The sequence below is a fragment of the Erinaceus europaeus genome, chromosome 17 (assembly GCF_950295315.1).
Source record: "Erinaceus europaeus chromosome 17, mEriEur2.1, whole genome shotgun sequence".
NCBI lineage: Eukaryota > Metazoa > Chordata > Mammalia > Eulipotyphla > Erinaceidae > Erinaceus > Erinaceus europaeus.
In genome coordinates, this window is record NC_080178.1 from 11,422,362 (window position 1) to 11,633,843 (window position 211,482).

At 49.7% G+C, this 211,482-nt stretch overlaps 16 protein-coding genes, 2 non-coding genes and 1 pseudogene across 38 annotated transcripts in view; 6 read left to right on the forward strand and 13 right to left on the reverse strand.

Moving 5' to 3' along the window:
- AHNAK (AHNAK nucleoprotein) overlaps positions 1-17,683 on the reverse strand; it is a 164,173-nt gene extending 146,490 nt beyond the window's left edge. For 4 of the 9 annotated variants that reach the window (XM_060176329.1, XM_060176323.1, XM_060176324.1 and 1 more), the window contains exon 1: positions 17,525-17,680. The gene's annotated coding sequence lies outside the window, so the exon portion shown is untranslated. Of the gene's footprint in view, positions 1-17,524 lie in introns of all 9 variants that reach the window. The other 5 variants (XR_009545573.1, XM_060176328.1, XM_060176321.1 and 2 more) reach the window with 3 other exon arrangements.
- Positions 17,684-37,333: 19,650 nt separating this feature from the next.
- Positions 37,334-52,621, reverse strand: EEF1G (eukaryotic translation elongation factor 1 gamma). The gene is made up of 10 exons (XM_007526337.2): positions 52,479-52,621; positions 51,248-51,406; positions 50,396-50,459; positions 50,096-50,238; positions 49,312-49,455; positions 44,684-44,813; positions 43,611-43,818; positions 37,993-38,165; positions 37,785-37,909; positions 37,334-37,564 (listed from the first exon to the last, which is right to left on the reverse strand). The coding sequence occupies exons 1-10, from the start codon at positions 52,488-52,490 to the stop codon at positions 37,406-37,408; spliced, it is 1,317 nt and encodes a 438-aa protein (XP_007526399.1). The 5' UTR covers positions 52,491-52,621; the 3' UTR covers positions 37,334-37,405.
- Positions 52,622-55,387: 2,766 nt separating this feature from the next.
- TUT1 (terminal uridylyl transferase 1, U6 snRNA-specific) lies at positions 55,388-74,018 on the reverse strand. 4 transcript variants are annotated; one of them, XM_007526338.3, is made up of 9 exons: positions 73,863-74,018; positions 69,053-69,243; positions 62,735-63,050; positions 62,191-62,291; positions 59,441-59,910; positions 58,344-58,453; positions 58,094-58,204; positions 57,835-57,927; positions 55,388-56,531 (listed from the first exon to the last, which is right to left on the reverse strand). In XM_007526338.3, exons 1-9 carry the CDS (start codon positions 73,942-73,944, stop codon positions 55,414-55,416), a joined length of 2,592 nt encoding a protein of 863 aa, XP_007526400.1. In that variant the 5' UTR covers positions 73,945-74,018; the 3' UTR covers positions 55,388-55,413. The 4 variants fall into 4 exon arrangements, with proteins under 4 accessions (XP_007526400.1, XP_060032320.1, XP_060032323.1 ...); XM_060176337.1 differs by lacking the exon at positions 58,094-58,204; XM_060176340.1 differs by lacking the exon at positions 69,053-69,243 and having other exon boundaries at positions 73,863-74,016.
- On the forward strand, positions 63,767-63,879 carry LOC132534131 (U6 spliceosomal RNA; annotated as a pseudogene).
- A 4,683-nt stretch (positions 74,019-78,701) lies between the features above and the next one.
- Positions 78,702-90,155, reverse strand: MTA2 (metastasis associated 1 family member 2). The gene is made up of 18 exons (XM_007526339.3): positions 89,686-90,155; positions 88,891-88,958; positions 88,441-88,534; positions 86,765-86,882; positions 86,586-86,649; positions 86,335-86,452; positions 85,801-85,903; positions 83,864-83,963; positions 83,514-83,702; positions 83,333-83,407; positions 83,158-83,216; positions 82,867-82,964; positions 82,605-82,744; positions 81,865-82,093; positions 81,605-81,694; positions 80,331-80,449; positions 79,761-79,909; positions 78,702-79,524 (listed from the first exon to the last, which is right to left on the reverse strand). The coding sequence occupies exons 1-18, from the start codon at positions 89,711-89,713 to the stop codon at positions 79,359-79,361; spliced, it is 2,007 nt and encodes a 668-aa protein (XP_007526401.1). The 5' UTR covers positions 89,714-90,155; the 3' UTR covers positions 78,702-79,358.
- A 314-nt stretch (positions 90,156-90,469) lies between these two features.
- Positions 90,470-118,723, reverse strand: EML3 (EMAP like 3). Of its 5 annotated transcripts, none has more exons than XM_060176334.1 (22): positions 118,338-118,723; positions 117,355-117,526; positions 116,979-117,242; positions 116,782-116,898; positions 115,020-115,087; positions 114,730-114,853; positions 114,342-114,512; positions 111,767-111,836; positions 111,565-111,675; positions 110,156-110,251; positions 109,620-109,775; positions 108,482-108,623; positions 105,547-105,623; positions 105,241-105,366; positions 105,029-105,160; positions 95,741-95,808; positions 95,180-95,268; positions 94,717-94,814; positions 94,475-94,562; positions 91,721-91,819; positions 91,412-91,542; positions 90,470-90,920 (listed from the first exon to the last, which is right to left on the reverse strand). In XM_060176334.1, exons 1-22 carry the CDS (start codon positions 118,357-118,359, stop codon positions 90,717-90,719), a joined length of 2,625 nt encoding a protein of 874 aa, XP_060032317.1. In that variant the 5' UTR covers positions 118,360-118,723; the 3' UTR covers positions 90,470-90,716. The 5 variants fall into 5 exon arrangements, with proteins under 5 accessions (XP_060032317.1, XP_060032316.1, XP_060032315.1 ...); XM_060176333.1 differs by having other exon boundaries at positions 105,457-105,623; positions 114,730-114,850; positions 118,338-118,722; XM_060176332.1 differs by having other exon boundaries at positions 105,457-105,623; positions 118,338-118,722.
- A 19-nt stretch (positions 118,724-118,742) lies between these two features.
- ROM1 (retinal outer segment membrane protein 1) lies at positions 118,743-121,838 on the forward strand. The gene is made up of 3 exons (XM_007526401.3): positions 118,743-119,771; positions 120,081-120,327; positions 120,444-121,838. The coding sequence occupies exons 1-3, from the start codon at positions 119,182-119,184 to the stop codon at positions 120,660-120,662; spliced, it is 1,056 nt and encodes a 351-aa protein (XP_007526463.1). The 5' UTR covers positions 118,743-119,181; the 3' UTR covers positions 120,663-121,838.
- Positions 121,839-122,064: 226 nt separating this feature from the next.
- On the reverse strand, positions 122,065-127,879 carry B3GAT3 (beta-1,3-glucuronyltransferase 3). Its single transcript, XM_007526343.3, has 5 exons — positions 127,598-127,879; positions 125,561-125,735; positions 123,351-123,711; positions 122,887-123,177; positions 122,065-122,568 (listed from the first exon to the last, which is right to left on the reverse strand). Exons 1-5 carry the CDS (start codon positions 127,677-127,679, stop codon positions 122,470-122,472), a joined length of 1,008 nt encoding a protein of 335 aa, XP_007526405.1. The 5' UTR covers positions 127,680-127,879; the 3' UTR covers positions 122,065-122,469.
- Positions 127,880-129,438: 1,559 nt separating this feature from the next.
- Positions 129,439-153,202, reverse strand: GANAB (glucosidase II alpha subunit). Of its 4 annotated transcripts, none has more exons than XM_060176341.1 (25): positions 153,066-153,202; positions 148,921-149,025; positions 148,690-148,798; positions 148,417-148,544; positions 143,427-143,606; positions 142,870-142,935; positions 142,045-142,114; positions 141,608-141,689; positions 141,426-141,522; positions 140,653-140,833; positions 140,000-140,153; positions 139,375-139,610; positions 139,166-139,292; positions 138,981-139,060; positions 138,094-138,237; positions 137,896-137,992; positions 137,267-137,368; positions 135,339-135,582; positions 133,087-133,151; positions 132,852-132,928; positions 132,661-132,735; positions 132,376-132,489; positions 132,127-132,239; positions 131,892-131,992; positions 129,439-130,573 (listed from the first exon to the last, which is right to left on the reverse strand). In XM_060176341.1, exons 1-25 carry the CDS (start codon positions 153,113-153,115, stop codon positions 130,464-130,466), a joined length of 2,907 nt encoding a protein of 968 aa, XP_060032324.1. In that variant the 5' UTR covers positions 153,116-153,202; the 3' UTR covers positions 129,439-130,463. The 4 variants fall into 4 exon arrangements, with proteins under 4 accessions (XP_060032324.1, XP_060032325.1, XP_060032326.1 ...); XM_060176342.1 differs by having other exon boundaries at positions 141,608-141,685; positions 142,041-142,114; XM_060176343.1 differs by lacking the exon at positions 142,870-142,935.
- Positions 153,203-153,371: 169 nt separating this feature from the next.
- On the reverse strand, positions 153,372-158,752 carry INTS5 (integrator complex subunit 5). Its single transcript, XM_007526346.3, has 2 exons — positions 158,606-158,752; positions 153,372-156,506 (listed from the first exon to the last, which is right to left on the reverse strand). Exons 1-2 carry the CDS (start codon positions 158,737-158,739, stop codon positions 153,530-153,532), a joined length of 3,111 nt encoding a protein of 1,036 aa, XP_007526408.2. The 5' UTR covers positions 158,740-158,752; the 3' UTR covers positions 153,372-153,529.
- A 7,501-nt stretch (positions 158,753-166,253) lies between these two features.
- C17H11orf98 (chromosome 17 C11orf98 homolog) lies at positions 166,254-169,657 on the reverse strand. Its single transcript, XM_007526347.3, has 4 exons — positions 169,511-169,657; positions 169,231-169,355; positions 166,648-166,745; positions 166,254-166,559 (listed from the first exon to the last, which is right to left on the reverse strand). Exons 1-4 carry the CDS (start codon positions 169,547-169,549, stop codon positions 166,450-166,452), a joined length of 372 nt encoding a protein of 123 aa, XP_007526409.1. The 5' UTR covers positions 169,550-169,657; the 3' UTR covers positions 166,254-166,449.
- A 279-nt stretch (positions 169,658-169,936) lies between these two features.
- Positions 169,937-170,084, forward strand: LOC132534162 (small nucleolar RNA SNORA57). Its single transcript, XR_009545835.1, has one exon. It is a non-coding gene; the product is annotated as a small nucleolar RNA SNORA57 (small nucleolar RNA).
- Positions 170,085-170,337: 253 nt separating this feature from the next.
- CSKMT (citrate synthase lysine methyltransferase) lies at positions 170,338-171,615 on the forward strand. The gene is made up of 2 exons (XM_016189693.2): positions 170,338-170,454; positions 170,543-171,615. The coding sequence occupies exons 1-2, from the start codon at positions 170,379-170,381 to the stop codon at positions 171,229-171,231; spliced, it is 765 nt and encodes a 254-aa protein (XP_016045179.2). The 5' UTR covers positions 170,338-170,378; the 3' UTR covers positions 171,232-171,615.
- A 498-nt stretch (positions 171,616-172,113) lies between these two features.
- Positions 172,114-174,389, reverse strand: LBHD1 (LBH domain containing 1). Its single transcript, XM_060175754.1, has 3 exons — positions 174,240-174,389; positions 173,987-174,161; positions 172,114-172,340 (listed from the first exon to the last, which is right to left on the reverse strand). The coding sequence occupies exons 1-3, from the start codon at positions 174,387-174,389 to the stop codon at positions 172,114-172,116; spliced, it is 552 nt and encodes a 183-aa protein (XP_060031737.1).
- A 643-nt stretch (positions 174,390-175,032) lies between these two features.
- Positions 175,033-175,136, forward strand: LOC132534220 (small nucleolar RNA U13). The gene has a single exon (XR_009545889.1). It is a non-coding gene; the product is annotated as a small nucleolar RNA U13 (small nucleolar RNA).
- Positions 175,137-176,600: 1,464 nt separating this feature from the next.
- Positions 176,601-177,456, forward strand: LOC103116510 (ubiquinol-cytochrome-c reductase complex assembly factor 3). The gene is made up of 2 exons (XM_016189671.2): positions 176,601-176,756; positions 176,860-177,456. Exons 1-2 carry the CDS (start codon positions 176,640-176,642, stop codon positions 176,995-176,997), a joined length of 255 nt encoding a protein of 84 aa, XP_016045157.1. The 5' UTR covers positions 176,601-176,639; the 3' UTR covers positions 176,998-177,456.
- Positions 177,457-180,437: 2,981 nt separating this feature from the next.
- UBXN1 (UBX domain protein 1) lies at positions 180,438-185,027 on the reverse strand. 2 transcript variants are annotated; one of them, XM_016189660.2, is made up of 10 exons: positions 184,958-185,027; positions 184,772-184,859; positions 184,621-184,674; positions 184,422-184,531; positions 184,266-184,335; positions 183,168-183,359; positions 183,023-183,074; positions 182,769-182,885; positions 180,771-180,963; positions 180,438-180,578 (listed from the first exon to the last, which is right to left on the reverse strand). In XM_016189660.2, exons 2-10 carry the CDS (start codon positions 184,828-184,830, stop codon positions 180,529-180,531), a joined length of 897 nt encoding a protein of 298 aa, XP_016045146.1. In that variant the 5' UTR covers positions 184,831-184,859; positions 184,958-185,027; the 3' UTR covers positions 180,438-180,528. The 2 variants fall into 2 exon arrangements, with proteins under 2 accessions (XP_016045146.1, XP_016045145.1); XM_016189659.2 differs by having other exon boundaries at positions 184,950-185,015.
- A 14,709-nt stretch (positions 185,028-199,736) lies between these two features.
- Positions 199,737-203,258, reverse strand: LRRN4CL (LRRN4 C-terminal like). 2 transcript variants are annotated; one of them, XM_060176392.1, is made up of 2 exons: positions 203,121-203,258; positions 199,737-200,482 (listed from the first exon to the last, which is right to left on the reverse strand). In XM_060176392.1, the coding sequence occupies exon 2, from the start codon at positions 200,475-200,477 to the stop codon at positions 199,791-199,793; it is 687 nt and encodes a 228-aa protein (XP_060032375.1). In that variant the 5' UTR covers positions 200,478-200,482; positions 203,121-203,258; the 3' UTR covers positions 199,737-199,790. The 2 variants fall into 2 exon arrangements, with proteins under 2 accessions (XP_060032375.1, XP_060032376.1); XM_060176393.1 differs by having other exon boundaries at positions 203,053-203,183.
- A 1,133-nt stretch (positions 203,259-204,391) lies between these two features.
- Positions 204,392-211,482, reverse strand: part of BSCL2 (BSCL2 lipid droplet biogenesis associated, seipin) — a 31,646-nt gene continuing 24,555 nt past the window's right edge. Inside the window, exons 5-11 of the mRNA XM_060175755.1 lie at positions 210,210-210,344; positions 209,920-210,017; positions 206,290-206,431; positions 206,054-206,126; positions 204,883-204,975; positions 204,718-204,795; positions 204,392-204,620 (exon numbers count right to left, since the gene is read on the reverse strand). Coding sequence (XP_060031738.1) covers positions 204,484-204,620; positions 204,718-204,795; positions 204,883-204,975; positions 206,054-206,126; positions 206,290-206,431; positions 209,920-210,017; positions 210,210-210,344 — 756 coding nt within the window. The 3' untranslated portion in view covers positions 204,392-204,483. The remainder of the gene's footprint in view (positions 204,621-204,717; positions 204,796-204,882; positions 204,976-206,053; positions 206,127-206,289; positions 206,432-209,919; positions 210,018-210,209; positions 210,345-211,482) is intronic.

Here is a 211,482-nt window from a genome sequence, read left to right on the forward strand (position 1 = left end):
AAACCCAGGGTCTCACACTCGGCTGGGCATGCAGCCTTCCAGGTGAGTCAACTCCTAGCCCCCTCTTTCATGCAGATCGAACACGGGGGCTGAGGGGGGGAGAGACTGCTCAGAAAGGACAAGTAGGGGCCAGGCAGTAGCACATCCAGTTGAACACACATATTACCATGCACAAGGACCCAAGTTCAAGCCCCCTACCCACAGAGGGGGGAAGCTTCACGAGTGGTGAAGCAGGGTTACAGGTGTCTCTCTGTCACTGCCAAGTAGAAAAAAAATTTTCCAGTGCCGGGCGGTGGCACAGCACAGCGGGTTAAGCAGTAGAAAAACACATGGACTCGCATCAGGATCCCAGTTCGAGCCCCCACCCCCACCTGCAGGGGGGTTACTTCACAAGGGGTGAAGCAGGTCTGCAGGTGTCTGTCTTTCTCTCCCCCCTGTCCTCCCCTCCTCTCGCTACTTCTCTCTGTCCTATCCAACAACAACAATAACGACAACGACGATAAACAAGGGCAACAAAAGGGAAATTTTTTTTTAATTTAAAAAAATTTTTTTTAATTTTCAATACCAGGTTTAATCCCCCACACCACCATAAACCAGAGCTGAGCAGTGCTCTGACAAAAAAAAAAAAATTACAATAAGAATTTTATATATATATGGAAAAAAATACCATCTGGAACAGTGGATTCATAATGCCGGCACTGAGACCCAGCAATAACCCTGGTGGCAATAAAAATTACATAAATAGGAGGCCGGGCGGTAGCACATTGGGTTAAGCACACCTGGTGCAAAGCCCAAGGACCAGCTTAAGGATCCCAGTTCAAGCCCCCAGCTCCCCACCTGCACGGTGCTCCCTTCACAAGTGGTGAAGCAGGTCTGTAGGTGTCAGTCTTTCTCTCTCCTTCTCTGTCTCCCCTCCTCTCTCGATTTCTCTCTGTCCTATCCAACAACAGCAACAGCAGTAACAACAATGGCAACAAAAATGGAAAAAATGGCCTCCAGGAGCAGTGGATTCATAGTGCAGGCACTGAGCCCCAGCGATAACCCTGGAGGCAAAATTTTAAAAAAAATTAAATGAATGAACAATAATGGGCAGGCCTTCCTCAAAGCCCCAGCACTGGTAGCAACTGGAAGGCACTGAGAACAGAGGTGGTGGTGCCCCACCCCCTTGCCCCAACCCACTCTGTGACTGACTGACTCTGGGTCACCATGTTTAACCTGGTCCTCAAGACTGGGGGACCCTCACCAGCCGAAGCTCCAGGAACCACACCACAGGCAACAGCTGAACAGAGGAAGCTCCATCCCTCCCCTCTCTACCCCCTCTGCCAGCCAGGGGCCCCAGCCCCCAGGCCTGAGTACAGCTGAGCCACCTCAAGGCCAGGGTGACTCAGGACCCATCTGGCTGCCCAGACTGGGCCCTGAGCCAGGCCCCATAGGTGTGGGTCCTTAGGAGGGAAGCTGCCCTCCAGATACAGAAGCTCCCAGGGGTGGGGGTGGGGGGTGGATCAGGCCTAGCCTGGCCTCCAGCCATGCACACACAGAATGTCAGCAATGGGGAGTCGGGCTGTAGCGCAGCGGGTTAAGCGCAGGTGGCGCAAAGCACAAGGACCGGCATAAGGATCCTGGTTCGAACCCCGGCTCCCCACCTGCAGGGGAGTCGCTTCACAGGCGGTGAAGCAGGTCTGCAGGTGTCTATCTTTCTCTCCTCCTCTCTGTCTTCCCCTCCTCTCTCCATTTCTCTCTGTCCTATCCAACAACGACAACAACAATAATAACTACAACAATAAAAAAAAAAAAAAAGAATGTCAGCAATGGTGGCAGCAGACAGAGCTTGTCTGAGGGACTCCTGGGGGAACTCGCCCAAAGCCCTGCCCCACATCTGTCAACATCCAGGGGTTAGTCAGCTGATCGATAAATGCTCGGACACTGATGGTCTCTGTGTGTCCAGCCTGGCACCGGATACAGCAGAGGCCACTAGGGAGGGGCAGGTTCAGCCCAGCCCTGGATAAAATGCTATATTCCAGCCTCACTACTACTATTATTATCATCAGAGTACTGCTCAGCTCTGGCTTATGATAGCACTAAGGACTGAACCTGGGACCTTCAGTGTCTCGGGCATGAGAGTGTTTATATATAACCGTTGTGCTATCTCCTTAACCCTTTTATTTTATTTTTTGCAATAGAGACAAAGAAGACAGAGAGTCACCAGAGTACCAAGGTTTCCCTCAGTGTGGTGGGGGCAGGCTTGAACCTGGGTCACACACTGGCCGAGCAGCACACTGCCCAAATGAGCTATTTCAGTGGTCCTCCGCTATCTTTTTATTTTATTTTATTTTTAACCAAAAGTGGCTCATCTCTGGCTTCTGATGGTATCAGAGCCTCTGGTGGGCTCACAGCTTCAGGCATGAAAGTCTTATGCATAGCTACTATACTATCCCCAGGCCTCCTTCTTAATATTTTATTTTATTTTATTTATTTTATTTTTGCCTTCAGGATTATCACTGGGACTCAGGTGCCTGCACTATGAATCCACTGCTTCTGGAGGCTTCCCCCCCCCCTTTTGTTGCCCTTGTTGTTTATCACTGTTGTTGTTATTGCTGTTGTTGTTGGATAGGACAGAGAAAAATCAAGAGAGGAAGGGAGGACAGAGAGGGGGAGATAAAGACACCTACAGACCTGCTTCACTTCACCACCTGTGAGGTGACCCCCCTGCAGGTGGGGAGCCGGGGCTCTAACCAGGATCTTTGCACCAGCCCTTGCACTTCGCTCCATGTGTGCTTAACCTGTTGCCTGCCCCCCTTAATATTTTATTTATAAGAGAGGAAGGGAGGGAGGGAAGGGAAGGGGGGAAAGGGATGGAAGGAGGGAAGGAAAGAAGGGAGGGAGGGAGGGAGAAAGACAGGCACCAAAGCAGGCTCAGCTCTGGCTTCTGGTGGTGTTGGGGATTAAACTCGAAACCTCAGAGCCTCAGGCATGAGAGTCTTTTTACAGAACCATCATGCTATCTCCCCAGCCCTCCCACTCTTTTTTCCCCTTCAAATGCAGCACAGGAAAATGAACCCAGGACCTCACAGTTGTCCAGCCCCATGTTCTGTTCTTTATTTTCAGAAGGAAAAAGATGAAGAGAGATACTGTGGTCTGGGAGGTGGCACAGTGTGATAAAGGGTTGACCTCCTGAGCATGAGGTCCTGAATTCGATCCCCAAGAGCACATGTGCCAGAATGATGTCTGCTTCTCTTTCACTCTCTCCTACCCCTCTCAGTAATCGATAAATAAAAACCATAAACAAAGGCACACAGAGAGAGCACAGTTCCACTGTTCATGGATTTCCCTGGTGCTACTCATGGTGCTCCCATCTGGTGCCAGGGGCTAGAACCCAGGGCCTCCTGCATGGAAGGCATGTGCTCTGTGAGGTGAGCTATTTCCCAGCCCTGCTTTAGATTCTTACCTAACTTCACTTGCACGGCCTCTCAACCTTTATTGAATGCACTCTGTATGCCAGGTGAGATAAGGAGATTTTGAAGAGAGGCAGTTCCTGTCCCAGATAGAAATGATAAATGAGCAAGGTGCTCTGGGTGTGAACAGGTCAGGCTCAGAATGTTCCAGAAGATTTGGAAGGCTTCTGGAAGGAAGGAATGAGGCTTATAAATAGGGTCTAGAAGGTGAAAGAGTTTGACTCCCAAGGCGAGATGTGCCTCTTGGGAACTCCTGGGCATTTAACCACTCCAGCATCAGGAAGACACATGGGGTGAGAGTGGACACAGCCCCCGCCACCAGCCGCCCCTCCCCCCAGACTCACGTGGCCCATCCCCATCAGCACAGGTGCTGCAGGAAGCCAGGGCCCAGGTGCAAGCTGGCAAAGTACCATCTCCCTTCCCGAAGGCAGAGGAGGCCCTGCGGGAAGTGACAAGGTATCACAGCCTAGCTGGAACCTCAACGCTCCCTTTCCCCAAGTCCGGCATGTAAGGTCAGCCCTGAAGAGATGAGGCAGGGCAGGAAAAAGCCACCAGCAAGAGTGGAACCACAGCCACTCAGGGCCCAGGCACCCCCTCTTCCTCATCCAGCAGGGCCCCTTAGGTTGGCCCAGCGTCCTGGTGCTGAGCCAGCCAGCTCACTCTCGCCCACATGGCAGCCACACCCTCCCTTCTTCCCCAGTGAGTCACCACAGGCTGCAACAGCTCCAGACACGCAGAGAGGGTCACACCTAAAGCCCAGTCCACAAAGTGCTTCAAAGGCCAGACCCTGAGGTGCCAGAGTTGCTGGGGGGGGGGGGGGAGGGAATTACCCTTGGAGACAGGCAGTGGCTTCCCTGCTGGGATGGAATCACCCCAGGTCAGAAGTCCTCTGGGTGCACAGCTGGGAGCAGGAGGGGGGGCTTGCTCCATGCCTCCCCCTCAGCTGCCTACGGAGAAGGGAAGAAGGCCAGCCAGAGAAGGGGCTGGCAGTCATACAGCTGGATGAGCACACATATTACAGTGCACAAGGATCCAGGTTCAAGCCCCTGGTCCCCACCTGCAGGGGGGAAGCTTCACTAGTGGCGAAGCAGGGCTGCAAGTGTCTGTCTCTCTCCCTCTCTCTACTCCCCTCTCTCCATTTCTCTTCCTCTCAATCTCCCCCTCCCCTCTCAATTTCTCTCTACCTCTATCCAAAGTGAATCAATAAAAATAAAAATAATTTTAAAGACAGAGAGAGAAAGAGAGAGGAGGGTCCACACCCCATGATAGCAGGAGCCACTGGACCCAAGACTGTAGATTAGCTCTGGCAGGATACCCACTGGCTCTCCAGTCAGGTGAGAATGCCAAGCACCAGTCCTTGCCCCTGGCACAGCTGGGAGGGAGCCCCAAGGCCCCTCCCCTTGCGTTGCCTCTGGACCATTCACAGGGCCAGAGCACAGGGGTGCTGACATGAGGCTTAAGGTCACAGTGGCAAGGACTAATCTCCAGCCCTCTGTCTCTCTTCCAGCTGGTCATTCTACAGCATCAGGAGAAGCCAAGCTTCTAGAAGGCTATGGGGTGGGGATGGGGGACTTCCTGGAGCTTGGAGGCATTCTGCACATTCAACCAAGTGTCCTAATCCTCTGGAGCAAGAAAAAAAACACTATATGCTGTACTGTCCAACATGGAAATCACATGTGGCTTCTTAAACTTCAATTAGGGGCCTTGGGGAGATTTCTTCAATGCATTAGAGCATCAGATTGCTATGCCTGAAGCCCCTGTATCACCAAAAACCAGGGCTGAACATTGGTCGTGTGTGTGTGTGTGTGTGTATGTGTGTGTGTGTGTGTGTGTGTGTGTGGTGTGTGTGTGGTGTGTGGGTGTGTGTGGTGTGTGTGTGTGTGTGTGTGTGTGTGTGTGTGTGTGTGTGTGTGTGTTAAAAAATAAATACATGGGAGTCAGGCAGTAGCGCAGTGGGTTAGGCACAAAGCACAGGGACCAGCTTAGCGATCCGGTTTGGGCCCCCAGGCTCCCCACCTGCAGGGGAGTCACTTCACAGGCGGTGAAGCAGGTCTGCAGGTGTCTGTCTTTCTCTCTCCCTCTCTCTATTCCCCGCCTCTCTCCATTTCTCTCTGTCCTATCCAATGATGACGACATCAGTAACAACAACAATAATAACTACAACGACAATGAAAAACAACAAGGGCAACAAAAAGGAAAAATAAATAAATAAATAGAAATAAATAAATAAATAGGGGAGTTGGGTGGTAGTGCAGCGGGTTAAGTGCACATGGCGAGAAACCCAAGAACCAGCTTAAGGATCCCGGTTCGAGTCCCCAGCTCCCCACCTGCAGGGGAGTCATTTCACAGGCGGTGAAGCAGGTCTGCAGGTGTCTGTCTTTCTCTTACCCTGTCTTCCCCTCCTCTCTCCATTTCTCTCTGTCCTATCTAACAACGACAACAATAACTAAAACAGCAAAAGGGAAAATAAATATATATATATATAATTTTTAAACAAATAAATAAATACATAGAACAGGGATAGATAGCATAAAACTTATGCAAAGAGACTCTCAAGTCTGAGACTCCAAAGTCCCAGGTTTAATCCCCTATACCACCATAAGCCAGAGCTGAGCAGTGCTCTAGTAAAATAAATTAATAGTAATTAATTAAGGAGCCAAAGAGTGGATTGCACAATTACACAGTATAGGGACCTGGGTTCAAACCCCCAGTCCCTACCTACAAAAGCAGTGAGAAAGCACTACAGGAATCTCTCTCACACACTCTCTTCCCCGAACTCTCCTTCCCCCCCTCAATTTCTCTCTCTCTTTAATATTTTATGTATTTATTTTTTGATGAATGAGAGATAAAGAGAGAAGACACAGCAGCATCAGAGAGCACTGCTCAGATCTGGCTTATAGTGTTGCTGGGGATTGAACCTGGGACTTTAGAGCTTCAGGCATGAAAATCTCTTTGCGGGAGTCGGGCTGTAGCGCAGCGGGTTAAGCACAGGTGGCGCAAAGCACAAGGACCGGCATAAGGATCCCGGTTCGAACCCCGGCTCCCCACCTGTAGGGGAGTCGCTTCCCAGGCGGTGAAGCAGGTGTCTATCTTTCTCTCCTCCTCTCTGTCTTCCCCTCCTCTCTCCATTTCTCTCTGTCCTATCCAACAACGACAACAACAATAATAACTACAACAATAAAACAACAAGGTCAACAAAAGGGAATAAATAAATAAAATAAATATTTTTAAAAAAGAAAATCTTTTTGCATAACCATTACACTATCTCCCAGCCCTCAATTTCTCTCTGTCTCTATTCAAAATAAATTAATTAAATATAAAAAATAAAAAGGTGGGGCCAGGTGATGGTGCACCTGGTTGAGCACACATGTTAAAGTGCACAAGGACCCAGGTTCGAGCCCCTGGACCCCACCTGCAGGGGGGAAGCTTCATGAATGGTGAAGCAGGGATGCAGGTGTTGGTCTCTCTCCTTATCTCCCCTTCTCTCTCAATTGCTGGCTGTCTTTATCCAATAAATAAATAAAGAGAATAATTTTAAAAGGTAGTTAATTAATACATATTTTAAAAAAACGACTTGTTTCTAGTGTGCCTGATTTGTTATATGTATGACCTCAGTCCCCGGTGTACTAGAGGAAGCTTGAATAATGCTGTGGTATCTTTCCTTCTCTCCCTCTACCTCTCTATTGGAAAAAAAGTCAGCCTCCAGTGGTGATATCCAAGCAACAAGAGACCTTTTTTCGAAATTGCTGGGGCTTGGTAGCTACGCAACAAATCCACTGTTCCCAAAAAAGGTTTTTCCTTTTTCTTTCTTTCATTTTTTTTTTCTTCAGAGAAAAATTGAGAGAGAAGAGTAAAACGGAGAGGGAGGGAAACCCAGGTTCAAGCCCCCAGCTCCCACCTGCAGGAGGAAAGCTTCACCAGTGGTGAAGCAGAGCAGCAGGCGTCTCTCTCCCTCTCTATGTCCTCCTTCCTCTCAATTTCTGGCTGTCTCTATCCAATAAATAAAGATAACTAAAAAACTTAAAAGAGGCAGCACAATTTCACCACTCAGAAAGCTTCCTGAGGGTCCGGTGGTAGCACAGTGGGTTAAGCGCACGTGGCTTAAAGCGCTAGGACCAGCGTAAGGATCCCTGTTCGAGCCCCCAGCTCCCTACCTGCAAGGGAGTCCCTTCACAGGCAGTGAAGGTCTGCAGGTGTCTATCTTTCTCTCCCCCTCTCTGTCTTCCCCTCCTCTCTCCATTTCTCTCTGTCCTATCCAACAACGACGACATCAATAACAACAACTACAACAACAATAAAAATAAAAAAAAAAGGACGGGAGTTGGGCGGTAGCGCTGCGGGTTAAGCACACATGGCCTGAAGCGCAAGGACTGGTGTAAGGATTGAGGTTCCAGCCCCCAGATCCCCACCTGCAGGGGAGTCACTTCACAGGCCGTGAAGCAGATCTGCAGGTGTCTGTCTTTCTCTCCCCCTCTCTGTCTTCCCCTCCTCTCTCCATTTCTTTCTGTCCTAACAACAACATCAATAACAACAACAACAATAACTACAATAAATAAAAACAATGAGGTCAACAAAAGTGAAAATAAATAAATAAAATTTAAAAAAAAACAAGGGTAACAAAAGGGGAAATAAATAAATATTTTTAAAATGTATTTAAAAAAGAAAGAAAGAAAGTTTCACCCCTGCAGATGGGAGCCAGGCATTTAAACCTACGTCCTTGAGCACTGCAATGTGTGAACTCAACTGGGTGTGCCACCACCCAGCCCTTATTTATTTTACAAATAAATCAGCTTGGGACAGGAAGACAGCATAGTAATAGTGGTTATGCAAAAAGACGTTTATGCCTGAAGCTCCAAGGTCCCTGGTCCAATCCTCTGTACCACCATAAACCAGAGCTAAGCTCTGGTAAGTAAATAAATAAATCATAAAAATAAATAAGCTCTGGAGTCAGGCGGTAGCGCAGCGGGTTAAGCGCACGTGGCGCAAAGCACAAGGACCGGCATAAGGAGCCCCCGGCTCCCCACCTGCAGAGGAGTCGCTTCACAAATGGTGAAGCAGGTCTGCAGGTGTCTATCTTTCTCTCCCCGCTCTGTCTTCCCTTCCTCTCTCCATTTCTCTCTGTCCTATCCAACTACGAACGACATCAACAACAACAACAATAATAACCACAACAAGGCTACAACAATAAGGACAACAAAAGGGGGGGGTAATAGCTTCCAGGAGCAGTGGATTCATGGTGCAGGCATGGAGCCCCAGCAATAACCCTAGAGGCAAATAAATAAATAAATAAGCTCAAATCAAAGGAGCCGGCCAGGCAGCTTAGTGGGAAAAGCATGTGCCTTATATGCATGAGGGCTGTAGCGCAGCGGGTTAAGCGCAGGTGGCGCAAAGCACAAGGATCCTGGTTCGAACCCCGGCTCCCCACCTGCAGGGGAGTCGCTTCGCAGGTGGTGAAAGCAGGTCTGCAGGTGTCTTTCTCTCCTCCTCTCTGTCTTCCCCTCCTCTCTCCATTTCTCTCTGTCCTATCCAACAATGACTACAACAATAAAACAACAAGGGCAACAAAGGGAATAAATAAATAAAATAAATATTTTTTTAAAAAATTTTTAAAAAGCATGAGGGCTCAGGTTCAGTCCCCAGCTCAGGTTCGAGCTCTTGTTCTCTCTTTCATACAATAAATAAGTCCATGGGGGCCAGGCAGTAGCAGACCAGGTTAAGTGCACATAGTGCAGAGCGGAAGGTCTAGGGCAAGGATCCTGGTTCGAGCCTCCGGCAACCCATCTGCAGGGGAGTCGTTTCACAAGTGGTGAAGCAGGTCTGCAGGTGTCTATCTTTCTCTCCTCCTATCTTCCCCTCCTCTCTCGATTTCTCTTTGCCCTGTCCAACAATAACAGCAACAACAATGAGGAAAAAATGGCCTCCAGGAACAATGGATTCCTAGTGCGGGCACCGAGCCCCAGCGATAACCCTGGAGGCAAAAATAAATAAATAAATAAATAAATAAATAAATAAATAAAATACATAAATAAGTCAGTCTATGAATTACATTGAAATGTTAGCCCACCTTGTGTATGAGCCACATTTCAAACACCCAACGGCCAGGCGGCCCGTCTGGCTAGCACATGAGCCCACACAGACAGAAAACATTTGCTACCCAGCAGAAAGTTCCATGCACCGAAACTGTGTTCTTTCCATATGAGACTGGGTACGCCTGACTCAGAATGATGGTGACAAGAGGACAGCAGAGGACTTTCGGGAGGGCAGGCAGGGAGTGAGCTGGCTGCACGAAGATGTGAGGACCCCATCAGTCAGGCCAGAAGCAGCGAAAGCAGAAGGCTGCCCCGTTGACTCAAAACCACAAAGAGGACGTGGTGAGCAGCAGGGACCTGCCCGTGCCATCTCTGTGGGCTGGGTGCAGAGAAGCCCCAGAACTCCACTGTGCACCCTGAGCCAACAATCTCTGCCAGGTGAGAACTCCAGAAGAGCTCATCCACCTCTGCCTGCCCCCCTCCCCAAGCCCAAAAACTGATGCCCTTCCTTCCAATCTGAAGTTAGCTGGGGAGGGGGCCCAACCGCGGAGGGCAGCCTTGTCACCAGCATCAGTTTGGAGATGACAGGAACTGATACATATGCCCTGCCCAGAGATGGGGCCCTGGGGCTCAGTGCCTCATGCGCCAAATCCGAAAACAGGGGCACAAGTTGACACAGACACTCGGCACAGGCTGACACCCCATGGGAGAGAGAAGTACCCTACCCTCCACCCAGCATATTAGCACCATGCAGAGAGACAGAGAGAGACAGAGACAGAGAGCTAAAGGAGTGGGGGCCAGGTGATGGGGAACACGGTTAAGCACACATGTCACCGTGTGCGAGGACCCAGACTGGAGCCCCTGCTCCTCACCTGCAGGAGGGAAGCTCCATAAGCGGTGAAGCAAGCCCACAGGTGTGTGTGTCTCTCTCCCTCTCTATCTTCCCCTCCTCTCTCAATTTCTCTCTGTCCTATCTAATAAAAATTAGAAAGAAAAAAGAAAAGGAAAAAATGGCCACGAAGAGCAATGGATCTGTAGTGTCAGCACCAAAACCCAGAGAGAGAGAGAGAAAGAGAGAGACAGCAAGAGAAAGGAGTCAATCCATGATCCATGGCAAACACAGCCCAGGGAGACGCCATCCCCATGCCAAGAATGTGACTCACCGCCTGCACAGAGCCCTCCACTAGGGAGAGAGTCCCAAACGCTTACAACTAGAAGTAAGGGGGTTGGGATACTCAAAGGAACTAAGAGACACACCCAGAGTGATGATCTACTCTGATAAATTCACTCCACGGGCAGCAAAGAGGAAGAGAAAGCCCCACGATGAAAGACACCCGCCAAGAAGTGGAAGGAAAAAGAATTTTGCAGAGCACTTATGTACAGCAGGAACTGTGCTGCTGTTCCATGCCTGCGGTCTCATTCCATCCCCAAACAAACGCTGTGATTAAGAATTCATATCCTTATTTTGGAGCTGTAGAAAACAGACCCCTGAGGGAAGATGACACATGGGAGCCCAAGAGTAAGGCGAGTTGAAACGCAAAGCCAGGGGTCTCTGACTCCAAGGCCAGCCCTCTTTCCCCAGATGGGGCTGGGAAGAACACACCAGGGTGAGAGATGCCGAGAGAAACCACGGAGAAAGAGAGGTCTCGGGGGAAGGGCAGTGGTATACCCAGTTGAGCGCACATGTTATCGTGTACAAGGACCCAGGTTCATGCCACTGGTCCCTATCTGCAGGGAGAAAGCTTCATGAGAGGTGAAGCAGGTCTGCAGGTATCTCGATCTCCCTCACCCCACTCAATTTCTCTGTCTTGTTAAATAAAAAATAGAAAGGAAAAAGAGAGATCTCGGAGGCTGAGGGCAGTCAGAAACAGGGAGACACACCCACAGGAAGGTGGGGAGACTGGGCACACGTAGAGACCTGGAGAGAAAAAGAGAGAACAGAGGAAGGGAAGGGCTGAGATTCAGGTAGGGACTCGGAGACCTGGGGAGCAGAAGCAGACTCCCCAGAAAACATCAGTAAGCACCAAATGCCACCAACATGGCAGGAGAAGCAAGCAGACACTGCCTGCCTTGCCCACACTCCAGCCTCACAAGTCCATAACAGATAGAATCCAGAACCCAAGAGGCCTCTTCAGACATCCTGAGCTGCCCAGAACCCAGCCCTCCTATAGATCCTCAGGGGTCTTTTCATGCCTGAGGCACCAAAGGCCACAGTTCAATCCCCAGCATCACCATAAGCCAGAGCTGAGTAATGTTCTGGGAAAGAAAAAAAAAAGTTTTTTTTTTTTTTCAGCAGATTCTCAGGGGTCCCAGCAGGCAGGAACCAAGAGGATCATCCCTCTCCGGGCCACTCTGGCACCAGATTCGCTCCAGAGTCAAGGCCTAAAGCACAAGACACACATTTCCACTAACAAAGAAATGGGAAACAGCCCACAGGCAGACCTTACCCCAGAGAAGCAAGAAGAAAAAGAAGTCTGCTGTCTCTTCCGGGGCCTAAGCCTGCAAACAGACCCCAGATGTACAGCTACGAGACATCTGTCAGGAAAAAGCCCAGCCCTGGGTCCAACTGAACTAAGCTGCACAGTGACTCTGGAATCACTAAGGTGGCCTCAGAGACTCTGCCACCCAGCTGATTCTTCGCCGGGCACCCAAGGGGACACGGTATTTACTACCTTTTAGTTCTACTCTTGCTTTTGTTGCTTGTTTAATTGTAAGTTTGGGGAGGAGAATGAATATCTGTTTCACAAGGGAGAGGTCGGAACATCCTTGCAGAATTTATGGTGCTGGAGATCAAACCTGTGGGTGGGTGTGTGTGTTGGGGAGAGAGGACGTCACATGCACAAGCCCCGAGTTCTACTGGCCATGTCCACTGTCCTGCCCAAGGAGGCACCTGGAACTTGCACGGCATGTGTCAGTGTTGGGGGCCGAGGGGGAGTTAGATCCAGCTGTCAGAAAAGTTGTGTTTTTCTATGCAAAAAAAAATGTGTCATGACTTTTCTGACAAGCCAGTAGTAGACTTCTCAGGGGTAGTGAGACAAATGTTCTGCGATACAGGAGTGGCATGAGCACTGAAGGGACATTTAGAGAAGCACACACAGGGAGCTGGGTGGGGGCGCACCCAGTTAAGTGCACATAGTACTAACGGCAAGGCTGAGGGTAAGGAGCCCCCGGCTCCCCACCAACATGGTAGACACTTCCCAAGCGGCGCAGCAGATCTGCAGGTGTCTGTCTTTCTGTCTCCCTCGCTATTTCCCCGTCCTCTCTCAGTCTCTCTCTGTCCTAGCCAATAAAATGGACAAAATGGCTGCCAGGAGCAGTGGATTCAGAGTGCCGGCACCAAGCCCCAGTGACAACCCTGAGAGAGAGAGAGATACACTCTCCCTACTCCTCACAGCCCAAAGCTTCACCCGTTCACCACACACCTGTCTGGGCAGCCCCAGGCCCTGTCCATCATGGAGGGCGCCCATACCTGTTCACCTGGTACCCGGTGCCCATGCCTCCCTCTCCCTGTGTGCATGCACCTGCCTTGCTCCCTTGCTACCTGGGCCACTGGCCCCGCCCATGACTACCCCCTGCAGGAAGTCTGTCCAGACTCATCACTCCAGCTCCCCACCACCACACTTTGGTTTTCTGCACCTCCACTTCCAAGCCAGCAGTCTTCCTCCACCTCTCTATGCTCCCACCAGCTACCACCCCACTTCTTCCTAATCGCCAAGAGAGCTCCCCACACCTCAGACCTCTCAGTTCTCAATTCCAGCTCGTGGGAGATTCCCTCTTCCTCCCATGACCAAAAGGGACTCTCCCCCCCCACACACACACCTGGCGGCAGGGGGCTGAGAGCCTTACATTCTAGGGGGGAGGCGGGAGTTCCTGCCCCTGGCCACAGAGCCAGGGAAGGGTGAGCCTTCACCCAGAAGCACTGGGATGAAGAATCCATTTCCCAGGGTGGTGCCTTCTGGAGGGGTGGTGACACAGGGGTGAAATGCTCCGCCTGCCCCCAACCCCACCCCAGAGCCATTCCAGCTGGGAGCTCTCCACCCAGAGGCCAGGCCGCGTCAATGCAAGGGCGTGGGGGCCCACTACCAAAAGCTGCCCCCTCCTGGCCTGGCCAGGACATGGAGCTGGAGCAGCTCCAGGCACTTCCCCTTCCCCTAGAACCTCTGCTTCAGGGTCCCCAGGGACAGGGCAGGATGCCCCTCCCTGGCAGGCCATGTGCAGTGCCTGCTCAGGCCTCACTCAGCAGGGAGCTGTACTCCAAGAGTTGTCCTCATTCTTTTTTTTTTTAAACAACAACTTTTTTAAAAAAAGATTTTATTTATTTATGAGAAAGATAGGAGAGAGAAAGAACCAGACATCACTCTGGCACATGTGTTGCCGGGGATCAAACTCAGGACCTCATGCTTGAGAGTCCAAAGCTTTACCACTATGCCACCTCCCTGACCACAAGTTGTCCTCATTCTTCTCTGGACCTGTCCCCCATAAGAGTGGCTAGTTCTGGGAGTCGGGCAGTAGCGCAGCGGGCTAAGCGCAGGTGGTGCAAAGCACAAGGACCGCCGTAAGGATCCGGTTCAAGCCCCTGGCTCCCCACCCACCTGCAGGGGAGTCACTTCACAGATGGTGAAGTAGGTCTACAGGTGTCTTATCTTTCTCTCCCCCTCTCTGTCTTCCCCTCCTCTCTCCATTTCTCTCTGTCCTATCTAACAACACCACCATCAATAACAACAATAACTACAACAATAAAAAAAACAAGGGCAACAAAAGGGAAAATGTATATAATGTAATATATATATATATATATATATACACTAGTTCTGTCCTACCCTGCAGCCCCTGTAGCCCGAGAGCTCTGCGACCAGGGCAGAATCCCACGGCTGTGTCCCCTATGCCCCACCACACACACACACACAATCAGACAGAGGTGAACCACCAGGCCCTTGCAGTCCAAGGGCAACCATGCACAGTCAAAAGGACCTCTTTACCCAAGTAATGGCACCATCTGGCTGCTGTGACACCTTAGTCACCATGAGGCCGCAGGGCAGAAGAAGATGGACACCTGCTGAGGCCGCTCTACCCTACAGTCCTCCCTACTGGGATTTAACTCTTTCAAGCACGACCAGGCTCAGAGCCTGGGTGGGGGGAGACGTGGACAAGGAGAGATGGCCCTAGGGCCACTGTCGTCACCACCACCTCCGCCCAACTCAAAATGACCCTCCCCAGACCCTCTCCAGCGGCCACCTCCCTTCCCCAAACCTCAGAGCCCACATTGCACGCACGTGGTCTGCCAGCTCCAGGGCCAGAAAAGGGGGTGTCTGGTGGCCACGGGGAGAGTTCCCAGCAGGAGTCAGACGAGCTCTCCCGGTCTGCCTCTCTGCCAGTTCCCAGGCGGTTCCCAAGTTCTGAGGGAGGCGAAATGGTGGCCACACCCCAGAGCCCTAACACACTCCTCCACCCCCATAGCTTTGCCCCAACCCCTCCAACCAGCTCCTCAGGCTCCTGGCTCCCATGACCTGCCAGGACCAGCAGTCGATTCCAAATTGAGCAAAAGAATCCAGCCTGGTGGAACCTGGACACCTCCACCCAAGTCCCCCTAGACCGATGTGACCCCTAGGGATTCCCAGTCTCTCCCTGCCCTGGCCAGAGGCTGACTTTTCTCCCTCTGGTCTCCAAAGCCCCCACCCCCAACCATGTCTGGCGGTGGGTCAGACCAAGTCCCCTGAATGACTGCCATGGACCTGCATGTCAGCAGCACGAAGCCTAGAGTGACTTCTGCAGCCCCCAGTGCGACCTCATCTTCTGACCAGTGTCCCTGCAGGTGTGATCTCATTCCAGCAAAGGAATTTAACAGCTGGGAAAATGTGCATGCAAGTGGCAGAACATCTGACTTGCATGCCTGAGGTTCCAGATTCGATCCCTGGTGCTGCTTGTGCCAGAGTGGAGCTCTCCCCAATGGAACCCTCTTCCATATGCAATGAATAAATCTTTATTATTTTTTAAGAGGGCTGTGGAGTCAGCACAACTCCACCCCATGCCCTGTGCCTTCTGCTGGCAGAGCTCTCTTAACTTCCTTCAACCCACAATTCCAAAGCCAGGAGATACGCCCAGTACCCCCTACTTTTACCCCATCTATCTACCAAGTGCTGGTCCAGCCCACCATCCCTATGGGCCAGGAGAAGGAAGCTTCCCCCATTCAGCTTCAGAAAGGAAGTGAGGGCCACACCCTGTCTCTGGGGGTTGGGGGGTGGGGATGAGAGAATCCGTGCAGCTCGTGTAGATCCAGCCTAGACCCTAAAATGTCTTGCAATCTTCAGCTCTCCAGGACAGCTCCCCATTGGCATCACTGCAAAACACACGCGGGCACACACACATACCAAAGAAGAAATCAAAGCACTCCCTATCAAGTGTTAGGGTTAGGGTACGCACACGCGCACACACACACACACACACACACACACACACACCAAAAAGAAATCAAACCACCCCCTATCAAGTGTTAGGCTGAGGTCCCTGGAACCGAGGGGGGACTAGATTCGCAGGAAAAGAAAACTTTGCAAACTAACGACCCGGAGTCCAGAGCTGTATGAGGAAGACTGAAGCCATACTGGGTCCTTTTCCTTGGTCCTGGGGTCCTTTTCCCCAACGAAGTCCACAGGAGGAGCCCACGGAACCCGGCCACAAAGACCCGCGCTCAGCAAGACCGCAGGCTTCCCCCCACCCACCCCCGGGATCCTCCGCGCGGCCACACCCTGTCAAAGGTGCCAGCGCACACACCAGGCGCCAGGGTCGCCCCCACCTGGCGCAGGGAGGCAGCTGGAGCCCAGCGGTGGCCGGCCAGCGCCCGCGCCCACGCAAAGGGTCAGCCAGCCCTGAGCGCCCCACATGTCCCCCGGGGGCCCGGCGCTGCTGGAGCCCAGGAACCCCTTACATAACAAGGGGGCTCCAATACACCCTGCAGCGCGCCCTGGGGCCCGCGAGCGCACCGCCCTTGTGGAGGCTACAGCAAGGCGGAGTGGGGGGAGACTGGGCCGCTGAGCCCGGCCCCCACCTCCCACACACAGCCCCCTCCCCCTCCCTTTTGCCCCTCACCACTCCTCCCTGAGTTCTGGTTTGAATTAGTCATCGGCTCCAACCACCACATTCCTTCGGCTGCTGGCGCCGCGCCAGGCACTGGGGCGGGGGCCATCCCGCCCCGACGGGTTTGGTGTGGGGGAGCTGGGGGGGCGCGGGGAAGCGCCGCCTCCGGAGGGGAAGGGGTGGTGCCCAGGGCCCCGCCGCTGCAAGGCCCCCCACTCCCCGCCCACCTGGGTGCAGGAATCTCCCTAATTATGGCCCCCACCCCCAGCCTCCCAGTCCTGCGGCCGGCGCGCGTCCAGGCTGCGCAGCTCCGGGGGCAGAGGGGTGCGCTCCGGAGCGGGGCGCTCAGAGGGGCGAGTCCGGGGCGGGGCCGCTGGAGTGGGGGGACGGAGGGGGGCGGCTGGGAGAGAGAAACGGAGCGACTGGAGCTCCAGAACTGGGTGGGGCCGGGAGCACTCGGGACGCGGAGTTAGGGGGAGCGGCCGTCGACCCGGGAAGGGCGCGCGCGGCAAGGGGGGCACGGGCTCCTGGGGGGCTGGAGAAAGGAGGAACACCGAGGGGGCCTGTCTGGGAAACGCCCCCAGTAAACAGGGCTCGGGCACGGGGCGAAAGGCAGAGACACCGCCCCGGAGAGAGGGGTGCCACCCAGCCCGGAATGGAGAGGTGTGTGTGTTGGGGGGTGGGGGGGAGGGTTCCTTCAGCCCCGGAGGGGAATAAACGCGACAAGGAGCCAAACAGGCTTCGGAGAGAGTTTGCAACTTTGCTCAACTTGCGCCTGGACTTTGCAGGCTGGGCTCAGCCACTAGAGCGCGCGCGGGACCCCTCCGCCCAAGTTGCGCCCAAGTGTCTGGATGCGCGCAGGGACACGCACCCGGGGCGCCCCCCTCCCAGAGCCGGCCCCGGGGTCTCCGGCTCCCAGGGTCTCGGGGTCCCCCAGGCCCCGGCCCTCGCGGCGCGCCCCACGGCTCCTACCTGCGCGCTCAGCCCCGGGACACGGCCATAGCCCGCGCGGGCCGAGGCGGTGGAGCGGCGGCGGCGGCGGCGGCGGTGGCTGCAGGCGGCGAACCCCGGTCGGGGCGGGTCCGGCAGGGCGGGCGGTGCAGTCCCCGCGGCAGAGCTGCTCCGAGTGGCCGGGCCCCCTCGCTCGGAGGCGGCTCTTGTAACTCGGGCGCGGGCGGGCGGGTCTGCCCGGAGCTGCGCAGAGGGCGGGGCCGGGCGGGGCAGAGCGGGGCCGGGGCCAGCGAGCCAGGCCCGCTCTGGGGCCCCCGGGGGTGGGCTGCTGCTGAGCTGGGACCCAAGGGCCCGAGGTCTACGCGGGGCCGCCGCACTACCTGTCCCCTTCCCCTGGCCACTGCCGAGGGGGCTGCATCTCCCCACGACGTGGACAAGCCAGCGACCCGTCGAAGCTCCCCCGGGTCACACCCTGCAGCCCGGGTTCTGCCCATTTGTGCAGGAAGGATCTAGGAGGTCCCAGAGTGGCCCAGAAAGGGGAATGAGGCAGCCAGACACCACCGCCCTTGAAGTTTTCTCTCTTCCCAGGCAACTACGTTTCAAATCCTAGGCCCAGGTGGCCTCCTTTGGTTCCCAAGATCCACGTAGCCGCGCCCAGTTCCTGGGCCCCCACTTTCTGGGGGGGGCTTCAGCACCCCTAGCTCACACACACAAAACAGGCCTGGGGTTTGCTGGCCCCATCTACCCGAGTCACGGTCACCGTGACCGGTGCCCCAAGCACTGCGGAGGGGCTGCTCTTGGCGGCTGCAGCTACAACGCAGGAGTCCGTCCGGCCTGCACCCTTGGATGGGCAGACCCGGCTTCCCGTTCCCTCTCCACGCTCCCAGAGAGTCCCCCCACCCACCTACCCACCTTCCCTTTTTCTTTTGGGTCCCCTTTCCCACCCCCATCCTCCCTGCAAGATGCCTGGTTTCCAAATTTACAACCATTTCCCACAGTCACTTCCAACTGCATAGAGATTTTATTAACGGCTTAATAATGGGGTGTCGGGCCCTCTTGGCTACACACCGCCCATTCCCTTCTCCCTTCATGAGCCCTCCCTCCCAGGTGGCCATCTCCCTTCCTAAATCCCAAATGCCAGGCAAGCAAAGACCCCAGACCCAGGGAAGTGAGAAGCGCTGCACCTCCAGCCCTGTGGGGAACAGCACCCTGCTGGCCGCTAGACGGTGAGTGGGCAGGGGCTGAGACCAGCAGTCCTAGTGAAAATGGCAAACATGTTTACAGGCTAAAAATACCCAGCAGGCAACTCTGCTGCTGCCAGCCCTGGGGGCTGTGTCCCAACAGGTCCTGTTACCGGCAGAGGGTACATGCCATGGGGGAGGGAAGCAGCAGAGAGGAGCCACAGCCGTGCAGACACTTATATCATGGACTTGGGGAGGTGGAGACGCTTGTGGAATATTCAGGCAGGTATGAACACGCAAAGACACAGATAGGGCAGACTGGGGCACCAGCGTTTTCTGTCCTCTCTCTCTCTCTAATTCTCTCTCACGTACAGAGGTGCCCGGATAGGTGTCTGAAACCCAGAGCAGAAGCAACCCAGAATCACTTCCTCTCCTATGTTTTCTCTACGTATTTCTCCTGTCACCTACTATACTTTAAAGGGGGGGGGGGGGGACACTGAACTAAAGTGTTTAACTTTGAGGTGCTTTTTTAAAATGTACCAGAGGGCAGGGGGAGATAGTACAATCGTTATGTATAAAGACTTTCATGGGGCTGGGGAGACAGCATAATGGTTCTACAAAATGACTCTCATGCCTAAGGCCCCATATGTTCCAGGTTCAGTCCCTAGCACCACCATAAACCAGAGCTGAGCAGTGCTCTGGTCTTTCTCTCTGTATCTCTCTCATTAAAATAAATAAAATATTGGGGGCCAGGCGGTAGCGCAGCAGGTTAAGCACACATGGCCCCAAGCAAGAGGACAGCCATAAGGATCCAGGTTCAAGCCCAAGCTCCCCACCTGCAGGGGAGTTGCTTCACAAGTGGTGATGCAGGTCTGCAGGTGTCTATCTTTCTCTCCCCCTCAATCTTCCCCTCCTCTCTCCATTTCTCTCTGTCCTATCCAACAACAACAGCACTAACAACAACCATAGCAACAAAATGGAAAAATGGCCTCCAGGAGCAATGGATTCATAGTGCAGACACCAAGCCCCAGCGATAACCCTGGAGGCAAATAAAATAATATTAAATATTTAAAAAGACTCATGCCTGAGATTCAAAATCCCAGGCTCAATTACACACACACACACACACACATAAGCCAGAGCTGAGCACTGCTCTCATATCTGTCTTTCTGTGTATGTTTCTCACTGGATCTCTCTCATTAAAATAAAGCTCATTTTAACTTTTTTATTAAAAAATAAATAAGTGCTGGAGGGAAATAACTTTACCTGCTAGAGTGACAATTTGTATTCCTGAGGTCCCACAGGCCCCAGGTTCAATTTCCAGGACCACCTTATTTTGCTAGAACTGAGTAGTTTGCTTTTACACTAGAGATAGAAGGAGAGAGTGAAAAGTGAAAGCGACCCCAGCACCAAAGCTTCCTTCAGTGTGGTGGGAGCCAGGCTCAAACCTGTGTCTTGCACATGGCAAAGCAGCACACTATCCAAGTGAGCTATTATGCCAGCCCAATTTTTTTTTTTATAAATAAGACCAGCCGTACTTGCAAGGGGAAAGCTTTACAGTCAAGCAGTGCTGCAGGGACCAGGCGGAGGTGCATCCGGTTAAGTGCACACACATTACAGTGTGCAAGGATCCAGGTTCAAGCCCCTGGTCCCCATCTGCAGGGGGGAAAGCTTCACAAGAGGTAAGGCAGTGCTACAGGTATCTCTCTGACTCTTTCCCTGTCTATCTCCCCCTCTCCTCTCAATTTCTCTCTGTCTCCATCCAAAATACAAATAAATTAAGTAAAAACAAACAAACAAAAAGTAGTGTGCTAACACTTGCCTTACTATGTACAAGGCCCGAGTTTCAACCCTGGAAGTATATGGAAGGGCCATGGTGCCAAGGGAAATATTTTTAATGCTACCATCTCTCTCTTCTCTATATTCCTCTCTCTTCTTTCCACTCACCCTTTGTTTCTGACTGAACAAAATGTCTTTGGCCCCAAAGGTGGTAGAATGGATGGGGTGTTGGACCCTCAAGCTTGAGATTCCAAGTCCAGTCCCTGGCATCACATGTGCCAAAGTAATGTTCTAGTACTCTCTCCCCATGCTCTTATTAATACAGGCATAAAAAATGAAAATAATGTCATATCAGTCTGGGAGTGGTAAAATCATTTATGCATAAGAACCTGGTTCTGCAGAAAGAAATACCCAGAGCTCATTATTACCTGTACTGATGAGTTTTTAAATTATGTTCATTTTTTTTTACCTCCAGGGTTATTGCTGGGGCTCAGTGCCTGCACTAGGAATCCACTGCTCCCGAAGGTTATTTTTTTCCTTTTGTTGCCCTTGTTGTTTATCATTGTTGTTAATGTTATTGTTGCTGTTGCTGTTGTTGTTGCTAGATGAGACAGAGAAATGGAGAGAGGAGGGGAAGACAAAGAGGGGGAGAGAAAGATAGACACCTGCAGACCTGATTTACCATCCGTGAAGCCACCCCCCTGCAGGTGGGGGAGCCGGGGACTCAAACCAGGATCCTTATGCCGGTCCTTGCACTTTGCGCCATGTGCACTTAACCTGGTAACTATTGCCTGCCCCCCCACACACACTTTTTTTAATATTTTAATTTGGGGACTGGGTGGTGGCACACCCGGTTAAGTGCAACAGTACTATGTGCAAGGACCCAGGGAAGCTTCACAAGTGGTGAAGCAGATCTGCTGGTGTCTCTCTTTTTCCTTCTCAATTTCCCTCAGTCCTAGTGAATAAAATGGAGGGGGGGAGGGAAAAAATGACAGCTAGGAGCAGTGGATTCATAGTGTCAGCACTGAGCTCCAGCAATAACCCTGGAGGCAAATAATAGTAATAATAATTTATTTGAGAGAGAGAGAGATACCAGCTCTGGCTTATGGTGGTGCTTGGCATTGAACCTGGAGCTCAGAGCCTCAGGCATGAGAGTCTTTTGCAGACCCAATATACTGTCTCCCCAGCCACTAAATGAGGATTAAGCAACTATTTGCATTGAGAGGCCAGAGCACTGTTCTACCATTTAAAGCAGTAGGAGCCAGGAGTCTTACCCAGGACTTCACACATTCAAAGTATGTATTCTACCACTGAACCACCTCCCCAGCCCTTACTCAACTTTTGTTTTTTATTCCTTTTTGTTGCCCTTGTTGTTTTTTATTGTTGTAGTTAATGTTGTCCCCACTCAACTTTTTAAAACATTGACCAAGGATACAAAGTGGTTTGTAACCCTACAACACACATAATCTTCACTGAATTTTATTTTGTTTTATTTTTAATTTCTGGGTTTTTCTTTATTATTGTTTGATAGGATAAAGAGAAATTGAGAAGGAAGGGGGAAGTAGAGAGGGAGAGAGAGAGAGAGAGAGAGAGAGATGGAAAGAGAAAAGCCTGCAGACCTGCTTCACCACTCATGAAACTTTCCCCCTGCAGGTGGGGATCAGGGGGCTTGAGCCCAGGTAACCCATGCACATTGCCAGCTGCATCTCCACCATGTCCCCTCCTTACTAAATTTTAAAAATAAAATCAGCACCTTCATATGGCCAAGAATGTAAATAATGCCGAAAAGTAGCATAAAAATACAAGTCTCTCTCTGCCTCTGTCCTGCCCCTCTCCCCCAAAGCTTAACAGCTTGCCAAAGGATTTTTAATGATGAATCATTTAGTTCCTTGGAAGTGCAATTTTCCCGGTGCATATTCAAACAGGGAGTTTATCCTAGGTGTTCTGAAAGAGTGCTACGATATGGCACCAAGACCCAGGACAGGCATCTGCAAAAAAAAGGGTTCTGGGGGGAGTCGGGCAGTAGCACAGCAGGTTAAGCGCACTTGGCACGAAGCGCAAGGACCGGCATAAGGATCCTGGTTTGAGTCCCCGGCTCCCCACCTGCTGCGGAGTAGATTCACAGGCGGTGAAGCAGGTCTGCAGGTGTCTATCTTTCTCTCCCCCTCTCTGTCTTCCCCTCCTCTCTCCATTTCTCTCTGTCCTATCCAACAACAACGACATCAATAACAACATCAATAATAACTACAACAATAAAACAACAAGGGCAACAAAAGTGAGTAAATAAAATAAATATGTTTGGGAGTCGGGCTGTAGCGCAGCGGGTTAAGCACAGGTGGCGCAAAGCACAAGGACCGGCATAAGGATCCCGGTTCGAACCCCGGCTCCCCACCTGCAGGGGAGTCGCTTCACAGGCGGTGAAGCAGGTCTGCAGGTGTCTATCTTTCTCTCCTCCTCTCTGTCTTCCCCTCCTCTCTCCATTTCTCTCTGTCCTATCCAACAACGACAACAACAATAATAACTACAACAATAAAACAACAAGGGCAACAAAAGGGAATAAATAAATAAAATAAATATATAAAAATAAATAAATAAATAAATAAATATGTTTTTTAAAAAAGGTTTCTGGGAGTTGGGAGGGAGGAAAGTGATTTGTAAAAGGCCAGGGCTTTGTGCCTTGGTCTCTCCCTCAGCCCCCTAGGAGTGAAAGAGCACAGACTAGTGTCCTGGGACCAGAGCCAGCTTATCGGCTCCAGTGTTTGTTCTGGCCACCCTCTTGGTCAACAGGGAAGGCAAAGAGAGGCTGGTGTGGAGACAGCCTCAGAGCAGGAATCACTGTCCAGGCTCTTCATGGGGCGAGGGGGGTGCGGGGGAGGAGCTAAGATCTGGTGGTCGGTGGGGGTCGGGGGGTGGCGCAGTGGGTTAAGCGCATGTGGCGCAAAGCGCAGGGACCGGCGTAAGGATCCCGGTTCGAGCCCCCGGCTCCCCACCTGCAGGGGAGTCGCTTCACAGGCGGTGAAGCAGGTCTGCAGGTGTCTGTCTTTCTCTCCCCTTCTCTGTCTTCCCCTCCTCTCTCCATTTCTCTCTGTCCTATCCAACAACGAATTGCGTCAACAAGGGCAATAATAATAATAACCACAACGAAGCTACAACAAGGGCAACAAAAGGGGGGGAAAAAATGGCCTCCAGGAGCGGTGGATTCATGGTGCAGGCACCGAGTCCAGCAATAACCCTGGAGAAGGAAAAAAAAAAAAAAAAAAGATCTGGTGGTCGGGCCAGGTGGTGGCGCACCTGCTTGAGCAGACATATTACCCTGCACAAGGACCTGGGTTCAAGCCCTCACTCGTTACCTGCAAGAGGAAGCTTCACAGCAGTGAAGCAGGGCTGCAAGTGTCTGTCTTTCTCTCTCCCACCCCCTTTTTAAAAATATTTATTCCCTTTTGTTGCCTTTTTTGTTTTATTGTTGTTGTTATTGATGTCTTTGTTGTTGCAAAGGGCAGAGAGAAATGGAGAGAGAAGGGGAAGCCAGAGAAGGGGAGAGAAACAGAGACACCTGCAGACCTGCTTCACCACTGGTGAAGCGACTCCCCTGCAGGTGGGGAGCCAGGGGCTTGAACCAGGATCCTTATGCCGGTCCTTGAGCTTTGCGCCACCTGCGCTTAACCCGCTGTGCTACCGCCCGACTCCCTCTCTTTTCCTAACACCTTATCCTCTCTCGATTTTTCAGTCTCATAAAAAATTAACTAACTAATTAATTATAAGATTCTACTGGTCTTGGGACCTGGCACTGCCCCATTCCCAACTAGTTGTATAGAGAAAGGTGAAGCCAAACACCCCAGCCCACTCTGGCTCCTTAAAAACCCAGGATCATAGGGCGAGGCGGTGACGCACCTGGTTAAGCACTCAACATTACAGAGCCCAAGGACCCAGGTTCAAGCCCCTGGTCCCCACTTTCAGGGGAAAGCTTCACAAGTGGTGAGGCAGGGTTGCAGATGTCTATCTCTTTCTCTGTCTCTCTCTTCCCTTCTCAATGTCTCTATCCAACAATCAATAAATAAAATCTAAAAATGAAAATCTTTAAAAAAAAAAAAAAAAAAAAAAAAGCAGGATCCTGCCTGCTGGAACAAGAGCTGGGTGTCCCTAAATCAGCCCCTCTTCATCCCATGAAGAATATTTCACTGATATCAGTGGAGACACACTTCTCAAAATTTCTGCCAGCCTTCCTCCTTCGGCCCCCTGCGGTAGCCCCACACCACCCACTTGCCCAATCCCCGACCTCCAGAGATACCTTACAGGCAAACGGGTCCGACACTGCAGTAGGCATTTTTCACGTGCCGGCTCCCTAATCCTCACACACTCTGGGAGGAGGTGTTCAGAGAGGAACAGCCATTTCTAAAATTTACACAGGGGCCCCATTTGCAGACGGAGGGTGGGACTTTAGTTCTCTGCTGGCACACATACCCATCACTCAAGAACACTTTGTTGAGGCTGACAAAATAGCTCACCTGTGGTGAGAGGTGGCACACCTGGTAAAGCACATATATGATACCATATACAAGGAGCAGGGTTCAAGACCCTGGTCCCCACCTGCAGGGAGGAAGCTTCACAAGCAGTGAAGCAGTGCTGTAGGTCTCTCTCTCCATTCCCCACCTCTGCCTCCCCCTCTGCCCTTCCCTCTCTGTCACCTCCTTCCCTCTCAATTTTCTTTGTCTCTTTAAAAAAGAAAAATTCATGCCCTCAACTTGGATCAACAATGGTAGAGAATGTTCCATCCTCTGAAGGGAGGCTGGACAACATGCTGTATGCTACACCTGAGGAAGATGGGTCCTAATACTGGGGCAGCTTGGAATGTTCCTACTCATGACCACAGAATGTGAGCTCAGATCTAGAGGGATGCACAGGTCACATAGGCTCCTAAGCTGAATATGGGTCCCAGATCAGATCAAATCGATGGGGTTGACAGTCAACAATATTTATACCCCTTTCCCATATTTGGGAGCTATTCTCTTCCCAGATCCAGTTTTCTGGTCCTTTTTCCAGCCGTGACATCATCTCCCCAGACAATAATTAGGATCCACCTGCTTATCAGATGTCAGGCTGAGGGGAAAAAAAAAAAAAAAAACTAGTATAGCCACAGGCCCTTTGGAATATAACTAAAATATGCCTACTAGCTATCTACAGAATGGAGACCCCCCCCCCCCCAACTCTTGATCTGCACTACTCCGGCCTTTAGGTTCATGACTAGCAAAAAAACTTGTTTGGCTTTATATGTTAACTCTTTTTTCAGCCCCCAGGTTCCAGATGCTAACATGATGCCAATCAGACTTCCCTGGACAGACGACCCCACCAATGTGTCCTGGAGCTCTGATTTCCCAGAACACTGCCCCACTATGGATAGAGAGAGGCAGTTCTGGGAGTATGGATTGACCTGTCAATGCCCATGTTCAGCAGGGAAGCAATTACAGAAGTTGGACCTTCCACATTCTGCATCCCACAATGACCTTGAGTCCATACCCCCAGAGGGTTAAAGAAGAGGAAAGCTATCAAGGGAGGGATGGGATATGGAGTTCTGGTGGTGGGAATTGTGTGGAGTTGTACCCCTTTTATCCTATGGTTTTGTCAGTGTTTCCTTTTTATAAATAAATAATAAAAAACAGGGCAGGGGTGGATAGCATAATGTTTATGCAAACAAAGTGTCATGCCTGAGGCTCTGAAGTCCCAGGTTCAATCCCCTGGAATAAGCCAGAGCTGAGCAGTGCTCTGATTAATTAAAAAAATAATACATAATAATAATAATAAATAAATAAATTGAAAGACAAAAGAACAAAAAAAAAAAAGAAAAAGAAAAATTTCAGGGGGTTGGGCGGTAGGTAGCACAGCGGGCTAACCACAGGTGGCACAAAGTGCAAGGACCTGTGCTTTGCACAAGGATCCCAGTTCGAGCCCCGGGTTCCCCACCTGCAGGGGGTTGCTTCACAAGCAGTGAAGCAGGTCTGCAGGTGTCTTTCTCTCCCCCTCTCTGTCTTCCTCTCCTCTCTCAATTTTTCTCTGTCCTATCTAACAACATCAATGACAACAATGGCAATAACGACAGCAACAAGGACAACAAAATGGGGGAAAAATGGCCTCCGGGAGCAGTGGATTTGTGGTGCAGACACTGAGCCCCAACAATAACCCTGGAGGCAAAAAAAAAAAAAAAAAGTAAAATAAATAAAAAGAAAAAAGAAAAATTTAATAGAGGGGCCTGGTTAAGCACACACATTACAATGCACAAGGACCCAGGTTGAAGCTCCCCACCCCCACCTGCAGGGAGAAAGCTTCACAAGTGGTGAAGCAGGGTTGCAGGTGTCTCTCTGCCTCCTCCTTCCTCTTGATTTCTGGCTGTCTCTATGCAATAAATAAAGATAATAAAAGTTTTAATTAAATAGAATAAATAAATGAATAAATAAGAGCTCACTTGGATAATGCACTACTTTGCCATGTGTGTGACCCAGGTTGAGCCCAGTCTCCACAGCACTGGAGAAAGCTTCGGTACAGTGAAGCCTCAATGACGACCAAATAACAAATTAACTAATTAATGAAATGTCATTAAAGGGCTGGGGAGATGGCATAATGATTAAGCACAATGACCTTCATTCTTGAGACTCCAATGTTACGCCACAGCTGGGCAGTGTGCTGGTTAAAACAAACAAACAAAAATTTAGTTATAGTAAGTCATTTTATTTACTTTTTTTATATATTTATTTTATTTATTTATTCCCTTTTGTTGCCCTTGTTGTTTTATTGTTGTAGATATTATTATTGTTGTTGTTGTTGGATAGGACAGAGAGAAATGGAGAGAGGAGGGGAAGACAGAGAGGAGGAGAGAAAGATAGACACCTGCAGACCTGCTTCACTGCCTGTGAAGCGACTCCCCTGCAGGTGGGGAGCCGGGGTTCGAACCGGGATCCTTATGCCGGTCATTTTATTTACTTTTTTTAAAAAAATATTTATTATTTATTTCCTTTTGTTGCCCTTGTTTTATTGTTATAGTTCTTATTGTTGTTGTTGGATTTATTTACTTTTAAAGGCTTTTTTAAATATCTTTTTTTATTTATTGGATAGAGACAGACATAAATCGAGGGGGGGGGTAGATAGAGATTGAGAGACACCTACAGACCTGCTTCACTACTTGCAAAGCTTTCCCCCTACACATGGGCCCCAGATCCTTACACATTGTAACATGTGCTCAACCAGGAACGCCACCACCCAGTCCCCTAAAAAAAGTCTTTTTTTTTTTCCTCCATGGCTATTCTGGGGCTCGGTGCCTGCACTATGAATCCACTGTACCTGGAGGCTATTTTCCCCATTTTGTTGCCCTTGTTGTTATTGTTATTGTTGCCATTTCTGTTGTTGCTAGATAAGACAAAGAGAAATCGAAATTGAGAGAGGAGGTTGAAGACAGAGAGGGGGAGAGAAAGACAGACTTCTGCAGACCTGCTTCACCACCCATGAAGCAACCCCCTACAGGTGGGGAGTCCAGGGCTCCAACAGGGATCCTTGTCTGTGTACTTCGTACCATGTGCGCTTAATCCACTGTGCTACCACCTGGCCCACATAAGTTATTTTTAAAAGGATGCTAATACTTCAGTCTCACAAAGTAGCTCAGTAAATGACATTAAAAAATAGATTTATATGGCACAAAGCACAAGGATCGGCATAAGGATCCCAGTTCAAGCCCCCAGCTCCCCACCTGTAGGGGGATCACTTCACAGGCGGTAAAGCAGGTCTGCAAGTGTCTGTCTTTCTCTCCCCCTGTCTTCCCCTCTTCTCATTTCTCTCTGTGCTATCCAACAACAACAATAATAACAACCACAATGATAACAAGGGCAACAAAAGGGGGAAAAATAAAAATTAAACAACAGGTTTATTTATTCACTTATGATAGGAGGAGGAAGAGAGAGAAAGATAACTAGAACATCATTCTAGCACATTTGATGTTGGGGATCAAAGTCAGGACCTCATGCTTGAGAGTCCAATGCTTTATCCACTGTGCCACCTTCTGGGCCACAGACATTGTATATATATATGGCAAACACACACATTTTTTTATTAATTATCATTGCATGGAAAACCTGTCTCCTCTCAGATATATCAGGTTCCAGACTCATCTCTCAAACTAAAGACTACCATGGATCGGGAAGCGCTTTGGCTCTCAGGTGGGCAATGCAGTACCCTGGAAGGAGTCCCACAGCACTGGGATAGAGTCACTGGCTGAGGGAGGTGAGTGGCAGAGGGCTCATGATCACTGGGATACCCCAGCTTCCCCAGAAACGCCCTCCTTCTGGGGTTCCCTCATCTGTATGTGTAATCTCTCTGTGTGTGTGATGAACCCTACAGCTCCTCCGTTGCCAGGCAACATGCCTCTGTTTTGTTCCTATTATGCCTGTTTCCATAGCAACCACAAAGGGGAGTTCACTGGGCAGGCCCCTTGCCAGGGGATTCCCCTTCCCCTCCCTTCTCTGAAGCAGTCACCTTCTCTGAAATCTGTCTATTAGTACAGGGAAGCCAAAAGGCTGACTGCAGCTCCCCCACTCACCATGCTTTTTAAATTTGGGAAGGAAGTGTGCAGTGTATGCAGTCTCTGTGAAAGTCTGCTTTCACGGAGGCTGCACACACCACACACACACACCCTGCCCTTGGCCCCTTCGTCATGTCAGCCTTAGAAGTATAGAAAATTGTCATCTTTCTTTCTTGGAACCATATCCAACCTCCCAGAACCCACCTCTGCCCTGTAAGTACACCAGCACCAGGATCGATGGGCATCCCTGCCAACGTCTGGCCCTTGCTTCACTTTCATCACTCCCCTACTCTGTCATCTCCCCCCATCTGACAGCAGACAGTAGTGGAGGATTCTGGAATGCAAGTCTCCTCTCCCAGGAAGTTCTCCAACCCCAGGCCCCTGACCTTAACCTCAACTCAAACTCAAAATCTGGAGCGAGGTCAAATCTTCCCCCTTTGTATTGTTATGTGGAAAACTGGGAAATGTGATGCATGTACAAACTATTGTATTTACTGTCGAATGTAAAACATTAATCCCCAATAAATTTTTTTAAAAAAATCTTCCCCCTTGAGCGAGCTCCATATCCCAGCCTCAGGCTTTGAATGAATCGTGGCTTCTGGGAGCCCGCTGTTCTGGTCCCCATTACTCTCCCATCATGCTGGTTCAGAAATGAAATCTTCAGGCCCCAGCAGAAGCTACATGCAAGCTGTATTGCAGGAACAAGAGACAGCGTTCTGAAGACAGAAGCCCAGGTGGAAAGAATATAAAGAACGAGTGCCCTGGGCAAAAGGAAGGAATCGGAAGTAGGCAGGTTGGCCAGGGCAGTGGAGACAGCAGGCGTGGATGGGTTCCAAAGACCAGGGAGCCGACCCAGAGGCCAGAGAGCAGTGGGCGTGGGATCTGCGAGTGCAACTGGATCTGTGATCATAAGAAAGCTGGGCCTGAGCTGAAGGAAAAGAGGCAACGCAGCTGGATGGGGTTGTGCAGGGGAGGGAGACGGGATGGAAAGAGAAAAGGAAGAGCTACCAAGATTGGACTAGGGACTGAGCAGGCAGAGCAGGGAGCCAGAGCCAAGGGAGGGAGGGGCCACAGAGAGAGGAGCACCAGCCTCCTCTCCCCTTTTTTGGAATCTGCCCTGCTCCCATCCTTCCCAACTTCCTCTGCCTTTCCCCCAGTTCCCGGGGGAAGCAGACCAGCATGGGGTTCCTCCCTCCTCTGCTCACACTCTCACACTTCCCAAGGCCAGTGTAGAGACCCAACCTGCTCTGGGAAGGAAGGGCCTCAGCTGCCCAGGGCCTGAGTCACTGCATAGTTGAGGTTTCTGTCACTCGGAGGCCCGCCTCTGCTACGCCCCGTGCCCTCTGGCCACCCAGGACTAGGACTGACCCTGCCTAGGACTTGTTCTGCTTCTCTGCATCTCACCCACCCTCAAGCACCTCATACCACCTGCTCCATACCTCCCAAACTTTTTAGTTCTCATCCTGCAGCTTTGGCGAGGAGTGCATTTTTTCTTTCTCTTGTTTTTTTTTTTTTTTTTTTTTTTTGAGGGATGGGTAGCCCGAGTGACTCAGGAACGGCTGAGAGATGGGTGGAAAGACTAGCATGCACCCTTGATAAGTCACTTCCCCTCTCGGGTTCTAGTTTTCCTCGTGGGTAAAATAAAGAGCCGGCTTGGGTAGTCCTTGCATGAGGCACATTCTGTAAGGCTGAGTCAAAGAGTAGAGCTGGACTGTTTCTATAGAGAGGGGTGGGAGAAGAGGTGTCGCTGTGTGCGCGATAACCAATAACCCCTGTCTTAACTGAGTGGGAGTGGTAGAGCACAGGCCCTGCCACCGTAGGGCAGCCAACACCCTGGGCAACTGGTGACTCAGGTCCCACATAGAGGAGTACTGGCCAGTAGGTACCCCAAGGCTTCCCTGTGAGTCAGGGAAATGTGGATCTCTCAGGAATGACTGGACAGGGACCCGCTATTACATAGAAAGTGCAACCCCCACTTCCTCTGCTGGGCACCCTGAGCTCATCACACTGCCCCACCCCTGCTACCTTGCCTTAGCAAGCCCGCTTCCTCTTCACCTCCACAAGCCTCTCTTGCTCTAGACTGACTCCCCCTGCCCTGCCATGTCCCCTCACATAGCCTCTGGCTCAGCCTGTCCTGACCATCCACCCCCATCCTGGCAGAGCCAGCCAGACAATTGCAAAAGGGCTGAACCAGCGGCTGAGGCCCTCACATGACAGCTGTTCCCGCTGCCCAGGGGAGCAGGCAGCTGGAAGGAAATCCCTTTCTGTGCATTCCATGGCAGATCTGATCAGAAATAGCCCCAAACCCTGGCTGACCATCCAGCCCCTTCTCTCTCTGCAGAAGGCCTGCCTACTATGTACATAGGTAAGATCAACAGGCTCCCTCTGGAGCCCTGAAACCAGGGAAACAAAAAGGGGGTGAGGGGACACCTAGAAGAAGGGGGGGAGGGGCTACAAGAATGAATGAAGACTGCAGAAATAGCCAGAGATGGGAATCACCAAGAACATTGTGGCCATGGAATTAGTCCCACCCAACCACCCAAGAGATAGGGGGTTTTTGTGTTTAACTATCATTATTTATTTGATAGAAACAGAGAGAAATTGAGAAGGGAGGGGAGATAGGGAAAGAGACAGAGACACCTGCAACACTGCTTCACCACTTACGAAGCTTTCCCACAGCAGATGGGGACCAGGGGCTTGAACCCGGATCCTTGCACACTGTAATAGATGTGCTCAACCAGGCAGTGTGTCACCACACAGCCCTCAGTTTGTTTTTGTTTTGTTTTGTTTTGTTTTGTTTGTTGTTTGCCAGGGCACTGCCCAACTCTGGTTTATGGTGGTGTGCAGGATTGAACCTGTGACTTTGGAGCCTCAGGCATGAGTCTCTTTGCATAACCATTATGTTATCTACCCCCACCAGGGATAACTCTTCTGAGGGCTTCAAGTGAATAATTAAGTGCTACTGTCAAGACCACCATGGTCCCATCCCTGGGGTGTAAGGCTCCAGGGCACCCCAGTTAATCCACCAGAGGAGCAACAGCCTCTTCCGGGAGCCATGCCAGCTTGGTCAGAGCAAACAGACAAGAGCAGGTGGCATAGTTTCTCTAACCTTTCAGGAGCGCCAACACATTTCAGCTCCTCTCGGCTTCGGGGAAGAATCAGAAGAGGATGGGTACCCTAGAGTCACATTCAAACATGCAAGCTGGAAAGTCATAGCTTCCCAAAGGTACCCCTAGAAGGGGGGCGGGGGCTTGTAGGGAGCAGAAACCACGTGTGGAACCCCACTGTGTGTGCAGAGAAAAGGCCCTGGGTTGGCAGGACAGGGTGCTGGTTGCCATGCAAACCATGGTGTTCACTTCAGAAATGACTGGGTGGAGCCTCCGCGAGCACTTCATTCCTCTCCCTCCAACATTCTAGACCCCCCACCACCACCCCACCCCCGCTTTTCACAAGAGGAAGTGGCACATTTGGGGCATGTGGGTAGCGGGTGGGATGGGTCTGACCCTGAGAGCAGCAGAACAGCTGCAGCTCAAAGCAAGGCGTGAAGAGACAAAGACAAACCTCTTTCTCTCTGCCTGGGAGACTTTGCAAGCTTGGACTTTTTAATAAGTGACTTAAGCTGAAGAGCAAAAAAAACAAAGCTAAAGTAAATAGTGGTTTGGGACCAGTATCTAGTAGTTCATCTTCACGCAAAACCAAGCCTCAGCCTCTCCACGTCCAGGGTTCAATCAAGATGGTGATTTGCCAGCACTCCCACACAGCACCACCACCCTTCTCCTTTTCTGCAGGCGCCGATACTGCCCAGCCAAGTGGGAAACACCCACCTCCTTCCCCTCCCCCGAGTCTCAGTCCCCCAACACTTGTAAAGCCCCCAGGCCGGGCCCCCCGCACGGTGGGCGCCCTAGACGCCAGCTCTAGGAGCTGCGCTGGAAAAACTGCCCAGCAACCCAAGACGTCTCCCGGGTGGAGGCTCTTATTGGCTGCCGAGGCTAGTCCGGCCCATCAGTGGGCGGGCCGGAGCGAGATCCGAGTGGAGGAGCCTCCGGCCTGGATGGGGCGGGTCAGAGTGCTCAGCCGGCCGGGTGCGGTGACTCAGGCCTCCCCGCCACATACGGCCCCAGGCAGGGCGGGGCCCTAACTAGCTCCAGATGTTTTTCACCCCCCTTTTCCACCCTTAGCAACTTGAGCTGTGAAACTTCTTTAGGGAGTCCAAAGGCAGGCCCCATGCACCCCACCTCAGGCTGTGGCACCCCCAGTTCAGGCCTGGCCTCATCCAACACCCTGGCTGCCCTCCTCCCCACCAAACCTCCAGAGCTAGAGGATGTGCGGATGAGTCACTCGGGCTTCCTGCAGGCTCCGGAGAGGCTGGGGCGGGGCCCCAGGGTCATGTCCCCCCCACCCCCCAGCAAGCCTTCAGCTGTGATGCTGGGCCGGAGGGCTACCAGGCCAGCAGCAGAGGACCAGGCTCTGGTCCACATCACAGCCCGCGCCCCCCCCCCCCCCATGCTCCTGGGCTTCAGGCCTGCCCCCTTGAACCTACACCAGGCTCCAAGAGTTTTACCTGCCTAAATAAATCCTCAGCTCCTGCGAAGATGAATTGCAGGGAGGTAGTGGTGAAGACTGAACTAGCTCAGGAGAAGGGGGGTGTGGTGGGAAGCAGAATTCAGGAGGGGAGTCTGACAGGTTCAGTGAGGTGCCAGCAAGCAGCCCAGGGCACACCCCAGGGTAACACAAGACCCAACCCAAGAGTCCAGGGCCCACAGGTGAGGAGGTAAGGCGAGTTTGGAAGCAACTCTGAGCAGGTAGCAACCCATCCTGGCCCAACTCAATTCCAAATCACAAGTCTTCCTCTGCAGTAAAGGCACCCCGCTTGACAGCAGCCACAGCCCCTCACAAGCTGCCAGAACCCAGTCTGGGACTGGTAAGATCGCTTCCCCTCCCAGGCCAGAAGACTCCCAGGTCTTGGATTTTGGGTGGAAGAAAATGCACATACACCACCAAAATCTGGAAGCCAGGAACAATAAAAACCAGCTGGTAGTGTGGGGTTCTCATGTGTGAGGCTCCTAGCACACGCGGTGGAGTGGTTCTCTGGCTTCTTTATTTACCTCAAATGAAAGGTAACCAGAGCACTGCTCAGCTCTGCAGCTTTGGCTTATGGCAGTACATGGGAGAACCTGGGACCCCAGTTTCAGGTATGTTTTGTATAACCATTGAGCTACCTCCCTCACCAAATATAGATAAAGCAACTTTTTTTTGCCTCCAGGGTTACTGCTGGAGCCCAGTGCCTGCACTACAAACCCACCGCTCCTGAACGCAGTATTTTCCCATTTTGTTGTCCTTGTAATTAGTCATTGCTGTTATTGTTGGATAGGACTGAGAGAAATGGAGAGAGGAGGGAAGTCAGAGAGAGGGAGAGAAAGACAGACACCTGCAGACCTGCTTCACCACCTGTGAAGCGACCCAGCTGTAGATGGGGAGCCGGAGGCTCAAACTGGGAACCTTATACCGGTCCCTGCACTTTACGCCATGTGTGCTTAACCCACTGTACTACCGCCTAACGCTAGACTAGATACATCTTTCAAACAAAAATAAAACCATAACCTACTGACCAGATAGTCATGACTCTGCATTATGCCTTAAAGTACAAATCAAACAAGGTCTCCAATTTCACCTGGGCTATCAGAAAGCGTCTCAGAAAAGGCTATCAAAATAAAGCTGTTACAATGCTCAAGGAGCAGAGTTTAAGCCCCCAGTCTCCACCCAAGGAGGGTGAGCTCTAGTAGCAGTGAAACCAGCCGTGCTCCGAGTGTTTCTCCCTTCTGACTTCCGGTCTCTATTCAGTAAATCAAGTAAGGTGGATTGGTACTGGGAAGACAGCATAATGGTTCTGCAAGAAGACTTTCATACCTGAGGCTGAGGTCCCAGGTTCAAGCCCCAGCACCATAAGCCAGAGCTAAGCAGAGGTCTAGTATCAAAGTTTTTTTTTGCCTCCAGGGTTATTGCTGGGGCTAGAATCCACTGTTCCTGGAGGCTATTTTTTCCCCTTTTGCTGCCCTTGTTGTTGGATAGAACAGAGAAACTGAGACAGGAGGGGAAGACAGGGAAAAGATAAAAGACACCTGCAGACCTGCTTTACCGCTTGTGAATTGACCCCTGTGTAGGCGGGAAGCTGGAGGCTCGAACTGGGATCCTTGTGCCAGTCCTTGCACTTTGTGCCACGTGCGCTTAACCCGCTGCATTACTGCCTAGCCCCTTAAAGTTATTTATTTTATTTATGTATTTTTAATATTTATTTTTATTTATTCCCTTTTGTTGCCCTTGTTGTTTTATTGTTGTAGTTATTATTGTCGTCGTTGTTGGATAGGACAGAGAGAAATGGAGAGGGGAGGGGGAAGACAGAGAGAGGGAGAGAAAGCTAGACACCTGCAGACCTGTTTCACCGCTTGTGAAGCGACCCCCTGCAGGTGGGGAGCCGGGGCTTGAACCAGGATCCTTATGCGGGTCCTTGTGCTTAGCGCCACCTGCGCTTAACCTGCCTCCCAAAGTTATTTATTTTTTTAAAGGATTTATTTATTTACTAATAAGAAAGACAGGTGGAGAAAAAGAACCAGACATCACTCTGGTACATGTGCTGCCAGGGATTGAACTCAGGACCTCATGGTTGAGAATCCAACGCTTTATCCACTACGCCACCTCCCAGACCACCTAAAGTTATTTTTAAAAATTTCATTGTATTAAATAAAGCCCCCCCACCTGTCGCTTCTCAGACCTGCAGGTGTCTTTCTCCCCCCCCCCGTCTTCCCCCTTCTACATTTCTATCCAACATCAGTAACAATAACTACAATAAAACAAGGGCAACAAAAGAGAATATTTAAAAAAATAAAAATAAAAAATAAAGTCCAGGGAAACAACGTAGCAGTGGTTAAAGCAAGTGCCTTGTACTATGAGGCCCCAAGTTCGATCTCCAGCATCCCACCCCTAATAAAGGACAATAACCGCTGGTTATTGCATTCCTATTAAACAGTTACGACTGTTCAACATTTTTTTTATATTTATTTACTTATTTATTCCCTTTTGTTGTCCTTGTTTTATTGTTGTAGTTACTGATGTTGTCATTGCTGGATTGGACAGAGAGAAATGGAGAGAGGAAGGGAATACAGAGAAGGGGAAAGATAGACACCTGCAGACCTGCTTCACCACCTATGAAGTGACTCTCCTGCAGGTGGGGAGCCGGGCGGGGCCTCGAACCGGGATCCTTAAGGCGGTCCTTACACTGCGCCATGTGTGCTTAACCCACTGCGCTACCTACCACCTGACTCCGTTTGACACTTTATAGACAGGAGACACTGAGAAACTGACAGAGGGGGTGCTAGAGAGGGAGACAGGAGATAAGAAATTGACCAAGGAGGGGGTGCTAGAGAGAGAGACAAAACTCCTGCTGCTGTTTCACCACTCAGGAAGCTTCCCCCTGCAGGTGGGAACCAAGGGCTTGAACCTGGGTCCTTGCACATAATGTATGTGCTTCCACTTGGCCCTGCAGTTATCCTTCTTCTCTATGCCCTTCCCCTCTCAGTCAATTTCTGTCCTGTGAAATAAGAGGGAAAAAAAGGAAAATACGGCCATCAAGGAGCAATGGGTTTGTAGTACCTGAACCGCACTGGACCCTCAAGCATGAGCCCCAAGTTCAGTCCCCAGCATCATACATGCGGGAAGGGAGCTCTGGTTCTCTCTCCTCCTCCCTGAACAAATCTCTGAAGAAGGAAAAAAAAAAAAGTAGGTACCCAGGGATGGTCTACACCCAGGTTAGGGCCAAGTGGCCTGCGTTTGTTCTGAGTCATCTGTGCCCGGTCTCCAGGCTTTTTGATGTATTTCACCCACAATGCCAACCTCACAGGAACTCGGTGTGGGTTACCAGGTACAGTCCGTCTGCACGCTGGTTCTGTTAGGTCTTGCCATCATTAGCTGGCTTTCTCTCCCCAGGAGGAAGGTCTGTCTGGTTCCTAATAGGGTACAAAGCCCCAAGCCACCTAACTGCTTCCAACCTGTCCCAACTACCGGGCTGTTGGAAAAACCATGACACTGTTTTGCAGAGAAACAGAAAAACATGTCATGACGCTTCGGACAGCGCAACAGAAGACAGTGCTCACGGGAGGTGAGAGACATCATGTCTGAGGTGAAGCCTGTATTTCTGTTCTTCTGAAGGCGTCTTTCCTCGAGTGGAGGTACTGCAGCACAGAAAAGCCCCTCTTTAGCCTATCTACTCCCCTGTGAAGAAGTCGCCCCTCACAAAGGAGGCAGGACAGGAAACGGTTCAATGTTCAGTTTCCTTTAATAACCCCCATCTCCCTGCAGGGCAGGTGCAGGCGGCGAGACGATGGATGTTCACTTGAAGATCTTGCCCTGATTGAAGGCTTTGCCCACATGCTGGAAGGCCCCCTCCCAGGAAAAGTACTCTCGTACCAGCGTCTGGGTCTCCTCACTGCCGGGATCCAGCTTCCGCCATGTGTATGACTCATAGTCCACCTGCCAGTCCGGGCTTAGCTGGGAGGAAAAGCCAGATAAGAAGCACGCGGTCAGATTAGGGGACACTTATTTCCAGCTCAGACAAGCAGTCAGAGCCCAGCAGTCCTGTGAATGACTCCACCCTGTACACATTGTTCCTTGAATCCTCCTACAAGGGGGGGGCCAGGAGTGGGAGTGTGCACCCCCTACCTCCGCCCCCCCACCCTCCAAGCAGACCCCTCCCCTACACCTTCCTCACCGGAAAGGCCAGCTCTTGGCCTCGGAAGACCCAGATTCCAGAAATGGAGCTGCTGTTGTTGGTTCCAAAGAGGACGACACTGGCAAAGGCGTTCTTCCTCAGCTTGTCCAACCGCTGGAACATTCCTGAAGGGAGCACAGAGGAGAACGGTCAGCCTCTGGGGGTCACTTCGCCTCCGGCCCTGCCCGCCCCGCCGCCAGCTCCTCACCAGTGATGAGGTTGCAGCTCATGAAGGTCTGGGTGAGCTCTTCAGGGAAGCGGTACTCAGAGTACCACAGGGACCAACCGTCCTTGTCAAAGTGCTCCCAGAAATAGGGCAGCGCCACAGTCAGAGTGTCCTCGTTGGAGTACTTGCGCTTGAATTCGTCCATCACAAAGGTACTGAGTGGAGGAAATAGGGAGGTCAATGCGGGGAAGACCCTACTGGAGACAGCAACGGTCGGGCCGCGAGACTCTGCAAGGACCCGCGTTTAAGCTCCCACTCCCCACCTATGGGGGGAAGCTCCGTGAGCGATTCAGCAGGTGATTCGGCAGGTCGACAGGAGTCTCTTTCCCTCCCTCCCCCGCCCCCGCCCCCGGCACCTCTCAATTTCTCTCTATCCTATCGAATAAAATAGAAAGAAAAAAAAAAGCAAACAACAACAAAAACTGGCTGCTGGGAGCAATGGGTTTGTTGTGCTGGCACCCAGCCCCAGTGGCAGTAAAAAAAAAGACTAAAAAGATAAAAAGAAGTGGTCCGGGAGGCAGCATAGTGGATAAAGTATTGGATTCTCAAGCATGAAGTCCTGAGTTCAATCCCTGGCAGCACATGTACCAGAAAGATGTCTGGTTCTTTCTCCTATCCCTCTCAATAATAATATATATATATTTTAAATATTACTTTTTCTTTTTCATTTTATTCCCTTTTGTTGTCCTTGTTTTATTGATGTCGTCATTGGATAGGACAGAGAGATGGAGAGAGGAGGAGAGAAAGACTGACACCTGCAGACCTGCTTCACCGCCTGTGAAGCGACTCCCTGCAGGTGGGGAGCCGGGGGCTCGAACCGGGATCCTTACGCCCGTCCTTGCACTTTGCACCACCTGCGCTTAACCGCCCGACTCCCCCAATAAATTAAAAAAAAAAAAGATGAAAAAGAAATGACTCTAAGGGTACTTTCACTTAAAATATGCTGGCTTAAAGATGGCAGGTACTGTACTGGCAGATATGCCTGGCTCCTGCAGGAGAGCTGAAGGAGTTGAAGGGGCTGAAACAGGAGCCCAAGGAACTTGGTAGCTCGGGGGCTGGACAGGCAGCCAGCTGCTGCCCCCTAGTGGAGATGCCAGGTGTCGTCAACTCCTTTTCTGCCCCCTTCCAAACCCAATTCCGTATGCTTAGCTTCCCCTACCACTAGCTTCCCCTACCACTAGCTTCCCCTACCACTAGCTTCCCCTACCACTAGCTTCCCCTACCACTAGCTTCCCCTACCACTAGCTTCCCCTACCACACGGACCTCTCCAGGACATACACTATGAGGGGAATGGAAGCACCAATCGGCAAAAGGCCTCACCCCCACGTCCCTCAGTCACTTTACCCAGAAACAAGCTCAGATGCTCAAATGCCCCTGGGGTTCAATTTCTCTTGCAGTGTCAGTAGGAGAGGATCCTCCCTTATAGGAGGGACTGATAGTTCTTTCTTCCTAACTATTAAGAGGCATGCAGGTTGAAAGAAACTACCCACAATGTCAGCAAACCAGAAAACCAATGTTTTTTTTTGTATTCCCCAATGGGATTTTCCATGGACTATGTAAATAGTTTTTCACAATCTGTTCTTTTAATACAAACTAGACACGCTAGAGAAATTTTCGACAGTGTTTGAATGGCTTCACAATCTGTGTGTGCCATAAATCTGTTGGCCCTCCCAATGAATGCTGGGTTGTAAAATGACTCATCAGCCTAAATAATGACAAGTCTATCATGCATTTCATCACTTTACAGCAAAGTCTAGAGTTAGAAGGTGTTACCCTGAAGCTGGGTGGTGGCGCACCTGGCTGAGCGCACATGTTACAATGCACAAGGACCCAGGTTCGAGCCCCCTGTCCCCACCTACAGGGGGAAAGCTTTGCAAGTGGTGAAGCAGTGCTGCTTGTCTCTCTCTACCTCTCCCATCCTCTCCACTTTTGACTGTCTATCCAACAAAGAATTTAAAAAAACTTATCGAAAGGTGTTACCTCTTCCCTTTAGAGATGGTAAAGTGGTCTAACTCAGTGCCAAGTTACAATGCAGCAGAGTCTTTTGTTACAGAAGACTGGAGGGAGCTTTACTAGCCCCAGACTGACTGCTAAATATTTTATTCATTTTAATGAGGTACAGAGAAAGATACAGAGACCAGAGTACTGCGCACCAGCTGATTCATGGCGGTGCTGCGGATGAGTCTTTCTGTAGAACCACAATGCTGTTTCCCAGCCCCAGGCTGACTTCTTTATTCAGACAGAGGGAGCTACAACGCTAGTGTGCTCCAGTGCACAGTGCCCTCACACGGTACCCAGGTTCCAACCTGGGACACAAACACACAGCAAAGCACACACTACCCAGTGAGCTTCTACCTTTCTGGCCCCAGAGCTTGTCTTTTCTCTCTCTCTGTCTCTCTCTTTAAATATTTATTTATTCACTTTTGTTGCCCTTGTTGTTTTCTTGTTGATGTTATTGATATCGCCGTTGTTGGACAGGACACAGAGAAATGGAGAGAGGAGGGGAAGACAGAGGGAGAGAAAAAGATAAAAGACACCTGCAGACCTGCTTCACCGCTTGTGAAGAGACTTCCCTGCCATGTGGGGAGCCGGAAGCTCGAACCCAGATCCTTATGCCAGTCCTTGCGCTTTGCACCACCTGCACTTAGCCCGCTGTGCTACCGCCCGGCTCTGGCTGATAGTGATGCAGGAGCTTGAAACTACAACTTTGTGGAGCCTCAGGCAAGAGCCTTTGCCTAACCATTATGCTATCTACTCTCACCTTTCAACCTTATTATGTGCCAGGTGCCTGCCTTCACAAATGGCAGACCTCATTTGAGAAGCTTTAAGAATCTCAGCCAGGGCCAGAGGAGCTCCCCAGGCATGAGTGTGGCTCGGACTTGAGTCCCTGCATCGGAGGGCACTATGGTGCCGGGGACAGTTCTGGTGCTGTGGTGTACCCAGTGAAGCAGGTCTGCAGGTGTCTCTCCTCTCTGTCTTCCCCTCCTCTCTTCATTTCTCTCTGTCCTATCCAACAATATCAGCTGTAACAACTACAAGGGCAACGGAATAGGAAAAAATGGCCTCCAGGAGCAGTGGATTGATAGTGCAGGCACCGAGCCCCAGTAATAACCCTGGAGGCAAAAATTAAAAAGCCAAATGTAAGAAGTGGTAGTTCTTACAAATAAATAAATACTACAAAATCTAGATAAGGGCAGGAGACTGGCATACTTCAATGACGGCCCTTTCTAGTCCTATTCTCAACTCTGACACCATCTTCCCAGACAACTCTTTTAGCCTACCTGCATGTTAGCTGTTGGACTCTTAGCATAAATGAGCAAACTCATGGGCCCTTTGGAATACAGCTAAAATAGACTTCCTAGCTCCTTCCAACAGAAGACCCAAATCTCATCTGCTACACTCTTACCTTTAGGTTCCTGATTATTAAACAATTTGTTCTGCTTTCTATCTTAATGCTTTTCAGCCACCAAGTTGCAGATGCTATCATGACACCAGCCTGACTTCTCTGGACAGACGACCTCACCAATGTGTCCTGGAACCCCACCTCTCCAGAGCCCTGCCCCTCTAGGGAAAAGAGAAAAAGAAGCTGGGGGCATAGATTCACCTGCCAATGCCCATGTCCAGCAGGGAAGCAATTACAGAAGCCAGACCTCCCGGTCCCCATAAAGATCTTTGGTCCATACTCACAGAGGGATAAAGAATAGGGAAACTTGGGGAGTCGGGCTGTAGCGCAGTGGGTTAAGCGCAGGTGGCGCAAAGCACAAGGACCGGCCTAAGGATCCCGGTTCGAACCCCGGCTCCCCACCTGCAGGGGAGTCGCTTCACAGGCGGTGAAGCAGGTCTGCAGGTGTCTATCTTTCTCTCCTCCTCTCTGTCTTCCCCATCTCTCCCCATTTCTCTCTGTCCTATCCAACAATGACAACAATAATAACTACAACAATAAAACAAGGGCAACAAAAGGGAATAAATAAAAAAATTAAAAAACCATTTCTTAAAAAAAAAAAAAATAGGGAAACTTGGATGTGAGGGCAATCTGGCTGCAACCATCTGTCACTCCATTGATTGCCAGGGTTCATTTGGCTGATCTGGCTGGCTAGGTGGGTGTCCCCTTCCTCCCTCACCGCTCCTCCCAAAGCTGCTTGGTTGAAGAGGACAGAGGCCGTCATTACTGGACGGACCGAAGGACGGTCAAGGGTATACGAGTAGCTGCGCTCCCCTGCTAGAACCTCCAAACAAGCTCTCAAGAATAGGTCAACTTCCAATGGACTCCAGGAGTTACAGAACTCTGGTGCTGGGAACTGTATGAAATTGTACCCCCTCCTGTCCCACAATCTTGTCAGTCACTATTAAATCACTAATAAAGGACCTGAGTTCAAAGCCCTTGATGCCCACATGTAGTGGTGAAGCAATGCTACAGGTATCTCAATCTCTTTTTATTATTAGAGAAAAACTGAGAGAGGGGGAGATAGGAAAAGAAAGAGACACACCTGAAGACCTGTCTCACCATTTGTAAAGCTTTCCTCTTAAAGGTGGGGACCAAGGGCTTGAACCTGGGTCCTTGCACACTGTAACAGCGGTGTTCTGGTTCTTTTATGTTTTCCTTTTTTACGAATTAGAAAGAACAGCATTTCTCTGGCTTGTGCAGGATTGAACTCAGAACCCCATGCACACAAGCCTGGTGCTGTACCACCGAGCACCACCCCAGCCACTTCCTTCCTTTCTTTCTAAAGCACATTGTTTCAAGAGCAGCCACATCGTCCAGGATGTTCTGGATCTTGTAAGAAGTGCCCGGGAATGCACTCTCAACTTGCTTCCAAGTCACCCCCCAATGGGAAAGAAGCACACGTTCAGTACAGTCACCATGTCCTGAACCCCTAAACAAAACCAGTGAAAGGATGGCTGGTTGTGGGGATGGCAGGGAAGAGGGAGAGGAAAACAGAACCGTGGAAAAGACATCCCAGGGCTCTGAAGAAGGTTCCAGGTTCAATCCCCTGCACCACGAACCAGAGCCGAACAATGCTCTTGGGGGGAGGGGGGGGTTGAGGGCAAAACTAGGTAAGTACTTGGGGGGCACTTTTACTGTACTGTCTCCCCAAACCCTTACATTTACTGCAAAGAGATGACTGTGCTGTCTACTCCATTCTTGGAAGGACGAACATACATACATACATACACACAATTTTATAGTGAGTCAGACATCTTTTCTGTCAACAAACAACTTTTCCAGTCTGTTACTACTGTGGTGCCAGATGCTTCTAGGCTCTGCACCACCTTCCTCCCCACAAATCTCAGCAGCCCCCCCAAAGTCCATATTGCCACCACACCCGACCCAGTCCTGGCGGATTTCACTAGAAGAGTTTTGATCTTCCAAGCAGCAGGCCCATTTGTACTCCACTTTCTCCTTTCGAAACTCACGCACTTCTTGGCCAGGGCTGAGGACCAGTAGTAGAGCCGTTTCACACATATGAGGCCCTGGCCGGTCCCCCACGCTGTCAAAAAGCACCCAATGCCCGAGAAAGTCAGGAAGTTGCTGAAGTTCTAGACCCTCGAGTGTAAGAGGGACCCCAGACAGGCGAGAACAGGGTTCCACTTTCCTTACCTCTTGGGGAGGTGTGCGAAGGGGTCCTTGGCCTTGGGCTCCGCAGCCAGTGCCTGTTCACACTCGTCCATCTCCTCCTCGGGAGGAGGGGCAGCAGCGGCCTTTTTCTCTTCTTTCCGCTCAGCCTGGGGCTTTTGCTTCTCCTCCCGGGAACCTTTCTCCTTCCGTGGGGTATCCTTTTTAGGTTGGCTCTCAGCAAACTTTTTAGCTGACGTAAAAGAAGAAAAGTCAACGTCCTGTTCCTTTTCCATGTGCCTCCAAAACCAGACAGCAAGTAGCAAAGGGTGGGAAAGTGGCAGACTGACGGCTGGCCGAGGAGCCTCCGGGGAGCCTCGGCTCGACTCTCCGGCTGTTCACCGGGGCCTCTGTGCAAGACCACAGCACTGAGCCACACGCACATGCGCATCATCTCAACTGAGTAACCCAAGCCAGATGAGGGGCAAGTATGTGAACACATGTTCCAGCGGCTCTGGAGGTGGCGACGAGACACGTAGGCAGCAGCTCAAGTCCGATCCCCGGTGTCCCCTGTGGCAGCAGTGATGTTGCCTCTTTCTCGCTAACAGAGGAGCAATTTGTCATTGCCAACCCAAACTGCCTTTTCTACAGATAAAGAGCGAAAGGCACGACAGCACAAAAGCTTCCCCCAGTGCTGCGGAAGCCAGACTCCAAAACGGGTCAGTGTGTGACAAAGCAGACACACCGTCTGGGTGAGCTACCTTGCTGGTCCTCCTCCACCATCACCATCAACCACTGCACTGCTCAGCTCAGGCTCGTGGTGGTGCTGGGGACTGACCCTAAGGGCCTCGGGCATGTGAGTCGAGTGCCTAATCATCATGCCATCTCTACAGCCATAAATGAAATATTTTCAAAGTAAAGAAACTATGCAGCCTGGGGAGTGGCACAGCGGATAGAAATTAGACTCACAAGCATGAGGTCCCAAGTTCTACCCCTGGCATCACATGTCCCAGAGTGACACTTTGGTTTTCTCCCCCCCCTCATTAAAATGAATCTTCTTGTTAAAGCAGCCCTGAACCGCTTGGACACACACACTCACTCCATCTCCTCCAACTTACCGTCAAACTGAGCCATCTTCTCACAGAGTTTCACCTCTCCCAAGATAGCCCGGAATTGAGGCTGATTAATGCAGGTGAGGAACCAGCGGTTGGTATTGGGAAAGGCCTGGCGGAAGGAAGGTTCCAAGACCTGTCAAGAAGAAAGCAAGGTCAGTGGAGGGAAAGGCTTTTAAGAGTGATTAAGATCCTTTTTTAAAAAAATGATTTTATTTATTTATTAATGAGATAGGAGAAGAGAAAGAACCAGACATCACTCTGGCACATGTGCTGCCGGGGATCGAACTCAGGACCTCCTGCTTGAGAGTCCAAAGCTTTATCACTGCGCCACCTCCCGGACCACCATCCTTTTTTTTTTAATTTTGCTTTCCCCCGCCTTTTGTTGCCCTTGTTTTTTATTGTTGTAGTTATTATTGTTATTGATGTTGTTGTTGTTGGATTGGACAGAAAGAAATGGAAAGAGGAGGGGAAGACAGAGAGGGGGAAAGACACCTGCAGACCTGCTTCACCGCTTGTGCAGTGACCCCCCTGCAGGTGGGGAGCCGGGGGCTCAAACCGGGATCCTCATGCTGGTCCTTGTGCTTTGCACCATGTAAGCTTAGCCTGCTGCATTACTGCCCGACACCCAGCAAGATTCACTTTTAAGTTCCTTTATCTTTTATTCTTTGCTGATTCCAATTTTTTTAGTATTTATTTTAATGAAAAGAGACACCAGAGTACTGGTCCTGAGTTCAATCCCCGGCAGCACATGTACCGGAGTGATGTCTGGTTCTTTCTCTCTCCTGTCGTTCTCACTAATAAATAAATAAAATCTTAAAAGGGGGGAGGAGTTGGGGGAGACAGCATAGTGGTTCTGCAAGACTTTCATGCCTGAGGCTCGGAGGTTCCCGGTTCAATCCCAAGCACCACTATAAACCAGAGCTGAGCAGGGTTCTGGCACCTGTGGTGTCTCACACTTGCAGGCTCTGTTCTCTTCTTAGTGACTTAATACTGACTTACAAAATTGTGAGATAAAGGGGTCGGGCGATAGCGCAGCGGGTTAAGCACTCACAGCGCAAGGACCAGCTTAAGGATCCCAGTTAGAGCCCCTGGCTCCCCACCTGCAGGGTGGTGGCTTCACAAGCAGTGGAGCAGGTTTCTGTCTCTCTCCCCCGTCTTCCTCTCCTCTCGGTATTATCCAATAACAGCAAGGGCAACAATAAGAACAAGGGCAACAAGTGCGGAAAAAAAATTGTAAGCTAACGGGTGTAATTCCATGCAGTTTCCGCCACCAGTGTTCTGCGTCCTATCCCCTCCACTGGAAACTTCAGTAGTTCTCCCAAGCACAGCAATACGGGCTGATTATATATATATCCCTCCTTTTCCCGTCTCCACTCCCTTTCCTTTTACCCCATACACCTTCCTATCTTCCTCTTCTCTCTCAGAGAAGCAAAACAATGCCTGTCTCCCTCTGGCGGTTTCCAGATCAGTTTCCCTTTCATCAAGATTCCTGGTGACAAATGCTTCAGGTCCTGGTGGGCTGAGCCATACCCCAGGCTATTTTCTACCCGCTGAGCCAAGCTTCTTGCTCATTCCCCCCCAAAGCTGCTCTCCTGTCAACCCATACAGCAGTCGCTAGGCCACCATATTGCCCTGGAAGGTTCCTACCCATTTACCTTCTTAACCTCTGTTCTGCAGTTGAGTCCAGTTTAATAAACTCCATTTACTGTGAAGTCTGTGTAGGAATATGACTACTTTCAAAAACAAGCAAACAACAAACAACACCTGCAAAGGGGCTGAGGAGACAGAGGACCTGGGAAGGTACAGCTTTGCTCAGCTCAGGTTCGAGCCCTAAGGACATCATCACCAGAGTACTCTGTCACTGGAGTGTCTCTCCCCACCCACTTTCTGTCTAAAAAGGCCCCTAAAACTCAGTGATGACCAATACTTATAGTGCTTGGCTTCATTTTTTAAAAAATATTTATTTATTCCCTTTTGTTGCCCTTGTTGTAGTTATTATTGTTATTGCTGTCGTTATTGTTGGATAGGACAGAGAGAAATGGAGAGGAGGGGAAGACAGAAAGGGGGAGAAAGACACCTGCAGACTTGCTTCACCGCTTGTGAAGCTACTGTACCCCTGCAGGTGGGGAGCCAGGGGCTCAAACCGGGATTCTTCTGCCGGTCAGTCCTTGAGCTTTGCGCCTCATGCGCTTAACTGTGCTCCTGCCCAACTCCCTGCTTGGCTTCTTTTATAGTTGATATCTGTAGTTCTAATATTTATGAACTTGTATCAGTGAGGCAAAGGAGGAGGGGGCCAGGCAGTGGCACACCTGGTTAAGTGCACATCCTAATGCATGAGGACACAGGTTCAAGCCCCTGGACCCCACCTACAGGGGGAAAGCTTCATGAGTAGTGAAGCAGTGCTGCAGGTGTCTGTCTCTCTCCCCCTCAACCTCCCCTCTCTCAGTATCTGTCTATCCAATAGTAAATATTAAAAAAAATAATAACAGTAAAAACTTGAGAGAAAGAGGAGTAGGGCAAGAACCAGAGGGACCTAACTCAGGACCTCATACATGGTGGCCCTGCACTCTACTCACTGCATGACTTTCTGGACCACAACTTTTTTAAAGTTGGGGCCAGGGAGGTGGTTCAGTGGTCTGACCTGAGACGCCACATATGCCGGAGCTGATCAGTGTTTTGGTCTCTCTCAACTAAAACCAAAGTGAAAGGCCTGGGGTGGCAGTGGGAGAGCCCACAGTGGTAAGAGGGTTTGCGCATATGAGGTTCTAAGCTCCATCCGGACACTACACAGGATGGAGTAATGCTGATATCCTGTTAAAAAGGACCAGGCTTAGCAAGTACTCACTTTGCCAAATAAGGAAATCAAAAGCTATCAACATCAACAAACTTCAGTGAGTATTCAACAGCAACAGTCTGCTTCAAAATCATTGACAGCCCTTTCAATTATATTGAGTTTCGTGAGAATTCAACACCACTTTCTAGTCTGCCAAGTTCAGAAGGAAAGAGACATAACACAGCTGTCAGTCCTGTTGTACAAAACTGCTTCTATAGTTCTTGGGTCCAAGGTTTGACTCTGCCATGTGACAGTGGCAAGTTTTGGGGAGGCTCCATTTCTAAGCACCTAGCAAAGGATAAGCCAGTCTTTGTGAAGACCGGTACTTTCTCCTTTGCTATGTCACATCACCACTCTGGATAATTTCTGGAACCATCCGTTCCACCCCGGTTCCATGGCTGCCAGTTCTTAGCAACATCGCCCCGCCAGATATTCGTCGGGATGCGACATCATCTAAGTTCATTTCCCACGTCTACGCTCGACCGGACCTGCCAATATACGCGGATATCTTCGCCCACCCTGTCCAACGCTTGACGTCTCGTCACCCAATCTGGTCCCCTACGCCTACACTGAACTTCTCTGTTCCAGTCTCTTGGAAACAGAGTTGGCAGTCAGCTGAGGTCAAGAACAAACACCTCATCACAGACCCCTGCAAGCGTCAACCCGGCTTTGACCTAGCACGTTATGATTGGCCCTCCTCCATCGCTATCGAACAGGCCATGGCCGGTGCGCTGCTATGTTCCATCGCTGGGGAGCCAGAGACGACCCGAACTGCCCCTGCGGCTACAGACAGACTATGACCCACATAGTCAACGACTGCCACCTCTCCAGAATCAAAGGAGGTCTCGAAACTTGACATCAGGCTCAACCTGACGCTGTTGACTGGCTACGAAAGAAGGGCAAACGCTAGAAGAAGAACCACTCTGGAGCGGCTTCAGTTCAAGAGCTCAGGCCCAGCTGGCAGCAAATCCTGAACAGTAAGTAACTTCACAGTAGCCACCACTGCCTCACTGGCTAGCTTACGGAAGAAAAGCAGGAACACAGCGGTTCTTACGCATATCCCTTACAACCTACAGCTACTAAGCAAGGAAGCTGTCGACAAACCCTAGTTCTGCCTGACAGGGCTCCATGTTGAAGCTATCGCCCTAACTCTGTACAAGTAAACAGGACTCCCCCCAAGACAGAGGAACACAAACTACACTTCTTAGCAGTCACACAGACATGAAGGCAAGAACATTGCCGCAGCTCTCGGGAAGTGGGAAAGCAGTGGTATTCAGCCCTAAGGTTCCCCAGGTCTCGCTGGCGTTCCTCTCCGCATCCAGAGCCTCAGCAGACCGGGAAGACCTGTCAGCTCCAGTCTCCACCTACCCCTACCATCCTGACTCAAGAAACTTCACCTGTTGGAGCCAGGGCGGTGGAACAGCAACAGAACACACACCTTCCACACGAGCCTCCGGGCTCAATCCCTTACACCACACCAGGGCAACAAAGACAATAAACAGAAAGGGAGTTCCATGGATGGTGGAGCAATGTTATGAAGCTATCTCAAGCTTGCTCATTAAAAAAAAAAAAAAAAAAAAAGGGGGGGGGGCTGGTGGTGGCGCACCTGGTTGAGCGCACATGTTACAATGTGCAAGGACCCGGGTTCAAGCCCCCAGTCGTCACCTGCAGGGGGAAAGCTTCACAAGTGGTGAAGCAGTGCTGCAGGTGTCTCTCTACATATCCCCTTTCCTCTCAATTTCTTGCTACCTCTATAAAATAAAGATAAAGATAAAAAATTTTTTTAAAAAAACCCCACCTGCTTATAGAGCCACAACAAGGTGCAGACGACTGTGATGTCAGCCAGTGTCACTCGCTCGCCCACCAGGAATGTCCTTGTCTTCAAGTGGGCGTCCAGCAGTCCCAAAATTCGCTTCACCTCCTCCTTTGCATTTTCTGTGGCCTGTTGATTTAAAATGTTCAAGCTTGTCAGTGAAGCTCTCTCTCCCTGTTAAAATTTCCCTCCTGGTGCAATCATCCCCCACTGTCTCTAGCTACTTTTTAAAAATCATTTTATTTATTTTTCCCTCTTGTTCCCCTTGTTTTTTATTGTTGTTATTGATGTCATCATTGTTAGGACAGAGAGAAATGGTGAGAAGACAGAGAGGGAGAGAGAAAGACAGACACCTGCAGACCTGCTTCACGGCCTGTGAAGCGACTCCCCTGCAGGTGGGGAGCTGAGGGCTGGAACCAGGATCCTTAGGTTGGTCCTTGCGCTTAACCCACTGTGCTACCACCACCCCCACCCAACTACGCCTGACTCCCCTCTGGCTACTTTTTAAAAAGTTTCATCACTAACACAAGCAGGGGAAAAACCCACAAAACCCGAGTAACTTCAATCTTTGGATTTTAGAAGGAAGCTTAGCGGTCCCCTGGCCTGACCACTTCCCCACAACACAAATCTCTCCTCTGGCCACTCAGGATAGACAGTCCCTCCACTGGGCCTGACTGATAGCCTAGGGCTCCAAACTTAACACTCCCAAAATAAGTTTCTCTCATGACCCACATTTTTCCCTCTCCCCCTACAACCCTTGAAAGCTCACCTGCTTGTTGTGGTGCATGATACCCAAGGTGGGGAACACCCAGGTACTGGCCGGGGGCACGATGTCGCTATCCGCAAAGCTCACCCACTGCACTACCTGGGCTGCTGCCTCTGGAGTACTTCCCCGCAGCTCCTCATTGCTCACTGCAGAGGAACAAGAAGGTCACAACTCTGGGGGCACGCCAACACTCACCCACGACAGTTCCTCTCCTTGTCCAATCCAGCTCCCTCCCATGCGCCCTTATTCCCACCCTTAGCCACAACCCCAGCCTCCCTCCTCCCATTCCCCATTGAGCTTTACCATAGTAGGCAATGGCGTTGCTCTCAAACACACAGAATCCATCGTCACCCTCAAACGCTGGAACCTGGGGACAAAACCCTCCTAAGCAACACAGCTGTGTCTCAGTAGCCCAAGCCCAGGGTCTGAACTGTTTCAGAACAACTGTCATACGAGGTTGGTAACACCAGCTAAACCACACTGGTCACTCATACGATCTACAACTCAGAAACCAAAAACTATTCAAATGTTGGTCGCCCTTGCAATCTGAACTCCTAACATCTAAGAAGCCTAAAAGATTCAGATGCCATTCTTCCTTGGCAGGAAAATAATTCGAACAAGTAGATGGTCAGAGATCAAGTCCTGTCTGTGTCTCTAACATCGAAGCATTCTGGTGCCGTGTGCTCGCTCAGCACTGGGTTTTTCCTACCCTGAGCAAGGTTAGCTATCTTTGTAAGCCCCTAGGGGCAAGAATCCTGCTCTCAGCAGATACATGATATATTTGCATTGGTTAAAACAGAAAGCCATTTTAGTTAGTATCACTAGCCTTTCTAGCTATATATGAAACAGCAATTGACATCTCAAAACACAAGCTTATGTTTAAATCCTTGAACTATGGAGAGGGGGTAGGAAATAACAGGTACTGGAACATGGAGGTTAAACAGATGTTCCCTTTTCAAGATGAAGGCTAACTCTCTTTTCCAGCCACAGTACTGCTCAGCTCTGGCTTTATGGTAGTGCTGGGGCTCGAACCTGGCACTTCTGCTGCCTCAAGGACCAGTCTTTTTGCATAACCACTAGGCCATCCCGCCAGGCCTCATGACTTCTTGAGTTCTCCAGACCCTCCACTTCTCCCCTCTCCACTTCTTCACTCACCTTGCCGGCCGGAAATTTACGGAGAAATTCAGGGGTGCGGTTGGTCTGGCCAAAATGGAAGTGGGGTGGTGCGGAGAGCACACGGACCTGGGCCCCGCTGTACTGGGCAGCTATAAGAGCCTTGAAGGCCCTCCAGTTTTCAGGGTATGTGTACAGGGTCTGTGGGGTTTAAAAAGAAAAGAACGGGATGGGGAGAGAGAGAGAGGGAAAGAAAAAAAAAACATTATCCAGAGTGGTAAGGTCCCCCCTTCAATGTCACCACCTCCCTGTGATGACTGAACAGTCCCAGCCTGGTCCAACACACTGGACCAAGTCCATGTCATCAGAGTCCTCGGTTTCAACACCCAGACCAGGCAGACACAGCGAGTGCTAAATAAAGCCTGTTGACAGGTTTGACCTTCTGGGAGAAAAGAAGAAGAAAAAAAAATGGGGGTGGGGTGGGGGAGAAGGATGGTGTTCCCCCGCAGCTTTCTCCACCTCTCCAGCAGCTCCAAGAAATGCACAACTTGCAGCTCCCCCAGGCTCCATCCGCCGACACGCCCCCTCCCTCCCCTCCCGCCCGGGCCCCCGTCCATTCATTGCTGGCTGGCCACGCGCCTGCCTACCCCAGGGGCCCCAGCACCCCCGCGGCCCGAACCCCCGGCAGCCAAGGGCACCTCCTGCAGCCAAGTCAACCCCTGCCCCCCGCCCCCGATTCCCTTTCTCCCTGGTCCCCCGTCCTGTCCCGCAATCAGCTCCCCGCCACCGGAGCCTTCTGTCCGGCCGGGAGCTGCTGGCCTGCCACCGCACCACCCCCAGGAGCGCTCCCCTCCCCCGAGCACCCATGGGTGCCCTTAGGTGCCGGCCCACCAAGATTTTCGTCCCCTCCCAGCCAGCTCCCCCAAGACGGCTGCCAAAGTTCTGTCAACGTGCCTACACCCCATATCTGGCCGGGGGCCGTGAGCCCCGAACCCTTGTCTCGGGCCCGTAGACGGCAAAGGACCCGCGGCTCTTTTCTCCTGTCCTCCTCCGCCCACCATCATCACTCTTCCACGTCTCTGGCCTCGAAGAGTCCCCCAGCCTCGGTTCCCCCTCCGGGGTGTGGGAGCCCCACGTCTCAACACTACGGTCTCGAGTTCCCAGATCTGTCCCCCCACTCGATTCCAGAACTCGTTCGGCGCCGGCCGACCCTCCTCGGGCAGAGGATGGCGTCGGATACCGTAACCTGGCTGGCCAGAGCCGGCAAACTTACCCCAGCCGCCATGGTGATTCCGCAGAGAAAGGGGGTGGGACTTTTGGCGCTGCCGCAAAGTGCGCCGCCAGGGAGAGAAGGGAGGAGACGTAGAGAGAGCCGTAGAGATACAGCAGCCGTAAAGCGAGGACGGCATAGAAGGGATACGCACGACAACTTGGGAGCCCACGGCGGCTGAATGGGGAGTGAAAGGGGCGTGGTAAAGGGGCGGGGCGCCGATAGGACTGGCGCCTGCGCAGTGAGGACCCCCTGGCCGGGGCGCAGCCAATCCGCGGCCGCCGGAGGAGAGGAAGGCGACTTGGCGGAGAGGCTGCGAGCTGGGGCTCGGGGGCCGTCTCCGGCAGCGACGTGGCACAGCTGCCGGCCAGCCCGCCCACCCCGCAGCGTCCCTCTCCGACACCGAGGTCAGGGCATCCAGCCACCAGCGAGCGACCTGATAGTGGCACCTGCCATGCCGCCAGCATCATGATTTGTGACCCTCGGGAACGGGGACTGCCACGTTGGTGGGGGGCGGCAAGCCAGATCCCTTCTGCTCCCACTCTGGCGTGCTTTTTTCTTTTCCTTTCTTTCTTTCTTTCTTTCTTTCTTTCTTTCTTTCTTTTTAATTGGGGAGATTAATGGTTTGCAGTAAATACAGAAATACAGTAGTTGGTACATGTGCAACACGTCTCAGTTTTCTGCAAAACACTCACCCCCAGCCTAGGTCCTCCTCCACATCTGGCGTGCTTTTCTAAAGCTGAGATTGTATTCCTAACAGAAGCCCAGGCCAAGAACCCTCAGAAACAGGAGGTTGGGACTTCGGTCCCCGGTATCACACATTGCTAGCTAGGGTGCTCTTCTGGTTCCCTCATTCTCATGAATAGATATATAAAAGGGAGGGCAGGCAGTGGCGCACCCTTTAGTTTGCATGTTACAGTGCCAGTACCTTGGTTCAAATCCCAGGTCCCCACCTGTAGGGGATACTTCCCTGAGCAGTGTTCTCTCCCTCTCCTTTTCCTCCTTCCCTCTCAATTTTTGTCTATCCAAAATTATTTTTTAATTGTATTTACTTATTTTTTGGCCTCCAGGATTATCGCTGGGGCTTGGTGTGGGCACTACGAATCCACTGCTCCTGGAGGCCACTTTGTCCATTTTATTGGATAGGACAGAGAGAAATTGAGAGGGGCCACGGAGACAGGGAGAAAGACACCTGTGAGCCAGCTTCACTGGTGAAGCAGACCCCCTGCAGGTGGAGAGCATGGTCTCCAACCTGCATCTTTGTACGGATCCTTGTTCCTTGTTTTTGCCTCCAGGGTTATTGCTGGGGCTCGGTGCCTGCACTATGAATCCACTGCTCCTGGAGGCCATTTTTCCCCATTTCTGCTGCCCTTGTTATTGTTATTGCTGTTGTTGGGTCCTTGTATTTTATACTATGTGCGCTTAACCCTGTGCGCCACTGCCTGGCCTTTTTCTTTTTTTTTACCAGAGCACTGCTCAGTTATAGTGGTTCCGGGGACTGAACATGAGATCTCGGAGCCTCAGGCATTAGAATGTTTGCATAACCATTATTGCTATCTCCCTCACTTAATATATATTTTTATTTATCTTTTTAAGAATTTATTTATGAGAAAGATAGGAGAGAAAGAACCAGACATCACTCTGGTACACGTGCTGCCGGGGATTGAACTTGGGACCTCATGCTTGAGAATCCAATGTTTCTACTGCGCCACCTCCCGGACCACAATATATATTTTTAAAAATATAAAAAGTTGGGTGGGGGAAAAAAAAAAAAAAAGTTGGGTGGGGGTAGATAACATAATGGTTATGCAAACATTCTAATTCATGCCTGAGGCTCAGGAAGTCCCAGGTTCAATCCCCCACACTAGAGCTGTGTAGGTGTCTGGTATTTCTCTCTCTGCATCTCTCTCAAAAATAAAAATTTTTTAAAAATACTTAAAAAGATAAAAAGTGAAGTTTAGGACTGACAAGTACTTTTTTAAAATATCTATTTATTCCCTTTTGTTGCCCTTGTCTTATTGTTGTAGTTATTCTTGTCATCATTGTTGGATAGGACAGAGAGAAATGGAAAGAGGAGGGGAAGATAGAGAGGAGGAGAGAGACACCTGCAGACCTGCTTCACTGCTTGTGAAGCAACTCCTCTGCAGGTGGGGAGCCAGGAGCTCGAACCAGAATCCTTAAGCCGGCCCTTGCGCTTTGTGCCACAATATATATTTTTCTGACAAGTTCTTACTTGGACAGTGCACTGCTTTGCCATGGGCCTGACCCAGGTTCAAGCCTAGCCTACACCATATTGAAGGATGCTTTGGTGCTAAAAATCTATCTCTAAAAAAAAAAAGCTTCTCCATGGTACACAACCACACAGCTGCAGGAAACACTGGTCCCTCTAGGCTGCAACTGGGGCAGGACCTTAGGGAGAGATGGAGGGAGCAGTCACTCCACTTCCTATCAGCCCAGAGTGCTGATCCTTGACCACATTCTGGTCTGAGTCTTTTGTCCTGTTAACAGGACAGGATGGAAGGGGGCTGGGTGGTGGTGCACCCAGGAGAGCACATGTTGCAGTACACAAGGATCTGGGTTCTAGCCTCCTGGCTCCCCAACTGCAAGGTGGGAAGCTTCTCAAGTGGTTAAACAGTGCTGCAGGTGTCTTGTCTCTTTTAATTTATTATTGGACAGAGACAGAAAATGAGAGGGAAAAGACAGACACCTGCAACCCTGCTTCACCACTCATGGAGCTTTCCCCCTGCAGGTGGGGCCCAGGGGCTTGAACCTGAGTCCTTGTGGACTGTAATGTGTGCGCTCAACCAGGCGCACCACCAACTAGCCCCCCATAAAGCACCTCTCTGAAAGCAGCACTGAATTCTGGGAAATGGGAGCACAGGTAGCAGATAAGACTCTACAGACAACAGTAGTGTTTATTAAACTAGCAGTTTTATTGTCACTTGAGATTTCGAAGTGCTTGAGGGACAAATATCTGTAAGAAGTGGTGGAGGTCAGGGAACAGGCCCTGGGAGTCCTGCAGGGGGGTCACAGTGAGACTCTGATCCGCTGGGGAGGTAGACACAACAAACGTCAGGAGGGGCTCAGCCTCTGACCCCCGCTCAGCACTGCTGGGTCCTCTCAGCTCCTGGGTGACCCGGGCCTCAGTCGCCAGCCACTCGGCTCCAGTCCTGGGGCCACCTCCACCTCCTTCCTTGGTTTGCTGCTGCAAGCGTCTCCGAGCACGCCGCCGCCCCTGCCATACTCGGTGCCACAGGGCACAGCGCCAGCTCACCGAGGACAGCGATGTCCCCTTCCCTGTCTCACCCTGGGGACCCTCTTGCTGCTCTGCCAGCACTGCAGGGCCCGACTGCCCCTCATCTCCAAGGGTCTGACACTGTCCAGTTGGCAGGGCAGGATCCCCGGGCTGCCCAGGGCTCTGCATGGCCCAGTCCTGCAATGGCTCTCCAGCTTCTATGACCATTTCTTCCACCCCGTCTTCACCAGGTTCCCCTGCACACCCCTGCTGCTCCTCCTTCCCCTCCTCACTACTTTTCTGCCCATCTAGTTTCAATCTTTTGCTCATCCCTCCCTGGAGAGTCTCCCCAACTCCCCCTCCCTCTGAGCGCAGTCTCTTAGTTCCTTGTTCTATGTGGCAACCCAGTGCTTCCTTTAAGGCCTGAACCAGGGCAGCAGTGAGCTGGGGGAAGGGAGCAGGGGGCAAGGGGATGGGGGTAGCTGACAGCAGTGCACTGGGGGAGCTGGGCTGCAGAAGGGGCAGCAGCCCCCAGTCTCGACCACGGGAGGACCGGCGCTGGTACTGGAGGCTGCGGCAGTAGTTGGCTGCGGCTCGACAGCAGTTCTGCAGACGCCCAGCCACCCGGCTGGTCACGTTGGCTGCCACGTTGTGACTCAAGTCAAAAGGGTCCTGGAGATTCATAGGGCCAAGGCGCAGGCCCTCCCAGTGATCAGAAGGTGGGGGGGTTACAGGCAATGCCTGGCCCTCCCTGAGGGACAGAAGGGAGCCCCGAAGATCCCAGCATGAGACACAGGAGAAGAACTGAGCCAGCAGGGAACCTAGAGAAGGAATACAGGAAGAAGGGGTCACCGGGTGGCTAGAACGCAGACAGGCCCTGCACCAGAACCACTCCCTTCGGGGGTCCGTTGTTTCTTTCCCGGACCACAGCACTAGGCTCGGGCTACCGCTGTCAGGGATTGAACCTGGAACAACTTCTTCTTTTTTTTTCTTCTTTATCAGTGTTTTCATTTGGGCTTCAGACCTGTACAATTCCACCAGATCTAGTAGGCTTCTTTATTTATTCCCTTTGTTGCCCTTGTTTTATTTTTATTTTATTTATTCCTTTTGTTGCCCTTGTTTTATTGTTGTAGTTATGACTGATGTCATTGTTGTTGGATAGGACAGAGAGAAATGGAGAGAGGAGGGGAAGACAGAGAGGGGGAGAGAAAGACAGACACCTGCAGATCTGCTTCACCGCCTGTGAAGCGACTCCCCTGCAGGTGGGGAGCCGGGAGCTCGAACCGGGATCCTTCTGCTGGTCCTTGTGCTTAGCACCACCTGCGATTAACCCGCTGCGCTACCACCCGACTCCCGCCCTTGTTTTATTGTTGTAGTTCTTATCGTTGTTGTTACTGATGTCATTGTTGGATAGGACAGAGAGAAATGGAGAGGAGGGGAAGACAGAGGGGGGGAAAGAAAGACACCTGCAGACCTGCTTCACCCACCGCCTGTGAAGCGATTCCCCTAAAGGTGGGGAGCCGGGGGGCTTGAACTGGGATCTTTCCGCCAGTCCTTGAGTTTTGCGCCACCAGCGCTTAACCCGCTGCGCCACCGCCCGACTCCCGAACCTGGAATGTCTTGCATGTAAGTCTTGTGTGTTATTTCCCTGACCCATGTGGGTCTTTCTCTCTCTTCCAAGTTACTCAGCTTTATTATTGTTTAATAGAGACGGAAATTGTGAGAAAGGGGGATATAGGAAGAGAGAAACACCTGCAACACAGCTTTCCCACTCATGAAGCCCCTTCCGGCAGGTAAGGCCCGGGGACTTAAACCCCGATCTTTGGACAGTGTGATGTGTGCACTCAAGCAGGTGTGCCACCTCCCAGCCCCTCTTCAAATTTCCTCAGAAGAGTACCCGAAATGAAGCTTTTCTGAGTCTAGTACAAGAGGTCGTGCTTCTCTCCCAGTGCCCCCGGCTACCTCCTTCGACACTTGCCAGTAGTGAGACTAGGGCACTGAGGCAGATTCTTCAGCTGTGAAGTGGCAGTAATGGTGTTTGCTATCCCACAAGATCGCTGTGAGAACCAGCCCCGGCAGCCAGCGGCTACGATGGCGGTCACCTAATGGGTTCCCCGAACTCACTCAGAGGCTCCTTATTGGTGCTGGGCTCCAGGTTCGAGGCATCCCTGGGGAAGCTACAGTCCCAGCCATCAACCTCCACCTGTTCTCCCTCACCTGTAAAAACACACAAGGTCCATCAGCCCGGGAGATAGGGTGGGGTATGGAGGGTGGAACAGGGGGAGACAGCAGAGATTCTACTCCCAGGGAGGCTTAGCAAAAAGAGGAAGAGGAGGAGGTGGGGCTGTTGAGATGGGAGAGGCTGGAGGCAGGGCTGTTGTACCTGCTTTTTGGGTGAGCTGAGAGACTGTGGGCAACACAGGAGGATCCCTGGTCTGAAGGAAATAGATCACGAGCAAGGTCAGGGCGTAGTTATTGAGAAGGGGGCCACTCCCTGGGTGAACAATAATTCCAGTTAGGTAGATGTGCTTCCAATCCCTCCTAGACAGTATTCCAAATTCCAGTTCCTGCTCCTGCCTCCCTTCTCTCCCTGACACCAGCACCACCCCAAGTCTGACACGATTCATTCCCACCTGACAGCCCTCTGCCCTGGGCCCAGCAGCGGATGGTGTAGACGAGGGGTCGAACTCGCTCATCCAGCTCAGAGCAGAGGCTCAGGAAGCGGGAGTTATGCAGGGCCAGGCTGCAGCAAAGAAGAGACAGAAGTGTTAAGCTCAGGAACATCGCCAGACCTACCACCCAGTTCTCCATCCAGATTTGACGCCAGCTGGAATAAGAAGTGAGGGCTTCCCCGTGTGTGCTGACGCGCTGGTCTTGTGTGAGGGCAAACAAAAGAACATCAGATGCGATCCACAAACATCACATCCTACAGGTTCATCCTGGACAGTCACAGAACACGCTAGAAAACTGCTCAAAACGTGTAGTAGGCAAAGCACCAAAAACAGAAAAGGAGGGTGAGGGTAGACAGCATGATGGTTATGCAAAGAGACTCTCATGCCTGAGGCTCCAAAGTCCCAGGTTCAATACCACACACCACCATCAGCAGAGCTGAGCAGTGCTCTGGTTTAAAAAAAAAAAAAAAAGGAGGGAGGGAGTGAAGGAGGAAGAAAGCAGAAAGAGGGATAAAAGGAAGGAGGAGATAAATCCATTTAAGTTAGTATTTTCCAAACGCATCTGGCCAGGGAATTCCTTTATAAATGCCTTAAAAGCAGTATTTTAACTTTTTAAAAGATATTTATTTATTCCTTTTTGTTGCCCTTATTGTTTTATTGCTGTAGTTGTTGTTGTTGTTGTTGTTGGATAGGACAGAGAGAAATGGAGAGAGGAGGGGAAGACAGAGAGGGGGAGAGAAAGATAGACACCTGCAGACCTGCTTCACTGCCTGTGAAGCGACTCCCCTGCAGGTGGGGAGCCGGGGGCTCAAACTGGGATCCTTATGCCGGTCCTGCACTTAACCCGCTGCACTACCGCCCAACTCCCAAAAGCAGTATTCTAAGGAACACACCTTTCACACACTAAAATGGAAGTCAGCAGCTGAGTGGCAGAAACAGAGAGGGGAGCAAATTCAGGGATCAGCAGTCACAGGAGGCCCCCAAACCAATGATCATTCTCATCACCCCAGATGCTCAGCCAGCCCTCCCAACCCTGCCCACCCCCCAGACAAAGGTACCGGTTACTGAGGGAGACATCACCACGGAGTCCTGAAGGCCGATGGCAGAACTTGACCACAGGGCGTCGGGCAGAAGGCACAGTCTGGACTCGGTACACTCCGGGGACACAACCCCGAAGAATGGAGCCCACCAGGTCCAGCATTGCAGCCCCCTCGGTCTTCTCCCCTCTTAGGGCCTCTGCTATTTCCAGGGCCTTGCTCAGGTCCCCCTCTCCCCGGTCCTCCTGAAGTGGGGAAGCTGGAGGCAGGGACTGGGGAGAGGCGAGGGTCTCAGATGCCAAAGCAGAGTCTGGAGTCCGGGGTGCCAGGGAAGAGGAAGGAATTTCAAAGTCCAGCGTCTCAGAGACTTGGGGAGAAGATGGAGGCTGTGAGTCTGGAGGGGAAGCTGGGGTGCAGGCCAGGGCTTGAGGATCTAGTGGGGATGCCAGGGCTGAATCCAAGGATGGTGACTCCGGCGGCTTTGAAACTGGCTATGGATGGAAACAAGCTGAGTAAGTGTCTGTCCTGCTGCCCCCCAACCGGGGAACACTCCATCTCCAAGATACAGCTGTCGTTTACTGCTTAGCAGATGCTCTTCCTGGGTGGAGGGCATGGACACGAGTGCACTCACATGGGCAAACGCACACATAACTAAAAAGAATTTAATGCCATAAATCTTTATCTGTAAAAATGCCATGAAAGGTGAAAAAAAAAAGAAAAAGAAAATGTAGCAGTTGTGAATTTAAAAAATCGAGAGGGCTGGGTAGTGGTGCACGTGGTGGAGTGCACACGCAACAGTGCACCAGGACCCGGGTTCAAGCCCCCAGCCCCCACCTGCAGGGGGAAAGCTTTTGAGTGGTGACACAGTGCTGCTGTCTCTGTCTCTTTCGTCAGTCTCGATTTCTGTCTCTATCCAAGAAATAAATATAAGCAAAAATTGTATTAAACTCAAGATAATACAATACTTGATTGTCAGAACAGCTGACAACACTGTAGTATTAAAGTGTGACTGTTGTAGGGCAGGAAAACAGCTCACTTGGATAGTGTGCTGTTCTGTCATGTGTACAACCCAGGTTGGAGCCCGGGTCCACCGAAGGAAGCATTGCGGTCTCTTCAATTCTGTTTTTTTTTTTTTTTTTTCTCCTCCAGGGTTATTGCCGGGCTCGGTGCCTGCACCATGAATCCACCGCTCCTGGAGGCCTTTTTTCCCCCTTTTTGTTGCCCTAGTTGTTGCAGCCTCGTTGCGGTTATTATTGCCATTGTTGACGTTGCTTTGTTGTTGGATAGGACAGAGAGAAATGGAGAGAGGAGGGGAAGACAGAGAGGGGGAGAGAAAGATAGACACCTGCAGACCTGCTTCACCGCCTGTGAAGCGACTCCCCTGCAGGTGGGGAGCCGGGGGCTCGAACCGGGATCCTTATGCCGGTCCCTGCGCTTTGCGCCACGTGCGCTTAACCCACTGTGCCACCGCCCGACCCCGTTTCTGTTTTGTTTTTTTTTTTCTTTACCACCACAGTTATTGCTGGGACTTGGTGCCTCCACAATGAATCCACTGTTGCCAGGATTTTGTTTTTCCTCCATGGTTATCACTGGAACTCGGTGCCTGCACTACGAACCCACTGCTCCTGGCGGCTATTTTTTCCCTTTTGTTGCCCTTGTTGTTTTATTGTTTTTGTTACTGATGTCATTGTTGTTGGATAGGACAGAGAGAAATGGAGAGAGGAGGGGAAGACAGAGAGGGGGAGAGAAAGACAGACACCTGCAGACCTGCTTCACTGCATGTCAAGCGTCCCCCCTGCAGGTGTGGAGCTGAGGACTCTAACTGGGATCCTTACACTTGCACTTACTGCCATGTGTGCTTAACCCACTGTGCCACTGTCTAGCCCCCTAGAAGCATCTTTTTTCCATTGTTGTTGTTGTTGGATAGGACAGAGAAAAATTGAGAGAGGAGGGGAAGACAGAGAGGTGGAGAGAAAGATAGACACCTGCAGACCCGCTTCACCACTTGCGAAGTGACCACCCGCAGGTGGGGAAACGGGAGCTCAAACCAGGATCCTTACACGGGTCCTTGCACTTTACACTCTATGCACTTAACCAGTATGCCACCGCCCAACCCCCCACATTTATTTTCTAAAACAAGAATAACCACCTGGTTGAGTGCACATGTTACAGTGTGCAAGGGCCCCAGTTCAAGCCCCCAGTCCCCACCTGCAGGAGGAAAGCTTTGTGAGTGGTGAAGCAAGTTGCAGGTGTCTCTCTGTCTCTCTCCCTAGCTCCCCCTTCCCTCTCAATTTCTGGTTGTCTATCCAATAAATAAAGATAATAATAAATAATAAAATAATAAAGAAATTACCAAGCCATTTTGAAAACTGATTTTCTGTTACTAATGTCTTATATTAATTTTCATCCTTTTTTTTTTTTTTTCTTCTCCCTTGGATAGAGACAGAAATTGAGAGAAAAAGGGAGGACAGAGCGTGAGAGAGAAATAGACACCTGCAATACTGCTTCACCACTTATGAGACTTTCCCCCAGTAGGTAGGGACTAGGGGGCTTACACCTGGGACCCTGCACGCTGTAATGTGTGCACCCCACCATGTATGCCACCAGCCAGGCCGTTTTCATCCTAATACTCATCTGCAGTCACAGTGACGCTGTGTGGGGGAAGCTCCTGCTGTCCCCACCCTATAGGAAGCTACACAAAGAGGAAAAGGTTTGCTCAGAATCCCACGGCCCTCCCCACCTCCTCTTAAGTTGCCTTCTGGGCCACTCACCTGGGGCTCGTCCAAGTCACCCAGATCCAGGAAGAGGTCAAGATCACAGTCATGGACATCAAAGCTGTTTATGGAAGAGCCAAAAGGATGGACCACACAGCCTGAGTGCCGAGCAGAGAATAAAGGTCAAGACACTGTGGGGGCAGTGGGGAGACATGAAGGGCACAAAGACGGAAGAGCAGTCAAACCAATACCCAGGTGCGAAGGGCAAAGACTGGCGTAAGGATCCCGGTTCGAGCCCCCAACTCCCCACCTGCAGGGGGGTTGCTTCACAGGCGGTGAAGCAGGTCTGCAGGTGTCTCTTTTTCTCTTCCCCTCCTCTCTCCATTTCTCTCTGTCCTATCCAACAACAACAACAACATTAATAACTACAACAATAAAACAAGGGCAACAAAAGGGAATATTAAAAAAAAGAAGAAGACAACGACACACTGTGGGAGCAGTGGGGTGACATGAAGGGCACAAAGACGGAAGAGCAGTCAAACCAATACCCAGCCACAGGAAGGACAGACAGGGAGGGCTCAGACACAGTGAGGCGACTCACCAGGGAAGAACTCTGTGAAGACCTCCTGCATCAGGGCCACCACGAGGCTGCGAAGCTGGCGCTCAGCCTCAGTCAGCTCCCTCAGCCCCACGAGCTTGGTCATTTGTGCCCCCACGTCTGGCACCTCAGCTAGAGCCCTGACCAGCTGCTGACTGTCGGGGGCCACTCCTTTGGGGGACCTGGAGGCTGGGCACTGGAACTCCTTCTGCTCCCGTGGCCGGACTCGCAGGCGATGTCCACCCAGGCTGTGCTGGGGCTGGGCCAAGACGGCATCCCGGGCACCGACATCGCCCATCTCCACGATGGCAAAAACTCCCTGGCAAAGCACAAGGGCAAGGATGATGGTTTTGGCGCCTGACAATCCAAATGCACGGTCTGACCGTGAGTGAGAATCTGTGAAATGGTGCCCACCCTATGAGTCAGGAATATGGTCTGATAGTTCCGTCATAACAGGGAACATGTTTAGAAAAACAATTCTCTGGGGCCAGGCAGTGGCTCACCTGGTTAAGCGCACAATTTACAGTGCGTGAGGACCTGGGTTCAAGCCCCCGGTTGCCACCTGCAGGGAGAAAGCTTCCTAAGTGGTGAAGCAGGGCTGCACACGTCGGTCTCTTTCCCCCTGTATCTCCCCTCTCCTCAACTGCTCTGTCTCTATCAAAAAATAAAATAAATATCTAGGAAAAAAAAAAGAGGGGGTTGGGAGGTAGCACAGTGGGGTAAGCACACATGGCATAAAGCGCAAGGACTGGCATTAAGGATCCCAGTTTGAGCCCCTGGCTCCCCACCTGCAGGGGAGTTGCTTCACAGGCAGTGAAGCAGGTCTACGGATGTCTATCTTTCTCTCCCCCTCTCTATCTTCCCACCTCCTTTCAATTTCTCTCTGTTCTATCCAAAAAAATCGAAAAGAAAAAAAAAAAGGCCACAGAAGCAGTGGATTCATAGTAGAGGCACTGAACCCCAGTGTTAACCCTAGAGGCAAAAAGCTTGTGAAGCTACCCCCTGTGGGTGGGGGATAATGAAATCTCATGTAGAGTGCTCGCTTCGGCAGCACATATACTAAAAAAAAAATTGGAACGATGCAGAGAAGATTAGCATGGCCCCTGCGCAAGGATGACACACAAGTTCGTGAAGCGTTCCATAAAAAAAAAAAAAAAAAAAGAAATCTCATGTAGGGACCCAGGAGGTGGCAAAGTGGCCAGAGCACTGAATTTAAAATCATGAGGACCTTAGCTGAATCTCCGGCATTGGATACCAAAGTGATGCTCTGGTTCTATCTCTTCTCTTCTCCCTCCTTCCTTTTCTCATTAGTAATTTTTTTAAAAAAGATTTATTTATTTATTAGAAAGATAGGAGAGAAAGAACAGACATCACTCTGGTAGATGTGCTGCCAGGCGTGGAACTCAGGACCTCATGCTTGAGAGTCCAATGCTTTACCCACTGTGCCACCTCCTGGACCACTCATTAATAAATTCTTTTTAAAATTATTATCTTTATTTATTGGATAGAGACAGCCAGAAATCAAGAGGAAAGGGGGTGATAAAGAGGGTGAGAGACAGAGAGACACCTGCAGCACTGCTTCACCACTTGCAAAGCTTTCCCTCTGCAGGTGGGGACTGGGGACTTGAACCTGGGTCCTTTTGCATTGTAACATGTGCGCTCAACCAGGTGCACCACCACCTGGACCCCTAATAAATTCTGAAAAGACAGTGAAAGGGGAGTCGAGCGGTAGTGCAGAGGGTTAAGCGCAGGTGGCGCAAAGTGCAAGGACCAGCATAAGGATTCCGGTTCGAGTCCCCAGCTCCCCACCTGCAGGGGAGTCACTTCACAAGTGATGAAGCAGATCTGCAGGTGTCTATCTTTCTCTCCACCTCTCTGTCTTCCCCTCCTCTCTCCACTTCTCACTGTCCTATCTAACAACGATGACAACAATAACTATAACAATAAAAAAAACAAGGACAACAAAAGGGAAAATAAATAAATAAATATTTTTTAAAATTAAAAAAAAAAAAAAGTGAAAGAGCAGTGGTTAGCAGTGGTGCACCTGGTTAAGTACATATGATACCATGCACAAGGACTCAGGTTCAAGCCCCTAGCCACACCTGCAGGGGGAAGCTTCATGAATGGCAAAGCAGAGCCATTCTCTATCTCCACTCTCCCTTTCAATTCTCTCTGTCCCAGCAGATAAATAATAAATAAAAAAACAAAATTTAATGAGAGATATTCTTTATAAAATACATAGTGTACTAGGAGGTAGCACACGAGATAACAGTGTTGAACTCTCAAGTATAAGGCCCTAAGTTCAATTCCTGGCATTGAAATGATACTTTGGTTTTCTCACCCATCCTTTCCTCTCATGAGTAAAAATATTTTTTTCAGTCATTGCTACAACAGTTAGAAGTCTCAGAAACGTGAAGCTTAAAATTCAAAACAAGATCATACTCTGCCCCTCAACCTATCCTGTAAGATGTGGTAGCAGCATTATTACAACTACGAAGTGAGAGCCATGTGCCAAAAAAGACGAAATAGAGGAGCCAAGGGTGTGAATCGATGGCAGAGCACAGGCCTCGCAAGTATGAGGTGCCGAGTTTCACACCTACCCCCCCCACCACACACACACTCGAAGACCCTGGGCAGGAATAGACAGCAAAATGGTTATGCAAAGAGACTCTCATGCCTGAGGCTTTGAAGCCCTAGGTTTAATCCCCTGCACCACCATAAGTCAGAGCTGTACAGTGCTCTGGCAAAAAAAAAAAAAAAAAAAAAAAAAAAAAAAAAAACCTGCCCAGATATCCAGCAATTAGTGGTATAGAAGGTAGTACGATGGATAAAGCACTGGACCCTCAAGTATCAGATGCCAAGTTTAGTCCTTGACAACACACATGACAGAGTGATGTTCCGGTCCCTATCTCTCCCCTTCTCTCCTTTTCATAAATAAGGAAACCCTGGGGGGGGGGGGGGAGTGAGAGTAGGAGGGGCACAGTGCCTCTTCTGAAGGGGCAGAAGCAACAGCTCAAGTAGGACATGCACCTTGCCAGGTATGTGGCCCAGGTAAGTGTCGGCACCACACGGAACTCTGATGTACAGTCTCTCACCTTCTCTCTGTGTAGCTAAATAAAAAAAGAGCTCCCCCACACACCTGCAGGAGGAAAGCTTCACAACTGGTGAAGCAGTGCTACAAATGTCTCTCTCCCTCTATCTTTCTTTTTTTTTTTTAAAGATTTTGTTTATTAGTGAGAAAGACAGGAGGTGAGAGAGAAAGAACTAGACATCACTCTGGTACATGTGCTGCTGGGGACTGAACTTGGGACCTCATGCTTGAGTCCAGTGCTTTATCCACTGCACCACCTCCCGGACCACCTCTCTCCTTCTCTAGCACCCCCTTCCTCTTGATTTCTGGCTGATTCTATCACATAAAGATAATTAAAAGAAACTGGGTATTATATATGCATATGTTAATCAATTAAATTTTTAAAAGAGGCCCTAGGAGGTAAAACCAGGCATGCTTTAACATTTTAGCTCCAGAAATTTTTTTTTAATTTTATTTATTTATTTATTTTCCCTTTGGTTGCCCTTGTTGTTTTTTTATTGTTGTTGTTGTTACTGATGTTGTCATTGTTAGATAGGACAGAGAGAAATGGAGAGAGGAGGGGAATACAGAGGGGGAGAGAAAGACAGACACCTACAGACCTGCTTCACCACCTGCGAAGCAACTCCCCTGCAGATGGGGAGCTGGGGGCTCGAACGGGGATCCTTACGTCCTTGCACTTTGCACCACCTGCGCTTAACCCTCTGCGCTACCGCTCGACTCCTCCCTAAAAAAATTTCTGACTTAGTTGTGGATTGGCTGATGAATGTGATCCCTAAGAAAAACAGACCCCAAGCGGGGGGGATTTACATGCCTGAAGCTCCAAAGTTCCAGGTTCAATCAACAAGCCAGAGCTGAGTAAGGAAGGAAGGAAGGGACCCCACCCATCCTGAGAGATGATCTGGGGTACAAGAGACCACAGTATAGCCACACAACACAGCACCTAACAGTGAACTATTTTCTTTTCTTCTTTTGTGAACTATTCTCAAGGGATTCAACAAATAGTAAAAAAAAAAAAAAAAAATCTGCACAAAAGCAAGGCAAAAGGAACCCACAGAACAAGCTGCTGTTCTAGAACGGGTCAGAGGACGCTATGTTCCCACCAGATCACCTGTACTGCTCAGTGTAAGTTAAAAACTGCCAGCTAGGGGGCTGGGCGGTAGCGCAGTGGGTTAAGCGCACATGGCACAAAGCGCAAGGACCAGCGTATGGATCCCGGTTCAAGCTCCCAGCTCCCCACCTGCAGGGGGTTCGCTCCGAAAGTGTTCGTGAAGCAGGTCTGCAGGCGCCTATCTTTCTCTCCCCGTCGTCCCCTCCTCTCTCCACTTCTCTCTGTCCTATCCAACAACAGCAGCAGCAGCAACTATAACAACAACAACAACCACAACAAGCGCAACAAAAATGGGAAAAATAGCCTCCAGGTGCAGTGGATTCATAGGGCTGGCACCGAGCCCCACTGATAACCCTGGAGGCCAAAAACCTGCCAGCTGGTTTATCAGCCGGTCCTCTGTAGGGTTAAGACAGACCTCAGACTGCTGTGATGTGAAAGCACCCATCTAACTGCCCACTTCAATCAGCAGACTCTGAACTGTGTGAGCAGGGACCATGCTATTCTGTTCACTACTCGGAAAGCAATTCTAGGCACAGTGCCTGGGCAGACCTTATTTAATTGTACTTTGCAAACACTGAGGTTTTGTTTGTTTGTTTGCTTTTTGGTTCAGCTCTAGCTCACGATGGTGCTGTGGACTGAACCTGGGACCTCAGAACGTGAAAGTCTTTCTTTTGTATAAACACTATGCAATCTCCCCAGCCCAACTTTGCTTTTATTCATTTATTTATTTTTAACAAGTTGAAGGTTTGTGGCAACCCTGTGTTGAGCGATTCTACAGGTGCCATTTTCCCAACAGTATGTGTTCATTTTGTGTGGCACGTGCAAATTGACTAAGGTACATACATTATACTTTAGACAAAACGCTACTGCACATTTAATAAGCTACTAATAGAGTAGTTTGAGTGGTTTACGTAACTTTTATATGCACTAGAAAATTTTTTAAAAAGTGATTCCTCACACGTGGCGCAAAGCGCAGGGACCGGCGTAAGGATCCCGGTTCGAGCCCCCGGCTCCCCACCTGCAGGGGAGTCGCTTCACAGGCGGTGAAGCAGGTCTGCAGGTGTCTATCTTTCTCTCCCCTCTCTCTGTGTCTTCCCCTCCTCTCTCCATTTCTCTCTGTCCTATCCAACAACAAAGCAACGTCAACAATGGCAATAATAACCGCAACGAGGCTGCAACAACTAGGGCAACAAAAAGGGGGGAAAATGGCCTCCAGGAGCGGTGAATTCATGGTGCAGGCACCGAGCCCAGCAATAACCCTGGAGGAAAAAAATAAAATAAAATAAAATAAAAAAGTGATTCCTTTATCCTAGCAATATTCAAGTGAACCCACAATACCTGAGCACACCTATACAAAGTTAACAGAATAAATAGGACCACATTTAATTTTTTAGGGCAGGGAAGACAGCCTGGTGATGCAAAGAGACTCTCAAGCCTGAGGCTCCAAAGACACAGATTTAATCCTCCGCACTACCATAGCCAGAGCTGAGCAGTAAGCTGGTAAAAAGTATATATATCTTTTTATTGCCAGCAGGGTTATCACTGGGGTTTGGTGCTTGCAGAATGAACACATTGCTCCGAGAAACCACTTTTTTTATTTTTGCCTCCAGGGTTATTGCAGGGACCCAGTGCCTGCACTACAAATCCACTGCTCCTGGCAGCTACTTTTCCCCTTTTGTTGCCCTTGTTGTTTATTGTTGTTATTGCTGTTGGACAGAACAGAGAAATGGAGAGAGGAGGGGAAGACACAGAGGGGGAGAGAAGACAGACACCCGCAGGCCTGCTTCACTACTTATGAAGTAACTCCCCTGCAGGTGGGGAGCCACGGACTCGAAGCAGAATCCTTAGTACCGTTTCGCACCATGTGAGCTCATTACCCTGCTACGCTACTGCCTGGGCCCCTAGAAACCACTTTTTTCCCTTCACTTTTCCTTCTTTTTTGATCGAATCAGAGAAATTGAGGGATGAGAGATGGGAAAACACCCTCAGGACTGCTCCACTGCTCATGAGCCTCCCCCCTGCAGATCGGGACCAGGGGCTTGAAGCTGGGTCCACTCACGTGTTAACATGTGACCTCTACCAGATGGAGAACCGCCCAGCCCCAACCTGACTCAATTTTTACCTTATCCTTGTCCATGACAACACTGGCCACCGGTCCGAATGCCTGAAAGTACTCCGACAGCTGAGCAGAGTCTGCGTCCCTGGGAAAGCCGCTGACAAACACGCTGCGGAGTCCCTGGGCCTTTCGGGCCGCTCGCAGCTCCACCAGGTGCAGGTGCTTCCGGCCTCCCAGGTGGGCATCTAGACTGGGTCCTATAAAGACAGAGGACACGGGGCGGGGTAGACAGCATCACAGCCATGCAAAAAGACTCTCATGCCTGAGGCTCCCAAGTCCCAGGTTCAATCCCCCCGTACCACCATAAGCCAGAGCTGAGCAGTGTTCTGGTAAAAAAAAAAAAAAAAAAACTAAAATAAATAAATAAGACAGAGGAGAGACAAAAATACCCAAGTTACTTTTCAGTGCACCTGGCCACTTGTCTTGTTCTCTGCACACCCAAGTCCTAATGGCCCAGCCAAGCCACAGAAAGTGTGACCTTTGAATAAACAAAGTCCCTGCAACTTTCTTTTTTTTCTTTTTAGGAATCGAGACAGAGGAGGAAAAAAAAAAAAAGAGGGGCAGAAGTATATAGCATAATGCTTATGCAAAGAGACTCTCATGTTTGAGGCTCCAAAATCCCAGGTTCAATCCTCTGCACCACTATAAGTCACAGTTAAACAGTGCTCTAGTAAAAAAACAAAAGGGGGAGAAAAAAGAAGAAGAACAGAGCACCACTCTGGTACACACAATAGTAGGTATCAAACATAAACCTCATGCTAATTCCAGCTCTCCAGCCACTGTCTACCGCCCAGGCCACAACTTTCACCTCCTTCCCTTCACTGTTTGCCTATGGTGCACTCTTTAAGTGAGTCTCAGAAGAATGGCTACAAGTTTTGTTTTCTGTTGTTATTATATACTCTGGGACTCAAGCATATATGTCACATCACTCCAAGCTGCGTTTTCATGCACAGGGATACCAGACAGCACCTGCACTCGACCTGCCTGTTGAGACATCTCCCTGGCCACACTACAAGTCTTTTTAAAAATAGCAGCAGGGCGCCAGGCGGTAGCACTGCGGGTTAAGTGCATGTGGCGCAAAGTGCAAGGACCCCGGGTTCGAGCCCCTCGGCTTCCCACCTGCAGGGGAGTTGCTTCACAAGTGGTGAAGCGACTTTCTCTTCCCCTCCTCTCTCCATTTGTCTCTGTCCTATCCAACAGCTACTACATCAATAACAACAACAAGGGCAACAAAAGGGAATAAATAAATAAATATTAAATATACATATTTAGCAGGGGCCGGGCAGTGGTGCATCACATTAAACACACATAGTATAAAGCACCAAGTACCACGGATATGGATTCAAGCCCCTGGGTCCTCATCTGTAGGAGGGACGCTTCAAAATCAGCGAAGCAGGTCTGCAGGTATCTTTCTCTCTCCCTCTCTGTCTCCCCCTCCTCTCCCAATTTCTCTCTGTCCTATCCAACAAATGACCACCAGGAGCAGTGGATTCGCAGCACCTGTGCACCGGTATCACGCTCCAGTGATAACCCTAGAGGCAAAAAAAAAAAAAAAAGCTATTCCATTTAAAAAATATAAAGAAGTTGTAACATAAATCCAAAACATGAGGCTCAAGAATCAAGCCAGGAGCCTCTGGCATGCAAATACTAAGCTCTGCCAGTTGAGCTACCTCCAGGATGAAAAAGTATTTCTTTTTAATATTTTCTTTTTTAAAAAATCTTTTATTTTTTATTTTATTTATTATTGGATAGAGACAGAGAGAAATTGAGAAGGGAGGGGAAGGCAGAGAGGGAGAGAAACAGAGAGACACCTACAGCCCTGCTTTACCACTTGTGAAGCTTTCTCCCTGCAGGTGGGGACCAGGGGCTTGAACCAACCTGGGTCCTTGCGCAATGTAATGTGTGCTTAACCAGGTGTGCCATCACCTGGCCCCCCCAAAAGTATTTCTTTTTAAAAAAAAATATTTACTTATTTATTTATTTATTTCCTTTTGTGGCCCTTGTTTTTTTTATTTTTTTTTAATTGTAGTTAGTATAGTTGTCGTTGTTGTTGGATAGGACAGAGAGAAAAGGAGAGAGGAGGGGAAAGCAGGGGGGGAGAGAAAGACAGACACCTGTAGATCTGCTTCACCACCTGTGAAGGGACTCCCCTGCAGACGGGGAGCCGAGGGCTCGAACTGGGATCTTTACGCTGGTCCTTGCGCTTGGCACCACATACGCTTAACCCGCTGTGCTACCACCCGACTCCCGAAAAAGTACTTCTTAAACCACCTATAAGTGCTTGGTAGAAGAACACCTGAAAGTTGTAAAGAAATTAACAGGTAACTCACTCAAGTAACACAGAAAACAAAATAAAAAAGGCTCCCAGACTATTTCCCTAGTGGTTCATCCCTGGGTATGAGACAGAGATTATAAGTACCCAATTTGAAGTCACATTGCCCCCAACTTCAAAATCTCAGCTCTGTCAAGCTATGTGAGACCTCAAGCAAGTCTTACCTAGCCTCTCTGAGCTTCATTTTCCTTATATAAAATGGAAATAAGCCACCTGGGAGATAGCACAGTAAAGTGCTGAACTTTCAAGTATGAAATCCTGAACTCAATACCCTGCTTCACCTGCAGGTGGGGAGGCGGGGGCTCAAACCGGGATCCTTGAGCCATCATTGTGCTTTGTACCATGTGGGTTTAACCACTGTGCTACGGCCCGACCCCCTATAATGCATCTTAAAACAGCTTTTAAGATTTATTTTGGGGGCCAGGTGGTAGCACACCTGGTTGAGTGCACATGTTACAATGCACAAGGACCCAGGTTCAAGCCCCCAGTCCCCACCTGCAGGGGGAAAGCTTTGCAAATGGTGAAACAGGGCTGCAGGTGTCTCTCTTTCTCTCCCCCTACCCTCTCAATTTCTGACTGTCTCTATCCAATAAATAAGATAATAAAAAATTAAAAATAAAAAAGATTTATTTTATGGGGCCAAGTGGTGGCACACCTAGTTAAGCACACATATTACAGTGCACAAGGACCTGGGTTCAAGCCCCTGGTCCCCACCTGCAGAGGGAAAGCTTCACAAGTGGTGAAGCAGGTCTGCAGGTGTCTGTCTCTCTCCCTCCCCTCTCAATATCTCTGTCTCTATCCCAAAACAAATAAATAAAATATTTTAAAAGATTTATTTTATTACAAATGAGAGTGTGTCCATGAGGCAGAGTGTAGAGAGAGCCAAGCCAGAACAGCAACACTCTGGGACAGGAAGTGCTGGGGATCAAATCAGGAACCTCAGGCATATGACAAGTCCAATGAACTACCAGTCAAGATATTTTCCCAACTATTATAACAAATTATTTTCTAAAATCTGTAACTAAAGAAATGACTTTGTTCTCTGTGGAAAAAAGGACTAGTAGCTACCAGCTACTTACTGTTGGTATATAGCACATGGCAGAAGAGTCTGGAACTGGCTACTAGGCTAACAGCAACAGTAGCTGTTGTTACTTTCAATTACATTTAGAGTTGGCTGCTTGATACCATGAATGCAAGTACGGGGTAAGGGGAGAGCAGAGAAGACTTTAGTTTCAGGTCTGTCCTGCTGAACAAACAGCGGCAGTGCTATTCCCAGAGAAAAAGAGTGAGGATGGGCTGGGAAGACAGAGAGTCAGTCAGTCAGTCAGTCAGTCCAGAGCTGAGTCTCTCTCTCTCTCTCCCTCCCTCCCTCTACCCCCCCCCCTTTCACTACAATAAAATAAGTATAACGCAGCGGGTTAAGCGCAAATGGCGCAAAACGCAAGGACCCGAGCCAAGGATCCGGTTTGACCGGCAGAAGGATCCCAGTTCGAGCCCCCGGCTCCCCACCTGCAGGGGAGTCGCTTCACAGGCGGTGAAGCAGGTCTGCAGGTGTCTGTCTTTCTCTCCTCCTCTCTCTGTCTTCCCTTCCTCTCTCCATTTCTCTTTGTCCTATCCAACAACGACAGCTATAACAACAATAACAGCAACAAGGACAGCAAGAGAATAAACAAACAAACAAAAAAAAACACTTTAATAAAAATAACAACGATAAACAAGAGCAACAAAATGGGGAAAAAAAAGCCTCCAGGAGTCCTGACTTCGTAATGCAGGTACCGAGCCCCAGCAATAACCCTGGAGGGAGGGGGAGGGGAGGGGGAGGGGGAGGGGGAGAAGCAGCAGGAGAAGCAGCAGCAGCTCAAGCTCCGTTCCGTTCCGTTTGGGGGAAAATATGCTGGATTTCACACTCCCAGAGCGGAATCTGTGTTTCACCGAGACCCCACCTGCCACTCACACACACGCCCTGCTACCCGCCCCTCCGCCTCTGGGCCCCCGCCGCTCGCGTGACCCCCACGCGCAGGTCCGCAAACACGTCGCCGCAGCACCGAGGCTCCTTGGTCTCCGAGCCCCCCACCCCCACCCCGGTTGAGGGAGGGAGAAAATCATGAAACTCGGTCTGGGGAGACCTCAGCACAGTGGTTCTGCAAAAGGTTCTCATGCATCAGGCTCTGAGGTCCCACGTTCAATGCCCAGCAACATATGTTCATCAGCCAGAGCTGAGCAAGGACTCTGGTAAAATTAAAATAATGAAAACTCCGGGTTTTATTTATTTTGGGGAGGGGAGGGGAGGTTTAAGATTCTGGGAAGGAAGGAAGGCTGGGAGGTCGTGGGACTTTCCCTCCTTTCTGTCCCCAGGGACAGGGGAGGGACCCGACCCACCGACCCAGCGACCTGCCCACAACTACGACCCCCAAGCCCCAACTTTGTCGAGAAGCAGACGACGGGAGCCCACGGCCACCCCCTCCCGCGTTAGCCACCGCTTACGGTTGGCTGTAGTAACGTGGCAGAGGCAGCAGCGGAAACCCCCACGCGGCAGCAATTCGACATCCGAATCCACCGCGGCCATCGCCAACTCCCCGGGTACAGACAAAATGCAACCACTCCAGCCCCAGCCGGAACTGACTCCCAATCGCAAACGGGCTCAAAGCTACTTCCGCCGGTCTGACAGGAAGTGACGTCAATATAGGCTAATCGCACGGACACACTCCTCCCGAAACCCAGCGCCTTTGACTCAGGGTTCCGTTTCCAGCCAATGTGAAGGCTGCTGCGCTGATAAGAGGCTTATCTGCATAGAGAAAGCCGATTGGTGCGCTCTGGGCTCCTCGCGGGTGTTGATTGGTTCAAAGAAGATGAATATTTATGAGACCGCCACAAAGGCGGGCGTGGGGCTCTCTGTGTGTGGCTCCCGCAGGCAGGTGCACCTTCCAAGTCCAGAAACCAACGCAACTGAGTGAGCAACCCACTGCCTACCTGGAGAATACAGGCGGGAGGAGCAGGGGCGGTATCTGGACTCTCAGTTTCTTTATTTTTCCTTCTAATTTCAGAGCGACTTCGGACATATGTGCATCAGTGGATGAAACATTGGACTCTCCAGCATGAAAGAGTCTTCCAGACATCGCATGTGTTAAACTGATGTTCTGGTTCTCCCTCCGGGCTCTTCTTTCAGTGTCATAATAATAATAAGTAATAATAATAATAATAATATCCCCAGATTGAGAGTAGAGAAAGAATGAGATCCCGAGTTCAATCCCTGGCAGCACATGTACCAGAGTGATGTCTGGTTCTTTCTCCAACTATCTTTCTCATTAATAAATAAAATAGGGGAGTCGGGCGGTAGCTCAGTGGGTTAAGCACACATGGCACAAAGTGCAAGGACCAGCATAAGGATCCTGATTCGAGCCCCCGGCTCCCCACCTACAGGGAAGTCGCTTCACAGGCGGTGAAGCAGATCTGCAGGTGTCTTATCTTTCTCTCCCTCTCTCTGTCTTCCCCTCCTCTCTCCATTTCTCTGTCCTATCCAACAACGATGACAACAGCAGCAATAATAACTACAACAATAAAAAACAAGGGCAACAAAAGGGTAAATAAATAAATAAAAATTAAAATATTAAATATTTATTTATTTGATACCGAGAGAAATGTAGAGAAAAGAAGGAGGTAAGAGGGAGAGAGGGACACTTGCAGCACTACTTCACCACTTATGAAGCTCCTGCCCTGCAGATAAGGGCCAGGGGCTTGAACCTGGGTCCTTGAGCACTGTAATATGTGCACTCAACCAGTTGTGCCACCACCCAACCTCAATAAATAAAATCTTTAAAAAGAGAGTCACAGGAAGAGAAAGAGACATCACAGCCCCCCACCAATCATGGAGTTCCCCTTGGGGTCATTCAAGATACACCCATGTGGTTCTAGGGTCTGGAACCCGGATCCTCCTCTGTGGCAAAGGGTGCATTCTATGGCGTAAGCTTCTCCCAGTCTCCCAACTACCTTCAGGCTGTTTACTTTCCAGCACTCCCAGTGAGGGGTCCTTCAATCCCCTCCTAAACCTCGATTTTAGGGCAGTGGAGAAATAATGTAACCGTTATGCAAAAGACTTCCATGGGGGCCAGATGGTGCACCTAGTTAACCATACACATTACGGTGCCAAGGACCCAGGTTCAAGCCCCTGGTCCCCATTTGCAGAGGGAAAGTTTTACCAGTGGTGAAGCAGGGCTACAGGTGTCTCTTTCCTTCTCTATCTTCCCCCTCAATTTCTTTTTTTAAATATTTATTTCCTTTTTGTTGTTGTAGTTGTTGTTGTTGATGTCATCGTTGTTGGATAGGACAGAGAGAAATGGAGAGAGGAGGGGAAGACAGGGGAAGAGAAAGACAGACACCTGCAGACCTGCTTCACCGCCTGTGAAGCGACTCCCCTGCAGGTGGGGAGCCGGGGGGCTCTAATGGGGATCCTTATGCGGGTCCTTGCGCTTTGCACCAGGTGCACTTAACCTGTTGTACTACCGCCCGACTCCCTCAATTTCTGTCTTTATCCAATAATAAATAAACTTTCATGCCTGAGACACCAAAGATGCCATGTTCCACCCCTGGACCACAAGACAGAACTGAACAGTGCTCTGGTAAAAATAAATAATCCTGGTCCTGGGCCGGGCGGTAGCGCAGTGGGTTAAGCGCATGTGGCGCAAAGCGCAAGGACCTGCATAGGGATCCCGGTTCCAGAGCCCCGCTCCCCACCTGTAGGGGAGTCGCTTCACAAGCGGTGAAGCAGGTCTGTAGGTATCTTTCTCTCCCCCTCTCTGTCTCCCCTCCTCTCTCCATTTCTCTGTCCTATCCAACACGACATCAATAACAACAACAATAAAACAACAAAAGGTTAATAAATAAAATAATAATAATAATCCTGGTCCTGAAGGGGCTCTTCATTCCACTTCTGTGTCCCCTTTGGACTCCACAGGTTCACAAATCTATGTTGTCCTAGTGAACCAGATTTTCCTCCCCTCACTTTGAAGCAGCGGAGAGTAGTGCTGTTTTTCCCAAAGCTGAGATAGTGGTTAGTTATCCCAATATTACCAAGGAGTAGAATCAGGTATTAGAAGCCGAGAAGACCCTGATGACTGGGACCATAACATGGAGGGGTCTGTCGGAAGTGCTAGCACACCTTGCTGTGGCTATCATCCCATTGCTTTGTTTTTACTTATTTTGTTATTTTACTCTATTTCTTCCTGTATTTGATAGGACAGAGAGAAAGGAATGACTGGTATACTATCTCCCTGCCCTGTGTTGTTTCCCAAGATTTCATGATTTGTAATACTTATCTTTCTATTTAAAATTTTTTTAAAAGAATTTATTTATTTATTCATGAGAGAGATAGGAGAGAAAGAACCAGACGTCACTCTGGTACATGTGCTGCCAGGAACCAAACTCGGGACCTCATGGTTGAGAGTCCACTGTAATACTTATTTTAATGGGAGAAACAGAGATGAGAGCACTGCTCAGCTCTGGCTTATATGGCGGTGTTGGGGATTAAGCCTGGGACCTTGGAGCCTCTGGCGTCAAAGCCTTTTGTAGAACCATTATGCTATCTCCCCAGTCCACAAAGTTTTATTATGTACAGTAAAATTTCACTTGAGGGTAGACAGCATAATGGTGATGCAAAGAGACTCTCATGCCTGAAGCTCCAAAGTCCCAGGTTCAAATCCCCTGCACCACCATAAGCCAGAGCTGAGCAGTATTCGGGTCAAAAAGTTTCACTTGAGACAGAGGAGACAAACCAGAATTCCACTCTGATAGATGAGGCTCCAGGAATCAAGCTCCCACTCCCCACTTGCAAGGGGAAAGCTTCATGAGTGGTGAAGCATTGCTGCCAGGTGTGTCTTTCCTGCACTACCTCCCACTTCCCTTTCAATTTCTATCAAAAAGAAAGAAAAAAACAAAGCCACCAAGAGCAGTGAATCCTTGGTCAGCAGGAGCCAAGCCCCAGGGATAACCCTGGTGGCAGTGAATTTTTAATAAAAAAATGTAGTGACTTAATGAAAAAGCAAGACCAGAGCACTGTTCTAGCACTGTGTTGGGGGATCCGGCCTGACTTCCTGCAGGAAACTTGGCCCACCGAGCTGCCCCTCTTGAAGCAGCAGCTTTGGATTGTGGAATGAACAGCAGGCTCAAGGCAGACACTTCAAGGTCTAGAGTTGGGTCACCACTACTGAGTGTTTCCCAACTCTAAAGGGAATCCCCAAGGAGCACAGAGTAGTAGGCTTTTCGTTCTTTACCCTAAGGTGTTCCTCCTGTTGGGGGTAGTTCAGATGTTTAACCTGTCTTCTAAGCCCACAAGTGCAAACACAAACACAAACACTGGAATGGGTTCTACTATCAAGACAGTTGCTGAGATTGGGGTCCTTGAAGCAGGTGATAAGATCCCATAATAGACCCCCCATCTCCAGAAACCCCCAAAATGCCCATAGTAAAAGGAAGGGGGGGGGTCGGGCGGTGGCGCAGTGGGTTAAGCGCATGTGGCGCAAAGCGCAGGGACCGGCGTAAGGATCCCGGTTCGAGCCCCGGGTTCCCCACCTGCAGGGGAGTCGCTTCACAGGCGGTGAAGCAGGTCTGCAGGTGTCTATCTTTCTCTCCCCTTCTCTGTCTTCCCCTCCTCTCTCCATTTCTCTCTGTCCTATCCAACAACGAATTGCGTCAACAAGGGCAATAATAATAACCACAACGAAGCTACAACAAGGGCAACAAAAGGGGAAAAAAAAAATGGCCTCCAGGAGCGGTGGATTCATGGTTCAGGCACCGAGCCCAGCAATAACCCTGGAGGAGGAAAAAAAAAAAAAAAAAAGGAAGGGGGTGGGGTGGGGGGATTCCCTATGGAGGTCACCAGCTACCCAGTGAACTAGCCCGTTCTAACCACTCTCAAAAGATCTGAGCCAAAATGGTGAGCCCCTGCACAGGTAGCTAGGGAATAATACGGGCTACACAGAAAAATGTTTTTTTTAAGACTTTATTTATTTATTCATGAGAAAGATAGGAGGAGAGAAAGAACCAGCCATCACTCTGGTACATGTGCTGCCAGGGATCGAACCCAAGACCTCGTGCTTGAGAGTCTAGTGCCTTAGCTACTGTGCCACCTCCCAGACCACGAAAAATGGTTTTCTCAGGGCCGCCTATCCAGGCTGCATATCTCACAAAGCTGTCCTCAGGACGAGCCTTTATCTGGCTTAACTGTCCTTTATTTCCCTAAGAGTACACACATACAAGCCCCCCCTCCCCACAAACACACACGCACACATCCCTACACCCATGGCAGAGAACAGCTGAGCCAGGAGGAGCTGAAGAAAACAGCTTTTTATTTGTTACTGTAAGAACCAATTACAGAATCCGAAGTTAAAAAAACAGACAAAAGATCTTTATTTCTGAGAATTGGCGTACAAAAGGTGGAGGGGTCAGGGAGGAAAAGAGTGAGCAGGAAAAGCTTGGGGCTGATGCCAGCTTCGGGGTCTCAAACTCCAGTTAGGAAAGTCCGGACACCGGACAGAAAGAGAAACCCCCGACCAGAGAAAGGAAGAGAACAAAACAGAGACATGGCAGTCACGGCAGTGCGCGCCTCCCCCACCAGGTGCCGCCACCTGAGAGCTGTTTACTCATCCCTTCACAAAGGGAGGCAAAAGTTTTTAAAAATTTAAAAAACCCTCCCCCCTGAAACTGTCCAAGACAACTGTGGGTCCTTTCCCCCAAAACAGGTTAGGTTCCCACCATGGGCCAAGCGCCTAGTCGGCCCTCCACAGCCAAGCATGGAGAAGCTAGGGAAGGGGACAAGCCTCCAAGTGGTGACGCCAGAGGGCGCCCAACCCCTTCAACGACACAGGCTTGCTTGTTCGGAGCCTCCCTCCCTCCCTACATCCTCTCTGAAACTAGAGGGAAGGGAGGCTGGGTGCCCTGGGCACCCACCCTCTTAGCTTTCAGCCCACCTCCCTTCCCCACTGAAGCTCAGTCCTCCAGGACAATGGGCTCGTTGGTGCTGGCAGGATGTGAGGGTGCGGGGAGAGGGAGTGGGGGCCGCACTGCAATCAGCGGTGGCTTCACCTTCAGGGGGAGGTTGGGTCGGCGGGCAGCCCGCCGCATTTCCAGGTGGGTCAGAGCCTTCCTCAGGGCCCTGAGCAGGAAGAGGGGTGGGGGTGGGAGGCCAAGGGAGAAACTCAGAACCTTGCTACTAGGTGGTGAAAAACCCCACCTTCTGCGATGCAATTCTGCCTTCCTGCCCGGCCCATTCATTCCCTGCACTCCCGCCCTGCACCCACAGTCTGCGCCTGAGTGCAGATACTTTTTGTTCCCCAGACCCACCGGTGTGGGTCTGTCAACCTCCCAGTCCCTCCCAGGTGGGCTGTCTACCTGGTATCTTTTGTAGCCACAAACACCACCGGATTGGGAGCATCAGCTGGGTTCAGTTTCTGACGTTTGGCTGCTGGCTGAGAGCTGGAGCGAATCCCTGAGGCCAGGGGCCTTCCATTGGCAGAGAAAGGGACCCCTGCTCCTACCATCTGGAAAAGGGTGGGAAGCACAAGAAAGGGTTCTAAGTCCTTTAAAAAATAAAATCCTGTGGTCCGGGAGGTGGCGCAGTGGATAAAACATCGAACTTTCAAGCATGAGGTCTTGAGTTCAATCCCCGGCAGCACATGTACCAGAGTGATGTCTGGCTCTTTCTCTCTCCTATGTTTCTCATTAATAAATAAATAAAATCTTTAAACAATAAATAAAATAAAATCCTTTGTGGCCCGGGAGGTGGTGTAGTGAAGGAATCGTTGGGTTTGCAAGCATGAGGCCCCAAGTTTGCTCACTAGCATTGCATGTGCTAGAGTGATAGTCTGGTTTTCTCTCTCAAAAATAAATCCTAAAAAAAAAAAGTGAAACAATGTAATACTCTGCCTAATTGAGTTTGGCCCACTCCATCCATCAACTCACAGTTTCATAGGTCCGCTTCACCATAATGCCTCCCAGTCCCCGGTTCTGGGTCAGCTGGTTTCGGTTGATTGGTGTCTTGGTACCCCGAGGTGTTTTTGGTTTCAGAGGGGCCTGGGCCACTGCCAAGGGGAAAAAAAAAAAAAAAACTTAGGCAACTTTTTCTTTGGTGGTGCTGGGAACCAAGGATTGAACCTGGGTCTTTGCATATTGTAACCTGCACTCAGCCAGGTACATCACTGCTTGGCTCTTCTCTTTTAAAAAAAAAAAAATTATTTATTTATTCCCTTTAGTTGCCCTTGTTGTTTTATTGTTGTAGTTATTGATGTCGTCGTTGTTGGATAGGACAGAGAGAAATGGAGAGGGGAGGGGAAGACAGAGAGGGGGAGAAAAAGACAGACACCTGCAGACCTACTTCAGCACTTGGGAAGCAACTCCCCTGCAGGTGGGAAGCCAGGGGCTTGCACCGGGATCCTTGCGCCAGTCCTTGTGTTTTGCGCCACGTGCACGTAACCCGCTGCGCTACTGCCTGACCCCCTCTCCTCTTTTTTTAATTGAACTTAGGAAAATGGAGCCTCAAGCACTAGAGTCTTTTTGTACAATCATTACACTATTTCCCCAGCCCCTCCCCCCACAAAAAATACATTTTTCCCCCAGAGCACTGCTAAACTCTGGTTTACAGTGGTGAGGTAGATTGAACCTGGGACTTTGGAGCCTCAGGCATGGAAGTCTCTTTGCATAACTAGTATGCTATCTACCCCTGCCCCACCTACCCAAATACAGTTTAACCTATAAAAAGTACAGTTCTGAGAGTCAGGCGGTGGCGCAGTGGGTTAAGCGCAGGTGGCACAAAGCACAAGGACCGGCATAAGGATCCCGGTTCCAGCCCCCGGCCCCCCACCTGCAGGGAAGTCGCTTTACAAGTGGTGAAGCAGGTCTGCAGGTGACTATCTTTCTCTCCCCCTCTCTGTCTTCCCCTCCTCTCTCCATTTTCTCTGTCCTATCCAACAACATCAATAACAACAAAAATAAAAACAAGGGCAACAAAAGGGAATAAATAAATATATGTATTCTTTAAAAGGAAAAGTACAGTTCTATAGACTAGTGCATTTAGTAGACTAAATGGCTTAGGACTCAAAGGGAAAGGAAAAAACAGGAGGTGGGGCTGGGGGAAGAAGCAAGCTGGAGAAGGATCTTGAAAGTCTGAGAACCTGACACCACTTTAGCTGCCTCCCCCCCACCCCCACCCCAGCTCCCTATAGCTCCCTACCCCGTACCCAGATCTTTGACGATAGTGGCCAGGGGCAGCCGCACCAGAGGGTGAATCTTCAGCGGGGTCTTGGCAGCTTTGGGAAGCCGAATGGAGCCTAGACAACAAAGATGAAAGTATTGTGAAGGGACTTCAGTACTCAGGTCTCTTCAGAGGCCAGCAGGCAAGTGCATCCTCCTTAAACCCCCGTAGTCTGCCAGTCCTACAAGTGCCTAAACATCCAGAGAAACACTGGTCTATGACCATAGCAACCACCGCTGCCCTTACACTCGGCCTTGATGGCATTGGCATTGATGGGGGCATAGGGCCGGCGGGCCGCCCTCCTTGGCTGCAGCAGGTCCCTGCACATGCGTCGAGCAAGACGGGTCAGCTTTGTGGTCTGGAGCAGGAATGTTTGCCTGTTCTTAGCCAGCAGCTTGGCTCGGTTGGCGCTGGTTGTGTAGGGGGAAAGACTCTGGGCTTCGGGTCTGGACAAATGACCCCTTGAGTGTGGCTCCTGGAAAAACACGGGGAAAAAGTGCAGATGAGCACTGGGGCTCCCTTCCCTGCAGAGGGCATTTTACTCCTGCCTGTCTTCCTGCCATCCCAACTGACCTGGCTCCCCAACTGCTTCCAAGCACCACCCCCAACCACGGAGAGCTGGGTGATCTGACTTTCACCTGAATGGTTTTATATATATATATTTCCTCTTGTTGCCCTGTTATTTTATTGTTAGTTATTATTGTTATTGATGTTGTCATTGTTGGATAGGACAGAGAGAAATGGAGAAAGGAGGGGAAGACAGAGAGGGGGAGAGAAAGATAGACACCTGTTGCCCTGCTTCACTGCCTTTGAAGCGACTCCTCTGCAGGTGGAGAGATGGGGGCTTGAACCGGGATCCTTACGCTGGTCATTGGGTCCTTACGCTTTGCACCACCTGCGCTTAACCTGTTGCGCTACTGCCTGACTCCTCACCTGAATGTTTTATGTTAACTGTTCTCCCTGCCTGCCCCCCAATCCATTCTTACTGTGGTGCCCCGAGCTGCTCCCTCAAGCTGGGTCGGTGTCTTCAGCCCTCCATATTTCTTCCAATAGATCCAACAGGAAGCACAGAGGCGGCACTGCATGTTGGGCGGACCCCAGGCATACCACTGGGCAGACTGCGTAGCTACAGGAACAGGCAGGAGAGGGGAAAGTTGAGGAAACACATCGGCTGAGCCCCTCAGGATCTTGGGTGAGAATAGACCTCCCACTCGCAGCACCCTAACCCCCCACCCCCACCGAACTCACTATGACAGCTCTCGCAAGTCAGGCCCTTCTGGAATCCAGCGCCATTCATGCCAGGCTTTGAGCCCACAGAAATGATCTGGTTAGGATTTGGCTTAGTGCTATGGGGACAAGTGGGGGAGAGAAACCAGCAACTGATGAAGGAAAAGACTGCACTGCTATGACGTTTCCACAATCATCTGACCCTGGCCCCACCCCCACCCCCCAGCCCCAATCACTGAGGAAAGTAAAGGCTGGGGGAGGGGAGGAAGACCTGACAGACACCCCCCCCACACACCCGGCACACTGACTTACTAGGTGGGGATATAGACTTGTTTCAGTTTGCTGTCTGCTTCGGCAGCTTTCAATCTTTTCTGCAGTTAAGAGGGGGGGAAAAAAAGGAGAAGAGCAGTTCAGCCACTTCCAGGGCAGAGATGAGCGTGGGATAAGCCCTCTGGTCCAGCCTCCCTCACAGAACAGGCCTCCATACCTGCTGAATATAGCGGTCTGTGGTTTTCCACATGTAGTAGAACTGGACTATGCTGGCAAGCGACTTCCAGGGTAACTGAGGAAGGCAGAGGCAAAGAAGGATAAGCTGGCACCTGGCGGCCCCAGGTCCTCTTCCCTCATCTGTCACCTCTTCTGTCATCCTCCTAGCACCAACCACTTACAAAGTCCTGGCGAATATCATTGAAATCCTTCCCGTATTTCTCCAAGGCCTCCTCAAACAGCATGGCCTCCGAGGCGGACCACTCCTCCATCTCATCCCGACACAGCACAGGCCCCCCCTGGGGCACCAGGGTCGACATGGCCTTGGCCAGGTCATAGCCATTCCTCTGTAACGTATCCATTGCATGAAACTACAGAGAAGAGAAAAGGGGTTTGGAGGCCAGAAACCCACAGCACCACTCCTCTGCTTCTCTTCAAACACCCCCACTCCCTCAGAAACGCCCTCCTCTCTCATCCCCAGGTTCTACAGCACCCAGCTTGCCCCACTCACTACCCACCAACTTCTGCTCACCAGGGTGATATCTCGGGAGGCAGCGGCTGCACTCATGTGCAAGCTCGGCTGCCTGATGGAGCTGCTGCAATCCAGGGCCCTCGCAAAGGTCCCCACGGCTCTAAGGGAGAAACAGAGAAGTCAAGAGGGAGGGCTAGGGACACAGCACCAGCAAGAGCGCAACAGACTCTCCTGCCTGAGACAGCAGAGGTCCCAGGTTCAATCCCCAGTACCACCATAAGCCAGAGCTGAGCAGTGCTCTGAATAAAAACAGAAGCAGAGTGGGGGTGGAGAAGGGAAGGTGGGCAGTGGCATACTTGGTTGAGTGCACATATTACAAGACCCAAGGACCCAGGTTCAAGCCCCTAGTCCCCACCTACAGTGAAGCCGTGTTGCAGGTGTTTCTCTTTCTCTCTCCTTATCCCACCCTTCCCTCTCAATTTCTGTCTCTATCCAGAAAATAATGTATTTTTTTAAAAGGCAATTTTAAAAAAGGAGAGGATGGTGGTACACCTGGTTAAGTGCATACAGTACAATACACAAGGACCCAAGCAAGGAACCAGGTTTGAGTCCCTAGTCCCCACTTGCAGTAGGGACGCTTCACAAGTGGTGAAGCAGGTCTGCAGGTGTCTATCCTTCTCTCCCCTCTCAATTTCTCTCTATCAAATAAAATGGAGAATGAAAAATGGCCACCAGGAGCTGTGGCTTCATAATAGTGCCAACACTGAGCCCCAGAGATAATCGTGGAGGAAAAGAAGGAAGAATGGGTGAACATATGTGCCAAGAATGAGAGGAAAGTGGGCCAGGAGGTGGTGCAGTGGATAAAGCATTGGACTCTTAAGCATGAGGTCCTGAGTTCAATCCCCAGAAGCACATGTACCAGAGTGATGCTCTGGTTCTTGCTCTCTCAGCTCCTATCCTCATTAATAAATATTTTAAAATATACTTTTTAAAAAAAATGAGGAGAGTGGGCCAGGAGGTGGTGCAGTGGATAAAATATTGGAATCTCAAACATGAGGTTCTGAGTTCAATCCCTGGCAGCACATGTACCAGAGTGATGTCGGGTTCTTTGTCTCTCCTCCTATCTTTCTCATTAGTAAATATTTTTTTTAAAAATGAGAAGAGAGGGAGTAGGGTGGTGGCGCAAAGCGCAAGGACCGGCCTAAAGATCCCGGTTCAAGCCCCGGCTCCCCACCTGTAGGGGAGCCGCTTCACAGACAGCGAAGCAGGTCTGCAGGTGTCTGTCTTTCTCCCCTCCTCTCTCCATTTCTCTGTCCTATCTAATAATGACATCAATAACAACAACAATTAGAAGACAACAAGGGCAACAAAAGGGAAAATAAATAAATAAAATTTTTTTAAGAATGAGAAGAAAGGGAGTCAGGCAGTAGCATAGTGGGTTAAGCGTGCGTGGCGCAAAGCGCAAGGACCGGCGTAAGGATCCCGGTTCCAGCCCCCGGCTCCCCACCTGCAGGGGAGTCGCTTCACAGGAGGTGAAGCAGGTCTGCAGGTGTCTATCTTTCTCTCCCCCTCTCTGTCTTCCCCTCCTCTCTCCATTTCTCTTTGTCCTATCCAACAACGACATCAATAACAACAATAAAAAAGGGCAACAAAAGGGAAAATAAATATTTAAAAAAAAATGAGAAGAGTGTCAGTAGGTTAAGGAGCTAAACCAAAATAGAAAAAAAAAAGGGGGGGGACCATGCCAAGACAAAATGGATGTCAATTCCTTCCCCTCTTTCATTCTTTCTTTCCTTTTTATTTTTTTTACCAGAGCACTACTCAGCTCTGATTTATGGTGGTACAGGAGATTGAACCTGGGATTCCTGAACCTTGTACTTTGCATCACTGTTATGCTTTCTTACCCCCACCCGAAATATAAGTCAATTCTAAAACTTGGGAGTCAGAACTGTATCCATACCTCCTCCAGCCCATCTTCCCCATCCACCCACCCTCACCGGGCCACCACGAGAAACTGATCGATCTGCCGGTCCGTGAGAGGGTTGTCCGGGTCCCATACTTTCATCTCCATTTTCTGCTGGTTCCGATTATCAGATTCGCCTGGCGTACAAAACAATGGCGCCATCAGGGAGAGGACAGTGGGGAAACTGCACATCGTCCTCCCGTGTCTCCACTCGGACTTCTCTTCCCAACTGCCCACGGCCCCTTTCAGATTCGAGACCCCATTCTCTCAGGGTCCACAGCGCAGAGCCATGCAAAGACTATGCCAGCGGGGCCGGGTGGTGGCGCACCTGGCTGAGAGCACATTACAGTGTGTGAGGACCCGGGTTCAAGCCCTGGCCCCCACCTGTAAGGGGAAAGCTTTACGAGTGGTGAAGCAGTGCTGCAGGTGTCTCTCTATCTCTCTATCACCCCCCTCCCTCTCGATTTCTGGCTGTCTCTATCCCATAAGTAAATAAAGGTAATTAAAAAAAAAAAAAAAGAAGACAGACAGACAGACTATGCCAGCTAGCCGAGTCACTACTGCTTACCCTCTGCCAGGCGATCTGGGATCTCAGCTTGGTATTTACAACCAACTCTGATCTCCCCCTGATCAGCTAGAAGTGTCTTCTGCACAGGGTCAAACACCAAAGAGTAGAAAAAGCAGTCCTAAAGGTGGGGAGAGAAATATCAGCAGGGCAGCAGTTCTCACAGGCAAGCGGTGACCCCTGCTTTCCCTTGCCATTGGGGGCAGCAGCCTTTCCTGTTCCCCGAGTGCCCACTCCCAACACCTGCTTCTCACCTCCTTTTCCAGGTACTGACTCAAGATATCCGTCTCATTCAACAGAGTCACGCTGCATTTCCCCCTGCAGGAAAGAGATCAGGAGCCCTGGGTAAGCTCCTCGCCCTCTGTATACCACCCTTTTCTCTCCACCTTCTACCTGAGCACATGTGGGCACAGCAGCCCTAACTACCCTTTACCTTATGTGGGTGGCTGGTAACGATTCGAACTGCCGAGAAAGAAAAAGTTCCCGGTGCTTCAGCTGATGTCGCTGCTGCTCCGACACCCCTGGTTGTTTTGACTCTTCCTCAAACTCCCCTGAGAGATCAGAGGAAAAACCAAGTCAGAAGCGAGTCCATAAAGAAGCCACCTTGGAAACTCCAACCCAAGGAAAATGTTTTTTCTTGGCTATTTTTCTCACTTCCCCCAGACATCTGCTTTCCCTACCCTTAACCCATCAGCTTGCCCTCTCGTCACAGGCCCCCACTACAGATGCTCCCAGCCCTCTCCTACTTAGGGTAGTGCTGAGCACCGTGACTGTCACAGAGACATACACCAGACTCAACGCCGACGCTCAAAACACCATTTATAAAGCTTGGACGTTACGCACACCAGGGCCAGCCAGAGCATCACACCTGCCTCTCTGTAGCTCAGGTAGATGGAGTGGACGTCCAGCAAGCTTATAACAGCACACAGGCTCTGCGGGCCAGTTGCTCTTTTCCTATTCCAGAAGTCTGCTCTGAGCCATCATGCCATCCCAACTACCCCCTTCCTACTTGCACAGTAATGGTTTGTTGGTGGAGCTTTTGAGGACAGTACCCCCTCAAGTCGGTGCCAACACCTTCCTGCCCCCAAAGCTGTAGTTTGCCCTGAACCTTACCGGGAAGGGTTAACCTGGATGGGACCCAAGCAGAGTGGGCGGGACAGAGAGCCTCAGGCCCAAGCTCATTGGTGCATTGTTCCAACCAGAACAAGCAGAAGGGGGGTACAGCAAACTCCGCCCCATGCCTGTGTGCTCCGGAAACCCTCTGTTTAAGGCAAAGGGGACCACACCCCCACACCCCTTCTGATTGGACAAGGCCAAGGTCAGCCCCTGCCAGATGGGACTAGAAACCCCAAAGGGCCAGAGAACTTGGTAGGCCCAGCTTCTCCTTAACCCCATCATGCCCAATACAGCCTGAAATAAGGGAAATAATTTAGGAAGAAGGCATGAGATGAGTAAAGAAAGACAAATCATTAGAGGAAAAAGAAACCAAAGTTTTTCTTTTCTTTTTTTTTTTTTTTTAAGAACATGAAAGCACAGTGAAGGAAGACAAGGCAACAGAAAAAGAGGTAAAAAGGAGTGGAAGACAAAAGTAAAAGATGTAAAAGCGGAGCGTAAGGTAAAACAGAAGCCACGAGAACGAGGAAAAAGTGCAAGGACACTTTCCTAGCTTCCTGTTCTCCCACCATGTAGTCTCACCACCTCATGATCACCCAAAAAAAAAAAAAAAAAAAAAAAGCCTGCTTCCCTTCCCTGTTATGCTTCTAAGTACAACTTCTTCCTCTTCACTTGGGTTCCCAGCTATCACCCACTGTCCCCAAAGTATCCAGAACTGTTTCCCATCGGCTCTGGTCTCTACAGCTCTTCGCATCCTTTCCTGCAATAGTCTCCCCTCGTTGGGTACAATCAACGCCCACAGGAAGCCACATTCTGGCTCTCCTTATCATGGTCTCTCCATCCTGCTTCCAACCCTAACGTGTAAAAACACGCCTCCCTCCACAGACCAGGCTTCTCCCACCCCCAAACTCACACCCCTGCCTTGGGCAGGCTACCAGGGGAGCCGAGGACGTGCCCAGACCTCGCGCCCAGGGCTTGGGGGTGCAGAGCACTTACTGGCATTACTATCAGCGAGGCTGTTGAGGCTACCAGAAATATCCCTTCGCCGGAAAAGACAGACCACCTTCGCCTCCACGTTTCCATTTGCAGTCTACAACGAGAGAGAAGAAGAAGAAGAAGAGGAGGGGGGAAAAAAAAAAAAAAAGGTGGGTGGGCGGGCAGGCAGGAGTAGCAAGGAGTAGCAAGGAGTAGCAAGGCACCGAGAGAGACTCAGCAGTGAATCAGTTCCTGGGGAGGAGGGAAGGGGACGGGGCTGAGTCCAAAAGCAAAAGTTTTCCCTCGATCTCAATAGCCTTTCCAGAGCACAACAAACGAATGAATGCATATGAATGGGGACTTAGGGTAGGGGCCTGCCAGCTCCCGCCTCCAGTTAGAGACCCGGAGGGAGACGGCGGGGGTGGAGTGTGTGTGTGTGTGTGTGGGGGGGGGGGTGTCTGCTTCACTCACCTTGTTGAGCTCCTCAATCCTCCTCACCAGGTAGGGATTGCTGGAGGAGTTCTCAAAATAGACGTAATCTGTAGGAGGGGGGTAGGGAAGACGCGAGATGAGCAGACGAGGAAAGGGCAGAGGACCAGAGGACTAGGGAGGGAGGGAGGAAGGAAGGAAGGAAGGGAGGGAGGGAGGGAGGAAGGAAGGAAGAAGGGGACCAAGAAGGCCTGAGTGGACCGACCCAGCACAGAGAGAGAGAGAGAGAGAGAGAGAGAGAGAGAGAGAGAGAGGGACCCCAACCCAAGCGGTCCCAGGGCAGAAAAACACCCAGACACCCCCCCTGGCCCCACCTCCCAACCCCGAGGTCTCCGGAGGGAAGACGCGAGTCGCGGGGGATCCCCCGCACCCCCCACAACTCAGCGGCGGGGCGGAGGGAGCCACTGGCTGACGCCTCTCGCGCCCGCCCGGCCCCCATCTTTGCAAAGCGAGCGGCACAATAACTCCCGGGGTGCCGGTGGGGGCGGGGACGGCGGGGAGGGGTCCCCGCAGGTGGCGAGCACCCCCGGCCCGCGCACCCCCGGCCCGTCCTGTCAGCGCCTCCCGGGTCCCCCCCCCCCGACACACACACCCGGGCGGGCAGGCGGGACAGTGCCGTCGGGGTCGCCGCTGTCGCCGCACCGAGGCGCCCCAGGTTCCCGGTTCCGGTTCCGGTCCGCGTTCGGGACCATGCCGCCCGCCGGGTGCCGAGTCTCCCGCGTCCCCGGCGGCGCCCGCCCGCCCGAGCCCCGCAGCTCTCCCGCGCCCGGTACTCACCCCCCACCCGGTACATGTTGGCCGCCATGGCCGTTCCCGCCGCCGCCTCGGGCCGCACAAAGGGGTCCCGGAGGCTCGCAGGGGCAGCGCTCGGCTCGAGGCGGGGTCCCGAGCGCGGAGCGGGCGCTTCGCGGAAGTCGGGGTCGGGCCCGCGCAGCCGGCAGCTCCGCCGCCTCAGCCGTCGCGGTTCATCCCGGCCCGCGCTGTCGCCGCCGCCTCACACTCCGGACGCCGAGGCCGGAGCCGGTCCGCTCGGCTCCTTCCGGAACGAGCTCGGCTCCCGCCGGCCCGGAGCCAGTCCGGACTCCCCTTCGCCCTCGCCGAACCCAGACCAGACGTTGGGACTCCGCGGACCGTGGGGAAGACTTGCCCGGCCCGCCTCGGGGTTCGCCCTCTTCCGGAAAACCTTCGGCCCAGCCGGAGAACAAGGCCCGGCGCTCGGCTCAGGTCGCAGAGCAAGACCCCACAGTTCGGCTACTTCCGGAAGGCGTTCGACTCCCTCCGGCTGAGCGCGGCCCTACGCTCGGCAACTTCCGCCACTGCTCGGCTCTCAGCTCCTGGGCGGGGGAGGAGCCCTTTCATCCCTGAAGCCCCGCCCACGGCCCCCGCTGGACTCGCCCGCCCAGCGAGCTGCGCGCGGTGATTGGCAAGCGGCTTTGCCAGTCATTTGCATGAGCTACACACCTTAACCCTTTCAGTACCGCACTCTGCCTGGAGCCCCACCCCCACGGGGCCCTGGAGGCACCCAGCCAGCCCAGCCCTACGAAACGGACAGGGAAGCGACTCTTGCTTTTGGTTTATTGGCGCTCTGCTTGGCAGCGGTCGTCAGAAGCCCTGGATGGGCCGGCCCGCCTCGGCCCGCGGGTCCGTACAGTGTGTGCAAGGTGCTGTGCGCCCCATCCGTCCCGGGAAAGGCGCGGTCAGGAATGTCTCGAAGTGGAGGGCAGGGTCGCCTACCCTCCTCCCCCCACCACCCTTCCCACCCCCAGGTCCCAGGGGATCTGGTCTGAGTCCCATCGGTCAGACGTCCATCAGACGTCTAGCGAGGAGGCTGGGGACAGGGACGGGGTCCGAGAGGGCGTGAAGGGCGGCGGCCCCGCGCTGCCAGCGCTCAGCACCCGCCACTGGAAGATGCTGGCGTCCTTGCCGCCCAGAGACACGAGGTGCGAGTCGTCGTGGGTGAAGCGGACGCTGGTCACGTGGCTGCCGTGGCCCCCGTACACGAGGCTGGGAGCCTGGGAGGCGGGAGGGAAGGTCAGGCTGGGCGGGAGCCAGGGGGTGTGCCAGGACCCGGGTTCAAGCCCCGGTCCCCACGAGTGGTGATGCAGGGCAGCAGGTGTCTGCCTCTCTCCCTGGCTCTATCTGGCCCTTCCCTCTCAATTTTTCTCTGTCTCTATCCAATTAAAAAAAAAAAAAAAAGATGGGCAGGTGTAAATAACATAATGGTTATGCAAACAGACTCTCATGTCGGGTGGTGGCGTACCTGATTGAGTGCACATGTTAGAATGTGCAAGGACCCAGGTTCAAGCCCCCAATCCTAATCCGCAGGGGGAAAGCTTTGCTAGTGGTGAAGCAGGGCTGAGTTTTCTGTCTCTATTCCTCTCTATCCTCCCCCCGCCATCCCTCTTGATTTCTGGCTGCTTCTAGCCAATAAATAAAGCCTTTTTTTTTTTTTTTAAGTAAGATTGGGAAGGCAGTCTGCAGAGCCCAGCCTGGAAGGCCTCACCTTGGCACGTGCGCAGGGGTACTGGAAAAGATGCACTTTGCAGAAGTCGTCAGCCACAGCCACCACACGCTCATTGTGGGAGCGGCACAGGGAGTTGATGTCGGTGCCATCCGAGCCATCAGGCCACACACCTAGCAGGGCGACCCGCTTCAGCCCAGCTTCCTCCCAAGGCCCAGAGCCACAGGGTTCCCAGAGTTTAGGCAGTCCTTTCTGGACTGGAAATCTCCCGCCTGCCCTGCCTCCCCCTTACCCCACCCGGGCATTCCAAGAAGCCCCGGGCTCCACCCTATCCCCAGCAGCCCTACTCACCATACACGTGGAAGCCCAGCACGCAGGTATAGGTGGCCCACTCCCGGTCCCGGCTCTCATAGCGATTCCTCAGCAGCTTGCAACCGCCAGCCACATCCCCTGGGGGAAAGGAGCCCAGACAGCTCAGCTCTCACTCTGCCCTGGGTCAGGATGATGCTGCCAGGCCAGACAGACTGGAGGCACCGCAGGTGATCCCATCCAAGCCCAGGATAGAGCCCAGCCCCTGCAGGCTACCAGAGGTCCTCCTAAGAGCCTACCAGCTTCTGTCTCTCTTGTAACAGAAGTGAGCCTGAAACTTTGGAGCCTCTTCATGGAGACTCTTTGCATAACAATTATACTCTTATCTTGTTTGCTTCGTTTTTAAAAATGTATCAGTGGGGGGGGGGGGAGCAGGATAACCAGATCATCACGCTGGCACATGCGATGCAAAACAAGGGTCTAACTCAGGACCTTTATTCACTTCCTGATGGAGAGCAGCCAGATTTGAAAACACACACAATGGTGCTGCTAAGTCTCTCCTTACCAGTCTTTCACGATTTGAATCTCTTTATCTGGATGAAAAAGCAGACAGGTCAGGTCCCTGGGAGGTGGCACAGCGGATAAAACACTGGCCTCTCAAATATGAAACCCCAAGTTTGATCTTATCATCACATGCGCCAGTGAGGTGCTCTGGCTTCCGTTCTGTCTCCAGCTTCCTTTCTCATTAATATTGTAAAAAGGGAGGAAGAGAGGAGAGCAGCCTCAATGGCTGGCTCTGCCCAAAAAAATAAATAAAAATGGGGGGAGGCAGTGGAGCTCAGTGCTGGCACTAGGGACCTACTAATCCAGCATTTCTGCTTTCCTTTGTATGTGATAGGAGAGGGGCTGGGAGAAGGATAGAGGGAGAGAGAAAGATACCTGCTGCAGACCTGCTCCACCACTCATGACGCATTGTCCCTCCTGCAGGTGGGGAGCAGGGGCTCAAACCCATGGTGACGTGCACTCAACCAGGTGCACCACCACCCTGACCTCAATTCACAATAATAATACTACTGTTATTATTGTTGCTGTCCATCAAGATTACCCATGAGGCTCAGTGCCTGCACAGCTCTGCCATTCCCATTTCTGGCAGTTATTTATTTATTTATTTATTTATTGCCACCGGGGTTAGTGTTGGGGTTTGGTGCTTTCATGAGGAATCAACCACTTCCAACAGCCATGTTTCCCTTTATTTTTAAATTTTTACTGTGATGGAGACAGAAGTGGGAAGAGAGGGAGAGAAAAAGAACGAGACCTGCAAGCTGACCCACTGCTCCTGACGCTGCCTCTCTGCAGGTGGGCACTGGGCATTCGCACCAGGGTCCTCTCACATGGTAAGCTATGCATTTTAATGGCTGTGCCACCATCCAGCCCCCATTAGTTTTATTTATTCATGAGAATGATAGGAGGAAAGAGAGAGAGAGAAAGAAAGAACCAGACATCACTCTGGTGCATGTGTTACTGGGGATTGAACTCAGGACTTCATGCTTGAGAGTCCAGTGCTTTACCCACTGTACCACCTCCCAGATCACATTGTTAAATATTTTATTTTATTTTCCCTTTTGTTGCTCTTGTTGTTTTATTGTTGTAGTTATTATTGTTGTTGCTATTGATGTCATCGTTGTTGGATAGGACAGAGATAAATGGAAAGGAGGGGAAGACAGAGAGGGGGAGAGAAAGATAGACAGATGCAGACCTGCTTCACCACTTGGGAAGTGACTCCCCTGCAGATGGGAGCCAGGGGCTTGAACTGGGATCCTTACCCTGGTCGTTGTGCTTTGCGCCACCTGTGCTTAACCGGCTGCGCTACTGCCCGACTCCATTTAATATTTGATTTTAATGAAAGAAACATTCAGAGAAAGAAACCAGAGCACTGCTCAACTCTGGTTAATGGTGGTGCAGAGGCTTGAACCTGGGACCTCAGAGCCTCAGGTCTGACACTGAGCGAGAGAGAAGGAGAAATACCTACAGCACTGTTCTATACCAGCACTGTCCCCCCTGCAGGTGAGAGCTGGGGGCCTGAACCCTGATCATCATGCATGACAGCATGTGTGCACAAAATGGGGGCCGGGTGGTGGGGCACCTGATTTGAGCACACATGCTACAGTGCTCAAGGACTCGGGTTCAAGTCCCCGGTCCTCACCTGTAGGGGGAAAGCTGTACAAGTGGTGAAGCAGTGTTGCAGGTGTCTCTCTGACTCTCTCCCTCTCTGTCTCCCCTTCTCTCTCAATTTCTGGCTGTCTCTTGTCCAATAAATTAAAAAGATTTGGGAGCCGGGCGGTAGCGCAGCAGGTTAAGTGAATGTGGCGCAAAGCACAAGGACCAGGGTAAGAATCCCCGGTTTGAACCCCGGGCTCCCCACCTGCAGGGGAGTCGATTCACAGGCGGTAAAGCAGGTCTGCAGGTGTCTATCTTTCTCTCTCCCTCTCTGTCTCTCCTCCTCTCTCCATTTCTCTCTGTCCTATCCAACAACAATGACATCAACAACAATAATAACTACAACAATAAAACAACAAGGAAAACAAAAGGGAATAAATAAATATTTAAAAAAGAAATCAGGAAAAAAAGAAATTAGTTAAAAAATAAAATACAGATTTTTAATTCACAAAATGTATCCTATGTAGTACGGTTCCAAATCCATGTTACCTTCATCTCCACCTCTGACAGCTCCTGTGCCCCGAGCTCCCTGCACACAAAGCCCACCTGCTGACCCTGCCCTCCCCCGCTGCCACTCACAGTAAAGGATCTCATAGTCCCCAGAGTTAGACATGATGAAGTTCCCATCCTTAGACCAGTCCAGATGCGTGATAAAGCTGGAGTGACCCTGGGAGCAAGAGGTCAAGAGACTAAAAATGCAGCCCCGGTCCCCATCACCAGTGCCCCCTCCCCAGCCGCCCCCACCCCCCCATACACTGAAGTCTTTAGAGAACTGTGGTAGCACTGCCCCACGCTTCACCGCTCCACCCTGGCTTCCTCACCACACAGCGGCCAAAGCGGCTGGACTTGGCCCCGTCACCGGAAACACTATAGATGTAGATCATGTTGTCATGGGAACCGATGGCCAGGTACAAGCCGTCTGCAAAAATAGTCATTCAGAAAGGAAAGAACTAGGAAGGAGGGGAGTCGGGCTATAGCGCAGCAGGTTAAGCGCAGGTGGCGCAAAGCGCAAGGACCGGCCTAAGGATCCCGGTTCGAGCCCCCGGCTCCCCACCTGCAGGGGAGTCACTTCACAGGCAGTGAAGCAGGTCTGCAGGTGTCTTTCTCTCCTCCTCTCTGTCTTCCCCTCCTCTTTCCATTTCTCTCTGTCCTATCTAATAACATCAATAACAACAACAATAATAACTAGCAATAAAGTAACAAGGGCAACAAAAGGAAATAAATACTAAAAAAAAAAAAAAAAAAAAAAGAACTAGGAAGGGGGTGGGGAGGCAGTGTGCCCACCTGGGCTATACCGGACCACCGAAAGCTGCTCATTGCCATCGGTGATGTCTGACACGATCTCTCTGGTCTCTGTGTCCAAAACCAGCCACCTGGAAGGGAGGCGGGAGGCACCAAAGGGTGAGAAGAGACCTGCCCTGGGCAGGCTGAGGGGCCGGGGGAGAGCATGGGAGACACCCACAAAAAGGCGGTGATACTGACGGAGGGTGGGTGGTCACTACATTCTTATGCTGATAGGGAGCTAAAGGCCGAGAACAGAGGACGGGCTCCCAGAGGCATTTTAGAGAAAAGGTCCCACTGAGTTTGCCAGCCCAAAGCTTCCTGAGGTTAGGGTCCTAGGAGCCCCTCCCACCTCATTGCCTCTCTATCCTCAGCTACCTCCTCCCCCACTCCAGAGCTGGAAGGGGAGCACTCAGGGGAGGGTGTGGGGACAGTTACCACCAGAGGGCAGCCACCCTTACACACATCCCTGCAGGGATGGAAAGGGGCACCTCCCCCTCCCATTTCTAGGCCTGATTCTGGGACCTTCTGTAGTCCCTTCCTCTGGCTGTGGCTCCATCTCACCTCCCCGTGTTCAGTCCTACAGCCACGACTGCCCCGCTGGGGTGGAAGTCAGCACAGAGACCAGTCTCCTGGGAGAGGGAGAAGAGGGATTCAAAAAGATGCCTGGGGGGGGGGGGGTGAGAGAGGAGGCGGTGTGCAAGCCGCCTTGCACAAGGTCCCCGTTTCAGTTTCGAGGCCCTGCTCCCCTCCTGCAGGAAGGACAAGTTTCAGAAGTGGTGAAGCAGGGCTGCAGGTGTCTCTCCCCTCTCTATCTTCCCCTCCCTTCTCCATTTCTTTCTGTCCTGTCAAATAAAATAGAAAAAAAAAAAAAAAAAAGGACCAGGAGCTGTGGATTCCTAATGCCAGCACCAGATCCCAGTGATAATCCTGATGGCAGTAGCTTACATCAGGAAGTGCTGGGCTGGCAAAATAGCTCACTTGAACAGTGCGCTCGCCGCTTTGCTCTGTGCATGATCCAGGTTCAAGTCTGGCCCCCACCACACTGGAAGTTTTGGTGCTTTGTCAGTATCTGTGCACTCTCTCTCTTTCCCTCTCTCCCTCCCTCCCTCTCTCAATGTATCTGAAGAAGTCATCCCAGAGAAGTGAAGCTCCATCAACGATGAAAAAGAGGATGGAGGATTCAACTTCTGGAGGCAGAGCTACGAGCAGCAGATCACTTTCTCTCCTCTCCTCTCCTCTCCTCTCCAGGATCAACTAGGAATACCAAAGGAGACCACCCGGACCGAAACAAGACAGGACTAGAATGACCACAGGAACCCAGTAAATTACCCGTGAGTACAAACACATGTGGCTGGTGACAGAGAGGAGAGAGGAGCCTAAGGAGAGATAAGTGACTGCTAACAGTTCAACAGTTTATCAGTTGAGACACCACCTCCAGTCTGCTCCACCAACAAGGGGACAGCTTAAGGGAGGAGAGGACTCCCCAGAGACTCACCAAGTGCAACTCTGAGTCTCCATTGCTACTACCGTCAGAATCTGGAGCAGTGGCAGGGAGGCACACCAGGGGACAGAGATCTAACCTGGAAACTCAGGAGAAGACCTATACCTCCGTGCCATAGCTGAGGGGCTGTGAAAGTCTCTTTGCATAACCACTGGATTATCTCTGCCACACCCTGCTTTATCTCTTGGTCAGGAGTCAGTGATTAAGCTAAGAAGCCTATTGACAGTTTAAAAGCCCTCAGGCTCCCATAGCCTACAGGGAAGAAAAAAAAAAAGAGGCTTTTAAACCACTGAACTCCAACTCAGGGATTGAAAAAACTGTTAACTTCCACCACTGTAAACCCTTTAATTAACTTACTTAGACACAAGTCAATCCAGGCAATAGTGATCAATAATTTGAAAAGTACTGATAAAGAGAACTCATAACATGATATATAAAATGGTTAAAACAACAAGAAAAAATATTGGAGACTCGAACCAGGACAAGAGTCCAGCTAAAAGTCCTCCAGAGGGTGAAGCACAAAACAACGAGTTCAACATCCAAACATTAGCCAAGGAAATAATAACAGGAGTGAGTAAAGAATTTGAAAAAATTGTAATCAGAAATGCAGGAACAACAAATGAGAATATGGAAGAAAATTCTAATAATCTCATGGTTATTAGAGAGCTGAAAGCTGAAATCGCTGAGCTAAGAAGGCAACTAGCTGAACAAGCTAAAACAGTATCAGAGCAGGGCAACAAAATAGATGAACTCCAGAAAGCAGTAGAGGGCAGAGAGAATAGAATCTATGAGGCTGAAGACAGAATTAGCAAGATTGAGGATGAATTAGAGACAACTAAAAAAGAAGTAAGAGATCTCAAAAAGAGATTAAGAGATGCTGAAAACAACAACAGAGTCCTATGGGATGACTTCAAAAGAAACAATATACGCATTATTGGCTTACCAGAGGAAGAAAGAGAAGGGGAGGAAGAAAGCATTCTCCAGGCCATAATAGCTGAAAATTTCTCTAGTCTAGACAACACCAAAGACATAAAGATTCAAGAAGCCCAGAGGGTCCCAAACAGAATTAACCCAGACCTAAAGACACCAAGACATGTCATACTTAGATTGGAAAGGAATAAGGATAAAGAAAGGATCCTCAAGGCTGCAAGAGAAAAACAAAGAGTCACCTACAAAGGAAAACCCATAAGATTAGCAGCAGACTTCTCCATACAAACACTACAGGCCAGAAGAGAATGGCAAGATATCTATCGAGTGCTCAATGAGAAAGGCTTTCAGCCAAGAATACTATATCCTGCTAGATTGTCATTCAGACTAGATGGAAGCATCAAAACTTTCTCAGACAAGCAACAGTTGAAGGAAGCAACCATCACCAAGCCTGCCTTGAAAGAAGTTCTGAAAGGTTTCCTATAAACAACCAGACCACCACAAATAGAACATATATCAAAACACTCTAAAACTCTACAAGAATGGCGTTAAAATATCTTCAATCTTTGATATCAATAAATGTGAATGGCCTGAATTCACCTATTAAAAGACACAGAGTAGGAAGATGGATCAGAAAACACAACCCAACAATATGTTGTCTACAGGAAACTCACCTAACTCAACAAGACAAACACAGACTTAAAGTGAAAGGATGGAAAACTATCATTCAAGCCAATGGCCCACAAAAAAGGGCAGGAACAGCTATTCTCATATCTGACATGATAGACTTTAAAATACATAAGATTAAAAAAGATAGGAATGGACACTACTTAATGCTCAGAGGATCAGTCAATCAAGAGGACTTAACAATTATTAATATCTATGCACCCAATGAGAAGCCATCTAAATACATCAAACTTCTACTGAAAGAGCTACAGCAATATATTAACAGTAACACAATCATAGTAGGGGACTTCAACACCCCACTATCTCAACTTGACAGATCATCCAGGAAGAAAATCAGTAAAGACATAAGGGAGCTAAATGAAGAGATAGATAACCTAGAACTATTGGACATTTTCAGAGTCATTCAGAGCAAGTTGTGGTATATATACACAATGGAATACTACTCAGCTGTAAAAAATGGTGACTTCACCGTTTTCAGCCGATCTTGGATGGACCTTGAAAAAATCATGTTGAGTGAAATAAGTCAGAAACAGAAGGATGAATATGGGATGATCTCACTCTCAGGCCGAAGTTGAAAAACAAGATTAGAAAAGAAAACACAAGTCGAACCTGAAATGGAATTGGAGTATTACACCAAAGCAAAAGACTCTGGGGTGGGTGGGTGGGTGGGGTGAATACAGGTCCATGAAAAATGATGAATGAAATAGTGGGGGTTGTATTGTTAAATGGGAATCTGGGGAATGTTATGCATGTAAAAAAAAAAAAAAAAGAAGAAGAAGTAGAAACGCAAAGCAGAAATTGACTGAGTTTGGAGTATGGCACCAAAGTAAGAAAGCAGAGGTACACTAGAGTTTGCAGTGAGTACCTCCCTAATACTTCCTCTCCACTTTTCCAAGCTTTGGGTCCATGATTGCTCAACAATTTGTTTGGCTTTGTATGTTAACTCTCTTTTCAGTCACCAGGTTCCAGGTATCATCAGGATGCCGGCCAGACTTCCCTGGATTGAAGACACCACCAATGTGTCCTAGAGCTCAGCTTCCCCAGAGACCCATCCTACTAGGGAAAGAGAGAGGCAGACTGGGAGTATGGACCGACCAGTCAACGCCCATGTTCAGCGAGGAAGCAATTACAGAAGCCAGACCTTCTACCTTCTGCAACCCTCAATGACCCTGGGTCCATGCTCCCAGAGGGATAGAGAATGGGAAAGCTATTGGGGGAGGGGGTGGGATATGGAGATTGGGTGGTGGGAATTGTGTGGAGTTGTACCCCTCCTACCCTATGGTTTTGTTAATTAATCCTTTCTTAAATAAAAAAAAAAAAGAAAGAAAGAAATGATCCTGAAGGCTGCAAGAGAAAAACAGAGTCACCTACAAAGGAAAACCCATAAGATTAGCAGCAGACTTCTCCATACAAACACTACAGGCCAGAAGAGAATGGCAAGATATCTATCGAGTGCTCAATGAGAAAGGCTTTCAGCCAAGAATACTATATCCTGCTAGACTGTCATTCAGACTAGATGGAAGCATCAAAACCTTCTCAGACAAGCAACAGTTGAAGGAAGCAACCATCACTAAACCTGCCCTGAAAGAAGTTCTGAAAGGTCTCCTATAAACAACCAGACCACCACAAATAGGACATATATCAAAACACTCTAAAACTCTACAAGAATGGCGTTAAAATATCTTCAATCTTTGATATTAATAAATGTCAATGGCCTGAATTTACCTATTAAAAGACACAATGTAGGAAGATGGATCAGAAAACACAACCCAACAATATGCTGTCTACAGGAAACTCACCTAACTCAACAAGACAAACACAGACTTAAAGTGAAAGGATGGAAAACTATCATACAAGCCAATGGCCCACAAAAAAGGGCAGGAACAGCTATTCTCATATCTGACATGATAGACTTTAAAATAGATAAAATTAAAAAAAATAGGAATGGACACTACTTAATGCTCAGAGGATCAGTCAATCAAGAGGACTTAACAATTATTAACATCTATGCACCCAATGAGAAGCCATCTAAATACATCAAACTTCTACTGAAAGAGCTACAGCAATATATTAACAGTAACACAATCATAGTAGGGGACTTCAACACCCCACTCTCTCAACTTGACAGATCATCCAGGAAGAAAATCAGTAAAGACATAAGGGAGCTAAATGAAGAGATAGATAAACTAGAACTATTGGACATTTTCAGAGTCATTCATCCCAAGAAACTGGAATACACATGTTACTCAAATCCACATGGGTCATTCTCAAGGATAGACTATATGTTAGGCCACAAAGACAGCATCAGCCAATTCAAGAGCACTGAAATCATCCCAAGCATCTTATCAGACCACAGTGGAATTAATCTAACACTTAACAATCAACAAAAGATTAGTAACAGTCTCAAAATGTGGAAGCTCAACAGTACACTTCTTAACAACTTCTGGGTCAAAGAGGAAATCAAGGAAGAAATCAAAATGTTTCAAGAGTTCAATGAAAATGAAGACACAAGCTATCAAAATATTTGGGACACAGCTAAAGCAGTCCTAAGAGGGAAGTTCATAGCTATACAAGCACACATTAGGAAACAAGAAAAAGCACAAATAAACAGCCTGATTGCACATCTTAAAGACCTAGAAGAAGAACAACAAAGGAATCCTAAAGCAGCCAGAAGGACAGAAATCACTAAAGTTAGGGCAGAAATAAATAACATTGAGAATAAGAAAACTATACAAAAGATCAATGAAAGTAAATGTTGGTTCTTCGAAAGAGTAAACAAAATCGACAAACCTTTAGCCAGACTCACAAAACAGAGAGAAGACCCAAATAAATCGGATAGTAAATGAAAGAGGAGATATCACAACAGACACCGCAGAAATTCAACATATCATGTGAGGCTTCTATGAACAACTATATGCCACCAAGCTAGAGAACGAGGAAGAAATGGATGATTTCCTAGATACCTACCAACTTCCAAAACTAAGTAAAGAGGAAGTGGATAACATGAACAGGCCCATCACAGCTAATGAAATTGAAACAGTTATCAAAAATCTTCCAAAAATAAAAGTCCTGGACCAAATTTGTTTTACAAATGAATTCTACAAAACCTTCAAAGAAGAACTAATACCTCTACTTTTAAAAGTCTTCCAGAAGATTGAAGACACTGGAATACTGCCTGCCAGCTTCTATGAAGCCAACATCACCCTGATGCCAAAAGCAGACAGGGACACAACCAAAAAAGAAAACTACAGACCAATATCTCTGATGAACATAGATGCGAAAATATTGAACAAAATTCTAGCCAACCGGATACAGCAGTATATCAAAAAGATTGTTCATCATGACCAAGTGGGGTTTATCCCAGGCATGCAAGGTTGGTTTAATATACGTAAATCAATCAATGTGATCCACCACATCAACAAAAGCAAGACCAAAAACCACATGGTCATATCAATAGATTCAGAGAAAGCCTTTGACAAAATACAACATCCCTTTATGATCAAAACACTACGAAAAATGGGAATAGGGAGTCGGGCTGTAGCACAGCGGGTTAAGCGCAGGTGGCGCAAAGCACAAGGACTGGCATAAGGATCCCGTTCGAACCCCGGCTCCCCACCTGCAGGGGAGTCACTTCACAGGCAGTGAAGCAGGTCTGCAGGTGTCTATCTTTCTCTCCTCCTCTCTGTCTTCCCCTCCTCTCTCCATTTCTCTCTGTCCTATCCAACAACGACAACAACAATAATAACTACAACAATAAAACAACAAGGGCAACAAAAGGGAATAAATAAATAAAATAAATATTTTTAAAAAATGGGAATAGATGGAAACTTCCTGAAGATAGTGGAGTCTATATATAGCAAACCTACAGCCAACATCATACTCAATGGTGAAAAACTGGAAGCATTTCCCCTCAGATCACGTACTAGACAGGGCTGCCCACTATCACCATTACTATTCAACATAGTGTTGGAAGTTCTTGCCATAGCAATCAGGCAGGAGCAAGGAATTAAAGGCATACAGATTGGCAGAGAAGAAGTCAAACTCTCCTTATTTGCAGATGACATGATAGTATACATGGAAAAACCTAAGGAATCCAGCAAGAAGCTTTTGGAAATCATCAGGCAATACAGTAAGGTGTCAGGCTATAAAATTAACATTCAAAAGTCAGTGGCATTCCTTTATGCAAACACTAAGTTAGAAGAAATTGAAATCCAGAAATTAGTTCCTTTTACTATAGCAACAAAAACAATAAAATATCTAGGAGTAAACCTAGCCAAAGAAGTGAAAGACTTGTATACTGAAAATTATGAGTCACTACTCAAAGAAATTGAAAAAGACACAAAGAAGTGGAAAGATATTCCATGTTCATGCGTTGGAAGAATTAACATCATCAAAATGACTATATTACCCAGAGCCATCTACAAATTTAATGCTATCCCCATCAAGATCCCAAGCACATTTTTTAGGAGAATAGAAAAAATGCTACAAATGTTTATCTGGAACCAGAAAAGACCTAGAATTGCCAAAACAATCTTGAGAAAAAAGAACAGAACCGGAGGCATCACACTCCCAGATCTCAAACTGTATTATAGGGCCATTGTCCTCAAAATTGCTTGGTAGTGGAACATGAACAGACACACTGACCAGTGGAATAGAATTGAGAGCCCAGAAATGAGGCCCCACATCTATGGACATCTAATCTTTGACAAAGGGGCCCAGACTATTACATGGGGAAAGCAGAGTCTCTTCAACAAATGGTGTTGGAAACAATGGGTTGAAACATGCAGAAGAATGAAACTGAACCACTGTATTTCACCAAATACAAAAGTAAATCCCAAGTGGATCAAGGACTTGGATGTTAGACCACAAACTGTCAAATACTTAGAAGAAAATATTGGCAGAACTTTTTTCCGCATAAATTTTAAAGACATTTTCAATGAAACGAATCCAATTACAAAGAAGACTAAGGCAAGTATAAACCTATGGGATTACATCAACTTATAAAGCTTCTTCACAGCAAAAGAAACCACTACCCAAACCAAGAGACCCCTCACAGAATGGGAGAAGATCTTTACATGCCATACATCAGTTAAGAGTTTAATAACCAACATATATAAAGAGCTTGCCAGACTCAACAACAAGACAACAAATAACCCCATCCAAAAATGGGGGGAGGACTTGGACAGAATATTCACCACAGAAGAGATCCAAAAGGCTGAGAAACACATGAAAAAAATGCTCCAAGCCTCTGATTGTCAGAGAAATGCAAATCAAGACAACAATGAGATATCACTTCACTCCTGTGAGAATGTCATACATCAGAAAAGGTAACAGCAGCAAAAGCTGGAGAGGGTGTGGGGTCAAAGGAACCCTCCTGCACTGCTGGTGGGAATGTCAATTGGTCCAACCTCTGTGGAGAACAGTCTGGAGAACTCTCAGAAGGCTAGAAATGGACCTACCCTATGACCCTGCAATTCCTCTCCTGGGGATATATCCTAAGGAACCCAACACATCCATCCAAAAAGATCTGTGTACACATATGTTCTTGGCAGCACAATTTGTAATAGCCAAAACCTGGAAGCAACCCAGGTGTCCAACAACAGATGAGTGGCTGAGCAAGTTGTGTTCTATATACACAATGGAATACTACTCAGCTGTAAAAAATGGTGACTTCACCGTTTTCAGCCGATCTTGGATGGACCTTGAAAAAATCATGTTGAGTGAAATAAGTCAGAAACAGAAGGATGAATATGGGATGATCTCACTCTCAGGCAGAAGTCGAAAAACAAGATCAGAAAAGAAAACACAAGTAGAACCTGAAATGGAATTGGCGTATTGCACCCAAGTAAAAGACTCTGGGGTGGGTGGGTGGGGAGAATACAGGTCCATGAAGGATGATAAATGACATAGTGGGGGTTGTATTGTTAAATGGGAATCTGGGGAATGTTATGCATGTACAAACTATTGTATTTATTGTTGAATGTAAAACATTAATTCCCCAATAAAGAAATAAATTTAAAAAAAAAAAGAAAACACAAGTAGAACCTGAAATGGAATTGGAGTATCGCACCAAAGTAAAAGACTCTGGGGTGGGTGGGTGAGGAGAGTACAGGTCCATGAAAGATGATGAATGACATAGTGGGGGTTGTATTGTTAAATGGGAATCTGGGGAATGTTATGCATGTACAAACTATTGTACTTACTGTTGAATGTAAAACATTAAGTCCCCAATAAAGAAATAAATTATAAAAAAAATGAATACAAAAAAAATCAGAAATGAAAAAAAAAAAAAGAAAAAGAGGATGGAGGGGAAGGAGAAGCCTTGTTGGTGAGGAGAATCAAGACAAGAGATAGCCTATCATTTTGGTGCTGACTTCAAAGGCTCCTTTCTTCAAGGAGGAGATGGGAGGGAGGGATAGTCGTCTGGGCTGGATGGAGGCACTGTCCCTAGGACCACAAGGGGGTGGGAAGAGCCGGTGATAACTGAAAATACTTAACAAGGAGAACAAGCCCCCAGGTGGGTTGGAAATTAACCACCAGAGGTTGGATCAAAAGGAGGGGTGGGAGCGGCAGAGACAGACGGGGACTAGGACATTGATTGAAGAAGGAAGGTTTTAGTAGTCAGTACTTGCCAGGACAAACTGTCTTGCTTCAGGGCAGCAGACAGAGGGGCATGTTGAGGAGAGAGAGAGAGAGTGTGGAAGCCACCAGAGTCAGGGGCCCTGGGGCTCTACCTTGAGGTCGATGCTCCAGGCCAACGCATGGCCCTCCCCATCCCACAGGCAGAGCTGCCGGTCGTGGCCGCAGGTGAGGAAGCAGTTCCGGAAGGGGTGCGTGCAGAGTCCCCAGAGCTCATCCGTGTGGCCCTGAGGCAAAGCAGAGGCCATCACCATGGCACGTCCCCATCTCCAGCCCCACCCCACCTGCAGCTTTGCCCCCCCCCCACCTGGATCACTGGGGAGAAGCCCTGAGCCAGGTCTCCCCGCAGCAGCGCGTTCTTTGTAGTGCCCACCAGCAGCTCAGAGCCCGGCCCCTCTGCAATGGCCCGCACTGCCCCAAAGTGTTCAGGGATCTGCAGAGTGGAGACAGGAAGTCGGGAGTCATTCATCCTCCTCCTTCCTCTCTCCCAACTCCCCTTCCTCCCTAGACCCCAGCCCTTTACCTCAGCCTCCTGGAGGGCCACCAACCCGGATCCCAGCTGGGAAGGTCCCCACTGGACCAGCCTGCGGTCCCGCCCTCCACCACTCAGCACCGTCCCATCCCGACGCAGACACAGGGCAAAGATGGACCCTTCGTGAGCATGGGCCTGGGCCACGATACTGTAGGTCTCTGTCGGCAAAGTCCTGAGTGAGTCACCCTTCTGGGGTGCAGGGAAGTGGGGAGCAGGGGCAACTGAGGCCCTCAAGATAGAGTACAGTGGGGGTGGGCCATATTGAGTGCATATGTTACCATGTACAAGGACCAGGGGTTCAAGCCCTGGTCCTTGTTTGCAGGGGAGAAAACTTTTCAAGAGGCGAAGCACTGCTATAGGTGTCTCTCTTTCTGTCTCCCTATCTTCCCCTTCCTTCTCAATTTCTGTCTCTAATGAATAAATAAATGAAATAAAAATTTTTTTAAAAGTAGACTCAGCGGTGGTGTAACTACTGAATACAGTATTTGATCTTTGACTATGCATCAGTCCATTCCACACTGGACAGCCAAGACTCCAGGAAGCCAGGGAACTTCCTAAAGACTTGACAGCTAGTGGCAAAACTGAAATTTGAACCCAGGATCTGAAGGACTCCAAAGCCCTAGCCTTTTCCCCTTCGTCATGCTCCCTGCTATCCTTCCAGCATCACCCCTCAGAGGCTCACACCAGGATGCCCAAAGAATGAACAGCACTGGGCCGTGCTGAACTTAGTAAAACACACCTATTACCATGCACAAGAACCAAGTTCAAGTCCCTGTTCCCCACCTGCAGGGGGGAAGCTTCAGGAGCAGTGCAGCAGTCCTGCAAGTGTCTCTCTTTCCCTCTCCCTCTCTCTTTCTCTCTGTCTCTGTTTTTTTTAATTTTTTTTTATTATTTACTTTCCCTTGTTGTTTTATTATTGTAGTTGTAATTGTTTTTCGATAGGACAGAGAGAAATGGAGAGAGGAGGGGAAGACAGAGGGGGAGAGAAAGACAGACACCTGAAGACCTGCTTCACCACCTGTGAAGCGACTCCCTTGAAGATGGGGAGCCAGGAGCTCGAACCTGGATCTGTGCATGGGTCCTTGTGCTTAGCGCCACCTGCGCTTAAACCACTGCACTACTGCCCGACCCCCTCTATCTCTGTCATAAAAAAAAAAAAAAAAAGGGAGAGGGAAAGGCCACCAGAAGGAGTAGAGTAACTGGGCAGACACCAAGCCCCAGTGATAACCCTGGCATTAAAAATAATAATGATGATGATGATAATAATAATAATAATATGGAATTGGGCGATAGCACAGCAGGTTAAGAACAGGTGGTGCAAAGCGCAAGGACTGGCATATGGATCCCAGTTCGAGCCCCCAGCTCCCCACATGCAGGGGAGTCGCTTCACAGGCGGTGAAGAAGGTCTGCAGGTGTCTATCTTTCTCTCCCCCTCTCTATCTTCCCCTCTCTCTCCATTTCTCTCTGTCCTATCCAACAACGATGACATGACATCAATAACAACAATAATAACTACAACAATGAAACATCAGGGGCAACAAAAGGGAATAAATAAATAAAATAAATATTTTAAATAATAATAATAATTAGGGGGCCAACTTGTGGCGCACCTGATTAAATGCTCCCATTACAGTGTGCAAGGACCCAGGTTCAAGCCCCTGGTCCTCAATGGCAGAGGGAAAGCTTCAGGAGTGGTGAAGCAGGGCTGCAGGTGTCTGTCTCTCTCTATCTCCCCTTCCCCTCTCAATTTCTCTCTGTCTCTATCCAGTAATAAATAAAAATATTAAAATAATAATTAAAGGGCAGGGGTATGTAGCATAATGGTTATGCTAAGAGACTCTCATGCCTCTCTTGGCTCCAAGTCCCAGATTCAATCCCCCATACCACCATAAACCAGAGCTGAGCAGTGCTCTGACAAAAAATAAATAAAATAAGGGGCCCAGCGGTAGCGCAGTGGGTTAAGCACACGTGGCGCAAAGCGCAAGGACCTGCGTAAGGATCCCAGTTCGAGCCCCCGGCTCCCCCACCTGCCAGGGGTGACTTCACAGGCGATGAGGCAGGTCTGCAGGTGTCCTATCTTTGTCTCCCCCTCTCTGTCTTCCCCTCCTCTCTCCATTTCTCTCTGTCCTATCCAACAACAATGACATCAATAACAACAACAATAATAACAAGAACAATGATAAACAAAAAGGGCAACAAAATGAGAAAAAAATGGCCTCTGGGAGCAGTGGATTCGTAGTATAGGCAGTGAGCCCCATCAATAACCCTGGAGGCAAAAAATTAAAGAAGAATAAATAAAATAAAATAATTAATAGGGCTAGGGGAGACAGCATAATGATTCTGCAAAAGATTTTCAAGGCTCTGAGGTCCCAGGTTCAATCCTCAATACCACCTTAAGCAAAAGTTGAGCAGGGCTCTGGGCTCTCTTTTCATCTACCTTTCTTCTCTCTGTATCTCTCATTAAAATAAATAAAATACTTTTAGGGGCCAGGTAATGGCGCACCTGGTTGAGCACACGTTACAGTGTGCAAGGATCCAGGTTCAAGCCCCCGGTCCCCACCTGCAGGGCGAAAACTTCATAAAAAGTGAAGCAGGACTGCAGGTGTCTCTCTCCCTCTCTATCTCCCCCTTCCCTCTCGATTTCTAGCTATCTCTATCCAATAAATAAAGATAATTAAAAAAATTAATTAAATACTTTAAAAATAATTCTTAAAAAACAATAATAATAAAAATTAAAAGCTGGGGTCGAGTGGTGGCATGCTTGGTTGACTGCACATGCTACAATGCACAAGCCCCTGGCCCCCACCTGCAGGGGGAAAGCTTCACAAGTGGTGAAGCAGGGCTGCAAGTGTCTCTCTTATCTTTCTCCTCCTCTGTTACCTCCTTCCCTCTCCATTTTTGGCTGTCTCTATCTAATAAATAAAGATTAAAAAAAAAATTTTTAAAGTAAGAAGCTTACAAACCCTTTGGGGGTTCTAAATTTCTCCCTGCCACCCTGCTGCTCCCCGTCACATACCTTTGGCACCACCCCTGCCTGGGGTTCTGCAGTCCGAAGGCCCCCGCCCCCAGGTGAGAATGTTCCCCTCGGAGTCCCCCGTGAGAATGTCTCCGTCCGGGAGGAACACGAAACAAGGGATGAACTTGGGTTTCTTGTACTTCTAAAGGGAAAGACCAGCGTAGAACAGAGATCAAAGGGGGAGGGTAGTGATGGGGAGAAAACATAGTGGTGATGCAAAAAGACTTTTATGCCTAAGGCTCTGAAGTCCCAAGTTCAATCCCTAGCCCCACCACAAGCCAGAGCTAAGCAGTGCTCTAGCGTTTCTTTCTTTATCTCGCTCAAAATAAAATATTAGTGGTCCGGGAGGTGGTGCAGTTGATAAAGCATTGGACTTTCAAGCATGAGGTCACTGAGTTCAATTTCCGGAAGCACATGTACCACAGTGATATCTGGTTTTCTCTCTCCTCCTATCTTACTCATTAATAAATAAATAAAATCTTTTTTTTTTCTAAAAAAAAGTAACTTGTCTGCAATGACCTGAAAAAGAATTTTTTTAGGGAGTTGGGTGGTATCGCAGCGGGTTAAGCGCATGTGGTGCAAAGCACAAGGACCGGCTTAAGTATCTCGTTTCGAGCCCCTGGTTCCCCACCTGCAGGGGAGTCACTTCACAGGCGGTGAAGCAGGTCTGCAGGTGTCTGTCTTTCTCTCCCCCTCTGTCTTCCCCTCCTCTCTCCATTTCTCTCTGTCTTGTCCAACAAGGACTACATCAATAACAACAATAATAACGACAACAATAAAACAACAAGGGCAACAAAAAGGGAATAAATAAAATTTTTTTTTAAGTTTTACATAGTTTTGTGGTCCGGGAGGTGGTGCTGCGGATAAAGCGTCGGACTCTCAAGCATGAGGTCCTGAGTTCAATCCCAGCAGCACATGTACCAGAAGGATGTCTGGTTCTTGCTCTCTCTCCTATCTTTCTCATTAATAAATAAACAAAAATATTTTTAAAGTTTTTAAAATAGTTTTAAGATAATTGTTTTTTAAGTCACTAAGTCACCACACGGTGAGTGGTTGGATCACTCAGGGTCTTCAGTCCCCAGTTTCATATCCATATTACCCTCCCCCACCCTTACCCCAGCTGCCACCCACTCCTCACCCCAAAGACACCCTGTTTCCGGGTAAGGGTCCCATTTGCCAGAGCCCCTGCTGCACCACTCCAGTTCCAGAAGTGAACGTGAGATTTCCCACTGGTGACAATGCAGCTGCTGTCACGGGGGCTGAAGCCAACAGCCAGGACTGAGTCATTGGTACTCTGAGGGGAGAGGGGAGAGGGGAGGGGGGAGGGAGAGTCAGCCACCCCCAGCCCCTACTCTATGGTTTGTGTGCTGACAGCTGATTCCAAGAAGTCCAGAAACCCCAGGACCTCGCTGGGAGACCCTGGTCCCTAAGAGCACCACTACCCATCACTCAACTCACACGCCATCCCCTTAGTCCACCACACACTTCACACCTGAGGCCAGAGGTACTGGATCCCAAAATTCACTGAATACTCACCCCCTCAGAGGAGCTAGGAGGCTCATTCCAGGGCAAAAGGAAGTTAATGGAGGGGTGAGTTGTCTGGGGTACTCTGCTGGCCCCCACTCCTAGCTCTCCAACCTCAGGGACCCGCTGCAGGCCATCTGGACCTATTACCTTGATCTCTGCCAGCTTTGTGCCCCGGTTACAGTCCCACACCGACAGCATGTGCTCATTGGAATCATCCACCACGCAGAGAAAAGCACCTTGATCCTGAGGACAGGGGACAGACACATCAGAGCGGTGAAGTAAGGTCTGGAGGTCTGGGGGTGCACAGTCATTAGGCAAAGGGGTGCCATCAGAGACTGCGAGGGCAAGAGAAATGGACACATGTCCCTTTCTCAGGAGGAAGGCCAAGCAGGGTTCAGGAGAGCCAGGACTTCTGAGGACACCTGATGAAATGCACAAAGGGGGCTGAGGAGAGAGCATAATGGTGATGCAAAAAGCCTTTCATGCCTGAGGCACTGAAGGTCCCAGGTTCAATCCCTAAGCACCACCATAAACCAGAGCTGAGCAGTGCTCTGGTTGATCTTTGTATCTCATGAAAATAAATAGGGACTGGGTGGTGGCATACTTGCTTGAGCGCATATAACACAATACTCAAGGACCTGAGTTCAAGCTCCCGGTCCCCACCTACAGGGGGTAAGCTTCACAAGTGGTAAAGCAGGACTGCACGTGTCTCTCTGTCTTTCTCCCTCCCTCTCCCCCATTCTCTCAATTTCTGGTGGTCTCTATCCAATAAATAAATATAGATTGGCTGAGGGAGATAGCAGGAAGTTTATACAGTTATTCTTGGGAGTCGGGGCGGTAGTGCAGCGGGTTAAGTGCACATGGCGCAAAGCACAAGGATCACCTGCAGGGTAGAGTCACTTCACAGGTGGTGAAGCAGGTCTGCAGGTGTCTGTCTTTTTCTCCCCCCTCTGTCCTCCCCTCCACTCTCCATTTCTCTCTGACCTATCCAACAACAGCATCAATAACAACAACAATAAAACAAAGATACTATCATGCCTGAGGCTCCAAATCCCACGTTCAATCCCCTGCACCACCATAAGTCAGAGCTGAGCAGTGCTCCGGTAAAAAAGAAAAAGAAAAAGAAAAAGGATAATAAAATTTTTTTTTAATAAACAAAATCTTTTTAAAAATAGAAATAAATGCAAGGGGAGTTGGGCGGTAGCGCAGTGGGCTAAGCACATGTGGTGCAAAGCGCAAGGACCAGCCTAAGGATCCCGGTTCAAGCCCCCGGCTCCCCACCTGCAGGGGAGTCGCTTCACAAGCGGTGCAGCAGGTCTGCAGGTGTCTATCTTTCTCTCCCTGTCTCTGTCTTTCCCCCCCATTTCTCTCTGTCCTATCCAACAACGATGACATCAACAACAATAACTACAACAACAATAAAAACAAGGGCAACAAATATTATAATATTATAATTTAATAAATATTTTTTAAAAAGAAAGAAATGCAAGAAGATAGGTTCCTGAACAAGGAAGATGGAGGAACAGGGGTGGAGGGGTTGTTGGGGGCCAGCTTACCATAATGGAAAAGGCCAAGGCCCCCACACCCCGCTCGAAAGCCCCCAGTCCGATCTCTTGTAGTTTCAGCAGTGTCTCCGAGTCCCAGACATGAACCACAGGCTGCAAGGGCTGGAGGGAGAGACGGGGTCATGGCTGGAGTGAAGGGGAGCGGGGCTGGAATGGCATCCTATCTGTGGGTGTGTGCCCAGGCTGGCCTTACCTTTCCATCCTTATCCACTCCGGCTGTCTGTCCTGAGGCCACACGGACACCATCAGGGTGAACAGCCAGGCTAAGTGGGGAGGGGAGGAGACATTCTAGGGAAGGGGGTCGACTTCTCAAGACCACCCAAAGATCACCCAGAGCTAGGGAGATAGCTCACCAGGTGGGGCACCTGTATTGCCACTCATGGGCTGGAGAGATAGCATAATGGTTTTGTAAAGGGCTTTTATACCCGAGGCTCTGAGGGCTCAGCTTGAATCCTCAGCACCACCATCAGCCAGAGCTGAGCATGGCTCTGGTCTTTCTATGTCTCTCATTAAAATAAAAACAAGCGGGAGTCGGGCTGTAGCACAGCAGGTTAAGCGCAAGGACCTGCGTAAGGATCCCGATTCGAGCCCCCGGCTCCCCATCTGCAAGGGAGTCGCTTCACAGGCGGTGAAGCAGGTTTGCAGGTGTCTATCTTTCTCTCCCCCTCTCTGTCTTCCCCTCCTCTCTCCATTTCTCTCTGTCCTATCCAACAACAATGACATCAACAACAACAATAATAACTACAACAATAAAAACAACAAGGACAACAAAAGGGAATAAATAAATATTTTTTTTTTAAGTAAAATATTTCTTCTAAAAGTACTATTGTAGGGGCTGGGCGGTAGTGCAACAGGTTAAGTGCACATGGCACAAAGTCCAAGGAATCTGGTTTGAGCCCCCAGCTTCCCACCTGCAGGGGGTCACTTCACAAGCGGTGAAGTGTTTATCTTCCTCTCCCCCTCTTTATCTTCCCCTCCTCTCTTGACTTCTCTCTGTTCTATCCAACAATAACAACAGCAATAAAAACAAGGGCAACAAAAATGGGAGAAATGGGGAGTCAGGCGGTAGCGCAGCGGGTTAAGCGAGAAGCACAAGGACAGGCGTAAGGATCCCGGTTGGAGCCCCCGGCTCCCCATCTGCAGGGGAGTCAGTCGCTTCACAAGTGGTGAAGCAGGTCTGCAGGTGTCTGTCTTTCTCTCCCCCTTCTTTCTTCCCCTCTTCTTTCCATTTGTCTCTGTCCTATCTAACAACAATTATCAACAACAACAATAACTACAACAATGAAAAACAACAAGGACAACAAAAGGGGAAATAAATTTAAAAAACAAAACAAAACAAAACTTGGGAGTCAGTCGGGCGGTAGCGCAGTGGGTTAAGCGCACGTGGCGCAAAGCACAAGGACCAGAGGAAGGATCCCGGTTTGAGGCCCGGGCTCCCCACCTGCAGGGGAGTCGCAAGCGGTGAAGCAGCTCTGCAGGTATCTGTCTTTCTCTCCCCCTCTCTGTCTTCCCCTCCTCTCTCCATTTCTCTCTGTCCTATCCAACAACGATGACATCAATAATAACAACAATAAAACAACAAGGACAACAAAAGGGAATAAATAAAGATAAATATTAAAAATAATAATAAATATTTTTTTTAAAACTTTAAAAAAATAGGAAAAACGGCCACCAGGAGCAGTGGATTCGTAGTGCAGGCACCAAGCCCCAGCAATAACCCAGGAGGCAAAAAAAAAAAACAAAAAAAAACTATGGGGCAGAGAGTAAATAACATAATGGTTATGCAAAGAGACTCTAATGCCTGAGGCTCCAAAGTTCCAGGTTCAATCCCCCGCACCCCACCATAAGCCAGCGCTGAGCAGTGCTCTGGTAAAAAAAAAAAAAAAAAGTACTATTGTAATAGAGATCATGGCCACACTGGCCTGCCTGCCCCCTCTTGGAATATACTGATTTAAAAAACCCAGGAAAGTGAGACTGATCATACACAAAGCCCTGGTTGCATCACCGCCCCCCCCCAAAAGAAAGAACCAGGCAGTAGTGCACTTGGTTGAGAGCACATGCTATTATGCACAAGGATTAGGATTCAAGCCCCCGGCCCCATGTCCAAGAGGAGAATTACACAAGTGGTGATGGTAAAATAGTAGTCTCTCTCTCTCTCTCCCCCTTCATCTCAATTTCTCTCTGTCTCTATCCAATAAACTATATATATATATATATATATATATCCACCCAGGCTACTGAGATAAAGCACAGATTTACCTGCATGAAGCTTTAGGTTTGAACCCCTGCACCATATATGCCTGAGTTGAGAAATGCTGTGATCCCTCTCCTTCATACAAGTAAATAAATCTTGGGGCTGGGAGATGATTACCCAGTACAGCCTACACTATGCCAAGTGTGGGGACCAGGGTTCAAGTCCCCGGCCACCACTTGGGGACACCATGCACGGGGAAAGCTTCACGAGTGGCAGAGAGATGCCGTGCTGTCTTTCCTCTCTCCCTCCCCTCCTCTGTTTCTGTCTTCTATTGGAGTGGAGAAGAATCCACCAGGGCAGTGGAATGCTACAGGTGCAAAAAGCCCCAGCAGCTATTAAAAACAAAAACAAAAGCAAAGCAAAACAAAACAAAAGCACCCAGGCCACTTTCACTACTCCTGCAGTGAGTGCTGCAAGGTAACTCATTTCTCCTGAGCTCCATCCCCTCCAGCCCTTCATCCCCCTCCTTGTGCCCAGAACTGCCTACTCCTAGCCACCCCTGCAGGCTCCTCACCATCGAACGCAGTCTGTGTGCCCCCGGTAATGTCTCTGGCCACCACCTCCAGGGCCTCCGGGTCCTCCTCCGGGCCGGTACAGCACCACCACACAGGCGATGAAGTAGACCACCTCCCCAGAGCGCAGCACAAAGAGGTTAGAGCGGGAGTCACGACCCCGGTACCCGTAACTGGAACGCAGGTCGCCGTCAAGGAAAGAGTCAGACCAGGGAGAGGATGAAGAAGAGGGGAGGAGGGTCTGACTGGTACTGCCCTGGGCAGAGGGACAGAAAGGAAGGGTTCAGAGGGCTCCCTGTCCCTGCAGACCCAGGAAGAGACCAGAAGGAAAGGGGAGGAGGGGCCCAAGAGAGGAAAATGTGTTCTGTGGGAGTAGAAGGGGCAGGATACACCCAGTCAAGGCTGAGGGTCTCCGGGGGTGGGCCGCTGGGCAGCTCCTCAAGGCTGCGGATGCCGGATGGGATGTACATGGTAATGGGGCGGCCTCGAAGGAACATCTTCACTGAGATGCCTTCTACAGAGAAGGGGGGGGAGTGTGTCAGCCATCACCCTGCAGCTCTGAGAAGGAGCAGAACTGTACCCACCAGACCTCAAAGGTCTCCTCCCTGCCCCCACCATATTTTCTGAGACAGTAGCTCCAACCCTAACTCCATCACCTGACACAATCCTCAGCAACATACCCAAATTGTAATTGCTCCTTCGAGATCCAGGGCCTCCGGGGCTGGAGAGGGGTTCTTTCCCCCCACGGCTGTTGAGTAAAGAGAAAAGCGCAGGGATTGGGGGCTTCTGGTACCAATGAAGAGGTGAGAATTCCAAGGCAAAGGGACTGAGTCTATAGCACGAGCCTAGCAAACTTGTAAGAGGCAGTGTGTGTGTGTGTGTGTGTGTGTGAGAGGGGGTGACAGGGGTTGGGGGAGCCTTTCTTCCAGGTCAGCAAACTATGCCTGAGCTTTGCATGTCCCCATCTGTAAAGTGGACCATGGGGACCAGGTGGTGGCGCGCCTGGTAGAGCGCCCATGTTACAATGTATAAGGACCAAGGTTCAAGCCCCCAGTCCCCATCTGCAGAGGAAAAGCTTCATGAATGGTGAAGCAGTGTTGCAGGTGTTTGTGTCTCTCCCTCTCTCTTTTTTTAAAAAAATTTTTATTACAGTTACTTACTGGATAGAGACAGCCAGAAATCTAGAGGGAAGGGGGAGATAGAGAGGGAGAGAGACAGAGAGACACCTGCAACCCTGCTTCACCACTTGTGAAGCTTTCCCCCATGCAGGTGAGGACTGGGGGCTTGAACCTGGGTCCTTGCACATTGTAATGTGTGCACTCAGCCAGGTGCGCCACCACCAGGCCCCTCTCTCTCCTTCTCTATCACCTCCTTCCCTCTCAATTTCTGGTTATCTCTATCTAGTAAATTAAGATAATAAAAAAAATTAAATAGAATGAAAAATAACTAGAAGGGGCCAGGCTGTGGCGCAACTGGTTGAGTACACACGTTACAATGCCCCCCCGGTCCCCACCTGCAGGGGGAAAGCTTTGTGAGGGGTGAAGCAGGGCTGCAGGTGTCTCTCTGTCTCTCTTCCTCTCTATCTCCCTCTTCCCTCTTGATTTTTGACTGTATCCAACAAGTTAACAAAGATAATAAAGAAAAAAGAGAGAAAGAAAGCAGACAGACAGATAGATAGAGTAGTGGTTCACCTGGGTGAAAGCACGTTACAATACTGAAGGACCAGGGTTCAAGCCCCTGGTTTCCATCGGCAGAGGGGAAAGCTTCACGAGCATCAAGCAGTGCTGCAGGTGTCTCCCTCTCTCTCCCCCTCACTGTCTCTCCCTTCCCTCTCCATTTATTTCTGTCTCTATCCAATAAGTAATACATTAATAAAAGATAAGAAAGGAAGTTCAGGTGTCCTGGGGACAACTGTCCTTGTACTTAGCCTTGGAATTCCCAGTAATCTCTAGAGGGCAAGCTGGCAGACTGAAGGGAGTGGAGAAGGGAACTGAAAGTCTATAAAGACAGTCAGTCATGAAAGTCATGGGAATTTTTGAAGAAGTCTCTTGGAAGCCTGGAAGGTATGATACAAAGGGTCAGACAACTGTTGTCAGGAAGTCAGGAGGAAATCCTGCCTCTAGCTGTGTGCACCCAGGCAAACGACTTACCGACTTACCCTCCCTGAGCCTGCTTCCTCACCTGGACAATGAACAGCATGACATGTGCACCTACTCCCCAAGCATGTCTTAGGGACTGAATGAGATGGAGGAGGCAGAGGGCTTAGCACAGTGGCCGGTACACAGCAGGCACCCTAGGAATACTTGTTCCTTTCTTCCTGTTGGGCAATGAGGTTCCCCCCACACCCCCACCCACCCAGGGGAGTGAGGTGGAAAGTCAGGAGCCTGAGCCTGGGGCAGGGTGGGGTGAGCCGGTAGAGGAGGGAGGAGAGGCCTCACCCACCTCTCCGTGCTCCCTGACCGCATCAACAGGTTGGCTGAGGAAGCTGCCTTCCTGGAGAGCTTCTGCCGAGGGCGGTCCGAGGGGGATGAGGAAGAGGAGGAAGAATTTCTCCAAGGCCTGGAGGAACACAGCCAGGTCATTCACTCCCTCTGTCAGTTCTCCCAGTTCCTCCCACTTCCCCCCACCCCCATGCTCACGTGTCAGCAGCTCGCTGTGGGGGCTGCACCAGCCTGAGGGCTCCTGGGGGGCCTGGGGAGCCTGTGCCACTGCTGCTGCTGCCCCCTCCTTCAGACTGGGTCCCGCCAGGCTCTTCACTGCCCCCGTGAAGAGCCGGAGGCCCATTGCTCAGGCCAGGGGGTCCAGGGGATGGCTCCATCTCCACCTGGGTCTCCTCCGTCTGGGTGCCTCGGCTCACCATGACAGGGCTGCAGGTGGGGGGCAGCCCTGGGGGGGCTGCCAGGCTGCGGGGAGAGACTGTAAATCACTTTCCTGCCCTCTGAGGTCCCCAGGGAGGGAAGGGGAAGAGTAGGAGGAGGAAGAGAAGGAAGAAGAGGACGTGTCGGCGTTGAGTACCTATCCCTAGTGGGAGCAGGTGCGCCTGAGCCCTGCAGGGAAGTAGGGGCCGCCTGGAGCCGCAACAGGCGAAGGGCTTCAGCCAGGGCTGCCTTGACCAGCTCCATCTCCTCCTCCTGCACCTTCAGCCGCCGGCTCAGGGACTGCAGGGCCTCCTGAGCAGGGCCCTCACCTGCGGTGGAGGTTGGGGGGGGGGGCAAAAAGCAATCAGCGGACCCCCTGGGAAGGCTTGAAGGGATTGTCTCCCCCTCCCAGCCCTCATCCACCCCCAGTTGCAGCAGGACCGCCCCCCACCCCAGCAGCCCGGGGCTTGGAGGCTCGCCCAGAGAGGAGGCTGGTGGCAGAGAGAGAGAGAGAGAGAGAGAGATCTCCTGGCAGGGCAGGCCTGGCAGAACTCCCTTCCTGCTGCTGTCCCGGCCTCCGCACAGACAGGGAGTACCACGGAGTACCAGGGGGGAATCTGGAGTACTGCCGAGGTGGGAACCGCAGGAGGTGCGGGACTGGGGAGGGAGGACACGGTCCCCCCCACCCCCCACAGCCAGCTCCGTCCCGGGAAGGCAGAGCCAGCCAGGTGACACCCACTGGGAGAGACGCGGAGACACAGTCATTCTGAAGGGACGAGAGTGACGGGACAGGGGTGTCGTGGAGAGCAGAGTGACAGTGTGGGGCCAGGGTAGCAGGGAGGATCAAAAGTGAATTAAAAATAATAATAAAAAGATCTGAAACGCCAGAAAAAGAGCGACAGAAGGGTGGGAGGGGGCGGGAGGGGACCATCAAGGGGTCCCGAGCAACCAGGTGGGCTGCCGTCGGGGAAGTCAGGTATGACAGGAAGCGCGACCCCAGGAACTAGAGAGCGACCTGGGGGGCAGCGGAGGATGCTCAGGGTCCGCGGGTTTCGGGGTGCACGCGGGGGCGCCCCCAGACGGCCGCCGGGCAGCGCAGCGCCCCCAGCGGGCACGCCACCCGCCCCGCCCCGTACTCACCGGGCCCCCCGGCCCCGTCCATCCGGCCCCCGCTGGCTCCGAGCACCGCGGCGGCAGGGGCGTCTAAGTCGCGGGGGGCATGGCCAGCGCGAGGGGAAGGGGAAGGGGAAGGGGGAGCACCCCTGGGTGCGCTCAAGGGTGCCGTGCCACCCCTCGGCGGCGCTGTCGGGCGCGGGAAAAGGGCCTGGAGGGGGCGCTGTGGGGCAGGGGCCGCGCTCTCCGGGGCCCGCCGGGGCCGCAGACTCTCCCGGGGCGGCTCTCGGCTCCCCGGGGTGGGGTGGCGGGGCCGTCTGGGGCCCCAGCGCCTGGGCACAAACAGGCGCCGGACGCGGAGCCGCCAGGAAGCGCGGGAGGGGGGGGCCGGGCCGCCTGGTAACCCCTCCCTGTCCGGGCCTGCAGCTCAGTTCAGGGCGGGACCAACCCGCTGACACCCCCCCACCCCCCCTCCAGGCCTCCGCCCTCCTGGGCCTTCCGGGATCCCCGCCCCCTGGGCTCCCTGGGGACCCGGGGAGGGTGCCCCGCGCTCAGGTCTCCACGCCCCAAGCTTTCGCCCCAGGGAGCGCAGAGCTGCCCGCCCCACTTCCGCGACGGGACTGGGGGGGGGGGGGCGGGGCGGGTCACCAGTGGGGCCCGGGGGTGGGGCCTTCCCGAAGGGGCAAGGCCAAGGCTGCGCGAATGAGGTCTGGCGGGAGGCCGGGTGGCAGGTTATTAAGGCTGGATGCCCCAGGTATTGGGGTCAGGGTGGCATTAGCCCAGCTCAAGCCAGGTTGGGCTGACTCAGCACGCAGCTCCGGGCCACCCCTATCCCCGTCGCCTGTGCTCTCCCTCTGGGCAGAGATGGGAGATGGCGCCGGTGTTGCCCCTGGCGCTGCGCCTCCAGCCCCGCATCCGTCTGGCCCAGGGGCTCTGGCTCCTCTCCTGGTTGTTGGCGCTGGCCGGAGGCTTCACCCTCCTCTATAGCGGGCACCTTTCGGTCCAGGTGTGTCACCTTGGCACCTTCCTGGCTCCCTCTTGCCCCTTCAACGCCCTGCCCAAGGTTGCCCTGGGAGCTGGTGCAGTGGCTGTGGGCACAGGACTGCTGGGCGCAGGGGTCAGCAGGGCCAGTCTGGATGCAGCACAATATCCTCCCTGGCGAGGGGTCCTGTGTCCGCTGCTGGTGGCTGGCACCGTAGGAGGCGGCGGACTCCTGATCTTCGCTCTGGGGCTGGCGCTGGCTGTTCCGTGGAGTCTGGACAGCGGGCTGGAGGAGGGCCTGGGCACCGCCTTGGCTCACTACAAGGACACCGAGGTGCCGGGACACTGTCACGCCAAACGGCTGTTGGATGAGCTGCAGCTGTGGCACCACTGCTGCGGGCGCCATGGGTACAAAGATTGGTTTGGGATCCAGTGGGTCAGCAGCCGTTATCTGGACCCCAATGACCAGGATGTGGTCGAGTGAGTGATTTGTTTCTCCCATCTTCCTCCTCCACTTCCCCTCTCCCCCCTTGAAACCTCACCTCACAGAGCATGATGATGACTGCGAGAACCCATTCTTATTCTGCCTCTTATTAGCTGTGTGACCCACAGTGTGATAACAGAACACTATGGGCCTGTTTCCTCTTTTGTAAAGGGGAGATGATAGAGTGACTGTGAAGATGAATGTGTGTGTGTGTTACACAGAAAAGCAGCCAGCAAATCTTACTCTCATTTCTCCCCCTGTGGCATCGTGGTCAACAAACTAACGTGTGTGTCCCCTGCCCCCAGCCGGATGCAGAGCAATGTGGAAGGCCTGTATCTGATTGATGGTGTCCCTTTTTCCTGCTGCAACCCCCACTCACCCCGACCTTGCCTGCAAAGCCGGCTCTCAGACCCCCACGCCCACCCCCTCTTCGATCCCCGGCAGCCCAACCTAAACCTCTGGGCTGAAGGGTGCCATGGGGTGCTGCTTGAGTACCTGCAGGGACTGGTGAACACCATGGCCAACGTGCTGGCTGTCACCCTCCTGCTGCAGGTGAGTTAGCTAAGTGCCTAAAAGATTCCTCCAGCTTGGCCTCCTCTTGCTTCCAGCCCTGGGGTTCCTGGGACCACTGACTTGCACTGACCTCTCTTCATTTGCTTTCCCCACAGACGGTGGTACTAGTGGGCCTGCGGTATCTGCAGACAGCACTGGAGGGACTTGGAGGTGTCATCGATGCAGAGGGGGAGACCCAGGGCTATCTCTTTCCTTGTGGGCTGACAGACATGCTGAAAGCAGTCTGGCTGCAGGGAGGGCTTGTCCACAGGCCAGCACCTGAGGAGGCCCCCAAAGAAGAGCCATCTCCCATGGAGGATTCACCTGAGGCCTAGTGATCTGGAGTTCGGGGTTAGGATCAGGAGTGGAGGGAGGAGAGAGATGGACAAGACTAGCATCCTCAAAACCCCTTCCCAGTTTTCCAGGATGGGATGCCTGGGATTTAAAGGGGTTAAGGAGAGTCGACAAGGGCTGGGGACATAGCAGAGCAGTAGTACACAGGGTTTGCACTGGAGACATCCCAGCTTCCATACCCAGCACCACTAATAGCCAGAGCCGACTTATGCACTGGTACAAACAAAAAAACAAAACTAGGGATATAGCTTAGGCTGTTCGCATATTAGTTTGCATGCCCGAGGCCCTAGAAGTCACACTTTCAATCACTGACACCACCTTATACTAGAGTTGTTCAGTGTGCTGATCCTTTGCTTTTTTCTTCTTCTTCTTCTTCTTTTTTTTTTTACCAGAAGACTGATCAGCTTATGGTGGTGTGGGGAATTGAATCTGGGGCTTTGGAGCCTCAAGCATGAGAGTCTCTTTGCATAACGATTATAAACCCTGCCCCCTTTTTTAATATTGTTAATATTTCATTTAGCTTAGTATGTATTTTAATCAAGAGAGAAACACTAGTGCACTGCTCAACTCTGTCTCACAGTGGTGCTGGGGACTGAACCTAAGACCATGGGACTTGAGACATGAAAGTCTTTTGTATCAGCCCTCTTTTCCTCTTAAATAAAAAGGGAGTGGGGGAGTCGGGCTGTAGCGCAGCGGGTTAAGCGCAGGTGGTGCAAAGCACAAGGACCAGCATAAGGATCCCGGTTTGAACCCGGCTCCCCATCTGCAGGGGAGTCGCTTCACAGGCGGTGAAGCGGGTCTGCAGGTGTCTTTCTCTCCCCCTCTCTGTCTTCCCCTCCTCTCTCCGTTTCTCTCTGTCCTATCCAACAACGACGACAATAATAACTACAACAATAAAACAACAAGGGCAACAAAAGGGTATAAATAAAATAAAATATTTTTAAAAATTAAAAAAAATAAAAAGGGAGTGGCTCGAAAATAGGGAGCTGAACTGGGTTTGGGAGTGGAGGGAATCAAGATCTGATTGTCTAGTCATTGAGGCCAGAACCAGCAGGAAACAGAAAACCCAGGGTGATGGGGAAGTATCTTGGGAAGGGCTGAGGGCTGCTTCGGTGTACAGACTCAATAAAGCTTCCAGAGTGAAACCGCTGAACTTTCTCTCTCCGTGTGTGTGTTTGTGCATGTGTGTATAAACAGAAGACCAAGGCTGATGTGTATGTATGGGGGGGCTGATTTCTATTTAAGAGAGAAGCCAGGAATCTTGAGCTTTTGACCCGAGAAGCATGCAGCAGACTAACTAAAGGATGACACAGGCTCCTCCAGGGGGAGATTTTTCTTTCCTTTTTCTTTCTTTCTTTCTTTCTTTCTTTCTTTCTTTCTTTCTTTCTGTCTTTTTTTTTTTTATTCTAGAGGTAGGAGGGGGTCAGCATGCTCAGGTGGGGAGGGTCCAGCCCAGCTCCTCCAGCCCCCCAGTGCATGCCCAGCCCCAATAAATTAACCCAGCCACCCACCCCTCCCGCCCTTGAGTCTGTCTGGCCGCCTACTCCGCCCCACACAGGGCCGGCCTGGCTCAACACAAGAGCTGCTTGTCCCCAGCCCCCGGCAGGGCAGTGCCACATGGCAGGCTGGGGGAGGGGAGGCGGTTGGCCACTCCCTGGCTCTGAGGGGCAGGGGGGCCGGTCTGGCTCTGAGGGGTCAGGGTTTGGAATACCACATCCCGGGCAGGCCACAGGCCCCTTGGAAGGTCCATCCATGCCTGGTGAGGTGGTGGGTGGGGTGGGGCCTCCATCACACTTCCATGGCTGGATCTGAGCCTTGGCCCTGCCGCTGCAGCTGCTCCTCCTGCTTCATCTTGGGCTTCTCTGTCCGTGTGTGCCACACCAGAACCTGTCCCGGGAGGGGCTCTGTGAAAGCCGGGCCGGCCTGAGCCAGGCCTTGTGGGGTGGACTGGCTAAGCCCCTCCACACACACAGTGTGTGCCGTGAAGGTCAAGGTGGGGGGAGGCCTTTGGGGAACTCTCAGGCTTCAGACTTAGTCCTTTATTTACCCTTTCCTCGCTTCTCTACCCTTCAGGGAACTAAACAAGGCTTAACGAGGGTCCCTTCCCAGTATAAATATCCGTCCTTCCTTTCTCCACCCCAGCTCCTCACATCTGTTACCCACTCACCCAGGCCAGGACTCCCATGCCCACCTCCACATTCTTACCCGAGAGCAGTTGGCAGCCCGAGGTTCCAGGTCCTTGGGATCCACAAGGTGACTCAGGAGACTACTCTCCAGATGGCCCCGGGGAGCAGCTGCATCAAACTGAGCCTCAGGCTTAGCCAGCAGCAGGGACAGGGCAACGGCAAATCCCGCCATGTCCACCGGGAAGGGCCTGTTGGGCTCCCAGGCTGTGTGGAAACCTACGACCCGGCCATCTTGTACCCGGGGGGCCTCAAACCGCAGGCCGCCCACCAGTCCCACGGGCCACACGGAGACGCCCCGGGTCCAGCGCATCTAACGGAGGTCAAGAGAGAAGAAACAGAACAGCTTGGCAAAGGGCAGAGAACCACCCAGGTCACAATGCCCACCCGCCTCCCCACAGCAGTCTAGAGCAATCTAGTCACCAAGGTGACAGATGAGACAACCCTGCACTAACTAGCCTCCTTCCCAGGCCCATCTGTGTTCACCTCCTCAAAGAGTTCCCGGCTGTAGGTGTTGTCATCATCTGCAAAGTACACGACTCCTCGGGTTCCAGGTACGGGTGGAACCCTCTCTCCCCCGACAGCGCCCACTCCGCTCCGGAGCCACTCCAGGGCCCTGTTCCGCTGCTCCACACCACGGGGATGGGTCCAGCCTGGCTCACCCTCCCGGAGCCGCTGGGCCTTGGGGGTGAGGACAGCCAGGTGTGTGAAGAGGAGGCCGGAGGCAGCCAGCAGCCCTGAGACCAAGGGGGTGGGGCCCTCTGCGTCCTCCACCAGCAGCCAGTGCAGCCGGGGCACAAGGCTCAGTGTCTGGGATAGTCGCACCAGCTCTGCCTTCTGCACCAGCCTGCAGGGGAGAGATGCAGCAGGAGGGCAAGGGGTGGGCACTGCAGCTGGCACACAGAGCACCTCCTGGACCACGTCTAGCATGACCATGGCCTTTCTCTGATCAAAACCCAAACTCACTTTTCCTGTCTCTCAATGCTGACACTCCTGCCCTGTCCAGTCCATGTCTGTCACCCACCTCAAACTCAGGCTCTGGCTGTGGAAGACTCATTAGTTGAGGGCATAGACTTTGCAACCAGACAGCACTGGGTTTGAATACTAGCTTTGTTAGTGTTAACTTATTAGGTGAGACATCTAGGGAAAATGGTTCAATCTCCCCAAACCTCCGTTTCCTTGGCTATACCAAGGGGAGAACAGTACTTAACAAAGTTGCTGAAAGATTAGATAAGCTAATGACTTGTTTTTTTTTGTCTCCAGGGTTATTGCTGGGGCTTGGTGCCTGCACTATGAATCTACTGATCCTGGGGCCATTTTTTCCTTCTGTTGCCCTTGTTTATCGTTTTGTTATTACTATTATTGTTGTTATTGCTGTCCTTACTGGATAGGACAGAGAAATTGAGAGGAGAGAGAAGACAGAGAGGGGGAGAGAAAGACACCTGCAGACCTGCTTCACTGTTCATGAAACGACCCCCCTACAGGTGGGGAGCCGGGGGCTCAAACCAGGATCCGTGTGCCGGTTCTTGCGCTTTGCGCCATGTCCACTTAAGCCGCTGTGCTACCACCCCCCTCTTTTTTTTAAACCAATGCACTGATCAGCTCTGGCTTATGGTGGTGCAGGGGATTGATGACTTTGTTTTTTTTTTTTTTTTTAAATATTTATTTTATTTATTTATTCCCTTTTGCTGCCCTTGTTGTTTTATTGTTGTAGTTATTATTGTTGCTGTCGTTGTTGGATAGGACAGAGAGAAATGGAGAGAGGAGGGGAAGACAGAGAGGGGGAGAGAAAGACACCTGCAGACCTGCTTCACCGCCTGTGAAGCGACTCCCCTGCAGGTGGGGAGCCGGGGTTCGAACCGGGGGATTGATGACTTTGTAAAGTATCAGTAAGACATGCTCTTTTCCTCCTATGTGTGGGCAGAAACGTAGAGAAGTCCCATGGCTCACTCCCCCCAGGGAAGAGTTACACATTTAGACTGGGGAGGCAGGAGCCAGTCTTTCTGAGGCATCTTTATCCTTCATAAGACCCACCTGCCCAGGGTAGTGGTATACGAGTGAAGAGAAAAAGGGAGGGAGAGAGAGAGAGAGAGAAAGAGAGAGAGGAAGAATGGTAGACACCTGCAGACCTGCTTCACTGCTTGTGAAGTGACCCTCCCCTACCCCCTTCAGGTAGGGAGCCATGGGCTCGAATGTTTTGTACTGTGTGCCACCACCTGCCCCCAAGACAGGGCTTCTCAAGCTTTCCCTCCAGAGACAGAAACCATTCATCAGCAAGCTCAAGATTCCTCTGAAATCTGGTTACTCTACCTTGATACTCTGCAGTCTATTTCCAGCGAACCTCTTTGCACTTTATTTCTGCATACTGGGGGGACATGTGCACACATCATTTCCCTGCCTGGGTAGGCCACCGTTTTCATTCAGAGACAGAAACACAGAGAGGGAGAGACACCACAGCCCCATAGCAGCTTCCACGTGGTGCAGGACTGGAATCCCGGCCACTGGCACTCACCCTGCCCAGTGGGCTATTCCTCCGGCCTTCCAACCACATCAGGATAAAAACACAAGGTGTGGTTCACTTATGCTATTGTTTGGGGAGCTCTAGTTTAAGGATTTCCACCCCCCAAGCACCTCCCTCAACCCACCAACCTCAACCTCTTGGCCCATGCAGGTCTCTGGGGTACACCGAGACATACCTGGAGTAGGTGGGGGTAACGACGTAGATGGTTGGCAGGGCCTCAGGTTCGGGAGGTTGGGCAGGGGCAGGGGGCGGGCGGCGGAGTTCGGCCTGCAGCTGGGCAATCCTCAGATCCTTCTGTCGAAGCTGCTCTGCTGCTGCCCGCAAGGGAGGGAGGCAGTCACATGGCTGGCCTGTCCCAGGAAGCAGGGATGGGGGCAGAGAAGCAGAGTTCAGCATCGGAAAGGGCCATAGCTATCTCCATTAACTCCTAGCCAATGCAGGCATCTCCTCACAGCCTCTGTGACAGCCTTTCTTACACTTCCATCGGTGCCTTGACTAGCAGCCTCCTCACCCCATTAATCAACCCCATGTTACAGTTGTCATTTGGATATGGAGCTGACCATCTCTTTCCCTCCTTTCTGCCTGCTGGCCCTCTCATCTTGCCTTCTAGAGCTCCTGAGATGGGACGGTCATAAATCTACCTGAGACTCACACGATGGCCCTGTTTTCTGAATCCCCTTCTAGGAGGAAAGATTATTTATTCTCTTGCTGTAGGACTCATTAAATCCACCGGTTCCAACCCTGGATACGTATTGAATGCTCCTCCAGGGAGTTACTGTCTTAGGTGCTGGGGATACAGGAGGGGACAAAATAAAGACATGGTCCCAGGCCAGAATGCTTCCCGTCCCCAACACAAGGTGGGCCCTGGGCAAAGAAACAAATGAATAAAAATGAGGAGTACGGGAGTCGGGCTGTAGAGCAGTGGGTTAAGCGCAGGTGGCGCAAAGCACAAGGACCGGCATAAGGATCCCGGTTCGAACCCCGGCTCCCCACCTGCAGGGGAGTCGCTTCACAGGCGGTGAAGCAGGTCTGCAGGTGTCTATCTTTCTCTCCTCCTCTCTGTCTTCCCCTCCTCTCTCCAGTTCTCTCTGTCCTATCCAACAACGACAACAACAATAATAACTACAACAATAAAACAACAAGGGCAACAAAAGGAAATAAATAAATAAAATAAATATTAATAAATAAATAAAACGAGGAGTACAAATTATGAGAAGATCTGTAATGGAGAGAGAAAAGCAGGAGATCCCGGAAAAAAAAAAGGAGTGGGGTGGGGAGAAGGCTGGTTAAACGCTCACATCACAATGCACAAAGACCCGGGTTCAAGTCCCCGGTCCCCACGTGCAGGGGGAAAGCTTCACGAGTGGTGAAGCAGGGCTGCAGGTGTCTCTCTGGCTCCCCTTCTCTCTCTCAATTTCTATCTCTATCCAATAATAAATAACACATATACAACAGATGAGTGGCTGAGCAAGTTGTGGTCTGTATACACAATGGAATACTACTCAGCTGTAAAAAATGGTGACTTCACCGTTTTCAGCCGATCTTGGGTAGACCTTGAAAAAATCATGTTGAGTGAAATAAGTCAGAAACAGAAGGATGAATATGGGATGATCTCACTCTCAGGCAGAAGTTGAAAAACAAGACCAGAAAAGAAAACACAAGTAGAACCTGAAATGGAATTGGAGTATTGCACCAAAGTAAAAGACTCTGGGGTGGTTGGGTGGGGAGAATACAGGTCCATGAAGGATGATAAATGACATAGTGGGGGTTGTATTGTTAAATGGGAAACTGGGGAATGTTATGCATGTACAAACTATTGTATCTACTGTTGAATGTAAAACATTAATTCCCCAATAAAGAAATAAATTTAAAAAATAACACATATACATTAAGATATCTTAATATATATTGTATATATAGAATACACATATTCTATATATACATAAAGATATCTTAAGAGTTGCTTTAGCTAAGGGGCCTGGGAAAGCCTCTCTGAGGCTGTGGCATTTGGGCTGAGACTTGAGCGGTGAGAAAGGAAGGGTGAGGGCCTGCGAGCGACGAGCCCGGGGTCAGGGAGAAGCTGTCAGTCTAAAGCCGGCGCGGCCCTGGGAGGCAGAGCCAGCCCTGCGGGCCCTGCAGACGCGGGGAGGCCGCGGGGGTCGCCCAGGGCGGGACGGGGACGCACGCAGCACCGCACGCCCCGCTCACCCACCGAGCTGCACCAGCGCGTAGAGGAGGCCGGCGATGGACACCAGGAAGTAGGCGAGGAACACGTTCTTCAGCTTCAGCTTCATGGCCGTGCCGCCGCCTCGCGCGATCGGGCCGGCAGGAGGGGTCCCAGCCCCCAGCCCCCGGCAGCCCGCGGGCCCCGCCCCTGCAGCGGCCCCGCCCTCCTCTTCCCCCCCAGCTCCGCTCTACGGGTTCCGCGGGCTGAGGTCGCCCGCGCCCCTCGGCCCACTTCCGGTCAGTCTGTGAGCCGCCCCCCCCCCAACGCGGTTGATTTCCGGTCTCAACCGGGCTGTGGGAACCACGGGAGCGGGTGACGTCACATCCGGCGCGCTGCGGGCGCGTGGTTCGCAGTTGGCAGCAGACTGGATGGGAGCCCGAAGGAGTTAACTGGAGGCCTTCATTCGAAGTTGGAGCTAGGAATGCCAGTCCAGCCCCTATGCAGACTTTCGTCATCCAGCCACAAGCCCATCAGTCACAGCACTCAGTTGTTTCATTTGTTTTTTTTTCTCCTAGTGTTTGATTTGTTACACAAATGAATGAAACCTAGGGTTTGCAAGCTGAAGCCTCATCTCTCTGCTTATTATCCTCATCATAATCCTGAGACACGTAACACTGCCCTCATGTCATGGCTGGCTACAGTTGACAAAAACTTTATCATTTGTGCAGTTTTATCACTCACTCCAGGATGTTTCTGGTGGTTCACATTTCTTAAAAAGACAACATTGGGGAGCCAGGCGGTAGTGCAGCGGATTAAGCATAAAGTGGCTCAAAGCGCAAGGACCGGCATAAGAATCCCGGTTCGAGCCCCTGGCTCCCCACTTGCAGGGGAGTGTCTTTCTCTCCCCGTCTTCCCCTCCTCTCTACAGTTCCCTCTGTCTACCCAATAACAAGGACATCAATAACATCAACAAAACAAGGACAACAAAAGGGAATAAAGTCAACATTGGGGGCTAGGGTGGGATGAGAGTGGGGAAAGATGGCAATGGTTATTTCTCAAGGAATTTGTTGTAAAATAGTGCCTTGATAACTGTATGGACACATCTTTTTTTTTTTTTTTTTCTGCCTCCAGGGTTATTGCTGAGGCTCAGTGACTGCACCATGAATCTATTGCTCCTGGAGGCCATTTCCCCCCTTTTGTTGCCCTTGTAGCTTTGTTGTAGTTATTATTGATGTCGTTGTTGTTGGATAGGACAGAGAGAAATGGAGAGAAGAGGGGACGACAGAGAGAGGGAGAGAAAGATAGACACCTGCAGACCTGCTTTACCGCCTGTAAAGCGACTCCCCTGCAGGTGGGGAACCGGGGGCTCGAACCAGGATCCTTAGGCAGGTCCTTGGGCTTTGCACCCCTGCGCTTAACCCACTGCGTTACCGTCCGACCCCCTGGACACATCTATGCCCTCAAAGGCACAATTCACCTTAGACAATCATTCTCTTGCCAGCCCCTCCTCCCCCCACCCTCCCAAAAAGGTAAATCGGTTTCTTGTAAAATAACCTATCAGATTTGAGGTTACCAACCAAAAAATGATTTCCTATTACTAAAACAAAGGGAAAGCTAAAACGTGTTATTGGTCAAAGAGAAATAGTCCTTAGTGTGAAATCATCTGATCAGACAGCTATTTTGACCCAAAACCTCTGGTCAGCACTAATAACTAGGCCTAGTAAAATCTGATGACCCTTACTTATATCTAGCAACCTGGGGAAGACTTGCACTCATTCATTTTGCTGAACCAATGAGGCTTATGCTGAAGCCTAGATGAAAATATTAAGCTCTATAGTGTCTAGAGTCTGTGGCTCAGGCCAGAAGAGAATCCAGACACCTGACAGTTATTTATGGTTTATCTTTTATTTTTTTTTCTTCTTTTATCAAAACTTGTCACATCTGGGGGCTAAGAGGAAGTAAAAAAAAAAATTCCCACAAACATTTCCCCCTTCCCTGGTTAGTCCTCCCCCACCCCCCACCCCCCACCCTGGGCGTCAGGCCAACCCTGGGAGCACATGATCATCTCCCTCACCCTGTCTTCTCCCAGCAATAAATACAGGTGACCGTGATTCCTGAAGAAACCAGAACTGATTTCACCATCTTGAATACCCCTCCTCAAAGGTACAAAAAAGGGGATCAAAAGAAGTTGACTTCATGCCCCCTATTAGGAGGAGTGAAAACTTCTTTCCCCTAAGGGACAGGGAAGGTAGAACTGTCCCTGTCAAAACTGCAGCAGCTCTAGGAGTGGGGTTAAGTGGGCAGAGGGGGAGCATGTCCCCAGCAACCTCACTCCTTGGATCCCTTCATCCCTTATTAAGAAAGGAGCAGTCCCAGTGTATCGATAGAGCATAAAAAAGGGAGGATAAGGGGTTGACAGAGAAGAGCCAGGTGAAGAAACAAAGAGAGGAACAGCAATTTGGTGTGTTAAAGCTAAGCAGAGGAAGGAGAAAAGGAGCCCTGAAAGGCGGGGGTGGGGGGGGAGAGAAGCTTGTTGTTCTCCATTGTCTTCCAGAAAAATGGCTTTAACTCGTAAGCGGCACTGGTAGCGTCTGGAGGAGATTCAGGACTCCCCAAAGGGAAAGTAAGGACCCGATGGTCCCCAAGTCTTCACGTGTGAATATACTCCAGTTAGAGCAAGAGTGCTGGGGAGGGAGCGAAAGACTTGGTGTCAGCTGGGCAGGGGAAGTCAAGAGATCACAAAAGGAATTCAGAACCCAAGGACAGTTCTCTCATCCTGCCCACATGTTGGCAGAATCTCTGGGTCTTGAGATAAGAAAAGGTGAAGAAGTTTGGGGAGGGTCAAATTCCAAGGCAGAAGGAAGAATAATGCTCATCACCCTCATGTCCTCCCAACCCAACATCCTTTGCGTTATCGCAGGTGAATATTCCAGTCAGATGCCACGTTGACGCCAGGCTTGCGCAGAATCAACACGGAGGTCTCAGGGTCATGCTGGAAGGACAGGCGGCTTTCAGGAGATCCTGGTGGTGGGAGAAGGAAGGAAGAGTCACATAGTCAGAACAACTGAAACAAGAAACAACTGCAGTCCCTACTGTTCTCCCCACCACCCCCCAAAAAACCAACTTGAGAAGTTAGAATACCTACTCACCTTCAATTTATTTTTATTTTATTATTATTTTTTTACCAGAGCACTACTCAGCTCTGGCTTATGAGGGTGCTGGGAATTGAACTTGAAATATTTGGTGCCTCATGTATGAAAATCTTTTGGGAGCCGGGTGGTAGCGCAGCGGGTTAAGCTCAGGTGGCGCGAGGATCTCGGTTTGAGACCCCAGCTCCACCTGCAGGGGAGTTGCTTCACAGGTGGTGAATCTGCAGGTGTCTACATATTTTTTAAAAAGCTTTTAAAAAATATTCATGTGGTCCAGGAGGTGGCGCAGTGGATAAAGTGTTAAACTCTCAAGCTATGTGGTCGTGAGTTCAATCCCCAGCAGCACATGTACCAGAGTGATGTCTGGTTCTTTCTCTCCCTCCTATCCCTCTTATTAATTATATATCCTTTTATTGCCCTTGGTTTAGTGTTGTAGCTATTGTTATTGTTGTTGTCGTTGTTGTTGGATAGGACAGAGAGAAATGGAGAGAGGAGGGGAAGACAGAGGGGAGAGAAAGACACCTGCAGACCTGCTTCACTGCTTGTGAAGCGACTCCCCTACAAGTGGGGAGCCGGGGTCTCGAACTGGGATCCCTACACTGGTCCTTGTGCTTTGCACCACATGTGCTTAACCTGCTGCACTACTGCCGGACCCGGATCCCTCCCCCGGTTTTTTTTTTTGTTACCAGAGCACTTTTCAGCTCTGGCTTATGTGATGTGAGGGATTGAAGCTTTGGAGCCATAGGGAAGAGTCCATTTGCATAACTATTATGCTATCTACCTTTTGCCCCGAAGATCTTTTTGCATAATCATTATGCTATCTCATTAGCCTTCCTCTCCCTTTTTAAAAAAACAGTATTTGCTTACTGATTCTCACCAAAGCACAACTCGCTTCTGGCTTATGGTGGTGCTGGGGGTTAAACCTGGGGCCTGTGGAACCTTGGGTATGAAAATATATTTTTTAAAATTTATTTTATTATTGGATAGAGATAAAAGAAATTGAGAGGGGAGAGGGAGAGAGACAGAGATACCAGTAGTCCTGCTTCACCATTTATAAAGCTTTTCCCCTGTAGGTGGGGACCAAGGGCTCTAATCCGGGTCCTTGTGCACTATACCATGAGTCTTAGCCAGGTACGACACCACTTGGCCCCTGACAGTCTTTCTTCGTGCTCACCCCGTCCCCTACTCACCTTCTGTCTGGAGCACCACTGCTGCTGGCTTTCCAGCCCCCATTATCACAATTCTTTCAATCCAGATAGGTGTCTCAAAGTGGCCTGTGGGGTCTGCTGAGCTGGAGGAAGCAAGAATGAATGGCAGGCAGTCAGACCAAGGTGTCCATTCAGGAAGAAAGCAGCTGGAGTTGTGGTCATCGCTGAGGTACAGCCTCCACCAGAGGCTGCCAAGGAAGAGGGTGGCCCCTGTTACCTGGAGACCAGAGTGTTGCCAGAGAAGGAGAAGCGACGCAGCAGGAAGCTGTGGTGCGTGTCATAGTTGAATGTGTGCCCATCATCTATGAAGAGCTCTCCTTGGGCAGTTCCCTGAGCAAAAGTGCGGTCGGTGAGTGAGAGCCTGAAGCCAGGGGTGGGGGAGGGGCCCACCGAGAAACCCACCGCAGGGGGGTGAATCCTAAGACCAGGTGCAGATAGCTGAGAGCTTCCTTGCCTGGGAACTCACCTGGGGACTGAGTGCGACAAAAAGTGTGATGGGGTCGTCCTTCATACAGTCTGAAGAGCGCCGCACACGCATCCACCGAGGCACTATCGTCCCTCCACGCTGGAACACGGGGATCTAGGGCGAAAGCAGTGCTGGGATGAGGCCCCACCAATGTCCAACCTTAGCCCCTGCGATCTTTTGCTCTTGCTCATCTGTGGCTCCTTAGGCACTGAACCCTAAAGTTGTCATCTCTTCATCTGGAAAGCTACAGGTGTATGGAGCCAGCTGCTGGGTCTGGATACTCACACTGCTCAAAGTTACAGGCAGGTACAAGGTCTGGGGACCATGATACTTCTGGTAGCTCTGAGCCTCATACCATACCTGTGGGCGAACAAGGAGACACACTCTTAGTTACTTAGTCAGTGCTCAAGGCCTCCATCCTATCGGACCCCTCCTGCCTCTGCCATCTTGTCCCTCTATGCCCTTCCTTAACTCACCTCCCCTTGGCCAGGCAGATAGACCTGCACACCATGAGCCCCGGAGTCTGACACAGGGTGAACCAGCAATGCATCCCCTAAAACACAGAAGCAGCTGTCAAACAAGAAGCACCAAAAGTCTGCCTGCATGCACCACAGGACTGACTCACGCCTCTCTCCTCAGGGCATCGACAGACACAATAGTCTGCTTCTGCCCAGGCCTAGCCCACCCTCACTTGTCTTCCCCACTTCTCACCAAGTAGGAACTGATCATCAATACTGAAGGTAGTCACATCTTGAGGATAAAGCATCCACAGCGGTCTGCGAAGAAAGCAAGAGAAGAAAGTACACATATGGGTGGTCCGGGAGGTAGCACAGTAGATAAAGCACTGGACTCTCAAGCATGAGGTCCTGAGTTCAATCCCTGGCGACACATGTACCAGAGTGATGCCTGGTTCCTTCTCTCTCTCCTCCTTTCTCATTAATTAAAAAAAAAAAAAAAAAAAAAAAGGGGATGGGATAGAGGATAGAGGGAACTGGGGTCCTGCAGCATAACAATGAAAAAAGACTTAGGTTGGGGGAAAGAGTGTCCTACCAATCACGGGGAGACAAAAGGCTGTACTTAGATGTAAACCATTAACCCAAACTCCCCACTCCCCAATCAAGTGAGGAAGAAAGAGAGAGAGAGAGAAATGCACTTGTAGTTTGGTCAGAAGTGAAAGATGCCAACCCAGGGACTGGTGATAAGAACAGCCTACGAGTAAGACCCAGGAGCTTGTAGTCAGAATTCAAACCTCAGGTATGCAACCTCACCTTGGTCTAGACGGTCTAGACATTGGATTCCCTAACCCTTCCTTCTTTCCCAGCCTCCTCTGTAAACTGCCCTGCACGACAGCCTCTAACCTTTGCAATCCTAGCCTGAAAGGGCCTCTGGCACATGCCTCTCTCTCTCACCTCATCGACAGTGCTTTTTAGTGCTCCCTCTGGTGCTTTAGCACTGAGAAACGGTTTGCTCTTCTTTTAAGTTAAGTTAAATTATATTTCTCTCTCTCTCTCTTTTTTTTTTTTTTCTTATTAAATAAAGACAGAGAGAAACTGAGAGGGGAGGAGAGGACAAGACAGAGAGGGAGAGACAAAGAGACACCTGCAGCCCTGCTTCACCACTCTCGAAGCTTTCCCCCTGCAGGTGGAGACCAGGAATTGAATCCGGATCCTGTAATGTGTGCACTTAAGCAGGTGTACCACCACCTGGCCCCTTGTTTTGTTTTGTTTATAGTCAAACAACAGAACAAATTTGTATCTACCTTAAAATTTTGATGCCGCATTATCATATGGAACTTCCTCTGAAGAAAGTTGTTTTTGGAATCTAATTCTATTACCCTGTTGTATTTTTTATTTTCTTCTTTTTCTTCTCTCTCTCTCTCACCACAGCACTGCTCAGCTCTGGCTGATGGTTGGACAGGGGATTGAACCTGGGACTTGGAAGTCTCAGGCATGAGAGTCTTTTTTTACACAACCACGATGCTATCCACCCCGCCCTTGTTTTCTTCTATTTCAAAGATTCATTTATTTTATTTCAGAGAGAACCAGAGCATCCTCTGGCACATATGATGCCAGGGAACAAACTTAGGGGCTCTTGTTTCCAAGTCCAGAGCTCTAGCCACAGTGCCTCCTTCTGGGACACAATAATAATTAATTTTTTTAAGTATTTCTTTTCTGAGACGCAGGGTGGAGGTGGGGGCAGCAGAACACTGTTCAGCTCTGGCATATGTGGCACCAAGGATTGACATGCAAGTCCCACGCTTCACTGATAAACTATCTTCCCAGCTACAGCAATTGTTTTTTCTTTATTTCTTTTTTCTTCTATTTATTTTATTGGATAAGGCAGAGAAATTAAGAGGGGTGGGAGAGAGGGAGAGAGACACCTGCAGACCTGCTTCAAACTTGTGAAGCTTTTCCCCTGCAGGTGGGGAGCCAGAGCTTGAACCCAGGTCCTAGTGCACTGTATGTAATGTATGCACTTAACCAGAGGCACCACCACCTGGCCCCACTACTACAATTTTCTTACCTATACATTTGTTTACATATGTCTTCATTCCAAAATATATGTTTCACAAGGGCAAGACACTACCTGACTTGTTTCAGGCTCCAGGGACAGTTATTAATAATGCTTCAATTTATACCCTTTACTGTTAATCACCCCTGTTAGTTTCTTTTTTATATTTTATTTTAAGTAGAGACAGAAAGACAAAAGAGAAAAAGATGAGAGCACTGCTCAGCTCTAGCTTGTGGTGGTGTCGGAGCTCACAGCGTCATTATCAAACTTCTGCATAACCATTATGCCAGCTGCCCATCTCCATTAGTTTCTTCTAGCTACTTTTGACCTGGAAATCAGATTTTCCTCATTCACAGGTTCTAGTGAGTGAAGAGGCCCAGTGATGCAGCTCACCCCGTGCAATTCCCCAGCCACCTCAGCCCATTGCACCAAAACTGAACAGACTGCCTCACCTCATGACAGGAATCCCTTCACGATGTGCTTGGTAGAAGAGGGTGTACCAGAAGGGTAGCAAGGAATATCGCTGGCCCAAGGCATCTCGGATGGCATCTCTGTACTGAGATGATAACAGCCATGGCTCTCGACGCCCAGTGTCAATGTGGGCGTGTGCCCTGAAGAATGGCTGGTAGGCACCCATCTGGTACCAGCGCACAAGTAGCTCTGGCTCTGGATTTTTGAAGAAGCCACCCACATCCGCTGGGAGAGAGAAGAGAGGAAGCACGTTAGAAAAGAGAGTAGGGGACCAGGCAATAGTGCACCGAGTGAGCACACAGCGCTAAGTGCAGACCGGCGCAAGGATCCCAGTTCAAGCCCCCAGCTCCCCACCTGCAGGGGGGGTCCACTTTCAAAGCAGTGAGGCAGGTCTGCAAGTGTCTTTCTCCCCACCACCCCCCCCCCGTCTTCCCCTTCTCTCTCAATTTCACTCTGTCCTATCGAACAACAGCAGCAGCAGCAACAACAATGGAAAAAAGATGGACACGGAGCCAGGTGGTGGCGCATCTGGTTAAGTACATGTTACAATGCTCAAAGACCCGGGTTCAAGCCCCTGGTCCCCACCTGCAGGGAGAAAGCTTCACAAGTGGTAAGGCAGTGCTGCAGGTGTCTGTCTCTTCCTCTCTTATCTCCCCCTACCCTCTTGATTTCTGGCTGTCACTAACCAATAAATAAAGATAATAAAAATAATTTTAAAAAAGAAACAGATGGCCACCAGGAGCAGTGGACCCACAGTGCAGATACCAGGCCCCAGCTATAACCCTGGACAAAAAGAAAAAAGGACAGAGGGGGTCGGGTGGTAGCACAGCAGGTTAAGCGCACATGGCACAAAGTTCAAGGATCAGTGTAAAGATCCTGGTTCGAGCCCCTGGCTCCCCACCTGCCCGGGGGTCACTTCACAGGCAGTGAAGCAGGTCTGCAGGTGTCTATCTTTCTCTCCCCGTCTTCCCCATCTCTCTTGATTTCTCTCTGTCCTATCCAACAACAACGATAAACAAGGGCAACAAAAAGGGAAAAACAGTCTCCAGGAGCCCCAGCGATAACCCGGTAAGCAAAAAACAAAAAAGGAGAGAAGTAGCTCAACTAGTAGAACCTGTGTCTTATTTTTATTTATTTATTTATTTCCTTTTGTTGCCCTTGTTGTTTTATTGTTGTAGTTGTTGTTGTTATTGATGTTGTCATTTTGTCATTGGATAAGACAGAGAGAAGTGGAGAGAGGAAAGGAAGACAGAGAGGGGGAGAGAAAGATAGACACCAGCAGCGACTCCCCTGCAGGGGGGAAGCCGAAGGCTCAAACCGGGATCCTTTTTTTTTTTAAGATTTTATTTATTTCTGAGAAAGTAGGAGGAGAAAGAACCAGACATCACTCTGGCACATGTGCTGCCGGGGATCGAACTCGGGACCTCGTGCTTGAGAGTTCAAAGCTTTATCACTGTGCCACCTCCCAGACTACCAAACTGGGATCCTTAAGCCGGTCCTGAGCTTCGCGCCACGTGCACTTATTCCACTGCGCTACCAACCGACTCCCGAGCCTGTGTCTTATTAAGCCCGGAGGCTCTGGGTTTGAGCTGCTGATACCACATGGGTGGAACCACGGCAGCTTCCATGGAGCTCCACAGTAGCAGGGATGCCGTGTTGTCTCTCCTCTCTAAGATAATGAGCAAGAATTAGCTCAGGGAGGTAGGCAGTAAGAAACTGTGCCCTGGTCTCATTCTCAGGCACTTCAAATAATAATAATAATAGCAACAACAACAAAGAAAAGGTTAAGGAAGGCTGAAGCTTAAGAAGTACCCCTAGACTCCACCTTCTCTGTTCAGGTTTATGTCCTATAATTTATTTACCTTGACCCTCTCCCACCAAAGCAAGACCCCAAACCACCCCTGCTTACCCCCACAGAAGGACAATCCCACCAGTGCCAAGCTAAGACACATAGGGATAGTGATCTTCAAATGGTCCCATTCAGCAGTGTTGTCCCCTGTCCACACGGCTCCTGAGGAGGACAAGAGGGAGGCAACTTGTAAACACTGAGAGGGCTTGGCTATTTATTTATTTACTTAATTACCAGAGCACTGCTCAGCTCTGGCTGATAGTATGGGGGACTGAACCTGGGACTTCAGAGCCTCAGGCAAGAGAGTCCCTCTGCATAACCTTTATACTATCAAGCCTAGGACTTGGCTTTTTACAGAGTTGATCTCTCTGTCCTGCTACATCGACTCTGGATCCCCCTGCTGAAAATGAGAGTTCACCAAAGCATTTGGATGGAGGACTGAACTTCCCTCTTCCTAGCTCCTCTGACCGTGCACAGCTGCCAGGCCCAGATCCACAGCTCTTTTCTGCAAATCTTTTTTTCCTTTAATTAATTAATTAATTTATTTATTCATGAGAAAGACAGGAGGAAAGAACCAGCCATCACTCTGGTACATGTGCTGCCGGGGATCAAACTCAAGACCTTATGCTTGAGAGTCCAATGCTTTATCCACTGTGCCACCTCCCGGACCACTTTTCTCCAAATCTTACCATAGCGTTGGGAGCCTGCAAAGAAAGCCCTGCTCAGAACAAACGGGCGTTCTTTGCCCCCGGAGCGTTTCACCAGCCCGTCAGCAGTTGCCATTTGCTACGTGGAGAGAAGTGAGACGGGACAATGACGAAAGAAAAGACAAAATCATCTTTGCATTCCCAGCCCCTCAGGCGCCTTTCCCTCTCACAGTCCCTTACCACATAGAGACCATAGATGTTGTGCACGTCTCGGTGCTCCCAGCCCCCGTAATGCCGGGCATCCTTGAGCATGGTGACCTCAGGACCATTGAACACAGAGGGTTCGTTCATGTCATTCCAGACATGCAGATTGGAATTGGAACCCTGGGGATACATGGCAGAAATTTTGGACGGAATGATGGAGAAGAAACAAGGTGTCAGAGCAGACAGCAACCAAGAACCCAGAAAGACGCATTTCTCAAGGCCACCCAGGGTCATCAGAGGCCCCGACTATAGTCTAGACAACCACGTACAGCAGAAAAGCAAGCAGAGACTAGCTGACTGAGGAGCCAGGCAGCACACCCCACTGAGCACACACATTACAGTGCGCAAGGACCTAAGTTCAAGCCCCAGGCCCCTACCTGCAGGGAAAAAGACCTCATGAGTGGTGAAGCAAGACTGCAGGCATCTCTCTACCTCCCCCTCCTCTCTAAACCTGTGTCTCTATCCCAAGTAAATAAATATAAAAAAGAGTGACAATGGGAGTCGGGCAGTAGCGCAGCAACTTAAGCGCACGTGGCACAAAGCACAAGGAGCGGTGTAAGGATCCTGGATCGAGCCCCCGGCTCCCCACCTGCAGGGGAGTCGCTTCACAGGCAGTGAAGCAGGTCTGCAGGTGTCTATCTTTCTCTCCCCCTCTGTCTTCCCCTCCTCTCTCCATTTCTCTCTGCCTATCTAACAACGACGACATCAGTAACAACAACGATAACTACGACAATAAAAAGACAACAAAGCCAACAAAAGGGAAAATAAAATAAAATTACAAATAAAAAAATTTAAAAAAAATGAGAATAGAATTCAAAGGGGCAGGCTCAGAAGGACAAAAGGGGTTGGAGGCTGTTCCATACCTCATAGTTATCAAAGCTGAACATGTTGGCCCACCAGGCCCTCATCTGGGGATTGGTAAAGTCTGGGTAACCAGCTGCACCTAGAGGAGTTAAGAGTGGCTGTCAATCCCCAAGGAGCAACTTTGTCTCCATGTTATCTCTGTGGTCTCCCCATAGCCTCGCCCCTCAACTCTGGGCTCACCTACCTGGCCAGCACCAGCCCTCGTAGTCAGAACCATCCCGGGTTTTCACATACAGACCCAGGTTCCGCAACTCTTCGTGTACACGATAGCCAGAGTCCACCTTGATGTGGGGGTCCACAATCGTCACCAGCTAGGGGCAAAGAACAAGGATGGTCAGGGCTCTCCACGGTTACGGTGCCTGAGAAAATCAAGCATGGCTAGGATCTTCTCACCTTTCGCCTCTTGGAGGCCAACTGATCGAGCATGTTGAGGGGGTGGGGAAAGCGACTGGGGTCCCAGGTGAAGTACCGCTTGCCATCTGCATGCTCGATGTCCAGCCAAATGACATCACAGGGCATGTTGTGGTCATCAAAACCCTGGTTGACTTCCAGCACATCTGCTTCGTCCCGGTAGTTCCAGCGGCTCTGGTGGTAGCCGAGCGAGAAGAGTGGGGGAAATGCCTGGGTTCCTGCAGGTTCAGCAAGAGACGGGGCAACATGTGAGTTCATTCAGAAACCGAGGGAGACTTAGAATAAACAGGGTGGAGGGGGAAGCGGTGGGAAACGCAAGGAAGCACAGTACTACTAAAAAGGCAGTTACAGGCAACAGGGGAAGTATTTCAACTGGCAGAGTGCGTGTCTGAGGATCCTGGTCTGAACCCCGGTGACACATGGAACAGTTATGTTTTAGCTTCTCTCTCACTCTTTCTCTCTGTCTCCTGTGAAACTCTCTCATTATATGTGACAAATGAATCTTAGGGAGGGAGGCAGGGAGGGAGAGAAAGAGGAAGGCCAGCCAAGCTTCTCAAGAAAAGACCAAAAAAGGAGGCTTTGGGCTGGCAGAGTGGGGACTCTGTACCTGTGAGACTAGCATACTGTCGGAAGACATCAGAAACGGAGGGCCCAAGCATCAGGAAGACATCCACAATGCCACTCTCTGACATCCAGCGAACATCTGTTTGTGGGGTCTCCCCAGAGCCCTGGAGGTAGTCTAGCATCTTCCCAAACAGGGTCTGTAGAGAGGACCAGAGAGAGGTCCAGCACCTGCATCTTTGATCCCCAACCCAAAATCGAAAGCAATGAAGGTCTGCCCAGAGTCCTCAACGGGGCCTCAACTGGCCCCAAACCAGTCAGTCACATGGGCTGAGCTGAAGTCACCTCCTCAGTGAGGCTTTCCTGAGCTACACCATCCTGTTCCTGCCATGTGACCACTTCATTTCCCCCCCAGCCCTTCCACCACTGAATTCATCTTAGCTATTTAATGTCTAGCTTCCTCCCTGATAGTGAGCACTTTTCTTTTTCTCACTTTGATCAAACAAGCACCCAGAAAAGGCCTAGCACAGACAGTAGGCAATACAAAAAGGTAACTGATACTAAATATGAAGGGTAGTAGTCCCCATGAATGTCTGTCATCTGGGAGCCAAGGCCTCTTCCCTTACCTAGTTTCTAGACAGATCTCCAGAGTATATCCACCAACCTCCTCATTGCTCCCCAGGCCTGTGTTCTCCTCACCTTCCCTGCAGTGTTGGAGGATATGTCGACCCAGGTCTCGGCAGCATTGAGCCAGAAGATGCCCAAGTCCCGATGAGCACTATGTGCCAGGAGCACGGGCACAGATCCATACAGGGCCATGAAGTTGTGCAGCTCGTACTGGAACACGTCTAAATTGTAGAGGCGATACGGGTCTGCGCCCCTGCAGACAGACACAGACAGACAGACTGGCCCCATGCTGTTGCACATGATACCCACCACCCCACAGACACAGCTCAAGAGTAAGGCTGGTCCCTGGTCCCTCTCAGAGAAAAATTCTCTACTCCCAGTGGTGGCCCAGGCCCAGGCAGTGGTGCACACTGGTCTGAAGTATCCGATCCGCATGCATGTCTCCCCAAGGCCCTGAATCTCTCTCTCTCTCTCTCTCTCTCTTTTTTTTCTTCAATTTTTTCATTATTATTTATTTTCCCTTATTGCCCTTGCTGTTTTTTATTGCTGTTGTACGTATTACTGTTGTTGCTACTGATGTCCTTGTTGGATAGGACAGAGAGAAATGGAGAGAGGAGGGGAAGACAGAGAGGGGGAGAGAAAGACAGACACCTGCAGACCTGCTTCACCACCTGTGAAGGGACTCCCCTGCAAGTGGGGAGCCGGGGGTTCGAACCGGGATCCTTAGGCCAGTCCTTGCACTTCACGCCATGTGCACTTAATCCGCTGCGCTACTGCCCAAGCCCCCAGGCCCTGAATTTCTACCCTTCCTTGCCCCCATATCCTGTTATCACCAGAGGACTCACTCCGTGACCTTTAGCCGGAAGCTGTCTGCATGCTCAGGGATGCCATATACATGTTCCATTCCCGGCAGAGAGAAGTCCAAACCAACAGACGTGGGGCCTGAAAGGAGAACAGCAGCTCAGTGGACACTACACCATCGGCTTGGCAAAGGACCCCAGGGCCCAAAGCTCAACCAAGCCCTCACCATAAGGCTTGCTGTCAGAGTGAGTTTTGAATGTCTCTTCCCAGGCTCCGGGCTCATCTTTCTCTGACTGGATTTCTTCTGGCTGTTTAGAGGAAAGCAGACTCAGTCACATACCAGCTCTAATTTCCTCTACTGCTTGTTTTTGTTTGTTTGTTTGTTTGTTGTCACTGCTGGGGCTTCACTGCTCTGGGGCTTACTTTTTGAGATAGAGAGACAGACAGACCCCAGCTTCCTCCAGTGTGGTAAAGGCCACACCTAAACTTGGGTCATGTGCCTGGCAAAGCAGGTGCACTATGCAGGTGAGCTACTCTGCCATTCCCAATCCTTCTCAAAACACTGTCCCTTTTGGGGAAATGAAACTCGATTTTCTTAGAGGTCTTCCCCCTCCAACCTCCCCACCAACCCTGTGCTCACACCAACCACTGACACAAACTTGCCTTTCCACCATCCCCAGGTGTTTCTTCAGGCTGGGCCCCATCGCCCTCAGCTGGGTCTTTTGATCCTTGCCTGGAAGGTAGGAGAGCTGTCTGCTCCAATCCAGAGGGGGCAGGGACGAGGGGCTAGTGGAAGGAGGGGTGAGGGAATAGAGAGCCAAGGGTCCAAAGGAACGAAGGCATTGGAGGAAGGGACTGAATGTTAAAGCTTGGAGAGGGACCCTGCCCCATCAGTCAGCACAAGAGTGCAAAGGATGGAAAAGAAGTTAGCTGAAGCCACCAGGAGGTGACTCCCGCACAAAAGCCCACGTCATAAGTCTCTGCCAGGAGAGACATTTCAGGTTCAAGGGCCTAGGACTGGAATGACTATCTTAACTCTGCTGCCTCCATTGAGAGATGCAGGCATCCAACTGCTCTCCCTGGGCCTCAACCTCTTGGTAGGAAACTTAGGTTTGCAAAGGCAAGTGGATAATACCACTGTCAAGCCTCTACAGAAATACCAGGGGAGTTAAACAAGAGGATATTATTAAGGGAAGCCAGCAAGCAGCTCTGCCCAAAACTTTCATGCACCTCAACTGAAAGCCAGTAACCCCAGCAACCTCTCCATCACCCTGCAGAGAAAGAAGCTCCCTACATTCCTTAAGAACTCCCAAGGTCCCATCTTCCTTCTCTCAGAGGGCTTTCTTTCAGGACTGGAGGGATCAGACACAGGGGTGAATAAGGGGTGAGGTACAAAGATGAAGGGTCTCAGCACCTTCCCCTGGGGGTCAGAGTAAAGGGCAGGTAAGGGCAGAGGAACAGATACAGTACCAGTGGCCACAGATTTACCTAAACAAAAGGTTCTTGATCTTATCCCATATGCTACCGAGCGTGACACTAACTTTATCCGAGAAACTGGGGCAGGAGATGGGTAGGGAAGGGAAAAAAGGAGGCACAAAACCAACACAGAAACAGAAACATAAAAGTGAGTTTCAGTAGACAAACTTCCAGAGATTGGGGAGGGGGGAAAGAAAACAAAACAAAAAACAAACAAACAAACAAAAACAAATAAAAAGAAAATAAACCTGGGAAATACAATGGTATGAGATGGGGGAAGAGGGAAAGGCAAACCCAGGCAAGCTTCCCAGAGGAGGTGCCCAGAATACAACTCAGGGAAATAAGTGACTGCCTCCTGGTTTATACAGGAACCAGAGGAAACCTCAACCCAGGTCTGCTCTCTCCCTTCCCCTGCCCTCACCTCCCCAAGAGACAGTTCCCTCAGCTCCCGTGCCGTGCCTACCTGCCTGTCCTGCCAGCCCGTCTCCTCCCAGGGACTCAGTGCCAGACCCCCAAACACCCAAGGCTCCTTCTCACTAGACCCCTTCAGTTCCGATCCCTGTACTCACGAGACCCTAGGGGTTCTCTGGTGCTCAAAATGCAAGAGTCCTCGGGCATTGACACTTAGCAGAAGGCTGCGGTCTTCAAGCAGGTCAAGGCGGAACGGCCGTGCTGTCAAGATGATTTTATACGGTCCCTCAGCCACAGTTAGCTCCACACTGTTGTCGTCACGCCCTGAGACAGAGAGCCTGGGGAAGTGATGGAAAGGAAAATAAGGGAAAGGTGTCTCTATCTCTGTCTGATACATTTTTGGTATGTTTTTTTTTTCCCTTTTGTTGCCCTTGTTTTTTTTTTATTGTTGTTGTAGTTACTATTGGTATTGATGTCATCTTTGTTGGATAGGACAGAGAGAAATGGAGAGAGGAGGGGAAGACAGAGGGGGAGAGAAAGACAAGACACCTGCAGACCTGCTTCATTGCTTTTAAAGCGACTCCCCTGCAGGTGAGGAACCAAGGTCTCAAACCGGGATCCTTATGCTGGTCCTTGCACTTCGCACCATGTGTGCTTAACCCGCTGTGCTACCGCCCAACTCCATTTTTTTTTTGTTTTTTTTTTAATGAATTTGTTTACTGGGAGTCAGGCGGTAGCGCAACAGGTTAAGCACACATGGCAGAAAGCTCAAGGACCGGCGTAAGGATCCTGGTTTGAGCCCCTGGCTCCCCACCTGCAGGGGAGTCACTTCAAAAGCAGTGAAGCAGGTCTGCAGGTGTCTATTTTTCTCTCTCCCTCTCTGTCTTCCTCTCTTCTCTCCATTTCCCTTTGTCCTATACAACAAAGACAACATCAATAACAACAATAACTACAACAATGAAACAAGGGCAACAAATAGGGAATAAATATTTAAAAAAAAAAACTTATTTATTTATTCATGAGAAAGACAGGAGACAGAAGGAACCAGACATCACTCTGGTACATGTGCTGCTGGGGATTGAACTTGGGACCTCATGGTTGAGAGTCCAATGATTTATCCACTGCACAACCTCCAGGACCATGGTATTTGTTAATAATATATTTACTTATTTGTTACTGAACAGAGGCAGAGAAATTGGGGGGTGGTGGAGATAGAGAGGGAAAGTGAGTGATCTGGGAGTTGGTATGGTAGGTAAAGCATTGGGCTCTCAAACCACAAGGTCCCAGGTTCAATCCTCAGCAGCACATGTACCAAAGTGTTGTCTGGTTCTTTCTCTCTCAGACTGTCTTTCTCGTGAATAAAAAAATAAATTAAGAAAAAAAAAAAGGAGGGAAAGAGACAGATAACCTACATCCCTGCTTCACCACTTATGAAGCTTCTTGTCAGGGCTTGAACTTGGATCCTTGTACACTGTAATATGCGTGCTGAAGTAGGCCCACCATCACCTGGCCCCCAGATACATTTTTTTTTTAATCAAGAAAAGAATTGGAAATAGTGCAGTAGTAGCATATCAGAATTTCATGCTCGAAGTCCCAAACTCCATCTTCAGCAATACTGTGAGACCTAAGCAGTGCTCTGGTTAGCTTCTTTCTCATTAAAACAAAGATAGGGGAGTCGGGCGGTAGCGCAACGGGTTAAGCACAGGTGGCACAAAGCGCAAGGACCAGCTCAAGGATCCCAGTTCGAGACCCCGGCTCACCACCTGCAGGGGAATTGCTTCACAGGTGGTAAAGCAGGTCTGCAGGTGTCTAGCTTTCTCTCCCCCTCTCTATCCTTCCCTCCTCTCTCCATTTCTCTCTGTCCTAGCCAACAACAATGACATCAACAACAACAATAATAATTACAACAATACAACAAGGGCAACAAAAGGGAATGAATAAATATTTAAAAATACAAAGATAGATAATATAAGGCCAACAAAACAGTTTGTGTGAATGTTAGGTTGTTTTGCAGAATGTTCAAGACCCCACCACAATGGAGGAAACGTCACTACGGTGACTTGCTCCTCTTCTCTTCTCTGCCTGTTTATCTGAAAAAAACAGAAAAAAATAAAGGGGGCGGGGGGAATCCAGGCAGTGGGTTAAACTGACTTGTGAAAGCACAAGGACTGGCATAAAGATCTGGGTTTGGGAGTCTGGCGGTAGCGCAGTGGGTTAAGCGCAGGTGGCGCAAAGCACAAGGACCGGCATAAGGATCCCGGTTCAAGCCCCGGCTCCCCACCTGCAGGGGAGTCGCTTCACAGGCGGTGAAGCAGGTCTGCAGGTTTCTATCTTTCTCTCCTCTTCTCTGTCTTCTCCTCCTCTCTCCATTTCTCTCTGTCCTATCCAACAACAACGACCTCAATAACAACAACAATAATAACTACAACAATAAAACAACAAGGGCAAGAAAAGGGAATAAATATTAAAAAAAAAAAAAAAAGATCCGCGTTCAAGCTACCAGCTCCCCACCAGCAGGGGGTCGCTTCACAGGCAGTGAAGCAGGTCTGCAGGTGACTATCTTTCTCTCCTCTTCTCTGTCTTCCCTGACTTTCCAGATTTCTGTCCTACTCCATAACAATGGCAACAAAAATGGAAAAAAATGACCGCCAGAATTGGATTCATAGTGCAGGCACTAGTCCCAGTGATAACCCTGGAGTCAGTCATTAAAAAAAAAAAAAAAAAAGGGGGAGTCGGGCGGTAGCGCAGCGGGTTAAGTGCATGTGGCGCAAAGCGCAAGAACCTGTGTAAGGATCCCGGTTCGAGCCCCCGGCTTCCCACCTGCAGGGGAGTCGCTTCATAGGCGGTGAAGCAGGTCTGCAGGTGTCTATCTTTCTCTCCCCCTCTCTGTCTTCTCCTCCTCTCTCCATTTCTCTCTGTCCTAGCCAACAACAACATCAATAATAACTACAACAATAAAACCACAAGGACAACAAAGGGAATAAATATTTTTAAAAAATGAAAAAAAAAAATTCAACCAGAGCAGTGAAGCACAAGAGATGATCAAATTTAATAAACCTGAAAATGGGGGCAAGGGTAGATAGCATAATGGTTACGCAAAGAGACTCATGCCTGAAGCTCCAAAGTCCTAGTTTCAATCCCCCATACCACCATAAGTCAGAGCAGATCAGTGCTTTGATTAAAAAAAAAAAAGGGGGGGGGGGAGTCGGGCAGTAGTGCAGCAGGTTAAGTGCACACAGGGCACAAAGTGCAAGGACAGGCGAAAGGATCCTGGTTCGAGCCCCTGGCTCCCCACCTGCAAGGGAGTCCCTTCACAGGTGGTGAACCAGGTCTGCAGGTATCTGTCTTTCTCTCCCCCTCTGTCTTCCCCTCCTCTCTCCATTTCTCTCTGTCCTATCCAACAACAACAACAACAACAACAACAATAACTACAATAAAACAACAAGGGCAACAAAAGGGAATAAATATTTTTTTAAAGTATTTATTTATTGGATTATTTATTAACATGAGAAATTATGAGAGGTCCAGGAAGTGGTACAGTATATAAGGCATGGGACTCTCAAGTGTGAGGTCCTGGGTTCAGCCCCCAGCAGCACATGTATCAGGGTGATGTCTGGTTCTTTCTTTCTCTCTCTCCTCCTACCTTTCTCATTAATAATTAAAAAAAAAAAAAAAGAGTGCCCTTCAAAAAAAAAATAGAGAAATCATGAGCATCACCTGGGGCATACAACCTTATTCACAGGGCCAGGCAGTGGTGCACCTGGTTAAAGGCACACATTGCAGTGCACAAGGCCCCAGGTTCAAGTTCCTGGTCCCTACCTGCAGGGGGAAAGCTTCACAAGTGGTGAAGCAAGGCTGCAGGTGCCTTTCCCCCTCCCACACTCCCCATTTGTCTCTGTCTCTATCCAATAATAAGTAAATAAATATTTTTTTTTAATAACACCTTGTGGTCCAGGAGGTGGCGCAGTGGATAAGGCATTGGACTCTCAAGCATGAGGTCCTAAGTTCAATCCCCAGCAGCACATGTACCAGAGTGATGTCTGGTTCTTTCTCTCGCTCCTGTCATTTCTCATGAATCAGTAAGTAAAAATATTAAAAAATAATAACACCACCTTATTCCTGCATTGCATGCTATTTTCTTTCTTTTTAATTGTTTCACTAGGAAAATGATGAGTTACAAGACAGTTGTTGTTACATCATTTTCTAAAGTAATTACTTAATAGAAATGTGTTTATAAAACAATGATAACAGGGCAGTGTATCATGACTCAAGAATTTCAGTACACTATCCTGAATATTTGAAAAAAATGAAAGCAAGGTAAAGGGAGAAGGAAACTGAAGGAAGTAATCACATAGAGTATTACTATATTCCTGGTGGGTACGGTCTTTATTATTTTTTAAAAAAATATTTATTTATTCCTTTTTGTTGCCTTTGTTGTTTTTCATTGTTATAGTTATTGTTGTTGTTGATGTTGTCGTTGTTGGATAGGACAGAGAGAAATGGAGAGAGATGGGGAAGACAGAGAGGGGGAGAGAAAGACACCTACAGACCTGCTTCGCCGCTTGTGAAGCGACTCCCCTGCAGTTGGGGGGCTGGGGGCTCGAACCGGGATCCTTACACCGGTCCTTGCGTTTTGTGCCACTTGCGCTTAACCTGCTGCGCTACCACCCGACTCAAGGTGGGTAAGATCTATGCCTTGATTTCCTCTTGTACTGCCAGCACCAGCACCTGGTCTAGGTTGAGCACAAAAGAGAAAGACATACATATACGTAGATTTCATTTATTGGACAGAGACAGAGAAATTGATAGGAAAGGGGAGGGGGAGAGAGACAGCACAGCTTTACCACTAGTGTACTGGGAAGGATTCTCTTATTTGCTGAATGAATGAACAAAAAAAGAAAAAGAAAAAGCTTCATCATGAAGGAGAAATGGGGGCCAGGTGGTGGTTGAGTGCACTGGCTACAATGTACCCAGGTTCATGGCCAGCCCCCAGCTTGCAGGGCGAAAGCTTCACGCGTGGTAAAGCGGTGCTGCAGGTGTCTCTCTCCCACTTTAGCTCCCTACTCCCGTCTCTAACCAGATGAATAAATAAACTAAAAAAATGGACAAATGCACCACGACGACGAGTATTTCTCAGGAGAAATTTACCGAGCTGTGGGAGGGTCAGCCACCAACACATCTGGTACTCGGTACCGGGGTCTCCGAGGCTCCAGCTCGTCAATCCTCATCCGAGTCATGTTCTTCTGAAGCCCCTGGAGCTCCAGCACCAGCAACACCTGTGGGAGCAGAGGTTTGGATCTGCAGAGAGGAGGTATTGCCCTCTGAAGTCCTTCACTACTTCAGGATCTCCCCTTTCTGTCCCTTTTTCTAGGGGACCTGATCCCCTAACCTCCTGACCCCCACGCCCCTTTCTTCCCTGACCTTGGTGACATCGTTGATTATATGGACTGTGAGGGCATCAGGTCCAATCTGCAGAGAATCCAACAAGGCTCGGTATGGAGAGTTGCCTGGCCGTACGCTTCGCTGCCGCCTGCCAAGTAAGATGGTTCTCAGTACGGCGGAAGAGTACCCATGTGCCCAGACTCTTCCATCCACCACAGAAGCCTCCCCTCTTAGCCCACTTCCCACCCCACTCTTCCAGAAACATCATACTTGCAGAAAGAACTCTCTTCACAGGTCTTAAAATTGCTTCGATCCACAGCAAGGGTAAATCCCAGGCAGAGACCTAGACAAACCAGCAAAAGACCTGTCCGTGACCTAAGCGGAAGAAGGACAAAGAGGAGCAGTGAGTACAGATGTCAGAAAGTGCCTGAGCCTCACTTTCAGAGGCAAAAGGCTCTTCCTGCCATATTTATCTTTTCCCCCGCCATAATTCGCAAGATGGTACAGGAGACAGGTAGAATCGCATTAAATAGAAAAGACAAAGGAGAGTCGAGCGGTAGTGCGGTGGGCTAAGCGCAAGGACCTGTGTAAGGATCCGGGTTCGAGCCCCGGCTCCCCACCTGCAGGGGAGTCGCTGCACAGGTGGTGAAGCAGGTCTGCAGGTGTCTGTCTATCTCTCCCCCTGTCTTCCCCTCCTCTCTCCATTTCTCTCTGTTCTATCTAACAATGACGACATCAATAACAACAATAAAAAACAGTAAGGGTGTGGTCTGGGAGGTGGCACAGTGATAAAGCTCTGCATTCTTGCATTCTTAAGCCTGAGGTCCAAGTTCGATCCCCGGCAACACATGTGCCAGAGTGATGTCTGCTTCTTTCTCTCTCCTCCTATCTTTCTCAAAGAAAGAAAGAAAAGCAGTAAGGTTAACAAAACGGAAAATAAATTAAACATTTTTTAAATTAAAAAAAAAAAAAGACAAGACAAAGAGTGTGCATGGTTCCGTGACATGTCTAAGGAGCTGGCTCACAAGCACCTGCCTTCCAAAAGGCAGAGGAAATGGACAAAGGACCTTTGGCCTTCAGAGGCCTAGGTATTGACTCTGGTTACATCAGTCTCTCAGAGGAAAGGAGCAATAACAGCCGGCCCCTGGGGAAGTGGTAGTACAAGTGTGGGAAAAAGAAAGCAAGCCATTTTTTCACTTGGGCAAAGCACTACATGAGACTTCTAGTGAAATATTTAAAAACCAGCAGACAACCAAATAAAAAAGATGTGCCAGGAGTCGGGCGGTAGCACATCGGGTTCAGCGCAGGTGGCGCAAAGCGCAAGGGCCGGTATTAAGGATCCGGGTTCGAGCCCCGGCTCCCCACCTGCTGGGGAGTCGCTTCACAGGCGGTGAAGCAGGTCTGCAGGTGTCTCTCTTTCTCTCCCCCGTCTTCCCCTCCTCTCTCCATTTCTCTCTGTCCTATCCAACAACAATGACATCAGTACCAACAAGAATAATAACTACAACAATAAAAAGCAATAAGGGCAACAAAAGGAAATAAATAAATATTAAAAAAAAAAAAAAAGATGTGCCCTCAGCTAGCCTGCTGTCCACAGTTCCTAGATTCCTAGGCTCCTGTTCCTCTGATCTCTACTCCTGTGTCTTCAAATTAAGTCACCACCATCACTACCTAGGCCTGAAATGAACACAATAGCTGATAGGTATTGAATCTTAATGTACTCCAGCGACGGGACTATTTTATAGTTATAGTTTTCAACTCTGCCTGCAGGATTTTTTGCTTAATATATATTTATATGAAAGAGCAGTAAGAGGAAAGAATCAGTGCCTCACTTTAGTATATGCAATGGCAGGAATCAAATATGGGACCTCAAACCTGAAAGTCCAACACTTTTGTCCAGGGCACCACCTCCCAGGTCACTCACTACTTGAAGTTTTTAAAAGTACCTATGACCCGGCTCTCATCTCTAAACTGATTTAATTGACCTGAACTGGGGACTGGGGAATCTGTGTGTCATTCCCCCCCCCACCACCACCACCACCAGAGCACTGTTCAGCTCTGGCTTTTAGTGATGTGGGGGAGTGAACCTGGAACTTTGAAGCTTCCTGCATGAGAGTCTCTTTCCATAACCATTATGATATCTGCCTCTGTCCTGAATCTGAATGTTTAATAGCTTCCTAGACAACTCTAATAAGGAACCAGGTTTCAAGATCAATTCCTTGTAAGTACTACCCTCTTGTCCTTTTCTTCTACTTTGTGTGTGGGTGGGTGTGTGGGGGGTTCTTCCCAGACAAGGAAACTGATGTATGGCCTATGAAGTGATGCAGTAGATCAAAGTGTTAAACCCTCAAGTCCTGAGTTCCATCCCTGGCATTACATGTACCAGAGTGATATTCGGGTTCTTTTCTCCCTCTTTTTCTCATTACTAAGTAATTTACATTTTTAAAGAGGTCTAGGGCGATAACATAATGGTTATGTAAAAACTCCCACACCTGAGGTTCTAAGGCCCCAGGTTCAGTTCCCTGCACTACCATAAACCAGAACTGAGCAGTGCTCTGGAAGAAAGAAAGATGCATAAACAGTTTAATAATCTGAGACTTAACAACTAGCAGAGTGAAACTGAGATTGAATCCAGCTCTGCCTTACACCAGGGTTCATCTACTTCACAACCCAGCATTCTATAAGGCGTGGCCTGCCTGGCGGAGGGCCATCACCTCAAAGCTACCCCACCCGTAGCACTCACTAAGCAAAGGTTCTCTGGCCCCAGGAACCTGTATTTTATATTTTTAAAGATTTACTTACTAGAGAGAGACTGAGCATCACTCTGGTACATGCTATGCAGGGGATCAAACTCAGAACCTCATGCTTGAGAGTCTAACACTTTATGATGCGCTGTGCCGCCACCAAGTTCTGAGTCTACGTTTTAAGCACGTTCTCCGTGGCTGAGCGTTTCAAAGCCGCAAACACAGTCTTCTTTTAAACAATAAAACGTTTGCAACTTGCTGCCTGAGGACCACAGGTAGGTCACCAGACTTACAAGCATGAGGTCTATTTCCAGCATGTCATATGTCAGAGGGATGCTCTGGTTTTCTACTATTTTTAAAGTTTTGCTACTTGCTTAATAAGAGAACTGAAGAACGAGGTGTAGTACACATTGTATCCACTGTCAGCCTCAGTATCTCCTCAAAAGCTAAGGGTACATAGAAAAGATGACCAGGAAGGAAGGTCACAGAAAAGTTAAGCTCTCCAAAATTCCAGAAGAATGTGCACAGCTAGCAAGGCCGGACAGAAAAACTAGATAAACACCAGGCCAAGCAGAAATAAGTAGGCGCAGAAAAATCAACAGAAACGCTACCAGAAGACTCAAGAACGAGGGAGGCATGTGACCCACATTCTGATGTCACAGGCACAAAGCGACAGTAATCAGAAGCACAGTGGGGTCACGGAGACTCTCTGGAGTCCTATTTTGCCCCAATCTATAAAAGTGGGTTTGAAGAGAGGCGGGGGGGGGGGGGGGGGGGCGGAGACGGATTTCTGTCCGACCTTTTTTATTACGACCTGTTGGAAGGCCCCAGCAAGTCAGGGCTGCCCTGAACGCCCCCCACTAAGGAAGAGTCACCAAGCCAAAGTCGGGTAGGCGCAGCAGGGCAGATCGCACCCCCTTTTTCTCGCTTCAGATCACAGGTTTCCAGAGAACTGGGTTTACCATCCATGCTTTTTTGCTTGTTTGTCTCCCTTCCCGTGGCCACCAAGTACAACGCCTCTCTCACCCCCAGGAACATCCTTTAAGTGCTGGTAAATGTTTTGTGGAGCTGGTGATGGCTTCCAACCCTTTCCTTTCCCTTTTTTTTTTTTGTAATATAAAAATCGAGCGCAGACCAAACCATCCGATAACATGTTGTGCTTGAGCAACATCACGCGGACAGGCAGACCGTGGACCCTGTCCCCGCCATGCCCAGCGACCGTGAACACCGAACAAGCCAAGGCTGGAGCCCACGTGAAGACCTGGCCGGGCGGGGTTGGGGGGAGGACGCTGGAAAGGGGCAAACGGGGCGGCGCACCCCCGTTTCCAGCTCGGCCGGGACGTCGCCCCCGCGCCCGTGGCCCCGCTGCCAAGAAGCGGCAGCGTGAGCCTCCGCCAGCGGCCGGGGGAGGGCGGCCTGAGAGCGGCCCCGGCCCAGAACGGCACCTGCCTGCGCTCTTCGGGAGCTGCCCGGCCGCCCCCGCCGCCGCGCGGATGCGCCGCAAGGAGGCTGAGGGCGCCAGAAGCCGCCTCCGGAGAAACAAAAGGCTCCGAGCTCACGAGGCTGAGGGCAGCACAGTCTCAGGAGGAAACAGAGAAAGGAGATAGGGGAGGGTGCTGGGGAGGGTCCTGGGAGCGTCCGGGGTGCGCCCCTGGGTTCCGGGCTCCTCACCGCCTCCTACGCGCCGCCGGTGCCAGTCCCGCTACCGCCACCGCCGCCATCTTGTGCCGGGTTTGCTCCTTGACCCCCCCCTCCCAGCTTCCCCGGCCCCCCGCGCGCGTTCAGCCACGTCTCTCAGAGCCCGCCCCTTCCGGCCCTCCGATTGGCCGGACCGCCGTGGCCGGGCGGCACTCCCATTGGTGAAGCGCGCAATGTCAATGCTCGTTGGGGGCGGGGCTTGCGCGAGGGGGCGGGGCTTTCAGAGCCGGGCGCTATCGGCCTTTGCGGGCTCTTAAGTATCACACACAGGCACTGGGGTGTTCTCAACTCTGCGAATTTTATTGTTTTTGTTGTTGTTTGCTTTGTTTTTAAAAAAAGGTGGTGAAGAAAAAAGTGACAGCGGTCTTTCAGCCAAGGATAAGACACCTCCACCTTCCTTAGTCTCCTTTCTCTAGGCTGCTAGAGTCTGGGAGAGGCTATGTCCCCTGACGAAGGAGAGTGGATGGTGCAGGGGCCTGGAATCGACCAGAGAAAAGGCCCAGGCGGTCAATGTTGCGGTGGAGGACACTGTGCAGCACAGCCAGATGGGGTCCTCCTTCACCACCACCCTCGCGGGAGAAGTCCCGGATGAAGCGGCCCCGCTCGGACTGGAAGATGAATTTCTGGGGCAAGGGCCCGTGCTCCCGGAGAAAGCCCCAGACACTGAGCAGCAGCAGACGCACTTCAAAAGGTGCCAGTTGGCTGAATACCTCGTGCATGTTACCTAGGGCTGGTGGCAAGAGGCTCCCTTCAGCCATGACAGCCACGAGGGTGCAGGATGCCTCCAGGTGCCAGGGGGAGTGGGTTGTATCAGGGTGTCGCGAGGCTTCCCAGTGACCCAAGAGGGCAGCCAACAGCCCCCGCAGCAGCACGGAGCAGTAGCACAGGGCTGGTGGAGCGGCCGCTACCAGCTTCAGCAGCTCAAAGAGCAGGGGCTGTTCCCTAAAACGCCGACCAATTCGGAGATCCCGCTCCACGGTGGCCCGGGCATGCTCCTCGGGGGGCCAGGCCAGCTCAGCACCAGCTGCATCAGGACACACACTCTCCACCAAAGTCACTGCCACTGCTTTGGCAGCCTCTGGACTCAGGCTCGGGGCCCCCCAGCAGCCTCCACATTCGGTGCCCCCAGGAGCACTGCAGCAGTGCACCAGGAGCCTGAGGAGGCACTGGGTGTTATAGATCACTTCCTGCTGATTGCGGGAGTGCACAAACTTGGGTGGCTTTAGGCCACGGCCTATGACTCCAGCGTGGAAAACGGACCAGATCCCTCCAGGCCCTGGTACAGCTGCGGTGTGTCGTCGGTTTGTGTCCAACAGGGAGGCAAAAGTCAAAGGAGTTGAGGCAACTGAGAGTGTCTCGCCATCCCCATCCACTTCCCCTCCAAAAAGTTCAGTGTTGCCCCGGTGCAAGGCTCCCTCAACTAGCAGTTGCAGGACAGCCTTGAGGCCTGCTGCGGAGGTCTGTGACAGGCGGGTAAGAAGCTGGGATGCGGAGGCCACACCCGGGGGGCCATGCAGCCTCAGTGAGGCAAAGAAGCGATGCACTCCAGCTCTCACCAGTCCCAGGAGTTGGGAAGGGGACAGGGATTCTGGAGGAAAGGGACAAATGGCTAGGAGGGTGGCAGCAGCTTCAGCTACTTCCTCTTCAGGATGCAACAGCAGAGGAGCCAGGTCAGACAGATGGGCTGAAGCAGACTCTCCAAATCGGGCTCCTAAGGCTGCCGGGCTCTCCCCACCCTGCTGTTCCCACCCCACGAGCAGCGCCAAGTTGCGCAGGAACCTGGCCGTGAAGAGAGGCTGCAAAGTCCCTGCATGCACCCGAGCCAGGCAGCTGTGAAAGGCCAGGGGTAGGAGGCCAGAGAGGCTGACCACCAGCCCAGCGTATAACTGGGTAGCCAGACTCAACTCTTCAGGGCTTCGGGCCCAACTCAGGAGATGACCCAAGGCGTCAGGTCCACAGCTAGGTCTGGTATAAACAGAGAGTAGACCCAGGAGCTGGTGCTGCCAGAGGAATCGCTTCCGTTCCAATCGTAATGTCTCTCCACACAGCTCTCCCACGTGGTTTCTTAGAGCATCTAGAAAGGGCACAGTGCGAGGAGGTGGGGGTGGGCCTAGAATCCCATCCCCTGGAGACCCTCCCCGGTGATGAACCAGTTTTTGCAGGTGCAGCAGCAGCAGCTGGATCAACCGGTCACAGGCCTCACGTACAGTGTCTGGCACAGCCAGGCCCTGGGTGGTAATCACGGAGGCAGGCATGGCTGTGTCCACCAGGAACTGCAAGAGACGGTAGGCACCTGCCCCGGAGGCCTGGCTCACCAGGTGCACAGCCAGGTTCAGCATGTTGTCCAGCTCCTCTCGGGGAAATCCCTGCAGATGTTGCTGTAGCTGGCTCAACACAGATGGGGGTTTAAGGCAATCCACCAGCTCTCCAGAGACCGTGCCCAGCAAAGCAGGTGACATGACCGCCAGCTGCAGGAGGAAGGGGACTGTGGCCTGAAGGGAGGGGTCCCCACTCCGGCCCCCGGTGCCCCCGGCCAAGCTATCATGGAACATTCTCAGGAGCTCCCTGCGGATGCTGTCTCCGTGGCGGGAGGCCAGGTGCCCCAGGATTCCCACCACTGACGCGATCTTAGGCACCCTTTTGTCCCCAGGGATAGCAGGAGATCCAGGGAAGGGGTCTGCAGAGGGCGTTTGAGAATTGCCACTGCTGCCAGCAGCTCCACCTCCAGCCCCACCATGAACACAGAAGTCCTTAAGGCCACAGGAGAGAACTCGGGAAATGATGGTGCCAGGAAAAGAGGAGCCAATGTGAGCCACAACCCAATCAAAGTGTGGGGAATGCTGGACAGAGGTGTCCAGCAGGGCATCCACACAGGCATCTGGGCAACTACCAATGAGAGCCGAGAGGCACTGCACATAAATGTCCATTAAGGTGCGTGTGGCCCGACAGCCCATCCACAGCTGCAACAATTCGTTGAGAGAGCCGGTAGCATGGGGCACACGTTGGTGCTGGCCGGAGTATGTGCTGCTCAGCTGGCCCATCAGGTCAATGGACCACGCACTGATCACAGGTGCCCAGGCCTTGGGGTTGGCCCGGATGAACTCAGACAGCACCTGCTGCACTTCCTGCACCACATCCTCCAGGCCAGGTCCCCCAGCAGGGATGTGGGAGGGTGGGGGTGGGCGGAGGTGAGGTGGGCCAGCCACAGGGCTTTCATCCAGAGCAGCCAGGTGGGCCCGGACACTCTCATCAAAGACACCTCGCAAGTGGTCAAGCACAGCAGCCCGAGCAGGTGGCAAAGAGCGGAGCAAGAGCAGACCACAGCGGGCATGTTCCCGGGCAGACAGCTGGTGGCCCAGAATCGGGTCTACACCAGTCAGAAAAGCCTTGATTTCCTGGGACAGCTCCTGAGCACTGTAAAGAAAGAAGAGAAGCAGATTTTAAAATGATGTTAGGCAAGTTCTGTTCCCTCTGAGAGCTTCAGTGTCTGTGTAAAATGGGAATAACTGTCCCTCTGCCCCCTAAGATAATGTTTATTAAAAAAAAAAAAATCAAAAAAAGATAATGCTTATAAGGCACTTAAGCATCACATCTAGTTCAGGCTAATCAACAAATGCCACTTTGCCCTTTAACCCCTTCGATATTAGCTAAATATTAGAATGTGTCAGGTTCTCTTTAAAGCACTTTGCACGTATTATAAAAAACCAGACAACAGCCCAATAAGGTAGGTACTATTATGGCCCCATTGTACAGAAAGAAACCAAGGGTTGTCTGAGAGGTGGCACAGTGGATAAAGCATTAGACTCCCAAGCATGAGGTCCTGAGTTCAATCCCTGGCAGCACATGTACCAGAGTGATGCCTGGTTCTCTCTCTTGCCTCCTATCTTTCTCATTAATAAATAAAGTCTACAAGAAGTAAATAAAAAGAAATCAAGTTTAAGTAATCAGACTGTTAACTTCAGGAAGACAGTAACCATTTCTGTGATCTTTAACATTGAATCTTCTTCCACTTAGATGTCTGGCAATACTCAATAAATAGCTGCTGAGTCAGCATATTGCTATATATTGATATAGCATATTGCTTTTGCAAAAAGAGACGTCCCTGGGCTGAGGGTAGATAGCATAATGGTTAATGCAAACAGACTCTCATGCCTGAGGCTCCAAAGTCCCAGGTTCAATCCCCTGCACCACCATAAGCCAGAGCTGAACAGTGCTCTGGTTAAAAATTTCTAAAAAATTTTTAAAAAGATTTCTGAGAATCAGATGGTAGCGCAGTGGGTTATGTGCACATGGCACAAAGCGCAAGGACCAGCATAAGGATCCCAGTTTGGGCCCAACCTTCAGGGGAGTCGCTTCACAAGCGGTGAAGCAGGTCTGCAGGTGTCTTTCTCTCCCCCTCTGTCTTCCCCTCCTCTCTCCATTTCTCTCTGTCCTATCCAACAACGACGACAACAATAACTACAACAATAAAACAAGGGCAACAAAAGGGAACAAATAAGTAATTTAAAAAAAAAAAAGTCTTTACAATAAAAAAAGAGAGACTTCCATGCCTGAGGCACCAGAGGTGTCAGGTTCAATTCCCAGCCCCACCATAAGCCAGAGCTGAAGAGTGCGCTCTGGTTAAAATAAAACATAAGTAAAACATTCCTTTAACGTGTTTAAAAAAAATAAAAAAAAATCTATGGAGCCTGAACACTCGGCCCCCCACCCCCCAACACAAACACCCTAAATTTCACCCTAAGTAGCAAGAACATGGTAAATTCCAACTGCTTTCTGATTAGGGGGGGCTCCCCCTTTCCACACCTGCATCTTCTCCTATGCTGCACCCTATGGCCCACCACCCGGCACCCTCAGAGTGCATAGGAAGCAAGGTGTTTCTCGGTGCACAAACATGAAGAAAAAAAAGAAAAGAAAGAGGAGAGGAGAGGAGAAGAAAAGAAATGAGGGGGAGGCCTTTCAACCCTTCCTTTTCCCCTGACACAAAACAGTTTCGTCTCGGAAGTTGGGGGGCCAGAGGCGAAGGGCCCCTCCTCTCACATCCAAACAAGGCAGCATCTGCTCGCGCCGGGCCGGTCCTCTCTGCTGCCTCCAAAATAAATCCCCGAAGATGGGGGTGCGGGGTGGGGTCTCGGCTGGAGGGAAAAGGCAGAGAGGCGGCATTCTGGGGGTTCTGGGTCTGGGCTGTCTTGTTTGTTGGTTTTTCTGAGGGGGGACTCCATGAAGTCGGGTCCCCTCGATTCCGAACAGCTGGGGAGTAGGTAGCCGCCGCTCTGGGCAGAGCCAGGCCGGGCCCGGGGTAACTAGGAATTGGGGGTTCAGGGGTGGCAGGGCCGGGCCGAGGGCTGGCGGGCACGGGGGCCCGGGGTGCCGACGAGGGGGTCCCCTGAGAGCCGGAGGAGATCCCGCCGGGGCTCCCTGAGAACCCTGACGCGAGCTCTTGAGGTAGGATCCGGTTTCTGCCGAGGAGACTGGGGGTCGGCGCGGGGCGGCGAGACGCCAGGGGCTCTGACTACCTGAGCGGCGCGGGACCGTGGGTGGCCGGGGCAGGCCCGGGGGGCCCTGGGCCCCCGGGAGGGTCGCACAACGCGGACATCCCGGAGCCCGAGCCCGAGCCCGAGGCGGGAGCGGCAGAGTGCAGGGAGCGCATGCGCGCTGAAGTGAACTCCAAGAGGAACCAGCCACCAGAGGCCTCTCAGGCAAAGCAATCCGATGATGACGCGGACTCGGGCACTTTGGTTCCGCCTCTTATTCGGGCCCCCGAGACTATGACAAGAGGAAGCCGGCCTGCCCCAAGCCCCGCCCACCTCATCCATGGGACTTCAGCTAACTGCGGCCACCCAGTTAGACTTTTTCTCTTTTTCTTTCTTTCTTCCTCCCTTCCTTCTTTCCTCCCTCCCTCCTTCCTCCTTTCCTTCCTTCCTTCCTTCCTTCCTTCCTTCCTTCCTTCCTTCCTTCCTTCCTTCCTTCCTTCCTTCTTTCCTTCCTTTGTTTTTTTTACCAGAGTACTACCCAGCTCTTTTATGGTTCATGGTGGTGCAGGGATTGAACCTGGAACTTTGGAGCCTCAGGTGTGAGAGTCTCTTTTCATAACCATTCTGCTATCTACCCCTGCCTTAATTGTTTATCTTAAAGCCAATATAGGAAATGTTCAGGGCTGTGGATACAGCAGAATGGTTATGTAACAGACTCTGTTCCCTGAGGCTCTGAAGTCCCAGGTTCAATCCCCAGTCCCACCGCTCTTTCTCCTGTATTTCTCTTATTAAAAATAAAATAAAAGTGGTCTGGGAGGTGGAGCAGTGGATAAAGCATTGGACTCTCAAGCATGAGGTCCTGAGTTCAATACCCAGAAGCACATGTATCAGGGTGATGTCTGGTTCTTTCTCCTATCATTTTCATGAATAAGTAAAATTCATATATATATATATATAGGGTTGGGTATAGCATAATGGTTATGCAAAGAGACTTTCATACCTGAGGCTCTCAAGTCTCAGGTTCAATCCCCCAAACTGCCATAAGTCAGGGCTGAGCAGTGCTCTGGTTAAAAAAAAAAAAAAAAAAAAAATTTAAAGGGGGGAGTTGGGGCCAGGTGGTGGCACACTTGATTAAGCAAACACATTATTATATTGTGCAAGATCCCGGGTTCAAGCCCCTGGTACTGACCTGAAGGGAGAAAGCTTCATGAGTGGTGAAGCAGGGCTGCAGGTGTCTCTCTGTCTCTCCGCCTCTCTATCTCCCTCCCCTCTCAATTTCTCTATATCAAATAAATAAATAAATAATTTTTAAAAAGAAAATAAGTGGTCCAGGAGATGGCGCAGTGGCTAAGACACTAGACTCTCAAGCATGAGGTCCTGAGTTCAATCCTTGGCAGCACATATACCAGAGTGATGTCTGGTTCTTTCTCTCTCTCTCACATATCTTTCTCATTAATAAATAAATAAAATCTTTAAAAAAAATAAATAAAAAGGGGGAGTTTCAAAAAAGAAGCACTGGGGGTGGTGGGTGGTGGTACACCTAGTTGAGCACACATATTAGAATTCACAAGGATGCAAGATTGAGCCCCAGTTCCCAACTGCAGGAGGAAAGCTTTGCAAGTGGTGAAGCAGTGCTGCATGTGTCTTTCTGCCTCTGTTGTTCTCTTTTTTTTTTTAAAGATTCTTTTTTTTCCCATTTTCTTTATATATATATATATATTTTTTTATTTTATTTATTCCCTTTTGTTGCCCTTGTTGTTTTATTGTTGTAGATATTACTGTTGTTGTCATTGTTGGATAGGACAGAGAGAAATAGAGAGAGGAGGGGAAGACAGAGAGGAGGAGAGAAAGATAGACACCTGCATACCTGCTTCACCGCCTGTGAAGCGACTGCCCTGCAGGTGGGGAGCCGGGGCTTGAACCGGGATCCTTATGCCGGTCCTTGTGCTTTGCGCCACCTGCGCTTAACCCGCTGCGCTACAGCCTGACTCCCGCCTCTGTTGTTCTCTATCTCCCCCTTTCCCTTAATTTCTGGCTGTCACTATCAAATACATAAAGATAACTTAAAAATAAATATTAAGCAGTAGGAAACTTTTTAAAAAATATTTATTTTATTTATTCACTTTTGTTGCCCTTGTTTATTGTTATAGTTATTATTGTTGTCGTTGTTGGATAGGACAGAGGAATGGAGAGAGGAGGCGAAGACAGAGGGGGAGAGAAAGAGAGACACCGTGGTCCAGGAGATGGCGCCATTGATAAAACATTGGACTCTCAAGCATGAGGTCTTGAGTTCAATCCCTGGCAGCACATGTACCAGAGTGATGTCTGGTTCTTTCTCTCTCTTCCTATCTTTCTCATTAATAAATAAATAAAATATTTTAAAAAAGAAAGAGAGACACCTACAGACCTGCTTCACCACCTGTGAAACAACTCCCCTGCAGATGGGGAGCCGGAGTTCGAACCAGGATCTGTAAACTGGTCCTTGCGCTTCGCATCACGTGTGCTTAACCTGAGGCGCTACCGCCTGACTCCCCAAGCTGAAACATTTTAATCAATACTGACAATGTATCAATTCTTTAAAAGAGAGAACGAGGAAGAGACTGGAAAGAAATTTCACGAAAGAGGGAGGAAAATAAAACCTGAAATGAACTGGAGGCTGGGCTGAAAGAGTCCTTGGTCAGAGGGAATCCATACGAGCACCACCCCAGCCGCGGGTCTGCCAGAATGGGACCATTGGCCTCCACACCCACTAGGGGCCTTGGTAACTGCGTGCGGAGTTAGTGTACCTCATCAACAGCCCCAACTCCACCATCTGCCTACCTCATGTTCCAGCTATTCCACTTCCTAGAACTGTACCTTGCTTTTTTTTTTTTTTTTTAAAGATATTTATCTACTTATTGATTTGGGATATAGACTAAGAGAAGTTGAGAGGGGGGAGATAGAGAGGGAAAGAGACACCTGAAGATATGCTTCACTGCTTGTAAAGCTTCCCCCATGAAGGTGGAAACCAGGAGGTTAAACCTGGGTCCTAGCCCACCGTAGTGTGTGAGCATAACCAGGTGCAGCACAAAAGGGGCCTATACTTAACTTTTTAAAAATTTATTTATTTCCTCTTTGATGCCCATGTTTTTTATTGTTGTTGTAGTTATTATTGTTGCTGTTATTGCTGGCATTGTTGTTGGGTAGGACAGAGAGAAATGAAGAGAGGAGGGGAAGACAGAGAGGGGAAGAGAAAGAGAGACACCTGCAGACCTGCTTCACTGCTTGTGAAGCGATTCCCCTGCAGGTGGGGAGCGGGGGACTCGAACCAGGATCCTTAAACCAGTCCTTGTGCTTTGTGCCACCTGGGCTTAACCCACTGCGCTACCACCTGCCTCCCAATTTTTTTTTTAAGATTTTGGGGGGGGGGGCAGTAGCACAGTGGGCTAAGTGCACATAGTACTTGGCAAGGATCCAGGTTCGAACCCGAACCCCTGGCTTCCCACTTGCAGGGGGGGTCATGTAACAATCAGTGAAGCAGGTCTGCAGGTGTCTCTTTCTCTATCCCTCTCTATCTTCCCACCTCCTCACAATTTCTCTCTCTCCTATCCAATAATAGTAATAATTACAGTGGTCTGGGAGGTGGTGCAGTGGCTAAAGCATTGGACTCTCAGGCATGAGGTCCTGAGTCCGATCCCCGGCAGCACATATGCCAGAGTGATGTCTGGTTCTTTCTCTCTCTCCATCCTCCTATCTTTCTCATAAATAAATAAAATCTTTATAAAAAGTAAATAACTACAAAAAGATTTCTCTATTGTGCTGGGGAGACAGCACAATGATTATACAAATAACTTTTTGTGCTTGGGTCACTAGTGGTCCAAGGTTTTGAAAATGAAAAACAAAAATCAATGAAAGAAAGTGACTGTGGTGGTCCGGGTGGTAGTGTAGTGGATAAAGTACTGGATTCTCAACCATGAGGTCCCAAGTTCTATCCCTGGCAGCACATGTACCAGAGTGATATCTGGTTCTTTCTCTCCTTCTATATTTCTCATGAATAAATAAATACATTAATAATAATAATAAAGTCACTGTGGTACAGAGGTGGTTCAGTGGATAAAGCACTGTACCAGAGTGATGTCTGGTCCTTTCTCTCTCTGCCTGTCTTTCTCATGAATAAATAAATAAATTCTAAAAAAAAAAGAAAGAGGGCAGAGGGTAGATAGCATAATGGTTATGCAAACAGACTCTCATGCCTGAGACTCCAACGTCCCAGTTTTAATCCCCCACACCACCATAAGCCAGAACTGAACAGTGTTCTGGTAAAAATAAATAAAAAATTAAAAAAGAAAGTCATTAAATGCTTCTTCTTCTCCTTTTTAAAATTTATTTATTTTCCCTTTTGTTGCCCTTGTTTTTTATTGGTGTTGTAGTTATTATTGTTCTTGTTATTGATGTCATCTTTTGTTAGATAGGACCGAGAGAAGTGGAGAGAAGAGGGGAAGAGAAATATAGACACCTACAGACTTGCTTCACTGCCTACAGGTGGGGAGCAGGGGACTTGAACTGGGAACCTTATACTGGTCCTTGTGTTCCGTGCCATGTGCGCTTAACCAACCCTACTCCTGCCACTGAATGACCTCACCCTCTTTTTTTTTTTTTTTGCCTCCAGGGTTATTGCTGGGGCTCAGTGCCTGCACCATGAATCCATTGGTCCTAGAGGCCATTTTTCCCCCTTTTGTTGCCCTTTTTGTTGTAGCCTTGTGGTGGTTATTATTGTTAATTGTTGGTGACGTTCCTTGTTGGATCGGACAAAGAGAAATGGAGAGAGGAGGGAGAGACAGGGGGGAGAGGAAGACAGACACCTAGACCTGTTTCACCGTCCCCCTCATCCTCCTTTAGATCCTGAGGCTTACCTGTGAAGGAAGAGACAATAGTAACCAAGTTACCAGTTCTCTGACTTTGAACTGTGGATGGAAGCTAAGACCCCCAAACCCCTAACTTTGCTACATTTGGCTTCTGTAACCTTGCTTTTTTATTCCCAGCCTATAGCCCTTTTTCTTTTTAAATGTTTTTTTAATTTTCCCTTTTGTTGCCCTTGTTGTTTTTTATTGTTGTTGCTGATGTTGTCATTTTACTCATGTGTATAGAGACAGAGAGAAATTGAGAGGAGATAGAGAGGGAGACAGACACCTGCACCCCTGCCTCACCACTTGTGAAGTTTTCCCCCTGGCATTGGGGATCAGGGGCTTGAACTTGGATCCTCGCACACTGTAACATGAGTGCTTAACAAGGTGCACTACTGCCGGGTCCTGCAAAAAGACTTTCATGCCTAAGGCATTAAAGGTCCCAGGTTCAGTCCCCAGCACCACCATCAGCCAAAGTAGAAAAGTGCTATGATGAAGGAGGAGGAGGAAGTGGGAGAAGACATAGGAGAAGAGGAGGAGGATGAGAATTAAGAGAGAAGGCTATCTACAGTCCTGCTTCACCAAGGATCTGAGCCTTGAACCCGGGTCCTTTAGCATTGTAATGTGTGATCTCCTCCACATGTACCATTTTATTATTTTTAAAATGAAGTTACAGAGAAACTAGAGCACTGCTCAGCTCTCACTTTTGCTGGTGCTGGGGAATAAACCTGCGACTTCAATGGTTTTGGCATGAAAGTCTTTCTGCATAACCATTATGCTGTCTCCCCAGCCCACCATTGCCACCCATCTAGTGATATATATATATATATATGTATGTATATTTAAATATATAATTTTTAAATTAAAAAAATAATTATTTTCCCTTTTGTTGCCCTTGTTGTCTTTTCATTGTTGTTGTAGTTGTTATTAATGTCACCGTTGTTAGAACAGAGAAATGGAGAGAGGAGGGGAAGACAGAGAGGGGGATAGACACCTGCAGACCTGCTTCACTGCCTATGAAGGGACTCCCTTGCAGGTGGGAAGCAGGGGGCTCAAACTGGGATCCTTACGCCAGTGCTTTGCGCCACTTGCGCTTAACCTGCTGCGCTACTGTCCGACTCCCGGTTCATTTATTTTTAATATTTACTTATTATTGAATACAGAGAAAAATTGAGAGGGAAGGGGAAGATAGAGACAGAGAGATACCTGCAGCCCTGCTTTACCACTTGTGAAGTTTTCCCCCTGCAGGTGGGGACCAGGGGCTTGAACCTGGCTCCTTGTGTACTGTCATGTGTGTGTGTTTAACCAGATGTGCCACTGCCTGGCCCCCAGTCTGATTTACCAAGTCTATGATTTACCAAGTATGAGGTCCTGGGTAAGATCCTTGACATAATACAAAAGCACCAGCATCACTACAGGGGCATTCCATGGCTAATGGGTCAGTGTGCTACGTCTTAATTTCTCTCCAACTCTCCATCCCTCCTCCTACATCTCAAAACAAAAAAAGGAAAATTGGATGAGAGAGGCAGTTCACCTATGCCAGGCCTTGGTTTCTTTAAAGATTTTATTTATTTATGAAAACATAGGAGCGAGAAAGAACCAGACATCACTCTGGTACACGTGCTGCCGGTGATCAAACTCGGAACCTCATGCTTGAGAGTCCAAAGCTTTATCACTGCGCCACCTCTTGGACCATTGCAAGGCCTTGTTTCATTCCCCAGCACCACGTTAAAAAATACAGCAGCTCAGAAGGTGACACAGTATAGAATGCATTGGACTTTCTGCCGAAATTTTTTTTATAGACTTTTTTTTAATATTTGTTTTATTTATTTATTCCCTTTTGTTGCCCTTGTTTTATTGTTGTAGTTATTATTGTTGTTGTCGTTGTTGGATAGGACAGAGAGAAATGGAGAGAGGAGGGGAAGACAGAGAGGAGGAGAGAAAGATAGACAGACACCTGCAGACCTGCTTCACCACCTGTGAAGCGACTCCCCTGCAGGTGGGGAGCCGGGGTTCGAACCAGGATCCTTATGCCGGTCCTTGTGCTTTGCGTCACCTGCGCTTAACCCGCTGTGCTACAGCCCAACTCCCTGGACTTTCAATTATAAATTCAATCACTGGCATCAGGCAATATACATGCCAGAGTAGTACTCTGATTCTCACTCATTAATGAATATACACATAATAAAAATCGAAAAAGCAACATTCGGTCTTCACTTTATTTTTAACTAGAATACTACTCAGCTCTGGTTTTTACCTTATTATTATTATTTATAACCCAGCAAAGGAAGCAGAGACACATTTGACATGAAGCGATTTGCCCAAGTTGCTCGCATAATGGCAGGACTGGTCTCAGGTCCCTTACTTCCCTAGCCACCTCTACAAGTATCTCTGCTCTCGTCAGAAATGGAAAACTGGAGTGTCACTTACTAGGGAGATGGGGCTGTTACAACAGCTGGTCTCTTTCTTTTTGATTTACTTATTTATTCCCTTTTGTTGCCCTTGCTGTCTTTTATTGTTGTAGTCATTATTGTTGTTAGATAGAACAGAGAAATGGAGAGAGATGGGGAAGACAGAGAGGGGGAGAGAAAGAGAGACACCTGCAGACCTGCTTCACTGCCTGTGAAGCGACTCCCCTGCAGCAGGGGGCTCAAACCGGGATCCTTACGCTGGTCCTTGTGCTTCACACCACGTGACAGAGAGATACCTGCAGCCCTGCTTCACCACTCGTAAAGTTTTCGCCCTGCAGGTGGGCAGGTATCTTGCTTTCTAACTTGTCTATTTTCCTACATTTAATCACACACATCTCAATGAGAACTCTAGGGTTTTATTACATATGGAGTTGACTGCTAGGCAGTCTCCTTTTTTGTCTCAGTGAGTAGACCATTGTGGAAGAGGGATCTTTGAAAGAAAGAAAAATGCTTTTTCCATTGTCCTCTGAAACAGTCACTGGTCCTCCTGGCTTCAGTTGAGATGCTTCTGATATAAAGGATGATGAGACTCCTAGCTCTTATCTTCAAGGTCTTCCATGTCTACGTCTTGGGGGGCTTTTGTCTTCTTTTGCCTTTTGGGCTGTGATTCATTTGTCCTGGCTGGCTTGAGAGGAGCTTCCACTGAGCAGAGAGAAAGAAGTATTTACAAAACCCGAATGAATCCAGGCTGCCCCCCCCCTCCCCCGCCACCTCTGAGCCCCTATCTCACCTTCCATGGAAGTTTTCTCTTTCTGGGAAAGACGGATCTGCTGGAGGAGTTTTCTGCGCTTCTTTCCTGACAGCGTGATGTTGGCACGTGCACTGGACCTGAGGAGGTAGAAGTAAAGACAGCCAGGTGAACCTGGACGAGCCACACGAGTGTACCTGGCTACTGAAAAGGCCCAGGTGGTTGAGTGGTTTTAATACTGGATTTGCAAACATCAGGTTCCTAAGATTGATTCCCTAGCATCACATATGGCAGAGGGGTTCTCTGGTTCTGTTGCACATATATGTGTGTGTATGTATATGTATGTGTGTGCATTTACTTTTCATAAGAGCACTGCTCAGCTCTGGTTTATGTTGGAGCCTCAAGCATGAGCCTGTTTGCATAACCATTATGCATCTGCCCCCACCCTGTGTATGTCTATTTATTCACACAATTGAAAATCTAGGTTCAGGGAGTCAGGCGGTAGCACAGGCGGGGCAAAGCTCAAGGACTGGAGTAAGGATCCCAGTTGACCTGGCTCCCCACCTGCAGGGAGGTCGCTTTAGGGGCAGTAAAGCAGGTCTGCAGGTGTCTTTTTTTGTTGTTGTTTAAATGTCTTTTTTTTTTTAATATTTTATTTTATTTATTTATTCCCTTTTGTTGCCCTTGTTGTTTTATTGTTGTAGTTATTATTGTTGTTGTCGTCGTTGTTGGATAGGACAGAGAGAAACGGAGAGAGGAGGGGAAGACAGAGAGGGGGAGAGAAAGATAGACACCTGCAGACCTGCTTCACCGCCTGTGAAGCGACTCCCCTGCAGGTGGGGAGCCAGGGTTCGAACCGGGATCCTTATGCTGGTCCTTGTGCTTTGCGCCACCTGTGCTTAACCCGCTACGCTACAGCCCGACTCCCATGTCTTTCTTTTTTTAAAAAATGTCTTTAAAAAAATTATTTATTGGGCCGGGTGGTGGCGCACCTCGTTGAGCGCACATGTTGCAGTGCACAAGGACCCGGGTTCGAGCCCCCGGTCCCCACCTGCAGATGGAAAGCTTTGCAAGTGGTGAAGCAGGGCTGCAGGTGTCTCTCTCCCTCTCTATCTGCCCTACCCTCTCGATTTCTGACTGTCTCTATCCAATAAATAAAGATAATAAAATTTTTTTTAAAAATTATTTATTTATTTATTCCCCTTTGTTTTTTTATTGTTGTAGTTATTATTATTGTTGTTATTGATGTCCTTGTTGTTGGATAGGACAGAAAGAAATGAAGCGAGGAGGGGAAGACAGAGGGGGAGAGAAAGAGACACCTGCAGACCTGCTTCAGCGCCTGTGAAGCAACTCCCCTGCAGTTGGGGAGCCGGGGGCTCGAACTGGGATCCTCACGCTGGTCCTTGCAATTTGCGCCACGTGAGCTTAACCCGCTGCACTACCGCCCGACTCCCAGGTGTCTATCTTTCTCTCCCCGTCTTCCCCTCCATTTCTCTGTCCTTTCCAAAAACAATGAAATCAATAATAACAACAACTACAACAATAAAACAAGGGCAACAAAAGGGAATAAAGAAAGAAAGAAAATCTAGGTTCTGAAAGAGTTGAGGCATATCACTCTAACCCTTGAACATTAACATATGTTATTTCATTCTAAGAAGCAATATAGGGCTCAAGACACAGTATAATGGCCTGCAAATAGTTTGCTGCCTGAACCCCTGAGGCCCCAAGTTCAATCCCCAGCACTAATTACTAGAGCTAAGCAGTGCTCTGTCTCTCTCATTAAAAATAAATAAACTGAGTGGGGGTGTAGTATAATGGTTATGCAAAGAGACTTTCGTGCCTGAGACTCTCAAGTCCCAGGTTCAATCCCCCACACTGCCATAAGCCACAGCTGATTAGTGCTCTGGTTAAAAAAACAATAAATTAATTAAATATTAAAACAATAACAATGCATCTGTTGGGGTTAAGTAGTAAATAAAACACTTAAGTGTTAAATTTTTGTATACAGTGGTGACTTGTATGGGGAAACTTTCCTCAGTATTTCTGACATCAGATGTGTAGTTGTTTTTCTTTGTTTTCCCCCAGTAGCAATTCTTTAGTATTTAGCAAACCTTGATGGGATTTCCTACAAACTCAATTCTGCTACTATCTGAAGATACCATTAAATGCTAGGGCTCCACTTCTGTTGTCCTGGTCTGAGGCCCCAGCTCCCCACCTGCAGGGGAGTCGCCTCACAGGCGGTGAAGCAGGTCTGCAGGTGTCTGTCTTCCCCATCTCTCTCCATTTCTCTCTGTCCTATCCAACAACGACGACAACAATAATAATTACAACAATAAAGCAACAAGGGCACTAAATGGGAATAATTAAATAAAACTAAAAAAAAAAAAATGGATGGGAATGGGAAGATGTAGAGGGTGGGAACTTAAATACATGCAAATTTCCACGTGCGCCCGGGCGAAAACTCAATAGGTGGCATGCACACTCATGAAAATGCTTTGAAATGTGCAGAGGCAAAAACAAAAAAGAAAAGAAACGTGCATATGCAGACACTGTTTCTGTGTATAAGCGTGGGCTCCCAGCTGGGCAGAGCAGAGGAAAGGAGAGGCGGGAAGGCCCTGCACTCACGCCCGCTTCTTGAGGTGGTGGCGAGTGGTCAGGCCTGCGTCGATCACAGCCCCGACCACCCGGTGCTTCAGCCGTCGATCTCGGTTCAGCATCCGCCGGCGCTTGAAGAGCTTCTTCTTCAGCTCCTGCCGGGAACAAGATGGGAGTCAGACACAGGCAGCGCGCGCGACCCCGGAGCTCTCCCTCTTCCACCCCCCCAGCCCTCATCGACTCCCCGTCGGGAAAGATCTGAGGGCTCGAGAGAGAGCATGGGGGACAAGACGCGGGCTCCCACTGTCACCGTTCGGGGTCGGTTAATCTTGCCGCCGGGGCCCGCCATGGCTGCACCGGGGACTCAGGGCGCAGGTCTGTGTTTCCGCTGTGATTGTGGAAGCCACGCCCCCTCTGTCCTACTATAGGTGGATTAGGGACCACGCCCCCTCCGCCCCACGTAGCTGGTTTGTCCAGCCACGCCCCCTCCGCCTCGCCGTAGCTGGTTTGGAAACCACGCCCCTTCATCCTAACGTAACTGGTTCTGGAAGCCACGCCCACCGATCTGTCTCACATAAACCAATCATAACGTGGGGGGCGGACCTCAGGTCTATATAAAGGCACCGCGCGCTTAACTAAACCCTTTCGGAGTCTCCAACCTGTGAGTGGATGGTTGCTGTATTGCACCTAAGGTTCCAGGCGGGGGGCGGGCGCGGTTTTATGCGGGCTTATGCACCCTCCTTTTCTTGGCGGGTATCGGGTTGCAGTCCCGTTCCCCGTAATGTACGGAGGCAGAGGGCAAGGGCTTCGGGCCCCTCGGCGTCATGTCTTCGGTGCCGGCCGCTTCCAATCCGCCGGTTCTATCCTCAAGCACCGAGACACGGCAATTTGGGGACAGGGGAGGCAGCGGGGTCGCCGCGCGCCTTATCCTGGGGTGCTCACGCCTTCTCTTTGCAATTTCAGGTCTTTGGAAGACGCCTCCGCAGCCACGATCGATAGTGCCCTTCTCTCCTTGTTTTACTGTAACTAATAAAGGTCATTGCTACTTTAATGGCTGTGTGTCCACGTGCTTCTTTACGAGCCTGCGGTTAGAACTGTTATTCTCGGAGTAGGATTTGCAGAACTTAAACGTGGACGTCACGTTTTTACCGGGTTAGTGCGACCTTGCTGTGACCCGGATGGCTTTGCTGCGCCGAATCTTGCGTACGGAAACCCTGGCGGCAGGGGTGCGCCTCACCTCGTCGGGGAGTGGAGGTGGGTGCCTCTGTCTGATCTTTAACAGCCCCCACTCGTTCGGGGGACGTTGCAGTCGGTGACACCTGCCCTCCCCTCGTGCTTACAGGCTCCCTAGCTGGTAGATGCCTGGCCGACCGCCAGCTCTGGGATGAACTTCACTCCCAGCCCCGTTCCAGCCACACCCCCACCTTCGACTGGTTCTTTGGATACGAGGAAGTCCAAGGCCTCCTGGTCCCCCTGCTGCAAAAGCCATGGGTTACCGATCCGGTGCGGGTGCTGGACGTGGGCTGTGGGACCTCAAACCTGTGCACAGGTCTCTACACAAAGTACCCTCACCCTGTGGACATCTTGGGCGTGGACTTCTCTGCTGTGGCCATGGCACACATGGACAACCTCCTGGCAGGTGGCCACGGGCACAATGCTTTGTGCCCTGCACACCCTTCCTCCCGCCTCAGTTTCCTGCAGGCTGATGCCCAGAACCTGGAATCAGTGGCTCCCTCCGGGTCCTTCCAGCTAGTACTGGACAAGGGCACCTGGGATGCTGTTGCCCGGGGTGGACTGCCTAGAGCTTGCAAGCTGCTGTCAGAATGCTTAAGGGTTCTGAATCCTCAAGGGACCCTGATTCAGTTCTCAGACGAGGATCCTGATGTGCGCATGCCCTGTTTGGAGCTAGGTTCTCAAGGCTGGACTGTTTCTATGCAGGAACTTGGCCCTTTCCGGGGAATCACTTACTTTGCTTACTTGATAAAAGGGGTCCCAGCAGATGATACAGTAAATTGGACTCAAGAGCATTAGGTCCCTGATAATGCGTGTATTTAGAGGCAGACCAAAGGATTGCTCAGCTCTGCTTTATGGTGGTACTGGGAATTGAGCCTGGGACCCATCTGCAAAAAGCCTGTAGAGGTAAAGCACCGGGGCTGGGGGGATAAAATCATGGTTATGCAAAAAACCTTAATATAAGATGAGTATAAAATAGTAAACTTGTCCGGGTGGTGGCGTATGTGCTTAAGTGCACATGTTAATAGTGCACAAGGACCTGGGTTTGAGCACCAGGTCCCCAGCTGCATGGGGAGAACTTCACAAGCGGTGAAGCAAAGCTTCAGGTGTCTGTCTCCCTCTTATCTCCCCTGCCCCTCTTGATTTCTGACTATCTCTATCCAACAAATAAAGATAATTTTTTTTTAAAAAGCTTTTAATATATTCAATTCCCAGCACCACCATCAACCAGAGCTGAGCAGTGTCCTTGTTAACTAAGACAGTGGTGGTCTGGAAGACTGTACAGTGGTTAGAGTATGAGGTCTGGAGTTCAGCTCCCTGCAGCACATTTTCCAGAGTAATGTGCAGGGGATTGAACCCGGGACTTTGGATCCTCAGGCAGTAGACACCCTTTCCATAACCATTATGCTATCCCCCCTACCCAGTCCTGAGTTTCTCATTTTTTAGTGTCCCTGCTTATTCGCCTGCAAAGCGAAACTTAATACCTGGTATTAGAAGGATTCCAGCTACCTGGAAATCCTAGAAAGGTAAGGATTCCTAAATCCTAGCCTTGACCGACTTGTATGACCCAGTGGACTAACCTCTAAAGCTTCATCTTTTTTTACTCACCTGTAAAGCAGCAGATTGAAAGGGTGGGTAGAAGGGCTTCATAAACTTAGATGGGGGACTTTAGGAGGGAAATCAGTGCTTACCCTCAGTGCTCCTGGGAAGCAGGAGATGGGAATATTCCACAAAGTGGCTTCTATAGACATGGGAGCTTGTTGGGTCCCAAGGAGGCCAAGGGTTGGAGGCTTCTTGGTCCTCAGCACTCCAGGAGGTATCTTGTTCTGGCCCCCAGCTGAGATCTGGCTTAAAGATTCTTAAAGTAGATCTGGGGCCCACGGGGCTCCAAGTCCAGCCTGCAGGGAGGGTAAGTCAGATAGCACATTGATTAACAGTGAAACTGATTTCTAATGTTATTGGAAGTGTGCGTAATGTTTTTGCCTATAAACAGGCTAGAGTGATCTGGGAGGTGGCTCAGTGGATAAAGTATTAGACCCTCAGGCATGAGGTCCTGAGTGCGATCCCCAGCAGTACATGTACCAGAGTGATGCCTGGTTCTTTCTCCTATAAATAAATAAAATCTTAAAAAAACAAACAAACACAAAAAACAGGCTAGGGGCAGGGGTAAAATAGCATAATGGTTATGCAAAGAGACTCTCATGCCTGAGGCACCAAAGTCCCAGGTTCAATCCCCCCCCCACCACCACCACCCTAAGCCAGAGCCAAGCATTACTCTGGTAAAATAATAAAAGGGAGTTGGGCAGTGAAGCAGGTCTACAGGTGTCTTTCTCTCCCCCTCTCAGTCTTCCCTTCCTCTCTCCATTTATCTCTGTTACATACAACTCAGTATTGAATTCCTGTACCACAAGGCAGTGCCACTGGTGAAATTTAGTACTAGTATCCATCTCTGAATTAAAAAGTCTGCCTGGCCATGAAAGATGATGAATGACATAATGGGGGTTGTATTGTTAAATGGGAATCTGGGGAATGTTATGCATGTACAAACTATTGTATTTACTGTTGAATGTAAAGCATTAATTCCCCAATAAAGAAATAAATTATTTAAAAAAAAACAGAAAAAAAGTCTCTGTCCGATCCAACAATAACGATGGCAATAATAATAAACAAGGACAACAAAAGGGGGGAAGTTTCACAAATGGTCAAACAGGGATGCAGGTGTCTCTCCCTATCTATCTCCCCGCTTCCTCTCAATTTCTGGCTGTCTCAAATAGAGATGATTAAAAAATAATTTAGTGGTCCGGGAGGTGCCGCAGTGGCTAAGAAACTAGACTCAAGCATGAGGTCCTGACTTCAGTCCCTGGCAGCACATGTACCAGAATGATGTCTGGCTCTTTCTCTCCTCTTATCTTTCTCATTAATAAAATAAATAAAATCTTAATAGTAATAATTTGAAAACAAAAAGCACATTGAAACATATTGCCCCGGGAGTCATATAGTACCGCAGCGTGTTAAACACAGGTGGTGCAAAGGAAAAGGACCGGCATAAGGATCCTGGTTCGAGCCCCCGGCTCCCCACCTGCAGGGGAGTCACTTCACAAGTGGTGATGCAGGTCTGCAGGTGTCTGTCTTTCTCTCCCCCTCTGTCTTCCTCTTCTCTCTCCATTTCTCTCTGTCCTTAAACGGCTGTGCTACCACCCGACTCCCTCTTCTTTCTTTTTAGAGACTTCATTAATGAGAACGATAGGAGAGAAAAAAGAGCAGACATTACTCTGGCACATGTGCTGCCAGCCATAGAACTTGGGACCTTGTGCTTGAGAGTCCTATGCTTTATCCACTGTGCCATCTCCCAAACCACCACCTTTACATATTTCTTCACCACTGAGCACGTACTAGTCTGGTGCTCCAGCTTCTCCGCCACCTCCTGGGAAGCTCACTGAGCACTTCCTGTGAGTCTGTCACTGCTGAATCCAGTGCACCTGCTGAGTTTTCATTTTTGGTCCTGCTCAAAACATTCTGGTCACAAATGGCCCTACTGAACCAACTAACCAACCTGGCTCTTCACTTTGGTCCTGGAAGACCTCAGTCTCTTCCTCCTCCTCCTCCTCCTCCTCCTCCTCCTCCTCAAGCAGTAGCAGCTCTTCCCACGGGAGCTGCCCACTCTCCTCTTTGTTCACGTCAGAGGCTTCCACCACGATGGAAGGCAGGTGAGGCTTTCTGGAGCCCTCCTAAGTGGGGACAGTAAAAGTCTTTGGCCCAGTTGGACAATGAACCACCAGCTGGACACAGAACGGGAAAGTACTAACCTGATTATCCTGGTGACTTTCCACACTGTTATTTTCTTCTCTTTCTTTCCAGGAAGGGTTGGTAAGCCTAGGACTTTCTGGATGTTGGACTGACCCTGGGCTATCTCTCCTCCAAGGTCCATCCTCACTGTTTTCTCGCTCGAGAGCCATAGGTGCTAAGAAAGTAGGGTTGTTGAAATAGTAGAATACCTCAGTATCTAGTGCACCACAGAAACTGCCTGTTTAATCTTCTTTGGAACCCAGTCCCTAATCACGTCTAAAGAGAGGATAACATGCTAGTAGATTATGGGTCTTCCAGGGGAGGGGAAAATCCAACAAGTAGGAAAGCAGCTCTATTTCTATTCATTCCCCCACAGCGAAGGGGGTAGAAGTCAACGAGGGCATCTGGATTAACACACTTGAAGGAAAGAGCTGTGATAATGAATTTGGAGTTTCATTTGCTTATTGAGTCTCGCACGCAGATGTTTCTTTTTTTTTTAATAGTTTCCTTTCCTTGTTGTAGTTATTGTTGTTATTTATGTTGTCGTTGTCAGATATGACAGAGAGAAATAGAGAGAGGAGGGGAAAACCGGGAGAGAAAGGTAGACACATGCAGACCTGTTTCACTACCTGTGAAGCGACTCCCCTGCAGGTGGGAAGCCTTATGCCTGACCCTGCACTTTGCTAGGACCTGCTTAACCTGCTGTGCTACAGCCCAACTCCCCCCCACACAGATGTTTTGTTGTGTCTTATTCAGCAAATGTTTATATAATGTTTACTAATTGCTAGGCACTGTTTAAAATGATTTAAATTGATCCTTTTGTAGTTCATAAGTGTGATGATTGGGTTGTCATGCGACTGCGTGAGGTGTGCCACCCATAAACCTTGTTACGACGTCGGCACATTACCCGTCTGACATGAAAAGAAAAAAAAAAAAAAAGATTTAAATATAAGGTCATTTAACTATAAGATTGATACTGTTTTCTTGTTTACCAGAGTACTGCCCAGCACTGGTTTATGGTGGTGCTGGGGATTAAACCTGGGACCTTCAGTAGTCTGGGAGGTGACACAGTGGATAAAGCATTGGACTCTCAACCATGAGATCCTAAATTCAATCCCCAATGCATATGTACCAGAGTGATGTCTGGTTCTCTCCCTCTCTTCCCTTCTCTCTTTCTGATCAATACCTAAATACAATTAAAAAAATTAAATCATATAGTCCAGGAGGTGACGCAGTGGGTAAAGCACTGACTCAAGCATGAGGTCCTGAGTTCAATCCCTGGCAGCACATTTACCAGAGTGATGTCTGTTTCTTTCTCTCTTTCTCATGAATAAATAAAATAATAAAAATAAATCTTTTTGCATTACCATTATGCTGTCTCTCCAGCCCTAAGATAGATACTGTTTTGTTTTTGTTTTTATTTCCAGAGCACTGATCAGCTCTGGTTTATTGTGATATGGGGGATTGAACCTGGGACTTTGGAGCCTCGGGTATGAAAGTCTGTTTGCATAAACATTATGCTATCTACCCCCACCCATGTTCTTAACTACATTTTCTAGAAACCCTAAGCACAGAGAATTTACATGACTTGGTCAAAACACAAAACTGAGATGTGTTTTCCTCTCCAGACCAGAACTCAGCTATATATGTTCTAAGGATATGACATATTGAGAAAAACGTTTGGTTTTAATAATTTATTTAACAAGTAAAATAGTAAGTAAACATGAGGACCAGGTGACTGCAATGATTGAGTGCACATGTAATGGGAAAGGACACTGGTTCAAGCCCCTGGTCCCAATCTGTGGAGGGAACTTCTGGCGTGGTGAAGCAAGTGTGCAGGTGTTTCCTTCTCTCACCTCCCGCTTTCCTCTTGATTTTTTCTATTTTAATATTTATTTTTCTGTTTATTTATTTTTAAAAAATAATGAGAGGGGAAGAGAAAGATAGACACTTGCAGACCGGCTTCACTGCCGGTGAAGCGACTCCCCTGCAGGTGGGGGGCCGGGGGCTCGAACCGGGATCCTTATGCCGGTCCTTGTGCTTCGCACCATGTGCGCTTAACCCGCTGCGCCACCGCCCGACCCCCTCACTTCTTTTGTCTCAATACACTTTTTTTTTTTTTCAATTCTATCCACTTCTTTTTCTTTTCTTTCTTTCCTTCTCTACTTTCATGAGTGAGAGAAAGAGAGATACACACCAGAGCACCGCTCAGCTCTGGCTTATGGTGGTTCGGGGAACTGACACTGGGACTCCGGAGCTGCAAGAAGCCGCCTCTTTGAGCCCATGCGCCCTGGATTCTAACCGTTTTTTCCGCAAGCCAGGGCCTCTCTACCCCCGCGCCTTCTCTGTGGTTTGAGCGCTGTCGGTGTCTACTTTCTAGGCTGCGGGAGGCCCGAGTGCGTCTCGATGGTTACACAGCCATGGCGCTGCGCAAGTCGCTGACGGTGGGCGTCCTGCTGGCCGCGGGAGCGGGCGTGGGCTCCGCACTCTTTCTTCTTGTAACTCCGGGGGAGCGACGCAAGGAGACGATGCTTACGGTGAGAGCAAGGAGGTGTCCGAGGTGGGTGGGCGGCCTGGTCCCCCCCCCACTCACCCCGGGGGCTGGATGTCCCCCCTGCGACCTTCCCTTCCTGCCCGCAGGAGATGCCCGAGAAGCACTGGCGGCAGCGGGAGGACAGGTCCAGGAGCAATCAGCTCGTGCTGGCCACCCTGCAGGAGGCAGCGGCCACGCAGGAGAACGTGGCCTGGAGGAAAAAGTGGATGGAAAGCGGGAGATAGCCTGAGCGCCCCCCTGCCGCACCCTTGGGTGCCGGCCACGGGCCACGGGGCGGCTCTTCTCTCCCGGCCGCGCCGGGGAAGCACGTCCCCCCCAAACCCTGTACCGGCGGCTCTTTACACTTCTGCATTGCGGACCCGGGTGTCGGATGTGACAAACTGAAGCGACTAATAAAATCTCTCTCCATTCCAAACGTTGAACCCGGCGTCGGCCGCCAGTTGGGGTTCGGTGATGTAGGAGGGGAGGGCTCCGCAGCCCCCAACGCAGGGTTGAAAAGCCCAATAGGCACAGTGACCGCATTTTCCAAACAAAGTGGGTCCTGTGATTTCTGCTTGCGTGTCCTTCCGGGTATAAGCAATGCACATTCTTGGAGAAATACAACTATGTGTTGGACTAGGCACCGCCAGAGCACACTGTGGATCCCTGTCCTTCAGAGGCGATTAAATAGGGGCTTCTATTGATGTGTTGTGGTCATTATTTGATCAGGTTTAAGGGGCTGATTTGGGTAGTTGTGAAGAAAACCTTTGAATCTGATTTTGATTAATCTTCTGCATGTTTCAAGATCTATACAAGGTGATTATTATCTTCCTAACAAAATGCACTTAGAGGGGCGGGGGTAAATAGCATAATGGTTATGCAATGAGACTCTCTTGCCTGAGGCTCCAAAGCCCCAGGTTCAGTTCCCTACACCACCATAAACAAAAGCCTAGCAGTGCTCTGGTTAGAAAAAAAAGCACTTAGAAATGTTTGCAAAGTACAGCGTTAAAGGAGGTGGTTCTGGTAATGCACAGAGGTTGCCTTTTTGTTGCCCTTGTTCTTTTATTGCTGTTGTTATTGATGTCGTTGTGGTTGGTAGGACAGAGAGAAATGGAGAGGAGGGGAAGACAGACTGGGAGAGAGACACCTGCAGACCTCCCCGGGGCTGTAACCAGGATCCTTACGCTGGTCCTTGCGCTTTGTGCCACCTGCACTTAACTCTCTGCACTACCACCCGGCTCCCTAATTTTTTTTATATTTATTTTCCCTTTTGTTGCCTTTTTTATATTGTAGTTATTATTGTTGTTGTTAGATAGGACAAAGAAATGGAGAGAGGAGGGGAAGAAAGGGGGTGAAGTGACATCCCATCAGGTAGGGAGTGGGGGCTCAACCAGGATCCTTGTGTGGGTTTTTGGGCTTCAAACTATATGAGCTTAACCTGCTGCACCACCGCCTGGGCCAGTTTTTTCAGTTTATTTTATGGGGGGGGACACAGCAGAGTTATACCCTACATTATTCTATCATGTGTGTAGTTTCACTGCTGGGTTTTGTTTTTTGTTTTGTCTCCAGGTTATTGCTGGGGCTCGGTGCCTGCACCATGATTCCACTGTTACTGGAGGCTGTTTTTTTTTTTTTTTTTTCCTTTTGTTGTCTTTATCATCGTTGTTGCTATTCGTCATGGTTATTATTTTATTGTTGTTACTGATGTCGTTGCTGAATAGGACAGAGAAAAATGGAGAGGAGGGCAAGAAAGAGTGGGAGAGGATACCTGCAGACCTGCTTCACTACTTGTATGTGCAGGTCTGACAACTCTTGGCAAGTCCGGCTTTGGTGTTCAAATCTCTAAATGAGATGATTGGCAGCCTGGGAGGTGACAAGTGTGAGGTCCTGAGTTCAATTCCTGGCTTTAATTAATGTGCTAGAGTGATGCTAGCACAGCGTGATGGTTCTAATTATAGACAAACTGCTTCTGGGGAGACAGAATAGTGGTTATGCAAAAGACTTTCATGCCTGAGGCTCCCAGGTCCCAGGTTCAACCCCTAGCCCCACCATAAGCCAGGGCTGAACAGTGCTCTGGTGTGTGACACTTTCTGTATCTTTCTCTATTTGTATGAAAATAATATATGTATATAACCTATGAAAAAAAATATTGAGTGAAAGAGCAGTGTAATGGCTATGCTAACACCCTTTGGTGCCTGAGCTCCTAAATTCAAGGTTCAATCCCCAGCACCATTACAAACCAGAGCTGAGAAGTACTGGGGGGGGGGGAGGGGGCTAAAAATCAGTGTGTGGGTAGGGGGAGATAGCATAATTGTTATATATAGAGGCAAAAAGAAAAAAAGGATTGGGTAGGGGTGCACTTTGTAGAGCACATATTACCACGTGTGAAAAGACATGAGTTCAAGTCCCCAGTCCCCACCTATAAGGATGAGCAGTGAAGCAGTGTTGCGTCTTTTTCTCTAAAAATTGAGAAGGGAAGGGGAAAACAATAATGACATCAATAACAATAATAACTACAACAATAAAACAAGGGCAACAAAAGGGAACAAATAAATATTTAAAAAAGAGAAAACAACATCTGCAACACTGCTTTACCACTGGTAAAGCTTTGCCCTTACAGGCGGGAACAGGGGATTCAAAGCTGAGTCCTTGCACATTGTATCATGTGTGGTCAATCATGTGCGCCACTGCTCTCGGCCCTGCAAATGTCTCTTTCTCAAGTTCTGTTAGAAAAAAAAAAGTTGTCCAGATGGTGGCGCAGTGGGTAAAGCACTGGACTCTCAAGCATGAGGTCCTGAGTTCAATCCCTAGCAGCACATGTACCAGAGTGATGTCTGGCTCTTCCTCTCTCCTCCTATCTTTCTCATTAATAAAATCTTTAAATACAATAAAATCACGAAGCACAAGAACCGGCGTAAGGATCCTGGTTCGAGCCCCCAGTGCCCCATCTGAGGGAGAGTCACTTCACAGGCAGTGACGCAGGTCTGTAGGTGTCTATCTTTCTCTCCCCCTCTGTCTTCCCCTCTCCTCTCCATTACTCTCTCCCCTATCCAACAATGACGGCATTAATAACAACAACAATAATAATTACAACAATAAAACAAGGGCAACAAAAATGAATAAGCCTTTAAAAAAAATGGAAGTTACATATATGTAAAGCCTGGAAGGAAGGTTGCACAGTGACTAAAGCTTCAGACTTAAAATTGTAAGGTCCTGAGTTCAGTCCCCAGCATCACATGATCACATGTGCCATGGGGATACCTGGTTCTCTTTCTCATGTTAATAAGAATCATATATATATATATTTGATGTTATGTATTTAACTTTGGGGCCATTCAGATAGTTTGCCTGGGAAGATGCCTGTTTTGCTATGCACACAACCCAGTGGGAGCTGCCTCCTGTATGAACTACAAGGAAGAATCCCTGGTGTTTTGGCATCTCTCCTCTCCCTCTGTCAAGAACAGGAAGGAAGAAGGGAGGAAGGAATCTAAGCCCCAGCAAAGCTCTGGTATCTTAAAAAGATTTCAGTAACGGTCCAAGAGGTGGCACAGTGACAGCGTTCTGGACTTACAAGTCCCTAATTAGATACCCAGGATCACATATGGCAGAGTGCTGCTCTAGTTATCTCCTTCTCATGAAATAAACATAAATAATTATTATTCTTTTAAAAAAGGATTCAGGCATATACAGAACTCAGGGTCTCTTTAATAGGAAGGACATGTCAGTGCTTTATCAAAGATGAAGAGGTCAGAGAGGAGTAGTGAGAGAAAGGCCTCTCAGCTGGGACATTTCTTGGCCACAATGAGGACAGCAGAAGGCACAAGTCCTGAAGGTGCAATAAGAGAGATCTGAATCACACACATACCAGCTTTACCAACACCCCCACCCCCACCCCTCAACTTCCAACCTTACACCATCTCCAAAGACCCTGTATCTCATTTTCCTGTCTCAGACACGTCCCACCTGCCACCTCCCACCCGTACTCCCATCTGCTTCATGCCATATAAGCTGTGTATACCCAGCTCTTGCAGAGGCCTTTCCATGTCAGCCTCGGAAAAAGCCCGCCGGGGGAAGCCACTGAGTAACTGCACAGGGTCTTGGTCCCCTCCTGGTTCCTCTCCACGGTGGAGCTCCACATAGAGCCTCACGGCTGCCAGCTGTTCTCGAGCCCTAAACGTCTGGGTCAGTGAGGTCCCATCTGGCAGCCTGACCTAGAGGGTAGGGAAAGTTATAGTACTGTGAATAGTACTGTGAGCGTCAAAACTCAACGAGGCTGAAAAAGACCACGGAAACCGATTATTTCCTCAATAAAGTGATTTTTAAAAAAAATTTCATTGGAGGATTAAAGATTTACAGTCGACAGTACAATAGTCTGTACACGTGTAACATTTCTCAATTTTCGACTTTGAATTTTTTTTTTCTGCTATTTCCCCCCCTTTTGTTGTCCTTGTTGCTTATCGTTGCTGTTATCATTATTGTTGTTGGATAGGACAGAAATGGAGAGAGGATGCAGATTGGGGGGGAGAAAGATAAGACAGACCTGCTTTATCCCCTGTGAAGCCACTCCCCTGCAAGTGAGGGGGGAGACTGGAACAGGGATCCTTGATTCACACCATGTGCTTAACCCTCTGTGCCATCATCCAGCACCCAATTTTCTACATAACAATTCAACCCCCACTAGGTCCGCTTCTACCAATAAAGTGATTTTAAACAAACTAATAGCTCCTCATGCTTGAGAGTCCAAGGCTTCATCCACTGCATCGCCTACTGGGCCTCTGAATTTGACGTTTACTTATTTATGAATGTGAGAAACCAGTCCCACAATCCATGGAGTTCCACTTCTAGTTTTTGTGGCTCTCCCATTTGGTGCTGGAGCTCAAACCCAGGGCCGCACAAACGAAATGCACTGCATGCACTCTGCTGCTGACCTGGATGGTGACCATTTAAAGATACTGGGGAGACAGCACAGAGGTGGTGCCCAGGATTTTCATACCTGAGACCCCAGAAATCACAGGTTCACTTGGTGGCACCAGTATATGTCAGAATTAAGTGGCATTTGCTCTTTTTTTAAAAAAAAAAAAAACTTAAAAAAAAATTTTACTTATTTATTTTCCCTTTTGTTGCTCTTTTTTTTTTTTTTTTTTTTTTGATTTATCTTTATTTATTTGCTGGATAGAGACAGTCAGAAATCGAGAGGGAAGGGGGTGATAGAGAGGGAGAGAGAAAGAGAGACACCTGCAGCCCTGCTTCACCACTTGTGAAGCTTTCCCCCTGCAGGTGGGGACTGGGGGGCTCGAACCTAGGTCCTTGCATGCTGTAACATGTGCGCTCAACTAGGTGTGCCACCACCTGCCCCTGTTGCTTGTTTTTTTTTAATTGTTGTTGTAGTTATTATTGTTATTGATGTCGTTGTTGTTAGATAGGACAGAGAAATGGAGAAAGGAGAGGAAGACAAAAGGGAAGAGAAAGACACCTGCAGACCTGCTTCACTGCCTGTGAAGCGATTCCCCTGCAGGTGGGGAGCCAGGGGCTCGAACTGGGATCCTCAGACCGGTCCTTGCGCTTTGCACCACCTGCGCTTAACCTGTTGCGTTACCGCCCGACTCCCGATAAGTGAATTTTTTATATAAAATAAATACAGCACTTATCAAATGCCACTTATATTCTACTAAGCACTGAAAATGAGACACCAAATTCTCTCACAGTTTAAGACAAACAAGTGTCTAAATGTCTAGAACCATCGCACATATACAGCTGTGTCATACAGCAAGTGGAATGGAAACCTGAAAAAGTAGAAGAGGTACTGCTGAGTAAGGGAGGTATGGATTTAAGTAAGACTGGAGCGAGGTGAAATGCGACACCTCCCTGAGAGTAGATGAGGTAGGATTTCAAAAGTCATCTACAGAGAAGGGAGAGGCTTGGCAAAGGATCACAACTGAAGAAAGCTCTGAGCTGGCTGCCTCATAGGTCAACTCGGGTCCCAAGAGCAAGACCAGGAAGGAATCAGAATCAGTACCTGTATGCGACATTGATCGTATTCCCGCTTGGTGGGAGGCTCCTGGCTGGGAGAGGAGGGAACAGGGCCTGGCTCTGTGGCTGGTGGGGATGGCTGAGAGCCCACGCTCCCACCATACTGCAGGACCAAGCAAAACACTCTGTCAGGCACTCCCGCACTTCAGGAGAAACCCTGTGTCAGCCCAACCTTTCCCTCTGGAACAGGAGAGGGGGGTTATTATCAGTCCACCTCTTGAGTGACCCCAGTTCACTTACCTTCTTGGCTCTCTCTGCTTTGTCCCTTTCAATCTTTTCTCGGACTCTTTGTCTGGAGTGGAGACAGAAGGGAAGGTCAGACACTGCCAGTGCAAACCTTGCTTGCTTTCTCAAACTCCTTCTCCAACATCCCCACCACCCAGACCTGGCTGCTAACTCTTCGGCCTTTTCCCTCCTCCGCTCCTCGGCAGCACGGCGCATCTCATCTTCCTGTAGCCGTTGTCTTGCAGCTGACAACTCTTGCCCTTGTTTCCTGCGCTGCCGTTCCCGCTCCAAAGCTTCCCGCTCCTCTCTTTCTTCCCGCTCCCGATGCTTCTGGGCCACCAGCTCCAACATCCTGTGTTGCAGAGAGGAAAGTGCTCCAGAGTAATGGCTATGGGTTGGGGAGGTGGGTTTGAAGCAAGGGACTAAGACAACAAATCAGGAACCATGTGTCCTGGAACAGATGGAAAAACATAAATAAAGGCAGCACTGGGTGGGCAGCTCAGCCTTTTCAGAGTACTAGCGGGGGCCAGGTGGTGGTGCACCTGGTTGAGCACACACATTACAACGCGCAGGGACCCAATGGTTCAAGCCCGTGGTTCCAACCTGCAGAGGGAAAGCTTCCTGAGTGCTGAGCAGAGCTACAGGTGTGTCTCTTTCTTCCCCTCTCAATTTCTCTCTCACTATTTTCAATAATAAAATTTAAAATTGGGGTTTGGGCGGTAGTGCAGCGGGTTAAGCGCACATGGCGCAAAGCACAAGGACCAGTATAAGGATCTGGGTTGGAGCCCCCGGCTCCCCACCTGCAGGAGAGTGACTTCACAGGTGGTGAAGCAGGTCTGCAGGTGTCTGTCTTTCTCTCCCCCTCTGCCTTCCCCTCCTCTCTCCACTTCTCTCTGTCCTATCCAACAATAATAGCAATGGCAGCAATGACAACAACAAGAGCAGCAAAAAGGAGAAAACGAATGGACTCCAGGAGAAGTGGATTCGTAGTGCAGGCACCGAGAGAGAGCCCCAGCGGTTAACCCTGGAAGCAAAAACAAATAAACAAACAAATAAATAATGGAAGGTAAAAGGTAAAGTTGAGCCTGGTGGGCGTCCCAGTGGACATTAACACCGGTGAGGTCTCCAGTTTGGTTTTGGCATCAGACAGGTCAGCGTGATGCAACGATTTTCTTTCTCTCTGGCGATTCAACAACAACAGTAATGATAACAACAACAACAACAACACATGTTTAAGCCGTTCGTTTTCTTATTCTACCTCTTGGTCTGTTCCTGCTTTTCCTCTTCACTCAGGACGGGTCTGGCTTCTCCGGCGGCAGCCCCGGGCCCTGCAAGCAGCCGTCCGTGTGACCATCCGCCCTCGCCCCCCGGAACCGTCATGCTGCGCCCCCCGCACCCCCAGCCCCGGCAGGACCTTCGGGGCCACTTTGCTCCGAGGAAGACGTGGGCTCCCGGCCCAGGACGTGGCCCGGGGGAGTTGCTAGGGGCTCGTCCACATCGGGGTCGTCTTCGTGCTCCATCAACCTGGCAGGGGCCGCCGGGAGGGAGATGAACGTTGAGCTGCTGACCCTCCCGGGGCCCCCAGCCCCCTGCCCCCCGACGGGAGCGCTCACCAGTCCATCGCAGCCTCGATGCCCTGGTTCCCCGTGAGGGCCAGAGCCTTCTCCCTGGGGGCAGAAACACCGTGAAGAGCGTCCCTCCCCCCTTCCCGGGGCCATGGCGACGCTCGGGGGCTGGGGGCGAGGGGAGGGAGGGGTCCCTTACGCGCGTCCCCTGGGGAAGCCCATCTCGATGAGACTCTCCAGAGCCGTGAGCTCCGCCATGGCGCCGCCACCGCCGCTTCCGCGCGGACCTGGGAGAGGGAAGAGGAGGTGATCAGTACCGGCGCCCAGCCCGAGGGCTCCGCCGCCCCCAGTGCGTCCCCGGCCAGGCGCCCGCTCACTCAGTTACCCGGCTCCGGACCCTCCGCGGACTCCTCGGAGAAGAAAGCCGAGGGAGGCGGAAGTGCCGGATCTGTTTGGGTCACGTGGGACGGCGGCGGACGGGTGCCGGCGCGAGTCAGAAAGCTCCGGCTTCGCCCTTCCGCGGCGGGGGGGGGGCGGGGAGCCCGTGCGCGTGGCTGCAGCTTTCAAACCCCGACTGACTCCTGGTGGCGATTGCAGAAGAAACAGAAGAAGCTCATCCCTGAAGCCCCTGAGGAGAATACCACCAGCTCCTGCTGTGGCCCCTTTAGCGCCAGCAGTTGCAAAGCTGTTTGGCAGGATTTAGTAGGAGTCAGAGAAATAAATGTGCTTACTCTTATTATTTTTTTTTTTTACTTTTTATTAGAAAGTGGAAATATTGACAAGACCATAGGATAAGCTGGGTACAGTTCCACACAGTTCCCATCACCAGACCTCCGTATCCCATCCCCTCCCCTGATAGCTTCCCTATTCGTTATCCCTCTGGGAATATGGAACCAGGGTCATGAAGATAAGATTATAAAAAATAAAATAAGATGATTGGAGTTGGGCGGTAGCACAGCGGGTTAAGCGCAGCTGGCTCAAAGCACAAGGACCACCGTAAGGATCCCGGTTCGAGCCCCCGACTCCCCACCTGCAGGGGAGTCGCTTCACAGGCCTTGAAGCAGGTCTGCAGGTGTCTGTCTTTCTCCCTCTCTGTCCTCCCCATCTCTCTCCATTTCTCTCTGTTCTATCCAACGACAACGACACCAATAACAATAATAACTATAACAGAAAAACAAGTGCAACAAAAGGGGAAATAAATATTAAAAAAATAAATAAATAAAATATAAAATAAGATCATAATAGATAAATCTCATGTACTTGGTTTAATATCTTAATAGAAAAAAGTTATCTTCTTTACATTAATAATATAAATATGCACCATCATGTCAATGTATTTATTATCTTATACAGATACAATTACATAATCAATCTGAAATGTGCTTACTCTTTAGCCGGAGCTCTCACTCATCCTCTCTGGGGAATTGAGCCATTCTGTGCCCCTGCCAAAGAGATCTTTGCAAAACACACTAACCAATTCTGTCATCATCACCCACAGGCCAAAAATTCCATGACACCCTAGGCAACAAAAGTGAGTTAAATTTGAAAAGAGCAATGAATCAAACCATCTCCCTTCTCCTTCTACCCCCTCTTTAACTTTTTTTTTTTTCCCCTCTAGAGCACCATCTGGTAAAAAAAAGAATAGCAATAATATCCACTGAAATGCCTGCTCAGACTGTAACTGGCAGTTGGTTGGCAGTTTGCTCTCCCAGGACCTGAGGGTGGTTGTGCATGTACATGGCAAATCAGGGTCTTTCCCTCCTCCTGATCTTTGCTCCCAGCACTTCCTCTGCCTGGGACGACCTGCTTCTCCTGTGGACTTGGTTAATACCCAGTCATTTTTCCAGACTGAATTCCACTTTTTTCTTTTGGATTAAGAAACATTGAGAGGAGAGGGGGAGTTGAGAAAGGCCTGCAGTATTGTGTCACGGCTTGTGAAACGTCCTCCCTGCTGGTGGGGACCATGGATTTAAACACAGGTCCCTTTACACTGTTATGTGCGCACTCCACCAGGTGTACTATTTTCAGGCCCTATTTGCTTTCTTTTCTGGCAGCCAGTTTTTTTTTCTTTCTTTTTTTATATTTTTCTTTTTTTGTTGCCCTTGTTTTTCATTGTTGTTGTAGTTATTGTTGTTGTTTTTTGTCCCGTCCTGCGGGACCTTCAACGTGGGTAAACCTAGGAGAGGGAGTGAGGACAAGGGAGAGGGAAATGGGACAAGAGACGCAAGAGAGAAATGAGACAAGACAGGATTCTGATCAAGTCTGTTTATTAGCACAAAAGGTGCTGTTTTTAAGGCCGGGGTAAGGCGGAGGTTAGCAGTTGGGGACAATTGGTTGACGTGGCATGTTGTCATGGTGATCAGCGTTATCTGGAAGGTCCTGGGTGATTCATAGGGAGGTGGGCAAGTTACCTGACTTACGAGAAACGGTACAGTGGTGACCAACAGAAACTTTTCTTTGTCAAGACTCTAGTTAGGAAACAGAAACTTATAAGCAAGGCCTTCTGTGAACAATGGCTATGTGGCCATGCTCCCCACATGTCCCCCTTCCTTATATATATATATATAAGGATGCATGTTTTGATTTTTGGCGGACTTTATTTTGTGGCAGGGTGGACTGTGCCTGTCTTAGGTTGGGGATCAGCCTTCCACCTTACCCGTCATTGGAACACCTGGTCATTTTTGCCCAGTAGTACCAGGTGCCCTGTCTTAGGTTGACTGGACAGCGCTAGTTTCCCCTTTACCCGTCATTGGCTAGCCAGCCCTCTGCATGGTGGACGTTCTGATGGAGGGGGGCAAATCCTCCGCAGCAACTCCATTTTCTGTCATGTACAGCCTATGATAGTGAACTTGTATAGGTTGCATTTTTATGGCATCGATCTGTTGCCACAAAAAGGCCATGAGCTTGTTAAGAATTATAGGACCTTCTGTGAGCAGAAGAAGTAAAACAAGCAAGGGTCCCACAACTGAGGGCAGCCAGGTAAGGAAGGGGGAATTTATCCATTGGTGTGAAGAGGCGGGATCATATCTATTTTGTAGTTCTCAACTGAGTGTTTGTAGGTTTTTAACATTTTCTTCTATGATCCCTGATTCATTAATGTAAAAGCAACGTTCTTCTTGTAGGGCTAAGCAGGTCCGCCCTTTCTCTGCAATAAGGAGGTCAAGGGCTTGTCTGTTTTGTAAGGTAACTTTTGCTAGGGATGTAATCTATCTCTGTAGTGACTCAAGACTGTTTGTGGTGGAGTCTATAACCTGTTGTAATTTGTCAGAAAATTCATGGGAGGAATATATAGAGTGTCCTAGCGCACCACCAGCTATGCCAGTAGAGGTGGCCAACCCTATGCCAACTATCAATGGGAGGAAAACAGCTCTTTTATAAGTGGAGTGTAGGAGCCATGCAAACTCGTCGGGTTTACAGTGTGAGTTGGGGGACTATGGCCACCATGAGGCAGGGTCCGGGGGTGGTGATATTTATAGTGGTCAAGAGTGTCCGCAGCACCAATAGTAAATCAGCGGGGGCGATATATGGACAGAGCTTATTGAGACATTACCGGTACAAGTGAAATTAACTGGGCTAGAGTCGTTGGTATAGAGGCATACCAGGATGAATGAATTACTTATGTGTTCTAAAAACAGCAGAACTGAGGGGACAGGGGGATATGGCCCCGCAGGGGGGCTTTTTGTGGTAGCATTTGGGAAGATTGGTGATGTGTTATTTAAAGGTGCTGCAGCGAGGATGGGTCGAGAAAGGGATGCGCACAGCAAGCAGTGGGAAGTGCTGGGAATGATCTGAGAGTGATTTAAAAGATTAATTGCATATTGAAGGTGTAGGGGCCAGGTAGCCCACTTATTATTATTATTAGTTTCCATGGCTGAGTTAGTTTGAAAAGCTGAATGGAGATTATTTTCTGTTTCTATAATGACCTGATTTATCTGCTCTCTGCGCTCGGCCAATGTCAGCTGCCGGGAGATATATATATATATATATATATATATATATATATATATATAGTCCCTGCAGGGTATGAGGAGTACCCACCAATATATAATTTACCTGTAACTCCCTCTTGCCAATGAGTATCCCAGGGATCAGAGATTTGAATAGTGAATTGGGACCCCTGCAACCTGAGGATACTAGGTTTTCCGGCTTTAGTCTTTGGCGATAGGGCGTCATGGAGAATGCAGGACCAGTAGCGTCAGCCTCCATAAGTGGGGACATCAGTGAGGCATCCGTTTCTATCTTTATTATCAAAGAGAAAACAGGCATAAGGCCGATATGTGCCAGAGATAGTCTTGGGAGAGATGTTAATAACGACAGTTTCCTGGCAACCTTTAGGAGGACAGCGTGCCGTGCCAATGTTTCAGACTGTAGTGTGTGTATCTTTGGTTTGTGTCTCTCTAACCTGGAATTCCCATTGATAGACGAGAGCAGTGCGGGCAGGGATGGCCAATAGTAGGGATATGTAGAGAAGAAAGGGAAGCATCTTATGGCTGAACTTCTCCGGAGCCATCTTCAGAGTTTAGTGTTATTTTCTGAAAGAGAGAAAAAGAAAAGGGGCCTCAGGAACTTGTGTTCATGGGCATGGAATACATTAGTGACTCTCAGGGTTTAGGGAGATTCATCAACTTGTTTGACCAATCTTTCAGGGCGCCAACAAGCAGAATTGGCGGTTTGTGAATATATGCACACTGCTCCTCTTCCCCAGATCAGTACTGGGTCTGGTCCATTCCATTTGTTGTCTAAGGGGTCTTTCCAGATAACAGAAGCGAAATTTTTATCTGTGTGGGGGTGCCAAAAACGATCAGCTGCTGAATGACCATCCTTGTCTAAAGTTAAAAATTTCAGGACAAAAAGTGAGTGTGCAAGAATGTTCCTCGGGGTACCTTTTGTAGGGTACCAGTCACCCCTCTTAGTTTTTTCAATCATATTCTTTAAGGAGAGGTGGGCCCTCTCTACGATACCTTGACCCTGAGGGTTGTATGGGATGCCAGTAATGTGGGTTTGCAAGTTGTTTGCAAGTTGTTTGCAGAAAGTTGAAAAAACGTTGCCTCGTGCCTGTTATCTGTCTTAACGTGTTTAGGCAAGCCTAGGGTAGAGAGGGCAAGAAGCATATGGGAAACTACATGTTTACTGGCTTCTCCTGATTATGCAGAAGCAAAGATGAACCCACTGAAAGTATCGATAGAAACATGAACATATTTTAAGTTTCCAAAATCAGGGATTTTGGAATCAGGGATTCCATCTGCCAAAGAGCATTGGGGACAAGCCCTCTGGGGTTTACTCCAAGATGTGGGATGGGTAAAAAGGTGACACAAGATTGACATTGTCTAACTATCTGTCTCGCCTGTTCACGAGTGATCTTAAACATAAGCCTAAGCGTGGTTGCATTAAGATGATGCAGAGCATGTGCCTTTGTGGCAGAGATGACCTGGTCCTCTAAGATGGAGAGAAAATCAGTTTGAGTGGCTATATCTGCCTGTGCATTGCCTTCAGAGAGGCGTCCTGGCAAGCCAGTATGTGCCCGCAAATGCCCAATAAAAAAATGGGTGTGCACGAGCCCAGATGAGTTGTTGGATCTGGATAAACAAACAGGCTGTGGCAGAGGATGGTCTAATATGGGCAACAGTTTCTAAAAGGGGGATAGAATTAGCAATGTATGAACTGTCAGTATAGACATTTAGAGGGGTATTTGGAAAAGTGCTAAAAGTTGTGAGGACTGCATGGAGCTCGGTATACCAGCTGGGCAGATTTAGTAGGGGTGGGAAAACTGACCTTATTGCCTTCATGAACATAGGCCACGGTGCCATTTGAGGATCCAAAAGTAAAGACCGTAAGGGCCCCCTTTATAGGGTACTGCAATGTTCTTTTAGGGAAAACCACTGGATGAGTTTTGAGAAAGTAGATAAGCTTATTGGGGGGATAGTGATTATCTAATGTGCCAGTATAGGCAGCACAGGCTATGGGCCAGCAATCAGTAGTCTGAAATAGCCAGAGAAGTTGGCTTTGAGAATATGGTTGAATAATAATTTCAGGTTCTTTTCTAAAGTGTCTTCTTCCCTGATCTCTTCCCAGTATCATGAGGTCAGCCACAGCCTGATAGTAAGGATATAGAACTTTTGGTGGTGAAGAAGGGAGATGAATCCATAGTATTGGGGCAGTTTGATAAAAGACAGCTGTTGGAGCTAGGGGTGTGTTACAAATGATGAAGGACAAAGGGCGGGTATAATCAACAGCGGTAATTAATTGATTTTGTATAGCTACTTCTACTAGCCGTAGTGCCTGATGGGCTTTGGGGGTGAGATGCCTAGGGGACCTAGGGTCTGTGTCTCCTTGTAAGATATTAAACAAGGGTTTGAGGTCCCCAGTGGTGAGTTTTAAATAGGGGCGGAGCCAATTAATATCTCCAAGGAGTTTTTGGAAATCATTTAAGGTTTTTAGGGAGTATGTGTTGATCTTAATTTTAGGTGTAGAGATTGATTTCCCTATTAGTTGAAAACCAAGATAAGTATATGGGTCTTTGAGTTGTATTTTTTCAGGGGCAATTTTTAAGCCTTTATTTTTGAGGGCAGTGTTCAAATGATAAAAACATTTAAGGACTTCTCCTTTTTGGCCGGCTACAAGTATGTCATCCATATAATGTACAATATACATTTGGGTCCATTGCTGTTGCAAAGGCTCAATAGCTGAAGCAACAAATTTTTGACATAAAGTCGGACTGTTTGCCATACCCTGAGGAAGAACTCGCCATTGATATCTCTTCATAGGACCCCTGAAGTTAACCGATGGGATGCTAAAAGCGAATCTTTTTTGGTCTGCGGGGTGAAGGGGAATAGTAAAGAAGTAAAGAAACAATCTTTAAGGTCAATGACTACCTTAAAATATCCCAGGGGGATGGCAGCAGGGGTAGGGAGGCTTGGCTAGAGGGCCCCCATCATTACCATGGTTTTATTAACTTCTCTAAGGTCTTGTAGGAGGCGCCATTTTCCAGATTTCTTTTTAATGACAAATATAGGTGTGTTCCATGGGGATGAACTTTCTCTAATATGTCCAGCTTCCAACTGCTCCTGTACTAGAAGTTGGGCGGCTTGTAATTTTTGTGTAGTTAATGGCCATTGGTTGACCCACACTGGATCATCTGACTTCCAGGTTATAGGCTCAGCGTGGGGTACAGGTGGATCAATGGCCATTATGGAAAATTTCCTAAACCTTGTCTATGGGCGTGTGGGGTAGGTTGTACAGGTTGAGTGATGCCTGTTCCATTCCTCCCCAATCCTTGGCCAGGAAGAAAGCCCTGAGATAACATCTGAGCTGTTATCATTTGGACTGCACATAATAAGTCCCATTTGAGAGAGTAAATCTCTACCCCATAAATTGACTGGGAGTCCAGTTGTCACATAGGGCTGAATAGTGCCTTGATTACCATCTTTGTCTTTCCAGTTTAGAAGTCTGGAGCTTTTTTCTGGATTTTGACTCTGTCCTATTCCTTTAAGGTGAGTAAGTGTGGCCTAGAGCGGCCAGGTCGAGGGCCAGGAATATTTTTTTGATAATGGTTACATCAGCAACTGTGTCTATGAGTCTTTCAAATTTTTTTCCATCTAGCCAAAGTTTTAACATGGGTTTATTGTTAGAGACAGTTTGTACCCAATATGTATCAGAGGAGCCAAGGCCTTTATCTCCCCGGGTTGTCTTGCAGCTGGGGTTGTCTGTGGATGTCAAGGGTAAGAGGAGTAGCTGAGCCACCCGCTGACCCTTTGTAATTGTAGTGACCACATATGGGGAGGAAATCATGAGCTTAATTTCTCCTGTATAATCATTATCAACAACACCCGGGGTGATGAATAGGCCTTTAAGGGTTGTACTGCTCCTTCCTAATAATAATCCAAATGTGTGAGGGGGGAGTGGGCCATAAACGCCGGTGGGCAAGGGCTGAATACCCATGTCTGGAGTTAAAACTGTGTCGGCGGTGGCACAGAGGTCCAGTCCTGCACTCCCTGAGGTTGCTCTAAAGAGATCAGAGATGAATTGTCAGCGGAAGGGACAAACCTCACTGGCCCAAGGGCTTGTCTCAGGTGGGGGGACTGGGGCTGGCCCTGATTCCCATTTCACTACTTGCAAAGCTTTCCCCCTGCAGGTTGGGACTCGGGCCTCAAACCCGGGTCCTTGCACATTGCGACATGTGCGCTCAACCAGGTTTGTCACCACCCAGCCCCTAACTTTTTTATATATAATTTTTATTTATAAAAAGGAAACACCGAGGAGTCAGGCAGTGGCGCCGCGGGTTAAGCACAGGTGGCTCAAAACGCAAGGACCAATGTAAGGATCCCGGTTCGAGCCCCCGGCTCCCCACCTGCAGGGGAGTCGCTTCACAGGCGGTGAAGCAGGTCTGCAGGTGTCTATCTTTCTCTCCTCCTCTCTGTCTTCCCCTCCTCTCTCCATTTCTCTCTGTCCTATCCAACAACAAAGATATCAGCAGCAACAACAATAAGAACTACAAACAACAATGAAAAACAATAGGGGCAACAAAAGGGAAAATAAATTAAATAAATAAATATAAACAAATTTTTTAAAAAAGGAAACACTGACAAAAACCATAGGACAAGAGGAGTACAACTCCACACAATTCCCACCACCAGAACTCCGTAACCCATCCCCTCCCCTGATAGCTTTCCATTTCTTTAGCCCTCTGGGAGCATGGACCAAGGGACATGATGGGGTGCAGAAGGTGGAAAGTCTGGCTTCTGTAATTGCTTCCCCGCTGAACATGCTGACCTGCTTTAAGGCTCACTTGTGAAGCTTAACCCTGCAGGTAGAGAGCAGGGACTAGAACCCAGGCACCTGACCATGGTAACATATACTCAATTGGTTGTGCTTCTCCTTTTTGCTTTCTTTTTACTTTTCAAATTTTATTTTCATTATCTTTATTTATTGGCTAGTGACATCAGAAATTGAGAGGAAGGGGCTGATAGGGACAGAGACCCCTGCAGCACTGCTTTACCACTTACAAAGCTTTCTCCCTGCAGGTGGGGACCAGGGTCTCTAACCCAGGTCCTTGCGCATTGTAACGTGTGCTAAACCAGGTGCGCCGCCACCCAGGCCCTCATGTAACATTTCTCAGAGACATTAGCATCATCATCATCTAAGGAGATTCACCACCCCAGTCCAGCTTTCTCAAACAGAGAGACAATTGTCCCAGGTTCTGTCCCCAGCACCACCATAAACTAGAGCTGAGCAGTGTTCTGCTATAAAAAGAGAGAGAAAGGGAGTCGGCGGTAGCGCAGCAGGTTAAGTGCACGTGGCGCAAAGTGCAAGGACTAGTGGTAAAATCCTGGTTCGAGCCCCTGGATCCCCACGTGCAGGGGAGTTGCTCCACAGGCAGTGAAGCAGGTCTGCAGGTGTCTATCGTTCCCTCACTTTCTCTGTCTTCCCTTCCTCTCTCCATTTCTCTCTGTCCTATCAAATTACAACAATATAAATAACAACAATAATAACTACAACAATAAAAAAGACAACAAGTGCAAATAAAAAAGGGAACAAAACAACAGGGAAAACAAATAAATTTAAGAAAGAGAGCGAGAGAGAGAGAAAGACAGAGACAGGGAGAGTAAAAGACACTACAGCATCAAATTTTCCCTCAGTTCCATGGCATTGTCATATAGTGTACTGGGGGCTGGAAATGGGGTTGTGTGGATAGAAAAGAAGGCGTCCTCCCAGGTGAACTATCCTATCAGCTCCAATGCTAGACACATTTACATGAGTCATTATTGTTTAAACACAATTCATATAATGTAAGAATTATTATTAGTTCCAGGAAAGAGATGCAGAAAGATGAAATAATGGGGGGGGGGGGCTGGGCAGCGGTGCATCTGGTTAAGCACAGACTTGCTGGTGTTCATGTGAGTGGCCTTGCAACCGAGGTAGACGCTGGTTTTCCCGTCACCAATTCTAGTGATCACATGATGCAGAAAGAAACACCAGGAGAAATTCAGGTATGAACTTCTAATTTATTTGGAGGAGGACAAAGCAAGTGGAACAAAGAACATTTTTTACAAATGTCAGTAATCATAGGTTTTCAAAAGGTCAGTATCCCTATGGTGGGGAGGGCTAGGAATGACAGGAATTGATGAGATAGCAAAAGGTCAAGGCAATTAGTTTCCATGATGCAAGGGATGTTAATTATTTAAAGGTATTAAGAAAAACATGGTGGTTAAACCAGTAGAGTGAGATAAAGCAGAGAAGGGCAGAGTTTGATGTAAATCATGGTGATCAAAGAATCCGGGAGGTGAGGTGTGGGGGGTCTGTCTCACTGTTCAGTTACTGGCAAGGCAGTGTGATGAAGTGTATACTTTGTATGTGATCCAGAGATGGTGAACTTATAGTGAACATAGTGAACTTTCAAGCAGGCAACCATTGGTCTGCAGCAGAGGAATGAGTTAAGTGTGAGAGGTTGCACGCTTCTGTGAAGCCTGGGAGACTGAAAAGGGGAAACTGAGTCAGGAAAGCATTTCCCTCCAAGATCTATCCTCAAAAGGGAGAGACTGACAGGTGGGGTGTCTTTTCAGACCTCCATCTGAAGGTCCCCTATGCTCCACCATGCTTTCACATAATCCCACACACATTAAGCACACACAGTACAGTGAGCAAGGACCAAGGTTCAAGCCCCTAGTCTTGACAATTGGTTAAGCATGGCTGCAGGTGTCTGCCTCTTTCCCTCTCTATCTCCCTCACCCCTCTCAATTTCTCTCTGTCTCTATCCAATAATAAACAAATAAAAATATCAAAAAGGGGTAGGGATAGATAGCATAATGGTTAGGCAAAGAGACTCTCATGTCTGAGATTCCAAAGTCCAGTTTCAATCCCCCCTCCTATGCACCACCATAAACCAGAGCTGAGCAGGGCTCTGGTAAGAGGAAAAAAAATAATATGAAGAAGAAACAAAAAGATCAAAAAGAGGGACCAGGTGGTGGCGTATTTGGTTGAATGCACACTTTACAATGTGCAAGGACCAGATCTGATCCCCTGGTCCCCACTTGCAGGGGAAAGCTTCATGAGTGGTGAAGCAGTGCTGCAGGTGCCTCTCTGTCTCCCTCTCTATCACCCCCTTCCCTCTTGATTTCTGGCTGTCTCTATGCAATAAATAAATAAATAAATAAATAAATAAATAAATAAATATAATAAAACAATTAAAAAAATAAGATTAAAAAAAGAATTTCAGGACTCAGTGGTGGAGCACCTGGTTGAGCACACATGTTTTAATGTGCAAGAACCCGGGTTCAAGCACCAGGTCCCCACCTGCAGAGGGGAAGCCTTAAGAACAGGTGAAGTAGTACTGCAGTTGCCACTTTCTCTTCCGCCCCACCTCTCCCCACTCTCCAGATTTCTGGCTGTCTTTATCCAATAAATAAATAAATAAACACAATTAAAAAGAAAAATTGAAAAAAAAAAAAAAGGTTGTTAAAAAAATAATGATGAGGGAGTCCGTCCGGTGGTAGCGCAGCGGGTTAAGCGCACGTGGCACAAAGCGCAAGGACAGGCGGAAGGATCCCAGTTCAAGCCCCTGGCTCCCCACCTGCGGGGGAGTCACTTCACAAGTGGTGAAGCAGGTCTGCAGGTGTCTATCTTTCTCTTCCCCTCTCTGTCTTCCCCTCTTCTCTCCATTTCTCTCTGTCCTATCCCACAACAACGACATCAATTAACAACAACAATAATAACTACAACAATAAAACAACAAGGCCAACAAAAGGGAATAAAAAAAAGATGAAATAATTTAATCACAAGGCTGGTAATTTGTAGAGAGCTACAATTCAAGCCAACTCAGAGTGCGTTCATCAAACTTCTGTGCTGTGGCCCAGGAAGTAAAGCCGTGGATTCACAAACATGAGATTCCAAGTTCAATACCTAGTATCATATATGCCAGAGTGATGCTCTGGTTCTCTCTCTCTCTCTCTCTCTCATGTTAATAAATAAAACAGTTTTTTCTTTACAATTTTTATTATCTTTATTTATTTATTGGCAGCCAGAAATCAAGAGGGGAGAGGGTGATAGGGAGGGAGACACCTGCAATACTGCTTCGCCACTTGCACAGCCTCCCTCCAGCAAATGGGGACCAAGGACTTGAACCTGGGTCTTTGCACATTGTAATGTGTGTGTTTAAAATTTAAACAGGTGTGCCACCACCAGGCCCCTAGTTATTTGAAATTATTAAAGAGAGAGGAAGAGAGAGACTGGCAGATCTGCTTTACCACTTGTGAAGCATCCTGCAGGTGGGGAGCAGAATCTCTGACTGGGTTCCTTGTGCTTGGTAATATGTTTGCTTAACCAGGTGCAGCACTGCCCAGCCACCAAACAATGCTTTTCCTTAAAAGACACTGTCCTGGGAGTCGGGCTGTAACGCAGCGGGTTAAGCGCAGGTGGCGCAAAGCACAAGGACCGGCATAAGGATCCCGGTTCGAACCCCGGCTCCCCACCTGCAGGGGAGTCCCTTCACAGGTGGTGAAGCAGGTCTGCAGGTGTCTATCTTTCTCTCCTCCTCTCTGTCTTCCCCTCCTCTCTCCATTTCTCTCTGTCCTATCCAACAACGACAACAACAATAATAACTACAACAATAAAACAACAAGGGCAACAAAAGGGAATAAATAAATAAAATAAATATTAAAAAAAAGACACTGTCCCTTTAAGAAAATAAATATGTGGTCTAAAAGGTGGCATAGTGGATAAAGCAGTGGACTCTCAACCATGAGGTCTTGAGTTCAATCCCTGGCCACACATGCACCAGAGTGATGTCTGGCTCTTTCTCTCTCCTCCTATGTTTCTCTTTAACAAATAAATAAAATCTAAAAGAAAATAAAAGAAATATATGGGAGTCGGGCAGTAGTGCAGTGGGTTAAGCACACATGGCGTGAAGCACAAGGACCGGCATAAGGATCCTTATGCTTTGCACTACCTGCGCTTAACCCACTGCGCTACTGCCCGACTCCCTTAAAATACTTTTTTCTTTTGTTTTGCTTCCAGGATTATCACTGGGGCTTAATGCCTGCACTATTAATCCACTGCTCTTAGAGACCATCTTTTTTTTTTTCCATTGTTGTTGTTGCTGTTATTATTGTTGTTGTTGTTGGATAGGAAAGACAGAAATTGAGGGAGGAGGAGAAGACAGAGGGGGAGAGAAAGATAGACACCTGCAGACCTGCTTCCCTGATTGTGAAGTGACCCTGCCTACAGGTGGGGAGCCGGGATCCTTGCGCCATTCCTTGCGATTTGCACTATGCGTGCTTAAGCTGGTACAATACCACCTAGCCCCCTAAAAATGTATTTTAAAAAAGAGGTGTGTGAAAAACAAGATCAGAAACAAAAACACAAGTAGAACCTGAAATGGAATTGGCGTATCGCACCAAAGTAAAAGACTCTGGGGTGGTTGGGTGGGGAGAATACAGGTCCATGAAGGATGATAAATGACATAGTGGGGGTTGTATTGTTAAATGGGAAACAGGGGAATGTTATACATGTACAAACTATTGTATTTACTGTTGAATGTAAAACATTAATTCCCCAATAAAGAAATAAATTTTAAAAAAAGAGGTCTGTAGACAGCGAATTGAGAAGGAATCTGGTGACAGAGGAGGTGACACAACAGTAGAGTACAGGACTTGCAACTGTGGGATCCCAAGTTCAAACCCTGGCACTTCATATTCCAGAGTGATACTCTGGTTCTCTCTCCTCCCACTTCACTTTTTGATAGAGGGGAGAGAGAGAGAGAGAGAGAGGAGAGGAGGAAGAGAGTTAGGGGAAGAGAGGGAGAGAAAGGGAGAGGACACCTCAGAGAACTGAAGGTTTGGGCAGGAGTGGATAGCATAATGGTTATGCAAAGAGATAACAACAGTGATAAACAACAAGGGCAACAAAAGGGAAAAAATGGCCTCCAGGAGCAGTGGATTCGTAGTGCAAGCACCGAGCCCCAGCAATAACCCTGGAGGCAAAAACAAACAAACAAACAAATAAAATTAAATAAAGCAACAGCCATGTATTGCACCAAAGTAAAGGACTCTGGGGTAGGGGCGGCGGGGAGGGCAGAGGACTTTCAGGTCCTGGTGCTTCATGGTGGAGGAGGACCTAAGCTGAGGGTGAGAGTGTTTTGCAGAAAACTCAGAAATTTTCCACATGAACCAACAACTGTATATAAGTTTTACTATTAAACCATTAATCCCAATTTTGAAAAAAAAGTACAATGAAAGTTTCTTTGAGATACTCTTTAATGTTGCTCTCTAATACCAATTTGTATAATGTCTATACAATGAGCACAAATGGCAGAGGGAGGAATCATTTGGCGTTAATCTTATTATTATTTAACTAATAAAAACACAAGCTTTCCAGGGAGCAGCTTAGACAGTACTTTTCTCTCTACCCAAAGCCAGTCATTTCATTTCCAACTAGTCAGACACCAGAGCATTCCAGCTTAGGTGTGTAGATACTCAGGGACCAAACACCCCCAAATCAGAAGGGCGTGGTCTCTCATCCCAGGTGCACGTGCAGCTGCAGATCATTCTCAAAACCCTCCCAAACAGCCACCCACGGAGCCCTCCCAAGGCCTTAAGGGGGGGGCGGGGCGGGGCTAAATGTACTCAACAAGCTAAGAAGAGCTTTTTTTTTTTTTTTTTTTTTTTTTTGCAGAGTTGCGTGCTTGTGCAATAGATTCCATCTTCTCTGAACTACAAAAACTAAATTATTTATTATCTGGTCCTAAAGGAGAATATGAGCCAAGACCGGGGGTGTAGCCAGCTCAGTGAAAGAGCAAATGCTTTGCCAAAAATGAGGCAGTGTGTTGGATCCCTTCCTGGCACCAAAAAGAAAGCGACACAGGCTGGGGGACAGAGCAGAACAGGTACGCAAAGAGACTCTCAAGCGTGAAGTTCCAAGGGCTCAGGTTCAATCCCCAACCATGCCAACACACTCACACACACCACACACACACCCTATGCCCTCCAGTCCTTCCTAGATCTCAGGCAGGAGCCCACTGTGAGAGCCAGGTCCCGAACCCACTCTGAGATTGAGGAGGCCCTCCAGGCTAGGCTTCCTGGTGCTGCAGTGGGTCAGGATCTGGGGGAAGAAGGGCAAGTGCTAGAAGAAGAAGGATCTGGGGGAGGAGTGCTCCAGGATGGGGCTGGGCCCTGCCCCAGGTTAGGGTTAGGAGCTCCCAGGTGCCTTTAGAGCCCAGCTCCAGAGGCTCACAGGCGGCGGGGGCAGCCCCAGCGGTCCCGCAGGCAGAAGTGCCACACCAGGGCGGAGCAGCTGAGCAGGGCCAGGGCCGTGCCCACACCCACGGCGGCGTGCACCAGGCTGAGGGGTCTGGGTGGCATGGTGAAGCGGCCACAGGGCCCGAAGGCAGGACCGCCTGCCCCTTTCCCCAGGCCCTCGGCAAGGGGCTTGGCCTCTTGGCTTTCTCCAGCCTTATTGGCCGCCACCACGCACACGTTGTAAGTGCTGCCAGCCTGCAGGCCCTTCACTTCTGCTCTGCGGAAGGTGGAGTTGAAAGGGGGGCTCTTCTGGGGTGGCCCGCCATCTGCCCAAAGCAGCAGCCAGTACTGGTGCACCGGGGAGGCCGGGGCGCACCAGTGCACCAGGGCGCTGCCCGCCTCGGCCTGTAGGCTCACCTCCCCCAGGCGGGGTGGCAGGGGCCTCTGTTCCGGCCTGGTGAGCCCGGGACACAGGCAGCGGTGGGCCTTCTGCAGCTCCTTGCAGGGCACCTGCAGGTGGCGGCAGTGGTCATAGTCGCAGGTGGACGAAGGTTGCTGGGATTCCTCATCCTCATCTTCTCCCTCTTCCTCCTCCAAGTCTCCTGGGGTCAAAGGCTTTGCTCTGGGTACCAAGAAGGTGACAGCCAGGAGCCACAGAAGGCAGGAATTGGCCAGCATGGGGTCTGGAAGGGAAGGAGAGGGGTTGGTCAAGGCTACTTAAACCATCCCCATGTCTTTTTTATTATTATTAATTGACCTTTATTATTACTATATATGTTTTAAGTATTTATTCTCTTTTATTGCCCTTGTTGTTTTATTGTTTTAGTTATTATTGTTTTTGTTTTTTAACCAGGGCACTGTTCAGCTCTGGCTTATGGTGGTGCAGGGGATTGAACCTGGGACTCTGGAGCCTCAGGCATGAGAGTCTGTTTGCATAACCATTATGCTATCTACCCACCACCCTATTGTTGTTATTGATGTTGTCGTTGTTGGATAGGACAGAGAGAAATGGAGAGAGGAGGGGGAGAGAAAGATAGACACCTTGCAGACCTGCTTCACCGCTTGTGAAGTGACTCCCCTGCAGATGTAGGGGGGGAAGGGGAGCTCGAACCGGGATCCTTAGGCCGGTCCTTGCACTTTGTGCCACCTGCGTTTAACCCGATATATATTATGAGAGAGAGATATACAGAGAAAGACCAGAGCACTATTCAGCTCTGGCTTATGGTGGTGCTGGGAATTGAACCTGAGATATTGGAGCCTCAGGCATGAAAATCTTTTAGCAGAACCATTATGCTGGCTCCCCAGCCCTCCACCCCATGCACCTGGAGACAGAACACAGCTAGAAACAGGGAAGAGGTGGAAATGAAGGTTTGAGTAATATCTCAATGCGTAAGATCTGGGTTCAAGCCCAGGTACCATATGGGAAGTGCTTTGTCACCGGAGGAAGTTCTGGGGTTATGATGTCTCTCCTTTTTGTATCTTTCCATCTGTATGAAAAAGCAGCCCAGAGAAGTGAAGTCACACATGTGGTGCCCCAGCTTAGCAACAAATAGGGTAAATAGGGAGTCGGGCGGTAGCGCAGTGTGTTAAGCGCATGTGGTGCAAAGCACAAGGACCGGACCGGTGTAAGGAACCCAGTTCAAGCCCCCTGCCCACCCCCCACTCCCCACCTGCAGGGGAGTCGTTTCACAAGTGGTGAAGCAGGTCTGCAGGTGTCTTTCTCTCCCCCTCTCTGTCTTCCCCTCCTCTCTCCATTTCTCTCTGTTCTATCCAACAATGATGACATCAATAACAACAACAATAAAACAATAAGGGCAACAAAAGGGAATAAATATTTTTTAAAAATAGGATAAATAGGGAGTCGGGCGGTAGCGCAGCAGGTTAAACTCACGTGGCACACCAGCGTAAGGATCCCGGTTCAAGCCCCCAGCTCCCCACCTGCAGGGGACTTGCTTCACAGGCGGTGAAGCAGGTCTGCAGGTGTCTGTCTTTCTCTCCCTCTTTCTGTCTTCCCCTCCTCTCTCCATTTCTCTCTGTCCTATCTAATAACGACATCAATAACAACAATATATCGCACCAAAGTAAAAGACTCTGGTGTGGGTGGGTGGGGAGAATACAGGTCCATGAAGGATGATAAATGACATAGTGGGGGTTGTATTGTTAAATGGGAAACTGGGGAATGTTATACATGTACAAACTATTGTATTTACTGTTGAATGTAAAACATTAATTCCCCAATAAAGAAATAAATAAATAAAAATAAAAAAAATAACTACAATAATAGCTACAAGGGGGCTGGGTGGCAGCGCAGTGGGTTAAGCGCTTATGGCATGAAACGCAAGGACCGGTATAAGGCTTCCGTTTCCAGCCCCCAGCTCCCCACCTGCAGGGGCTCACTTTGCAAGCAGTGAAGCAGGTCTGCAGGTGTCTGTCTTTCTCTCCCCCCTCTATCTTCCCATCCTCTCTCGATTTCTCTCTGTCCTATTCAACAACAACAACAGCTATGATAACAATAACAACTACAACAAGCGCAACAACAAGGGCAACAAAATGGGAAAAATGGCCTCCAGGAGCAGTGACTTCATAGTGCCGGCACCGAGCCCCAGCGATAGCCCTGGAGGCTAAATAAATAAATTAATTAACTAAAAAAATAGCTACAACAATAAAACAAGGGCAACAAAAGGGAATAAATATTTTTAAAAACAGGGTAAATAAAAAGTTTAAAGATTTATTTAAAAAAAAAATGAAGTAGGGGCCCCAGGTGGTATAAGTGGTTGAGCACACAAGTTAGCATCTGCAAGGACCCTGAAGTGTTACAAGTCTGCAGATTTCTTTCTGTCTCCCTTTTCCTCTTAATTTCTCTCTGTCTTATCACATAAAATAATAATAATAATAATAATAATAATGAGGTAGGCCCGAGGGAAGCATACATTTGTCAACTAACTTCTGGAGGGATTACATGCTTGGTTCTGTGCATAAGTCTGAGCGAGCGAGAGACCAGTGTAGGTTCAGCAATGTGTCAAGCACTAGAAACAGTTAATGAACCAGCGTTGTTGGGTGCAAAAAGGCGGAAATGATTAACTTGGACTAAGGAAGAAAGGTGGAATAATTCCCAGCTGCCACCTAGAGAAACGATCTAAGTGAAACAAGTTATAATCAGCGACAGATAAACACAAGACCTAGAAGAGAGGCAGAGCAAGAAGGGAAGTAAAGCAGAAAGGGAAAGACGGGGTCTGGAGTTCTCACTCCCCACCTGTCCAGAGAGTCCTGCTTCCTGCCCGACCCCACTCTGCCCTGGCCGGCTCAGCAGCAACCCCTCACCAGTAGGTGGGTCTTGATGCAGCGGGACTCTGTAGCCAGATGTCTGTGAGGTCAGGCACACTAGCTGCGTGGTCAAGGTCAGGGTTTGTCAATCTCTTCGATTTCAATTCTGCTTTGGCTCAAAGCTTTTATACCCTTCAGCTATGATGTCACCACCTAGCCCCCCTCCCTAGTGAGGGCTGGTCCCTTCGAGGGCCTGAGTCACAGGGGCGAGGGATTGGAGGGTGTGAGGGAGTAGGAAGCCCCAGGCACCGGGCTGCAGCTGGAGCCCAGGACTCCTGGGTTCTGAAAGAGGATCGGAATGTGGAGGGCAGCCAGGAGCTGAAAATCCGCAAGCTGGAGTCATGTAAAGGGATGAGGAGGGGCACGGTGGGCAGAGGGCCACCTGGCCGGGACTGAGGGCAGAAGGCAGCTGTGGACAGTGTGGGGCCTGGGCTATGAAATGCTGTTTGGGTAAAAATTATACCACATCCTTGGCAGTCATTTCCTGTCTTCTGCTTCCCTATGGAGAGAGAAAGGGAGGGTACAGAGGCTGGAATGATGGAGGCCAGCTCTTCCAACCCTCCCTCCACTATCCCCCTCCCCAGAGGGGAACAGTCACGTGGAGTGAGTGGGCCGGGCCGGGTAGGTTTTCTACTCTTGGAGAGCCTAGGCTTATGAATGGAAACAGCTGTGCAGAAGAGTCCGCGGTCTAGAGCCTGGCCCCATAGGCAGTCCCTGACAAGAGAGCTTCTTTTTTTTTTTTTTTTAATTTTTTATTTAAGAAAGGATTAGTGAACAAAAGCATAAGGTAGGAGGGGTACAACTCCACACAATTCCCAACACCCAATCCCCATAACCCACCCCCTCCCCTGATAGCTTTCCCATTCTCTATCCCTCTGGGAGCATGGACTCAGGGTCGTTGAGGGATGCAGAAGGTAGAAGGTCTGGCTTCTGTAATTGCTTCCCCGCTGAACATGGGCGTTGACTGGTCGGTCCATACCCCCAGACAAGAGAGCTTCTTCCAGTCAGGTCTGGAAGGTTTCATTTTCCTCTTCTTTTCTACTTAAAAAAAATTTTTTTTTGTTTTATTATTTAATTTGATTTATTTTTACCGGAGCACTGCTCAGCTCTGGTTTATGGTGGTGTTGGGGATTGAACCTGAGACCTTTGTTGCCTCAGAAATGAGTCTTTTTGCCATTATGTCGTCTCCCCAGCCCTTGGAAGGTTTTCAAGTAACATAGGCTTTTCAAATGGCCCTGAATCACGTTTCAGAGAGTCCAGGAGGCAGCTGGCATGAAAATAGTTTATTGAGGGAGCCAAGGCAAGGGGGGAAGGGCAAGCAGTCAGGTGCGAAATGGCTGGAGTGTGGGGGCACCGGCTTTCAGGAGCTGGAACAGGTAGAGCGATGCCGGAGGGCGCTCCTCTCAGGCTGGGAGCTACCCAGGGTCTCTGGGGCCAGGGCAGGGGCAGAAGCGGGCAGGTTGGCCTCTGTGAGCAGAGCTGCATCTTCCCAGGAGCCTGAAACAAAAAAACCCCAATGGAGACTGAGCTACCCAGGCCTTAGTGTTCCCACACCATCTCCAGCCCACCCCATAGGGCTCCGGGGCCCCCTCACCATCGCTGGCCTCCGGCTCCTCCTCCCCAATGGGAGACTGTGGGCCTGGTTTCTCGCCCTCAGACAGACGTCCCTCTGCTGCCACAGGGGAAAGGAGAGGTCAGATGGGAAGAGGCTGAATGGAGGGGTCCTCAAGGCAGGAGAGCAGGAGGTGCTACCCATTACCTGTGCCTGTTCCTGAGGGATCTTCAGGGCTCACACCATCCTCAGCGATGTCTGGGAGTTGGGTGGGCACCTGCTGGTCTTGGGGTGCTGTGCCTTCAGAGGGGTAGAGGACAAGACAGGGTCAGGGTTGGCTGTGCCTGGACAGCCAAATTCAAGTGGGTCAACCATTCTTTTGTTCTTCAACCCTTCAATTCAGTTATGTGAACACTTTTTTTTTTTTTGCCTCCAGGGATATCGCTGGGGCTCAGTGCCAGCACTATGAATCCACTGCTAGCGGCGGCCATTCTGTCCATTTTAGCGGACAGGACAGAGAGAAACTGAGAGGGGAGGGGAAGATAGAGAGGGAACCAGAAAGAGACACCTGCACACCTGCTCCACCACTTGTGAAGTGTTGCCCCCTGCAGGTGGGGAGCTGGGAGCGTGAACCCAGAGCCTTGCACAGGTCCTTGTGCTTAGTACTATGTGCACTTAAACTTAACCAGCTGAGCTACCACCCCCAACACTTTTTTTTTTTTTGCCTCCAGGGTTACCACTGGGACTTGGTGCCAGCACTATGAATCCACTGCTCCTGGAGGCTATTTTTCCCATTTTGTTGCCCTTGTTGTGGTTGTTATTATTATTGTTATAGCTGTTGTTGGATAGGACAGAGAGAAGAGGGGAAGACAGAGGGGAGGAGAGAAAGACAGACACCTGCAGACCTGCTTCACTGCTTGTGAAGCGACCCCCCCTGCAGGTGGGGAGCTGGGGGCTCGAACCGGGATCCTTACTCCAGTCCTTGTGCTTTGTGCCATGTGTGCTTAACCTGTTGTGATACCGCCCAGCCCCCTCCCCTTTTTAAAATAGAGATGGAGAGGGGTGAAACAGACCACAGCACCAAAGCCTCCTCCAATGCAGTGGGGGCTGGGCTTGAACCTGGGTCGTGCACACGGTAAAGCAGCGCACTATCCAAGTCGGCTATTTTGTTTGTTGTAACGGACTCCATCACTCCAGGGTTACTCCCTGTGTGGTGTACGGGGGTGTGTGGTGTGGTGAGGAGGGACGCAAACCTGGGCTGAGTGAAGGGCACAGCAGGCACCCTGCCGGTCTATATGTGATTGCCTCAAGCCTCCAGCTGGATAAGACAGGAAGTCCCTCTCACCCAGCCCTACCCTCACATCACCTTGACCGTTACCTTGACCTGGCGAGTGGACAGAGGTCCTTTGCTGGACTTCCTTTCGGGGACTGTCTCTTTTCCGGGTATTTACCTGTGATGGGGAAATTACAGAGCAGTGAGGACCGAGCTCCCTTGCCAGGGATCAGGATCCTTACACCCAGCACCCATAGGCTGCCGCCCACTCCACAGGCCCTCCAAGGAGGATGGCGGTGGGGGGGGGGGGGATAGAGGGAAGGAAGAGGGTCCCTGGTGACCTGCAGAGAGTATCGGTGTCTGGGCCAGATGCCCCCGCACACCCACTGCATGTAGCTGAAGAGCACGATGACGCTGAGGAAGGTGAAGTTGCTGGCCACACCGATGAAGGCGCAGGTCATGGGGAAGTTGTACAACAGGTACCTGCGGAGGGAAGCAGGGACAGGAAGGGCGGCCCATCTGCCTTCTCATTTCCCAGAAATGTCCTCTGGGCCCAGGGGAGGGAGGGCATGTGGCTAGCAGATGCAGGCCTCCATCGCCCCTGCCTCTCTCCCGCCCACGCATTTGGTGGGGCCCAGTGTGGAGTCGTCCTCAGAAAGGCCAACGACTGCCAGACAATCTCAGCAGCTTGGCACGGCAGACACACAGCCCCAACTGTAGATGCCTCTCACGAGTCACCCCAACTCTTGCTGAGGTGATGGCTCAAAGCCACTCTGGCTCATATCAGTGTGCAGGGGATTTGGCGGGGGAGGTCCGAGAGGGGGGAGGCAGACATTTAAAAATGTGATATAAATCTAACAGGGAGGGGTACGATGCTCTTGGGTTGGGACCCAGAAAGAGGATTATGATTACGTGATTCCTGACAGAGGCAGAGAGAGTGAGCTCGAGACACCATAGCACTGAAGCTGCCTCCAGTGCAGTAGGGACCAGGCTCGAACCCGAGTTGTACACATGGTAAAGTAGCACACTGTCCAAGTGAGCTATTTTGATGCCCCTCCCCGCCCCTGGCAGTTTTATTTATAATTGTATTTATTGGGGGCCTGGCGGTAGCACAGGTGGCACAAAGCTCAAGGACCGACACAAGGATCCCGGTTTGAGCCCCTGGCTTCCCACCTGCAGGGTGGGGGGGACACTCTTCACAGGCAGTGAAGCTGGTCAGCTCCCTCTCTATCTTCCCCTCCTCTCTAATTTCTTTCTGTCCTATCCAGCAACAACAGCAGTAACAGTAATAACAGCAACAAGGGCAAGAAACAGGAGCAGTGGATTCATAGTGCACGCACTAAGCCCCAGTGATAACCCTGGAGGCAAAAAAGAAAAAAGATTGTATTTATTTATTTTTTAAAAGATTTTATTTATTAATGAGAAAGATAGGAGGAGAGAGAAAGAACCAGACAACCAGACATCACTCTGGCACATGTGCTGCCGGGGATCAAACTCGGGACCTCATGCTTGAGAGTCCAAAGCTTTATCACTGCGCCACCTCCCGGACCACAAGATTGCATTTATTTAATAATGAGAAAGATAAGACGGGTACATGTGCTGTCAGGGACTGAACTCAGGACATCATGCTTGAGAGTACAATGCTTTATCCACTGCACCACCTCCCAGACCACTGTTTATTTATTTTTTATAAAGACAGAGAAGTAGAGAAGGAAGGTGGGGGCAGAGAGAAATGGAGAGAGGAGGGGAAGACAGAGAGAGGGAGAGAAAGACACACCTGCAGACCTGCTTCACCGCCTGTGAAGAGGCTCCCCTGCAGTTGGGGAGTCTGATTAAATTAAAAAAGGGGGGGTGTAGGGTGGGGGTAGATAGCATAATGTTTATACAAAGACACTTGTCTGAGGCTCTTAAGTCCCAGGTTCAATCCCTTGCACCCAATAACACCATAAACCAGATTAAGAAAGAAAAAAAAAAAGTGGTCTGGGAGATGACGCAGTGGATAAAGCACTGGATTCTCAATCATGAAATCCCGAATTCAATCCCCAGCAGCACATGTACCAGAGTGATGTCTGGTTCTCTCTCTCCTCCTATCTTTCTCATGAATAAATAAATAAATTCTTAAAAAAAAAAAAAGAAAGAAATTAGGAAACAACAAATACTTTGATAGTTCCTCCTATGGTGGGGGAAATAGCTGGGCTGGTCCTGCATAGGATCTGCATGCCTGAGGCTCCCAATTTGATCGCTGGTGCTGCATGTGTGCTCTGGGTTCTCTCTAGGATGTAAAATTTTCTATCTCATATGAAGAAAAAAAAAGCCCATAAAAATAAACAAGTGCTGGGGGTTGGGCGGTAGTGCAGCAGGTTAAGCGCACATGGCGCAAAGCGCAAGAACTGGCGTAAGGATCTCGGTTCGAGCCCCATTTGAGCTCCCAGCTCCCCACCTGCAGGGGGAGTTGCTTCACAGGCGGTGAAACAGGTCTGCAGGTGTCTATCTTTCTCTCCCCCTCTCTCTCTTCTTCTCCTCTCTCCATTTCTCTCTGTCCTATCGAACAACGAGTGACATCAACAACAATAATAACCATGACAAGGCTACAACAACAAGGGCAACAAAAGGGGGAAAAAATGGCCTCCAGGAGCAGTGGATTCATGGTGCAGGCACTGAGCCCCAGCAATAACCCTGGAGGCAAAAATAAATAAATAAATAAACAAGTGCCGACAAGACAGCTTGCTTGGATGATGCACTGCTTTGCCATGCTCACGGCCCAGGTTCAAGCCTAGCTCCAGCCAAATTGATGGAAGCTTACTTAGGTGCTGTGGTGTCTTTCCTTTTTTTTTTTTTTTTAAAGAATTTATTTATTTATTCATGAGAAAGATACGAGGAGAGAAAGCCAGCCATTACTCTGGTACATGTGCTGCTGGGGATCGAACTCAGGACCTCATGCTTGAGAGTCTAGTGCCTTAGCCACTGCACCACCTCCCGGACCACCTTTAAAAAATTAATATGGGCAGGGGTAGATAGCATAATGGTTATACAAAGAGATTCTCATGCCTGAGACTCCAAAGTCCCAGGTTCAATCCCCTGCGCCACCATAAGCCAGAGCTGAGCAGTGCTCTGGTAAAAAAAAGAAAAAATAAATAATAATTGGGGGTCGGGTGGTGGCGCAGTGGGTTAAGCGCACGTGGCACAAAGCGCAGGGACCTGCTTAAGGATCCCGGTACGAGCCCCCGGCTCCCCACCTGCAGGGGAGTCGCTTCACGGGCGGTGAAGCAGGTCTGCAGGTGTCTGTCTTCCCCTCCTCTCTCCATTTCTCTCTGTCCTATCCAACAACAAAACAATCTCCCCCTCTCTCTCTGTCTTCCCCTCCTCTCTCCATTTCTCTCTGTCCTATCCAACAGCAAAACAACTTCAACAATGGCAATAATAACCGCAACGAGGCTGCAACAACTAGGGCAACAAAAAGGGGGAAAAAGGGGGGGGAAATGGCCTCCAGAAGCAGTGGATTCATGGTGCAGGCACCGAGCCCAGCAATAACCCTGGAGGAAAAAAAATTAGTATTTATTTATTCCCTTTTGTTACCTTTATTGTTTTGTTGTTGTAGTTATTATTGTTGTTGTTATTGATGTCATTGTGTCATTGTGGTTGGATAGGACAGAGAGGAAGTGGAGAGAGGAAGGGAAGACAGAGGGGGAAAGAAAGACAGACACCTGCAGACCTGCTTCACCACTTGTGAAGCGACACCCCTGCAAGCTAGGTGTGGTGTCTTTCCTACTCTCTCTGCTTCTGCGTCTACAAGTCAGTCCACAGTGACAACAACAAAAATAAGAATGAACTCAAACTGTCTACAAGGAGCTGATGGGCAGCCGGGACGAAGATCTAGCGGCCCGTGTAAAAACTTGTCGCCTCTGCTGAGGATCTCCCTCACTTGGGGACACCCCCCAGGAGTGCCAGAGGCCCGCGCAGTGGCTCCTCACCTGAGCCCGGTGAAGTGGGCGTGAATGCGCAGGTAGGCTCCATACATCTGGACGCGCTTGCTGTGGACCTCAATTATGGCTCCAGTGGTCGGCACATACTGTGGGGAGTGAGGACAGTGGGTGGGAAGCGTCAGGGCAGGGCGCCCGCTGTGGTTCCCCATTAGCAGCACAGTCTCAGAACTGCTGCTGCCGCTATTGCTGTCCGTCCTGACCAAGCCCAGAGGTGCCTCCCGTGGAATTGTGAGCTTTGGGGAGGGCTGTCTCCTGGCCACCCTTCACTCTCCACTTACTGAGTTCTCTCTGTACTCTGGGTACATCTCCACCTCCAGGAGCTGCTTCTGTTCTGCAAAGCCAAACAGCAGGAAGCCAGAGAAGAGGATGGTGTCGAGTACTTGGAGTAGGTGAGAGCGATAATGGAGCATCACCTGCCAAGGTCAGGAGGAGAGGTTGGGGACAGGTAGCCTCATGTTCCCGACTCCACCCACCCCTCAACCACTCTCAAGCAGCCCACGAAAGCTGCTTCTTCCTGAAATCCCTCCTGCCCCCACCCTGTCACATATCATGCTTCCCCCCTGCCACAAAATAAAAGAAAAATCCCAGTGTTTGAGGAATGTCCCTGCTTTCCCCACTAATAACAAAGATTCCTCTTCCAAGAACTCTTCCAAGCTTAGACCCAACACTGTCTTCTCTGCTCAACCTTTTCCCCAGATGGTTCTATAATCCACAACAAACTGGAAGGTTCAGTGTTCCAGTTGAAGCTTGTTCCCTCAAGCAGACATCCAGGTGCTTAAGACAGGGTCCTGGGCTGGGCGGTACCACAGCAGGTTAAGCGCACATAGTGTGGACCACAAGGACTGGCACAAGGATCCCGGTTCAAGCCCCTGGACCCCCACCTGCAGGGGGGTCGCTTCACAAGCGGTGAAGTAGTTCTACAGGTGTCTTTCTTTCTCTGCCCCTCTGTCTTCCCATCCTCTCCTGATTTCTCTCTGTCCTATCCAATAACGACAGCAATAACAACAATGACAAACAACAAGGACAACGAAAGGGAAAAAACAGCCTCCAGGAGCAGTGGGTTCATAGTGCAGGCACCAAGCCCCAGTGATAACCCTAGAGGCAAGAAAAAAAAAAAGAAGAAAGGGGGCCAGGTGGTTGTGGGGGTTCCAGCCCCCACCTGCAGGGGGGACTCTTCACGAGTGGTGAAGCAGGTTTGCAGGTGTCTTTCTCTCTCCTTCTCTATATCCCACCCCCCTCTCAATTTCCCTCTCTCCTCTCAAATAAAATCAAAAGGGGTGGGGGGATGGCTGCCAGGAACAGTGGAGCTGTGTAGGTCTAGAGTCCCAGAAATAACCCTGGTGGCAAATAAATCATTAAGAATAATAAATAAAATAGGGTTCTGTTGACAGTTCACATCAGACTGGAATCTGCTGTTAGCAACTATCACTGTGCTGACAGGCTCTTTCCTCAGGGATCCCAAACTACCCTTGCTATGAGGAGTTAGTATTATACCCACTGGTAAAATGTCCTAACTAAGGGGCTCAGTAAATTGTCATACTTCTGAGGGAG

Bases quoted from the DNA above. Each gene is read 5' to 3' on its own strand.
- TUT1 (XM_007526338.3), bottom strand. From the start codon at position 73,944: ATGGCCGCGGTGGATTCGGATGTCGAATTGCTGCCGCGTGGGGGTTTC. The intron at 63,051-69,052 runs GTAAAAATTGAG...GTGCTTTGCCAG, and splicing joins TTGTCATGGACAAGGATAAG to GGAGTTTTTGCCATCGTGGA. The intron at 62,292-62,734 runs GTGAGTCGCCTC...CTCGGCACTCAG, and splicing joins CTTCACAGAGTTCTTCCCTG to GCTGTGTGGTCCATCCTTTT.
- LRRN4CL (XM_060176392.1), bottom strand. From the start codon at position 200,477: ATGCTGGCCAATTCCTGCCTTCTGTGGCTCCTGGCTGTCACCTTCTTG.
- B3GAT3 (XM_007526343.3), bottom strand. From the start codon at position 127,679: ATGAAGCTGAAGCTGAAGAACGTGTTCCTCGCCTACTTCCTGGTGTCC. The intron at 123,712-125,560 runs GTATGTCTCGGT...TCTCCCCTGCAG, and splicing joins GTTACCCCCACCTACTCCAG to GCTGGTGCAGAAGGCAGAGC. The intron at 122,569-122,886 runs GTAAGAATGTGG...CTCCCGGGACAG, and splicing joins GGGCTGCCAACTGCTCTCGG to GTTCTGGTGTGGCACACACG.
- MTA2 (XM_007526339.3), bottom strand. From the start codon at position 89,713: ATGGCGGCCAACATGTACCGGGTGGGGG. The intron at 86,883-88,440 runs GTAAGTGCTCTG...CTGATCTCTCAG, and splicing joins CCTCGCTGATAGTAATGCCA to GGGAGTTTGAGGAAGAGTCA. The intron at 85,904-86,334 runs GTAAGCAGTAGT...TTTGTACGCCAG, and splicing joins CCCAGATCGCCTGGCAGAGG to GCGAATCTGATAATCGGAAC.
- EML3 (XM_060176332.1), bottom strand. From the start codon at position 118,359: ATGGACGGGGCCGGGGGGCCCG. The intron at 111,676-111,766 runs GTAAGGCCAGCC...CTCTCCCTCCAG, and splicing joins GAGTGGATAAGGATGGAAAG to CCCTTGCAGCCTGTGGTTCA. The intron at 105,367-105,456 runs GTAAAGGGCTGG...TCCACTCTGCAG, and splicing joins TGGCCCTCCAGGAGGCTGAG to ATCCCTGAACACTTTGGGGC.
- GANAB (XM_060176341.1), bottom strand. From the start codon at position 153,115: ATGGCGGCGGTGGCGGTAGCGGGACTGGCACCGGCGGCGCGTAGGAGG. The intron at 141,523-141,607 runs GTGAGGGCTTGG...TTCTCCTTTCAG, and splicing joins CTCTGACAGCAAGCCTTATG to GCCCCACGTCTGTTGGTTTG. The intron at 137,369-137,895 runs GTAAGATTTGGA...TGTCCTCCTCAG, and splicing joins TGCAGGCTCCCAACGCTATG to GAGCCGTGTGGACAGGGGAC.
- ROM1 (XM_007526401.3), top strand. From the start codon at position 119,182: ATGGCGCCGGTGTTGCCCCTGGCGCTGCGCCTCCAGCCCCGCATCCGT. The intron at 119,772-120,080 runs GTGAGTGATTTG...CCCTGCCCCCAG, and splicing joins AATGACCAGGATGTGGTCGA to CCGGATGCAGAGCAATGTGG. The intron at 120,328-120,443 runs GTGAGTTAGCTA...CTTTCCCCACAG, and splicing joins CTGTCACCCTCCTGCTGCAG to ACGGTGGTACTAGTGGGCCT.
- LOC103116510 (XM_016189671.2), top strand. From the start codon at position 176,640: ATGGCGCTGCGCAAGTCGCTGACGGTGGGCGTCCTGCTGGCCGCGGGA. The intron at 176,757-176,859 runs GTGAGAGCAAGG...TCCTGCCCGCAG, and splicing joins GCAAGGAGACGATGCTTACG to GAGATGCCCGAGAAGCACTG.
- INTS5 (XM_007526346.3), bottom strand. From the start codon at position 158,739: ATGCGCTCCCTGCACTCTGCCGCTCCCGCCTCGGGCTCGGGCTCGGGC. The intron at 156,507-158,605 runs GTAGTCAGAGCC...CTTTCTTTACAG, and splicing joins CACGGTCCCGCGCCGCTCAG to TGCTCAGGAGCTGTCCCAGG.
- CSKMT (XM_016189693.2), top strand. From the start codon at position 170,379: ATGGCTTTGCTGCGCCGAATCTTGCGTACGGAAACCCTGGCGGCAGGG. The intron at 170,455-170,542 runs GTGGGTGCCTCT...TCGTGCTTACAG, and splicing joins CACCTCGTCGGGGAGTGGAG to GCTCCCTAGCTGGTAGATGC.
- C17H11orf98 (XM_007526347.3), bottom strand. From the start codon at position 169,549: ATGGCGGGCCCCGGCGGCAAGATTAACCGACCCCGAACG. The intron at 166,746-169,230 runs GTGAGTGCAGGG...CTACCTCCTCAG, and splicing joins CACCACCTCAAGAAGCGGGC to GTCCAGTGCACGTGCCAACA. The intron at 166,560-166,647 runs GTGAGATAGGGG...CTCTCTGCTCAG, and splicing joins AGAGAAAACTTCCATGGAAG to TGGAAGCTCCTCTCAAGCCA.
- UBXN1 (XM_016189660.2), bottom strand. From the start codon at position 184,830: ATGGCGGAGCTCACGGCTCTGGAGAGTCTCATCGAGATGGGCTTCCCC. The intron at 183,360-184,265 runs GTAGAATAAGAA...TCTGCAACACAG, and splicing joins AAGCAGGAACAGACCAAGAG to GATGTTGGAGCTGGTGGCCC. The intron at 183,075-183,167 runs GTCTGGGTGGTG...TCTCCACTCCAG, and splicing joins GCCGAAGAGTTAGCAGCCAG to ACAAAGAGTCCGAGAAAAGA.
- EEF1G (XM_007526337.2), bottom strand. The intron at 37,910-37,992 runs GTGAGGAGCTGG...TGCTCCCTTCAG, and splicing joins GAGCTGCAACCTCATCACTG to GAATGTTCCAGCGGTTGGAC. The intron at 37,565-37,784 runs GTGAGGAAGGTG...TTTTCCTCCCAG, and splicing joins GCCAAGAGCTGGCCTTTCCG to CTAAGCCCGGACTGGCAGGT.
- LBHD1 (XM_060175754.1), bottom strand. From the start codon at position 174,389: ATGGCTCTCGAGCGAGAAAACAGTGAGGATGGACCTTGGAGGAGAGAT. The intron at 174,162-174,239 runs GTTAGTACTTTC...GTCCCCACTTAG, and splicing joins AAAGTCACCAGGATAATCAG to GAGGGCTCCAGAAAGCCTCA. The intron at 172,341-173,986 runs GTTGGTTAGTTG...TCTGACTTACCC, and splicing joins GGACCAAAGTGAAGAGCCAG to TCCCTGCAGGCTGGACTTGG.